We start from the raw sequence: 205,862 nt of genomic DNA, 5'->3' as shown, positions 1-205,862 counted from the left end.
CTTTTTCCGTGGCCTGAATTTCAATCAGGGACCTTTTTAATGAGAGATGACCACAGGTAGCGCTCAGAGTGAACAGGCTTCTGCCATCGGCAAATTGGTCTAGTTCGTGTGACTTTGTTTCACAGCCACGGTAATTAACATTACATGAGTAAGAGGACGAGTGTGTCCTGTTAGATGTCAGTCATCTTCTCTCACCTCAGTTAACGTACTGAGAAGGTGACTTTTATAATGTTCTCGAGCTTGACTGAGAAACACTATAACTACAATGAGCTCCTTTAATATTGCTGGTAATTCCATTAGGGACTAGAGGATTGTGGGAAAATGATGCATGATAATAATAGATAATACTGCAATAAATAATAATATGCTCTGTCACGTGTATTCATGTTTTTCCTTTCCCTGCTTTAACCAAAGGCAATAATGAAGGAGACGACATGTTCCTTGCTATTGGGATTTGTTGTGGTTTCTTGGGTCATGGTTTCATTTCTGAGTAACAGCAGAGGGTGAAGCGACAGCAACAGCACCATCACTGAGCCCTGAGTCAGTGGTTACCCATTGTAAAGACATTGTTTGAGAATTCACAGGGGAATTTCCCCCTCCTCTCTTGTGTAATTGCAGATAAAACATTCATTACAACCCAAACTTCAATAAAACCAAGGCCTTTTGTAAGCATTAGATGCTTTCAGTCAAAGTGGTTTGGACCTGTCATTAAGCAGATAGTGAATGGGATCTTGTGTACAGTGAGCAACACTGTTTTAGTGGTCACCATTGTGGTTGGAAACAGGAGGGAACCAGTCTGGGCCCCGGCCCCTCAGTGTAATCCCCGCTCATTAATACGCATCTCTGGGTCTAGAGGAAGGATAGGAGAGCGGGGCGGCAACATCAGTCACCATAGAGGGCTTTGTCCCCCGTTTATAGGTCCCCCTGTGCCTTTGGGGGGGGGCTCTAGTACCCTCTGTCCATGGTTGAGCATAAGTACCTCTCACTCTGGGGGCGAGATGCCACTAAGGGCACTGAGTGCATCTTTGTTTTGTTTACGAGCATTACTGACCTGTCCGTCACAGTTTAGCATCAGATTAAGACTGCTGCTGGAATCTGCATTTCGGCTCGGTCCCAGTTTTTGTTTGTCTGGGTTAACATAATAGAGCCAAACTAGGACAGGTGACATGGGGACACGGTGGCAAGCAGCTGTGTTTAATCAGACAGGGCAGGGATGTGTGTTCAGACCTCTTCCTTATTTACTCTTCAACAAATGTTTCTAAAACTAAAAGCATTGTATTTGGAACAAAACACTCACTAAACCCTAAACCTCAACTAAATTGTGTAATAAATAACCTGGAAATTGAGCAAGTTGAGATGACTAAACTGCTTGGAGTAACACTAGATTGTAAACTGTCATGGTCAAAACATATTGATCCAGTAGCAGCTAAAATGGGGAGAAGTCTGTCTACAATAAAGCGATGCTCTGCCTTCTTAACAAAACTATCAACAAGGCAGGTCCTACAGGCCCTAGTGTTGTCACACCTTGACTACTGTTCAGTCGTGTGGTCAGGTGCCACAAAAAAAGGACTTAGGAAAATTGCAATCGGCTCAGAACAGGGTAGCACGGCTGGCCCTTGGATGTACACAGAGAGCTAATATTAATAATATGCATGTCAATCTCTCCTGGCTGAAAGTGGAGGAGAGATTGACTTCATCACTACTTTTATTTATGAGAGGTGACATGTGACATGTGACATGTTGAATGCACCGAGCTGTCTGTCTAAACTACTGGCACACAGCTCAGACACCCATGCATACCCCACAAGACATGCCACAAGAGGTCTCTTCACAGTCCCCATGTCCAGAACAGACTATGGGAGGCACACAGTACTACATAGAGACAAGACTACATGGAACTCTATTCCACATCAAGTAACTGACGCAAGCAGTAAAATTAGATTAAAAAACAAATTAAAAAACACCTTATGGAACAGCAGAGACTGTGAAGCAACACAAACATTGACACAGACGCGCGCACACACACACACACACACACACACACACACACACACACACACACACACACACACACACACACACACACACACACACACACACACACACACACACACACACACACACACACACACACAATAACATACATACACAATAACATACATACACATTGACATACATAAACATGGATTTAGTACTGTAGGGCACACAATGTGTTGTGAATGTATTGTAATGTTTTTAAAATTGTATAAACTGCCTTAATTTCGCTGGACCCCGGGAAAAGTAGCTGCTGCTTTGGCTAAAATGAAATGTGAATACAAATGCAAAAGTTTAGACAGGCTATTTATCTCACCAATGAATGCACTGTATACTCTTCAAAAAAGGGTTCCAAAAGGGTTCTTTGGCTGCCCCCATAGGAGAACCATCTGTGGAAAGGGTACTATGTGGAGCCCAAAAGGGTTCTGCCTGGAACCAAGAAGGGTTCTCCTATAGGGACAGGCAAAGAACCCTTTTAGGTTTCTAGATAGCATCTTTTTTTAAGAGTGCATCATCATGTCATCCACAAGGCAGTCCTTGAATACTCTATCAATAGATAGTCTGTTGTGATGGAGGTGGTGGAGGTGATGGTGGTGGTGTTGTAGATGGTGGTGGTGTAGGTTGTGGTGGTGGAGATGATGGTGGAGGTGAAGGGGGTGGTGGTGGAGATGGTGGTGGAGGTGAAGGGGGTGGTGGTGAAGATGGTGGTGGTGGTGGTGGTGGTGGTGGTGGTGGTGGTGGTGGTGGTGGTGGTGGTGGTGGTGGTGGTGGTGGTGGAGATGGTGGTAGTGGAGGTGAAGGGGTGGTGGTGAAGATGGGGTGGAGGTGAAGGGGTGGTAGTGGAGATGGTGGTGGTGGAGATGGTGGTGGAGGTGAAGGGGGTGGTGGTGAAGATGGGGGTGGTGGTGAAGGGGGTAGTGGTGGTGGTGGTGGTGGTGGAGATGGTGGAGGTGGAGATGGTGGTAGTGGAGGTGAAGGGGTGGTGGTGGTGGTGAAGATGGGGTGGAGATGAAGGGGTGGTAGTGGAGATGGTGGTGGAGGTGAAGGAGGTGGTGGTGGAGATGGTGGTGGAGGTGAAGGGGTGGTGAAGAAGATGGGGTGGAGGTGAAGGAGGTGATGGTGGAGACGGTGGTGGAGGTGAAGGGGGTGGTGGTGAAGATGGGGGTGGAGATGAAGGGGTGGTGGTGAAGATGAGGTGGAGGTGAAGGGGGTGGCAGTGGAGATGGTGGTGGAGGTGAAGGGGGTGGTGGTGAAGATGGGGGTGGAGGTGAAAGGGTGGTGGTAGAGATGGTGGTAGAGGTGAAGGGGGTAGTGGTGAAGATGGGGGTGGAGGTGAAGGGGTGGTGGGGTGGTGGTGGTGGTGGTGAAGGGGTGGTGGTGGTGGTGGTGAAGGGGTGGTGGTGAAGATGGGGGTGGAGGTGAAGGGGTGGTGGTGGTGGAGGTGAAGGGGTGGTGGTGGAGATGGTGGAGGTGGAGATGGTGGTAGTGGAGGTGAAGGGGTGGTGGTGAAGATGGGGGTGGAGGTGAAAGGGTGGTGGTGGAGATGGTGGTGGTGGAGATGGTGGTAGTGGAGGTGAAGGGGGTGGTGGTGGTGGTGGTGGAGATGATGGTGGTGGAGATGGGGGTGGAGGTGAAGGGGGTGGTGGTGGTGGAGATGGTGGAGGTGGAGATGGTGGTAGTGGATGTTAAGGGGGTGGTGGTGGTGGTGGTGGTGGAGATGATGGTGGTGGAGATGGTGGTGGAGGTGGAGATGGTGGTGGTGGAGGAGGTATCCTACTATTACCTTTATTCACTGATGTCATGCCACTATTCTTAGGTCCCACTGCAAATTTAGTTTCATGATCAGATCAAAAGGTAAACCAGTTGAATCTTGAGTCCATCTCTTATCAACAGTACTGGGTTAATTTACGTAGTCTTCATGTTCTTCTGCCTTACAGTGCTCATACAGCAGGTCTCCAGATGCACGTTGATGACCCTGTAACTACTGTGTGTGAATAGAATAAAGGTCTGAAGTGGGTCAACTCTCTTTGGCGTCCAAACTCCCTGCCTCACACAAACACTCCCTGCCTCACACAAACACTCCCTGCCTCACACAAACACTCCCTGCCTCTGCACGTACAAACTACCACACGAACACACACACCAACACAGAGAGAGAGAGACCTGTGGAAATGCAGTATAAAAAGGGGAGTCTAGTTGCGCGGCGACAGCCACTTGGCAGGAGAGACAGTGTGGTGTGTTGTAGGGGGGGAGCCCTCTGTGCACCTGATCACATAGACAGTCCACAGGGACAAACCCACACAGGCTGAGCTCTACTCCTCACAGCAGGCCTCCGTCCACACACTGCACAGGGTTTTTCCACTCATGGAAAGCACTCTATGGCAGGTACTGTACTATACAGTATAGCTGTGGAGAACTCAAAGGAAAGGAAACATGGCCTTTTCTGTATGGGACATAGAGCAGAAGTGCCCTTTAGTACGTAGAATAAAGTATTCCGATGTACACTCATCTTTCCCAAAATCAATTAACATGTATGTTTACGTCAAGCTAAACAGGCATTCCGTTTTGGTCAGCGCCCCCAGAGTTTCTTTACTGTGAAATATGGCAGAGTATTCAAACGGTGTGGTTTGGGCTCTTTAGCAGTACAGCTGGATACCAGACGTGGAGTCTCACTGGGAGTGAAGTGGAGGGTCAAATTAGTCCCTGGAAAGGTGGAGAAGGGGAATACTAATGTTTTTTCATTTAGGTCTTTATGTCTTTTTTTGTAGCAAACTTTAAGCTGTGATTTGCATTCATGTATATGTATGAGCATTACAAAACAACAACTGTCATACAAGAAAACAGATATGACAAATGATCCTGTTTCAGCTCTACTATATTCAGGTATTTTTAAGAGTAGCATAAATAACATGAGTCTGTATCCTCCTTTGACCTACCATACCATAACCATGTCAGATGTAAACACCACCCCCTGCATCAGATCGTGTCTTGGTCAACCTCAGCTTTTGGCTATAACCCTCCCCTGACCCAGACTGGCAGAAAGGCCTGATTCGTTGAAAGGCCTGATTTAGCCAGGCGACCACAATTTCTCAGCACCCAGCACTGCCAACGCAGGATGATCACATTTGGCTCAGAGCAGCTCACAGGGGAGAGAACTGCGCCTTCAAGAGAAAACAGCCTCCAGTGAATTCCAGGTGGAAATACAGTACCTTAAATAGTGTAGTCTTCTCATGCAGGTCTCTGTTTCCTCTGGATTATTTGACAGTTAATAGCCGGTGGAGCATCTTGGCAAGTGAAAACATTTGATTTATAAAGGGAAGGAAAGGTCTCATCTTCTTGCGTTCAAAATCTGTCAGTGCCAATTCCTTAGTTCGCCCTACATAGGAAGACATATGACCCAGATTTCTCTGAGATTTATTGGACATACATTGGCTACAATTGGTAAGAAAGTCAATCAACCCATTTATCCTTGTTTACAGGCCACACAAGTAGCAAAAAACATTCTAAGGAATCAATAGAAGTTTAAGTGGACATGTTACCTGGATGGGGCAAAGCCATCCCAAGCTGTTAACAGTCTTATGCAGGTTGACGTTTATTGGGATGAATCTTGTCCTGGAAGCAGAGCTGAGTGATTTCCACTAGATGGGACAGCTGCAAAGTCATAAGTGACATTACTATATATTCCAACATTTCATGAAAACACAACAAACATTAGTTTTTATTCTTAAGTTAAGGTTAGGCATAAGGTTAGCAGTGTGGTTAAGGTTATGGTTAGGCATAAGGTTAGCAGTGTGGTTAAGGTTAGGGTTTAGTTTATGTTTAAAATCAGATTTGATGACTTTGTGGCTGTGCCAGCTAGTGAATGCCAACCTAAATATTATGACAGAATCACTAATGAGACTCTTCTACTTGGTAGAGGAATTTGATATGGTACTAACATTCAGTACATTTATGTGCCAAAACCAACAATTGCTTTAGCTATAGGCTCTTTACGGCGAACAAGGGAAGTCTTTCGACCCAGATTTCATACAGATTTATAGAACATATTGGCTCCAATTTGGAAACAATAGAAGTCAATCAACCCATTCGCCCTAGTTTATAGGCCACACAAGCCAACAACCATTATTCAACCAAATGGTTCTTTGGCGAGGAAATATAAATGTATCTAAAAGATAAATATTAGATCCTTATGTTATATGCACTGAGTGTACGAAACATTATGAACACCTGCTCTTTCCCTGACATAGACGACCAGGTGAATCCAGGTGAAAGCTATGATTCCTTATTGATGTCACTTGTTAAATTCACTTCAATCAGTGTAGATGAAGGGGAGGAGACAGGTTAAAGAATACTTTTTAAGCCTTGAGACACTTGAGACATGGATTGTATATGTGTGCCATTCAGAGGGTGAATGGGCAAGACAAAACATTTACAGTTTTTTTCGATTGCTAAACGACAGTGGGCACAACTGGAGTCACATGTGCAAAACTCTAACTACAGTCTGCACTACCAACAGTCACCTAGCATCAAACACCAATACAGAAAATACAAACTTTTCATCTTTACAGTTAGAACAATTTCAGTGACTTCATACAAAGTTATATTTTCTTCAAAGAAAAGAGTGACATTCTTTCACATGATTTATTATTTTTTTTAGAACATAACAATTCTTTAAGGTAAATGAAAATTAGCAGTTTGCTTCAATAGTCTGTAGTAATTTACGGAATTACAGTAATGAGGAAAAAAAAGGTAGAAACTAAAAGTACATACTGTAATTCGAACAAATAATTGAGGGGCTAATCCTGCCTCTCTCTAGCATCAGGCCACAGGTTTTCTTCAACATCACATCTAATGTTTTCTCTTGCCATGCACCTGGGGAAGAACCTTCTGGAGTGCCTTATCCATCCCTGGCAGTCCTCTGGACTCGTGTCCTCACATCCGGCACGCATATGGCTTCCAAAAGAGACATTTGGTCATGTGGGTGGTGACCAAACACTTTCCACCTCCAGGCAGAGAAAAACTCCTCTATTGGGTTGAGGAAGGGTGAATATGCAGGCACGTACAAAACCATAAATCTGTGATTTGCTGCAAATCCATTTGTGACAGCTGCAGAGTGGTGAAAAGCAACATTATCGCAAACTATGACAAAAACTTAGGGGTTTCTTACTGGCTCCCCCTGTTCTGCTGGCACTAGCTGAGCATAGAGCTGTTCTAGGAAAGCTATAAGCCTTTCTGTGTTGTATGGGCCAATGAGTGGTGTGTTGAGAAGCAAACCATCATTGGCCATTGCAGCACACATGGTGATATTTCCCCCCCTTTGGCCTGGAACCTCCACAGTGGCCCTTTGACCTATAACATTCCTTCCTCTGCGCCGTGTTTTGGCAAGGTTAAATCCAGCTTCATCGATAAATACAAATGAATGTGGTCTTTCCAGTGCTTCCACCTCCATTACTCTCTGAAAAACAGTAAGTGCACAGTTTTACTGTAGAAATGCTAGTGTTTTTTTTACTGTAAATATTTTGTATAGCTGTGTACGTAACCTCAGACGTCTTACCTGGACATATTGGTATCTTTGCTCTTTTACCCGTTCACTGTTTCTCTCGAACGGTACAGTGTATAACTGTTTCATTGTAACTTGGTGTTTCTTTAGGACTCGAGCAATAGTTGTTGTGCTGACAGAATTAACATTTTCAAATATATCATTATCAGCCAGCACTCTATCTTGAATCTCCCGCAGTTTTATTCCATTGATGACAACAACCATGTCAACAATAGCATTTTCCTGCGCATCTGAAAATATTTTTCCTCTTCCCCCTGTTGGGGGCAGCCTTTGGGTCCTGTTGTAAAAATATATTTTACAGTCAAACTTACTGTAATATATATCTGTGTAAATATTCTATAATTGCAATACAAAATAGATTCCTGTAATGTTTTCATTTACTGTAAGGATGTAACTCTCACCTGTTTGCATGATGGAAAATTCGCATTACAGATGCCACTGTGGATCTTTGCAGATTGGGTTGCACCCTCAACCCTGCCTCTCTCAATGAGAGACCATGGTTCACGACATGGTCTATAAGTGTAGCCCTTATTTCATCTGAAATAACAGCTCTTTGTCTTCTTTGTCTTCCTCCACGCATCCGCCCTCTCCCTGCCACCCTTCTCCCTCCACGAACCCATCTTCCTTGTTCCATTTCCAAAATGAGTCTTTCTGAGCTCTACCTATATATACTGTAATATGTGTGTGTGTTCACTAACAAGTCTAAAACAAGACACCTGCTTAGCCTTTCAGCTGAAATTGCAATCAGCAGTGTTTGAAAGGCACAAGGCTGAAATCTATTCCATTTTGAATGTGTGGTTCACAGTTTTGACAGCAGTGTGTTAGCATTTGAAAAAAGTGCTGTAAATCCACAGTGTTGTGCAGGTTGTGGTTAAAGTCATGGGATAAGTGTGTAGAGTTTTGAAAACTGTGTTCAAGCAATGAAAAACAAACTAGAGTTTGGTCCACATTAACTGCTGCTGTGCAGACTGTAGTTAGAGTTTTGCACATGTGACTCCAGTTGTGTCCACTGTCGTTTAGCAATCGAAAAAAACTGTAAGTGCTTTTGAACAGGGTATGGTAGTAGGAGCCAGGTGCACCAGTTTGTGTCAAGAACTACAATGCTGCTAGGTTTTATCAAGCTCAACAGTTTCCACTGTGTATCAGGAATGGTCCACCACCCAAAGGACATGCAGCCAACATGACACAACTGTGGGAAGCATTTGAGTCAACATGGGCCAGCATCCCTGTGGAACGCTTTCGACACTGTAGAGTCTATGCCCCGACAAATTGAGGCTGTTCTCAGGGCAGAATGCGTGGTGCAACATAATATTAGGAAGGTGTTCCTAATGTTTTGTACACTCAGTGTATGTTATCTGTCCTGAGCTGTATATTGTCTTATTATGGCAGAGGGTCATTATATAAAGCTGACACATAGAACATCCTCCGGACACTGAGATATGATGTGCAAGAGTGGACAAAGCTTAAGTTATGGGCTTTTTCAGAGAGTACTATGGAGAGAGGAAAATGGAAAAGGGGACTTGAGGCTTGAGTAAATCAAGTCTGATCAGTGGATCAGGGGAGGGAGGGGGGGCAAATTAGGTGGAGAGAGAGACAGAGAAGAAGAAAATTAAGGGATTTTTTTTATTTTTAAGAAAAAAAGAGACAAACAGTAAGAATGTATTATCCAGATCTGGAGTGTATAGATCTGCACCAGGGCGGTAGACACATAATCAGAGCAACAGAATGTGCACCTCTCTTCAGCAGTAACAGTTCTGTTTTGTCTGTCTGTCTAACTGAACCCGTCTGTTCCAGGAACACTCATCTCTCTTGGCTGCAGTAGTAGTGGCAACAAAGCAGCACAAGCAGCCGAAGCCACCAGCCCCTGTGCTGTTGACCTACGTCAGCAGTCCGCCGTGACGCCTCTGCACTCGTGTCAGTCCGTGTTTTTCTCTCCCTAGGAAATATAAAATGATTCAACACTGACTTGCCACTACAACTCCTCAACGGCTAGAGAAGACAACCACTACCACCATCAGTGAGTGGGCTCAGACGTCAAAGTCTACCACACCAACCCAAAAAATAATTGATGGTTCGGACTCAAAAGACACAAGGGTTTCTTCACCTCCCCCTCAGGCTCCAGTTGTCTTGGGCTGATTTGATATATAACTATGTACTGTAGAGCAAATAAAGCCATCCACCACTTTCATGATTAGTGATTGTAAATTACAGTCTGGGAAAAATAGAAAAAAAATCCAGTTTGTGTTTTATACCATGATAACTTATTGGCTCGCTCTAGCAACAAAAACAGTGCACATTTTAAATTTGATCCAGATACGCTATATAGTCCAAAATCAGTTGGGAAAACATTTTCTTTGTGATGAAAACTCAAAATTGTCCATATACAATAATCAGACATAATTGCACAGGCAACTGTATAAATGACATACATTCATCACAATCTGTACACCCTGATGGGAAGATGTGTCAGAGTGTAAGACCTCAATGAGAACATGACATTTCAGACACGTCAGTGCTATTCTCCTGTGAACCACAAGGACATCATCTGAGCTGCAATTTTTTTGTAAAGGCTTTGGGACATATAGCATGGTAAATGGTTCAGAGAGGAATGGGAACACTCCGCTAGCCCAGAGTCAGGAGAGAGGGTGGTCTCTCGCTCTCTCTCCCACATTCCCATCATCCCGCAGCTCCAGGCTCCCGGGACGAGGCCTCCAGTGGGCCTGGAAAACACATCTCACACCCAGTCTGTCCCTCTCTGCCTGGGAACCCAACCTTTCCCAGAGCTCCACCCCTGGATAGCAGGAAGGGACCCTGCTACAAGGTCTGAGTAAGGATTTTCAGAGCTTGATATAACACATCCATCACAAAGCTAACTAAAATACCACGGGACAGCGGGACCCAGACTGACTGACATTTTGTGTTGGCATGGGCAGCTAGTGCCAACACTCCGCAGGCATCAGCGTCACAGGCCTCAGTGAGTAATATGGGAAATGTGGCCTCACTGCTCCCATTCTGATGCTGATTACCATCAGCCTCCTTAAGCCAAGCTGATAAGGGGCATTCCCATGAGAGCCTACGTTAATGAGACAACAAGGCTAAGGAACTAAATCTGTCATGGTACCGTTAGGAAAGTATTACATACAACACCAGCCTGTTAGTGTCTTAACTGACTGACGAAGTATATAAACATTGGTTCACACGGTAAAAAAAACTTTAAAAAACATATGACATGATTTATAAAAGCTCTAGTCCAATAAACACTTAGATGACAACACATTAAAGTGGTATTTTTTTCTTAGAAGATTATACCTATAAAATATCCTATCCTACTATTATTTAAAGTTATGAGTTGAGGCTAGTTTGGCCAGAACTTCAACCCTCAAATCACACAGACATGATTCATATTGCAGGTGTAGATGGAGTATTAAAGGCCCAGTGCGGTCAAAAAAATTCCCTGTGTTTTATATATATATTCACACTATGAGGTTGGAATAATACTGCGAAATTGTGAAAATGATGATAATGCCCTTTTAGTGTAAGAGCTGTTTGAAAAGGTCGCCTGAAATTTCAGCTTGTTTTAGTGGGAGGAAGTTTTGGCCTGCCTGGTGACATCACCAGTCAGTAAATTAGATAAGAAACCAATAAGAAAGAGAGTTCCAAACCTTTCTGCCAATAACAGCACATTTTCCGTTTTCCCCTCCCCACTCAGATAGTTCTAGCAAAATACTTGCTTGAGAAAATTGCTCTTTGCTAAGAAACCATTTGTGTTTCTTGTTGATTATTTCAATTGAAAACAATCACAGTAAGATACTTCATTTGTACCCAGAAATGATTTGATATTGAGATAAGAATGGATGCATTGGACCTTAAAGGAGTATTGTCATGCACAGACTCAGATAAGCAAAGGGCTGTACTTGTCTATGTGAGCCAATACTGGCACTTCAGACATGTTTTTGTTTTTGGGTGGGGGGGTGAATTTTACCCCCAATTTCGTGGTATCCAATTGTTAGTAGCTACTATCTTGTCTCATCGCTACAACTCCCGTACGGGCTCGGGAGAGACGAAGGTTGAAAGTCAAGAGTCCTCCGATACACAACCCAACCAAGTCGCACTGCTTCTTAACAAAGCGTGCATCCAACCCGGAAGCCAGCTGCACCAATGTGTCAGAGGAAACACCGTGCACCTGGCAACCTTGGTTAGCGCGCACTGCACCCGGCCCGCCACGGGAGTCACTGGTGCACGATGAGACAAGGATATCCCTACCGGCCAATCCCTCCCTAACCTGGACGACACTATGCCTGCCACTATTGTGTGTCGCCCCACGGTCGCGAACCCAGAGTCTCTGGTGGCACAGCCCTTAACCACTGCGCCACCCGGGAGTCCTCTTCAGACATGTTTAAGTCTAATTCAATGAGAAAATATAGTAATCAACCATTTTTTATTTATTTAACTAGGCAAGTCAGTTAAGAACAAATTCCTATGTTCAATGACAGCCTAGGAACAGTGCCTTGCTAAGGGGCAGAACAACAGATTTGTACCTTGTCAGCTCAGGGATTTGAACTTGCAACATTTCGGATGCTAGTCCAATGCTCTAACCACTAGGCTACCCTGCCGCCCACATACTATCAATACATGAGGGACTTTCTCTGTACTGTATGTGCTGTACCTCATACATTATTCTGAATTGGTGTTCCTATGTAAGGATGAATTACAAGGGACAATTCAAATGTTGCCTTGTATGGTAAATAAAAGAACCCAGGAATGGTTGGCTGGCATGGGAGAAAACTTTAGAGAACAACGAGATCTCCAAAACAGAACATCAAAGCTGGGAGCCTGATGAGACTTCATTTTCTTGGAAGACGGATCCACAGCCCCCTTCAACTGACATTTAATCTGCCATGAGAGGACAGTGAAACATATACCCTGTGTGGTTGAGGTCTAACGTATTACTTGCCCCACAGGTAGTTTAAATACAACCCATATCTGGAGTGGAAAACATTGGGTTGCATTTTACGATCCGGTTTAAAAAAAGGAAGGTAATGGTCCCCACTGCCATTCCAGAGGGTTAGCCCATCATAAAGGCTGCATCAACATCTTAACACAACCTCTTACATAAGAAGCCATGTAAACTTTATCACTCTAAGCCTATCCTCTAACGTAATGGAAACAACACATTTATGCAATTACTTTTATTGAGTACTCTCAGAATTCATGGTGGTGATATAAGGGGAGGATAGTGGTTTCAGAGTAAGGGGTGTTTTTTCTCTGAATGTGAGAGGGGTAAGGGGCTTTGCGGTTGTTTTTCACAGAGAGTTTTACCTTGTGGAGATGTATCTCCCCATTTGAACCCCATTTTTTTAGCTCCTGAGAGAAATCTGACAGACACAGAGACAGAGGGAGGGTGCCAGAGGGGAAAATTTATCACCAATCCTTCCAAGATCCAATTCATATTGTACTCTGCATGACACAAGGTCCTCAGCTCTGAGGGGCCCAGCTCATCTAGCACGCTAGAGATAGTAGACTTACATTAGGAAAATTGGAAAAACACATCTATGGACACCTGGAAAAAATGTGGGATTCCTCTGCGTCATGAGCGCAGCCACACTTTATGGAAATGTCCCTCGAAACACTAATGCATTTATAAACCAAGGCTGGAGACTAAAAAAGTCAGGTTCAAATGTAAATGTTTATTTTATCATTGATTTTGTGAGGACCAAGGGTACTTTCTAAGGCCTGGTACCTGACTGTGGAGAGTATTGTTTACCAGTCCAGAGCCAGTCCCACATGGAGATAACTGGAACCAGACCTGAGCTGGTACAGTAACGACCCCCCCCCCCCCCCCCGCTGAGGGGCTGCCCCGCAAACCAAGCTCCTACACACCAAACCAATGAGCAGAGTCATCAGTCAGCCCTGCACCTCGACCCATAATTCCACTCCTTTGCTTTGACACCCCCCGTTATCTAAACAGCGTCACATGGAACAGGCGGTGGTGCCAGGGGCTCCAGGTGTGCACGACACCACCCGTCTATCGCCTCTCCTGCGAATTTGTGTTATTCGCAGGGATGACTACTGTACAGTAATTACAGTTACAGTCCAAGCAGTAGTAGAGTCATTGTACTCCACTCTATTTAATTAGGACCTATTGTCATAAGCAGAGAGCTTGTTTCAACAGGATCAGGAAACTGTTTATGTGTTGTTTTAATTATTGAGTTTATAGTCTTGTCAAGAAACAAGACTCAAGTGATGAGAGACCATCTGGTAGGCCAGGCTGGGGTCAGGACTGTCCCACCTCTCAGTACCTCTCACAGGCTACATCCTCCTCATCCAAACAGCTAGTCACCCTCTCAGCCTCTGGCGCTGTCCCAGCTCATCTCCACTAAAGCACAGAGTTGTTTAAACACACCATAACACTGCCTCAAAGCCTTGTTTACCCCTGCTTAACTTTCCACTATTCCTTCTGCTTCTCTCAGAGCATCCCAGTAACAACAAATGATACTGCTACATCACAGGCCAGATTCATAGAGGAGAGCAATAAGCAGTCAATATATACAAACCAGCAGTTGACCAATTTACCCAGGGCCTTAACCCTGAATCAGCTCCTGTGTAAGATGTTAGACAATAACACAGTGATGACGTGTGTGTATGAGTGTGCGCTTTGATTTGCTTTTGATAAAGATGCTCCCTGTGAGTCTCTACACTGTTTAGACTGAGCTGAGAGGATGGTTATACAACACTGATGCATAGAGTCTTCATTAGCCAAATATGCCAGTGATGGGTAGGAGAGAGAGTCCTTTAAGGAGGAGGAGCACCATGTTAGGAAGGGCTGCTGTGGTCACAGCCCATCTCTCAGGTCTCATCTTGGGCTATGGCTAGCTCCCAAATATTCCTAGAGCCAAAGACACATATGGCAACAATTAAGGAGAAGTAACATACCTCCTCCACACAGTAACACACCATCAACTCATCAGACGACCCAGTGTGGATGACAGTCAACTGATTATGTGAAACCTGTAGATGTTTTCCAATCTGGACATTTTCTCTAGCACTAAACATATAAACATGTATTTTACAGATATAAGGAAGGTGAAATCTTATGGTTTGACATTTTATAATTTGATTATACTATGTTTAGAAAGCAAAAAAATAATTTCAAGCCTTATGCATACAGTTTTGTTGAGTAGGAAATACAAAATATAATTTGTACTGTGTACTTGAGCTTGTGTCCTGAGAATGACTACACTTCAGCAATTTATAACTATTTTTACCAGAAAGGTGAGATGTTAACCTTGGAGAATGCAGCATTACTAGTCATTGTTTATGACCCTCTCATTATAAATAATTGCTTTTGGAGATGACGTAGATGACATTTTCGATTACATTTAGTTACATTTAGTTACATTTAACTGATTCTAACATCCACAGGATCCCATGTTTGATTTGATTATGTAAATCTGTAGAGAAGTGGTTTCCATGAATGAGTCCCGGTTCTCACTATTCAATCAGAGGACTTCTAGTGACAGTGCAATGTCATTTTTTTAAACCATGAGTCAACCTGGTGGTGCAGCAGGTTTCTGGTCAGTCACACTCAGACACAGATCAAATCACATTTTATTGGTCACAAACACATGTTTAGCAGATGTTATTGCGGGTGTAGCGAAATGCTTGTGTTTCTAGCCCCAACAGTGCAGTAATGTCTAACAAGTGATATCTAACCATTTCACAACACTACACACAAATCTAAACTTTTAAATTAATCTATCCACATCTCTTCCTCAACATGAAATCACTGCTGGTTGACAAGTTTGTTTTCAAAAACAACATGGATTTACAATTTTTACTAGACATTTCAGGATTCCAAAGCTGGCACCAGTGAGTCCCTGATCATTAGTTGAACTATGTATCCACAGGCACCCATGTTTGATCACTAGGCTGTGAATCTTCAAGACACTTCCCAGCATGGAAGTGCGTCACTGAAAAAATAAACTTGGGGGCTGTTGGGGGCTCGCTGTCAGTGTGATAAAACAGAACAATTTATCGCTCAGTCCTCATCCTCATATACAGTGAGCTCTAAAAGTATTGGGACAGTGATATATTTTTGGTGGGGGGCTCTGTACTCCAGCACTTTGGATTTGAAGTTATACAATGACTATGAGGTTAAAGTGCAGACTGTCAGCTTTACTTGGAGGGTATTTCCATCCATATTGAGTGAACAGTTTAGAAATTACAGCACTTTTTGTACATAGTCCAATCATTGTAGGGGACCAAAAGTATCGGGACAAATTCACTTATATGTTTATTAAAGTACTCAAAAGTTGAGTATTTGGTCCCATAGTCATAGTATAAAATGACTACATCAAGCTTGAGACTCTGCTCATTTGTTGGATGCATTGGCTGTTTGTTTCGGTTGTGTTTCAAATGATTTTGTGCCCAATAGAAATAAATGCTAAATAATGTATTGCGTCATTTTGGAGTCACTTTTATTGTAAATAAGAATATAATATGTCTATAAACACTTCTACATTAATGTGGATACTACCATGATTATGGATAATCCTGAATGAATCGTGAATAATGATGAGTGAGAAAGATACACAAATATCATACCCCCAAGACATGCTAACCTTTCATCATTTTTGCGGGGGTATGATATTTGTGCGTCTGTAATTTTCTCTCTCATCATTATTCACGATTCATTCAGGATTATCCGTAATCATGGTAGTATCCACATTAATGTAGAAGGGTTTAGAAACATGTTCTATTTTTATTTACAATAAAAAACTGTCCCAATACTTTTGGTGCTCACTGTACGTCTCTAGTCCCTACTACAGTGTGGGCTTGATGTTCCAGTCAGAACGGTCTGTCTAACTAAGCAGTATGCAGCATTGCCACAGATTCCCCATCAGCCCTTTGAAAGACACTCTTTGTTTCTCTGCTCTGAGTGGCTTTGCTTTGTGCCAGTATTCTACTCCACTCCCCAGGGGGACCTAGTCAATGAATCAATGAAAACTGTTTTTATACTGAAACAATAAAGAGCCTGAATCAAACACAAATAAAGGAGGGATGAGTCAATCAAACAACAAAGTGCAATTGTGTTAGTTTGCAGTAGTTTGGAAGCATTTGAAACGTTGCATTATGATTTGTATTGTGTAAGACAACTTGCTAGAAGTCCTTCACAGTTCAAACCTTCACAGGAACATTTGCTACAGTGTAGACACCACCTTCAGGGTAATACCAGAGTGTGTGTATGTTGGTAGGTTTGTGTTTATCGTGTCTTCGCCTGATCAGAAGGTCATGACTGGCTGAATAAACCGGAGAGAAATTAAGATGGATTATACACTGTACAGTATAAAATGTAGAATGTGTTCACTGATGTCTCTGGCTCATGTAACTGTATTGTACTGTACTGTATTCTCAGATGTGGATCACATTGCAGTGTTGGAGATGGCTGCCACACCATGTTGTGTGCCAGTGATTACTTTCACAGATTGCAGGTGATTTACTGCCTCCACTCTACACCCCAGAGCCCTCAGGGGCTACCCCAGGTTTCCTCCGCTCATGTTATTTAGGGGCCCCTGACACCTCAACCCCCACAGCAGTGAGGAGTGAGAAGGTTGGGTGAATGGGACCCTGTGGGGCCAAGCCTACCCCTAACCCTAGCTTAATGTCCTCACCCCGGCTCAACCATAACCCTAACCCTAGCTTAATGTCCTCACCCCGGCTCAACCATAACCCTAACCCTAGCTTAATGTCCTCACCCCGGCTCAACCATAAGCATAGCTTAATGTCCTCACCCCGGCTCAACCATAACCCTAACCATCGCTTCATGTCCTCACCCAAGTACCCTCTTGCAGTGACTTCTGATGTGCTGCCAGGGGATACTGTGTAGATAAGGCAGGGATGCACCATCCTCCTCCAACAATCTGATCACACCTCAAGCACTTGTCAAATGGGTCCTTCTCGTGATCTTTGTCCTCCCTCTTGCACGTCATCTCCTGTTGCCTTTTTTTGGGAGTTATAATGAATAAATAACATTAGCCGATCCATACACCTTTGCTAAAGGAAGCGCATTGATTTTTAATATTGATGTATTAGACTTTCGGAAACATCACCCCATAGTGTTTCTAAGCAGCAGGCCAATGAGGCCAAGCATCCTCCCTAACATCACAGCAGTATCAGCCACCTTTGCACATAGCTCCATTTGGATCCAAATCCAGTCCTTTATCCTGCATCCTCCCACACCACTGACCCAGTAGACCCCATGTGTCCCCTCAGAGCACATGCTGCATCACTATCAATCCCCCCGGATGGAAAAACACACTCAATTTACCTAGTCTGTCATATTAGTTTGAATCTGGAGTCCTCTTTTTCTTTTGGTGCAGTCTTCTTAACATCCTGGTCCTCCCCCAGTGAGTGCAGGGCATGTGTGCTATGTTAACCTAGTTTAAACAAAAACTCCCTAACAGATGCAAATACAGCAATAACTCACCATCCATGGCTCCACAGCCAGAGAACCCAGATGGATCTCCTCACATGGCCTGGGGAAATACTGTATGATGTATTAGGATATTTTCCTCCAATGAATTTACATCGATACTGTCCACAACCTGTACATCTCATTAATGCTGTGTTAATCTTGAGGAGCCTTGAGGTCTGCAGGAATGTTTTCAACATACAGTGTAAACCAGCCAAGGGTCAGCAGCCGATAAACGACAGATTAATTTATTCACTTGGACGCAGACGCTAATAGCTGTAGGACACAGTGTCCAAGTGGCTTCCCCAACTCTGGTACTGTTGACTGTGAACATGACCATGTTGATCATCTCTCTGTTTGAGTAGAGTGGACAGTGTTTTTCATCATGAACTGTAGACCGTTGGCCAAGCAGCATGGAGAGTGGTGGATACAGTCCAGTGGAATGTTACAGAGGTGTTCAAGGCCCCCAGAAAGGGGATCCGTGTTAGTAGGTCAGCAGTCCTGGCCTGTGAAGCCTCATTAAATTAAGCCAACAAACAGGAGGTTGATAACATGCAGCATATCCTGGAAGCCCCGCGGTGCTTCCTCCAGGACGCACAGCTACGGCCACTTCCCCCAAAGGACTTAACTACAGTAATTACTGTACAGCCTTCCTCAGAAATGACTTCCAGCCCCCACACAGATGTTTATTGAACGATGTGTGAAGGTGAGATGCAGGAATTGTCCAGCACATCAGAAGGATGGAAAGGAAATGGAGCTGCCAGGCCTTGACTTAAAGACCACAGTTTTAGAAGGATCTACTGTGTAAATTAAAGGGTTAATGAGTTGTTTAATGTAATTTGTGCAACATGTCCTCTTTGATTTCACTCAAATTTCAGGGGGAAAACGAGGCAAGTAAAAAGTCCCTCTGAATTACAGTCTCCGACTGTAGTCTTTGAGATTGTGGTTGAAAATGGCACCCAATAACAGCAGAGAGATCATCAACCAAAAGTCCCTGGAGGTTCAATTCAGCTGCTCACTAGCATACTGTAAATGATTGTAAGGAGTGCAAAGTCCTAGCTACAGGGACTTCAGCCAGATACCTTGCTTTTAAGATCCCCTCCAACACACACACACACACACACACTGAGGTCAGTGCGTAGAACAAAACCCCATCAGAGGAGACAGGGCTCTTCTCCAGCAGCTAGTCGATACAGTGTGTTGCTCCTGCTCCTGCTGCAGTGGGGCAGGATAAGGGCTGAGGCTGCATGTTCTCCACTGAAGGCCCTGCTGTTTGTTGTGCATTAATGGCTGGGTTACAAGACAAGTGAGGCCTATTTGTTTATCCATCCCCTGCTGCTTCCCACTACTACAGTAACCCAACCAAGCAGTCTGCAGCACGCGGCAAGGTCACCTTAAGCAGAAACAGGGAGATGGAGAGGAGCAGCTGGCCGCTGGATGGGTGAGCCTGCAGGAGTTGTTATGCCAAGATATAGTGTTCTGGAGAGAACAGGCACACATACAGACACACAAACAGCCGTTCAGAGCCTCAGATTCAACATAGCAGCTTCAACATAGCAGCTTCAACATAGCAGGGAGGAAATGAAAAACGTGCATCTGTATGACATTCAAAGGGATGTGGCATGTGCCAAGAGCGTCGAAAGAGCAAACTGGAACAAAACTGCATAACACTTGGTCCTCTCTCTCTGCACTTTGAGGGTTGTTAAAGGTTGAGTGGAGAGCGACACTCCATCTTCATCATCACTGGGAGTAAAACAGTCATCAGGCTGGCCTATAACAGCTGTTTATCAGCAGACCTAGCTTCTAGCTCTGAGCTTCAGCCAGGGTTCATCCCTTGCTGATATCCCTCTTTTTTTCTTCTCTCCTCTCTCTCTCTCATTAAACACAGCCTCTTGCCAGTGTTAGACTGAGGTGTTTTTCAGATGGCTCTCTACTCTCAACATCAGGTCAATAACAAAGGCCCAGTCTGGGTTTGTGTGCTGAAGTAACACCACATGACCTTACTACTGTATGTCTTTCTAAATGACAGAATCAGAACGTACCATTGCTTAAAGAGTGTATCTCAATCTTAGACATTCTTCCAATGGTTCATGAGTCCTTATTTCCAATGTGTCTCCATTTGTCTGTTGTCAATGTGGAAAGCTGCAAAGTACAAAGAGCAAGAAACCCTGATGAAATGTCTAACGTTATTATTTACATCTATTGAGTAGCATACTTGTGTCATTACTGTGCTAACTCAGATGTACAGGACTATAGTATCAGTATACCATCTATGTACTGTGCTAACTCAGATGTACAGGACTGTAGTATCAGCATACCATCTATGTACTGTGCTAACTCAGATGTACAGGACTATAGTATCAGTATACCATCTATGTACTGTGCTAACTCAGATGTACAGGACTGTAGTATCAGCATACCATCTATGTACTGTGCTAACTCAGATGTACAGGACTGTAGTATCAGCATACCATCTATGTACTGTGCTAACTCAGATGTACAGAACTATAGTATCAGCATACCATTTCTGTGCTTCCTAAGGATGAGTGATTGTTTTAACTGAGTGGGAATCTGTTCCACCCCATTCCTGCATGTCTGTACCCACCAGAGGCAGACCAAGGCCAGTTCAGATCGTGTCTGTGGTCAGGGAAGTTGTTCCAAAGATAAATGGACCTAACCTGGGTGGCCCAGGTCTCTATTCCATTCATGCCTGCTGTGGATCTCAGCATGCCTGTCATGTCACCTGACGTCTCCAGTCATATGATCTGGCTCAAGCTGTGTTGCTGTACAAGATGTGTTGCTGTAGTTGGATTGTTGAGAAATCAGTATTTATGCTAAATTGCTGTAGGAACATCTTCCTACTACCTTGGCAAATGTAGCAAATTGTATACGACTATATCCAGTGTACAAAATAAACAAACATTCTAACTATTTCAAACTTTAATTATTTTCAAATTGTACAAAAAAAATCATACAAAACCCCATCCAATGCCTATAAACACCATACAAACTAGACAAACAAACGAAAATAACACAACACATATATTTAGAAAGAAGGTTTTACAGCAGAGAGAACAGTTCAGAAAAGACAAATCAAAGTATTACACTCCATTTCCAAAGCTGTACAAACCATTACCATTTCCTTTAAGATTGCCCATGTACTATAAGACTGAGGTAGCCTAAAAAAAACATAGAAATATGAAAACTAAAACAGAGAGAGAATGGCTACACTGCTGTCCAGTCTAGCCTAGGGATATATAGAGGATACCTAATGTCCTTCTTTAGGAGACCCTAAACCTCCAGCATCAATTTACATAGATTTACTCTCCTCTCACGACAAAGTCTCAGCATTTAAGAGGATATTCCCCAACTGAAGCCTGCCTCTGCCTCTGCCTCTGCCTCTGCCTCTGCCTCTGCCTCTGCCTCTGCCTCTGCCTCTGCCTCTGCCTCTGCCTCTGCCTCTGCCTCTGCCTCTGCCTCTGCCTCTGCCTCTGCCTCTGTGTGCCTTCCTTCTGGATAAGTAACTATTTATTACATCCCTGGGTATGAGTGGTTTAAACAGATCCATGTTCTGCATCCTCTGTGTATTTTACAAATCATTACCTAGTGCATGAATCCTAACTGAAGCTAAGCCTGCTGATAGGAACACTTGGCACACCTTTCTCACATTGGACTGTATAAGACCCTCTTTCTACAACATTCAACTGTCTTAAGTGGGGACAAATTCAACCTATCTTGGAGTATTTCTCTCATTCAATCAAAACACATGGCATCAAGAGAGGAAAGGGGCGAATAAAGCAGTGAGCTATTTTAAATACAGAATCATTTATCAAAAAAGAACATTGTTCATCTGTGAATGTCCTTGGATGAAGCCAGATATGCCACCATTTTGAAAGCCCTGCCCACACAAGCTCCCATTGCCTTCCTGAGCTCACAGTGGACAGAACATTGCTACAATGTTTTTGTACCTTAACCAGATCGTCTGAACATTATTGACACTGGAAGTCGTACAGGCTGTATTCAGGAAAGGTTTCTTTTCCTTGGAGGTATTGCCTTCCCCTCCTCCTCCTCATTCCCCTTCCCTTCCTACGCAACCCCTAAGTCTGTCTGCATCTGTCTGCCTGTCTGTCTGTCCACTGTGAGCTCGTCCAGCATGCCAAACACAGATCCTCTCCTAACTCAAGCACCATGGCCTATCCGCCAAAGGTAAAGACCACGATGAAAGCATAAATGGGTTAGGAAAGCAGAGACAAGCTACAAAATACATTATAAACACATAAAACTGTCAATATACACCCATTTAAGAAGGACAAAATGAATTAATTAAATCTGTACAGAATGATTAAATACAGTGATCAATATACATTCCTGTGTATGGAGACCAATGATTCACTTTTGTATTAAGAACATAAAATATAAACAAATATGACATATTTGATTTGAAATCTAACTACATGTCAAGACGCCGAGATCCAGCACCAGCTGTTCTATTGGTCTTTGATGTTACACATCATTTTGCATTAACGTTTGTGTATCTTACAAAAATATCCACATCTGGGGTTTAAAGGTGAGAAGGGTAGGAGAAGGCAGAAGGGTTCTTTGTGTTGTTAGCCACCGACTTTGAGCAGTCAGATACTGTTTATTAGCTAAGAGGGAGAAGTGTCAGTTGGTCCAATGGGAAGTTCTGCTTCCTCCCAGAGTGGGAGACAGAGACAGATGGGAGGAGTTGCCATGGCATCGAACCTGTGGGCACTTCCTGCCCCTTGAGAGCAGATGGGGGACCCTGTTAGTCCTTGAACCAATGAGTGGGAGGCCCTGAGATGGAGGAGACTCACTCCCTCACAGCAAAAACACGGAACGAGCCACCCTCTGGATTGCTCTTACTGCAAATGAGAAGTGAGAGAGATGGTTACATCGAGAATTCATTCATGAACTCAAACAGTTAACCAGTGTCCTTTCAACTCATTACTAAGATAAAGTGACATAAATCTAAAGATAACTACAATAATATAAACCATACTGCTGTCAAGTCAGTCAGTTGTTTTGTAGACCAAATGTATTTTTGTCATTGATCGTGTGTGGCTCCAATTCACGTCAGCCTGTTGCTCATGACATCCTACAGTAAGAGTAGCGTAATCACAGTGGTCGTACCTGGAAACATGACTCAAACACTGGCTCATTGTTAGCCATGCTGTTATAGTGACTGAGTGATCTTTCCAACAACCACTATTGACTACTGTGCTGGGCCTGATGGCTTTGTTATTAATTCATTAGTGGAGAGGCCTTGAAGGCCTGCCAATCTCAGTAATCACAGGATGATGCCCGTCCCATTGGCATCAGATTGGCTGCAATTATCTGCAGAGGGAAGCACTGAGTCAGCCGCCGACAGCTTTTCCATCCCCGGGTAAATGGATAGGCTGTGATTATTTCCTCCTTATTAAAGAACCGTCCACCCAACCAGCTACATGTACGCCCCACTTCCTAACTACTGGGTCACTTGGACAGTAGTCAACCTCTGGATCAGTCTCTATCACACCGGGGGCTGACTGTTGATGGCCATGGTTGTAATACCATACCGTTGCCTGTCATTGACAGCCCATGTCCTCACTCACACTAAGGTTAAGGTGAGGCTCCCAGTGAGGGGGCCCTTGATTTCAGCAGTAGATTCCACTGTACTCTAGCTCAGCTGATTTTGGCCATGCAGCACTTTGCACACTCCATTGAATGTCCGGGTAAAGTAAGCAAAGAGTTCATGTGTGGGCCGTCCGCACACCAAACCACACCATTACTCTTGCACCCCTGTGTGCCAAACATGGACTTGGCGCCAATGGCTTCCGTGCTTGAGCCCTAGACCTCTGTCTGACAGGGGAGGGGTGTGTGAGGGAAGGGTAGGGAGAGGGCAGGGCAGGGAGAGGGCAGGGAAGGGTATTTTACAGGGGAAGAGGAGGGTAAGAGCAGGCACCCACCTCTCTGACTGGATGCCGTTCTTCAGGACACCAACATAACTCTTCTTCTTATCCAGGGCCAGGACGTCCACGTAGCCCCCGCCGGCTTGGGTCACCCCGGCATGGATGGCTGCCCGGCAGATACTGGAGCGCTGAGGGAGGGGGGGATCAGAAGAGAGGGTTCATTATACCTCATGATATCAGATACTGGAGCGCTGAGGGAGGGGGGATCAGAAGAGAGGGTTCATTATACCTCATGATATCAGATACTGGAGCGCTGAGGGAGGGGGATCAGAAGAGAGGGTTCATTATACCTCATGATATCAGATACTGGAGCGCTGAGGGAGGGGGATCAGAAGAGAGGGTTCATTATACCTCATGATATCAGATACTGGAGCGCTGAGGGAGGGGGATCAGAAGAGAGGGTTCATTATACCTCATGATATCAGATACTGGAGCGCTGAGGGAGGGGGATCAGAAGAGAGGGTTCATTATACCTCATGATATCAGATACTGGAGCGCTGAGGGAGGGGGATCAGAAGAGAGGGTTCATTATACCTCATGATATCAGATACTGGAGCGCTGAGGGAGGGGGATCAGAAGAGAGGGTTCCCTCCCACTCTGTCTGCATTATTCTGTCGTTGTTCTTGTTTCCTTATTACTGGATGCTGGGGAGGGGGGATCAGAAGAGAGGGTTCATTATACCTCATGATATCAGATACTGGAGCGCAGGTGTCTCCCAGGGGGATAAAGAGAGGGTTCACATTCATGATATCAGATACTCCATGCAGGGAGGGGGATCAGAAGAGAGGGTGTGTTATGGTTCTTGGTGGCAGATTTTGTTTGTTTGCTTTGGCAGAGGGTTCATCACCCTGCATTATCACATTCATGCATGCAAAACACTCATGATATACACTACTGATTACTGATTACTGGACTGAGGGAGGGGGATCACCATTGTATATTATACCTCATGATTGATACTTTATTTAATAAATATAGGTTTTATACCTCATGATATCAGATTGGAGCCTGAGGAGGGGGGATTGAAGAGAGGGCATTTACCTCATGATATCAGATACTGGACACTGAGGGAGGGGGATCAGAAGAGAGGGTTCATTATACCTCATGATATCAGATACTGGAGCGCTGAGGGGGAGGGGGATCAGAAGAGAGGGTTCATTATACCTCATGATATCAGATACTGGAGCGCTGAGGGAGGGGGATCAGAAGAGAGGGTTCATTATACCTCATGATATCAGATACTGGAGCGCTGAGGGAGGGGGATCAGAAGAGAGGGTTCATTATACCTCATGATATCAGATACTGGAGCGCTGAGGGAGGGGGATCAGAAGAGAGGGTTCATTATACCTCATGATATCAGATACTGGAGCGCTGAGGGAGGGGGATCAGAAGAGAGGGTTCATTATACCTCATGATATCAGATACTGGAGCGCTGAGGGAGGGGGATCAGAAGAGAGGGTTCATTATACCTCATGATATCAGATACTGGAGCGCTGAGGGAGGGGGATCAGAAGAGAGGGTTCATTATACCTCATGATATCAGATACTGGAGCGCTGAGGGAGGGGGATCAGAAGAGAGGGTTCATTATACCTCATGATATCAGATACTGGAGCGCTGAGGGAGGGGGATCAGAAGAGAGGGTTCATTATACCTCATGATATCAGATACTGGAGCGCTGAGGGAGGGGGATCAGAAGAGAGGGTTCATTATACCTCATGATATCAGATACTGGAGCGCTGAGGGAGGGGGATCAGAAGAGAGGGTTCATTATACCTCATGATATCAGATACTGGAGCGCTGAGGGAGGGGGATCAGAAGAGAGGGTTCATTATACCTCATGATATCAGATACTGGAGCGCTGAGGGAGGGGGATCAGAAGAGAGGGTTCATTATACCTCATGATATCAGATACTGGAGCGCTGAGGGAGGGGGATCAGAAGAGAGGGTTCATTATACCTCATGATATCAGATACTGGAGCGCTGAGGGAGGGGGATCAGAAGAGAGGGTTCATTATACCTCATGATATCAGATACTGGAGCGCTGAGGGAGGGGGATCAGAAGAGAGGGTTCATTATACCTCATGATATCAGATACTGGAGCGCTGAGGGAGGGGGATCAGAAGAGAGGGTTCATTATACCTCATGATATCAGATACTGGAGCGCTGAGGGAGGGGGATCAGAAGAGAGGGTTCATTATACCTCATGATATCAGATACTGGAGCGCTGAGGGAGGGGGATCAGAAGAGAGGGTTCATTATACCTCATGATATCAGATACTGGAGCGCTGAGGGAGGGGGATCAGAAGAGAGGGTTCATTATACCTCATGATATCAGATACTGGAGCGCTGAGGGAGGGGGATCAGAAGAGAGGGTTCATTATACCTCATGATATCAGATACTGGAGCGCTGAGGGAGGGGGATCAGAAGAGAGGGTTCATTATACCTCATGATATCAGATACTGGAGCGCTGAGGGAGGGGGATCAGAAGAGAGGGTTCATTATACCTCATGATATCAGATACTGGAGCGCTGAGGGAGGGGGATCAGAAGAGAGGGTTCATTATACCTCATGATATCAGATACTGGAGCGCTGAGGGAGGGGGGATCAGAAGAGAGGGTTCATTATACCTCATGATATCAGATACTGGAGCGCTGAGGGAGGGGGGATCAGAAGAGAGGGTTCATTATACCTCATGATATCAGATACTGGAGCGCTGAGGGAGGGGGGATCAGAAGAGAGGGTTCATTATACCTCATGATATCAGATACAGCACTCATGGCTTATTATTCCATTTCACTATATCAGTAATGCTTCTTGTATTCGGTACAGTACAGGCACATACAGTGCTCAGAGCCACACCAAATACAGGCAATGTATTAGTTTCCAGAGCATTCCATTTGTACAAATCCTGTACATGTACATTAGCAAGGCTGAAGCCAGGCACATTATTATCAGGATGTAAAGTGCTGCCCCACTCTGGATTACAGATGACAGACAGCAGCAGAGAGCTGTACACTCCACACATGGTTCTGAGGCAGGGCATGGTGCCTCCTGTCCCCCAGTCCGAAGCACTGAGTCTGGCTCCAGTGTGTCAGACCTGGAAGCTCATTCATCATACTCCATCACACTGGTCTAGCCTAACACAGGCCACATTCCCTGGTGTCTGGTGAACCGGACAGGTGTCTGGGGACTTCTGTCATGTCAATATAGGCCTGTACTTCTCCTTCTGCTGTGTTTTGCTCAGTGTTAGTTGGCGCTGTGAGTGTTTAAGTGTTAGAATCAGGCTCTGCCCTGACAAAATACAGTCATTGGGCTCTGTTTGAGATCTCTGGGAAACTGCTGTGTCCAGTTGGACTACATCGAAGTGAAATAATGTTGGTGGAAAACAAGAGTCGTCAAGTTCGTTCGAGGCAAGAACACGTAAAACATCAACTTCATGTAACTGGGTCAATTTAGGTCCAAAATGGTTCCCAGGGGAGCATCATTATTTGTTTCACTCCTTTCACCCACTGCAGTCTCACATTAGCTTACACATGCAATTTGCAACTTAGGTCAGAGGTGATTTTAGAATGACATATGGCGTCTCTCCAATGGCATATTATTCTCTATATAGTGCATTCCTTGTCACTAGAGCCGTATGTGTCTCTGGCCAAAGGTAGCGCTCTGTATGGAGTATAGTGTATCACTTGAGATTTGTCCTCGGGTCATTAGGAAGTGATAGAGGTGATCTGACAGGAACTGAGGTGATGTGACAATAATGGAGGTGACAGTGTGTCCCACTGCTCCTCCCTCTCTGAGACGAAAGCCCTCTCCTGACACAGTCCCATGCCTCAGGCCTCAGGCATGCAATCTCTGGGCCAGTTATGAGTCAGTTAGTCAGCCAGCCAGGACTGAGCAGCTGTGTGTGGTCGAACTCAGCACTGGGAGAGACATTACTGGCGACCATTACCAGGCCTGCATCACCAGTGCTCCCATTCCAACTATGATCAAACCGCTATTCAGAAGTTGCTCGTGGTCGCCTCAGGCCACAGTCTCTTAAGTGCTCAACGGGGCTAGACCGCACTCATCTGCTGTCCAACATAAATCTGCTCAGTGTTCCAGTCAGATACAGTTCTCTGGGGAGCAGACACACTGAGGTGTATCTGTCTGGCAGGCCCAGTGGGGACAAACGTTTTGTCCTCTGTCAGTATGACCTCTCAGCCAGGTCAGGAGGATAGGACAGGCATGGTGAGGCCCTTCTGGTATACCCAGTGACTAGGTCCAGTACTTACCTCTGTGTAGAAGCTGTTCCCAACCACCGGAGCCCAGTAGGATGGCTCATTCTTGCAGTTGGCCGGACAGAACACTCTGAGGGAGAGACACATTGAGATTGCACTATTATTAACAAATACAATTGAATGGGCAGACACATGGTTTATGTTGCAACAATGAGAAATGCAGGATTTATGCACGAATTTGCCATTTAGCTAAATGTAATGCATGTCATGTTATGAATAACCCCGACACATTTCCCGTAGAACTTCTGTAGAACAGAGGAAAGACTGACGCTTCCTTCTAGCAGAGTCTGCATGTTTAGGAGATTCCAGTGGTTTTGGACTGAAGGTTTAAAGAATTTGGCCCAGAGCAGGAATCTGACTCTAATTAGATTTTGCTTACAAAGCAAAGCCCTTAATTCACAAGTCATCACTTCTTGTTGTGCGTGTGAAACAATGGTGGGGGTAGAGGAGCTAGGCACCTCGGGCAGTTGGAGTAGGGCTTCTTAAAGGGGCAGATCTCCGCCACTGTTGCATAGCAGTCCACTGATTGTCCTGTGGTACAGAGAGGAGACATAAGCCATCAACAGCTGCAAAAAGTCATCAGGTGAGGAAGGTAAAAAACAAGGTGCATGCTCCACTTATTCTGGAAAAAGTGTGACTTACTTTCCACTTTGGACACCACAAATGCATTGCCGGCTTTGTATTTACTGTCAAGAGATCAAAGCCAGGCATTAGAAGAGCATTACATTTCAGGAAATCATTCATTTCACAAACCATTAATGAGCATAGCAGGCAGAATGACGACAGAAAATAAAGACTGCCAGAAATATCTACCTGAATGACTCAATGCCGTTCTTTGTTGCCTTGACGAAGAATGGCAACTTGTCTTTCCTCGTAGTGTCCACCAGACCACCATTGTTATTGATGATGCCATAATGCATAGCAGCACGACAGATACTTGATTGCTGGAAAAATAGAAACAGAATCATTAGAAACACATTCAGGCATACTAACTGTACAGTGTGAAATGTTGGACTTCAGTGTGAGACTCACCACATCATAGAAGAGCGTCCCCCACACTTTTCCTTTCTTGTTCTGGCAGTTAGCAGGGCAGTTGAATCTGTTGCAGGTTGCTCCCTTGCACTTGTCACGCATTTTGGTCTCACACTTGATGTTTTGGGCTGTGGGAGACAAATAAATGACTGGTCAATTAGGGATTTCAGTGGCATTCCTTCCCAAACAGTACATTCACACAGTCAACTTTGAAAGTCCCCACCACGATTCCCACTAGTCAAACTCACCCAGGAAAGTGCTGGTGGGAGCCTTGGGAGTGGAAAGCTTGGGAGCGGATGGCTTCTTGGGAGCAGCAGGCTTGGGTTGGGGTCTGGGGACAGGCTTGGTGGTGGTGCGGGGTGACATGGGAATCTGAGCTTTCTCCACCTCGTTCATGTCCTCAGTCTCAGAACGCTGAGAGTCCCCCTTGAAGCAAAGGTTGTCCCTGCAGCTTCCTCCATAGCTAGGAGGGCACTGGGAGCATGGGCGGCCATGTTGGTAAGGGGCCTCTCCGATCCAGTTTCCCCTGGGGAGGAGGAAGGAGCACAGTGGTCAGGATGACTGGCTGGAAACTAATCAGCACTCAGCCGTCACGGCACATGGCCTAGTAATTATTCACGTGTTCTTTGCACATTATCACACACTCTTAAAACCTTGAGTCCAGCTGGATAATGAAAACACACACGCTGTCCCTCTGGAAATTAAATGGGGTCTGTCTGGAACATTCTGCTTAGGACCTGTTTCTCTTTCCCCTGCCTTTATTATTTTTGTATTTGAACTTCTGCTGGAATTTCAGAATTGGCCTCAATGTGTCATGAAATACTTCTTAGACAGACACTTTAACTGTAACATTAGACAGAACAATTCATACCCTGACATGTGCCCTCAAAAGCGTTTGGTATTAGGTAAACACCCCATGTGGTGGTAAGAAGTATGTAAAACAGAACACTGGAGACGTGATATGTGAATGAGTGGGGAAATGAGAGTTAGTGAGTTGGTCTTACTTGGGGGAGTAGTTACAGACGAGGTAAACAGCGTTCTCCCAGATCTCCCCCCACACGTTCATCCTGGGACACACATGCACTGCACACCCCACACGACTAGTGGTGGCCCAGACCAGCTGCAGAGAAGACAACACTTCCATTAACATTGTTATTATAAAAGGACATTCGCATTGCTGACTCGTTGTTCTTTCTATGACCACACATCCATCTCCACTGACACAGTTCCTCAGCTCCACATAAAAGTGCAGACAACTCTACGAGCTGAAACTACTTGACCTGGAGCCCTGCAGCCTTTGAAAGGGCCTGACATGGGTGGCTATGGAGGTCAGAGAAAGAGCCTCACAGACACATTAGTAGGAAGCACCATGTCACTGTAGGCCTCTCTCCTTTTCTCACTCATCTCTCTCGACCCTCATAGATCCCGCATTCCTGCCACAGGAAGTGGTTCCCATGCTGGGGTGTTGGAGGCAGATTGATGGGGCCACAGGGGCCCTTAGAAGAGGCTGCTCTTTCATTCGGCCCCAGTCAGAGGGAGATAGAAGTCGAATGTGACCACAGTTTGTTTCCTGCGACATTCTGTGATCATTCTCATGATCCAGTTTAATAATGTAAATAAATGATACTGGCAGTGGCTCGGACTGAACAAAGATAACTTTGGACAGGCCCACTTTCTTTGTCAATATGGAGAGGTAGTTAAATCAAATCAAAGTTTATTGGTCACATGCACAAGGTACAGTGAAATGCTTGCTAGCTAACTGTCCTCAACAATGCAGTACAATAACAGTATCAATCAAAATTCAAACGCCAACTACAAAAGTGAAAAATAACAAGCATTATAGTAATACAGTTTTTTTAAACTACTTAAATGTAAAGCTACAGGCATCCCCTATGGATTTGACAGCCAGGCAGTCCTACTACTGAGAGCTTGATACATGACTCCAATACCACACTTTCCCCCTGTACCCCTAATTCTCCTTCCTCCTCCTCTCTCTCCGACTCTCACTCCTCTCCCCCCTCTCTTTCAGGAATGTGCTTCCCTTTCCTGGGCCAGTGAGAGGCCACAGGCAGTATTGACTTAGAGACAATGACTCAGCATAGACACCACACTGCTACACCACTACAGCATACACAGAGATGTGATGATGAGGGCTGGAGCCTGTGGTAAAGCTCTGTGTCATCCCAGAGAGAGACTATGAGGATACTGACCTGGAGGGGCTAGCATAACCTAGTTTAGCAGTGTTATGGTAGGGATTGGACCCCAACTATGCTACGCTACACTAGTATGTCTAGAAAATGAAAGGCAGAAACAAGGAGAGGGTGTTCAGACTTGACATTGTTCCCCGCATTCCATCTTCAAAGGAATCCAGGTCAAGCACAGAGACGATTGGTGTGTCTGGGAAGTGTTTCCAGATGCTAGTGACCTGGTTTCCCATGTGAAGTATGCAGATGCAGGAGGATGAGTCGGGCTGTTTTCACAAACCCATCCCAGCTACAAAGTAAAGTCTATGAGGAGAGGAGGCCAATTCTCCATCTTTGTCCCCCTCTTGTCCCTCTCTTCCCCTCTGTTTATTCCTCTTTCTACCACTTTGTTGCACCCTTTCTGATGTGATGGTCTAATGGTCCTGAGGCAAGCACATATCTTCCCCTGTCACTACACTACTGTGCCCCCATGTGGTCCTATGGTAACCGCACTGTTTAAGGCACTCCCCCTGTTTTTAGTTCATGGACACCCATTGAAGAGGCTGCAGGTAACGCGTTGTTTTTACACAGGACCTGAATACCTGCAGCAGCATCACATTTAAAAGTTACGTGCTGTCCATTATATACTGATGGTAGACAGGAGACTTATGATCTTGAACACTGCACAGGCTCATGAACTCAAAGCTCCAAATTCAGAACCCCCACCCCCTTTCTCCCCCAGCCAAGACTCACCTGGGTGTAGTGGGTGCACATGGGCCCTGAGCAGCGGTCGGGACACCAGGGATTGCACTCATGTTGGTAGGGGTAGGTGTAGTCCTTCACCTCATCATACCAGGCCTGGACGTGGTAGGCCGGGGAGTGGTACCTGTAGACACAGAGGGAGCAGCATCAGCCTCAGCAGCACAGAGAGCTCATACAGGAGGACCTCCAGCTGCCAGGGCCACATGAGGGATATCTGAGGGGGCTGCCAGGTGCTTTGGCTGGGCTTGAGACGCACTGCACCAGCCTCCCCTCAGGCCTCCACTGATTAGTCCGGTTCTGACCCAGCAGACACACAGACACACTCACAGTCTGTTTCCCTCCAACATCGGGGAACATGAGCCATGCTGAGAAAAAATTACAAACACTAAACACGGCCCCACAGCCTGTCGAATCAATTATGGCCCTTTATTGTAAACATCTCTTTTTACGGTATTGAAAAATGCTGAGACTACAAACTCGCAGTGGAGAAGGAGAAAAACAGAGAAGGGGAGAGAGGGAGGGAGAGAGGGAGAGAGAGAGGGAGGGAGGGGGGCTGTGAGAGCTCAAGTGAGCGGATTCCCAGAATGGCACCTGCTTAGGTAGCCCTCCACTGTCATACACAAAGAGCCCCACTGTCAGGCTGCAATGCTCTGAATACCCGAACAAACACACAGCACAAATACATACACCGAGTATACCCAACATTATGAATACCTTCCTAATATTAAGTTGCACTCCACCCCACCTTTGCCCTCAGAACAGCCTCAATTTGTCAGGGCATGAATTCTACAAGGTGTCGAAAGCTTTTCACAAGGATGCTGGCCCATGTTTTCAAATGTTTAATTTGAGTCATTTAGCAGACGCTCTTGTCCAGAGCAACATACAGTTAATGCATTCATCTTAAGATAGTTACTGTAGATGGGACAGCCACATATCACACAAATAGAAAGTACATTTTTCTTCAATAACGGTTATCAGTAGAGTCAGAGCTAGAAGGAGAGGTGGAATGTGTATGTGTGTGTGGGGAGGGGCATGGGGGAGTCATGGTGAGGAGGAGGATTATTTAAGATACTGTTTGGAGAGCCTAAAATAATATTTTGTGTCAGCCCAATTGAGACCTAGACAACATCAGTGGATTTATTTCTCTCTTAAGACATGGTTTAAGGTAGTTAAGCAAAATCATTTAGACAGAGGTCAAATTGCTGAGTTGGCCCACATACGACCCCAGCTTCATCTCTGCAACTCAGTACAGCAGATTTAAACAGTGGACGCAGAAAGGCATCACATCATTCAGTACAATTCTAAGGAATGGGAACCTAGAGAACTTCCAGGACATAAGTAAAAAACATTGCTTGGATAAACAAGATTTTTACAGATATCTACAAGTTCGGCACTATTTCTTACGGGAGATAAAAGTGATTGACCCTCGAACACCTCAAAACTGTATCCAAGTATTCACTAACGCATACAAATTGGGGAGTATCAAAAAAACTAATTCCAATCTTTACTTGGGTAATCAATCCTCAAAGAAACAATCTACAAACTATATTAAACAGAAATTGGAGGAGGAACTTAACATTGAAATAACTGATGAAACATGGTTGAACATATTAGAGACTCAACATAGCGCCACCAAATCAAGGTCATGGAGAGAATTATGTTGGAAGAATGTTATACGTTTCTTCATAACACCTAAACTGAAATCAAAACAGACACACTTGTTGGAGAGAATGCGGACTATCAAGGGTGGATCACTCTCATAGATTTTGGTCCTGCCCCGCAATCGAAACAAACTGGGGAGAGATAAGATCTAACATTGGAAAGATAATGGGTTTTGACATAGAACAAACATTCATTTCTTTGTACTTGGGTGAAATACCGGATTAACTTACACACTAGAGAAAAGTACCTCTTGAAGGTCCTACTGGCAGCCAGTAAAAAGCCTATCACTAGGAAATGGCTACAAAAAGACTCTCCCACCGTGACACAATGGATAGATATGGTTAAAAAAAATACACCCCATGGAGCATATGACCTTTTCTTTAAGAACTCAACAGGAGAGAGGTCAGGAATACTGGGGAAAATAGGTTTCGTACTTGAAAATGGTCTAATTCAAAGATGATGTAACTACTCTGATGAACGTGTGATGCGCTGTGACTGACAGATCTTTTTGTTGTTCTTTTACTTCATTTGTACTTTCTTTGTGTTCCTCAATAAAAACAAAATAACATTTGAAAAAATATACTGTTTGAAGAGGTAGGGTTTCAGATGTTTTCAGAAGATGGGCAGAGACTCCACCATTGGGGTGCCAAGACAGAGAAGAGCTTGGACTGGGCGGAGCGGGAGACGCCCTCCCGTAGGCATCCAAAAGTTGGCTAGATGTGATTTGGGTGATGGACCATTGATACACACGAGAAACTGTTGAGCATGAAAAAACAGCAGTGATGCAGTTCTTGACACAAACCGGTGCGCCTGGCTCCTACTACCCTACCCCGTTCAAAGTCACTTAAACCTTTTGCCTTGCTCATTCACCCTCTGAATGGCACACGTACACAATCTTAATTGTCTCAAGGCTTAAAAATCTTTCTTTAACTCGTCTTCTCTCCTTCATCTACGCTGATTGAAGTTGATTTAACAGATGACATAAATAAGGGATCATAGTTTTCACCTGGTCAGTCTATCATGGACAGAGCAGATGTTCAAAATGTTTTGTTCACTCAGTGTACATCCACACACAACAGCCACACTACAGACTCACATAGACTCAGTAGCAGACAGCATAAAGCACAAAGAGTGTGTGTGTGTGTGTGTGTGCGAAGTGTACATGTGTGTATGCATTCGTGTGTGTGTCACATTGTCTTACCTGCCCCAATGAACGGCGAGGTTCTGACCGATGGACATGAGCAGGTCATTAGGTCCATGTTCCCACTGGCATGCCTCTGCCCAGTCAGTGGCTGACCTCTCCAGCTCATCATCCCAGACCTGGAAACACACAAATAACACTGTTAGAACAAAGTTGTAACACTAAAACTCACACATTTCAGTAACATTAATGACAGCAAAGGGGTCCACACTGTGACACACTCCAACATATGATCAGTGAACAGTGAGACAGACCCATCAAAACTACCTGCATCCATGACCATCACCACAGCTAGACTTACCCCAGCTGCTTTAATATCTGGCCACCAGGTAGATCCCCTTCATATAATAACTGCTCCTCCTGTCTCCTCATAGCTACCTACCTAACCACAAGCTACCTTTGTAGGCCTCTGCTCTCCCTCTTCCTTCCCAGGGAGCTGAAATTGATCTGGATACAAGTAAAACATTAGCTTTAGCCCAGGAAATGCGAGTGGAGCAGAGCCTGGCCCCACTCCACTACAAATCCCCAGCAATCACAGCTGAATTAGGCATATTTCCTGAGCGGGTTTCTCTCTCTACCCGTGGAAAAGAGGGTGGAAAGGGGAGGATGCACCTCATCTCTGCCACCACTCTCACCACTAGGATATGGGGGAGGAGGGGGAGGAGAGGACTGGTACAGTGTGGCGCCTCACAGTGTCTCTCCTCAGTACATTTCCAGGCCCTTGGTGGTCACCACCACCACACATACAAATACACACACATACATATGCATGCCCATGACTATGCCAGCTCGGCTATACCTCCAGTCCTGTCCTCAGAACCAAGCTTGTTGGCTGAGGCCTGGCAGAGAACAGAAGAGCAGGGCAGAGGGAGACTTCATGGCCCTTCCTCTCCTGCCAGACCACACCACAGTCACACAGACAAGACATCACACTGTCAGTACTACATCTGTACCCCCCCCCCCCCCGAGTATGTCCATCTAAACTATATTAACCTTAAACTCAGCACACCCCCTTACCCAGTCACCACATTCCATAAACACTATCGCTCTCAATAACATTCAGTGCTCTCTCTTCTCCACAGTCCCCTTCCCATTCTATCCATCCCTCCTTCATGTAGCACTCTGTTTCTCCTCCACTGGCCACTCTGGCCTCCCTCATTCTCTCTGTCCTCCCCTGGCCTACCCTGTCCTCATTCACCCCTCTCTGAAGTGTCTGACTCCCAGCAGGTAGTGTAGAGTCAGTGTAATTATCCTCCCAGTAAGCCAGCTCCTCTCCAGGCTGCCAGCAGTTGACAACCATGAGCTCATCTTTTCCAGGAGAGAAGATTGTTGCCGTGTTGGGCTCAAGCTTGAAAAATACTTATTCATGTTACCATACTAGAACTTATTGATGAATTTACATGTATAATGGATGTATATGTTGGGGTCAATGTAGGGTGGATAGAACCTAGGAGGAGGGGAAGTTACTGAGTGAGACAAGGGGGAGTGCAGAAAGTTTACATTCCGTCAAAACATGGTATTGCTAAATATCATGGAGCCTAAGGAGGAAGGCAAAGGTAAAACAGTTTGGATTCAGTCACTGATAAGGTAGGACAGTTGAGGACCAGGGTGAGGAAGACAGCCCGAGGTCAGGTCAGATGAAGTGAGAAGGAAACAGTCCTATTACACACACATATACTTCCACACCCAGGAAGGTTCTTGCATCAGGCAGGGCCATGGCTACATCAGTGAGAGGAACCAATTAAGTTCCTGACTAGCAACAGAGATGTATTGGCTGTCTAGATGTGCAAGGAGTTGACTGCGCCCAGTAGGATAGCATAAATATTTGTTCTTGTGTAATCATGTCTGTCTTTGCAGCTGTATGAACCAGTGGGTGAATAAACTTGGTTTGAGCTTTTTCTAGATGTCCATGAGTTTTTAACAGTAGTAAAAACCAAAACCCTCCCACTGAAGTCACGGCCAGGGTCAGCCAATATCAATGGCAACCCTAGAGCAATTAGGTATTTTTCACCTTAGTACCCGCAAAACACCAGTCTCAACGTCAACAGTGAAGAGGTGACTCTTGGATGCTGGCCTTCTAGGTAGAGTTCCTCTGTCCAGTGTCTGTGTTCTTCTGTCCATCTTCATCTTTTATTGGCCAGTCTGAGATATGGCTTTTTCTTTGCAACTCTGCTTAGAAGGCCAGCATCCCGGAGTCGCCTCTTCACTGTTGACGTTGAGACGGGTGTTTTGCGGATACTATTTAATGAAGCTGCCAGTTAAGGGCTTGTTCTGTGAAGGGATTAGTTCACAGCGTTGTACGAGATCCTCAGTTTCTTGGCAATTTCTAGCATGGAATAGCCTTCCTTTCTCAGAACATGAATAGACTGACCAGTTTCAGAAGAAAGTCCTTTGTTTCTGGCCATTTCGAGCCTGTAATTGAACCCACAAATGCTGATGCTTCAGATACTCAACTAGTCTAAAGAAGGAGAGTTTTATTGATTCTTTAATTAGAACAACAGTTTTCAGCTGTGCTAACATAATTGCAAAAGGCTTTTCTAATAATCAATTAGCCTTTTAAAATGATAAACTTGGATTAGCTAACAAAACGTGCCATTGGAACACAGGAGTGATGGTTGCTGATAATGGGCCTCTGTACGCCTATGTAGATATTCCATAAAAAAAATCTGCAATTTCCAGCTACAACAGTCATTTACAACATTAACGATATCTACACTGTATTTCTGATCAATTTGATGTTATTTTAAATGGACAAAAAAAAGTGCTTTTCTTTCAAAAACAAAGGACATTTCTAAGTGACCCCAAACTTTTGAACGGTAGTGTACATTTCAGGATGGCATGTCTCACCATGTACTCCATGTTGGATGCGGTGGGGTAGACTTGTCCCCTCAGTTTGTTGTGCAGTTGTAGAATCTCCCCGCGGTCTGTCCACTTGATGGCCCGTCGGGTCCTACCACCCGCTGTGTTATCGGTGCTGTTCTGGTCATCCTGGTACCGGCTCAGTAGCTGCCGCAGCTCATTGGAGTCGGGCAGGAAGAGGGCAGCTCCTTCCCTGGCAGAGAGGACCAGGAGGTTGAGGGCAAGGGTGAGGGCTGAGAGCCAGAAGGGTTTGGCAGCAGTCATCTCCGGTCTCTGGGACGGGTCTCTGGGCGTCTGTGTCTAGGGCTCTGGGACGGGTCTCTGGGTGTCTGTGTCTAGGGCTCTGGGACGGGTCTCTGGGCGTCTGTGTCTAGGGCTCTGGGTAGGCAGACTACAGTGGGCAGCCTTGTGTGAGCTCTGGTTCTGAGCGCAGCAGAGACAATGCTGTTGGGAGAAAACACATTGTGAGCCGGCCAGCCAACAAAGCAGGCTACAGAGCAAAGCACATGGCCAGACAGACGACTGAGCTAACGCAAGAGAACCTTGGGTTTTGCAATAGAAAACTGTACTAGAGCTATTGATCAATTTTAATTGAGGCATTTTCACTGGTTGCAATACATCAGTCCGGAAATGATATCACCACATTGAGAACAAGTTGCATAACTAAAACCACAAGAACAAGGTGGAGTCAGAGATTTTGCAACAATTATCCACAGTACTGTAGTATTCACAGGTGAGGCAATTAAATGAGTGGTATTACTCCATATCCAAGGATACACTCTCTCTACAAGGCTTTCAGTAGTCAGACAATATCTCATCAGTTTAATCTCCACATTGTACCTGATCATCTTCAGCTTGGCCAAATCCTTTCAAAGCTCTTTTCAGCTCTATCATATTTCAGTAATTAGCTGGGGATATCCTTTCAGATCCATAATAATGACAAATTGAAATCTTACATCGATTGCGCAACACAGTGACTAAGGAAATTCACATTGTTAATTAGTTTCTTCTTTTGTCGGAGTCTTACTCAGCCCCTTTGGAACTATGATCTATCGGTAAACATGACTGCAGAAATTTCATGAAAGCCAGCAATTGTCCTGAATGACCCTGTATTCCAGAGTGATATATAATCTGGGTGGAAAGAAAGTTCACTCTCCCAGGCAAAGAAGTCCATCATCTCAGTGACCTCCCTCTGGCTGACCTGCAAAATCACAATCTAAAACAGTAGAGGGAGAGAGGGAGTAGGGAAGAACTACAGCAGAAAAGGTTATTAGTTAATGAGAAAATGATGGATAGAGAGATGAAAATAGAGGGAGAGAAAGCCAAATAAAGAGAGAGGAGGGGGGAAGAGTCAGATGCAGAGAACATTTTAGTATGAATATGAGGTAGTGTGTGGTTCTCATCCTCCTTTGCCACAGCACACAGGGCTCACAGGGCACAAGGCAGGCTCCCAGCCTCAGCCACAACCCCATTGGCCAGGAGAAGACAAACAGCAGGGCTACTAAATCAGCCGGCAAGAGAAGGAATGGCAGAGAGGGAGAGAAGTAAAGAGAGAGAGAGCAGTCATACCACTGCTCCATGCATCCTTCAATTCCTCCTCTCTCTCTCTCAGCCTGGAACGGCGGCTTGAGGTCTGACGGCCGGTCTGTGTCAACACACTGTCACAGAGCCAAGCAGCCACAGCCAGCGATGGGAGCCAGCCGGCTGGCCTGAGGCAGCCCAACCATCCCACCACACCCCTCCTCTGGCCCTCTCTTTGTGTCCCTGCCTACCTTCTCACACCAAACCTACACCAGCCTTTATTTCTGGGCCTTTCTCATCATTCTCATGAATGTTATACCTGAGTGACAGACAGACAGAGTAGCCAGCCACACACACACACACACACACACACACACACACACACACACACACACACACACACACACACACACACACACACACACACACACACACACACACACACACACACACGCCACCCTGCCTACATACATATACAGGAGCTGGTGAGCTTCCACCTGGTGGCTCTGCAGTAGCTCCTGTCCTATACTGCCCCCAATGTCAAACCTAGAAGTCTCACACATCAACACAACTCCCATTGGACAAGTTGACAACACATGCTCTGAGGTAAACCTGACTCAAAACAGCTATATTGTTGATATAAGCCATGTTGCGCAGTTTTCATTTGACACCTAGGATGACATTATAGCACAGAAGCAGAAATGTGGACAGTGATGATGGCTGGAGCACTGCATGTGTTATAACAATGTTCAAGACAATATTGAAACGTTTAGTATTTCATGACCAGCTAATTAATTTACAACAGCATTGATGAAAGAAAATATATTTAAACAAACAAATGTTAACATATTCTTATCAAATCTGAACATTATAAAAACGTTTGAACTCAGTGGCACACAAAATCATAGAATTATATGGTGAATAGATGGTGCAGAATACGTGATTAAATGTAGAAAAACATGCTAACCTCAATCACTGGAAATTATCCAAAAGCTTCTGCGCCGGTTGAGTATTTCCCGTTTGCTAAATTGGTGCTGAAGTGGAGCTGTACTCGTTGGCTGCGGTCCTAGAGGGCAGAGTAACTTTGTGACTTTTGATTAACTTTACCACGGCATCGCAGTGCTTTATATAGAGACCCCGCTGAACGGGCGATGAGGGACACAAATCTGAACTCTTCTTTCTTTAGTCACTCCCACAGCTCCCTCCTCAAGAAGGCTATGTTCTTGGCAAGCATCCTGCGCTCTGACGATTGATGTCGAAAGGAAAACGCAAAGTATGTAATTCACTACGAAGCAGAGCAATCGAAATGCGTAATAGAGATTTGTATAACTATTCTGTTTCTTTTCCAATCCAAAAGCTTTGCCAGAGTTTCTTCAAGACAGTTCATCGATAATTACCATTAGCCTATCAAAGACTATTGCATGATTGTATATCATTACTAGTCAGATACATGCAAATATAATTAATAATTCCACATACGAAATCATTTGGTTTATTTTGATAGTGATAATGTAATATGTGTAGAACTATTAGTATTAATAATTCTCTATAGCTGTATTATAATATATCCTTCATATGATATGATAGCTGGTATGATATCAGTTTATGGTTGAACAACTATTCACTTGTTGGCTTTTTATTTTGATGCCTTGCTTTGATGCCACTCAAGGTATGTCATGACAGAATGTCCTCTTTCCATAGCAGAGTGGAGGGGCAGTTTGGTTCTGAAACGGAACAGTTGTAAATCAATAAAGAATAGGTGGTGCTCTTACTACGCTCTTCTCTCTTCACTGTCCTCACAACTCCATACACATCTGTACCAAGTACCCAGTTTGTCAGAGCAGTCTCTCCATCTCCCTCCCTCTGGTACAGCTCAGCATGGTCTCCGTGACGATGACTTAACCCATGGGGAACTCACATTTCTACCCCCAGGTATGGAGACCAAGCCTCCCGTCAGAGTGGGAATCCAAGGTAGAATTTCTACACACACTGTGATTCACACACTGCATCACTGGCACACCAACCTCTACATCACGCTCTACATGTGAAGTATAACATACATGCCTACATCTCTGTACTGACCGAGACCTGTGGATGTAAAGGCATGGCACTTGGCATGGTAGTACTCCATCATGATCTGACTATCATCTAAACACACAACCACATGGGACCACAGAGGGAGATGAAAAAGAGATGTCAGCTGGCCTTCAATTGACTCAGCAGCAGCACATGAAAGATGCACTAACAAACATGTTACATAGAGGAAACAAGTTTATGACACTTGGCACGGGGGGACATGAGGGGTGTTGACCCTCCAGACATGGATTAGGGTTGGCACGGTAACACAGAGAAGCAGACTTCATGTGCTGCTGAGAAGATGGTTCATGTTGTCTCTGTTATTTACCTAGCAGAAGAAAAGCCAGCTGCACAGTGACCTAAATAGATAAAAATGTTCTACCCATAATTTCTCCATTAAGTTGATATTGCTCTTAAAATTTAGGTTGTGAATTTCACAAGGAATGAATCTTCTCAAAAGGGATTTGGAAATGACTTGAGAATTCTGCTCCATTTAACAAAGTCTCTCTCCAATCCTCCACCAGAGCAAAGACAAAGCAAAAGTCTCAACAGATCAAACCCAGACCACTGATAAACTACCATTTGTAAATGATCTCTGACTGAGAAACGATTTGTTCGAAAGAATCCACATTGTATTGAATACAGGTATAATAAACCAGTGAGAGACATCAGAAAGCTGTTGCAGTGGCTTTTATGTGTTTCTGGGCTTATCAGTCTTGCACATACACTGAGTGGACAAAACATTAAGAATAGCTTCCTAATGTTGAGTGGCACCCCCATTTGCCATGAGAACAGCCTTAATTCGTCAGGGCATGGACTCTACAAGGGGTAGAAAGCGTTCCACAGGGATGCTGGCCCATGTCGACTCCAATGCTTACCACAGCTGTTCAGTTGGCTGGATGTTCTTTGGGTAGTGGACCATTCTTGATACACACGAGAAACTGTTCAACGTTAAAAAACCAAGCAGCATTGCAGTTCTTTACACTAATCGGTATGCCTGGCTCCTACTACCATACCCCTTTCAAAGGCACTTAAATATTTTGTCTTGCTCATTCACCCTCTGAATGGCACACAATCCGTCTCAATTATCTCAAGGCTTAAAAACGCTTCTTTAACTTGTCTCCTCCCCTTCATCTACACTGATGGAAGTGGAAGTGAGGGGTTATATCAATAGGGGGTTATAGCTTCCACCTAGATTCACCTGGTCATTCTATGTCATGGAAAGAGCAGGTGTTCTTAGTGTTTTGGATACTCAATGTACATGTAAGTCTTATGCCCATATGAACAAATCTCCCATTGTTATAGTAGTTCTGGGACACTTGCCTATAATAAAAGTCCTGGGTTTCAGGTGCTCCATGTTTGATGTAGGAGCTCCATGGACTAATATTCTGTCTGGAGACGGACCTGCTTTCATTTCCTCTTGATGGATTTTAAAAACAACAAATAATTCCTTCACCTGTCCTGAAAGAATTTCCAAAAGAGGGTACCCTGTCCTACCTCTTCTACCCTTCAGAAGGTACCCTGTCCTACCCTTCAGAGGGAAGCCTCGGACCCCCAAGCCTCCCATGATTGGCCTGCAGTGCCAATGCTGCAAAGCTGGAAATATCTACATCCTCCACCACCCTCTTGCTAAGAAACCAGCACATATACTGTATTTACATTACTCCTCAATCATACAAATGTTTGCTTTACCGCTCTGATAAGGCCAAAATAAACAACATTAAGGTAACCACAGTAACATTACTGGTTAGCAGCAGTGAGAGACAGGAACGCTTAATCCGGTGATTTACTTTTTTCTGTGTGAAACCCCTCTGTTGGCCTTTAAGAGGCCACAGTGTGTGCAACTGGCTGAAGGCCTCTTCTTTTTTACTCAAATCACCCGAGAAACCCTCAGTGAAACTCAGCAGTTTAAACACTGTGCCCAGGTGCCCAAGCACTACCACTCGTGTCAACAGACAGCTAGGACAGAGTATGATAAAATCTCTCCCCACCCCCCCTTCTCTCAGGCATGGGTCCAGTGCTTGGTGAAGATACCAACATGCTACAGGAAATACAGTTAGGATTAATATCATTTATAGTCCTGAGAATAGGCTCACATGTTATGAGAGGCAGAACAACCATTTACACTCAAACCCTGTGTTAGAGGGTTCATTTTACTATAATGAATGGTGGCATGAAGAAGGCAAAGGCTAAACCTGTTGAAACAATCTCTACAGGCTTGATGGTTGTGTGATATGTCCACCAGAGGGCACTGTTCCCTGAGACCTGTGGGGAGAGATGAGGACAGAGGAAGATCACTTTCAGAATCAAACTTCAGATAGAATATAGTCTTTACAGATTTAATTTGGGGGATTATTCACATCCTAGACTATCTAGGGGTTCAAAGCAAAATGAGAAAGGTGAATCAAACATCCTCCCATCTGTGTCAGTTCGAGCACTGCTCTTCATTATCATGCAATCCACCATGGACCAGATGTCCTAAAACTCAGGTAACAGGATGCCAGGGGGGCGGTCTTCACATTTACCTAAGCAGTATTTCAGAACACCCTCCCTGCTCCGCTCGTACCCCTACTTTGGAGTTTATTTGGGGGTGAATGAGGTTAATGGGGTACAGACAGTGACTGAAGCCAATGAGACTGGGTGAATATGGGTTGTTCTAATAGAACATGAAAAATGCTCCACATACAGTAAATAGGAAATAAGACATCCATGATAGTTTAGGCTGGGAAATGTAGGACTGCAGCATATAGGACTTGACAGTGAACAAGAGGGTGGGAGTATCACAGAGGGCAAAGTGGCAAATCTCCTGGGGCTCAGCCATTGGAGTGAGGAGCTAAGGGGGTAATAGGGCGAGGTCTGCGTAGCTGGAGCGCACGGGGACCATCACAGCACCAGAGGGAGTGCATGCCTGGGATTCCAGTCAAGGGCTACAGTTTGTTTGACTGGGCCAGGATGGTCCTGTGCCAACACAGTGGAGGGGGCGGAAGTAACTGTTACTGCTCATTACCATTCTAACGCAAACTACTGAATTGTGTTTGCTAAACCACAGAAAACATTTCTAAGAGAAACTATGTGATTCCCCCTCTGAGTGAGTTCACTGGTTACTACAGACAGGAAATGGTTCTCTCAAATTGCATAGTTTTCTAGAGCCAAGAAAAATGATTCTGAAAATAAGGATTGAGGTGGTTTTGGGAGGCTATGGTGATGATATGGATGTATGTAACCACACACATTTTGTCTAGGGGTAGATCAGATTTTCTCTCCTGCAGTGAATCTCTCCATCCACATGCTTCATAAAGAATGGGGGAGTTTGCACTCAGCTGCCATATAGGAGAGTTCTGAACTTCATGTTCACAATGTTCTAAGCACTTCTGATTCAACCATCCCTCACTAGACCATCTCTCCCTGACGCGTCAAACCTCTGTGGCACAGGCAATGGTGCAAGTTTTCAAATCGTTACAGGTAATATTAAAGTATCTCCTAGAAGGTTGAAAGGTTACTTTAAAACCCCTACCAACATGTTAAGAGTAGCCCCTGTTTTCAGTGTACATTCATGCCAGGGTTTGCACAGCAACATGCCCATTACAAATTACTGGCTTTAAAAAAATGTGTTCTGGCTATAAACATTCACTCATGCCTTAAAAATGGAAGTAGTAAAACAAGCTCCCTTACAACCTATAATTTTCTCAGTGTGGCTAAAAGAGACACTTCTCTGAGTATATAGGTGGTCCATCACTGGGTGCCCCGGGCTGTAATTAACCCCCCAGGCCACGGGCCTATAAAGAGGATCTTTAGCTGTGCTGTGATATTAACAAGAAAAATACCACACCTAATTACATGTTCAAGTCTGAGAGCAAAACCTGCACCCCGCATCCCTGCAAAAGGCCAAATTATAGCAAGAAATACAGAGGGGGGAAAAATCCATCACTGGCAAAAATCTGAAATGATGGGCCTGCTTGCATAAATCAAACAGAAGCAAGCTCACTTCCCTGAACCAGACTGTAGTCCCGACACAGAGGCAGCCAGCTTGACCACAGTCCTGGTCAGGGGGAGAACAGCTACAGCATACTGTAAATACTGCACATCATATACTGTAGGTGAAAACTAAATGAGGAATGAGACCATGGGTGATTATTTCTAGATACTGGTAGGCTACAATACAGGTGATTATTTCTAGATTGGCTACAATACATGCAATATATACTGTGAGGATCGGTTTCTACTTTATTTCATGTTTTTGTTTGTCCACCTGATCGAGGATTTTGTTTTATTCTGTACTTGAATCTGAGACAATCAATTTAGATGAATGTTACATTAGATATGGTACATAATAATTTGTGGATGTCCATCACTAATTTCGTATGATATGTAACAAATTTGCAAAATGTTCAATATGCTACGCATTTGCAAAACGTGTTCTAGCTAGGTGGCTAACGTTAGCTAGGCTAGAGGTTAGAGTTAAGTTTAGAAGTTAAGGTTAGGGTTGGTTAAAGGGTTACGGTTAGCTAAAAGGGTTACGTTACGGGTAGGGTTAGCTAACATGCTGAGTAGTTGAAAAGTTGCTTATTAGCTAAATTGAAAAAGTTGTCCATGATGATGACATTCAAAATCGCAACCTTTGGGTTACTAGACGTACGCGTTACATGCCCACCTATCCACACCGACCAAGCACCCTATTTTCCTTTTTGCCTTAAGTAAACCATCTGTCTTACATAACCATACCAAACATAAACTAATTTGAGTGTCCCGGATTCACATTTACTATGTTACGTCTAGTCTGTGAGAGCAGGCTGTTATTGTGGCATGGTCTGTACTAGGGCAGTTAAAGGTGTGTAGGAGTACTAGAAGAAAGCTAAGCAGTCTTCTGACTACACCATTAGCAAACGGCTTCGGTTTAACACAATCATTTATTTGAACAATAAACAAAAAGAGTAGAATGCTGGAGGATTGAGATTAAAAGACAGCATATTGTTTGTTTTCAGCTTGATATCCCAACACAAGCCCTCAGCAGACAACCGTGTTAGGAAGCACAAACTAAACAGAACGACATCATTGAAGCGATTCGCCAGCACATATCCTGACGATAATCATAAAAAAAGACTCAGGGATAAAATGTGTACAACAGAAAGCTTTCCGACAGCTTTAGTGTCTGGTTCAAACCATCTTCAAAACATTCTTCGGGGTCTGTTTCAAACCAACATTGTCACAATGAGTGTATCAGATATGACCACATAGCCATCAACACAATTGAACTAACACTTATAAGGAGTTTTATAATGATCTGTACAGATCAGCTCAATTTCCTCATATGGAATGACTGAGCCATGCTGATTAAATTAATCATGATCTCTGGCAACAGAACTTATGATGCAGAGGTGAAACCAAAATTAGACAGAAGCATTAGCGCAATTATGAAAGGCAACAGGGTCAATGTGAAGTATCCTTTGGTTTCACTTGGGGATAAAAAAAAAAACTTTACATACCCATAAGTAATAAGCAAATGACTTGAGGGAACCAAATTCTGCATGGTTTAGACTACGAAATTGCAGTCACTTCAACATAACACATTTGCAGGTCAAAATATACAACACTAATTCATGGAAGGGAATTGTATAGGCAATTTAAATGACATTGCTCCAAACTCAAAGTATGCAATACAGAAAATGCACATGGTAAGATAACTTTGTCCATTACTCAGTTTCCAGTCACTTTAAATAAAAGGGGATACAGGTATATTGAATAAGTCTCTGCTACCATCAGTGAGAGAACTATAAAGCGAGAAATAGGATAAAATAAGCTCTTCCTGTAAGATCAAAAATGCATGCCCTGCTATTCTGATGTGGGAAAAATGATTTCACACTGCCCCAACCTTCCAGTGGTCAGAAATGGGAAAGTGTGAGAGCCGCCTTACAAAAGGACCCATTCCCAGTTGTGTACCTCGCTTTATCCAATGGCCAAGTGTGTGTGTGCATGTGAGAAAGTGTATACTGTATGTGAAATATCTTTAGAAAATAGTCTGCTTTGCCCATTAAGGACAGAGTATACAAAGGTAAACCACAATGCACCAAGCCTTCAGCAAAGTAATGTACCAGTTATGTTCTTTTTGTAAAGGATTAAATACTGACAGATTTTGACATTGGTTTGTTTGAAATGTCCCTTAAGATTAGACTACGGGTCAAACTTAGTGGAGGAAAAATAAAAAATAACAAGAAAAGAAAATATGATCAAGCAAACAACTTGTCCAATTTTATTCATTGTTGTGCTTTAGCTTGGGTAATTTTGCTCAAATAGCAATTTAGATGCCATATAGTATAATTCTGGGGAAACGGTCATGGTGTTATTGAACAAATTAAAAACAACAAAATAACATTTACGCGAAACTCAAAAACACAATCAATGAATAATAATGACGCAAAAAGCAAGGTCTCAAAAACAAAACATGATTTCCTTTTGTCCGCATTTATTGTGGGGGATTTCATTTCTAGAGCCAAGCAGCAGATGTGATCCCACTTCCCCTCAACATGGACAGTCTCTCTCACTGGAGAGGAACTGCACTCAGCCACAAAAGACGAAATGCAAAGGTAAGGTACATTCCCATAAAACTTTAGACATTTGACTTACAGTTGTCACACTCACTGGGTTGGACTCGTACATTGAGTGGAGATTTGGATTAGAAAGCCTCGCATAGCGAACCTAAGGCAACCCCCTTTTTCTGGTGAGTTGGGGGGGTAAGGGGTCATGTGGCTGTTGTAACGCTACAACGGCAGGCCGCCTATATGTAGATGGAACCCGTAGACCAGAACAGGGAAAAAATTATAAATGAAGGATGAGGGGAGAAAGGATAGGTATAAAATTAACACGGGCCGGTGCTTGCGGTGGAATCTCAGTCTTCATTGGCATCCTTCCAGTGCTCCAGAGTACTCAAAACGCCTTAGAACTAACAGCCACTCAGGGAGCCAAACAAGGTGACACTCAACTAGATTCAGATGTCATGTTTCGTTTGTTTGTTTTTTTACAGTTTTAAATCTTAAAATATCTGCAAGTGTGCATTAGCACATCCACATCTTGTTATTGATCAGATATATTATACGTGCACAGCTTATTTTAAAAAATCATCATTTAAATCCTAAAGCACATTAAAATTGTTTTAGATCGTCATTCTAATTCCACACCCAGAAACCACTAGGTTCTTTCAAACAAAGCTGTTTAGTTTCAGCACACTGTAGCAGCACCTCTTCTCCTATCATTTTTTCTATTTTTTGATGGCTCAAGTTTACCTAGATTTAAAAGCATCAGAAAAGTGAGGAAGGTGAAGAAGTAAGAAGAGATGGTGGCCATGAAGAGTATCTTGCCTCTGGAGTTAGAGACTCATCCAATAACGTTTTGTCGTTTGCTGGTGCTGGGCCTTTTTCCGACAAACTCCGGCAAAATTTCAACAGGTGTTTAAACTGCTGCAAATTCATTAGGACAACAACTCCCCTTGCTAAAAGGCAAAACTGATTATTTTATGCCATTTTCAAAAAAAAAAAAAAAAACATTTGAGTAGATAAACAAAATTACAACTTCTCTCCAGCAGGCCAACCGTCCATCTGCAGCCTCGTGTTGTAGATCGACACTTCACCCACAGGACGAACTACCCACTGTTCCCAGTCTGAACAAGGCTGTAGGTTCAGAGGCGAGTCTCAAGGTCCCCTCCCCTCAGTCCATTCAACAGTCTCTCCTCACAGCATTAAAAAAACAGCAGTGGCGCACAGAGAAGAGGAAGCCATCACAGGGAAATTATTTTACAACGCGTCCTTTTCCCCCTAATTCTTTCAAAAAAGATAAAAGGAAAAAAGGCATTGTTGGAAAAGCTGGCTCTCTGGAAAAGCAGGGATGAGGGGGAGGAAGAAGAAAATCTTGCAATAGAAGAAGTTGGGCAGTGTTCCTGTTCATTAGTGTGTGTGTGTGTGTGTGTGTGTGTGTGTGTGTGTGTGTGTGTGTGTGTGTGTGTGTGTGTGTGTGTGTGTGTGTGTGTGTGTGTGTGTGTGTGTGTGTGTGTGTGTGTGTGTGTGTGTGTGTGTGTGTGTGTGTGTGTGTGTGTGTGTGTGTACTTGAGTGTGTATGTCTGTAGTGAGAGTGTGTATGTGTAGTTGAATGTGTAAAATGAGTGTTCCTCTGTGTGCGTGTGCATGTACGCGTGTGTGGCGTCTACAGCAGGTCGACGCGACGGTAGTACAGCAGGTAGGCAGTGCGCTCAGCAGTCTGCTTCACCACCTGGTACTGGTTGATGACCTTCACTGCCTGGTCGTCAATGCGCAGCCAGCCGTTCAGACCGATGTGGAAGACATCCGTGGTGTAATGGCCGCCTGTAGCGCTGTTCCCATGGTGATAGACAACTGCGAGGGAGACATAAAATAGAAGCTTTTCAGAGGCGGAATTCAAACTGAAATTTGAGGGGAAACTATGTGAGACAACCACATGTGCATTTATCTTAAGAGGAATGCACTAACTGGATAAGAGTGTTTGCTAAATGACTAAAATGTCCAAATGAAAAGGCCATTCTGTTATCTGGTTCTGGCTACACAAGGTCAGAGCCAATAACTAACTACTGATATTAGCAACTTTCTGGAGCAACCTAGGCATGTAGACCAGGGTTGCAAGCCTTAGAGAGGCCTCCATTTCAGTGTGTTATTGATGTAGGCATTGAATATCATGTTGTAAGCATATAGTTCAAACTTATATTACACTTTCACATATCTGATCAAGTGTCATAAGAATTCTTGGCAATGCATCAATCATGACCAAATGTAAAAACCTAAGTAACTACAGCAGGAGAATGTTAAAAGAAAATAACATTGTCCATTCTGTGCCCGTATTTACAAGCTGGCAACACGTATTCCAAATGGACTTATCGCCCTTAAAGTGAAACACTACAATACCATGAAGACCACGTTTAAAAGTGGGCTTCGGATTTAAGCCACAGTGACAGTTATTACCAGGAAGAAATAAATTGTTGAGTAAACATGGCAATCTTGGTAGATTTGTTTGATTTGGACACAGAACTGGATTCAGGCGGTAACTCATTCTTTGTACGGAAACCATAAGCTACTATAGGCAAGGAGTAACATCATTACCCCCTCATCTGACAAAAGATGTGCAACCACAACTGAATGGTTAATTGAGACAACTTTTCCCCTCAGTGCTTGATTGCATAGGTTCACCTTTTCACTGGCGCAAGAACATTAAAACTGCATGATTGAAGCTTCCAAAGGCACTTATATTACATATTTACTAAACTGTTATGTTATCATATTACATGCTGAGTAGCATCAAGACTTTCTCCATCCCGTGGGCCAGATGGCCAAAGAGAATTTGAAAACCTCTACCGTCAGGATCTTACAGTAAAAGATTAACTGCACCGCTATAGCAACAGTTGCCAGGGGTTACTCTACTAACAGATTTTTGAAAAGTGAGGAAAGCCCTTTTCTGCTCTGAAAGGAAAATAAACAGCTGAAGACAATTTACTTCCAAACTACGGGGAGATTAACAGGACCCCCATATCCACAGTGGAGGTTGTCTTTGTTTGAACTTGTCAGTCAGGCATGAAGGGAGGGGAGGAGGGGGCAGGAGAACTACATGCTGAATGAGCTGCTGGAAATAACAGTTAGCTGAACACTGGCCACTCACACCTACACCAGCACAGTGGAGATGTTTTCATTGAGCATGCAGAGCTTCCTAATGAAGTCCCACTTCTATTCCCTTTGGCCCTGCCAGGGAGGAGGTTATAGGGGTGGATGGGAGGTAAAGTCTGGGGTAATGCTCTAGTCTAGAAAGACTTCCTGGGTCTAGGAGGAAAAGAGGAGTGGGAGAACGTGGTTTTACCGATGCATGGTTACCACAGAGAATGAAACTCTTGCGTCATTTCACAGCTGAGATCAACACTAGCTACCTCAGGCATCATTCCACAAGGAGCCCACTGGAATCATAGCAACTGAACTCTTCACTGTGCTTTTCCACTGTACCCTTCTCCATAGACAAGTTATAATACTGTCCAGTATTATGTTCACACTCTAGAATTTGGTAGGGAATAGAGAAGTTCGCAGAAACAGCATTTTGCACCCACGAAATGTTTCAAAAACATGATTTGACCAGTTGCTAAGCCCCGCGCACCTTGTTTACTGTTACAACCTCAGATAACATTTTCCCAGGAAGCCCAATTCCCCATTAAACCACTGGTGAAATTCCCTCACAATGATCTCAAACTGTGTTTCCAATACACAATGAAATGTTTTTAAAAAAGAAACAGACTACCCCTTGCTAGTCAGGAAACTCTTGGGTCGGCTATGTTGTGGTGGACTGTCATTACAATTTCTTCACAGGAACCTGGTAAAATTATGTTTGTAGTGTAGCTAGCCACTAAATGGCTCTGAATTCACTGTCAGCATGTAGTCAAAGCTATAACCATTTTTTGAGCTAACTAGTGATTTCAAATATTATCCCGATGTCGACAGCAGATTAGAGGTCGACCGATTATGATCTTTCAACACCGATGCCGATTATTGGAGGACCAAAAAGGCCGATACCGATTACAAATCGACCGATTTTGTTTATTTATTTGTAATAATGACAATTACAACAATAAACACTTATTTTAACTTAATATAATACATCAATAAAATTAATTTAGGCTCAAATAAATAATGAAACATGTTCAATTTGTTTTAAATAATGCAAAAACACAGTGTTGGAGAAGAAAGTAAAAGTGCAATATGTGCCATGTAAAAAAAGCTAACATTTAAGTTCCTTGCTCAGAACATGAGAACATATGAAAGCTGGTGGTTCCTTTTAACTTGAGTCTTCAATATTCCAAGGTAAGAAGTTTTGGGTTGTAGTTATAGGATTTATAGGACTATTTCCCTCTATACCATTTGTATTTCATTAACCTTTGACTATTGGATGTTCTTATAGGCACTTTAGTATTGCTAGTAATAGTATAGCTTCCTTCCCTCTCCTCGCTCCTCCCTGGGCTCGAACCAGAACACAACGACAACAGCCACCCTCGAAGCAGCGTTACCCATGCAAAGCAAGGGAAACAATCACTCCAAGTCTCAGAGCGAGTGATGTTTGAAAGGCTATTAGCGCACACCCCGCTAACTAGCTAGCCATTTCACATCGGTTACACCAGCCTCATCTTGGGAGTTGATAGGCTTGAAGTCATAAACAGCGCAATGCTTGCAGAATGCAGCACAACGAAGAGCTGCTGGCAAAATGCACAAAAGTGCTGTTTGAATGAATGCTTACGAGCCTGCTGCTGCCTACCACCGCTCAGTCAGATACTTGTATGCTCAGTCAGATATGCAACGCCGGACACGCTTGATAAACCAGTAATATCATCAACCATGTGTAGTTAACTAGTGATTATGATTGATTGTTTTTTTAATAAGATAAGTTTAATGCTAGCTAGCAACTTACCTTGGCTTACTGCATTCGCATAACAGGCATTCTCCTTGTGGAGTGCAACGAGAGGCAGGTGGTTATAGCGTTGGACTAGTTAACTGTAAGGTTGCAAAGATCCCCCGAGCTGACAAGGTGAACATCTGTCGTTATGCCCCTGAACGAGGCAGTTCCTAGGCTGTCATTGAAAATAAGAATGTGTTCTTAACTGACTTGCCTAGTTAAATAAAGCTTCTTCTTTTTTTTAAATCGGCCAAATCGTTGTCCAAAAATACCGGTTTTCGATTGTTATGAAAACTTAAAATCGGCCCCAATTAATCGGCCATTCCGATTAATCGGTCGACCTCTACAGCAGATTCATAACATTGCTAACAAACATACATTAAGTGCCTAGCTAGCAAACATTAGCGATGTTTGGTGGTCAATGAGACAGAGCTACCCAACCAGCTGAGCTAGCAAACAATGTATCAAAAGCATAATTTCAGATTTGAAAAATAGGCTCTGTATTTCAGGAATCAAAGTACCAATTATTACTGGTGCACTGTTCTATTATTTAGCCAAAAAATCTAATCTAAATTTTTGCTATAGCACTCACTGGTTTCATGAGATTTAAGCGTGAACTTGTTCAAGGAGTCAGATTTGACAATTGCTTTCCAATGGAGTGCTGCAATTGGTTGCTGAAAATTCTGGGGTGTGGCTTAGTGAAGGGTCAATTGAGATTTGTCCAAAACAAACAATTGTTCCAGGAGCAAAGTCATGGCTCTGAGAAGTTCAATCGGCTTCTTTTCAAAAACACTGTTGCCGAAGCAAGCCTTCCAAGGTAGCTCAACTCAAGAGTATCAATTTTAAGTCACTGAGATAGCATGTGGAGTAAACAGAGTATGAAAGGAAACTAGAGGTTGACCGATTAATTAGGGCCGATTTCAAGCTTTCATAAAATCGGTAATTTGATTACTGATTATGGCCGATTATCGATTATTAACATTTAAAAATACCTAAAGTTGTATTACAAAAGTAGTTTGAAATATTTTGGCAAAGTTTATAGGCAACTTCTGAAATGTTTTGTAGTGACGTTTGTAAGCTGTTTTTTCTGGATCAAACGCGCTTTATAAATGGACATTTTGGGTATATATGGACGGAATTAATCGAGAAAAAAAGGACCAATTGTGATGTTTATGGGAGATATTGGAGTGCCAACAAAAGAAGCTCATCAAAGGTAATGCATGTTTTATATTTTATTTCAGCGTTTTGTGTAGCGCCTGCAGGTTTGAAATATGCTACCCTCTTTATTGACATTGTGCCATCATCAGATAATAGCTTCTTAATGATTTCGCCGAAAAGCTTATTTAAATCTGACATGTTGGCTGGATTCACAACGAGTGTAGCTTTAATTGAGTATCTTACGTGTGATTTAATGAATGTTTGATTTGACATCATTATTTGAATTTTCCGCTATGCATTTCCCCTGTTTTTTCCCCAAGTGGGATGCAAGTGTCCCCTATACCATAAGAAGTGAATGACCAAAGACTCACATTTCTGTGTTTATTATATTATAATTCAATGATTTGATATTTGATAGAGCAGTCTGACTGAGCGGTGGTAGGCAGAAGCAGGCTCGTAAGCATTCATTCAAACAGCAATTTACTGTGTTTTGCCAGCAGCTCTTTACAATGCTTGAAGCACAGCACTGTTTATGACTTCAAGCCTATCAACTCCCAAGATTAGGCTGGCAATACTAAAGTGCCTATAAGAACATCCAATAGTCAAAGGCCTATGAAATACAAATGGTATAGAAAGAAGTAGTCGACACGTCATAATTCCTATAATAACGACATCCTAAAACAAATTAACTGGGAATATTGAAGAATTGTGTTAAAAGGAATCACCAGCGTTTATATGTTCTCATGTTTTGAGCAAGGAACTTAAAAACGTTGGCTATTTAAATAAATAAACATTTAACATGGCACATATTGCACTTTTACTTCCACTGTTTTTGCATAACTTAACCTGTTAGTCCTATAGGGGCAGTATTTCATTTTTGGATAAAAACACGTGCCCGTTTTAAGCGCAATATTTTGTCACGAAAAGATGCTTGACTATGCTTGGAATTGATAGCTTTGGAAAGAAGACACTGACGTTTCCAGAACTGCAAATATTTTCACTGTGAGTGCCTTATAACAAAAGCTTCAGGCAAAACCAAGATGTTTGAGCGACCAGGAAATCAACAGGATTTCTGAAGGTACGTTTTCCATGATCGCCTTATATGGCTGTGAATGCGACAGGAATGAACGGACACTTTCTAGCGTTTCCCCAAGGTGTCTGCAGCATTGTGACGTATTTGTAGGCATATCATTGGAAGATTGACCATAAGAGACTACAATTGCCAAGTGTCCCCGCACGGTGTCTGCGTGGAAATTGGTGCGCAAAAGTCACCTACCAGTATTTTTCCATCCGAATCTGAGAACAATGCAGGCTTCCAGGAACGGCATTTCAATGAAGAGATATATGACAAAACACCTTGAGGATTGATTCAAACAACGTTTTCCATGTTTCAGTCGATATTATAGAGTTAATTCGGAAAAAAGTTGACGTGTAGGTGACTGAATTTTCGGTTAGTTTCGGTAGCCAAATGCATAGTAACAAAACGGAACGATGTGTCCTACACAAGAATCTTTCAGGAAAAACTGGACATCTGCTATGCAACTGAGAGTCTCCTCATTGAAACATCTGAAGTTCTTCAAAGGTAAATTATTTTATTTGATCCCTTTGCTGGTTTTTGTGAATATGTTGCGTGCTAAATGCTAACGCTAAATGCTAAGCTAGCTATCACCACTCTTACACAAATTATTGATTTTCTCTGGTTCTAAAGCATATTTTGAAAATCTGAGACGACAGGATTGTTAAGAAAAGGATAAGCTTGAGAGCAGGCATATTTATTTCATTTCATTTGCGATTTTTAGAAATCGTTAACGTTGCATTATGGTAATGAGCTTGAGGCTGTAGTAATGCGACCGCATGCGGGATGGGTCGGACTATGAGGTTAAACCAAATTGAACATGTTTCATTATTTATTTTGTTTATGTATTAAGATAAAACATTTAAAAAAGTGTTCATTGTTCATTCAGTATTGTTGTAATTGTCATTATTACACACACACACACACACACACACACACACACACACACACACACACACACACACACACACACACACACACACACACACACACACACACAGTTGAATTCAGAAGTTTACATACACCTTAGCCAAATACATTTAAACAGTTTTTCACAATTACTGACATTTAATCCTAGTAAATATTCCGTTTTAGGTTAGTTAGAAGCACCACTTTATTTTAAGAATGTGAAATGTCCGAATAATAGTAGAGGGAATGACTTATTTCAGCTTTTATTTCTTTCATTACATGCACTCAATTAGTATTTTGTAGCATTGCCTTTAAATTGTTTAACATTTTGGGTAGCCTTCCACAAGCTTCCCACAATAAGTTGGGTGAATTTTGGCCCATTCCTCCTGACAGAGCTGGTGTAACGTTTGTAGGCCTCCTTGCTCGCACATGCTTTTTTAGTTCTGCCCTCAAATTTTCTATAGTTTGAGGTCAGGGCTTTGTGATGGCCACTAATACCTTCACTTCGTTGTCCTTAAGCCATTTTGCCATAACTTTGGAAGTATGCTTGGGGTCGTTGTCCATTTGGAAGACCCATTTGCAACCAAGCTTTAACTTCCTGACTCATGTCTTGAGATGTTGCTTCAATAAAACCACAATTTTCTTTCCTCATGATGCCATCTATTTTGTGAAGTGCACCAGTCCCTCCTGCAGTAAAGCACCCCCACAACATGATGCTGCCACCCCTGTGCTTCACGGTTGGGATGGTGTTCATCGGCCCGCAAGCATCCCCCCTTTTCAGCCAAACATAATGGTCATTATGGACAAACAGTTATATTTTTGTGTCATCAGACCATAGGACATTTCTCCAAAATGTACAATCTTCGTCCCCATGTGTAGTTGCAAACCGTAGTCTGACTTTTTTAAATGGCGGTTTTGGAGCAGTGGCTTCTTCCTTGCTGAGCAGCCTTTCAGGTTATGTCAATATAGGACTCGTTTTACTGTAGATATAGATACCTTGTACCTGTTTCCTCCAGAATCTTCACATGGTCCTTTGCTGTTGTTCTGGGATTGATTTGCACTTTCGCACTAAAGTACATTCATCTCTTGGAGACAGAATGAGTCTCCTTCCTGAGCGGTATGACGACTGCGTGGTCCCATGGTGTTTATACTTGCATACTATTGTTTTTACAGATGAACATGGTACCTTCATGCATTTGGAAATTGCTCCAAATGATGAACCAGACTTGAGGTCTACAATTTATTGTCTGGAGTCTTTTGATATTCCCATGATGTCAAGCAAATAGGCACTGAGTTTTAAGGTGGGCCTTGAAATAAATCCACAAATAGACATCCAATTGACTCAAATTATGTCAATTAGCAGAAGCTTCAGAAGTTTATAAATGTCATGGCTTTATAAACTTCTGAAGCTTCTGCTAATTGATATCTGACGTTTACACACACTAAGTTGACTGTGCCTTTAATGAAACTGCTGGGTCAGATTTCAAAAAGCAAACCATGCAATATTCTGAGTACGGCGCTCAGATACCCAACAAGCCAAAAAGATATATTGTGCAGTCAACAGAAGTCAGAAATAACATTGAATATTCACTTACCTTTGATGATCTTCATCAGAATGCACTCCCAGGAATCGCAGTTCCACAATAAATGTTTTGTTAGATAATGTCCACCATTTATGTCCAAATAGCTACTTTTGTTAGTGCGTTTTGTAAACAAATTTGAAGTGCGTTCACTAGGAGCAGACAAAACGTCAGTAAGTTCCGTTACAGTCCATAGAAACATGAAAAACGATGTATAGAATCAATCTTTAGGACATTTTTAACATAAATCTTCAATAACTTTCCAACCGGAAAATTAATTTGTCTTCAGAAAAGCAATGGAACGGGAGCTACCTCTCTCATGAACGAGCGTCACGAGTTTGTGGTACTCTGCCAGACCACTGACTCAGAGCCCTTATGAGCCCGTCCTTTACTAGATTTCCAAGATGGCGTAGCAGTAACTCGTCCTGTCGTATCGTCTCTCTGTAAATATAGTCTCTTTTTCGTTTTAGATATTTTAGATATTTTTTTCTTCGCATATCTTTAAAAACATTTTGCTAAACCTAAGCTTCCAAATACTCTTCTGCAACCCACCAATGTAGCTACTTTTCCTAAAGTAGTTATATTTACTTCGAAACCGAAACCCTTCAACTGAAGCCAGCCAGCTATGCTAGCGGTCTTCAGCTAACCTTTAGCTCGGAAAGCTCTCGCCAGTTCGAACAACTCGACGCTAACCAGAGCATAACGGACCTATTTTTTATTACCCCCGGATTCCCACCACAAACGGAACATTCTTCAGCTGGATCTTCACAACTAGCTATCGAGCTAAACAGCAACCCTGGTTGATTACTCCTGGCTAGCGTTTCCACCCTCGTAGCTTGAAGCTAGCCCGGCCCGAGCTCCTAGCATACTCCTGGGCTTCTATACACGGATCCACGACCAGTCTATCGATGTCACCGCATGAAGAGGAATAAACAGACTCACCCCATCGCAACATCCTCCAAAGGCTAACTCTAGCCCTCGCTATCTCCTTGCTTGCTAACTCGGCAGGCTAACTGCTAGCTTGTTTAGCCCAGAACACACCCAAGAACCTCCAGAAGCTAACCAGCTAGCTACAAGCTATTTAGCTACCAGCTAGCTAGCTACAAGCTATTTAGCTACCAGCTGACTAGCTACAAGCTATTTAGCTACCAGCTAGCTAGCTACAAGCTACTTAGTCATTGTTACTTTTCTTAACCTGGATAACACTCGCCAGCCCAGCCCCCCTGCCCCATCCACCGCTGCCCCTGGACTCTGATCACTTGGCTACATAGCTGATGCACGCTGGACTGTCCATTAATCACGGTACTCCATTCTGCTTGTTTGTTTTATCTGTCGGCCCCGTTGCCTAGTCAATGCCATTTTACCTGCTGTTGTTATGCTAGCCGATTAGCTGTCTCACCCACTGTTTTAGCTAGCTTTCCCAATTCAACACCTGTGATTACTGTATGCCTCGCTGCATGTCTCTCTCAAATGTCAATATGCCTTGTATACTGTTGCTCAGGTTAGTTATCATTGTCTTAGTTCACTGTGGAGGCCCTAGTCCCACTCCTCATACCCCTGATACCTCCTTTGTCCCTCCTCCAACATATGCGGTGACCTCACCCATTACAACCAGCATGTCCAGAGATAAAAAAAAAAACTCTCTCATCATCACCCAGTGCCTGGGCTTACCTCCGCCATACCCGCACCCCACCATACCCCTGTCTGCGCATTATGCCCTGAATATATTCTACCATGCCCAGAAACCTGCTCCTCTAATTCTCTGTCCCCAACGCTCTAGGCGACCAGTTTTGATAGCCCTTAGCCGCACCCTCATACTACTCCTTCTCTGTTCCGCGGGTGATGTGGAGGTAAACCCTGGCCCTGCATGTCCCCAGGCACCCTCATTTGTTGACTGTGATCGAAAAGGCCTTGGTTTCATGCATGTCAACATCAGAAGTCTCCTCCCTAAGTTTGTTTTACTCACTGCTTTAGCACACTCTGCTAACCCTGATGTCCTTGCCGTGTCTGAATCCTGGCTCAGGAAGGCCACCAAAAATTCAGAGATTTCCATACCCAACTATAACATCTTCCGTCAAGATAGAACTGCTAAAGGGGGAGGAGTTGCAGTCTACTGCAGAGACAGCCTACAAAGTAATGTCATACTTTCCAGGTCCATACCCAAACAGTTCGAACTACTAATTCTGAAAATTACTCTCTCCAGAAATAAGTCTCTCACTGTTGCCGCCTGCTACAGACCCCCCTCAGCTCCCAGCTGTGCCCTGGACACCATTTGTGAATTGATTGCCCCCCATCTAGCTTCAGAGTTTGTTCTGCTAGGTGACCTAAACTGGGATATGCTTAACACTCCCGAAGTCCTACAATCTAAGCTAGATGCCCTCAATCTCACACAAATCATCAAAGAACCTACCAGGTACAACCCTAACTCTGTAAGCAAGGGCACCCTCATAGACGTCATCCTGACCAACTGGCCCTCCAAATACACCTCCGCTGTCTTCAACCAGGATCTCAGCGACCACTGCCTCATTGCCTTTATCCGCTACGGTGCCGCAGTCAAACGACCACCCCTCATCACTGTCAAACGCTCCCTAAAACACTTCTGTGAGCAGGCCTTTCTAATCGACCTGGCCCGGGTATCCTGGAAGGACATTGACCTCATCCCGTCAGTTGAGGATGCCTGGTCATTCTTTAAGAGTAACTTCCTCACCATTTTAGATAAGCATGCTCCGTTCAAAAAATGCAGAACTAAGAACAGATACAGCCCTTGGTTCACTCCAGACCTGACTGCCCAGCACAAAAACATCCTGTGGCGGACTGCAATAGCATCGAACAGTCCCCGCGATATGCAACTGTTCAGGGAAGTCAGGAACCAATACACGCAGTCAGTCAGGAAACTAAGGCCAGCTTCTTCAGGCAGAAGTTTGCATCCTGTAGCTCCAACTCCAAAAAGTTCTGGGACACTGTGAAGTCCATGGAAAACAAGAGCACCTCCTCCCAGCTGCCCACTGCACTGAGGCTAGGGAACACGGTCACCACCGACAAATCCATGATTATCGAAAACTTCAACAAGCATTTCTCAACGGCTGGCCATGCCTTCCGCCTGGCTACTCCTACCTCGGCCAACAGCCCCGGCCCCCCCGCAGCTCCTCGCCCAAGCCTCTCCAGGTTCTCCTTTACCCAAATCCAGATAGCAGATGTTCTGAAAGAGCTGCAAAACCTGGACCCGTATAAATCAGCTGGGCTTGACAATCTGGACCCTCTATTTCTGAAACTATCCGCCGCCATTGTCGCAACCCCTATTTACCAGCCTGTTCAACCTCTCATATCGTCTGAGATCCCCAAGGACTGGAAAGCTGCCGCAGTCATCCCCCTCTTCAAAGGGGGTGACACCCTGGACCCAAACTGTTACAGACCTATATCCATCCTGCCCTGCCTATCTAAGGTCTTCAAAAGCCAAGTCAACAAACAGGTGACTGACCATCTCGAATCCCACCGTACCTTCTCCGCTACGCAATCCGGTTTCCGAGCCGGTCACGGGTGCACCTCAGCCACACTCAAGGTAGTAAACGATATCATAACCGCCATCGATAAAAGACAGTACTGTGCAGCAGTCTTCATCGACCGTGCCAAGGCTTTCGACTCTGTCAATCACCATATTCTTATCGGCAGACTCAGTAGCCTCGGTTTTTCGGATGACTGCCTTGCCTGGTTCACCAATTACTTTGCAGACAGAGTTCAGTGTGTCAAATCGGAGGGCATGTTGTCCGGTCCTCTGGCAGTCTATGGGGGTGCCACAGGGTTCAATTCTCGGGCCGACTCTTTTCTCTGTATATATCAATGATGTTGCTCTTGCTGCGGGCGATTCCCTGATCCACCTCTACGCAGACGACACCATTGTATACACTTCCGGCCCATCATTGGACACTGTGCTATCTAACCTCCAATCGAGCTTCAATGCCATACAACACTCCTTCCGTGGCCTCCAACTGCTCTTAAACGCTAGTAAAACCAAATGCATGCTTTTCAACCGATCGCTGCCTGCACCCGCATGCCCGACTAGCATCACCACACTGGATGGCTCCGACCTTGAATATGTGGACACCTATAAGTACCTAGGTGTCTGGCTAGACTGCAAACTCTCCTTCCAGACCCATATCAAACATCTCCAATCGAAAATCAAGAATCGGCTTTCTATTCCGCAACAAAGCCTCCTTCACTCACGCTGCCAAGCTTACCCTAGTAAAACTGACTATCCTACCGATCCTCGACTTCGGCGACGTCATCTACAAAATTGCTTCCAACACTACTCAGCAAACTGGATGCAGTTTATCACAGTGCCATCCGTTTTGTCACTAAAGCACCTTATACTACCCACCACTGCAACTTGTATGCTCTAGTCGGCTGGCCCTCGCTACATATTCGTCGCCAGACCCACTGGCTTCAGGTCATCTACAAGGCCATGCTAGGCAAAGCTCCGCCTTATTACATTTACATTTAAGTCATTTAGCAGACGCTCTTATCCAGAGCGACTTCTCAGCTCACTGGTCACGATGGCAACACCCATCCGTAGCACGCGCTCCAGCAGGTGTATCTCATTGATCATCCCTAAAGCCAACACCTCATTCGACCGCCTTTCGTTCCAGTACTCTGCTGCCTGTGACTGGAACGAATTGCAAAAATCGCTGAAGTTGGAGACTTATCTCCCTCACCAACTTCAAACATCAGCTATCTGAGCAGCTAACCGATCGCTGCAGCTGTACATCATCTATTGGTAAATAGCACACCCATTTTCACATACCGCATCCCCACAGTTTTTATTTATTTACTTTTCTGCTCTTTTGCACACCAATATCTCTACCTGTACATGATCATCTGATCATTTATCACTCCAGTGTTAATCTGCAATATTGTAATTATTCGCCTAACTCCTCATGCCTTTTGCACACATTGTATATAGACTCCCCTTTTTTCTCTGTGTTATTGACTTGTTAATTGTTTACTCCATGTGTAACTGTGTTGTCTGTTCACACTGCTATGCTTTATCTTGGCCAGGTCGCAGTTGCAAATGAGAACCTGTTCTCAACTAGCCTACCTGGTTAAATAAAGGTGAAATAAAAAAATAAAAAAAATAAGAAGCCTCAAACAAGTTTCTAAAGACAGTTGACATCTAGTGGAAGCCTTAGGAAGTGCAACATGACCAATATCCCACTATCTTCAATAGGGAATGAGTTGAAAATCGACCAACCTCAGATTTCCCACTTCCTGGTTGGATTTTCTCTCAGGTTTTTGCCTGCCATATGAGTTCTGTTACACTCAGACATCATTTAAACAGTTTTAGAAACTCCAGTGTTTTCTATCCAAATATACTAATAAAATGCATATATTAGCAACTGGGACTGAGTAGCAGGCAGTTTACTCTGGGCACCGTATTCATCCAAGCTACTCAATACTGCCCCCAGCCACAAGAAGTTAAACAGCTTGTAAAATTCCAGAAAATGGCTTTATAAACTTCTGAAGCTTTCATTAAAGGCAGTCAACTTAGTGTGTTGTAAACTTCAGACCCACTGGAATTGTGATACAGTGAATTATAAGTGAAATAATCTGTCTGTAAACAATTGTTGGAAAAATTACTTAGGACATCTACTTTGTGCATGACACAACTAACTTGCCAAAACTATAGTTTGTTAACAAGAAATTTGTGGAGTGGTTGAAAAACAAGTTTTAGTTACTCCAACCTAAGTGTATGTAAACTTCCGACTTCAACTGCACGCAAACACAAAATTGGCCGATTAATCGGTACCGGCTTTTTTGGCCATCCAATAATCGGTATCAGTGTTCAAAAATCATAGGGTCATTATCATTAGGTCGACCTCTAAAGGAAACATCAGTGCGAGTCTGAACACATCGAAAGAGAGTCCTATGAACGATTGAACTTAATGTTTGAATACATTTTATGCTTGACTATATATGTTGTTGCCTGTAGCATAGGGCCAATGCCCTATTACTGCATATAATTTAATGATTATGACCGTTTGTGTAATACTGTGGGTGTAGGAGATGTGTGTAGTTGATCATAAATCGATATAAACATACCTGCAAAGAGCCTGTAGGTTCTTTGGCCTTTGAAAATTTTGCTACGCACCCCTGAAGAGAGGAGATCTAAGGAGAAGAGACAAATGAATAAAGTACAGCCACATCACAGAGAGAAACAAAATGTATAAGATATCCCTCAGAGCACCATCAATTATAGTTATTTGGGTCTGTGTGCCATGAAAGCCAGCCCGTCTAAATAAAAGGTGGCTTCAAAAACACACCAGTGTAGCATTTGGTAAATCTTACGCAGAATGCTGGCAGGCTGCTGCTCATGCCAAACCAAAATAAAAATGTAGCCTACTTTCTATAATTTATACACCGCAGGAGACCCAACACACTGGACCCAGTTTACATTGGAACGAGCCAGGGATTCTCTCCACATTCTGATTCTTATTCTGTAAATCTACAGTACTAATATCCTCAAGCTGCTGGGACTTTGTCTGTGGGGATTTGGAAGACGTGCCTTTGGGACTAGTTACAGAAATCCCATATGGGTGGGGTTCTCTAAATATTTCCTCTGTGTGCTGCTGGTTCAGGGCTTGTAGAGTAGGCTGGGCGGAGCAGTAAACATAGGTAGGCTGGCCAGCTCAGGACTGATGAGTTGTAAAGCTGTGTGAGGTCGGGTGTTGGGGCTGGATGAGGAGGCCTTTAACGGTATGAGGTCAACCCACAAATCATCTCTCCCTGCTGCTGATGGTGACCTCGCAGCATTTTTACGGCACCCTCGTTTAAGTGATGTGTGAGTGAGCTACACCTGTGTGTCTGTCTAACTAGGACCCAGACTGTGGAAAGACTAGTCCGTACTGGAATATGATCAGATGCTGACTGTGTGAGAAGTGTGTTATGAATGATTGCATTTCTCACCCAGGGTTCAGAGCTTAACACTCATCTCTCCCTGCTGCTGATGGTGACCTCGCAGCATTTTTACGGCACCCTCGTTTAAGTGATGTGTGAGTGAGCTACACCTGTGTGTCTGTCTAACTAGGACCCAGACTGTGGAAAGACTAGTCCGTACTGGAATATGATCAGATGCTGACTGTGTGAGAAGTGTGTTATGAATGATTGCCTTTCTCACCCAGGGTTCAGAGCTTAACACACATACAATTGAGTTAATTCAATAATTGGGGCATGCGTTTTAAGTGGGGACTTCACCCAATGGTTTATGGAAGCGTTTCTGTGATTCACATACCTTTGCTGATCTCCAGGTCTACAGGGTAATCAATGTTCTTGATCAGTTTCTGACAGCCTCCAGTCTTCTCAAACACAAATCTCTTGAGATGGAGCACCAGCACTGGAGGGAGCTCCTCTAGGGTCACTCTCCGGCTGATCTCAATCTGCAAACACAGGAGAGATTATCAAACTGAGCCAGTGGACTATTTGACACAGTGGCACCACATAAAACAGCTAATATAAACCAGAACAGGATCTCCCAATTTACTCAGGGATTAGACTCTGAAAAAAACAGCACACACTGTCACACAGGCCTACACTAAGAGCCTGATGTGAGCTTTGATCTAGTCACTTGTGAATTCCTGGGATTTTACACCTTCACTGTCAGAACCAGACTGTGACCCCCAACTACCAGCTACTTCTAAAACGATATCAAGGTACTGTAACAACTGTCTTGTAAAATAAAAGCTGATGGGGTTGGTAAACAACACAGCTGTCCAACAGATGATGCTCTCACCAGATTTGTCTCCATACAGAGGAAGCAGGCAAGGCACATTTGTCTTCTTATACTGTGGCTTTAAAACAATGTGTTTTCACCAGGCAACGCAGTCAGAGGACATGAAGCATAAACAATGCTTTAGAGTCCGCACGCACAACACAGCCCTCAGTCTATTAAGAGAAACAAGGCCGATGGGAAGATGATCTGTTAGAGTCTGACAACTTCAGCCCATTAGAAGGGACCCATCAAGGGGAGAGTGCTGGGTGTAGAGTGCTGCTGAGCATCCCAAATACTCCGTTGAATGAAACGAGACACCACAGTAACAAATATTCTCATTGTCTAAAAACTACATTTAAAAAAAAATAATACTTTTAACTGCCAAGATTCCTACATCCTTGTTTCAGATTGCAGAAGAAAAACAAAGGAAATCAATTGAGGTTTTCAAAGCAGCATTCAAGTTTGGATCAACATACTTCAACTAATTACATGTGGGGGGAAAAAACCAAGCGATTGAGCATGAAATCAGAATGACCGATATGCAAACACATCCAAGACTTGTAATTGTTTAGTAATAGCATTGGTGTACTGTGTGTAAGATCCTTACCTCCTGCTTGGTTTTAGTGGTGTAGCCCTGAACTGACTCCCGTGCCACCAGGGTCTCCAGGGCCTCCTGAACGGTGCGGATCTTCTCTGACTGGATGTCCAGCTGCAGGGTGAAGAAGGGCTGCAGGGTGGCTGACTCCTTAGAGTTCTGCTGGTACACCACCGACCTGCATAGGACAGAAAGACAAATATACCCCACTTCAGAAAATGAAATACAGTAATGGGTTTTGAGTGTCTCAACGACATCTTGACCTCAGAAAACAGCATCACAGCTTTGAAGGAAAGTGGATGGGTCATACTAGTGATTCTCTCTACACGTCTCTCCAAACACATTCATGAATCATCTCCTCTCCATGGCAGAAACTGATCCAAAAGGTTTAAATTGCAAAAACAACACCAACATTCATAACACTGACAGCCATATAATCTCTTTAAAATGGTGAAAATAATTTCAAACTTGCTCCAATGATTCCCCTCAGCCAAACCAATTACCCAGGCTCGAGTAGCTGAAAACGTGACTGTAGCTGGGTATGCATAGTTCAACCCAGACCTTCCTGAAGGTCTGCCCTTATGTTCCATTTACTTTTACTACTGATTCGAAGAAGAATGATCCTCTGAAGTGATCTGTAACCCAGTCAGGCCAGGCGTGTGCCATAACAGAACCTCAGAGCACGTCATTTGGCTCAGTCACACCCTCATAGGTCCTACACTTTCAAAGTTGTTTTGTGATTCTTTCTTTGCGAGTGTGCCCCCCCACACCTGGCTGTCCAGGCCACCAACCACAGGCCGGGCCACAATGGCTGTTATTCTAAAGAGAACTTCTGGAGCAGAGAAAGCCCAGAGCCAGCTGGTGGCAGGCCTGTTTGGGATGGCATTCTCAGCTGAGGTTGGAGCTGGGGGCCAGAGGCAATGCCAGGGCAACCAGCCCAAGAGGGCCCAGATAAAGATGGCACTATACTCTCTCAGTTCTCCTGTTATACCAGGCACCTGCGCCACAGCCAATAAAAAGAAGGGCAAGGACACCACTGGTGCCACAGTTCTACTGCTGGGCTTTAAGAAAAATAAGCTCTGGGCAGGGAGAAAAGAAACTCAGCGTCTGACCATCACTCTGGCTTCATTTGGGAGAAGTCAGGTGTCTAGTGAAGTAGTAAAGGCTTTGGGTCCACCAAAACATTGACTTGACTATATCTTTGTGAACAACAATAAGTTTCCATTATAAGCCACACCTCACATGTAAAGAAACTATATGTGAGTTTCCTGACACCTCACAAGTCAACACAAGTCATCGGTGTTACCCTACCGGATGTGCCCTCCGAATATGTCAGTGATAGGGGTGCGGACAAAGTCAGCTTGACGGGTAATGGAGGTCTTGTTTCGGGGGCCCACTTGCTCCCATTCGTCCTCGCTCCCCTCCTCCTTATCAGCAGCAGCATCATCCACACCTGACTGAGACTCTGGGCCGTTGGGTGTGGGGGCTTCTGATCAAGACAGGAGAAATGACAACTGATTTAGAACCACAGCCAATGGCAATCATAGAGCAGATACACCTTGAGCAGTGAGGCCAAAGAACATAAGGAAATTAAGTGAAATGAACAGGGACTAGATCAGTTCAGAAGCAGAGAGTACGTGTAAACAGATAATCGTATGACTCCATGCATCAGATTTTGACCACTGCACTACTTACTCTCTTCCTGAGGGGAGATTAGCTTTTTCAAAGCCAGCATCTCCTCGTGCAGTCCGTTGAGGGTGAAACCCAGGTACTCCTCCGCATCCTCCTGTCGACCCTGAAAGAGAACGCACAACCATCAGCACTAATGAGACCACGGTGCCAAGAGAACCTGCGCTCTAATGCAACACCACTGACTCAGCAGACACAGGTCCTGTCCACTGTTACTGAGCTTTGGGACAGGACAGGTGAAATACAATCTAAACCACATAGGGAATGCCTGAGTCAGGAGCTAACTACCTCATTCCATTTGGAATAGCTTTTTTAATTGCACCTTATCTGGTTATGAAATCAGTAATGAGTCGGCATGTCTCATGAACCAACAGATGGATATTTGTACATGTATCCATGTACTGTACCATCAGACAGGTACAGACTGAATGTCTCTGGTGCATAGACTCAAGTGTACTGATGAGAATGTGGAATTTGACATAAAACCAGTGTCAGGAAACAGGTGATACAAAGTGTTTCAGTTTATTTGCTCCAAGTCCCTGAACACCTGAAAGTGTGGAATGTCTGGATGGTTCAACATTCTAAATAAAAACCCAGCTGAAATGTAAAGAACAAATGATTTTGTATTGATGTTATTGATAGTAGGGCTGGGCGATACGGCCTAAAAAATAAATAATCACCTTTAGATTATTATTTTAAAAACTTCTCGGCAATTCAAGATATACATCTCAATATGGTTTCCTTTCATTCGATTTGTTGTACAATTAAAAGGTCAAATGCACTGCATTCAGTGCAAACAGTCTGCTATAATCTAATCCAGGGCGTGTAAAATTATACCTACACTAAATATATAAGCCTTCCACAAGGCTAAGACCCACTAATTAATTATTTTATCAAAATTGTTCGACCTGCTTTTTGTTGTTGTTTGTTGCTATAATCACTGATCTGGCTTTTAAGTCTAAGAAAATAACCTTTGTTACAAATTTAACCAGAACCATGTATAATGCACATTCAATAATAATGAACTTGTAGCAGGCATTATAGAACATTAACACAGGTCTCAATCAGTCAAGCAAAAGCGCTAGTGAGTAGCCAGCTAATCTTTAGATTTCAAGTTTAGCCAACTTGGGCCTATTTGCAGGCTAACAAGGTAAAAAAAAGTTCAATTGTTATGAACACACCATTTTGTCTGTCTCCAGCTGTCTGAAAAGCATGCAAGCCGGTCCACTTGGTTCAGATGTTGAAATCATGCAGCCTACCTTATATTTGTGTTTTATGCTTATTGCACATTTATAAAACACAGAATAGACAGCTAATAGAACAGTCTTTGGCTAAAATGTTGAGCATTAATTTTCCAGAAGCAATGTTCATTGATACTCCTGTTTTAGTAATGTCCGCTCTGCGAGCAACTTGAGTTGACAGAAAAAGGGAATCGTTAGAAAGGTTGACTTCCTCTAATACAGTAAAATAATGTCGCAATGTGTTTGTGTCCATATGACCCATTCTTTGGACCAAACCACAAATGGAAGTTGAAGCCACTTGTCAAGAGAGGAAGTGACCCCTCTCTTTGTTGTGGTGAGTGGCTGAGGGAGGGGCTTGGTGTGTGTGTGTGTAAATGGGAGCAAAGGAAAACATGACAAGCAGACATAAAAAGATTGTTATGATATTCCGCTCTAAAACATTCAAATGAAATCAATACACTAGATGCCCAATGGTTTTACCTTCTCCGAGAGACTCGACTTGATGAGGGTGAGGAGTCTGTAGATGTAGTTGGGTTCAAAAGGAGCACCTGGTCGAATGTCTTTTATTATCTTTTCACCAGCAGCTATGGAAAAAGCAACAAGGAACACATCAAATGAACATCAACAGGAAATAAAAGAAACTCCAGCTCTTTTAGAAGATGCTGACAGACAGCTTACCTTGATGCTTGGCTTTGGATGGCACAGGCATATTGTTGAACTCATTGACAAGCCTTACACTGGAGGGAGAAACAAGGTCAGGGAGTTGTAATTAGCAAAGGAAGTACACACCCAACCCAATGCAGTGAGCACACATTTAACACCTACTCTCAATACCCGTAACACAGTTTTACCAATTTAGCTCAGGCAGGAATTTGTCATCGCTGCTTATTTGCACACAAACAAGACCTCGATTGATTGTGAGATCTGACTTTTAAAAAACAGCCAGTCAGCTCCCAGGGAGAGAGGCTACTTACAAGTTGTCCATCATGGGTGTGGAAGTACAGGGTCTCTGGGTGTCATTGAACAGGGGAATGGACTTAAACAGGTGATACATGGGGGGGCAAGCAATCAGGGCCTGCAATGTCTTGGGGGTGGCAGTCAAGGGTAAAATCACCTCATTGAAACACTAAATACAGACATTTAATGTAACTTTGTTTATGACATGGTGTGATTAAAGCATTTTCGCATGCAGCTGAGAAAAGGATACAGCGTTGATATAGCACCAGTTTCCCCTGTTGATCAGTCCTCTTGGTTGCAAAGACACTGGTTTGTGTATCAACTTCACATTCTCAATTAGTTCTGGGGATTCAAACAAGTGCACATGATTTTGAACACAAATCCCTTACTAAATCAAACAAAAAGTTAGAAGTTAGTTTGTAAACCTCAGGCAAAAAAAAAAATCTAAATCAATTTACTCCATACTGTGCTATATAGACTGTGTCCCTTCTGCCAACTCTGCATCTTGAGACACACAAGGCTGGTTTGTCAGAACAAGGAGATACTGTGCCACGCCTAGGAAGGAAGACTGTCACTGGCAACACAGCTTCCATGGTAACATAGACAGACATTCCAACAAAGAAAATATAATAAAACAATAGCACATAATCACAATTTGAAAACAATGGGTTATAAATCGGCAATTTTTTTGATAGTTCTGCCTACGCACATAGCATATTATGAACAACCTCCAAATTACAGAAACATTGTTTTTGTAGATAACAGGTTTGCTAAAAGTGAAACAGGTCATTCCAGGAGAAGAGAAATATAGTTTGGCTAAACAGTAAATGCACACTCCAGATAAAAATCCAGTCCAGAGATAAGACAGTATGCGGGGTTGTAATCAAAATGAGACGTGGTAGCGGTGACACCAGGGTCTTATAAATAGCTTCCTGTTAATTTCCTGACAGAAGAGTGAAAGTCTGAGCACTGTATTGTGGGTACAAAATAAGCTTTTCTACCACGTGGAGCCTGGTTGAATTATTTACAGCCGCTGAGCACAGGAAACCATCAGGTTTATCTAGACAGAAGCACATTAGGCTGCCCAGAACCCCTCTCTCTCATAAATAATTCATAAGGGTGCCGAATAGATGAAAAATCCCAGTTTACTAAAAGGATGACAAAAATACAGTGTCAACCACAATTTACAAGGAGGCTTAAGTAACCCACTGAGATTAGGCCTCTGTATATTTCCTCCAGACACAGGACTATATCCATGAGGCCTGAGGAATCCCAGGGTCATAGCACTGAGTGAGACAAGCAATAATCCCATCAAGACTATAACCACACATTACCCAGACATGGCAATCCTCCCTGTCACAGGCTGTTTAAAACCGCCAGTGTACCCTGTGTGGTCCCAACACCTGGAGGCTGTTGTTGGGAAGTGAGTAATCAGGATATGATCCTACATATCCCCTTTAATTAGGCAGCTTACAAGATCAACTCATTATGCAACCTTTGAATTTTCATTTATATTCTGTGTGTGTTAGGAGAAAGGGGTGAGGTCAGAGATCTATCCTGCTCTAGTCTACTGTATCTGAAAATCCATAAGGTTGATGTCATGGTAATGGATTTAATTAGAGCTGCTCATACATTATTGGTAAAGCAGTAGGTCCAGCCCACCCTCTGCCTGTATTCTCATGAATGCAGTTTGGAATAGAGGCCTTCAACATGTATTAGTATTACTGCTATATACAATGTCTCTCTGACGCCAGCAAAGCCATTTGGCTACATGGGAGTCTCCCTGGGGTCACATGGCCTGACATTCATTCCCCAGCTCTATTCATTGGAGCATTATTGGGGAAAATAGGGTGGTGAGGTAAAGCATATCATGGAGATGTGTCATAGCAATCTGGGCCTTCCCAAGCATTGAGTGTTAGCACCACCTGGTGCTCATGTGTATCAGTCTAACTAAATGTTCCAGTGTTGACACCAAGTGGACGGTAGGCTGTACTTCAGCACATGCATACAGAACATTTAATGTGCACAAATTAATTACTATTATAATAATCGATGGGTATAATTTTGTCAACACACTCTAGGCCTGACCACAATTACTCGACTGGTGAATAGGCTGTTGGTCAACTGAGATTTGTTTTAGTTGAGCAGTAGCAAATATATGGCACACGAGACACCCGTCTTATTCGCGGCCATCTCAGTGAACTAATCCCTTGCGGATGCCGCGGGAATGGCACAGTCCAAGAAGGCGAGTGTGGCTGCACAATGCACGTCTCTCTCCATAATGCGCTCTCTCCTGGTAATTTGTGCACATTCATTGTTTCATAACTTTATTGTGTGAAGTGTTTGCTTTTGATTGTTAGTGTCTATCAATTCCCCATTACATATATCACCAGTAGTACACACGGCTAATTCCTAATCTATAATGTTTGTTTGGTTACAGTAAAGTCTTAATGCATTCAATATTATTATTATTATTCCAGTCTATTACTGTTTTCACTGTCAGAGTGGACATGTTATTTGCAGATGCACACAACCTATGCTACACCTGTGAGAAAAAAAGTTTTGGTTTATTTCATTCCATTTACGAGTTGTCAATTTAGTCATTGTCTTTTGTTTGGAGCACTCCTGTCAATGTTGAGAAAGGATGCGCACCTGATTACGCATAGAAGTAGGCCTATAGGCTACCTGGCCTGCGCGCAAATGTAGGAATATAAATGTGCCCATTTGGGGATCTGATAGTATTTCTGATTTTCTTAACGCACCACCACTAATGAGTCATGGAGCTTTTCAAAGTAATGTTTTCTTCATCTCAAACAGCAAGCAAACAGTGTCTGTTTTTACATCCATTGAGAATGAGAAACCATTGTCAATGTATTTGAAAAATTATAAATGTCATGCTCTGATCCGTCATAAAATAGGCCTACCTGATTACTTCCTATCCCTAGCAAATAGCCTACAGCTGTGTGTCCAGAGTTCACTGGCAAGGGAAACTGAGGGCCCAGAATATTTTATACAATGTTGCAAGGAGCTTCAGGCTGGACTCAAGTTAATAGCTGATACAACATTTCAAGTTCGTTACCGACAGGATCAGGATATCTACTACCTGTTGGATGCATTGTTTTCATTTGTTGGCTTTATAGGCTATTTTTACATAGTTACTTTTAGGTTTGTATCATTTTGATTTTGATTTTTGATTAACCACATGACAATGATTTTGAGAACTGAAGATATTATTCTAAATTAAATTAAACTGTTCCACAAAAATAAATTGGCATTCCACAGGAGAAAGGTTGCCGAAACGCCTTATGTAGCCTATTGCTGGCATCTTCAGGAGAGTAATGGCAGAATCTGCAAAAGCCAGTAGGAGCAGGGGGAGGATGTTCAGGACAGGTTAAGATTTTTGTCTTCTGGCTCCCTGGGGCTATGTGTCTTATTTAATCAAACAGTGAGCTTAAAGCATCAGATAAACTCAATGCATATATAGATACTTTTATTAAAACACACAGGGTGTGTCTATATATGGAAAAATAAACTTACAAAATGTAGACCAATCGATCGGTTGAAAGAACATGACTTTCTGTCAACCATGATTGATTGATTATATATTAAAAAAAAATTGGGGGGGGGGCAGCCCTAACACACTCCAAAGGACATAAGGGTTAACCGGTGAGCTCTACTTCCTCACACTGTGGGGCTCTGTGAGTACACTACCTGCAAGTTTAGGGGCCATGGGATCCTCTGATACATGGACAGGGTTTTCCTTCACCTCCCCAGCCTTCTCATGCTGCTCCACAGCAGCCAGGGAGGGAGACACGACCTCCACCACATTCTTCACCTCCACATAGGCCTGAGGGCTTCCAGGCAGAGGCTTGGAGTTGTGGAAGAGGCTAGCCCAGGATTTGAGGGGGTTGGCAGCGGGCGCAGCCGGAGGGGCAGGCGACTTAGGCTGCTCTGCCACCGCCGGCTGGGCCTCAGAGTCTGGGGCGGAAGCAGGCTCCACTGAGGGAGCTGGGGACTGCTGCTGGGGCAGCTCCAACGTCTCAGAGGCCTCCTTGTGTCTGTCTGCACTGATGCCAGCATGGGGCTCAGCCAGCCCATTAGCCACCCCACTGTCCCTAGTCTCCTCCTCTTCTTCAGTAGTAGTAGCAATGGTGGCAGGGGGGCTGGCCACAGCAACCGAGGGGGGAGGAGGGGAGGTGGGGCAGGGGCTGTGCCCACCGCTGCCCAGCAGTTCAGGGCTCTCTGGAGCCATGTTCTCAGGCTGCTGCTCTGCAGTTCTGCCTCCCTCTGCCACCCCACTGCTCTGAGAGGAGGAGGAAGAAGAGGAGGAGGAGGCTGCGTCTTTACCATCTGATAAAGAGGCAGCTCCACTCGTGAAGTCCAAAGACGATTCATCAGGGCTATCACAAGTCCTCTGATTCGCTGCTGCCGTAGCGACAGGGGCTGAGGTGGAAAGTCCGCCCCCTGACAACGCCTTACCAACCATGTCCTGCGACCCGAGGTGAGGGCCGCTAAGAACATGTCCATTCACCAACCCCTTTCCAGGAGGCCCGTCCACTCCCATGCCACCGCTATTGGGACCTGAGCCCTCCAAGTAGTTGTAGTATCCTGGCGGGCGCTTTTTCTTTTTCTTCCTCTCCCGCTGGCCCAGGCTGCCCGGGCCCCCGTCCCCATCCTGGCAGTTCTGGTTGCCGTCCATGGCGGAGGGCTCAGAGTCTGGGCCATCAGGTCCGTCCGGGCCGTCGGGTTCGTCCAGTGAGTTGTATTGTGCTCCGTCTGGGATGTCTGCTGCCGGAGAGAGGGCTGTGGCTGTCTGCGGGACCTTCTGAGACGGCTGGCATCCCAGGATGAACTCTGGAGCCTGGGGGTTCAGAGTGCTGGACACCTTGAAGAGAGGATCCTTCACTCCCACAGGCTCCAAGTCCATCACCTCATCCACACCAAACTCTATGCGCTGGTAGTCTTCGCCTGCAGAGGATATATCAGTCAGCTTGGGAACATAAGGCACTACAGTTCTGCCCTGAAGACAAAGGTTCATAAGGTTTACACAACACAAAATACTGTTTTGACCAATTATTTGTCATTACTACTTGGCCAATATCTGGCATCCAAAACAAAATTGGCATCATGAAATAAACAACCATTTACAACTTTATTAACTGCCACAAACACAATTGAATATATCAAACACTGACCTAGAGTACTACACAAATAAAAAATATCAAGCAATGAAGAGTAAGTTATATGTCGATTAGATTTAACAAGTTTCTAACATTTCAAATTGAAAGATAAGCGGTGAGAGAAACAGCTGAAGGTGAACATGAGGAAAACGTTAGTAAATTCAGATCCAACACTGAAAATGGCAAGGCCGGGCTATATAAGACACGACTGGTCATCCATACAAACCAGACACCGGAAACCCTAAGGGGGAATGTAAGGTATGATTAGAGAGTACGGTCGAGATTCGCTCTTCTCTGTGGATTAGAGTGTCCTTTGTTAGTGTTTTTACCAAAGGGATTTCATTCCAGAGTCATAATGATGAATTGAGAGTGATAAACCCTAGCAAAACAAAATACCTATTGTAATTGTTAGCTTCCATATAAGACCATTACTATGACCTTATAAATCCAATGAAAAAGGGTTCTCTCAATCCATCCAGTTAAGTGACGGAGGGGGTATACAAATCAATCACAAGTCAACTTAAAGCACTGCTGCGGTGCCAATGTGTTTAATGCAATAGAGAAGAGATATTTAACGGCATCTAAGCATGCAAAGCCTCACAGATCGTACGGACAAGAATGAGTGTAAATAGGGGCAAGGTTTAGAAAGCCACCAGTTTTTAAGATCTGGGTTTGAGTGCTTCAGCAACAAGTAATAAGCACATAGTGTCGGACCCAAAACTCACCGCAAACCTGCCGTCTCATAGACTCCGCAATGTAAGGCACAGCAGGAGTGCAGTAACTTCCTGAATAATTCATACAAATCAGAGTAAAAATCAAGTGTTATGAGCAGGGGAGGGGTATGGTTGACAGACTTTGTAACTTGGTGGCTCCAAAATCCCTGTTCTGCAGGTATGTTTGGACATATTTTTACAAGTAAAATCTTATTTAAAACAATGTCAATTCAGACTTAAACTGTCACTCTCTTACATGCAGTTCAGTCAGGTAGGTCTGGATCCAACTAGCACAGACGGGCGGGTGTATGTTTGACTTTGGTCATAACCATTACATCATGTGGGGGGGGGGGGCAAGAGTGCGGTCAACCCAGAGAGCACTGGCCGGGCTCATGCGGATGACGTTCGGAATGTCTACAAGACGAACTTAAATAAATCAGAGTGATCCAGTAGACGTTCTTACCTGAAGACTGGCTGACGCAGGAGACTTTGTCATTGAAGGGGGGAAGCTGTCAAAGAGCAGAGAGATTAGATTACAAATTAAAAAGACACTTCCTAGTTAAAGTAAATAATCAAACAGTGTTAACCTCAAGCCACGACTGTTGTCAGTCTGGGCCTTCCTGCTTGTGAATCATATCTGTGTAATGTGCACTTCGGAGGGGGGTAGATGACAGTACTGGTGATAAAAACATGTTATTTTGTGCTGTCTTATATTGTTCACACTCACTAAACTGAGAACATGAGAAAGTAACCATTGTCTTCTCTGTGTTTTAGACAATGACAGAGTAAATACACACACTGGACTAAATCTATAAACTCAGTGGTTTTTGGTGTTAATGAGCTTCCAAAAGGCCATTCTTAAGAACGACCCAGTTAACATTAAGAGCCACCGGCACTCCAACACTTAACACCGTAGACTATATGGTGTCAAAACAGCCATGAGCTGGAGTAAACGTATGTGAGTAAATGTTTCATTCAAAACTCATTGTCTTACCTCAACATAACATCGTGGAGTCACGAAGAACTGATTGATCTCATCAGGGCTGAACTCCCCGAAGATGTACTACAGAGAGAAAATATATATTTACATAAAACACATGATTCAACATACTGAGGACTATCACATGCAACCTTTTAAAATCAATATATTATTCTTTAAATGACTATATATATTACATGGCATCTTCAATATTAACATGTGTAGGAAACATAAGTGTGAAATATTGCTCAAACATCCAAGACCCCATGAGAAAAACACTTTGAAAAAAGTCTGCTTTAGTCCTCCATTTGTCTACTGAGAATTTTAGACAAGTACACCTCTTACTAATGAACTGACAGTTGTGACTACAGGTAGACCGACTATTTGGAATCGCCGATTAATTAGGGCCGATTTCAAGTTTCCATAACAATCGGAAATTGGTGTTTTTGGGCTCCGATTTGCTGTAAAAAAAAAAAAAACTTTATTTAACTAGGCAAGTCGGTTAAGAACACGTTCTTATTTTCAATGACGGCCTAGGGTGGGTTAACTGCCTCGTTCAGGGGCAGAACGACAGATTTTCACCTTGTCAGCGCGGGGAACCAAACTTGCAAACTTACAGTTAACTAGTCCAACGCTATAACCACCTGCCCCTCTCTCGTTGCACTCCACAAGGGGACTGCCTGTTCTGCAAATGCAGTAAGCCAAGGTAAGTTGCTAGCTAGCATTACACTTATCTTATAAAAATGTTAAAAATCAATCATAATCACTAGTTAACTACACATGGTTGATGATATTACTAGATATTATCTAGCGTGTCCTGCGTTGCATATAATCTAACTGAGCATACAAGCATCTCAGTATCTGACTGAGCAGTGGTAGGCAGAAGCGTAAACATTCATTCAAACAGCACTTTTTGTGCGTTTTGCCAGCAGCTCTTCGTTGTGTGTCAAGCATTGCGCTGTTTATGACTTCAAGCCTATCAACTCCAGAGATGAGGCTGGTGTAACCGAAGTGAAATGGCTAGCTAGTTAGCGCCCGCTAATAGCGTTTCAAACATCACTCGCTCTGTGCCTTCTAGTAGTTGATCCCCTTGCTCTGCATGGGCAACGCTGCTTCAATGGTGGCTGTTGTCGCGGTGTTGCTGGTTGGAGCGAGGAGAGAGACGGAAGCTATACCGTTACACAGGCAATACTAAAGTGCCTATAATAACATCTAATAGTCAAAGGTTAATGAAATACAAATGGTATAGAGGGAAATAGTCCTATAATTCCTTTAATAACTACAACCTAAAACTTCTTACCTGGGAATATTGAAGACCCATGTTAAAAGGAACCATCAGCTTTCACATGTTCTCATGTTCTGAGCAAGGAACTGAAACGTTAGCTTTCTTACATGGCACATATTGCACTTTTACTTTCTTCTCTAACACTTTGTTTTTGCATTATTTAAACCAAATTGAACATGTTTCATTATTTACTTGAGGCTAAATAGATTTTATTGATGTATTATATTAAGATAAGTGTTCATTCAGATTGTTGTAATTGTCATTATTACAAATCAAATATTTTTTTTTATATTAAATCGGCATCGGCTTTTTTGGTCCTCCAATAATCGGTATTGGCGTTGAAAAGTCATTATCGGTCGACCTCTAGTTGTGACAGACACGTTGGAGAGGCTACTGGGAGAGGCTTTTCTTATCTATGCCCAGATTGCGCCATAGGTTTGGGTATAAGGGGCAACGTGGAAAAGTGACGAGTCATGTAGCATTAGAATGGCAAAATGGCTCCCGGCAGCCCACTTCCCAGAGAACTGAGCCAAATAGAGAGACCTGGCTCACTGGCTTCCGCCAATATGCAGCACATTCTAAGGCGGGAATGAACTTCAAACAACTGTACTGTAGGCCATTTTTTGTCGTTTCTTCACAAGTGGAGTAAAACACCACCGCTGAAAATTTAGCAGACATTTGGCTACAATGCATTATTTGATCATTTTTTATTTATTTTTATTTTACCTTTATTTAACTAGGCAAGTCAGTTAACCTCTTCCTCCTACCCCCTAATTTTTCGAACATTCTGTTAAAAATCGCGCAACATTTCAGCGCCCTGCTACTCATGCCAGGAATATAGTATATGCATATGATTAGTATGTGTGGATAGAAAACACTCAGACGTTTATAAAACTGGTTAAATCACGGCTGTGGCTATAACAGAACGTGAGTTTCATCGAAAAGCGCAGGAAAACCTGATCACTGAAAATGGAAATAAATATCCTTGCGCTACTTCCAGGAATTGTTCAAAGTGAACCGAATTACATGAGACGAGGTTTCAGCGCCTACAGCTTCCACACGTTGTCTAGAGTCTTGTCATTTGATTCAGCTTTGATTCTTGGTCTAACCGGTTCAAGGGAACTCCTTCCCTCCGGTCTCCGACCGGATGTTTTGGTCGAGCTCTCTCCGGACATGTTTTTCCAGACGACACCTATAGAATTTACATTGCCTCCTGATGAATTTTATCGCTTATTAACGTGTACTAATACCTAAAGTTGCATTACAAAAGTATTTCGAAGTGTTTTGTGAAAGTTTATCGTCGACTTTTTGAATTTAAAAAAATGACGTTACGTTATGAAACGCTATTTTTTTCCGTTTATCACACAGTCTACATAGAACGATATCTAGGCTATATATGGACCGATTTAATCGGAAAAAAGACCCAATAGTGATTATGGGACATCTAGGAGTGCCAACAAAGAAGATGGTCAAAGGTAATGAATGTTTTATATTTTATTGTGCAGTTTGTGTAGCGCTGAATATGCTAATTATTTTGTTTACATGCTATCAGATAATAGCTTCTCATGCTTTCGCCGAAAAGCATTTTAAAAATCTGACTTGTTGCCTGGATTCACAACGAATGTAGCTTTAATTCAATACCCTGCATGTGTATTTTAATGAACGTTTGAGTTTTAACTAATACTATTAGCATTTAGCGTAGCGCATTTGCATTTCCAGAGCTCTAGATGGGACGCCTGCATGCCAGGTAGGAGCAAGTGGTTAATTATTTTATTTTTTATTTTACCCCGTTTTTTTTCCTCCCCAATTTCGTGGTATCCAATTGTTTAGTAGCTACTATCTTGTCTCATCGCTACAACTCCCGTACGCCTGCGTCCCATCTAGATTATTATTTTCAATGACGGCCTAGGAACAGTGGGTTAACTGCCTGTTCAGGGGCAGAATGACAGATTTGTACCTTGTCAGCTCGGGGGTTTGACTAGAACAGTTACTAGTCCAACGCTCTAACCACTAGGCTACCCTGCCGCCCCAATCTTATGTCCCCAAATGTAACAAATTCAAAAATGTTCACACAATGTTCTGGGGAAGGAAAATTTTAATGGCAGTGAAGTATCATTATGTAGTATGCTGGTTTGGACTCCAATCCCATGGGTTCATCCAGCTGGGCTTGATATTAATGCTTGCTGGACAATAATAATCATATAGATTTAAGTTTCCCCAATTGACAAGTAAAAATATGCATTCACAATATCAAACAATTATCCAATTCAGAATTGGATCATTGGCCAAAATTGGAATAATAATGCACATAGATTTTAAAAAACGCCTACATGACAAAGTGTATGTGATATTGGCTACAAGCCTCATGTCCAAACCGATGCTGACATGGAGGCGCCAGAAAATGTAACCAAACTTGAATGAGAATTACATAAATATAGGCTTTGTTTGACAAATATAATGAAGGATAACTAACATTAACGTCTGATTCTGTCGGCATACTCAAAGCACTTCGTTCAGATCAAATGGTCACAAGACTGGAGACTGAAGGGTAGTTAGTGCATGGTGCACACTGCACATCACCCACCTTGAATCTGAGCAGAGGTGGCCAACATTTGTAACTATTTAATAATTAACGGTCTTTTAATTGAGCTTATAATATGAATAAATAAAAATTTATCAACATTTTAAGCAAAACGGTCTGATAAGATTACAAAAAAAGTTACTGTTTCATTGTTTTTTATTTATTTATCTGCAGTGGTTATGAATTTAGGATCTGTTGTCTCAGAACTGTCCCAGAGTGTTTTAATCTGTAGACATACTAAAGTACAAGGTTGTCATTTTAATGTTGCAGTAATTTATAGGCTACCAAAAGGCAGCCAAACATCCTTCAGGAAAGTCTTAAAGAGGCAGTGTTTTATTTTGAGACAGATATCCAGTCATCAATAAGGAGTGCAGACAACAATGCCGTCTGATTTTCTTTCCTATGGTACAAAAATACAGTAATGCATTTTATTTTGCAAAGTGGTTCCTTGTAACATACAACGATGTAAAAATTACATTAAGACTATTTTTCTATTTTTGGACAAGTGACATGTGGTTTTGGACAAGCGACAAAAAAAGGTTACTGCCAAGCCCTGTCCAGGGATTACGCCTTCTAGCCGCACCTTTTACACAAGGCTCCACATATAATGTGATTAAGCAAATTGAGTTGAGTGCTGGCAACACTTTTCACACTACACACAACCAAATTCCCCATAATAATAATTGGAAGTTGGGTGGTCATTCTTATTGTTTGCAGAACTATGCAGTAATAAGAAGTCCATGTTGTTAATTTTCAATGACCCACATCTGAGGTTTCAGATACTCATATAGTTATCTCCAAATCTCACACACACACCAAACCCTTCTACCATCATCAATCAGTTTGTAACCCAACTGGACCACGGCCAATCAATGTGTGTTCATCTAAACAGGAATCTTTAGGGAAGGTGTTAAAATGTCGGTACAAACCTGACAAGGCAATCCCCCTCCAGACCAGACACTAACAGTGGGATAGTACTCTAGCCAGCCACGTGCTGGCCACAGCCATACACTACTTTGTAAAGATAATTATAGCCAGCATGGGGAAGGCAGGTCATCTTAATCCCAGTCGCACTGTGTAACTGAAGGTCTCTTGCTTCACACCGACAGCCATGCATAGTGGGGTGAATTGGTCCTTCAATCGCCTGGCGACATTTCTTGGTTTGGCTCATTACAGAATAGCAGGGGCCAAAAACATATCTGCATAACATTACAGCCTGAAACTACATTTTTGAAGTCTTTCAGTAGGCAACAAATAAAAAATGATTTCTAAACAAAACAAGTGTTGGTGGTGCATGGTGAGGGGAAGGTGTCCAATGATATGGAGCAGTAATGAAAAAAGTTGAAACAAGCTTGCTAACCATACAGAATCCTCCCAGCGCATTTAACTGTGGGACATGAAAGGGGAGGCACAGAGAAAAGAAAGTGCAGTTCAAGCATATGTAACTCTTTGCAAATGAGGACCCAACATTGCTGAAATGGCACTACAAGCGACAAACAGCCAGCTATAATCCAACGGCCTCAGGAAAGCTAATACAATCACAACAGAAAGAACTCCCTTTGCCTCTTTCCACAGGCGTGGCACACGTACCACACTAAGCTTCCCTCACTGTTCGTTTGGATTGAGGATTACCACAAAATGGCCATCTGTATAACTTCAACATGCTCCAGTGAGACGGCGTGCACACACACACTTAATGAATGTGGTTACAGATCAGGGAGCGGGGCTTACATTCTAAGGTGGGATCCATATGAAATATAAAGCACGATGACATTGTCGCTGATAAAAGGAGCTAAAACAGGTAAACTGAACACATGCTCATTTCTAATGTTTGTATACTTTACGTCAATAGAGTAGAATGATAATCATATATTGCCGATAGCATTCAATGAGGCTTCTGCTTAACAATTAAACAAAAACACATCTAAAGTTTGCTTTATGAGGAAGACAGCTTTAAGGAAGTGGATGGCTTAGAGGAGTGGGGGTGTATTAGAACATATGTCAAACAAGAGCCAGTCAAATTGGGGCGGCAGGGTAGCCTAGTGGTTAGAGTGTTGGACTAGTAACCGAAAGGTTGCAAGTTCGAATCCCCGAGCTGACAAGGTACAAATCTGTCGTTCTGCCCCATGAACAGGCAGTTAACCCAGTGTTCCTAGGCCGTCATTGAAAATAAGAATTTGTTCTTAACTGACTTGCCTAGTAAAATAAAAAACAAGATGTTCCACTGGAATTTCAAGTTACCAGACATTACCAACACCCACCTGAGGCATAGAATAACAATCCACAACACCCTATACCTACAAAGACTGGGACGCCCTCATCACTACTACCCAGAGTTCCCTATTGGACTGGGACTCAGCCAGCCCGGCTCTGCAAGGCCTCACAAATTAGAATGCAAACTTGGCATAGCATGAATATGCAACACTACAAATAAGGTCAAACATGTTTTGAATAAACTGATGATGCATGCCGGGGCTTGCGTATTACATTCTTATGAAGAAAAGTTAAGTATGATGAGCTAGCACAGTGAGTGATGCCCAAGAAGTGAGGAGAAAACGTTAACTGAACACTGACAGAGAAGAACAATATAATTTATTCATGTAAGAGACACTTTAATACAGGGCGATGTCATTCAAACACTAACAGCAGCTGATTGGATTCTCTGAGGCCATGGTGTTGCAGGACCTTTCAAGGGTAAGACAAATGGGAGGCAGCTCTGCTCTCTAAACACCGCTCCACCCTGCTGTTCAGGACAATACCTAACTAGCCAGGCAACTCTGAGCCTCATGATCCATTTCCATAATGTTGAATCAGGAGCCCACCATTCGAAAAAAAGAAGGCCATCACAAAGATATCAGATCGTGCTTGGAAATTAACCATAATCCCTTCCGTTGTTTTTTAAAATGTATTTTTACTTTAACACATCAGATCTACATTGTGATAAGAGGTTGCCATCTTTTTCAGTTACAAACCTGTAATTAGGTCTAGGTTTACCCACAACTACCCACTCCTAACCCGCACATTTGTCAGGTGACATTAATACAATCCACCATTCCCAGATCCATGTTGTTCACCAACTGACGAAACTGAAAAACTCAAATATGGGCAAATACACAGTACAATATACTTAGGTAGAAACTATACAGGCACATGAACCATTTTATGCTTGACGTCCACAATACGTGGAAGCATTTACTCAGCCGAAGATTCCTAGCACTCATTTACTAACTTAGAAAATGTTGTGATGATACTTCGGTACGCAACTCTCAAACAACCCACTGCTGTGGTGTGGAACGGTGTCCAACAGCTACCATTCCTCTGCCCTTTGGTTCAATCTAGCAACCCTGAGTCATAAAGCAAAGATGTGGCTTCTGCTGCTCCTTGTGCACAACCCATACATCGCAGGTACATTCAATTCTCTGCAATGGGCATCGTCATTCAATCAATTATCTTCTATGCCCCGAGACATTTTATAGTGAATCATAAAATGAGTGTCTCCCTTATGTGCATTCAATGCCACCTCGCTCAATCCCTGATACTAGAGCCTTATATTAAGAATATAAAATGGTAGGGCAGTGGACACATGACCTCAGGTGCAAAAACAACCCTCTCAGAATGACTCAGAACAAAAACCTCCCTTAGATCAATGGTTTACCATTTAGGCCTTCAGTGAGATATACACAGTTTCACACATGCACCTAATCTTAAACCCCTAGCCAGCCAGCTATCTTACGTTCACCAGCCCTGGTTGGGTGGACACTATGCCACAATGGGAATTTGATATCTAGCTTAGGCCGACTCTGTATTGATGTAATTGTCTGTTGATGGGCAAGCATGCTAGCTAGGTAGTAAGCTAGTTATGAAGCTTGGCCATTGCTATAAACCATAATTGTTGAAAATAGTTGAGTAGGATTAAAAAAAACACTTAGTAGTTGGACAAACATGGACATTGACGCATGACTTTCTGCCTTCGTCTCTCCCGAGCCCGTACGGGAGTTGTAGCGATGAGACAAGATAGTAGCTACTAAACAATTGGATAACATGAAATTGGAGAGAAAACGGGGTAAAATTAAAAAACATGGACACTGACAGATTACCAATAGTTAATTTCTTGTTGGCCTAACTAGTTAGCTAGTATTCACACCCCTTGACTTTATCCTCGTTTTGTTGCGTTACAAAAACGGGATGAAAATTGATGTACATTTTTGTAAATGATAAGACACAAAATACTCTGTCAAAGTGGAAAGAAAATTGTGAACATTTATAAAACAGGGATTAGATAAGTATTCAACACCCTAAATCAATGCATGTTAAGACAGTGTTCTCCAACCCTGTTCCTGGAAAGCTACCGTCCTGTAAACTCACTCCAACCCTAATCTAGCACACCTGATTCTAATAATTATCTGGCTGATAAGATGAATCAAGTTAGTTTCAACTGGAAGTTAGCTCTCCATGAACAGGGTCAGAGACTCCTGTGTTAGATTCACCTTTGGCAGCAATTACAGCTGCAAGCCTTTCTGGGTAAGTGTAAAAGCTTTCCACACCTGGATTGTGTCGGCCGATTTTTAACATTTATTTGTAATAATGAAAATTACAACAATAATGAACGAACATTTATTTTAACTTAATATAATACATCAATAAAATCAATTTAGCCTCAAGTAAAGAATGAAACATGTTCAATTTGGTTTAAATCATGCAAAAACAAAGTGTTGGAGAAGAGAGTAAAGACTATTTCTCTCTATACCATTTGTATTTCATATACCGTGACTATTGGATGTTCTTATAGGCAGTTTAGTTAGTATTGCCAGTGTAACAGTATAGCTTCCGTCCCTCTTCTTGCCTCTACCTGGGCTCAAACCAGGAACACATCGACAACAGCCACCCTCGTAGCATCGTTACACATCGCTCCACAAAAGCCCCGGGCCTTGCAGAGCAAGGGGAACAACTACTCCAAGTCTCAGAGCGAGTGACGTTTGAAACACTATTAGCGCGCACCCCGCTAACCATTTCACATCGGTTACACCAGCCTAATCTCGGTGTTGATAGGCTTGAAGTCATAAACTGCTCAATGCTTGAAGCACAGCAAAGAGCTGCTGGCAAAATGCACGAAAGTGCTGTTTGAATGAATGCATACAAGCCTGCTGCTGCCTACCACCGCTCAGTCAGACTGCTACATCAAATATCAAATCATGCTTAATTATAACATAACACACAGAAATACGAGCCTTAGGTCATTAATATGGTCGAATCCGGAAACTATAATTTTGAAAACAAAACGCTTTATTATTTCAGTGAAATACGGAACCGTTCCATATTTTATCTAACGGGTGGCATCCATAAGTCTAAATATTGCTGTTACATTGTACAACCTTCAATGTTATAATTACGTAACATTCTGGCAAATTAGTTCGCAACAAGTCAGGCAGCCCAAACTGTTGCATATACCCTGACTCTGCGTGCAATGAACGCAAGTGACAATTTCACCTGGTTAATATTGCATGCTAACCTGGATTTCTTTAGCTAAATATGCAGGTTTAAAAATATATACTTCTGTGTATTGATTTTAAGGCATTGTGGTTTATGGTTAGGTAGTCGTGCAACGATTGTGCTTTTTTTTACAAATGCGCTTTTGTTAAATCATCCCCCATTTGGTGAAGTTGGCTGTCTTTGTTAGGAAGAAATAGTCTTCACACAGTTCGCAACGAGCCAGGCAGCCCAAAATGCTGCATATACCCTGACTGTTGCAAGAGAAGTGAAACCATTTCCCTAGTTAAAATAAATTAATGTTAGCAGGCAATATTAACTAAATATGCAGGTTTAAAAATATATACTTGTGCATTTATTTTAAAAAAGACATTGATGTTTATGGTTAGGTACGTGTTGGAGCAGCGACAGTCCTTTTTCACGAATGCGCAACGCATCGATTATATGCAACGCAGGACACGCTAGATAAACTAACAATATCAACCATGTGTAGTTAACTAGTGATTATGATTGATTGTTTTTCATAAGATAAGTTTAATGCTAGCTAGCAGGTTAATGCTAGCTAGCAACTTACCATGGCTTCTTACTACATTTGCGTAACAGGCAGGCATCTCGTGAGGCAGGTGGCTAGAGCGTTGGACTAGTTAACTGTAAGGTTGCAAGATTGAATCCCCGAGTTGACATGGTAAAAGTCTGTCGTTCTGCCCCTGAACAAGGCAGTTAACCCACCGTTCCTAGGCCGTCATTGAAAATAAGAATGTGTTCTTAATAACGGACTTGCCTAGTTAAATAAAGGCGCAAAAAAATAAAAGCCCAAATCGGTGTCCAAAAATACCGATTTCCGATTGTTGTGAAAACTTGAAATCGGCCCTAATTAATTGGCCATTCCGATTAACCAGTCTACCTCTAGTTAGGACGGCTGTATCTTTGCAGTGACTGGGTGTATTGATACAACAGCCAAAGTGTAATAACAACTTCACCATACTTGACTCAAGACATTTCAGCTTTTCATTTAATGAATGTAAAAACATAGTTCCACTTTGTAATTATGGGGAATTGTGTGTAGGCCAGTGAAATCTGAATACATTGTATATTCAGGCTGTAACACAACAAAATGCGGAACACGTCAAGGGGTATAAATACTTTCTGAAGGCACTGTATATTATACCCTCAAATTTGAAACGTCTGCCATTCCTTGTATTGTAAACCAGGGGTTCTAAAACTTTTTGCAGCCGGGGCCCCATTTTGTGATAGTAAATTAATGTGGTACTCCCTCATAATCAGAACACAACTCGAATTTGATAAAAATAGCTTACAAGGAGTTTAAGACTTCGGTATTGCATGGTCGTCAGATGAAACAAGTCTTCGGCCCTAGGAAGGAAGATTTTTAAAGGCCCGTCTCTTGGCATTGAAGAGAATTTGTCAGTTTAAGCTCATTTCCAGCAATCAACATATTTTGTCATCTGGCAGAGATGTTGTTGCAAATTGAAAGCTAATATCTTAGCGGACCCCACTTTGAGAACCCATGTTGCAAACTAACAAGCTGGTAGCCAACACTATTAGCAAGCAGACATTAGCAACAGAAAGTTATAATAGTAATGATAGAATATTAGCTCGAAGTGAAACTGTTAGCTTGCTATTATGTTTATAACATAGCTAGCTAGTAGTGCTGCGCGATTAGTGTGGAGGTCAGTTTTGATTATTAAAAAACACTCACGATCTTCGATAATTCTTTAGGACATTAAATGCACTTTGAATTTTGCTGTGACAGAGCAAAATAAACAATTAATGGAAGTGACTGTCCATTACTACTTATCAAACGGGAAGGTTGCAAGTTCAAACCCCCGAGCTGACAAGTTACAAATCTGTCGTTCTGCCCCTGAACAGGCAGTTAACCTAACCCACTGTTCCTAGGCAGTCATTGAAAACAAGAATTTGTTCTTAACTGACTTGCCTAGTTAAATAAAGGTAAAATAAATTCAAATGTATTCAATAAAATACTCAATCCAAGTCAATCTCATCTCTAGATCTGCTGCCTATCACTTAGATCATGTATTTTCAGGTAGACACCCCTTGAAAAAAACACTTTCCGTGTCTGCTCCACATCGTTTTTATTATAGCTCAGTGCTCTTTTAACATAGCTCAGTGATCCAAACAGACCGGTGATCCAAACAGAAAGTAGGCTGGCACGCAATAGATTGTCATTGTAGTCAGTCAGCACGTTTTCAGCGCCAAAGTATGTAGAATATTAGCCTGTTGAAAACTACAACTCCCTACTATGTCACACAGTTCAGACTTGCACTGATCTCTCTAAAGAAACTGAGCATTGAGCTAAGAAAAAAACAAATTTGAATTAAAATAATTGAACCGACATCGGTCAATTACTTTAAAAAATGAAGTGCTGGTGGTGTATTCAGATTTCTATCCCCTGAAACAGGCGCAAAACCATGTAAACAAGAGCACGAGCTTGGCAAGTATACATGCGTCGCGTGCATGTATATGCAATGTGCTCATGCTTCATGTGAGAAATCTAACACTACCTGCACTTTGAAAAGTTGGTTTAATAATAATTTACTGTGGATATTTTATAGTCTCATTCTTGCCCACGCAGACAACTGGTACAGTAGGTTCAAATGTAATTTTATTGGACATTCCAGCGTGTAATTAGATGACCATTCGCCGAATTAAAAACAGCGGTTCCATAGGTTGGTGGATTTTGAAATTCACCAGTCTGGTCTCCAGCAGGCAAGCTGAGCTACATGGATGTATACAGCCATATCTAGCTAGTTGACTAATGGTATTATACCTGGACAGAAGATATAGCTAGCTACCTTTCAATGTAGGATAGATAGCTAGCTTAGTTAGAATTAAGGCCGTGACAAGTCATTACATCTAAACAGACCATGGACGTCTGTCCACATGAGTCAGCTTCCCTTGAAAGAAGCACAACTAGCTACGTGCTCTAAAGGGAACATCAAAAACTGAGTGCACAATGCACATGTTCCGAACCGTTTGCAGAATCATGAATGGTTCGGATTCGGAAATATACATAAACCGCCTCTGATCAGGCCCACTGTAGCTAGTAGCTAAGTCATTAGCCACACCACCTGCGTCCGCACGAACTCTGCCTAGTTATCCAGCTAGCTATATTTAGCTAGGTAGCTAGCTGGCCAGACAAATCAATTACAAAGTTTACGTTTGATCATATAGAATTTGATTAATACCTTGCTAACTCGTCGGCACTTTTACCATTCACTCGTATCTAAATGCTAAGCTAGCTAACAAACAGTTATGGAAATCAAACAGGCCTGTCGCATCAGCCAGAGCAGGTGGGCCATGCACATACACGCAGCAATTTAACAACTACAAATTGTCAAAGGAAAATTACACTTGTTGTGGGTCTCTTGAATGTGGCATTTTCTCAACACAACGTGCACACGATTTTTGCCCATTTTTAGATTTTCAACTAACCCTACTTCGAGTACTGTTGGTCAATTTGAATGGAGGCTCCTCGGGCCTGTACCATGCTGGTGTTTCAATGGGGAAATAGGCTATTTAGGGCAGCATTAGCAAGCAATTTCATCACACTTTTCAATGACACTAGTTACCACTATATTCGGCCAAGAAACAAACAAATGCAACATTATTTAAGACTACTTTTATATTAATCTTATGTCACAATGTGAAACATTTAAAAATCCTAGACGTATCAGCGGCGTGGAGAGTTCTAACGTTACCTGGTTAACGTTACTCTGAGAAGCCATGCTCCCTGTGAGATTCTCTTTTCCAATCAGAAGATGGACGTTCTCCGGGGAAGGTGTTAGTTTTTTTTGTAATAATTATTACAAAATACGGCCTAATTCGACATCTTTTTCATTTTCTCGACAATGGACTGACATTTGTATTTTTAGGTTGTTTTATTGCTCCATCATATCACGCTGCTTCCCCCGCCGTCGCCGCCATTTCTGTCTCGCCTCCTTGCTTCTGGCCTGCGCGCGCCGCGGATGGCTAATGTGCTCTGGGAACGCGTGCGTTTACGTCGGGGTAGGAGGGTATAGTAGTGAACGTTTGACAGCTTGAGTAGGAGCTAAAAGAGCTGTCAGCTATGTATTATTTAGGACAGACCGATTGTGTTGTTATAACTAAGATTTACTGCTATTTCAACATTCCATCCATGCACATTTGTTTTTTTTAAAGGGGGAAATGTGGGGGGGAAAGGAAATGACAACTACTTTGGCACCAACGGAGCCATTGGCCTTGGGAACCTGGAACCCTTTCTCTTAAAACCACCTGTAGTTATTCTGCAATAAAATCTAACACACAAAAACTTCTCTGCTGCAGCTACTACAAATTCAATCTTCTGTGATTTACTTTCCATCTGTGTGGCTATGTTAAGACCATAACAATAAACGCAGAGAAGCCAACCTTACTAAAGCATAAACTGTTCGAATCCCTACTACTCACAGGGATAGCTCCCAGGTAGCGCAGGTGGTCTAAGATACTGCGTCATTGCAGGCTCCCTCACCATCTGCCCACCATCCTATCCTCTACTTTCATCACTGCATCAGCATAAGACACTTGCTGCGCTCCCGGAACAGTCAACCTGCTTCACTTGCACAGGACATGTCTGATCCCCAGCAACATGGCCACTTCCTCCACCGACACTACACTCCACTTTGTCCCATGCCCTCGAAATGCTGTTTTGGTAGTAGGGGTGGAGTTCTATAGGGCGTACAGGTGAGAGGGAGGAGCTTGGAAATAAAAGAAGTGCCAAGATACAGGAAAAGTAGAAGACGTAAAGAACCAAAATTAAGAGGTATTGTTAATTTCTTTATTCTATGATTCTTCATTCATCAATTCGTTATCTCAATGTTTGGTTCGCTTCAACCAACAGCATACCTGTGAGCCTTATCATTCTTCACAGGTAACATGAAAATGCATGTATTTTTGTTATCTTCATAAAATATACTAACAAACATTAGTGCCTAGTGCCTACTGCCCTCCAGTCACAACCTGGTCTCAGAGCATTTTGTATTATTCTGTATGTAAATCCGAGAAACACCAGTTAGTATGTTATGTTTCGTATGGTATTAATTTGTGGATGTCCATTTCGTATGATATGTTATGACCTTTGGGTTGCTAGACGCTCACGTCATACTTTCGGTTTTGCCATAAGTAGCCATCTGTTTTTATGTAACCATACCAAATGTCATACAAAATGGAGTACCTCGGATTTATGGACAGAATAATACGAAATGCTCGGAGACCAGGTTGCGAGTCAGTGTCAGCATTTTTGTTTGACGTTTTAAACCATTATCAGTTTTTCAATGTGTATTCAGTTATGTGCAGAATCATCACAGTATCATTAGAGTTGGGTCTGACAGTGATCTGCATCCTGGGCGGTTCTTACCTGACTAGGTTGGAAACATCCAGGGAAAACACACCAAAAACCTGCCCCGCTTTCATTTGGCTCCTGGATGCATCTCTTCCTATTGGCTCCAGGCTGCTTCCTCATTCTATGGGTCGCAGTGAGTCATGGGAAATGCTTCCCACTGGGCAGCTGTATCACAGTGTGGCCGGGCAGTGCTGCGCCCCGTAGAATGATGAAATAGCCACGAGACAATAAGAAGATAAGCATCCAGGAGCCAATTGAAAGAAGGGGTGGGTTTTTGGCGGGTTTCTCCTGGGCAATTTTTGCCTGGTAAGGTAAGAACCGCCCAGGACGTGGGTCACAGTCAGACTATATTGTATAATTCGGGTTTCATCCCTGCCCCAGGGCTCCTTAAGGAGAGATACCCCTTACTGCTGCTGTTAGATTGCCCCCATCTTTACTCAGTAGTCATTTCCGAATCGGAGGAATGCCACGTGGTAACTGTCACTAGTGCCAACAAGCATTGCCACCAATGATTAGTAGAGCTACATGCACAAACAAAATAGATTGGGATTGTCAACTGATCTCGCTGAAATATCTGTATGACACCTTTACACTAATACTCAATTGGTCATGGCAATGTTCATTCTAATAATTTTTCAGAGAAGTGGCCAAGAGACCAGACAATGCCAGAGGAGCAGATACAGTGCCTTGCGAAAGTATTCGGCCCCCTTGAACTTTGCGACCTTTTGCCACATTTCAGGCTTCAAACATAAAGATATAAAACTGTATTTTTTTGTGAAGAATCAACAACAAGTGGGACACAATCATGAAGTGGAACGACATTTATTGGATATTTCAAACTTTTTTAACAAATCAAAAACTGAAAAATTGGGCGTGCAAAATTATTCAGCCCCCTTAAGTTAATACTTTGTAGCGCCACCTTTTGCTGCGATTACAGCTGTAAGTCGCTTGGGGTATGTCTATCAGTTTTGCACATCGAGAGACTGACATTTTTTTCCATTCCTCCTTGCAAAACAGCTCGAGCTCAGTGAGGTTGGATGGAGAGCATTTGTGAACAGCAGTTTTCAGTTCTTTCCACAGATTCTCGATTGGATTCAGGTCTGGACTTTGACTTGGCCATTCTAACACCTGGATATGTTTATTTTTGAACCATTCCATTGTAGATTTTGCTTTATGTTTTGGATCATTGTCTTGTTGGAAGACAAATCTCAGGTCTTTTGCAGACTCCATCAGGTTTTCTTCCAGAATGGTCCTGTATTTGGCTCCATCCATCTTCCCATCAGTTTTAACCATCTTCCCTGTCCCTGCTGAAGAAAAGCAGGCCCAAACCATGATGCTGCCACCACCATGTTTGACAGTGGGGATGGTGTGTTCAGGGTGATGAGCTGTGTTGCTTTTACGCCAAACATAACATTTTGCATTGTTGCCAAAAAGTTCAATGTTGGTTTCATCTGACCAGAGCACCTTCTTCCACATGTTTGGTGTGTCTCCCAGGTGGCTTGTGGCAAACTTTAAACAACACTTTTTATGGATATCGTTAAGAAATTGCTATCTTCTTGCCACTCTTCCATAAAAGCCTGATTGTTGTCCTATGGACAGAGTGTCCCACCTCAGCTGTAGATCTCTGCAGTTCATCCAGAGTGATCATGGGCCTCTTGGCTGCATCTCTGACCAGTCTTCTCCTTGTATGAGCTGAAAGTTTAGAGGGACGGCCAGGTCTTGGTAGATTTGCAGTGGTCTGATACTCCTTCCATTTCAATATTATCGCTTGCACAGTGCTCCTTGGGATGTTTAAAGCTTGGGAAATATTTTTGTATCCAAATCCGGCTTTAAACTTCTTCACAACAGTATCTCGGACCTGCCTGGTGTGTTCCTTGTTCTTCATGATGCTCTCTGCGCTTTTAACGGACCTCTGAGACTATCACAGTGCAGGTGCATTTATACGGAGACTTGATTACACACAGGTGGATTGTATTTATCATCATTAGTCATTTAGGTCAACATTGGATCATTCAGAGATCCTCACTGAACTTCTGGAGAGAGTTTGCTGCACTGAAAGTAAAGGGGCTGAATCATTTTGCACGCCCAATTTCAGTTTTTGATTTGTTAAAAAAGTTTGAAATATCAAATAAATGTCGTTCCACTTCATGATTGTGTCCCACTTGTTGTTGATTCTTCACAAAAAATAGTTTTATATCTTTTTATTTGAAGCCTGAAATGTGGCAAAAGGTCGCAAAGTTTAAGGTGGCCGAATACTTTCGCAAGGCACTGTACCTGGAGAGGGATGAGTATGACGAGATGCACAACAGCACGGAGAGGGACTGCACTCATGACAGAGGAAGCTCCTCACATGAAGAGAGAGACCGGGAAAGGCAAAGAGAGAGAGAGCGGCAGAAGAGAGACAAAATGGATGAGAGATACAGGGATGAGAAGGGCTCTGGAGATGACAGGAGGGACAGAGAGAAGGACTACTCTGACCGACAGCGGGATATGACACCCTGCTCTCACAAGGACCCACCACCTGACCACAGAGGCGGTAGTCAAGGACAACAGAGAGCGTAAGAGACCATCTGACTGTCACAGAGTTGCTTCCATTGTTACCATCCTGGGCATGGGCAATTCCACAGTAACAGAATGATGCAGACTCTCAGATTTTTCACTTTAGAATATATGCAAAACAAAAACCAATCATTGTAAAATCATAAAACCACACTGTACAACTCTATGCACAAGGAGTAATTCATTTCCACCTTTACATTTTTTTAAATACAAAAACACATTTACAGTTTGTGCTGTCATTCTGTTACCAAACTTTGCATCTGCACTGTTCTTCAAGTAAATGTGTTTTTGTCCAACGCAGCCATTTTTATCTCAATATCAAATTTCTGGGTAACAATTTAGTACGTTACTGTGATTGTTTTCAATTCAAATGAAAATAGATTAGCAAAGAGGGGAAAACTGACAGCTAGCTGTTATACTGTAAACAGGTTTGCTGACAACATTACGGAAATTCTATACGCGCATCGGTGTAGCCGCATGTTATGACTCTGAATGGTCAGATAGCTGGCAACAATGACAAGAAGCTGCTTTGTGGGGAATCGTCGATGGCTTGTTTCAGCTCATTGTATCTTGTTATTGATACCATGTCTTTTTTTAAGGTGTTTTGACTGATTTTATGTCTATGCTAATATGGTCAAATTTGCTAGCTAGCTAACCAACAAATGTAATAATGTGCGAGACAAGTACTCATTGTGAAAACGTATTTGTTTTCAATAAACATTTGAAGAAGAAATATAGTTTACATGTTCTCAACAATCTAAGCCAACCTTGTCAGTTTTGCCCCATAGTTTAGCACATTTAAAGGACATTTTATCATAATTTTCACAATTTCACAGTATTATTCCAACCTCAGTGTGGAAATTTACACAGTGTACAAAACAATAGGAACACCTTCCTAATATTGAGTTGCACCCCCTCAATTCATCAGGGCATGTATTCTAGAAGGTGTCTAAAGCATTCCACAGGGAGGCTGGCCTATGTTGACTCCAATGCTTCCCACAGTTGTGTCAAGTTGGCTGGATGTCCTTTGGGTGGTGGATCATTATTGATACACATGGGAAACTTTTGAGCTTGGGAAACCCTGCAGCGTTTATTTGACTTTCCAATCATTGGTTTTTGTTAGGCATATATTTTAAAGTGAAAAATCTGTGTCTGCATCATTCTGTTACAGTCTAATTGCCCAAATATACTGTACAGCCTGAGAAGGCTCCGGTTTCAAGGGTGTCATGAAGTTGGCCTGGGGGTAGGTTTATGACAGTGATAAATACCTCTTCCCCCTTTTTCCTCTCTCTACCCTACTGATGTTACATTTGCAAAACCCTTGGTTAACATAGAGATTCTGGGAACATCAGAAGGTGGGGGGAAAGGAACTATATTCTGGTAATCCGACCAATTGAACATATGCGGTGGTACTTAATGAATATGATGTCAGTTCGGTTGTCATCTGAGACAGACATTCTCATCAATGATAAGATGACAAACTCTACAGTGGAAAGTCTACACATCAGAGTTATCGGATTCACATGGAATTGTTGTTGAATTTAAATGTTTGAATATTAAATTATTCGTAATGAGATGAAATGTGATTTTAGCTTCAAAAATGTGAGATTTTGGTTTTCATAAAGGTAGGCCAATCCTATATAAATCCTTGACAACATTATAACCTCCTGTTCCGAGGATGTGAGGACGACGGTCCGATGTCAGAATGGTTCAGATAATAACTACAGAATGAAGCCAACATCAGCGTGAGCTTTGGTTGCGAATGGTATGAACTTCGAACTCTTATTCACTACAGAAGTGATACCTCCTAGCCGTTGAGTTAGCAACTGCAAACGCAGGTTAGGAAGGAATGGACAGAGTATCCCATCTATCACACAATGACGTTACCACAACGTATCCAATTGACCACCAGAGACATTATTCAAAGGACTCGGTTTGGCAACACAGCCTTCCATCTACCACCAACCTACCGAAGTGCAACTCAGAGTAAATATTTATTGCATTTTCCTTTTACAAATGGGTGGTAATTTAGAATGCATAAGAGATTGTGTTTACGATAGCACAGCTTCGCCCTTTGTTCCTCAGTCCTCCCGCTCTTTCACTCAAACCCAGCCCCTTTTCTTTTGTGTAACAAGCTGTCACATATGTTCTGCCCGCCAGGGACATTTTCCTTTATGACATAATTTGTAATCAAGTTATGATTAATTATGTGTATGTGTAATGAGTTAGGTATTTAGTAAATACATAATTAAACCCAATTTAGTATTGCTGATTCAACTTGTTAGCCAGGGTTCATGCAGATAACCAAGAATTTACAACTTTCAGATGAGACTGAATTAAGGTGACGATTAATATTGACTGCTATTGATGTAAAATATTACTAGGTCTTTAAGAGTTTATTCGGAAGCCAACAGCTCTATAAATATTATTTTGTGGTTCCCTGACTCTCTAGTTAATTACATTTACATGATTAGCTCAATCAAGTAATATTAATTAGATAAATTTTATAGTATAGCATGTCATATCACTTAATCCGATATAGCCAAAGACACAACACTGGTTTGGGATTGACTCCTTGTAATGTCTGTCTGCTAGTGTTTGAATGGCACATTGATTCTTGGGGTGCCCAAAGTAAATATGAACCCCTGGAATACAAAACCTGCTCTCTGCCATGGAGGGATGTTGTGTGGTGGGTTTATGTTGTGTAGTTTCAATGTCAGATTTGGCAGACGTCAACTTCTGATTTTTTCTTTGCAGGTATACAGAAGCCTCCACGTCTCCCTCTGTGGGGAAATACTATCAGGCTCTGTACAATCTCAGATATGCCTTAACAGCCAGAGGCAAGTCATGTTTAAATTAAAGAATAAACAGCAACAACTTACACCTGAAATGTTGTAGTGGTAGAACTGTTTGTGGGTGAATCTCGCTGGTATGGTGTAGTAGGCGTTGTTTTGTTTGATTGGTCCTGGGATTTATTCACTAGGAACCAAACAGAACCAACTGGGGAGGGACCTACCTGAATTTGTCTAAAAGAAACTCGTTTTCGTTGGGCGTAAACGATTGTCTTTGCAAAACGTTTTGGACTAATGATTACACCCCTGTAGTAGAAATGTAGTTGGGTAGGTTACGAATGACCTAACCAACCACATGACCACCCTCTCGGAGGGTACAGGGTATTTGAGGGGATTGGAGTTGAGTTATAATATCTGTATTACTTAACGTTTAGGAGTTTTTGTATTCGGTTTCTTTCTCCAAATTGGTTGTTCATCCTTGATGTATGTTTAATTCACACTATGGCATACTGTATGTTCTATCTCCCTCGGAGGTGGAATTTCCACTGAAATTAGCCATCACTCCATTAGGCAGTGTTGGTTAACTCAGATCCACCTCAATTTAGCTGCATTGTTGCATAATCCTCCCTCTCTTGTCAAATGTATAACTTGACCTTCAACTCAGCTCGCTTTCTCCCCGAGACTCTTACTGGATGATAAGTAATGAATTTAGCAATTTTTTATCTGTTCAGGTCTATGCCAGAGAGTTCTTTGTAAACCTGCTGATAGTCATCTGCTCAGGAGTATCCTACAGTAACTCCGGGGGTTACCGGGACCTGGCCAGCCTCGGGGGTCTCTACCAGTACTACCATGGAGGACAGGCTTTCACCGGCGCCTACACAGACAGGGTCAAGGAGCTGGACAAACATTTCCACCAGCTCAAGATACCTCCATACATCTTCAGCATGGCCTGTGGAGGGGCTCTGATGGTTTATGCCTGCATCACTCTAGGTTTGGGGATCCTGAGAGTCCCTTAACGCTAGACCCCTATGCTGCTGGGTGAGGCCCTGGTGAACCTCCTGATCGGCCTGGGCTACATCCCTGCCCTGGCCTTCTACTTCATCAAGCTGCAGGAGACCTACGACAAGCCCATCTGTACGGAGAAGGAAGTGCTCTACAAGAGCAAAGGGCATCAGGGCTTTGCGTGTGCACTCAATGGAGCAGACATCGCTGGAGGCCTCTTCAGGGTGCTTGGAGTCACTGATTTCATCTTCCGAATGGTCTTGGCCATCCGTGCTTTCAGGGCAGTGCGTGAGATGAAGAGACCGAGAGCAATGGAAGATGGTAACTTATAACAGGTTTGCTCACCCCCCACTGTGAATATAAAGGATACAAATGTAGGGTTGAGATCAAATTTAGTCAAACAGCTATAAATATTCGTGCATTTTTATGAACTGATTTTTAAAAAAGTGTTTAACTGTAAAAATAGCAATTTTGTACATGACTTTTGTTCTAAGTTTTATAAACTTTAAAAACACGCACACTTATTTTACTAAATGTTACAGATGTGTGACATCTACAGTGTCACAAACATTCTTTACTAATAAAAATCTTAAACAGATTTTTTCTCTTCCTCATGAACCCTCTTGCCTAGAATATCTCCATCTTACCTTGAAGAATAGTTATTGTCTGTGGGACTAAAAACAAATCTTTATTGGTGTGGAGTAAAGCAAAGAGATCAGGGGTGTATTCATTCCGCCGATTCTGTTGCAAAAAGCTTCTTAAACGGAAGCGAACGGGATCTACCTGAATTGATCCAATAAAAATCTCATTTTTCTTCCATTTAGTTTTGAATCGGTTTCCATAGTGCAGCTCAGAAGCAAATCCATTGTGTTTCTGAAGACAGTCTGGCCAACGCTATCATCAGAAAGACAACCGAGGGGAAACGATAGAAATGCACCAAGGCCCAGGTTTTTCACAGTATAAATTTTTATTGCTACTTGGCTGAAAGTTAATTAAAAATACAGCTTTTCTGCTCAAAACGAGTCATAGCAGCATCTCAAATGAAATAATAAACCATCGCCCACTCAATTTTAAGGAGTACAATTCTGGCAGACAAACAGCAAAAGTGCTCATGGTTAGTCCTTTTCCTAAATTATAAAACACAAGGTATCCTGAAACTATGTAGCAGTTTTCTGCATGCTAAAATATAAACAAAAGTATTAGATATGCTCCAGATATTCAAAACAATGCCTTGGCTTACACACATAATGTTAACATTATGTACAAAGTAATCACATAGGACTGTATATATTTTATATTTATATGCATTTATATATGGCATGCTTCAGACATTAAATACATTAATTATTATCTTAAATAAAAATACAATAATCTGTGACAGTTTACTATAGAATCCCTTTATTCTAGATTCTGTAGTGGAGAAGGACCTATACATTTGCATGAAACAATGTACAAAAATAAACCTCAGCTTCTTGGCATTGAGAGAAAATATTCAAGCATCTCTAGAAAAGAAAGTACAGAAAGAAAGGTGAGATCAAACAATGTCTACTTTGGTCACACGTTAAACAATTGGAACGTCCTCAATATCAGATTCTCTCCAGAGTTCACCATAATCGTTCAACAGAATGGAGATTCATTCTGTTAAATATAATAGCAACACATGCATGCACGTGTGCATACTTTCTCACTCGGACCACAATGACAAACAGGCAGGCAGCATGTTCTCCCTCTGAAGAGAAATAAAACCTATAATGTGTTTACAGAGATTGGATTAACTGAATCAGAAAAGCATTGACACCATAACCTACTTAAATATGCATACCGTCACACACACTCCGCTGTATTTACATAGGATTATGGTGCACTCAGATCATGAACAGTAGTTGATCTCCTCTACTAAATAATTAAAGGGAACACTTTGCCATCAGTGTGATGTCACCTTGATCTGTGACTCTGTGCCCCATCTTCCTTTAGCAATACGTACGGTTTGCATATGTACAGGCACATTTATTTCTCGATCTAGGTTAATGACCTTCTCAATCAATATTTTTCTAGCTCTTGTGAGCAGGAGTCCATTTTTTGGTTCTTTACAAAAACAAGGGAGAGTTGACTAAATAAAATGGCAAATAATACTTGGCTAAGGATCTGCAGATGCATGTTCTGACATACGGAATGCATTTTTGGCTGCTAGAGCACGTAGCATGGGTGCATTTGGGACGCACAGAGCTTAGTAGTGTTTTGCTGGCCCTCACTTGGCAAACTAGGGCCCAATTATGGAGCCTCTTCATCACCTTTTCTACATGGATCACTGCGCAGAAAGAGTTGACAAAAGGTCAAAACGCACACGATGGCAGAACACTGCACTTCGTGATTCACACACACATGCATACGCACACACAGACAAGAATGTTCAGTTCCTACTCATTTTCATAGTTAAGAAAAAAGGATCCTCCTATTTTTAGGTCAGGTGTGTAACCTGTTAGTAATATGTACAGGTGACACTTTGCATATTTGATGTGAGGGAATTCATGTTCATAATCATCTACATTGTGTAGTGTATTTGAAGTCCAACTTCCTGTTCATTAAGAGGATTATGAGAACTTTGAATTCTCTTGTTCCACCAACCACATCAAAGACAATCACCTCATCATACTGTTCTTATGTTCTCAACTTAAATGCCATATGAAAATGTCAAATGTGTGCAAGCGCAAATCTGTTTCTTTAGTCTGTCCTGAAATGCTATTTTTGTTTTCAGGGTGGAGGGCAAACCCACAGCTGTGGTGCTGACATGTACCTGTTTTGCCACCTGAGGCACAGCAGGTGGCTTCCATTAGCAAACAAAGCAATATTCAAATGGCCTGCTTTCTGCCACTTATCATCCCTAGAATGAGCCAACCTTTCACCCCACAACACCAGCTGCTGTTCCTCTCATGGAAGCAGAATGACTCAATACAAAAAAAAGCCTTAAGACTTGAACAAGGAAGAACAATGCCTATCTTTGTGCTAAAAGACAAACTTGCATCCACCAGAAAAAGCAGTTTTGTAATTCTCTCACACTTCACAATTATTAGCACTTCTATTGGATACTTTCTCTTAGAGAAGACATGATAAGTTTGGCAGAAGCCACAACAACGACAACTCAAGCCCTATGAGTTCATGTGCATTTTTGATAAATATCTCACATAATACTCAAATATCAATCTTTGAATATATTCATCTCCCTATGTACAAAGTGCTTTAAACAGTGTTCGATCCTTTGAAGAGCGGATTTTGTCTGAAGTTGGGACAAAATAAGTGAATTAGACTTACGTAATACATCTCATATTATAAGCACGCAGGCTTTAGAAAGGCAAATTCACCAATCATTCCAGTTGATAACGTTAAGAATGTAAATAGCCATTTCGAAGCCGCTGTGAGGTTTTTGAGCATCTAAAATACTGCCAATTCTAGGAAACCTTTAGAATCCACCCCTCTGGTCCCAAGCCTTGTTCTACTGGACTGAAATGTTGCCTTGCTCCCTCTATAATTTGGAGAAAAGGAAAAGAATGCAAAATATTGGATTTTTAGGTGTTCTATGCTCCTGACCTTGCCACGTAAGGTCAAAAGGGCAAAACCAGCTCCACTAAAGGAAATAAAACCAACAGAAAAAGACAGTCCCCATCATCATTAGGACTGGCAGCGCTGCAATAAGGCTATGAACAAGCATAGAGAGGGTTGTAGCTAGCTAAGCAGCTATGGTAAGTACAACACTAGAACCATGCCACTAGCCTTTTCACAGTGGCATCTAGGAACACATCCTGGTCATTCTCTAGTCAGACCACAAGCCCCCTCTTACTAAGTCAGACTGTTGTCCTCTCTAGAATGGGTTAGGCAGTTTGGCACAAGGGGGAAGGGGGATACATTTTGGTCTGCAGCTTTGTAAAATCAATGATGAGTCAATTAGCAGTATCTCATCCTCCAACATCGCCGGAGCACAAGTGCAACTTTATAGAAATGTCATATTCACAGTCTACTGACCCATATTATGCGGATGCCTTTATTCAAAGCAATGTCCATGACTGACATATTTCACCATGTCTGTGACAGATAAAAGCCAGGGCCATACTGTGGACCACTCCATACCTCAGCAACACCAAAACCATTAGCAAATGCCACAAATAAAGTCTGAACTCAAATTCTGATGCAAAATGAATGGCTTACACGCAATACGTTTTTTCACTCTTCTCATGACACAAAAGTGCTTTGCACATTGTGATGTCATCACTTCATTATCCAGTGAGGTGGATATGTAATGTCGAAGTTAATGTCTCATTGACCCAATACATAAGAATACCTGTGTTTTTATTTTGTGTGTCAAAATAGTCAATACTTGAACCCACATCTGCATTATCCCAGGACACAAATTTGAGATGGATGCAATCATTAGCTCCGGTGAGTTGATTTGTAGATTAGAGTATTGTATATTGTAGATTTTTGCTAAAATTCCACATAAAATGGGTTTATCAGATTATGTTTCTCATTGGTTGGATGGTATTAACCAAAGGTCCTCTGACAGCTATGGAACATATGGAGCAGACAAAGGCTTGTCTCCACAATGTGAAAGAAGAGTAAGATAACGTCCTCGTCAGCATTAGGTCAGGTGTCCTACATGCCCCTTGAACCGTGTTCCTTCACAATACCCCATCTACTTGCCTCTAGCATACACCTGTTGAATTGATTTGGCGTTGCCACTCATGTGAGCTTCACACCACCCCTCTTACTCAAACCAGCACTTATTGTCGCCAAGACAACAATGAGCTTTTCTGTCCTGCCAACCAAAACACACTGTGCTTGTTCTGAATCTGTTATACAGTAGGTGGTAGTGGTCGTACAGTACACTGGTGATATTCACTGATATATAACTAACATCTGAGGCAATTCATAGTTATCACCACCAGATGTCCCACAAACCCTTATTGAATCTGTCACTAGATCTATGAGAATGAAATATCTAATTATTTCAATGAGTAAATCATTATTTTTACTCTCTTTCTCTCTGGTCACTGACTTAAATTGAAGAGCATCAACCAGATATATCTATAGGCTCCAAAGGAATTATGCAAACTATCTTTGTATCAAATAGTACACATACATTTCACAACATACATATTTTAAATATACATGTAAAATAATATACCATGTTACATCCTCATTTTAGTACACTAGTCATGGATATGTTGTTCAGTTGACTGTGAAGCTAATGGAATGATGGGAACAGAATGATTCTTAAACCTTAAAAAACACTTTCGATATGTTGGTCGCTGCAGAGATTTTGCACAATTTCCTGGGTACAACAAACATGAAACTAGAAAAAACTAAAGGAAAAAAGGGGCTACACACCTCACAGTATCTGGACTCCTTAAATGATGGCACTCTATATGTGAAGAACATGTTTTTTCACCCATCATATGTAATGACTACTGTACAGTATCTAGTGTGCATTGTAGCGTCTGAGATATGAACACTGTAAACGATTGTTTTGCCTTTGTCGTCACCACTCATGTTGCCCATAAAACATCATTAATATCACTTTTTCTGTTAAAATTTGCTGACCATGCATTGTCACCGATACAGTGTTACAATAAGGGTTTTGAAGCAGTATCCCATATTGGTTCGGTACAGGTGAGCAATGCACTGTCATGTTATTTTGAGTTTGCCATTTTATGAGAGCTTGATGCTATTTTCTGTATTATTCCTCCCAACAAGGCTTCAATGGTTGGATACGCATCCTGATGCTGGGACTAGGCCAAGCTGGCCTTGTGGTTCTGCACTACACTGCTCAGACTACATGTGTATATAGATACTAACTGTATTTCCCATATAGAGGATTATGGTGTAGATAGAAAGGGTCACATCTTAGTTTTTTTAGTAAATGAAAATTCTGTTAGTTTTTTTATCATCTGCTGTTATGTTCCTACTTGCCTCTAGCATACACATTCTGAATCCTCGTACCACAGAGTAAGGCCAGTCAGCCCAGTTTCCAGTCCTGACAGCCATGTCGTCTGACATTGTGCAGTCAGATAGCGAGAGCAAGCGCAAGAGAGCGAGAGCGAGATCGAGAGAGATATATATAGAGAGAAGTGGCTGTACCATTGGTGGCCCCTGGAGGACGCTGTCACACAGTGATGTCCTCCTCCAGGGTTAATACTGATGTCCCCACCCCAACCCCCCTCCCCTCCATACACACACACAGGCAGGGAGGCAGGGACATCTGGGGCTGAGTCATCTACAGTAGGCACTTTTTCACCATTTGGTCGCAGGATTTGTCCCTGGGATCTAGGAGCCCCTGCAGCCCCCAGCAATGGAATGATAACACACTCAAAGGGATTCTTCTACTGTTTCATTACTTGACCTTCCTTCCAAGTAAAGGGAAATGTTGCAAACAAGTTCTGCAGTCTAAAACGCATGAGGTATTCTAGTTCAGGCTGGGGTATCTTTTCACAACCTCTTCATGGGTGGTGATTTCAGTGCCTGTTCAGCTCTGATACTCAGACAGTTCCACCAGGTTCTTCAGACAGTTCGCTAAGCACCTCTACGTCTAACGTGACGTAACGCATTCATGTGTCAACAGTCAAGGCCCCACATGTCCATCTGGTCTTCATGACAGAGCTGAATGGAAACTTGAACTGGAATATCCCACCTGTGCCAGAGAGACCTCCTCTGCCCCCTGGTATGGCACTGTCACAGGACTACCACAGGGTTGCACTGTGCTCTGGCCCCCTCTAGAGGGCAGTATCATAGACTTCCTGCTGTAGGCCAGGGATAGGGTTGGGGGCGAGGTCCCGCTGGGGCAGCATGGGGGCAGGGGGGTGTGGGTGGTCCCACACAGGGTCTCTGATGGAGGGGGGTGTGAAAGGAGGTGGAGGTCCAGGGACCATAGGGCTCTGGCCCCTCAGCTGTTCCCTAACATCCTGCTCTAGACTGGGAGGCACTACCAGCTGGTCCTCGGGGTCCTGCTGGGCAGGGGCAGTAAAGTAACCCGACTTCTTCTTAGGGGCCTCCACGGCTACCTCGATGAGGTTGTGGCTATCTTCCGGGGCCACCACGGAGCCGTTGGAGAGCTTCTTCCCAAAGAGGCTGGAGGTGGAGGGGGACTTCTTCAGGTCGGAGATCTCCCTGCCACACACGGCCAGCAGGCAGCCGTTAGTGGCTGACACCACCACACTGTTCTGACGACGCATCTTTCCGTTGGGGTAGTCTGAGCGTGTCTTGTCCAGATTGTAGTCCTTTGGGCTCGCCGCTGGCCCAGAACGGATCTGGAAAGCACAGCAGTGGATGTCCACCTCCACCTCCAGCTTGCTCCCGTTGGAGATAACCCCCTCTAGTGGAGCCTCATCATCACTGTCCAGCCCATTGTCAGACTGGTTACTGGAGAAGGTGGTACAGGAGGGCTGGCGCTGGAACAGGACTTGGTGGGGCCCCCCTACCCCAGCTGAGCCAGGTCCCGCAGGGGCACAGAGCGTGGCTGCAGGGTGGAGGCTACAGCGCCTCTCAGGTCGGACCGTGGGGCCAGATGGGTGCTCGTCAGAGGCCGTGGAGCCCGCCTCACTCCCCACCTCCGAGGCCGAAGTCTCGCTGTTGAACTCTGAAGCGATGCCACTGCTGGAGGAGGGTGTGGCCGGGTCCCCTGGGGGAGCAGTGACGGGGAGGTGTGTTGGAGGGGGTCCCCGGGGTTCAGTACCAGTATTGGCGTGAGGGGTCTCACAGGTACAGCTGTCCTCCCCGATGTGCAGGGACACCACCACCGCCCCCACATTGTCCCGGCAGCCGTAGCTCTGGGCCAGCGTGCAGAGCTTCTTGGCAGCTGCGCGGGGGTCCCTCACAGCCTGCACGGTGCACACGGCCTCCTGGTAGGACACCTTCTCAAACAGCGCCCGGTTCCCCAGGATCAGGAAGTCATCTTGGGAACACAGGGGCTCGGTGCACACCCATGGCTTGGGCAGCACCCAGGGAGACAGATAAGAGCATCCCAACAGGCGAGAGCAGCATGTCACTCCACTCACCTTGTTATCCTGCAACACAATAACACAAGAGGGGACTCAGCTCTGCATTTTGAATACAAATGAATACCTTTGAGCACAAGGCATCACATCAAACGTTAACTAACAAGTAGATCTTAATGAACACAAAGGCCCTCACAAAGATGTGCATTCACACACGCCTGACTCCCCACAGTACCTCAGTGATGATCGCCTTGCTGAGTTTGACCCTGTCCATCTCTTCGGTGCTCTGCTCCAGGCTGAAGACCTTGGAAAGGGGCAGGGGCTGACCATCTCGACACAGCACCGCCTGGCAGCTGCCCACGTTGGCCACCGTCAGGCTGAAGTAGCTGCCCAGCTCCGACGGCTCGTGGTGGATGTAGCAGAGCAGGGCAGATGCACCCAGCTTCTGACCAGCCATGCCCAGTTTCCTGCATCATACATCACAGAATGCAACTATCAGCACATGCCCTGCAATTAGCAAGCTTCTTTGTTAAATAAACATTAAAAGTAGACCGTTATGAATATTCATTTACGTTGTTATTTGCATATGTTAATTACTAGCTAATGCAGTTGTGAATAAAGTTAATCAAATGTAAATGAACACGGAATAGTATAATTGTAGGCTTGTTTTCCCTAAGAGACAACAGTAATTCATAGCACGGGCGCAACTTTCATTGGGACAGCGGGGGACATGCCCACATTCTGAAATTGCATTTTTGTCTCCCCCCAGTCTTATCTTTGGAATGTTAAAAACGAGGCAATTAGTGTGCTTTAGGACCATGCGGAGGCCTGGAGCTTTCGGGTACGTTGTTTGGAGTGTTTATCCAACTGGATAAAAAAAAAACATTAATAATAATAATGATATACCCCCCCACCCCCACTTCAAAAACCAAAGTTACGCCCCTGATTCATAGAATACTGAAATTTGCCTACATTTGGCTTGTATTACAGTAATACAAGCAAAATGGGTGTGTGTCTGTGTATGCATGATGCTCATACCTGTGTGAGGTGAGGAAGGTGTTATTCATGTACACACTGTCTACATTGGAATGCAGCAGCTCCTCCGACAGCACATCTCCCATGGTACACTGCAGCAGACGAGGAACTTCCTCATTGCGGTCTCCGTCGAAGACGCCATAGGCCGCCTCAACACTATCCCCAAAGCGGTCCACTGCCAGCACAGACACACACAACCTGTCCCCAAGGAAAAGAAAATACAGTATGTATAGATAAGGTAAACACAAAAAGTAAACAAAATGTGTTTACATTTTTGGTGTGTAAATCCCGTTATACAATCTTGCTCAAATTCAAGCCAAACAGGAATAACTCATCTATACTTGAACACAGTGAAACAGAGCCCTTTTCCTACGGAGGCAGCAGGGGCTGAGTGTGACACCAGACACGGCCCCCTGTGACACTGTGGTGGTCATGACCCTGTGAGGCCCTGTTAGGGCAGCAGCCAGGCAAACTGGGCCCCCGTCAATGATGCAGGGGACACTGCTTTATACCCATTGTATCCACAGGAAGTATTAGGCTTCACCGCCTTCCCTACTATTAAACAAGATCCAGTGCCCAGGGGCCTAGATGCCAGGCCCAACAGACGTTCACCCAGGCAGTGGAAGCTGTGCTGGGGCTGTACAGTTAGATAACTAAGTAACTCCTCCATAGATGCATATTATAGCCCCGGGTAGGGTTTAAAATAGGATGCCAGCCAAGAGGCAGAGCAGAAAAGAAACGGGCTGATATGGACTATGAGAAGCACATCCTCTTCTCAGACCATTTAATGTAGTGGTGCTCACAGCGATTCCCTGAAAAAGGAAATGCTTCTTAAAGACGCTCTAAAACCACACGTGATCTCATAATCCCATTTATACCCTCTCATCAGATTGTGATGAATTAGAGCTTCACTCAGGCAAAATACACTTTATGATGCTCTCTCACATACATGTTCACTCACTGTCTCATAATGTAATTCTCTCCCTCAGCCCTCCTCCCTCCCTCCCTCCCTTCTGCTCACTTGTTCCTCTGTCCACTCATCTCCGAGTAGCCGTGGTTCCACAGGGTGGAGGAGCCCAGGGAGTCCCCGGCCGTCATGGCTGGCTTCTGGTCCAGCTTCAGGGTGGTGATATGACTGAGGAGAGACACACAAAGAGATGGGGGGCATTACCTCATTATGCACTGAACCGAACCATAATTCACACCGTAGCACAGTTAATATTATTTATCACATATCTTATCTAAGTACACCAGCGGCCTGATACTATATTGTGCAGTGTGACACTGTGGTCTCTGTGTGTCACCTGAACAGGTTGAGTGTTTTGTGCTCCAGCAAGAGGCTGCTGTTGCCAGTCAGGTCCAGTTCGTGCAGGGTGGCCGTCAGAGAGTCTGGCAGTAGGATCTCAGTCAGCTCATTACAGCTCAAGTCCACCAGCTACACACACACACACACACACACACACACACACACACACACACACACACACACACACACACACACACACACACACACACACACACACACACACACACACACACACACACACACACACACACACACAGTGGAGGGAGAAGATAACACACTGTTACATGGTATAACATTGTAATAAAGACATACACATCTAAAAGACATATGCATAAACAAAACACAAACTAGGACTGGCGCCGTTTAGACGACTAGTCGATTGTTGGTTGACCGAGATTTCTTTAGTCGAACAGTGCACAAGACACCTGTCTCAGTGGACTAATCCATTGCGGAGGCCACAGGGATGGCACAGTCCATCACTCTAAGACATGTGATACTGAAATTGAATATGGTTTTAGTATGTAAAAATAACGGTACAACACTAATAAATCGAATATTATTGAATAACAAATGAGCTTTATCCCGCATTGGATATGGTCGCTGTCCGCGGTTCTGAAACATAACCTTCAGTGCGCAATAGAATTGACACCTTTCCCTATGTTGCTATGTGCATAATAGCAAAGTTAACCAGCATATTGGGATTGAAAACAATGCGGCGGAGCCAGCAGAAGCAGAGATGAGGAAACAGCCCTTGCCTAAGCCTAATTGTCAAAAAACTGTTTGAGGAGAGAGGAAATCACATCTTACCTGTCAAATGTCTTTACAAATCATCCATATACACTACCGTTCAAAAGTTTGGGATTCCTTAGAAATGTCCTTGTTTTTTAAAGAAAAGATACTTTTTTTGTTGACTCTGGGATGCTGACCTTCTAGGCAGAGTTGCAAAGAAAAGCCATATCTCAGACTGTCCAATAAAAATAAAAGATTAAGATGGGCAAAAGAACACAGTCACTGGACAGAGGAACTCTGCCTAGAAGGCCAGCATCCCGGAGTCGCCTCTTCACTGTTGACGTTGAGACTGGTGTTTTGCAGGTACTATTTAATGAAGCTGCCAGTTGAGGACTTGTGAGTAGTCTGTTTCTCAAACTAGACACTAATTCACTTGTCCTCTTGCTCAGTTGTGCACAGGGGGCCCCCACTCCTCGTTCTATTCTGGTTAGAGCCAGTTTGTGCTGTTCTGTGAAGGGAGTAGTACACAGGTCTTCGGTTTCTTGGCTATTTCATGCATGGAATAGCCTTAATTTCTCAGAACAAAAATAGACGGACGAGTTTCAGTAGAAAGTTATTTGTTTCTCATCTAGTCTAAAGAAGGCCAGTTGTATTGCATATTTAATCAGCTGTGCTAACAATTGCAAAATGGTTTTCTAATGATCAATTAGCCTTTTAAAATGATAAACTTGGATTAGCTAACACAACGTGCCATTGGAACACAGGAGTGATGGTTGCTGATAATGGGCCTCAGTACGCCTATGTAGATATTCCAGCTACAATAGACATTTACAACATTAACAAATGTCTACACTGTATTTCTGATCAATTTGATGTTATTTTAAATTGACAAAAAAGTTCCTTTTCTTGAAAAAGCAAGGACATTTTTAAGTGACCCCAAACTTTTGAACGGTAGTGTATATCTACAGAAATAAGACAGATCCTGCTTCTGTTGCCTGTTTTAGTGTTTGTTTAACAGCCTACTGATTCTGTGAACACCAAGCCTCATGCAACAGCAAAATGTCTGATAAAGCAATTTCACAGATTCATCTGTTTTTAATCTTTGCTATGCTGTAATTTAGGCTTTACAATTTTGTGGGGTTAGTACAGACCGGTATTACTTAATGTATTTAGTGTTGTTTACACTGTTCCAAACAGGCAGAAAAATTATATTGTAATCTAACAGCACCTGTTTGTCACACACAATATGCACCTAGCTCTCGCTCCTATACCCTCCTTGACCTCCTTCTTATTGTTATAATTATCATTATGATCATCATTATAAAAACAAGTAATGTCTTTGTCATTAGTAGGCTTGGTATAGTATCCTTGTATAACCACCATCGAGCTGTAGGCCTAAGAGTCCTGGTTAGTCTTAAAACCGTAACTTACTTAGGTAGCCTATATTTCAATATATAGGCTACTGTACCAATAAATCCATCATCAATTCGTTCATGCAATCACACAGCAAATATTGTAATTTAAACAGCAACTGTTTGGCACACAACCAGTAATAACCAATTTATTGATGTGATTATGATAGGCTATCGGTCAGGCCCTATTGGTCACATGTGATGAATGCATGTTTCACATAAAGAGAGAAGGGTTGAAGGAATAGGGAATGTTTTTCCTAAACAAATGAGAAATCTCGGTAACAGAACTTTTCAGTCAGAAACAGGTAATGGCTGTAATTATGTTGCAGCTTCAGCATGGACAGCGCAATAAACACGTGCTGTGCTGTGGTGCCTTTTTGATGCACCAGTCGCACAGGTACTCGCTGTCATTTCTTTTTGACACAGTGTGACCATCGGGATCTTTCTTGAGTCATTTGTGAGTCTTAATTATTTAATCAAACAGTGGGCTTAAAGCAAAATACAAGCTCAGTGCAAATGTAGTTGATTTTATTAGGTTGTGTCTGTCTATATATGGAAAAATACATTTCAATATGTCAACCAATCAATTGGTTGAATGAACAGGACGACTCTCGGTCAACCAATATTTTTTTTTAGTCGGGGACAGCCCTAATATAAACAGATATGAGTGAAACTGACCTTGATCTCTGGCAGGTTGAGGATCTCAGGGAACACACTGATGTGGTTGGAGTGTGCTATGAGGGTGTGTAGCCTCTTACAGCTGGAAACAGTGGAGGGGATGGTCTTCAGCTTGTTGCCACTCAGATTCAGCTCCTCTAGCAGCTCCAGTTTACTCAGTTTACTGCACACACAGAGCAGTATAGAGACATCTCCACCACAGAACAATAGCTCATATCAGATCTAGAGAATAGCTACAGTATATTAGGAGCAATAGAGAACATTTTATGTCTAGAGACGCAATCTCTAAAGCAGTGGTTAACTCCCTGTGTAGAATATTCCATTCTTGATAGGTACTGTATGAAGGCAGTATACCTGGGTTTGGAGTTGGTTACCTGGCAGGGAAAGAGAGCAGCTGGTTGTAGGCCATGTGCAGGACTCTGAGGTTCTGGTGTCCCACCAGCAGGGCAGCGCAGTTCTCATTCAGTTTGTTCCCCGTCAGGTACAGTTCCTGGAGAGTGCTGAGGCTCTCCTCTGATTGGCTGCTGGGGGGAATTATCTCCAGGGCATTGGCTGACACGTTCAGGTACTTTAGGCTAGGAGGAGGGGAGCAGAGAGCGATGTATGTAAATAGGAAAGAACCCATAATTAATTGCCAGTTATACAAGTGATGTAAATGTATAATATCAAGTCAACATCAGATGATTTAGACAGAACTTCCTCTTAAAGCTGTTATGACAAGAGGATAGTTAAATGCTCTTGTTACCAACACTCTGTCCATAAATTTAATTTAACAAAACAGATTCAGATAAAGGATGACGGGGAGAAAATCAACAAGAATACATCTTCTAGTGGTGGCTCTTCTAAAACGCTGAGAAACAAAATGTTGTTGACCAATGAGGCACTTTACAGCCGTCATACTGGCGCTCGATGTCTCAGCACGGGAGACAGAGTAGAGTAGCCCAGGCCGAATGGGTGCCCAGGAAACGGTAGAACGTCAGGCTGTTGGTGGAGGGGGGGGCTCACGTTACAGTCCGACTCGGACTGGTCCACAGAGCCACACCCTCCAGAGCCTGGCAGACACAGCCCAGGGGACCCAGTCAGTCCACCTCTACTGGAGCAGCTAACCAGGGCCATCACATGTCTACATGAAGTAAGACATCTCTTACAGACTGCAAACCAATTTAAGCTAGATACATTAACCCCATCAAATATTTATACTGTATTTCTACTGCATGATGTAAGGATGATGTAGTGTAGGGCAGTGTTTCATTTCAATATGCCCGATCCTGTTTTGTCCTTTAATTGGTTGTTGTGGTTGAATAGAGGCACAGGGCCACTGCTGCTCCGGGGTTTAAAGCAGCAGTAGTAGCGTCCTCGGGCCCAGGGGAGACGGAGCGTCAGCTGCAGCCTTCAAAACACCTGTCAGGAATGGAGAGAGGCAGAGAGAGGGAGAGAGAGGACAAGCACCAAAGAGAAGGGTAGGAAAGAGGGTGGTGTGAAGAGAGAGAGGAAGGGGGATTGACCCACTTTAAGGCCTTGTAGAAGAGGCTCTCCGGGAGCTCGCCTAGCTTGTTGTGCTGGAGGTCGAGTACTTCCAGGGGGACGTGGTCAAGTAGGTCAGGCAGTCTCTGGAGCCTATTGTTCCCAGCCAGCAGCTTCCTCAGACTCAGGCTACTGAGTAGTCTAGCAGAGAGGGAGATGAAAAAAAGAGAAAGTGCTAAAGAGAGAGAGAACATCTTCTGCTGTGAATTTGATCACTCATGAAACTGGGGGAAATCTTGAGGTACAGAAACTCCACAGCCAACAAATCTATCAACGTCTTTTTCAACTTGGCAGCCTAAAGATACCAACGCAGCACAATTTACTCCAGAAGGAATAACAGAGGTCTCATCTGCAGCTACGCCGTCAAGACGAATATTATCTTGTTTGCGACGGCTTTGGTCGATTCAAATGCAAATATAGTTGGTGCTAAAGGGTAACATTAAATGACGGTTGCTTTGAGCAGAGTCATACTGAGATCACAGTCTGCTGACAGAAAGACGACAAGCCGTACGTTGGCTTCACACAGCCAATTCAACCCTCTCATCAGCTGACTGTCAACACATCTGCTGATGTTTTAGGGACAGTTATTTCTGGCCGGACATTGGCTAAATGATGCCCAATGTTAATCAGATTAATATGGTGCTCATCCTAATAATCATTTCAGAATGTTTAAAAGCCAAATCCGGATGATACGAGGTGGACATATTAAACATATAGCACAACATGATGGACAAAGTAACAGCCTTTAATCTACCTTAACAAATATGCATATTTAGAACATCTTTATATGAATAACTGGACGAGTTGGAAGTGAGGAGTTTGAGAAGGATGAACTAGTCCTCGTAGGGAGACTAACCTGGCTGGTAGTTCAGACAAGAAGTTGTGTGTAACGTCCAGCACCTCCACCTTTCTACTGTCACACACCCAGTCTGGAAGGTACTCCAGCAGGTTCCTTTTCACAGAGGTCACAGTCAACACAGTGGTCAGAGGGGATATAAGACCTTTTTACCTCCAACTGTACATATACATTGCATTTGGAAAGTATTCAGACCCCTTGACTTTTTCCACATTTTGTTACGCTACAGCCTTATTATAAAATTGGTTAAATTGTTTTTTTTCTCCCTCATATGCACGCAACGCCCCATAAAGACAGCAAAAAAACAAATACCAAATTTACAAGTATTCAGACCTTTTACTCAGTACTTTGCTGAAGCACTTTTGGCAGCAATTACAGCCTCAAGTCTTCTTAGGTATGACGCTACAAGCTTGACACACCTGTATTTGCGGAGTTTCTCCCATTCTTCTCTGCAGATCCTCTCAAACTCTGTCAGGTTGGGTGTGTAGCTATTTTCAGGTTTCTCCAGAGATGTTTGATCGGGTTCAAGTGTGGGCTCTGGCTGGGCCACTCAAGGACATTCATAGACTTATCCGAAGCCACTCCTGCGTTGCCTTGGCTGTGTGCTTAGTGTCATTGTCCTGTTGGAAGGTGAACCTTCACCCCAGCCTGTGGTCCAGATTGCCTTGGAGCAGGTTTTCATCAAGGATCTCCCTGTACTTTGCTCCGTTCATCTTTCCATCGATCTTGACTAGTATCCAAGTCCCTGCCGCTGAAAAACATCCACACAGCATGATGCTGCCACCACGCTTCACCGTAGGGATGGTGCCGGGTTACCTCCAGACATGATGCTGCCACCACGCTTCACCGTAGGGATGGTGCCGGGTTACCTCCAGACATGATGCTGCCACCACGCTTCACCGTAGGGATGGTGCCGGGTTACCTCCAGACATGATGCTGCCACCACGCTTCACCGTAGGGATAGTGCCGGGTTACCTCCAGACATGATGCTGCCACCACGCTTCACCGTAGGGATGGTGCCGGGTTACCTCCAGACATGATGCTGCCACCACGCTTCACCGTAGGGATGGTGCCGGGTTACCTCCAGACATGATGCTGCCACCACGCTTCACCGTAGGGATGGTGACGGGTTACCTCCAGACATGATGCTGCCACCACGCTTCACCGTAGGGATGGTGACGGGTTACCTCCAGACATGATGCTGCCACCACGCTTCACCGTAGGGATGGTGCCGGGTTACCTCCAGACATGATGCTGCCACCACGCTTCACCGTAGGGATGGTGCCGGGTTACTTCAAGAGAATCTTGTTTTTAATGGTCTGAGAGTCCTTTAGGTTCCTTTTGGCAAACTCCAAGCAGGCTGTCATGTGCCTTTTACTAAGGAGTGGCTTCCATCTGGCCATTCTACCATAAAGGCCTGATGGGTGGAGTGCTGCAGGGATGGTTGTCCTTCTGGAAGGTTCTCTCATCTCCACAGAGGAACTCCGGAGCACTTTCAGAGTGACCATTGGGTTCTTGGTCACCTCCCTGACCAAGGCCCTTCTCCCCAGATTGCTCAGATTGGCTGGGCAGCCAGCTCTAGGGGGAGTCTTGGTGGTTCCAAACTTCTTCCATTTAAGAATGATGGAGGCCACTGTGTTCTTGGGGACCTTCAATGCTGCAGAAATGTTTTGGTTCCCTTCCCCCTCGACACAATCCTGTCTCGGAGCTCTATCTACAATTATTTCGACCTCACAGCCTGGTTTTTGCTATGACATGCACTGTCAACTGTGGGACCTTATATAGACAGGTGTGCCTTTCCAAATCATGTTCAACAAATACATTTAAATTTACCACAGGTGGACTCCCATCAAGTTGAAGAAACATCTCAAGGATGATCAATGGAAACAGGGTGCACCGGAGTTCAATTTCGAGTCTAATAGCAATCGGTCTGAATACTTGAGTAAATAAGGTATTTGTTTTTATTTTGTATACATTTGCAAAATTTTCTAAAAACCTGCTTTTGCTTTGTCATTATGGGGTATTGTGTGTAGATTGATGAAGAAAAATGTTTTATTTAATCAATTTTAGAATAAGGCTGTAATGTAACCAAATGTGGAAAAGTGAAAAGGGGTCTGGAAACTTCCCGAAAGCACCGTATATGAAAAAAGGTACCAATATACCAAGTTCATGAGAAGAAGAATGTTGATAGATTAATAACATTATTAACACCTCTTCCTTACTGATTGAGAAACTGAGGCCCTGGCCAGACCGCACTCACCGTGATAAGTCCATCTGTGTCAGCTGGTTGGGTACTGGGTAGATGTTGACTGTTGTCAGGCCTGTGAGTAGAGGAAAAGCAGTGATCAGCAGCCAAGCTAGTGATGGCTATATGCATTATGTAACAGTGTCAGTGGTAGAGGGCCTGGAGAGACGGGACCAGGGAGGGAGTTGCTCCACTCACGGTTGCTGCTGGCGTGGAGTGTGCGCAGGGTGAAGCCACTCAGCGTTAGCACCCTCAGCTGGTTTCTTTGACAGTGCAGGATTTCCAGGCTGCAGATGGAGCTCAGGTCCAGGGTGGCCAAGTGGTTGTCCCTCAGGTCTAGCTGGGTCACCTGCTTCACTGCCTCCAGGGCCTCACTCTTCACCCAGCGCAGACCGTTCAGCCTGCTTACAGTACGCAGCATTAACACCCAGGGCCTCATACGGTACACAGCATTAACACCAGGGCCTCATACGGTACACAGCATTAACACCCAGGGCCTCATACGGTACACAGCATTAACACCCAGGGCCTCATACGGTACACAGCATTAACACCCAGGGCCTCATACGGTACACAGCATTAACACCCAGGGCCTCATACGGTACACAGCATTAACACCCAGGGCCTCATACGGTACACAGCATTAACACCCAGGGCCTCATACGGTACACAGCATTAACACCCAGGGCCTCATACGGTACACAGCATTAACACCCAGGGCCTCATACGGTACACAGCATTAACACCCAGGGCCTCATACGGTACACAGCATTAACACCCAGGGCCTCATACGGTACACAGCATTAACACCCAGGTCCTCATACGGTACACAGCATTAACACCCAGGGCCTCATACTGTACACAGCATTAACACCCAGGGCCTCATACGGTACACAGCATTAACACCCAGGGCCTCATACGGTACACAGCATTAACACCCAGGCCTCATATGGTACACAGCATTAACACCCAGGGCCTCATACGGTACACAGCATTAACACCCAGGGCCACATACGGTACACAGCATTAACACCCAGGGTCTCATTCGGAACACAGCATTAACACCCAGGCCTCATACGGTACACAGCATTAACACCCAGGGTCTCATTAACACCCAGGGCCTCATACGGTACACAGCAACACAGCATTAACACCCAGGCCTCATACGGTACACAGCATTAACACCCAGGGCCATTCACCTCACTGTTCACAGCATTAACACCCAGGGCCTCATACGGTACACAGCATTAACACCCACCTCAGGGTCTCATACGGTACACAGCATTAACACCCAGGCCTCTCATTAACACCCAGGTCATCGGAACACAGCATTAACACCCAGGCCTCATACGGTACACAGCATTAACACCCAGGGCCTCATACGGTACACAGCATTAACACCCAGGGCCTCATTCAGAACACAGGACCTCACACAGCATTAACACCCAGGCCTCATTCGGAACACAGCATTAACACCCAGGGCCTCATACGAACACAGCATTAACACCCAGGGCCTCATACGGAACACAGCATTAACACCCAGGGCCTCACAGCATTAACACCCAGGGCCTCATACGGTACACAGCATTAACACCCAGGCCTCATTCAGAACACCCAGACCTCATTAACATTAACACCCAGGGCCTCATACGGTACACAGCATTAACAGGGCCTCCAGGGCCTCAGGGCCTCACGGCATTAACACAGCATTAACACCCAGGCCTCATTCGGAACACAGCATTAACACCCAGGGCCTCATACGGTACACAGCATTAACACCCAGGGCCTCATACGGAACACAGCATTAACACCCAGGGCCTCATACGGTACACAGCATTAACACCCAGGCCTCATACGGTACACAGCATTAACACCCAGGGCCTCATACGGAACACAGCATTAACACCCAGGCCTCATACGGTACACAGCATTAACACCCAGGGCCTCAGGGGCCTCTCATCACAGCATTAACACCCAGGGCCTCACACAGCATTAACACCCAGACCTCATACGGTACACAGCATTAACACCCAGGGCCTCATACGGTACACAGCATTAACACCCAGACCTCATACGGTACACAGCATTAACACCCAGGGCCTCATACGGTACACAGCATTAACACCCAGGGCCTCATACGGTACACAGCATTAACACCCAGGGCCTCATTAACACCCAGGGAACACAGCATTAACACCCAGGGCCTCATACGCATTAACACAGACCTCATTAACACCCAGGCCTCATTCAGAACACAGCATTAACACCCAGGGCCTCATACGGTACACAGCATTAACACCCAGGGCCTCATACGGTACACAGCATTAACACCCAGGGCCTCATACGGTACACAGCATTAACACCCAGGCCTCATACGGTACACAGCATTAACACCCAGGGCCTCATACGGTACACAGCATTAACACCCAGGGCCTCATACGGTACACAGCATTAACACCCAGGGCCTCATACGGTACACAGCATTAACACCCAGGCCTCATACTGTTCACAGCATTAACACCCAGGGCCTCATACTGTTCACAGCATTAACACCCAGGCCTCATACTGTTCACAGCATTAACACCCAGGCCTCATACGGTACACAGCATTAACACCCAGGCCTCATACAGTACGTAAGGGAAAATGAACAAGGGGCTATGCATTCACGACGTGGAAGGTGTGTTCCAACGCGACGCGCTAGCGGAGTGGAACTGACCTTCCAAAGAGTTGTATTTTCCAGAGAACACAGAGCCCCGAGTTTATTATCTCTTTTATACCACAATAATACTATAATTTAACACATTTACCACTAGAAGTGTTAATTTAACAATGTCAATAATGTTCTCAATTTGACTTTGCTTTCAAAAGCAGCTCAAACATAGAACATGTATGAACTATAGCCATTGAATTCTACCCTGCTGATATACCGTGCGTTATAGGGAAATAATGCACACTTTAGAATGCCCTTCAAGCCAATCAGAAATAAGTATTCAACAATACCATGGTATAAACAGCATTATAAACTGGGTGGTTCGAGCCCTGAATGCTGATTGGTTGACAGCGATGGTATACCACGGGTATGACAAAACATGTATTTTTACTGCTTTAACTATGATCGTAACCAGTTTATAATAGCAATAAGGCATCTCGGGATTTGTAGTATATGGCCAATATACCACGGCTAAGGTCTGTATCCAATGAGTCGTGCCTAAGAACAGCCCTTAGCCGTGGTATATTGGCCATATATACCCCCTCGGACCTTATTGCTTAATTAACACACAGGCCTCATACACATAGAATTGAGATATTAGCCACAGACAAGACAGTATATAGTCAGCAACTAGAAAAAAGGTATTGGTGCTCCTCCTCCAAACCAGAGGCCAGTTCAGGTGAGGAGTGGAGCCGACCAGTAGTCCATCCTCTTTGCCTGGCTGATGAGTTCCAGACTGGCCCTGTGTGTCTCCCTTATCTGATCTCACTCTGCAGTACCTCTCCCTTTTATGAATCCAACTGGCCTCCTAATCCTGCAGGCACCCAGCCCCCATAAATCCAGCCCATCCCTCCACCCAATAACTCATTCTCAAGGTGAGGCAGAGAAAGAGAGAGGGTGCAAGAGAGAGGGAGGGAGTGAGAGAGGGAGGAAGCGAGAGAGGTAGAAAGATAGGAGGAGAGAGATGAATAACGACTAAACTTTTAAAAAGTGACAGGGAATCAAGGGGGTGATACTGCAGGTTTTTAGGGGATCTACCTCACTATCAATGGCTGCATGAGAGCTGGATAGAGAGATGAGAAGGCATTTTATATGAAAATGGCTAAGTGAGGCAGGGTCAGGCATCGGGGTGTGGGGAATTTGGGAGGGGGGGGCATTGAACTGCTGCTGCCAACTCTGAGATTTACTAACAGGGGAGCTCTTGTTACCATTGTGTACTGATCCTGCATTATGCATGCTGTGACTGATGAGTAGAGTGTATACTGAGGGAGAGAGTGAGAAAGAGAGACAGTGAGGGAGAAATAGGAATAGAAAGAAAGAGACGGAGGGCCCGTATGACGGTAGAGGGTACAGACTGGTCTAGTTCCTCACCGCAGGTCGATGTTCTTGAGGTGGCTCATTCTGGCAAGGATCCCCAGCTCCAGGGTCTCCACCCTGTTCCCAGCCATGGCTAGCCTGTCCATGCCACTCAGCCTATCCAGCACACCAGGGATGTGGGGGAAGTTGTTGAAGGAAAGCCCCAGGCTGCTGAGCTGAGCTAGGCTGCCAAGCTCTTCAGGAAGGAAGTTCAACTGATTCCCATCCAGAGACAGGGTCTGCAGACTGGGGGACAGAGACAGACATACATTTCTTTCATCTCTGTTTTCTGAGGATACACAACTGTTTGGCATTCCATAATAAGAGGTGAAAACGTCAGTGTTTGTACATTTGAAAATCATGCTGCAGTAAGTGAGCTGAGAGCATGAAAACTGGCCTGATTTTAAATCTTTATTTAATCTCATTGCATAACAACAAACAACTGAACTTAATGCATTGGTTCAATAAATTCAAAAACACACACACACACACACAGCTATAACATGCTCAATAATGATTCATTGCTAAGAGGAGCATGTGGGCTCATGTGGCCAGAAAAGGGGCTAATGTGGAGAGGCGAGCAGCGGGGCGAGTGGAGTGTTCTGCACCTAACAGCACAAAATGTCCAACCCAACATCCAGTACATAGAGGGACTGATACTCATATTGACCACCATGGAATTACACCCTACCTAACACAGCTAGAGAGGGAATGTTAGAATGTACTCTATACCAAACGGAATAGAAGATACAGTTGAAGTCAGAAGTTTACATACACCTTAGACAAATACATTTAAACAATTCCTGACATTTAATCCTAGTAAAAATTCCCTGTCTTAGGTCAGTTAGGATCACCACTTTATTTTAAGAATGTGAAAAGTCAGAATAATAGTAGAGAGAATGATTTATTTCAGTGTTTATTTATTTCATCACATTCCCAGTGGCTCAGAAGATTACATACACGCAATTAGTATTTGGTAGCATTGCCATTAAATTATTTAACTTGGGTCAAACGTTTCTGGTAGCCTTCCACAAGCTTCCCACAATAAGTTGGGTAAATTTTGGCCTATTCTTCCTGACAAAGCTGGTGTAACTGAGTCAGGTTTGTAGGCCTCCTTGCTCGCACACGCTTTTTCAGTTCTGCCCACAAATTTTCTATGGGATTGAAGTCAGGGCTTTGTGATGGCCACACCAATACCTTGACTTTGTTGTCCTTAAGATATTTTGCCACAACTTTGTTAGTATGCTTGGGGTCATTGTCCACTTGAAAGACCCATTTGCGACCAAGCTTTTAACTTCCTGACTGACGTCTTGAGATGTTGCTTCAATATATCAACATAATTTTCCTCCCCCATGATGTCATCTATTTTGTGAAGTGCACCAGTCCCTCCTGCAAACATAACGAGGGTCATTATGGCCAAAGAGTTCTATTTTTGTTTCATAAGACCAGAGAATATTTCTCTAAAAAGTACAATCTTTCTCCCCGTGCGCAGTTGCAAACCGTAGTGTGGCTTTTTATGGCGGATTTGGAGCAGTGAGCGTCCTTGCTGAGTGGCCTTTCAGGTTATGTCGATATAGGACTTGTTTTACTGTGGATATAGATACTTCCGTTTCCTCCAGCATCTTCACAAGGTCCTTTGCTGTAGTTCTGGGATTGATTTGCACTCGTATCAAAGTACTTTATTCTCTAGGAGACAGAACGCGTCTCCTTCCTGAGCGATATGACAGCTGAGTGGTCCCATGGTGTTTATACTTGTGTAATATTGTTTGGGTAGATGAACGTGGTACCGTCAGGCGTTTGGAAATTGCTCCCAAGGATGAACCAGACTTGGAGGTCTTTTTTTCCCTGAAGTCTATTCTGAGGTCTGATTTATTTTTATTTTCCCATGATGTCAAGCAAATAGGCACTGAGTTTGAAGGTAGGCCTAGAAATACATCCACAGGTCCCCTCCGCTTGAATCACATTATGTCAATTAGCCTATCAGAAGCTTCTAAAGTCATGACATAATTTTCTGGAATTTTCCACGCTGTTTAAAGGCACAGTCAATTTAGTGTGTGTAAACTTCTGACCCACTGGCATTGTGATACAGTGAATAATAAGTTAAATAATCTGTCTGTAAACAATTGTTGGAAAGATGACTTGTGTCATGCACAAAGTAGATGTCCTAAACGACTTAAACTATAGTTTTGGCAACAAGAAATTTGCAAACTGGTTGAAAAACACGTTTTAATGACTCCAACCTAAGTGTATGTAAACTTCAACTGTAGATTTTTGGCGGACTGATATAGGGTTATATGTGTGACTGTCTTACCTCTGGAGGTTGCCTATCTGTGCAGGGACAGTGTTCATGCCGTTACAGGAGAGGTTGAGCTCGGTCAGGGTGAGGATCTCACAGACAGACTCTGGAAACACTCCCAGGCGGTTATGTGAAAGGTTCAGGCTCTTCAGCTGGGAAAACCTGGGGAGAAGGAGACATGTTTTCTGACATGTTCATTGAATGACCAAAAATACATATTTTCTTCTTGTTGCAATGCTTTGATGATTGCGACAAGTCTGATTATAAAAAGAGATGTATTTTGTGGGCTCAATGCGTTGGTTCAGGTAGTCTTGTTCATCTTAATCGCTTCATTGGAATTTGTGTCCTCGTTACTACGGGCTGCTGACATTTTACATTTTCGCATTGAGTCCTCTTCATGGACCGGTGGGTATCATATCCTTATCAAACCAAAATCCCACCTCTCACACGCACACACACACACACGCACATAAAGTAGCAATACAAGCATTTTTGTGAATGACGCGATGCAGAACGGATGGGGGATGGAGGTGGCCGTTGTGAGTCACAACACGTTAGAGCACAGACCACATCCGAGAAGAACCACCCCACCCCCTCCTCCGCCTCCTCAGGCTCCCTCAGCCTCCCTCACTCTCCAAGCCCTGCTCTGACTCTAAATATACAGATAGAGGGAGTGACAGAAACATGCACAGAGAGAGACAGATAGACACAGACAGACAAGACACAGAGAGAGAGAGAGAGAGATGCAGTGATGTGTACATTTTATTCCTCTCAGCTACCCGGCACAGTAGATCCTCTAGAATGTGTTATTCCACAGCCCTTCACACATGTACACCACTTATTCCATCTCGGCCCTTCCTGCTTGCCTTACAACAGGAAATACTACAGAGTGTAGTGGATCATTAACATTTAATAGCATTATCTCTTTTGAAAATGCCAGCTCGTTCAAATATGCTCCAGTTGTACCATAGGAGTGGACACTGAGCTAAGTGCCCCTCCACAAGACGATATGCAGGCTGTACCACGGTCTCTGAGCATCGACCACAAACGAGAGATAAAGTCAGGACAACTTTTCAGCACCAACTAGACCATAAAACAAGATCTGTGATAAACAACGTACGTACTTGTAGAACATCATATGACATGCTTACATAATGCATTTGGGTAAAACGGTCAGACTGTGTTGTAACACTACCACACATTGCACTGTAACAGTGAGGACAAGTTGATCTGCAGACAGATTATGATTTAGTATTGAGGTAAGGGTGTTACTGGGCAGGTTGAGTTGGGAGATTTGGCAGGATTGGTATTGGGCTTCAGGTTTTGCGTGGCATGTTTGGACTTCTTATTAGGTAGGATTTTCCCGAGTAAGGTGTGTCAGTGGCTGGGTACTGCCCTGCCTGGTGACAGAGTGTGTTTACCTGGGGAGGTTGAGCAGTCCTCCGGGGCCCTGCAGGGACATGAAGTTGTGTCGGAGGTTGAGATGGGTGAGGTCCTGGCTGTAGAACAGGTACTCTGGCACCTCCTCCAGACTGTAGCATGACAGATCCACCAGGCTGATGGTCTGAGAAACCACCTGCAAACACAGGACATGCCTGTTTACTGCTCCCAAATTGTTTTTTAATGAAGCTTTTTGATAATAGAACAAGGTTTTGACCAGCATGGTCATAAATCAGGTTGACCAGAAACCACCTGCATGGAGCAAATGAAGTTTGCACACAAAAACACACAGAATGGGCAACTTTCATTTAAAAAAGGTTGAGTCGGTTCAATCACAGAAGGGAAGTTAGAATCATACACGGTCTTCAGCATTACAGAATGATTTATGGAGCATTATAAATAAAGGAATACTGATAAGGTCATGCTGTGAGTCCATAACAAAACAGGATGTCCACACAGCTCTAGTGTTGTGGTCTAGTAGAGTTGGCAGCATAAACTCCACAGAGGTGTGTGGTACTTGCATACATACATATATATATATACATGTATATACACACACACACACACACACACACACACACACACACACACACACACACACACACACACACACACACACACACACACACACACACACACACACACACACACACACACACACACACACACACACTTTACTCCGGGATGGTGTAATCATTTTTTGAAAGGGGGGTGTGGAAATAAACTATTTAAGCCTCAATTTAGATATTTTTCTGCTTATATTTTCCTACATTTGGTCGGCTACTTGTAAGCCACGGTGTCTATAATTAGATACATGAAGCTTCTCGTCATTACTTGATGCTTGTCTAGAAGACTAAATAAAGACTTGCTCACCAGAATGATGTCATAAATCATCAACAATCTACACTGGACAGAAATATATAGGCAACAAGTGTTGGACCCATGTTTCATAAGTCGAAATAAAAGATCCCAGAAATATTCCATACGCACAAATAGCGTATCTCTCAAATTTTATGCACAAATTTGTTTACATTCCTGTTAGTGAGCATTTTATCCTGTGTCAAGATAATGCATCCACCTGACAGGTGTGGCATATGAAGAAGCTGATTGGACAGCATGATCATTACACAGGTGCGCCTTGTGCTAGGGACAATAAAAGGCAACTCTAAAATGTGCAGTTGTGTCACCCAACACAATGGCATAGATGTCTCAAGTTTTGAGGGAGCGTGCAATTGCAGGAATGTCCACCAGAGAATTGAATGTTAATTTCTCTACTATAAGCCGCCTCCACCATCATTTCAGAGAATTTGGCAGTACATCCCAGTACATCAACTGCAGACCACGTTTAACCATGCCAGCTCAGGACCTCCACATCTGGCTTCTTCACCTGCAGGATCATCAGATCGTCAACAAAATCTTTGAAAATAATTGAAAAGCTGTCAAAGGATCCAACATGTTTCTGAGAGTATTTCAATGAGTCTTTGATGGATATTTTGTATGGTTGAATATTGAATACTTTCAGCTTTTACGTCGCTGATAGAAATGGCACTTTTGGGCTACACAGCATGGTCTCTAAATGCTAGAGGTCGACCAATTAATTGACATGGCCAAATAATTAGGGCCGATTTCAAGTTTTCATAACAATCGGTAATCTACATTTTTGGATGCCGATTATGGCAGATTACATTGCATTCTACGAGGAAACTGCGTGGCAGGCTGACCACCTGTTACGCGAGTGCAGCAACAAGCCATGGTAAGTTGCTAGCCAGCATTAAACTTATCTTATAACAACAAAAGAAAAATCAATCAAATCTTCACATAATCACTAGTTAACACGTGATAATATTACTAGGTTAACTAGCTTGTCCTGCGTTGCATATAATCAATGCGGTGCCTGTTAATTTATCGTCGAATCACAGCCTACTTCGCCAAACGGGGATGATTTAAGTGCATTCGCAAAGAAGCACAATCGTTGCGCGAATGTGCCTAACCATAAACATCAATGCCTTTCTTAAAATCAATACACGGAAGTATATTTTTTTTAACCCAAATATTAAGTTAAGAAATTAATGTTAGCTGGCAATATAATAACTAAGGAAATTGTGTCACTTCTCTTGCATTCATTGCACGCTCAGTCAGGGTATATATGCAACCTTTTGAGCCACCTGGCTCGTTGCAAACTAATTTTCCAGAATTCCACATAATTATGACATAACATTGGTTGTGCAATGTAACACCAATATTTAAACTTAGGGTTGCCACCCGTTCGATAAAATACGGAATGGTTCTGTACTTCACTGAAAGAAGAAACGTTTTGTTTTCAAAATGATCGTTTCCGGATTTGACCATATTAATGACCAAAGGCTCATATATCTGTGTTTATTATATTATAATTAAGTATATGATTTGATATTTGATAGAGCAGTCTGACTGAGCGGTGTTTGGCGGCAGCAGGCTCAAACTTTACTGTGTTTTGCCTTCAGCTCTTAGCAATGCTTGATTCAAGCCTATCAACTCCTGAGATTAGGCAGGCAATACTAAAGTGCCTATAATAACATCCAATAGTCAAAGGTATATGAAATACAAATGGTATAGAGAGAAATAGTCGATGCATAATTCCTATAATAACTACAACCTAAAACTTCTTAACTGGGAATATTGAACCACCAGCTTTCATATGTTCTCGTGTTCTGAGCAAGGAACCAAAACGTTAGCTTTTTTACATGGAACATATTGCACTTTTACTTTCTTCTCCAACACTGTGTTTTTGCATTACTTAAACCAAATTGAGCATATTTCATTATTTGAGACTAAGTAGATTTTATTAATGTAATATATTAAGTTAAAATAAAAGTGTTAATTCAGTATTGTTGTAATTGTCATTATTACACATATATATGTAAATGTGTGTATCTATGTAAATGTGCGCACACACACACACACACACACACACACACACACACACACACACACACACACACACACACACACACACACACACACACACACACACACACACACACACACACACACACACACACACACACACACATATTATAGTAGGCTACATATGAAGCCTACATTCAGTGTCCAGACTTCTGTTACTATTCCAAATATTCTGGCATCCATACAGTGTACTGTGCACCCGCCATTTGATAAATGCCAAGAGACATCAGTTATAAAACACTAAAGTGTTTGTCCTTCATTAAGCCTACAAGTCTCGTAACCTGAATTGATGTGTCCACTCTGTCCGTGCGCGTCTCGGTCTTGGCCACTCATCCCTGCCTTGGCAACATTTCAGTGCTATCGTCGAACCAAACGGCACTATTCCACACCTCTTCAAGTCTATTTGCAAAACTTTCACATGACTAATGATAAATAAATAGTGTAATAGCCTACAGTTTTAATTAATTATTATGACAGGCTCATGTTTTACTGGTCCTATTTATTTTGCCAGGACTCCACTCTGGCTTACTTTCACCCCCGACTATATCGGATTTCAGTCTAGATTTTTTACTTTGTTCAGCACTCCCTGTCCCGACACTGCGTTTCATTGGCTGTGCTCATACAGTCATTGCTCACTTATCTACATGTGCAGAATGCAGCTGAACAGCATTTCCTTCAGCTCTGAATAGATGGACTGTATAGTTGTCAGCACAGGGAGGACACTGTCTGTCTGGGGGTTGTAGCTTAATACATTTCTCAGTCTGAAAACATGCTCGCTTCAATCCACCACAGGACTGCATACTGTGCAACACCCCAGAAAATAGATTGGTTGCTCAGCAGAGCATGTCGTCACATCATTGCTTTTAGGGATAAACAAACACAAAATCTTAGAGTACTCATCATCTAGCTTTTAAAAAGGCCATAGAGCGCTGGTCAGAGAGAGAGACAGATGAAGACAGAGTTGAGAAGAGAGAGAAAGATAGAGAATAGAAATTGAAATAGACAGAGAGAAAGGCTGGGGAAGTGACCTGCATGTTGACTGGCCTGAGAGAGGAGAGCAGCTTGTGGGGTAGAGGCTAGCTAGGCAGCAGTGGGAGCCCTTGATGCCCAGTGTGTGTGGCTATGGAAGATGACCCCCTCCTCCCTGTGTGCATTCAGACAGCCTCCAAGCCTTTCTCTGTCTGGGAGGAACTGGGCATGACACAAGGCCACTCACCAGGCTCACCTACAGGCCACTGTCAGAGCATGGAGCCATTAGCCAGCCAGCACAGCCCCCATCACACAGCAAACACCACAACAACCCCCTCCTCGATTCAGAAACACACACAAACACTAAAACAAGAGTTTGATTGTGTCCAGCCTGGCATGAGGATTGCCCCAAATCCACCATCTCATCCACCCTTCCTCTAATTCTTCTCCCCTCATCTCTCTCTGCCCCTCCAGTTCTCTCGATCTCAATTCTCCCCTCCATCTGAAGTACCACCCCTCTCTGCTTCTCCATACCTGTCTTCTCTCTCACTCCTACATCTCTCTCTATTTATCCCTCTCTATTTATCCCTCTCTTATTCAGCCTGCCCTCCCCTCTCTCTGTCTTCATCTCCAGGCAATCATGTCGCCATAGGAACCTCTGATGTCTAACTCATCCTATACTGCTCCCGTAGAAACAGGGCTACTCAAGCTCAGTGATCCGCACCACAGTGGTAGGTAGGTAGGAGAGAGAGAGAGGGAGAGAAGGCTCCTTGACTTAGCATGGATCTACTACTAATTGGATTTTCATTTTCAGTTGCCTTTTTTTCACCACTCCTCATTGTGTGCCTGCTCTGCCTGGATGGAGGCATTCACAGAGCTCGTTAGGGCCCAGTAAGGGGCTGGGATACAATGGCCATTAATTCAGAAATTAGAGGCACAACAAGAGGAACAGAGCAGCCTAGAGGAACAGAGAAAGGGGCTGAGGATACTAACTTCATATAGTTGTACTGAGACCCATGTTCAAGCACACAGACAGTACACACAGACACGCAGTACACACAGACACAATCAATGACCCATGCAGCCTCCTAGCCAGTTGTTTAATCAAAGCCAGACACTGCTGGTTCTCTGTCGCTGCAGAGCCAATCACAGAGGTCACCGGTGTTCTTCCACAGCAGGACTATGATTGGATGTTAGACCAGGTAGTGGGCACTGTGTAACTCTGCCCTCTCAGCATACTGTACACTGATTCCCAGCCCAGAGGAACCAACCAGGACCACCCCTCACTGTGTTTCCTGACAGAGACCTTGCATAATTGATCAGAGAAAACATACACAAAGCTTTGGCACACAGATTGTCCTACATATCAACTCTGACAGGTAAACACACTTACCTTTGAAGCCTGCCGATGCCACCTCTGATAGTCTGCCAGTGTGTCGAAGTTAACAAAGTATGTCTGGGCCTGAGGTCCGGCTGAGCTGAACATCAGACAGTGCTGTCTCCTCTTCACCTCCTCCACCTGAACGTACAGAACAGAGATGTTGAGGAGGACAGACACAGCCACTGGTGTTCCCAAGAAACTACTATAAGGCATTATGGTGCCTACTGGCTCCATCCATATAAGGCAGAGACACATGTGCATAAGTGTGCATGTCTATGGCTGCATTTACACAGGCAGCACAATTCTGAACTTTTTTAAACAAATTGGTTGTTTGACCAATCATATCAGTTCTTTTGCCAATAATTTGGCAAAAGATCAGAATTGAGCTGTCTGTGTAAGCACAGTGTGTATTTACGCCATTCTCATTGTGCTGTACAGTGCATCCCCTCTGTCCGTCTGTCAGTCCCAGCTGTGTTGTTGTATCTGTGATCTGCTGTCGTCTCTGTCTCTCTTTGACCCCTGGGGAATGTGTGGGTTTGGAAAACAACATCTCTCCAACCCCTGACCTCTAACCCCTCACCTTTCCCCCCACCAGGGGCAGGATGTGCATCTTCCCCGTCAGGCTATCTTTGACGGAGGCCACAATCAGACAGGTGCCACACAGGAGGACCTGGCGCTCTGCCCACTTGTGCAGCTGGGTCTTCCCCTTCCTGACGCTGAACACGCCCGTCAGCAGGGTTCGCTCCTGCTGGTCCGCGTTCATTGGACACTCTGGGGAGGAGAGGGATTAGTTACAGAACATGGTCAGATACAGAGCATTCAGAAAGTATTCACACCTCGACTTTTCCCACATTTTGTTACGTTACAGCCTTATTCTAAAATTGATTAAATTGTCTTCCTCATTAATCTACACACAATACCCCATAATGACAAAATTAAAACAGGTTTAGACATTCTTGCAAATATATTCAAAAGAAAAAACAGAAATACCTTATTTACATAAGTTCAGACCCTTTGCTATGAGACTCGAAATTGGGCTCAGGTGCATCCTGTTTCCATTGATCATCATTGAGATGTTTCTACAACAGTATTGTAGTCCAGCTGTGATAAATTAAATTGATTGGACATGATTTGGAAAAGTACACTCACCTGTCTATATAAGGTCCCACAGTTGACATTGCATGTCAGAGCAAAAAACACGAGATTAGAAGGAATTGTAGATAGAGCTCCGAGACAGGGTTGTGTCGAGGGGGAAGGGTACCAAAACATTACTGCTGCATTGAATGTGCCCAAGAACACAGTAGCCTCCATCATTCTTAAATGGAAGTTTGGAACCACCAAGACTCTTCCTAGAGCTGGCAGCCCGGCCAAACTGAGCCACCAGGGGAGAAGGGCCTTGGTCAGAGAGATCCTTAATGAAAACCTGCACCAGAGTGCCCAGGACCTCAGACTGGGGCGAAGGTTCACCTTCTAACAGGACAACGACCCTAAGCACACAGCCAAGAAAAGGCAGAAGTGGCTTCTGCAAAAGTCCCTGAATGTCCTTCTGGCCCAGCCAGAACCCAGAATTGAACCCGATTGAACATTTCTGACACTCTCCATCCAACCTGAGAGCTTAAGAGGATCTGGAGACAAGAATGGGAGAAACTCCCCAGATACCGGTGTGCTAAGCTTATAGCCTCATACCCAAGAAGACTTGAGACAGTAATCACTGCCAAAGGTGCTTCAACAAAGTACTGAGTAAAGGGTCTGAATACTTATGTAAATATGGTATCGGTATTTTTTTATACATTTGCAAAAATGTCTAAAAACGTGTTCTTGCTTTGACATTATTGGGTATTGTGTGCAGATTGATGAGGGGGGAAAAAACAATTCAATTGATTTTAGAATAAGGCTGTAACGTAGAAAAGTAGAAAATGTCAAGGGGTCTGAATACTTTCCGAATACACCGTATCACACACATACTGTACGTACACAGTGCACATACATCCCACCCACACCCTGTACACAATCATTACATTACGTTAATTCATACCATATGTTCTCAAAAGGGGTAGTGTGATCAAGAGACAAAGACAAGGAGAGGGCTAGACGCTGCCAGAACATGAAGTCACACTGATATCACCTATGCATTAGTCAATGAATAGGACATCTCTTCCTGGAAGTGTTCTTATGTCAGCAGATCAGGCCAGCCTATAGTCTCATTATCATCCACATAGACCTTTGCTGTTACCTCTAGAGCATGCTTAACATCTGCTATGACACACTGTAATAACGTATCAAAACCCATTTATTCGCTGGATGGAATCCAAAGATAGTTTGAAGGCTTTATAATCTATGGCTCATCCATGGTAGATATCAACAGTGTGAGTGTCACTCCTAACATCTGATCAGAGATCACGGGGCTCTGCATGTCTAGGCCGCTGACAAGGTTGATCAAAACACCAGGTGATACAGGTGAGCATTCAGTGGCCCAACTCGAGTTGTCCCTAGCTTTTGACCAGTCTCCCCTTTCATTAACACACACAACTTTGCGATTGTTCTCAGAGATGCTCTAACCCAGATGCATCAGTCAGGTTGATGAATGAGTCAGGCTTTTGTCACATTAAAACCCTCGTTCAATCTAATTATGTAGCAGGGAGGTGAGGCTAGTGTTGCAGCCTGAGTATGCTGCTTCTGAAGGACACAAACAGCAGGCCTCCCTCCCCCTGCTCTGCCAGGCATCGAGTACACTCAGGTTAAAGGCCGGTCAAATAAGCACAAAGGGCACAGAAAAGCTTTGTTTTCTCCTCTGTTGTCAATTTCCCTTGAAATAACACGGTCTGCGTTTTTCTTAATACCACCTCCTTGTCTCCAACTCCCAGAGGCAGGCAGACATGTCCTCGCTCTCTCTGCCCTTTTCTTCTCTTTCACGTCTAAGGAGTGGCGGCCAGGGATCAAAATGAAGTCAGGCTGCTTGACTTTGTGCTGTCTGGAAAACCCATAATGAACAAGACAAGGGCATTTGACAGCAAAACTGGGCTGCTGGCGCTGGCTGGGGATCAATAGAGGTTTCTGATCCCCAGGCTTCCCCTCTGTCAGAGAGAAGAGGACCAGAGTACCTCACTTCCAGCACAAAGGCGCTAGGGGCCAAGGGCAGCCAGCCTTAGAAAGAGAGGGGAAGAGCAATCGATAGGGAAAGAGGGATAGAGAGAGAGGGGGGAGAGCTGCATCATTGCCCTGCCCTCCATGTGTCTGTCAGTGAGGTTGAAGGAGGCTGACCTGTCAAAGACAGACTTGTAGCCCTGTAGGGGCTCCACATACATCCAGGAAGACACGGGCAGACAGGACGCTCTCTCCCACTGGCCCCACAGCAAATACACCACAAACCGCCACATTCCTCCCTCAACCACACACTCATACCATTCTATCCCCCAATGAACTGCTGGTTACCAGCCCCCTCCCCACAAATCTCTTTCTCACTTTCATATCTCGCCTTCCAACTGAATTAAACACCTAATAATCACCTCCCTGTTCTTTCCACCTCTCCGTGAAATGATGCAAGAACACAGCACGCCAATACAATCTCAGACTACTGACTCAGAGTCCCACTGAGCATTCGCACCTCCAACATCACACACAGGAAAAACACTGCCTCTTTATCATAAATAGTGTTGACTCTGGTGCAGTGGGTTATGAGAGGGAATGGTTGATAGTGTTTGTAGTTAGCGCACAGTGATGACCCAAGCTGGAGCAACACCCAGAAACACTACAGATATAAGCCCACTCTGAACAATGGAGCCAGAGGGCCAGACTGAAAATGCCAAATCTAACTAGAGTTAACGTTTTCTACAGCAATAAGAGGAACGTGAAAGTCACTCAATACTGGGGGGTTTGATTGCATTTTGAGAGACGGCAGCAGAATGTAGCTCAAGGACAATACAGTGCTATTTTAAACAAAGCGTAGCCCTAAAAAGCCCTTCAAATCAATTCTACTTCGAGATCTTCTGACTATTATGCAAGATGTCAACAAGCGTTTCTAAATTGGACATCCCCCTGGACTCAACTCCAAATCTGAGGAGCGGGCCTCTGCACAGAGCAGCATCAAGCTGAAACAATTGAACGCATAGAGACACTGAGCTGTGCTCTGCTCTCCCTGCTCTGGCCATGGACAAATGCCACCCCCATTAACATGGTTGTGTGTAAATACCCACAGTCTATACTGTTGCATTGCTACAGGGTGTTGGCAGGTACGTACTTTATGGATCTCATGCTATCAGAATGACGGGGAATACAAGATCATACTTCAGCAATAAGGCCTGAGGGGGTGGTATATGGCCAATATACCACAGCTAAGGGCTGTTTCTTATTTTTTTACCCCCTTTTTCTCCCCAATTTTGTGGTATAAAATTGTTAGTAATTACTATCTTGTCTCATCGCCACAACCCCCGTATGGGCTCGGGAGAGACGAAGGTCGAAAGCCATGCATCCTCCGAAACACAACCCAACCAAGCTGCACTGCTTCTTAACACAGCGTGCATCCGACCCGGAAGCCAGCCGCACCAATGTGTCGGAGGATTAGCGCGCACTGCCCCAGAGGTGCTTTATTGCGATTATAAACTGGTTACCAACTTAAGTAGAGCAGTAAAAATAAATGTTTGGCCATAGCCATGGTATGCGGTCTGATATACCACGGCTGTCAGCCAATCAGAATTCAGGGCTCAAACTACTCAGTTTATAATTGATAATATAGGCAAATGACATTCGCAGTATCTCAGATGTGGCCTCATCACCAATGATACACAATTACCACACAACTTTCTCCCACTGTTGCATTAGGCTCTAATGTGCAACAATTTACAGCAGTCAGCACAGCTCAAACACCCAACCAACAGACCTGAAACGGTCACAAAAACATACTCGAAGATTCTTCGTTCATTTTTAATGAAAGACAACCCCACTAATGTTTGCAGTGTGCCCGGGATAGCGAGAACACTCTGACACTTCAACTTCCAACACAACAGTAACACTTTCTGCCAATAACTCTCTCATTCAATCACAATGAAAGCAAGTCTCAGCCATTCACGGCAAACTGCTGCACCCAAAACAAACACGCATGCTTTCCCACCATGTCAGAGTTGCCAGGGAAACGTTGAGTACCTTGGAACACAAGTCTGCTCCAGGCTGGTACATCTGCACCATCTACAATCCCCTGCATATTTATTTGAATAGTGAAGCTATAACTTTAAGTTTGGCTCTATACTCCAGCATTTTGGATTTGAAATTACTTACTAGTTAACAGTACAGAATGTTACCTTTTATTCGAGGGAATTTTCATACAGATCTGTTTTACTGTTTAGAAATGAAAGCAATCTATGTGTCTAGTTCCCTCATTTGAAGGTGTTATAAGTATTTGGAAAAATGTACTTGTGAATTAAAGTAGTCAGTCAAAAGCTTAGTATTTGGTTTATTCCTAGCACACAATGATAGCATCACGCTAGATACAATACAATCTTGTTGGATGCATTTTCAGTTTGTTTTCATTCGGTTACAGATTATGTTGCTCCCAATAGAGATGAATGGTAAATCATGTATTGTGTGTCATTTGAGTCTCTTTTATTGTAAATAAGAACAAAATATGTTTCTAAACACTTCTACATTAATGTGGAAGCTACCATGATTACGGACAATCATGAATGAATCGGGAATAATGATGAGTGAGAAAGTTAGGCACAAAGGTCATACCCCCAAGACATGCTGACCTCTCATCAGTACCATTTACAGGGGAGGTTAGTATTTGAGTGGTATGAACCAAATTAAGTTTTAGCTTCAGTATAGAGCCAAATTAAAAGTTTGAGCTTCATTGTCCAAATAAATACCGTTATATGTCGGGGAGTGTATAATTACCCCTTCACCCCTGAGCATTAGTCAGCCACTCCCACACCAGTAATTTATGATATGGACCAATCTCATTGTTTCTAAAATGTGTACAGGTCTGGCAGAGCGGCAGATGTTGTTTTACTCTGTTCGCGCTCTCTCTTTCTCGGTTCTCTCTCTCTCAGGCTGGACTCAAGCAGCAGTTCCAATAGCAGCAGGGTGGGAGTCCTCGGCAGCAGGGGTAGAGGGAGGACATGCCTAATCACTAAACCTAGTCTCACTTCCGCTGCTCAGTCACTGCCAAGCCACAGGGACAGTGACATAATCACAGTGCATGTCCTGGGTGAACCCCCCTCACACCGCTGCCCCTCAGCTCTAATGTCCCCGTCTCCTGTTGACGGCAGTCTTGGCGACAGTGGTCAAGTCTTTCTTCAACAGTCACCAGATGGGCAGGGGAGTGAGGTAGGTCAAACTGTGTCCCCTGTGGCATTGAAACTACCGTACAGAGACATAGAATAAGAGAGAGAGCGAGAGTCAAAGGAAGTGGCAATGGGCCAAATGCATTCTGTAGACCCAACACTTGTACATCAACTTTCCCTATGGAGTATCAGCACCTGAGAATTAGAGGTCGACCGATTCATCGGAATGGCCGATTAATTAGGGCCGATTTCAAGTTTTCATAACAATCGGAAAATCGATATTTCTGGACCCCCCAATTTGGCCGTTTATTTTACCTTTAACTAGGCAAGTCAGTTAAGAACACATTCTTATTTTCAAAGATGGCCTAGGAACTGTGGGTTAACTGCCTCATTCAGGGGCAGAATGACAGATTTTCACCTTGTCAGCTCGGGGGATCCAATCTTGCAGCCTTACAGTTAAATAGTCCAACGCTACAACCACCTGCCTCTCGTTGCACTCCACAAGGAGTTACGCGAATGCAGTAAGTCAAGGTAAGTTGCTAGCTAGCATTAAACTTATCTTGTAAAAAACAATCAATCAATTATAATCACTAGTTAACTACACGTTTGATGATATTACTAGTTTATCTAGCGTGTCCTGCGTTGCATATAATCTGACTGAGCATACAAGCATACTAGTATCTGACTGAGCGGTGGTAGGCAGCAGCAGGCTCGTAAGCTTTCATTCAAACAGCACCTTCGTGCATTTTGCCAGCAGCTCTTCATTGCGTTGTTTATGACTTCAAGCCTATCAACTCCCGAGATGAGGCTGGTGTAACCAAAGTGAAATAGCTAGTTAGTTAGCGCACGCTAGTAGCAGTTCAAACGTCACTCGCTCTGAGCCTTCTAGTAGTTGTTACCCTTGCTCTGCATGGGTAACGCTGCTTTGATGGTGGCTGTTGTCGTTGTGTTGCTGGTTCGAGCCCAGGGAGGAGCGAGGAGAGGGACGGAAGCTATACTGTTACACAGGCAATACTAAAGTGCCTATAAGAACATCCAATAATCAATGGTTAATTAAATACAAATGGTATAGAGGGAAATAGTCCTATAATTCCTATAATAACTACAACCTAAAAATTATTACCTGGGAATATGGAAGACTTATGTTAAAAGGAACCACCAGCTTTCATATGTTCTCATGTTCTGAGCAAGGACCTTAAACATTAGCTTTCTTACATGGCACATATTGCACTTTTACTTTCTTCTCCAAAACTTTGTTTTTGCGTTATTTAAACCAAATTGAACATGTTTCATTATTTATTTGAGGCTAAATTGATTTTATTGATGTATTATATTAAGTTAAAATACCTTTTCATTCAGTATTGTTGTAATTGTCGTTATTACAAATAAAAACAGTCAGATTTCAAATCGGTATTGGCTTTTTTGGTCCTCCAATAAATCGGTATCGGCGTTGAAAAAAAAAAAAAAAAAAAAAAAGATTTTAAATCGGTCGACCTCTACTGAGAATCCCCCAAGCCAGACCAGGTTTCAGCTGTCAGCCAGACATGACTCCAGATAGCCCCGTCCGTCCATCCAGACTGGACAACTGCCTTGATGTTCTGTCTCCAACAGGGAGAACTAGAAGAATATTGCATAGATTAGGTTAGTTTGCAGTGGGGGGCCAGTGGAGGCAGAAACACAGGCTTACTGCAGCCCAGGATCAGAACAGCAGGTCATTTTTGGCAATAACATCAAATCAGAACCGCACAGGCCCCCTCCGTGACCTATTCTTACTGTGAGAAATGCAATTCATAAAGTCCTTAAGCTTGCTTCCATACTAGGGAAATCAAATAAAATGAAAACTGCTTCAGCAGAATAATGCAGACAGGACAGAACTATGGGACAGGGGCAGTGCTTACTGGATACTGAACAATGGGAAGGTAGAAAGTCCAGCGAGCATTTCCCGATATGCACATCTTCCCCATCCCTCTACGGTTCAGCAATAGGATGGAGGGGTAATTTCCCAATAAAGATTGGTCTATTTCAATGCAATCTAAACTTCCGAGACACCCAGCTCTTTAAGCCACAGATTTGCGTGACTCAAGGCTGAGGAGCCAGTGTCTGTCCCTGGAAAATCTCTAGCAGTTGATTGCTGACTCACATTTAGAATCTGCATATAGTATTGAGAAGAGAAGGTAGAGAGATGCAGAGACGCTGCTCGGGGGGGGGGGGGGGGGGGGGTCATGTCTCATGAGTAAGAGCACTATTCCGCTCCCCCTGGTCGTGCCATCCCACTCTTACCCCCTCCTCCTCTCCCTCCCTGTTATTCAGTTCATCAGTTAGTGACACCAGGAGGTAGTGTACTGTAATCCCACTCCGTCTGCTCTCTGCTGACCTGTCCCTCCAGGCACTGACAATTACTGATGGGTCAGTCTGTAATAGGGGCCCAGCAGACCCCTGTGTGAGCAGCAGCCCAATGGGCTCTATGGCCTGGCTGCTTGACCCCCTACGGTTTGCTATGGCCCCTGTCAGCGCATCTTAGGGCCTCCATGCTGTTTACTTAGTTTTCATTGGTATTTTCTGATAAGATCCTGGCAGATCAATAACTCATTAGTTGACTAAACTTGGTCAGCCCTCATATGATTAACTCCCCTCTGCTGAGACACTAAGGCTCCCAGGCTGGATATGAACTCCAGAGCAGAACCAGGTCCGGACCGGCCGAGGTGAAGCCAGACCCAGTGGACCAGCGCCAGGACTCACATGCCCCCTCAGAGCTGCAGCTGTACGTCCCCCCCAGGTCTCTGGAGTGTTGTTTTCATAGAGGGCTTTATTAAGTCAGCATTTATTCATGTTTACTCCCCCCTCCATGTTTGTTTTCATCTCATTGGAGCGCCACAGCAGGCTGTTGTGAGTGGGCAACAGGGCTGTGGTTCGGGGGGGTTCGGAGATTAGTTTCCTGTACAAATAGAGCAGTGTGTATTTTAATAACTCACACAATGTTCCCTTATCAACACCTCTCTGACATGGAAAGTGAGAAGGAAGTCATAAACCTGCGCTTAGCAAAACCCTTCAACACCTCTACAGTGTGAATACCAACACATTTTAGAAAGGTGTGCACAGCGCAGCCCTTGCACAGGCATGTGCACCAACATACAGCACAGTGAATGCAGGATTCATGGTCACACCTTAACAGCAACACACTTTATTACGTATAAAGGTGAACCATAAGGGTGATAAGAAGTGCTTTGTCATGTGTCAACTGATCACCCTTATTCCACCCTCTATATAGAATGACATATGCTTATAACGACTGATTTGTGAAGCCTTTACCAGGGCCTTAGAAAGGGTTTACAAAGACGTCATTAAGTGTGAACGTACTGACAAACCCTTCCTATGATGGCTGTACTGTTTACAGCTGCGGCAGAGATCCCCTCATCAGCTCAATCAGGAGGTTAGGTTACCCCTGACAACAGCTGCCAGGCACCTGAGAAAGAGCTATGTACAGCACAGGGCTGTTATGGAGTTCAACTAACACAGCCCATCTATTTCATCACCACTGTGTGGGTGGAGAGCTCTTTAACAACCCCTTAAATGTGTGGGTGGAAAGACTTGTTACCCCATGACTGTATGGGTTGAGAGTGGAGACACTTTACCGTAGTTCTGTATGAGTCCTCATCTGATCCAATCCAGCCACCCTGCTAGCCTAGATAGGTTGCCAGGGTGCCAGTGTTCCCTGTGTTTTCCCACAAGCAGCTAATAAAAGGTGAGGGAGATCTCTCCCGGGGCTTGGCCAACCTCCGGGCCACAGGTCTGCTCTGCTCAAAAACACCACAGCACAGCACAGCCAGCTCTCACAGGACTGGGCCGAGCAGGGGAGAGACCAGCACTGTTCTGTTCCCACTGTAGCCTATGCACTGTGACTGAGAATGAGGCCTGCAACGCGCTGGACAGCCGACAGCAAGACAGAGTGACAGCACTGAGAACCAGACAGACAAGAGGGGCATGCTTTATTCTCAATACAAAATACACATCCACTAACTGTAGTTTTAGTCTATTTTAGTACATACTGACAGTACATGCACTGAAACAGCCTGAATATGTTCAGAAGGATTTCTCTGGGAGGTATCGCGAGGCTGTGTGGTGAATGCCTGAGCACGTGCAGTCAGTGGATGGGGAGGGAGGGGCTCTTTCACTGCGTGTGCGTGCGACAGGGTGTGAGAAGGCTTTGCCAGCCAGAGATTGTGGTCACGCTTTCTTCCCCTCTCGCTCTAGTTCCCTCTAGTTTTCGTTCTCTCGCTCTTTCATTCTCACTGTCTCTCACCACAGCATGGGCGCGGCCACAGCCCCAGCCAGTGACACTGACTCAGCAACACAGTGCTAGGCCCAGCCAGTCTCAGCCTGGTTATTAATAGGAGAGACATCACAGAACATCAGGTCCTCGCTCCTCTTCCCCTTACAGCAAAGCCTATCAGGACTGATAAGAGGATCATTAGACCTGCCACTACCACACAGGATCACAAAGAGGGAGGAGTGTGAGAGTGAGAGAGAGAGAGAGACTGACTCAATGATATGGACACATCACACCATTGTAAATACATCTCCCAGTGTGTTAAAATGAACCAGCCACATCCATCCTGTATCTGGTGCCAAACATCACAGTGACTCAGGGATAGTTAGTTACTGTTGGGGCTGTGACAGAGAAGTGACGCTGCCAGCCAGGCCCGTAGGTTGGCGTTTATTGTCATGAGTCTTGTCCTGGGGGCTAAACTGAGCAATTTCCCCTTAGTTTGGCCAGCTGCAAAGTCAAAATTGGCTATATTGAAAAATTCATGAAACAAAAATGTCCTTTTTGTTCTTAAATAAAAGGTTAATAAAACATTAACTAGGCAAGTCAGTTAAGAACAAATTCTTATTTACAATGATTGCCTTGGAACAGTGGGTTAACTGCTTTGTTAAGGGGCAGAACGACAGATTTTTACCTTGTCAGGTTAGAGATTTGATCTAGCAACCTTTCGGTTACTGGCCCAATACTAACCACTAGGCTACCTGCTGCCCCAAAATTTCATTTATTTAATTTAAAATCAGATTTGATGACTTTTTGGCTGTGCCAGCTAGTGACCACTGCAGAGTTTCCAAAAGAACAAGATTAATTGCAAACAACGCTAACCTGCACCAGGCCCAGGGAAGAAGGATGGTCAGTCTGGGACCACGCAGCCCTGATGTATGGCTGTTTGGGCTGCGTCCTGGCCTCAGAGTAATGAAGGTTACCCACGCCCAGGGTCGCGTCTGACACACATCCCTCACAGGCCTGAACTAGCAGCTGTCACTTAAAACCCCTTCCCAGGGGAGAAGGCAGCCACTTATGGGCCCTCATCTTGAGGATGTGGGATTGAACTGTTGTAGTAGCAACCCAAACCACAATAAAACCCGGTTCAAACAATGGAAACATTAAACAGAGGTCACCTCAGCCCTATACTACAAGCCCAGTTTGAGGACTTAGCAAGGTATCGCTGGGCGGCAGCGTAGCCTAGTGGTTAGAGCGTTGGACTAGTAACCGGAAGGTTGCGAGTTCAAACCCCCGAGCTGACAAGGTACAAATCTGTCGTTCTGCCCCTGAACAGGCAGTTAACCCACTGTTCCCAGGCCGTCATTGAAAATAAGAATATGTTCTTAACTGACTTGCCTGGTTAAATAAAAGTAAAATAAAAAATAAATTACAAAAACTTGAGTAACTTGGGATAACTGGTACCACAAACATGGCTCACCTTTTACCCAGGTGAATTTCTATGGCAACAAATCCTTCAGATCTAACCTTCACCAGGCAGGCTATCTCCGGGCGAACTACATTGATCCTGAGTGTCTGAGCCATAAGATGAGGACCAATGAAAGCAGATTCCTGCACTCTCGCAAAGATTGAGTCATCATTCCAGTTCATTTGAAGACAAACTGATTAAATATTTTATTAATCAAAATAGTCATGTTAAAATACTGATCACATTACACATTTCGTAATGACAAATGCATATGAAACTTCACGCACAGTAAAGCTTTTGTATGACCCAATACCATTAGAGGGAAAAGGTGCTTGTGCATTGATAACCGTAATAAAATAAAGACAGCACTTCTAAAAGTCTATTTCATATGATAGCCTGCTGAATTTTCAAGTTAACTATAATTTCACTGGGTGGCGTAGTGGTCTTAGGCACTGCATCGCAGAGCTAGAGGCGTCACTACAGCCCCGAGTTCGATCCGGGGAGACCCATGAGGTAGTGCACAATTGCCCAGCGTCGTCTGGCTTGGGGAGGGTTTGACTGGCTGGATGTCCTTGACCAATCGCACTCTAGCGAGTCCTTGTGGCGGGCCGGGCGCATGCACACTGACTTGGGTCGCCACCAGCTGTACGGTGTTTCCTCCGACACATTGGCGCGGCTGGCTTCCGGGCTAAGCAAGCAGTGTGTCAAGAAGCAGTGTGACTGGACAGGGTTGTGTTTCGGAGGACGCATGGCTCTTGACCTTCACCTCTCCCGAGTCTGTACGGTAGTTTCAGCGACGGAACAAGACTAACTACCAATTGGATATCACGAAATTGGGGAGAAAATGGGTAAGTACAAAAAAATCTATAAATACAAAAGTAATTGTGGCACTGACTTGCCCACGGATTGATTTTTCAACATTGTCTTCGGCGACAGGTAGCCTAGTGGTTAGAGCATTGGACTAGTAACCGAAAGGTTGCTAGATCGAATCCCCGAGCTGACAAGATAAAAATCTGTCGTTCTGCCCCTGAACAAGGCAGTTAACCCACTGTTCCTAGGCCATCATTGAACAAAAGAATTTGTTCTTAACTGACTTGTCTAGTTAAATAAAGGTTAAAAAAAATTAAATTAAATGAAGAGTTTGAGACAAGCCACGTGCTAGAGTTATCGGCAGGCAGACGAGCAGTATTCATTGTTGAAGTACGGATGACGCCTGAGCTGGAATGGAAAGCTAACTGAAGCTGGCTACCTTTAGAAAATCCTGAGTAGATCTAGCTTGCTTCGTAGTTTACCACTCGGGCCCTGATAAACCAGCCTGATTCCTCTTAAAGTACTAGACTGATTGAAACTAGCTGGGTGCTGAAGCTAGGACAGAGTCTTCACTCAGGTGGAAGTGTAGAGAGGCGCAGACAGAGAAAGCATAATATTTTAAGTGGAAAACATGAATTCTTCTAAGTACAAAATGCTGCTCCACAATCTCTGACAGACCGATCCGCCAGCACGATCATAGTTGTGTCCTGCTGCAATTATGAAAGCTAAAGTACAACAAGCCCAGGCTGCTTGGCTCCTGCAAACAGACAGACAGTATACAGACCCAGACACACTAGAAATAGTACAATTTAGAGAGCACAAAAATACTAGAAAGAGTACAATTTTTCCCCCAAGTTACAAAGACTGTTATATGCATAAAAAGGTTACGCAAAAATAAACCCCAATCCAGGTGAGTGAAGCCTACTTCATTAAGTAAGGGTAGCGCTAACAGCCCTGCAGCCGGGAGAGTAGTGGAAAGACACACGTCGTCACAAAAACACTATGGACCAGAAAAACAAGCCCCCTCCCAGAAGCTGACAGTTTAGACTGCTCCATAACCAACAGAGCCAGGTCCATTGACAGGGCTCCAGGCCTGGTTCCAGCAGAACAGGCTGAGCCCAGTCAGAGCCCAGTGAAGGAGAGCCTTGACAGGCCCCTGGGTCACTACTCACCACTGTAGAAGCGGATCATGCAGCTGAGGTCCGAGTTGGCCGCCTCTCTCTGAACCCGCAGAGGGTCCTGGTAGCCTATAGCAGCCAGGTAGTCATACACCATCTGAAGAGGGCACTCAGAGGGGTCCAGCCTCCTGCAGTGACAGAAATAGAAACCGTCAGGATATATGCCAATCACAATCAATACCCTTAACAGGCCCCCAGATTCTCCTCGACACGTATAATTACATTTGAACATCTTTGCCTTCAAGCTTGGAATCCAACCAAAGGGGCATCGTTCATCAACCATTTCTGGGACACATTTGCACACGCACGCACGCACACACACACACACACACACACACACACACACACACACACACACACACACACACACACACACACACACCAAGCCATCATTCCCTGTGTTATGACAGGTAAGGTCCAGAGGACAGCTGTCATGCCAATCAGCAGAGCTGGACACAGGTGTTTCACTTTCAGACTTGGGGAATTGATGAGGCTCCTCTATCAAAACATTTACAGAGTCCGACTCCGTGCCGGATGTCACTCAAGCAGAGAGAGAAACTATATCCTTACAGGTATCAGGTCCAAAGTTCATAGTCAGATATGGAGGAAGAACATCATTAATCATATGAAGCACCTGCTAATGACCAAAATGCACTCTAATAACAATAGCCCATCTAAATTATGCATCTGAATGGTATGGTGATGGAACCTCTTTCTTTTTATGCCCTGTGTGAGTCCTCTGCCTTGTTGCCCTACTGAAATCATCAGCTCATTCCATGGCTAATCCTGTTAAGGGCCTCTCATGCTGCTATCAAACATGAGGTCTGCTGTGCCCGCAATCTGTGACCCCCAGCCTGTCACTGGCAATGGCACGCCTACAACAACTCTGATCTGCACCTGAACACACCAAGGATATCTGCGACAGAACCACCGTGAAGACATTACAGCCAGAACCACTGTGAACCACTCAAAATGTGTGAGGGTATTTTTCACAATGACCCACTGTCTATGGAAGCCCCAGCATTGCCCAATATAATTCATAATATGCTGTAAATCAATATGCCACTCTTTGTGGCATACAGTGTGTGATTGTGTTGCTTATTCTAACGCATTTGTAACGCAGGTCAAATAATGTTGAATTCTTATCATTGCTAGTGAGATACCAGTAACCAATCATATTATACTATTGATATGTTTAAATTGACAGCTGTTTATTTTGAGCCAATGACAAACTAAATACTCTTAGTCCCTTTCCTAACCTCACGTAAAAACACCAGTTGGCACCAACAAGAAAAACAACTAAAAGAGCTGGAACGGAACGTGAAGAGCTACCTCCATTGGATGGAATAAAAACTACGTTTTAAATGGTTGAGAAGTGGTATAAAACTCAACTGAACCAAGCATATGCACAAGCCGTTAACATTTAGACTAGCTCAGATATCGATCAATTGAATTAGCAAATGTTAAGTGATCATGCTTGGCAAATTATTTTAGTTTTCATACTTTTATAAAAATGTGACTAAATAGCATAAATCCATTTTGGTACACTTCTGTTTTAGATGACTTTATAAGAAATGACGTGTAGGTGTAAGCACTAGTACTTTTCATTTGCCCAGGCTAGTTATTGTTCAGTCCACGTGAGCCTAGTGAGTGCTATAGTTAGGGTAAAGCATTTTGAATAAAGTTTTATTTTCTTATTCCTGTAAGAGACTAAAGCTAAGCGCTATATTAATGGTTATATGAAAGGTACTCATGGTATATATCTTGTGGGATCCTGTTTGTAAAACAGGTCAGGTTTTTTGAGTATTGATTCAGTTCCACCAAGGATGCCTGACCCCAGGACATCAAAACGATTTGCATGCAAAGATGTATTTTCCTTGGAAAACACTAAATTTACACTGACATACTACGGTGTGGTAGGATTTTTCCTACAAGGCATCATTCATTGCATTGGGATTGTTATAAGCACATGCTACACTTAAACACCTTTCAGTGTTTTTTGATAGGCACAGTCACTCACATTCGATTCCATGTCATAGTGGTTTATAAGTCAGTATTTGTGAATTGAGTAGATTCATGTTTATTGTATTGCTATTGAACTTTGAAATCGGAGAGACCCTCAGATTAAGACAGAGTTGGGTGCACCCTAGTAAACTATAGGCAGGATATATGGCCGATATCTATTGTACCATTGATGTTCTTCATTCATATTTGAGCTCATTGTACATCAATATTTACTCAAAGTGATACATGTTTTTGTATTTTCATTTACAAGCCAGCATTCTTTCCTAAATGATTCAGTTGTCTGGTTTTCATTTCTCCCTACTGCTCCAGTAGCAAACCTAACTGGTCCATTACAGTTTAATCTTAAACAGTAGCCCACATTACCACTTTAGAAGAAGTCATCATTGGCTCTCTCCATACATTCTGAGAGAGAGACCCACCCTAGTCAGTACGCCTGTGATAGCTAACCCCCAGCGCAGGTCCTCTATGTTCTGTAGTTTAGGATTACCATGAAGCTAAGGCAGAAGTGACTAGTTCCCAGCCACAGCCCTCGTCACACCAGTGCGATGGTGAGGTGACACAGCGTCTGGTGGCTGCTGTGACATTTCTCTGCCCAAGGCCACACTCCCTCTGCCAGCGGGGTCTAACAATCAGGATCATGTCTGCTGATCACACACAGTCGTGGCCCCAGCACCTCACACAGGACTTAGACAGATCCTGGCAGGCTCGGAGGGATGACTGTCTGTACAGGACTGCCTGTAGACCATTCACACATGCTCTGAGAGCATGTACATTTATTCACAAATCCACTCGCCTCGTGGCCACGAGTACAGGAGGCTCTAAAATCTAGTCACTTAATCTCTGTCAAAAGACACCAAAAAGCTCCTTTCCTTCATTTGGGTGGCTAGATACTTTCCCTTAATGTGTTGTGTATCCGTGGGTGATCTGTTAGACATTATCCAGAATTTTGGTGAAGTATATATCTATTTTAAACCTAGCGCAAAGCGCTAGATGTGTTGAAGTATAGTTCACACATGTATAATCTATGAGCAGAATTACTGTTTTACCTCAATTAGCTACAGAATGTTACTGGAAGCTGTGCAGCGCTATTTCCCCCACATATGGCCAGCCCCCTAGCAATTTGAGTTTCAGCCAATGAGCTTTAGTTCCTCTGCATTTGAGTGACAGCTAGCAAGATGCACACACAGCAGAGAGAGAAGAGAGAGCGAGAAATAACGTGAAGCACACATCTACACATTTTCTGGGACCATTTTTGGCTTCTGAGAACTACTGGCTAAAAAGTTTACAAAGTACTGGAAAATCTCTTACTATGTGCCTTGAAATTGTAATAACAAGGATACAACAAACACTAATAATAAAACCAAAAGGTACATGAAATGACTCAGTGTTGACACTTCCCCCAGGCAGCACACAGTTATCCAAGTCTTCAGGGTGTGGGAGGAGACAAAATGGCACTACCGAGATAAATCTGACATTGTATCACCTGTATGTGAAATGACTTTGATCAGAGTTCCCTTAAGGGGATAGAGGAGAAGCCTAGGTGGTTACAGGACCAAACCAGAGGGGGTTTCAGGCTCAGATAAGAAAGACACATGCCTGTGCTGATCCAGTCTTTTCAGAAAAGCACTTTACCAGCATAGTGCTAAACTGCCAGTGCATATCCAGCTGTATTAATAGAATGTAGAAATGTCATTCACGTGGTAGAGGGCTCCAGCTGTATTAATAGAATGTAGAAATGTCATTCACGTGGTAGAGGGCTCCAGCTGTATTCATAGAATGTAGAAATGTCATTCACGTGGTAGAGGGCTCCAGCTGTATTCATAGAATGTAGAAATGTCATTCACGTGGTAGAGGGCTCCAGCTGTATTCATAGAATGTAGAAATGTCATTCACGTGGTAGAGGGCTCCAGCTGTATTCATAGAATGTAGAAATGTCATTCACGTGGTAGAGGGCTCCAGCTGTATTCATAGAATGTAGAAATGTCATTCACGTGGTAGAGGGCTCCAGCTGTATTCATAGAATGTAGAAATGTCATTCACGTGGTAGAGGGCTCCAGCTGTATTCATAGAATGTAGAAATGTCATTCACGTGGTAGAGGGCTCCAGCTGTATTCATAGAATGTAGAAATGTCATTCACGTGGTAGAGGGCTCCAGCTGTATTCATAGAATGTAGAAATGTCATTCACGTGGTAGAGGGCTCCAGCTGTATTCATAGAATGTAGAAATGTCATTCACGTGGTAGAGGGCTCCAGCTGTATTCATAGAATGTAGAAATGTCATTCACGTGGTAGAGGGCTCCAGCTGTATTCATAGAATGTAGAAATGTCATTCACGTGGTAGAGGGCTCCAGCTGTATTCATAGAATGTAGAAATGTCATTCACGTGGTCATTCAGAGGGCTCCAGCTGTATTCATAGAATGTAGAAATGTCATTCATAGAGGGCTCCAGCTGTATTCATAGAATGTAGAAATGTCATTCACGTGGTAGGGCTCCAGCTGTATTCATAGAATGTAGAAATGTCATTCACGTGGTAGAGGGCTCCAGCTGTATTCATAGAATGTAGAAATGTCATTCACGTGGTAGAGGGCTCCAGCTGTATTAATAGAATGTAGAAATGTCATTCACGTGGTAGAGGGCTCCAGCTGTATTAATAGAATGTAGAAATGTCATTCACGTGGTAGAGGGCTCCAGCTGTATTAATAGAATGTAGAAATGTCATTCACGTGGTAGAGGGCTCCAGCTGTATTCATAGAATGTAGAAATGTCATTCACGCTCCAGCTGTAGAATGGGCTCCAGCTCCAGCTATATTAATAGAATGTAGAAATGTCATTCACGTGGTAGAGGGCTCCAGCTGTATTAATAGAATGTAGAAATGTCATTCACGTGGTAGAGGGCTCCAGCTGTATTAATAGAATGTAGAAATGTCATTCACGTGGTAGAGGGCTCCAGCTGTATTCATAGAATGTAGAAATGTCATTCACGTGGTAGAGGGAAATGGAATGTAGAAATGTCATTCACGTGGTAGAGGGCTCCAGCTGTATTCATAGAATGTAGAAATGTCATTCACGTGGTAGAGGGCTCCAGCTGTATTCATAGAATGTAGAAATGTCATTCACGTGGTAGAGGGCTCCAGCTGTATTCATAGAATGTAGAAATGTCATTCACGTGGTAGAGGGCTCCAGCTGTATTCATAGAATGTAGCTCATTCCAGCTGTATTCATAGAATGTAGAAATGTCATTCACGTGGTAGAGGGCTCCAGCTGTATTAATAGAATGTAGAAATGTCATTCACGTGGTAGAGGGCTCCAGCTGGTAAAATCAATACCATGGGGGGAGGTTAAGAGCATCCTACAGCAAGGTGTGTAATTCACTACAAATCTCAGTCATGTTATACCTTGTTTTTCTTCTGTACAACACTGAACCACATGACCCATTTAGTGCATCCTGCTGAGCGTTTAACCAAAAATAGTCTTAGAGGGAGTTAAAAGTATTCCCTTGCCTGGCCTGACCAAAAAAAGCCAAGAGGAGAACAAGTGGGCTTAACCAGATTATAGCCTGTGTCAGAGGCATCATCATGAGGAGTGAAAACGGAAAAGTGCTGTCATAAACAGCTGTCAAGTCCCTGTACGTGTCTGAATACTCGTACTTGCAGGCGTTTTGGGTATGCGAAACAATAATGTTTTACAGTATGTGCATTTTCGAAAATGTTGTATGATTTAAATGCCAGGATGTCATTCTCATTTTGGTTTTTCATCTAGTAGAATTCGCTGCACACTATTGAGGAAGAGAATGGTCTTTCGAGACTCACATGTGTTTGACAACAGCTGATAAATCAGGTGAGGGGACGTGCTGTTTCAAAATGAACGAATAGCGGTAATCAATGCAATTGTGCATTACATGACGCTTTCTAATTAGAAGGAGCCTAATATACTGATATTTGTTCTTTTTTACTAAACAATACATTCTAAATAGCATGTGGTATGGTTATTACACAGCAATGCAGTTTAAGTCAGTTGTAGGCAAGACAGATTTCAGACACGGCCACCGGGAACGTGCAGAATTGTGGGCCACATAGGTCAGTCAAAGTCTAGATCTATGAGCCTACTCCTGTTCTAGGCAAGCAGTACAGTTCTCATAAGCACTCAAGAAAACAGAGTACAAACCTGGCCCAATGTGTAAAAATAGAATGGAGGAATCGGCAGTGCCAGAATGAGATAATTTGTAACTACAACAGTATGAATAGGTTTGAGACTGATGTAACTTTGAGGCTAGGTGAATAAAGCACAAAGATGTGATATTGAACATGAATGGGATCATTTAGAATTGTAATATAACACTGTCTTGCAATAAATTGAACCAATGTCACTATGAGACTGCCATCTAACATATTGTTGTGAACACAACACCGTGGTACTAGACGTGAGTGGGAGAGGAGAGATGTGGAGGTGAGTATTACCTGAGCAGGTCTCCATGGAGCTGCAGGTATAGTCCCTCTACTTCTCTCTGGGCACACAGCTCCTCCACCGTGGTAGTGGTGGAGCATAGCACCAGCCGCAGGTCTGCCTGGAGGGTGGAGGAGGCCTGTGGGCCCGAGGCTGGGGGCTGGGGGTCAACTGTTCCCCCGTACAGACACACACAGCCCCGCTGGGCATCCCCCTTCAGCCAGTCCCGCTCCCGTGATCCAAAGCGGGTCTTCCTAGTAACACAGCCTCTGCTCCCATTCCTCTTCATGTTCCGCTGTAGAAACAAACATTAGATGAAAAGACTGCCACCACCGATACGCTGTAAATGTATTGGGCGTTTAAGAGAAGATAACTCGTCTTGCAGCAGCCTTGCTCTAAATAAAGAATATCTCAAGCTGCATCATGTTCCAACACATCCAGAGGACAAATTCAATTAAGTCAATTTGTCAGGTTGGCAAAACTGAAAGTTCAAATGAGATTACCTGCAGAAAGCTCATGGCCGAATCACTGGCCTTATTTTCAAATCTGGAGAAGCTCGGAATAAATATTTACACAGGGCAAGAACGGCGCTGTGTGAACTGGACCCTGGCTTTTGATACTGGTGACCAGGCATTAGGTCATTAGTCAGACACTGATGAAGTCATCCTTCCACGATACCGTGCATCCCCACAGCTGCCCGGCACAGGCAGGCAGCTGCTGGCATCCACACTACACTGCACTGCAGCACACACACACACACACACACACACACACACACACACACACACACACACACACACACACACACACACACACACACACACAGAGAGGCAACAGAGGAGACAGCAGGGCCCCGAGCCACAGCTCTTCAGCACGACAGCTCCAAAGATGCACACAACAGGCCTCAATGTGCAATGACAACACACACAGCTCAATGGGTGACAGGCAACATATGCACACACTCTCTCCCAAAAGCAGAGAACCTCACTGTGCAATGACAACATACACATCAATGGCGACAGGCACACACCACAGGTCTCTCTATGTGAGTCTACAAGACGGGCAAACTCATTCACAGAGAGGCTGCCACGGCCCTGAGCATCGACCATTGCCTAGACAGTCATTGCCCTCATTTCACTCAGTCACCCACGACAACCGTCCAAGGCCAGAGGGCAAAAAAAAATCTGCCAAATAAAGCTCCAACAACTCAGAGTGATCAGAAGATCAATTAACAAACCATGTTCTGAGATGTCAAACAGGGATAAACATACAGTGCAGACTAGAGGTCGACCGATTATGATTTTTCAACGCCGATACCGATTATTGGAGGACCAAAAAAGCCGATACCAATTAATCTGACGATTTTTTAAAAATGTACTTGTAATAATGACAATTACAACAATACTGAATGAACACTTATTTTAATTTAATATAATACAACCATAAAATCAATTTAGCCTCAAGTAAATAATGAAACGTGTTCAATTTGGTTTAAATAATGCAAAAACAAAGTTCTGGAGAAGAAAGTAAAAGTACAATATGTGCCATGTAAGAAAGCTAACGTTTAAGTTCCTTGCTCAGAACATGAGAACATATGAAAGCTGGTGGTTCCTTTTAACATGAGTCTTCCATATTCCCAGGTAAGTTTTAAGTTGTAGTTATTATAGGAATTATAGGACTATTTCCCTCTGTATCATTTGTATTTAATTAACCTTTTATTATTGGATGTTCTTATAGGCACTTTAGTATTGCAGTGTAACAGTATAGCTTCCGTCCCTCTCCTCGCTCCTCCCTGGGCTCGAACCAGAAACACAATGACAACAGCCACCATCAAAGCAGCGTTAACCATGCAGAGCAAGGGTAACAACTACTAGAAGGCTCAGAGCGAGTGACGTTTGAACTGCTACTAGCGTGCGCTAACTAGCTAGCCATTTCACTTCGGTTACACCAGCAACATCTCGGGAGTTGATAGGCTTGAAGTCATAAACAGCGCAATGCTTGACACACAACGAAGAGCTGCTGGCAAAACGCACAAAAGTGCTGTTTGAATGAATGTTCACGCTTCTGCCTACCACCGCTCAGTCAGATAGTGAGATGCTTGTATACTCAGTCAGATTACATGCAACGCAGGACACGCTATCTAGAAATATTATCAACCATGTGTAGTTAACTAGTGATTATGATTATTTTTTACAAGATAAGTTTAATGCTAGCTAGCAACTTACCTTGGCTTACTGCATTCGCGTGTAACAGGCAGTCTCCTTGTGGAGCGCAACGAGAGAGAGGCATGTCGTTATTGCGATGGACTAGTTAACTGTAAGGTTGCAAGATTGGATCCCCGAGCTGACAAGGTGAAAATATGTCGTTCTGCCCCTGAACGAGGCAGTTAACCCACCGTTCCTAGGCCGTAATTGAAAATAAGAATGTGTTCTTAATTGACTTGCCTAGTTAAATAAAGGTCTAAAAAATTAGATAAAAAATTACAACAAATTTAAAAAACGGCAAATCGGCGCCCCAAAATACCGATTTCCGATTGTTTTGAAAACTTGAAATCGGCCCTAATTAAATCGGCCATTCCGATTAATTGTTCAACCTCTAGTGCAGACCCCTCGACTTTCCACATTTTGTTATGTTACAGCCTTATTCTAAAATACAGCCTCATCAATCTACACACACAATACTCCATAATCACAAAACAGGTTTCAAATTATTTATATTCTTTTTATATAAACATATTTTAAACAGACACCATATTTACATAACATTCAGACCCTTTGCTATGAAACTTGAAATTGAGCTCAGGTGCATCCTGTTTCCACTGATCATCCTTGAGACGTTTCTACAACTTGATTGGAGTCCACCTGTGGTAAATTCAATTGATTGAACATGATTTGGAAAGGCAAATATGTCTATAGAAAGGTCCCACAGTTGACAGTGAAGGTCAGAGCAAAAACCAAGCCATGAGGTCAAAATAATTATCCAGCTCTGAGACAGGATTGTGTCGGGCACAGATCTGGAGTAAGTCGCTCTGGATAAGAGCGTCTGCTAAATGACTTAAATGTAAAATGTTAAATGGGTACAAAAAAAAATGTATGCAGCATTGAAGGTCCCCAAGAACCCAGTGGCCTCCATCATTCTTAAATGGAAGAAGTTTAAAATCCCCTAGAGTTAACTCTTCCTAGAGCTGGCCACCCGGCCAAACTGAGCAACCAGGGGAGAAGGGCCATGGTCAAGGAGGTGACCAAGAACCCGATGGATACAGAAGCAACTCCTCAGTAAAAAGGCACAACAGCCCACTTGGAATTCGCCAAGAAGGCACCTAAAGGACTCAGACCATGAGAAACTAAATTCTCTGGTCTGATGAAACCAAGATTGAACTCTTCGGCCTGAATACCAAGCGTCACATATGGAGAAAATCAGGCACCGCACATCACCAGGCCAATACCATCCCTACGGTGAAGTATGGTGGTGGCAGCATCATGCTGTGGGGATGTTTTTCAGTGGCAGGGACTGGGAGACTGGTCAGGACCGAGGGAAATATGAACAGAGCAAAGTACAGAGATCCATGATGAAAACCTGCTCCAGAGCACTCAGGACCTCAGATTGGGGCGAAGGTTCACCTTCCAACAGGACAATGACCTAAGCACACAGCCAAGACAACGCAGGAGTGGCTTTGGGACAAGTCACTGAATGTCCTTGAGTGGCCCAGGAAAAGCTCGGACTTGAACCCGAGTAAAGGGTCTGAATACTTACGTAAATTGTAATATTCACAATTTTTGTTTGATAAATTTACAAACATTTAACCTGTTTTTGCTTAGTTATTAAGGGGGTATTGTGTGTGGATTGAGGGAAATAAACTATTTAATCCATTTTATAATAAGGCTGTAACACAACAAAATTTAGAAAAAGTCAAGGGGTCTGAATACTTTGAGAATGCACTATACCTGAATTTGTCCAATAGAAACTCTCATTTGCAACTGTTGGACTAAAGATTACACCCTAGATCAACTAAATGCAGGCAAGAGTGTGCAAGGCGGTTTTGAATGTGTCACGGTCACCTTGATTACTAAAAAGTATCTCGACATGTGCACCTGCCATGTAAACTTTCATTCATAGGCTAGTTTAACGAACCTCATGGTGGGTAGGTACAGGGAAAGTATCATGGAGTAGCCTAAACCTATTGAGGTTACATTGAGCTGGGTGAATAGAATATGAATGACAGTCATCCAATATGCTGTAATAGAAATAGGGCCATGCTTATTAAAAACAATTACCATCCTCCATCATCATAATGGCACCAACCGCCACTAATATGTGTATAAACTCCCCACTCATTGGTTTATATCTTGGTTGGTTGAATATAAGGCTACTGTTAGCTGCAGCAGCAGCCATTCATGATTCAATGAACATAAAATGTAATGGTCCTTCCAATGAAGTTGTCTTTTGGATATTTATTATTAGAGCAATTGTAACTGGAATGTGTCCTTCTCCATGACAGTATCACATGAGAGATTGGTGAGATAAACAGTCTATCCATAGAAGCATGGATGAGTTGTCAGCCTATGACATTTATTTTCTAAATTATTATGTTTTATGTAAATGGACCTAATGGGTTCATGAGTGACATAATGGGCGGAAGAACTGCGCACGGATGAGTAAGGAAACAGTTGATCACGTCTTGTCAATTGTGCTTGCCAACTGAGGGCTCGAAACTACTGAACAATCTCAGTCCAAGATTTCGATGGGGCCTACCGGTGGTCCGTTAGCCTTTTCAAAACCGGGGCAATAGGCTATTTAAGAATTTCAATGTGGATTTTATCCAGTGACAAACATGTCGCCTAAATAGCGAAACACATTGATAAGTTTACAAATGTTACTCTATCAATAATAGTTTAAGCTATTCATTTTCAGCAATAAACAGCAAGTTAAAACATGTGTTTTGACATGTTCTGATCTATAGCCTAGGCTATACTGTTGTTATATTTGCACATGATACACAACAGCAAATATAGCATATGAAACATTTACAGTAGGATAGACTAACAGTTTAGCACGGCAATATGTAGCAACATCTCGAACGACTGCCTACTGGATCAGGTCAGTCAAATGTTTTTGTTACAATCTAAAAAGAGCTACAGTGAAAGGAAGCGGCTCTCTGGCGATGTGGTTCGACACATTGTTGCACTCAACGCTATACTTTCAAAGCCAACATAATTATCACTATATAAGAGATCATTGATACTCAAACTGTATGACGCGTGAGTATAATTTCACACGCACTTCGGCCCTGTTAGAACCGAGAATTGTGCGATTGAAGTATTCTGATAAACCTTCAAATTTGACCTGCTTGATAGTTACCTTTAGAACGCGTATCCCTGTTCCGACACGGTTTCCTGTACCATTGCGGTCGCCACGACCTGCAGCTTGGTTAGATCCCGCTTCGTAGACCAGTGTGTCCATACAACCCCTGCTATCTTCGACACCACCTTTTTTTCGCTCCATTACGGTGCCCGGTATATTATCTTCTTCTTTCATTTGCATGTGTATATTTAACTAGAAAACCCCCAAAAGAACGTGGAACATGACTGATAAATTCCAATACATGCGGCAGCTGAAAAATACCATTCTCGTTCGGTGCGACGCCATAACGACTGAACTTCACCGCTGTCAGATAGACCCAATCAATAAACATTAGAGAGGCAGGGTAACATATTATTCATAAGGTACTGCCCATTTCAGAGTAGAGGCATACTGAATAATTCATTAGGTTTCCTATACACCTATTACACGTGTGCTTTACCGCACTAACTGTATTGCGATTTTGATTTAAATGAATGACATTGTAATTTCACTCAATGTACAGTTGTGGCCAAAAGTTGAATGACACAAATATTAATTTCCACAAAGTTTGCTGCTTCAGTGTCTTTAGACATTTTTGTCAGGTGTTACTTTGGAATACTGAAGTATAATTACAAGCATTTCATAAGTGTCAAATGATTTTATTTACAATTACATGAAGTTGATGCAAAGAGTCAATATTTGCCTTATGGCAAGGTGCTCCATCATGCTGGAAAAGGCATTGTTCGTCACTAAACTGTTCCTGGATGGTTGGGAGAAGTTGCTCTCGGAGGATGTGTTGGTTCCATTCTTTATTCATGGCTGTGTTCTTAGGCCAAATTGTGAGTGAGCCCACTCCCTTGTCTGAGAAGCAACCCCACACATGAATGGTCTCAGGATGCTTTACTGTTGGCATGACACAGGACTGATGGTAGCGCTCACCTTGTCTTCTCTGGACAAGCTTTTATCCAGATGCCCCAAACAATTGGAAAGGGGTTTCATCAGAGAAAATGACTTTACCCCAGTCCTCAGCAGTCCAATCCCTGTACCTTTTGCAGAATATCAGTCTGTCCCTGATGTTTTTCCTGGAGAGAAGTGGCTTCTTTGCTGCCTTTCTTGACACCAGGCCATCCTCCAAAAGTCTTCACCTCTCTGTGCATGCAGATGCACTCACACCTGCCTGCTGCCATTCCTGAGCAAGCTCTGTACTGGTGGTGCCACGATCCCGCAGCCGAATCAACTTTATGAGACTGTCCTGGCGCATGCTGGACTTTCTTTGGAGCCCTGAAGCCTTCTTCACAACAATTGAACCGCTCTCCTTGAAGTTCTTGATGATCCGAGCCCTCTTTGTGCAAAGTAATGATGACGGCACGTGTTTCCTTGCAGGTAACCATGGTTGACAGAGGAAGAACATGATTCCAAGCTCCACCCTACTTTTGAAGCTTCCAGTCTGTTATTCAAATTCAATCAGCATGACAGAGTGATCTCCTCGTCAAGCCTTTTCCTCGTCAACACTCACACCTGTGTTAACGAGAGAATCACTGACATGATGTCAGCTGGTACTTCTGTGGCAGGGCTGAAATGCAGTGGAATGTTTTTTGGGGGATTCAGTTCATGTGCATGGCAGAGGGACTTTGCAATTAATTGCAATTCATCTGATCACTCTTCATAACATTCTGGAGTATATGCAAATTGCCATCATACAAACTGAGGCAGCAGCAGCAGACTTGGTGAAAATTAATATTTGTGTCAGTCAAAACTTTTGGCCACGACTATAGGCTGTTTCTTATAATTGCCCTAGAGGCTCATGATACTTACATTTTGAAAAATTGTACATCTTTACATAAGCACTCATCAAATTATTCCTCATAGGGAATCAGCGCAGCCAATATCACATTTCATTATGGTCTAAATTGGAACAAGTAAGTTAATGACAAAAATTCCCTGTTAAAAAGGCATGTCAAGATATGTCAATAAGGCAGGCCTGGGCATGTGGTTAAATAAAGGCTAAAGGTTAAATAAAATAAGTGAATGAGAGGTAACCAAGGCACTAGTCTCTCTTCAGGGTCATGGAAAAGCAGTACAGGGGGTGGGTCTGAAACAGCAAATTCAGCCTGGTATCTTTCAAGCACCACTTGCCTTTTCCTTCATGACTTCTCCCTTGAGTTGTCCTTTTGAGTACTGAACTTATAGCAATGTTCAGCCAATGGGTTCATCAGCAGACATCAATATACCACAACTGTAAAAGCAAAACAGATGTGATAAAGTGGTGCATGAGAGAATCCTGTCACTTCTATTCCACCTGGATCACTGTTAATTGACTCATGGCTTGGCTTCTTCCACTACTGTAGTTTGTTTGGCTCACAGAAAATCAATCCTCAACTACCAGCCCACACAGAGGTACTTTTAACAGCTTGGACTTGATAATGTTCCTCAAAAGCGAATCAAGAATCACTGACCGAAGAAACTACTCTCGTGGAAACAGATACTGGAACTTTGATTGGAATTCTCCTTGTTTGTACGCTGCTCCAACCTCACTGTGACTCAATCTAGTTTAGTATGACAAGTAGCCTATGTATACTGAAACATGTCAGGTTATGTTAAGCTGAAAACATCTGTGTAGGCCTGTTCTAAATCAGTTACGTAGGTGAACCCCATTTGTCACTATACTGAACAAAAATATAAATGCAACAATTTCAAAGATTTTACAGAGTTATAGTTCATAAAAGGAAATCAGTCAATTGAAATAAATTAGACTCCAATCTATGGATTTCACATAACTGGGAATACAGATATGCATCTGTTGGTCACAGATACCTTAAAAAAAAAGGTAGGGGCGTGGATCAGAAAACCAGTCAGTATCTGGTGTGACATCTCCTTCGCAAAGAGTTGACCAGGCTGTTGATTGTGACCTGTGGAATGTTGTCACACTCGTCTTCACTGGCTCTGTGAAGTTTCTGGATATTGGCAGAAACTGGAACACACTGATCCAGAGCATCCCAAACATCAATGGGTGACATGTCTGGTGAGTGTGCAGGCCATGGAAGAACGGAGACATTTTCAGCATCCAGGAATTGTGTACAGATCCTTGTGACATGTGGCTGTGCATTATGCTGAAACATGAGGTGATGGCAGCCGATTAATGGCACGACAATGGGCCTCAGGATCTCGTCACCTCTGTCCATTCAAATGGTCATCGATAAAATGCAATTGTGTTTAGCTTATGCCTGCCCATACCATAATCCCACCATGGGGCACTCTGTTCACAACAATGAGATCAACAAACCACTCGCCCACACGATGCCATACACATGGTCTGCGGTTGAGGCCGGTTGGACGTACTGGCAAATTCTCTAAAACGGTGTTGGAGGCGGCTTATGGTAGAGAAATGAACACTCAATTCGACGGCAACATCTCTGGTGGGCATTCCTGCAGTCAGCATGCCAATTGCACTCCCTAAGAGTTGATAAATGAATGAGTCCGGTCAATAATTTTGTGTGACTTTTTATTTATACTCTTGATCATCATTTCCTCCAACCCAAAGACAATAATACACAGCATAAGTCTAAAATATAGTTTACAGCCTCTCAGCTTTAATCATATCTTCAGTCCATTCACACCCACCTTGAAGACACGGGACTCTGATTCAGTTCAAAATGTTAAACCTGTCTGGAAAAGTGAATTTCAAAAAATGTTTTTTCCCCCCTCACCTTCTCAAATCAGATATGTTGTTGTATAGTCGGGATAAATCTGAGGGTTACATATTCAGATTCTCTTTCAAAAGTACAATGGACGCTTTATGATTTCACAGGGAAAGGGATAATAGTGGCTAAAGTCAGATGCGCCTTCAAACCCCTTTACACACAGAAGTCACCTGGCCAAATATAGAAGTAAAAAACAATTACATCCGAATGAGTGGTGTGCACTTTTAACCACTTCCAAAAAAACAAAAAAAATACATTTTCAAATGTTCAACCCAACAAGGTGGTGTGTTGAATTTGTTGAAAAAAATGTGAACTTTTCTTGCATTTCCAAAAAGAGGATTACATAAAGAGTAGAAATGACTATTTACATTGGCTCTCACATGCAGCTCAGAAGTTGTGAATTGAAATCATTGCAGCTAATTTCATGTCCTACCTGGTGACTGTAGCAAGACATGCCAACGCAGAGATATTTACACACACGTATACTGGCTGATTACACAAACAAAATGCTTCAAAAGCTGCTCAGACCTCTGAGGGGTTATTTTCTTTACAAATGTCCTTTTTAAGATGCAGTGTCCAAACCAATGGAATTTCACCTTCATAAGCATTTCTCATTTAAAACTTTACGGGGCACTGTATCCTTAAAAGAGTTAACTGGTCAAACATGATTGACAGAGGGTCAACGCTGACGGAATCGAACCGATAAAAACACATTCAAGACAAGGTACAAGTATGAGATGTCTTTCCTTTCCCTATAGCCTTACATATCTTGACCAGCTCCCCCTTGTGGAAATGAGCTCACAGCACAGCTAACATGCAGCTTTAGCTCAGTGTTATAGTTGTGTCATATCACAATGACAGGTTAAGCAGCACTGCATTAAGATCACAGGTCTTCTGAAAATAAAATGTAGACACCAAAAGGCCATACACACACAAGAGATCAGCCTCACACTTCAGTCCTGATTTTTTAAATGTATTTCAATAAATAGAAAGGACCACTTTTCATCTTAGAGAGCTTGAACATCAACAACCCTGCTGGCCGGTTCCCTGTAACAGAACCAGGCCTAGTCTCTGCTCTCTCCACAAACCAGTCCATAAGACGGGTTCCTTAATGCAGTCATCAGGAGTGATGAACAGACCCAGTAATAGAGTGGATGATGACAGGCAGCCAAGAGCACCTTGTATCAGTCAACCCCAAGAGAAGACAAGCACTTAACTACTTAATGACTCATATACACCACACACAGATTAAACCTCTCATAGCCTGATAATACTCAGGACATTCAATCTCCACCTTACAATAAAAAAGGTATGTGCAACAGTATCACAAGGGTAAAAAAAAAAGACCAACACTTCAGAGAAACTCTGGTCCCATTCTCATGTCTCTGAAATCCAATACAATTAACGTGGGGAGGTGAGATGCCAGATGAATGGGGGAGAGAATCTATAGGACTGGAAAAAAAGAAAAAAAAGAATGACCTGCGAATAGGAGACTTAAAAAGGAGTCCAACAATGAGAATCGCTCTCAGAAGGACCATGTGCACTGTAGGTAGGTCATCCATCCATTAATTAGCTTTCATGTCTGACACCATACATTTTCTCCAATTACTTTTGCTGGGAAAGAAAAAAACGATAAAGCACATTACAGGCCAAAGGAGGCATTACAGCGTCTTAGCAAGAGGCCTACTCCTCTTAAGGAGCATATGAAAATAGATTAGGCCTTTTTGAGGACCCTGAATACCGACAAGGTGCCACCTCGGTCACTGTGCACAGCTCACAGACCTCTCAGTAGTACAGTACATCACTCATAGACAACACCAGTTTTGCCCAACCAAACCTTAAGAGGACATTATAAGAAACCAACAGCAGCAACCTACTCACCCAAAAAATCATCAGAAAATAGAAGATACGTCCAAACCTCAACATTATGAAGAGAATGCAGCTCATTTGCATCGTTTCAAGAGGATTCTTTTTTACATATATGTATACAATTATAGTCCTTACCTAATCTGTATAAGTCTTCAAATGGGGTTTTATTTCATTTGATCATCTTTTGTCGTTTCGGTTTACAATAATATACAATGTACAGGCAGCCGATTACACATATTTTGCGATGACTGATGAAATAGGGAAGTCTTTTCTTTAGACCATATTGTTGACTAAGATCTATTAAGACAATATACACCGTGAGTAATTGGAAGTCTTAGAAAATGGTTGGTATCTAAAAAAAAAGGGTTGAAAGAAAGGATATTTGACAAATCTTAAAAGCCCTCAATATATACAGAAAAAGCCAATATAGCATTGTCAAAAACAAAAAAAAAGTTAACTAATAGAATGAAATCATTTTCTCCATATACACAGATCATTGCTCAAAAATATTTCCAAAGCTTATTTCCAAAGCTAATAGCATCTCCGATTTGGTCACAAATGTTTGATAGTGTAGCATAGTGAATATCAATAAGCATATAGTGCGATTGAACATCTGACGGTCTGAACACATACAGCATCATGGGGCAGCGAAGCGTGTTAGTAATGAGATGTCCTACAGGTGCCCACTTGATTGCAGATCATACAGAAGACTAAATACAGCTCTCCAGGTACTGTGCTGTTGATAGTTAACAGGAAGAGAAAACATTGTGAGGTATTCAGGTTAATGTTTCCGACAGCTAGGTCGGGATTCTGATTTGGAGAAGTATGACAGCCAAGGAATCACACCAAGCTACACTGATATCAGACTACATCATTTCCACTCTAAATGCCAGAAAATCAGAGTGAGATGTCTTTAAAATAAAAGGTCACATTCTTCTTCGACTCCTTCCTTCCATCCAGCCTGTCCATCTTGCCTGCTCTCTATTCAGGATATTACCCACAATAAGCACTCCCTGACACTCAAACCCTCGTCACACAGATCAGATGAGACCAGTTTAGGGAATTCCCATCTAGTTATGTCAAAAGGCACATCATTTTGATATCAGGCAATATTGTTTAAGTCAAATCACTGCAAAAAAAAAAAAACAATATCATAATACCACAAAAATAGTGCCAACAAAATGGCCAGCGCCCTCAGAGAGGAGAGCCACAGAAAAAGACTGCAAAGAAAAATAATTCAGTGCATATAACTACATTCAAAATAGACTTAATGTACATGTACGTACGTGTCGTCTCTAGGCCGGCTATGTCCAGCCAGGTTAATAGTCTAAAAAGAGACAGACGTTTTGACGTCCCAAAGCTGTGAATCTTACATTTCAGGCTGTTTGTTCAGATGCGTGGAAGAATCAAATACTTACAGAGTTAGTATTCAATGAATCTCTGTTTAAGGATTTGCCTATAACTAAGATGTCTCAGACCCGCACTGATATACAATATCCATATTGCTTCAATAACCTCAGCTTGATCGAAGCAATTAACTGTTGAATTTAACAAGATGGCTTGAATAAACTGTAAATCGTGCCCATCTATGTGGAGGAAACAGTGCTATACAGGGAAGTCAAACAAAGCAGAAATGTCCATCCTCTAGATTCCACCTCAGAAAATAAACTTTTTCAAGATACTATGGCTACCAAACTGCTGACCAAACTAAAGAAAATAGAACCATACTGTGTGTTTACCAGCCCATGACAAACGAACACACTCCAGCCTTCGAAATATGCACTTTATCCATTTACAGTATCTCAACCCTGCTGAAAGGACTCTCTGGGCAACCAATGTGAATGGGATACAAACAACTATCAAACTGATGGAATTCAATGACTCCGCACATCTTTTGCCTTTTAAATCACTCATGAGATGGAGGGTCAAGTTCCCACCAAAATGAATGAGTGCGCTGAGTCTTTAAAACCTTTCTGCTGCCAAAGTTAATGGATGTAAAAGAGGGGAAAAGTCATAATGTGAAAGTTTGTATAATCTCAGTTACCCCAGAACTAAAATCTCACATAATTTGGTCAGCTGCGTGTACATACGTATTAGAAATTGTGAGTTCCGGTTTGCCAAGTCTCTACCCTCCCAAAACGAAACTCTTAGCCAAAGCCCCCCTCCCACCACTTCCACCAATTTCCCCACACAAGTGAAGCAGTCGAAGTTTAAGCACCGCCTTCGGCCAATCCTGATACATCCAGATAATCAGTGACGAAAACTGATCCTACGCATTCCACCCCGTCCCGACAAATTCTTCGGTTTACACCCAGAATCTGTCCACGAGAGATTAACCTTTGTATTGCAACTGAAGACCTTGCATTTGAAGTATAGAGCTGGAGATCTTTAGAACAGAATGTGTTATAGTCACTTTGGAGACCAAACTAGATTAAATACTGAGAGCCGAAGTACTCAAAGTTTTCAAACCCAATTGGGAAAGTGGTGAATGGACAGTGTGCAAATTTCATAGAGTTAATTAAATTGCATCTCATTCAGGCTTGAAAATAGGGGAAATAAATACCCATGTTAAATTCCTGTAAGATTAAAAACATGAAAAAGAGAAAAAAAAAGACTGCTTATTAAACAAGTGCATAGCCAACAGCTATTTTCTATGGCGGCTTAGATGGGTGGGCGTACCACAGAGAGTGCAATGTGGGCGTACGTGCATTGAGAGGGCAAGGAGATGGAAAGAATGGCAACTGCAAAGCAGACAGATTGTGGTGAAACCAATCAAGGAAAAGAAGAGTTAGTAAATTCATATGTTTTCACATATTTCTGATGATGTCTATCGTCGTTGCCGTCATTGTTGCGGTTGTCGTCATCATGGTCTTCATACCATCTTTTTTTGTGTGTTTGCCATTTCGCTGCTTCCCATGCAACCCCAGGGCAGCAGTCTGCAGTGATGTCACAGGGGGATCAGTCGGGGTAAAGGGAGAGGGGAGAATCTTTCCCATAGTTCCCGTGGCGGGGTTTTTAAGAGCGAGAGGGCACGGTCATCATTGCCAGGACTGAGGAGGAAAGTTGTTGACCTCGGCCAGGTCTTGGACAGGTGAGCCTTTGTGGGTGTACGTCAGCTTGACCCTCATGCGGAGTTGTTGCTGTAAATCATGAGAAAGACATGTTTATGAAAGCAATATGAACTACTCAATGTAGAGCTGAACTCTATAGGAGCCCTCTGCACTAAATTCCTCTGATAGCACCAATAGATCAGGAAATTGAATAAGAATGTGAGGAAGATGAGGACAGATAGGAACATCTTACCTTCTGTGGGTTGAGAACTCTGATGACCTGTGTGACACTTCCCTGGTTGAGTGCTGGGACAATATTACTGCTAGGGGACAAGAGCTGCAGCTGGAATGTCTGAAGGAGAGGGACACAGAGCTTAAATGTCTGCTTCGTAGGACACGCGCCAACATAAAGTGGGGCAAGAAAGTATTTAGTCAGCCACCAATTGTGCAAGTTCTCCCACTAAAAAAGATGAGGCCTGTAATTTTCATCATAGGTACACTTCAACTATGACAGACAAAATGAGAGAAAAAAAAAATCCAGAAAATCAAATTGTAGGATTTTTAATGAATTTATTTGCAAATTATGGTGGAAAATAAGTATTTGGTCAATAACAAAAGTTTCTCAATACTTTGTTATATACCGTAATTTCCAGACTATAAGCCGCTACTTTATTCCCACGCTTTGAACCTCGCGGTTTATACAGTGACGCGGCTAATTTATGGATTTTTCCCGCTTTCACAAGATTCATGCCGCCAAAAAACTGAGCAGTGTCACATAATGTGACGTAAATCGAGCACGCTCAAACTTCCCATCATTCTGATTACGGTAGTAATTTTGTCACCCTCATCATGGCAAAGACACGAGAAATGCATATGATGCAGCTTTCAAGTTGAAGGCGATCGATCTGGCTGTTGGAAAAGAAAATAAAGCTGCTGCACGGGAGCTTGGCCTTAATGAATCGATGATAAGACGTTGGAAACAGCAGCGTGAGGAACTGACTCAGTGCAAAAAGACAACAAAAGCTTTCAGCGGGAAGAAAAGCAGATGGCCCAAAGTATTTGCAGCCACTCGACATCAGTGTAAATCGTGCATTTTAGGTGGTGCTCCGTGTTCAGTGGGAGGCTTGGATGACAAGTGGGGAGAAATCCTTCACTAAAACGGGCCGCATGCGAAGAGCAACTTATGGTCAAGTCTGCCAGTGGGTCCTGACAGCGTGGAGCATTGTCAAAAAATCCACTATCATCAACGGGTTTCGAAAGGCTGGACTGCTGCGTGTTGAAGGGGCAGCATGAACTCAGCTGGGAATTTGCCTCCGGATGGAAGTGACGAGAGCGACAATGAAAACAATCCAACATCGGATGAAGCAATTCTGAGGCTATTCAACTCAGACACCGAAGGAGATGACTTCAGTGCACAGGAGGAGGAAGAAGATAGTAGCCTACCAAGAAAGGTCATTGGTCACTGTTTAATTTTTGTTACAAGCCGTGTTTCGTTTAAAGGCTGTGTAAAGTTAATCTGTTTCAATGTACCGGTAGGCACCTGCGGCTTATAGACATGTGCAGCTTATTTATGTACAAAATAAAGATTTTTTAATAATTCAGTGGGTGCGGTTTATATTCAGGTGCGCTTAATAGTCCAGAAATTACAGTACCCTTTGTTGTCAATGACAGAGGTCAAACGTTTTCTGTAAATCTTCACAAGGTTTTCACACACTGTTGCTGGTATTTTGGCCCATTCCTCCATGCAGATCTCCTCTAGAGCAGTGATGTTTTGGGGCTGTTGCTGGGCAACACAGACTTTCAACTCCCTCCATTGATTTTCTATGGGGTTGAGATCTGGAGACTGGCTAGGCCACTCCAGGACCTTGAAATGCTTCTTACGAAGCCACTCCTTCGTTGCCCGGGCGGTGTGTTTGGGATCATTGTCATGCTGAAAGACCCAGCCACGTTTCATCTTCAATGCCCTTGCTGATGGTAGGCTTTGTTACTTTGGTCCCAGCTCTCTGCAGATCATTCACTAGGTCCCCACGTGTGGTTCTGGGATTTTTGCTCACCGTTCTTTTGATCATTTTGACCCCACGGGGTGAGATCTCACGTGGAGCCCCAGAACGAAGGAGATTATCAGTGGTCTTGTATGTCTTCCATTTCCTAATCATTGCTCCCACCGTTGATTTCTTCAAACCAAGCTGCTTACCTATTGCAGATTCAGTCTTCCCAGCCTGGTGCAGGTCTACAATTTTGTTTCTGGTGTCCTTTGACAGCTCTTCGGTCTTGGCCATAGTAGAGTTTGGAGTGTGACTGTTTGAGGTTGTGGACAGGTGTATTTTATACTGATAACAAGTTCAAACAGGTGCCATTAATACAGGTAACGAGTGGAGGACCGAGGACAGAGCCTCTTAAAGAAGAAGTTACAGGTCTGTGAGAGCCAGAAATCTTGCTTGTTTGTAGGTGACCAAATACTTATTTTCCACCATAATTTGCAAATAAATTCATTAAATATCCTACAATGTGATTTTCTGGATTTCTCCCCCTCATTTTGTCTGTCATAGTTGAAGTGTACCTATGATGAAAATTACAGGCCTCATCTTTTTAAGTGGGAGAACTTGCATAATTGGTGGCTGACTAAATACTTTTTTGCCCCACTGTATTCCCAACGTTCACTAAGCAGTACATTTCTACAGAGGTCAATCATAGAACCACACATATATTTCGTAATATTATATAGTTGTCAGTAACATATATAAATGTGACTGACAAGTCATGGCTCACCTTTGGTACTGCAGCCTGGAAAACAAACTCCGTCATGTCAGCCTCGGTGGCGTTGGTGGCGTGGATAGTGATGACTGCTATGTTCGGATTCGGGTTGGCCCTCTCAAAGGTGAACTCTATTTTCAGGCCATTCTTGCCATATGCTGTCATGGGGGGAATAGCTAAAGACAAGAACGCACAAGTCAATACAATTCAGAGTGAAAAAGTAGTACCAAACATAACCCCCAAAAAACATTGTATGAACTTGTATACGGTTGCATTGTTTTGAAAGGGATACATAGGGACACAGAGTACTCTACTTGCAGCCCTCATCCTCCACATACAACACCCGTTCTGCCAGTCACATTCTGTTAAAGGTCCCCAAAGTACACACATCCCTGGGTCGCTCCTCTTTTCAGTTCGATGCAGCTAGCGACTGGAAAGAGCTGCAACAAACACTCAAACGGGACAGTTTTATCTCAATCTCTTCATTCAAAGACTCAATCATGGACACTCTTACTGACTGTGGCTGCTTTGTGTGACATATTGTTGTCTCTACCTTCTTGACCTTTGTGCTGTTGACTGTGCCCAATGTTTGTACCATGATTTGGGCTGCAAACATGTTGTGTTGCTACCATGTTGTTGTTATGCTGTGTTGCTACCATGCTGTGTTGTCATGTGATGCTGCCTTGCTATGTTGTTGTTGTCTCTTGTTGTGATGTTTGTTTATATTGTAAATGTAATTTCTTTAAATCCCAGGCACCCTCATCCCCACAGGAGGCCGTCATTGTAAATAAGAATATCTTCTTAACTGACTTGCCTATTAAAATAATAAATCAAAGAAAAAAAAGAAAAACATGGCGGGAAAGGGGTTCGGATCAAATGACAAATTTGAAAGCTTCCCTGATGAGCGCTAGCTCTCACCTGCTGAAGTATCATTAAACAGGGGCTGTGAGGAGAGGCCATCCAGGAGGAAGGGGGGCTGGGAGACGGGCACAGAGGGAGCAGGAGCTAGACCACCTAGGGAGGGGGGGGGGGACAACACAGGGGGTTCCAACAGGGTACAGGGAATCACACACAGACATAACAGTGATACCACTGGTGATAGTTCACAAGACAAGTTGATTCCTGACCAAGTCACGCAGGATGTGGAGTGACTAATGTGGTTTATTGCTGAAGGAAGGTGCAGGGCAGGTGACAGAGAGAATAGGTAAAAGAGAAAAGAAGAAACCAATCAAGTTGCCCTAACCAGGGACCACGGTTGGTCCACCTGTGCTTTGGGCTGGAGGGAAATAAAAGGAGAGAGAGCGACTGTGGTCCTACCAGACAGTGAGAGGTCCCCCAGTAGGTCGAGCAGCTCTCCTCCAGCTGAGACAGGCTTGGTGGGCAGGGTGGTTTGGATCACAGGCACCACATCATTACCTCCCAACAGGTCTAACAAGTCAAGAGCCTGGAACAGAAGAGAAACTGAATCATAAAGCACATGTAGATTAAACCTGTAATACAGAGAGGATTTGTATATTAAACCTATAATACAGAGAGGATTTGTAGATTAAACCTATAATACAGAGAGGATTTGTATATTAAACCTATAATACAGAGAGGATTTGTATATTAAACCTGTAATACAGAGAGGATTTGTATATTAAACCTGTAATACAGAGAGGATTTGTAGATTAAACCTATAATACAGAGAGGATTCGTAGATTAAACCTGTAAGAGAGAGAGGATTTGTAGATTAAACCTATAATACAGAGAGGATTCGTAGATTAAACCTGTAAGAGAGAGAGGATTTGTAGATTAAACCTATAATACAGAGAGGATTCGTAGATTAAACCTGTAAGAGAGGATTTGTAGATTAAACCTATAATACAGAGAGGATTCGTAGATTAAACCTGTAAAAGAGGATTTGTAGATTAAACCTATAATACAGAGAGGATTCGTAGATTAAACCTGTAAGAGAGAGAGGATTTGTAGATTAAACCTATAATACAGAGAGGATTCGTAGATTAAACCTGTAAAAGAGGATTTGTAGATTAAACCTATAATACAGAGAGGATTCGTAGATTAAACCTGTAAGAGAGAGAGGATTTGTAGATTAAACCTATAATACAGAGAGGATTCGTAGATTAAACCTGTAAGAGAGGATTTGTAGATTAAACCTATAATACAGAGAGGAGTAGATTAAACCTGTAAAAGAGGATTTGTAGATTAAACCTATAATACAGAGAGGATTCGTAGATTAAACCTGTAAGAGAGAGAGGATTTGTAGATTAAACCTATAATACAGAGAGGATTCGTAGATTAAACCTGTAAAAGAGGATTTGTAGATTAAACCTATAATACAGAGAGGATTCGTAGATTAAACCTGTAAGAGAGAGAGGATTTGTAGATTAAACCTATAATACAGAGAGGATTCGTAGATTAAACCTGTAAGAGAGAGAGGATTCATAGATTAAACCTGTAAGAGAGAGAGGATTTGTAGATTAAACCTATAATACAGAGAGGATTCGTAGATTAAACCTATAATACAGAGAGGATTTGTAGATTAAAACTATAATACAGAGAGGATTCGTAGATTAAACCTATAATACAGAGAGGATTTGTAGATTAAACCTGTAATACAGAGAGGATTTGTAGATTAAACCTATAATACAGAGAGGATTCGTAGATTAAACCTATAATACAGAGATGATTCGTAGATTAAACCTATAATACAGAGAGGATTTGTAGATTAAACCTGTAATACAGAGAGGATTTGTAGATTAAACCTGTAATACAGAGAGGATTTGTATATTAAACCTGTAATACAGAGAGGATTCGTAGATTAAACCTATAATACAGAGAGGATTTGTAGATTAAACCTATAATACAGAGAGGATTTGTATATTAAACCTATAATACAGAGAGGATTTGTATATTAAACCTGTAATACAGAGAGGATTTGTATATTAAACCTGTAATACAGAGAGGATTTGTAGATTAAACCTATAATACAGAGAGGATTCGTAGATTAAACCTGTAATACAGAGAGGATTTGTAGATTAAACCTGTAATAGAGAGGATTTGTAGATTAAACCTATAACAGAGAGGATTTGTAGATTAAACCTGTATTACAGAGAGGATTTGGACAAAACATCAGTGCTCTGAATAACATCTCATTTACGCTTTGTTTTAAAACATGGTAAAATATTTATAACTCAAAGAAGGAAAATGTAGACTACTTTATATTAATCTATAGATTGACATGCCCAGCACAGTTTAATCTTCCTACCAGCAGGGGTCCTTGTTTGACCAGTTTGTAAAAGCATTAGCAGACGTACTCTGATTTGTGGACTTTCACCACATGAATAGAAATTAAAAAAAACTTAAAGAATGTGTGTGAGTGTACGTGTATTCGTGCATTTTAAAGAATTTAAGGGCTCAATTCAATCCGTATCGCTGAAGAGCTGCGCTACAGCGCAATCTACATTAAAAAAATGTTCCCACATCAGCAAAGACCGCATTCACGGTAAAAGCTGCTACATATGTCAGCTCAAACAGGAATTGCCTTTACATCTAATTTGCATATAACGCTGAACTTCAGTCATACGGATTGAATGAGATGTTGATTCACTGATTCAGCTACACATCTGTGACAGAAAACCTCCCAGCAATGGTTAGTACAGATATGTCATGTGACCTTGCCCTCACCTGGTTGGCTGGCTGGGTGACTAGGGGCAGGTGTTTTGTGTCAGGCACCGAGGGCTCTGTCTCCCCATTGGTCTGCATGATCTCTGTAGGGCCATTGGAGGCAGTTTTCTCCATGATGGGCATTCGCTCCAGTAACGCAGGCCTTTAGAGAGGAAGAGAATGAGATGGGAATAGGTACATTTCCTTGACTTAATGGTAACTAAACAATACCAATAATTTCTACAGAAAAGTGATTGTAATGAATGGGAATACATTTTGGAGCATACTCACCTCATGTGATCATATTTCTTGAAAAGTGCATTGTACTCCACAGCTCTCTGTTGCAGTTCCACGTCGATGCTGCTGCCGTATATTGACACCACCTTCTTGATTCGGCTGGAGATTTTAAGACAAAAATGTTAACCTTGAGTGTCCGTTCTTCCATTCATTCATTTCAGAGATAAGGAGGGGAACAAAATCATCATAACCTGTTGGATATTCTCTCTGCTCAACACAGATGGACTTACTTGACACTGCTGAACCGAGTAGACAGCTTCATGATGGCAGTGAGGGAGTAACCACGGGTTACAGGGGTGGACAAGTTGGACACAAGAAGACCTTCCAAAACATCCAGGACTTCATCCTCTGTCACCTGTTGCAAACAAAAGGGGAGAAAATATATACACTTCAACTTGAGGTCGGCAGTGCACATAGACGTGTTGTGTGTAACGTTCTAGATGAAATAGTTGGAGGTGATTGAGTGCTTCAGGAGGTCTACCTGGATGGGCTCCTCCTCCTCACACTGTCCAGATACCAGCAGGTCTCCATACTCCCCTATACACCAGGATGACACCTGGACCAGTGGTTGCTATGGGAGACAAACACTTATAGTTCAGAAAGATCAGATTCACTGTAACCAGTCCTCCTCAGAAAGGAAGGGAAACATCCGCACACGCTTTGCTACTTCCAAAAGTGATCCAACAACGTTTCAATCAACATATTCATTGTCAGGTTCCTCTTATTTGTCTGGTTACAGGGCTGTGTTTTCCTCTTATCATACAAAACGTGTGTGTGACCAGAGATGCCTCGGACCTGTGAGATGTCATCCAGCAGGGCTTTGTAGAGTCTCTGCACAGTGTAGGCATGCATCTCCACACTGTTGGTGATGAGCTGGATGAGGTTGGGGACAGAGTCATCTCGGACATAGCTCCCCGCCTGGACACAAAAAGGTGTTGTTAAAAATAAAAACATCTCAAAATGGACAATGAGGCAAATGATAATTTTGTATAGGGTCAGCGACAAAAACAATTTCAAGCCTAGACACCAAGTGTCTAAGATGGTAAAAAGCAGCTGTTGTCAGACATGATGAGATCATCATTTGCAGCTCAGTCGATGGATCACTCAAGGATTCGTCACTCAACAGTCAAGCATAATTATTTATTTTACCATCTGTGCAGAGAAAAGTATTTGATGAAATTATACATATACCGTTGTCAGGACTCTCATGATGGTGTCAATGTGCCATCTTTTTGAAGGCGCATACCTGTGAAACAGAACACGCATCAGTCACCTCTGCATTACACTGAGCGGAGGATCATATAACCATTAACTGAAAAAAAGTTGGCCTGAGGTTGATGCTGTCAGAAAATAGAATGGCATCAACAATGTCATGCTCTGACGATGGATCACTCATTTTTTCATCACACAGCATTTTAGTAAGTAAGCCACACACACATTAACCGGAGGATGCAGAAACAATAGTTAATCATTGGAGGTGCTTGAGGCCACTGGCTGTAATCTATTCTCTAAGCCTACATTCCTAATGCAAGGAAACTGTGACCAGCCCACATGCAAAAACAACTGCTGCCATGGCCTCTCATGCAATCACTACTAATCCTTCTATTACTTCTCGAACCACAACTACAACTGCTGAGCAACAGCCAATACAAACAGAATGAGGTGGTAAAGACCTTCAAGCCACGGGATAATGTTGAGAACGGTTTCACATGGTCCTTCTGATTGGCAAAGACTGATCTCTACGGATCTTCCAGCTCTAACTGGACAACACCCGAGCCTTACTTCTCTGCAGCCAGGAAGACTCCGGACGCACAGTCCGCTTTGAATTCTGGGTCACAGGAGTCCAGGAAGTAGAGCAGCTCCTTCATCATGCCTCGGATGTTGTTCCCATTCACCAGGGCGAAGCTCAGCTCCATCGCACGCCTAGGGAGGAAAATGGGATGACGATAAGATAAGGAAATCTCTACATCTTCTGACCCTAACTTCGTGCAGAAATGTATGTACAGTGACTAACAGTGTGTTATGTACTAATGTCTATACTGTATGTCACTCATGTTCTCCTCATTTGGGTGTAGGTCTCACCTCTTGATGGACACATCCAGGTCTTTTAGACAGTCCACAATGGTGCTCCGATGCCTCTGCACTGCATTGTGGTCCGTCTGTACAGTCTTCAGTAGGGACGTCAGTGCCACATATCTTGAGGGTGGACAAAAAGACCATAAAAAAAGACCATAAAAAAAGTTATATTACCTGGGACTTTGATGGCCTATGTTCAGATCATTCAATGAATTAGTTCTCCAAGTGTGTTACTTACCTAATATTTTTGTCATTGTTGAGAAGGAAGCGCCCCAGTATGTTGATAGCCAACACCCTCAATCCACTTTCTGACTTGATGTCCATTATGGTCAGTACAGTCTCGTAGAGGATTGCATTGCCTACATTTTTACTTGTCTCTGTGTTGGTTGCCACCTACAAGAGTGAATAAACCATTAGTCTGATTGTATAAGGCCATATCTCTAGGGGTAGTAAGCCTAGAGTACTATTGATTAACCTATATTCTCACCTGTGCAAGAATGTCATTCATTGCTTCACTTGAGTCATCATCACTCCTGCCCAGAATTCGCAATAGTCTCAATATCCGCACCTGCAATGAGGTCAAGGGGCATCACTGACTGGCCTAGCCAAGTTTGTTACAGAAGATCAAATAATTGGAACAAAAACACAAGGTTAAAGGTCTCACCTGCAGGAAGGGGTCACTGATGCCAGACACGTCATGCTCAGGAGAGTAACCAGACATGATCAGGTTCTTCAGGATTCTCACCAGCTGTGGAACCAACTACAAAAGACCAACAGGAGAGGAGGGGTACCATCAAGGGTCAAGGGCTTTATTTCTAAGGAATCGGTGTCCAACCATGTTACTGAAATAACTTGACAAAGTATTTTGTAGAATGTGCAGTTATTCTTTACATTCTCTTGATTTAATCGTCAATGTAACTTACATTTCTGGGTTATGGTAATCAAGACAGCATTGATTGTATGAAAGCATTGATTGTATGAAAACATTCAGTTAGGATGTTGGGTTTTAAAAAGCTAATCGAATTGTGATGTCACATTCAATCACATCTGGATGAAATTTAACCCGAATCATAATTCTCACCAGGAATGCTAGGCAAGAATATTCATAAACAATTTGCACCAAAGCGAATATATGTTTCTGAAATATATATTTGTACACATACAGACACATACCCCCCTTTTAACAGACATAAAACCATCAGTGTCTAGTGAAAACACCTGAGGTCATTATTGAAAACAGACCCATCATGTTGTTTTCAACATACGGTGATCAAATGAGTTACACATTAGGTTGATGAGGGCACATTGACAATAGTGAGAGATGTCTAAGAAACATTTTTAAAATCCTGTCATGGTATCAAGAGAGAACACCCACGTATAACCGCTGTAAAAGTCTAAATCAAAATGACAAAAAGGAACTTTACGGAACACAGGTTTGATTACATCTACAGTGACCGTGTGATTACTAGTTACAGCATGCACCAGCTATGAAACCAGAATGTACTCTTACCTTCTCATTCTAACACAATGCAGGAATTGTAACAGACAAATGACAGAAAAAATATGAGGTAGATGTTAGGGAAGATTCACTTTTAGAGAGCTCAAAGTCATGTTCTGATCATGAACATGAGGGGTGGGAGACTGGCTCAAGGTTGTTATGGCTGTTAAGGGAAAGAGGTACAGAGCCACTAGAGATACAGCGAGGAAATAAGCGAGGCAAGGAGATACGACTGAGACATAGGCCTACTATGAATGTAGAGCAAACCTTAAGGGAAAATGTAATCCAAGGATTCAAAAGGCAAAATATATGTTTGAAGTATATCCAAAACAGTCATAGTGAAAGGAAAATGAGTACTAAGAGAGAATGAAATGTAGAGTGAGCTTAGGACAAATGCTTAATTAACTCCCTAAAGATTTGATGACGTGTTACGCTGTTACCCAAAAACTCTTGATAGCAGTAATTTCACTAATTAGATGGTGGCTAGCCATACCTTTCTGAAGTGTAAGAGCATGTCAGGACTTCTTTCACACATTTCAGTGAGGAGGACAACAGAAGTGTGGAGAACACCTTAAGGAGACAAAGAGAAACTAGTTGTTTGAAAAAAGGTCAACAAACAGCATCCCTGAAAGACAGTAGAAGCTCACAAAATGTGCACAAATTTCCTTGCCAATTCCCTGGGAGTCAATGTCTTAGCAATGTCACAGCATTGTTACTAAAATAAGGAACATAGTCTATGAGGAAGCTGTTTGCGTTGTGGTGGTTTATAATCTGGATTCTCACTCTTAGTAAGTGTCAGTTTAACGTCATTAAGCCCAATATTTAGCAATACAAAGACAACTACAGGTATGTATCTAGCAACTTACCCTCCCCAAATCCTTACCTTGACCATTGAGGGGAAAAACACAAAACTGAACTTAGTTTTCTATGGGCAACTTCATCTATCAAACTCATTTAGAAACATATTCGTAGCAATAACATTGGTTCTAAAAAAGAGCATCACTTTAGAAAGCTGTCAGAACATCAGCCATTGTACTATGACAACCATCAGTGTCTAGTGAAAACACCGGAGGTGATCAATTGAAAACTGTGAAAGACGCAGCAGCTCCACAGCTCATCAGGAAACAGTCATTAATCCAACTCTGTTCACTGAAGGACATTTCAACTGTATAGAGGGCACCAGTCCAATTTTCCCTTTGAAGGACACAGCATCTCCATTTTATCTGTGAGTGACCAAACCCAATGCTCTCTGTGCAGGACATAGTTGCCCCCAGCCCCCTGTTGTCTCACCGTGGTTCTTCTCGCTCAGCAGGTTTTTTGTGGCTGGGAGGAACATCTCCATCAACTCTGGGACTTTCCTGATGACGTGGACTGCACACAACGCCGCCTGGGGAGAAGACTCTAATGTTTTCCAAAGTGCTCAACTATGACATGCTAACACAGACCTGCCAACCTTAAATTATTTTTAGGAGGCAACACCCACACTGCTCAAATCATAAGAAAATGCACTTTTTGTTGTTGTTGTGCCTAACAACGATTTTGGCAGAAGACAGTCTCAGTAGGAATGTTAGGCTATAGACCTATGGATACTTGGCTGCTCTTCAGTATCTCTAATGTGTTTACATTTCTGGGGGAGAAAAAAATAAAATTAAAATAAAATCAGGAATTTGGAGCATTTTGCATTTTTGAAAAACCTTTCACTGCCATTTCCTGAACAAAATATAAAATGCAACATATAAAGTGCTGGTCCCATGATCTGAAAAAAATAAAAAATAATGTTCCATACGCACAAAAAGCTTTTTCTCTCAAATGTTCTGCACAAATTTGTTTTACATCCCTGTTAGTGAGCATTTCTCCTTTGTCAATGTAATCCATCCACCTGACAGGTGAAGCATATCAAGAAGCGGATTAAACAGCACGATCATTACACAGGTGCACCTTGTGCTGGGTACAACGAAAGGCCACTAAAATGTGCAGTTGTCTCAACACAATGCCACAGATGTCTCAAGTTGAAGGCGCATGCAATTGGCATGCTGATTGCAGGAATGTCTACCAGAGCTGTTGCCAGAGAATTTTATGTTCATTTCTCTACCATAAGCCACCTCCGTCGTTTTAGAGAATTTGGCAGTACATCCAACCAGCCTCACAACCACAGACCAAGTGTAACCATAACACCTCCACATCCGGCTTCTTCACCTGTGGGATCGTCTGAAACCAGTCACCCGGACAGCTGATGAAACTGAGGAGTATTTCTGTCTACGATAAAGCTCTTTTGTGGGGAAAAACATATTCTAATTGGCTGGGCCTAGCTCCCTAGTGGGTGGGCCTATGCCCTCCCATGGCTGTGCCCCTGCCCAGCCATGTGAAATCCATAGATTACACAGAAGTCTCCGAAATCAAATTGCGGTGGTCTCAATGACACGCACATTTTTCTAGGTTACATTTATTTTTTATTTTTTTATTCTAATTAATAGGTGTCTTTATGTGGATAGTCTAGAAAACATTTAAACTGGCTCCTTAAATTTTGTTTGGGGAGAACATTTAGAATAAGAGAATAATTAAATTACTGGATGTAATGTAGTGGTCTAGCTTACTGTATGCTATTTGCAATATTAAACAACTGAACAAGGTCTATATCAGTTTGTTTCAGATCTCCATCCTTGACCTCATCCATCAAGGTCTGACTACTAGGCTACCATCAATCAACATGCCTTGTCATTGGTGAACTGATTACTATCACAACATTATCTACTGTTGACATACAGCTGGATCAAGAGGCCAGATAAACAACTGATTAAATAAACATAGGCCTACTAATCTTAACACAGTCTAATATAACTTTCTGTGAAGGACGGTATTAGGAGAACAGCTCTCTGCCATGTCTGTTGACTAAACACTGTAGCTAACTACATTTGTTTTAATGTAGAAGGAGCTAACTACAAAAGTGGTTGTGTGCTTGACTAACACATTACATTTTCGAAAGTTGTTCGTTGAATAGTTGGTTCTCCATTTTCCCTACCCTTTGTCGTCACACATCAGCGGTATCAACGGACAGTGGAGAGCTGCCATTCAGCTCGAGGGAGGAAAATAGTAGACTACTACGACTATGGGGGGCGGGCCAGAGTGGAGAGCTTGCGATTTTTTTTCTCCTCGCCCAAGTCCTGATTGGCTCAGCTCCAACTTCAGACGATTGTACAGATAGAAGCGTATTTTGGGGTACTTTTTCGTACCAGCATACTTTTACCTCAAATTGTGTGCATGTTATGTACAATGAGTGCAGGTTGGCAGGTCTGCTCAAACTTTAAACTGATCACCTGACTAACACTTCTTTGTAAAGAGTGGATGTGGGCTAGGTGAGAATGAGGTACCTTTTTCCTCAGGTAGGAGTTGGAGGTTTTGAGCAGCTTCTCCACCTCTCCAGCCAGGTCTCGACACATTTCCGAGGAGCCCATGCAGCCCAGGGTGCACAAGGCCAGGCCCTGGACATACTGTGTGCTGTGATTCAGATCACTGAGGAAGGACAGGGGGAAGAATGAGTGGACAGCAGATAATAATAACTTTATATATATAGCGTATAAAGTAAGTGCTTCACATCATAAAATAAAAGTACTCGTAAATAAATAAAGACAGGAGGAAGGAGAATGAAAAAAGAACCAATTAAAATCACACACTTTTATAAAGATGCTTTTAATGAGTCTTTAAAAAGAGATTTAAAAACAGGCACTGAATCTTCAAGCCTGATCTCTGGCAGTCAATTCCAAAGTCTAAGGGTCTTAATGGCAAATGCCTTTTGTTTTCAACCTAGACTTTGGAATGTGTCTGTATCCCCGTTCATAGGGAGATAATAGATCAGAAATATAGGATGGCACTGGTATGTAGAAGAGAAAGAGGAAAGACGTAGAGAAAAAAATATAAGGAAGAGGTGGGTAAAAGGGAAGACGAAGGATAGAGCAGGGTTTACAGGAAAGAAGAAAAATGTGCTCGAGAGCAAGAGATTGAGAAAAAGGTGCAACAGCTGATCCGGCAGGTTATGGGACTGTTTCCGTATCCAACATCAGAAGCACACGCTGCTGGCAAAGGCACCACTCATGAGTAACATTTCTGGCAGTAACAGAACACTGGTGTTGGTGCACATCACCACCTCCTGCAGCACAGCTCTTAGCTCTACTCCCACACTACAAATAAGCAGCTGTTCCTGTCAGGATAGTGTGTTTGAGCCAATGCGGTTCTGGCCTGCCTTACTTCTTGATGCAGTTTGTCATTAGTAGATGGACGTCCTGCCTCTCGTCCAACAGTAGCATGGCTCCCAAGTACCCTATCCGCTTGTCAGTGAACTTCTGGGACGCAATCAGCTTCAGGCACTCCAGCTGGAAAACAAAACTCATCAAATCAAATTATATTTGTAACATGTGCCGAATAGAACAGGTAGACCTTACAGTGAAATGCTTACTTACAAGCCCTTAACCAACAATGCTTTAAAAAATATACAAATTGTTAAGTAAAAAAAGAAAGAAAATAAAAGTAACAAATAATTAAAATAGCAGCAGTAAAATAACAAGCGAGGCTATATACAGGGGGCATCGGCTAGTCAAGGTAATATGTACATGTAGGTAGAGTTAAAGTGACTCTGCATAGATAATAAACAGAGTAGCAGCAGCGTAAAAGAGGGGTGTGGGTAGCCCTTTGATTAGCTGTTCAGGAGTCTTATGGCTTGGAGGAAGAAGCTGTTAAGAAGCCTTTTGGAACACGACTGGGTGCTCCGGTACCGCTTGCCGTGAGGTAGCAGAAAGAACAGTCTAAAACTGGGGTAGCTGGAGTCCTTGACAATTTTTAGGGCCTTCCTCTGACACCGCCTGATATAGGGGTCCTGGATGGCAGGAAGCTTGGTCCCGGTGATGTACTGGGCCGTATGTTCTACCCTCTGTAGTGCCTTGCGGTCGGAGGCCGAGCAGTTGCCATACCAGGCAGTGATGCAACCAGTCAGGATGCTCTCGATGGTGCAGCTGTAGAACCTTTTGAGGATCTCAGGACCCATGCCAAATCGTTTCAGTCTCCTGAGGGGGAATAGGCTTTGCCGTGTGCACTCTTAACGGCTGTCTTAGTGTGTTTGGACCATGATAGTTTGTTGTTGATGTGTAAACCAAAGAACTTGAAACTCTCAACCTGCTCCACTACAGCCCCGTCGATGAGAAAGGGGGTGTGCTTGGTCCTCCTTTTCCTGTAGTTCACAATTTGTCTTGATCATGTTGAGGGAGAGGTTGTTGTCCTGGCACCACACGACCAGGTCTCTGACCTCCTCCTTATAGGCCGTCTCATCGTTGTCGGTGATCAGGCCTACCACTGTTGTGTCATCGGCAAACTTGATGATGGTGTTGAAGTCATGCCTGGCCATGCAGTCATGAGTGAACAGGGAGCACAGGAAGGGATTGAGCATGCACCCCCAAAGGGTCCCCGTGTTGAGGATCAGCGTGGCGGATGAGTTGTTCCCTACCCTTACCACCTGGGGCAGCCCGTCAGAAAGTCCAGGATGCAGTTGCAGAGGGAGACGTTTAGTCCCAGAGTTCTTAGCTTAGTGATGAGCTTTGAGGGCACTATGGTGTTGAACGCTGAGCTGTAGTCATCTGTTCACAAAACTGCGCTCTTCAGCGAGACACATTCACTGCCAGAAACAAGACATTCACAGATGTAGGTTAATAAATGAAGAACAGTGTTATTTTTAAACATACCTGCCCAAAGTGCGCTGGGTAGCCCAGCATGTGCATGTAGAGTAGCTTAGCCACATTTCTACAGCGGTAAGTGTTGTCTTCCTCTCTGAAGGACGAGCGTATGGCAGCACACTCTTTCTGGATCATCTCACGCTCCTCTGCCTGGGTCCGAGCCGTCCGGATGGTCCGGATCAGCTCCCGCAGTCTGATCGGCGCTGGCATCCTCTGGAAAACACGGAGAAACTAAACATTTGGCACAGGTGGCCTTACTGCAAAGTCATATTCTAATCTGACAGCCGGTAGGTGAAAATAGGCCTACATCGTTATGAAAGTATGGGGGTGGGGGATGTGACAATGATATTAGTAACTTTTTGTTTCTCCAACATTTGTATTGCTTAAGGCGTTAATACAGACATAAATAAAGAGGACAAATCCATTAAGACAAATGAAAGAAAAAATGCCTGGGGTGATGGTGGGTCCACAGTGTCTGTCTGTATGCATTTCTGAGTTAAAGTGCATGTAGCTGGGGGGCTAGTAAACTCACCTGACCACCACTTCTGTCTAGCTCATTATGGTTATCATTAGGAAGCCATGGGTACTCATTCATTCTATAAGATAAATGCATACTCCTGTAATGGTATTTTTTGGTAGCCTATGTGATGAAAAATATTTGAATAGCAAATTAGCATTGTTCAGTGAGTACAGCCTCAAAATGTGACAAGGAAATGGAGAATGCCTTGCTCAGAAGCTTGTGAAGAGAGCACTAAGGTTTCAAACCAGTGGAGGGTGATTAAATAATGAAGGGGCACATGCTTGGAGGTGAGATTACATTCTCCAGTATTAACATGCAGCCACACAGAGGAATAATAACAGGAGCACAGTGCCCCAGTTGTAAAACATCAGCCAGGTACAGACCTGACAAACACAAGAGAAGTCACAGTACCGTGCCTCTATGATGTTACTAATGTACTCCCATTCTAACAAGAACGCTGCTCCATGAGAGGATGCATTCAGAATTAAATTATTAGACAAGCATATAATCTCTCACCCCATTAATGATGTGTGTCTGACTCAGAGATAGAGGGATTTGATTGGTTTTTATAGGTAGGCAGCAAGATGATAATGACAAATACACTGTACTATTTCCTATTTGATAAGTAGACTTCCTGTGTGGTATAACATTCACCACAGCCTGTGGTCTCAGAGGCCAGCAAGGTACAGCAGGTTGACCACCTAGTCTGTATGTGCACACAACTACCATAATCCAATGGCCTCTGGTCAAGAAGAGGAAGCCTGCATGTTGGATCTATACACTAGCTGACTAAATAGGTCTCATGCCCATTTCAGAGGATCAAATATACAAACAGGTAAATGAGACCTTGACTAAGTCAAGAGTACAGTATGAAGACAGTTTAAAACTGCTTCTCCTCGATCACACTTGTAGACGATGTCATGGAAAATTTGGCTAGCTAAACTCATGCGCAGAAACACTTCATTGGGTCTTAACGGTCATCTCGCACCGAACTGCACAGGCCATCAAATCGAAGGCACCCCTTCGATATAAAGTAGTTTTTAACGAAAATTAAAACGTGTCAGTTCGTCACTTTCACGAGGTTGAAGTAATAACATGTTCAACTAATTAGGACATTTTCTATAATCTAGGATGCCTTTCGACTTCAAGAAAATTAACAACCAGGGAAGAATTTCACTTCCCTCATTGAATTCTCAAACCACGGCCTGGTCTGTTTGTTCCGTTTTGCAAGCGTTCCCCAAGTCTCACGATGTTGCCACCTCTGGGTTTGGAAATGCTGCGTTAAAACCCTGCCGGAATTCGTTGGGTAAATGGTGCATGAACACTGAGCTGCATCACAATCCTTCATGAACTGTCTGCTCTTGAGGATGAGCCCAGCGGTGGTGTGAGAGCAATCCGGAAACACAGAGGAAGGATTGCTCTCTTGGCAGTTAAGAGATAGTGTGACAAAATTGCTCAATAGGCTTTAAGCTTTAAAGATTCAGTAGAAAAAGAAGTAACAAACTGGCACAATGAGAGCCATGGATATGTGGTGTCCCTTGAGAGGGGAAACTACAAGTGTAATAACTACACATGAAATACAGATGCCAAGTCATATGAAGTGACTCGTACGACAAAAGGCCAACAGATCTCAGCATTCCAAAGGCACGTCGTCATTGGGTGTGCTAAACAAACTCTACTTCCTGCTTTCAGAAACCCCTATAGCAATGACACGTTTGACTTTCAACACCTGAGTTGAAGCAATTAACACTGCGGCCTTTCCTCTAGTGTAGTACATTCAGAATGTGTACACTTCCAGTACTACAGCCAGACACAGCAGAGTGACAGAGGATGTAAGAGAAACCCTGGGCAGGCTGGAGTGGGCAGAACAAGGTCAAGGGCCTGGCACCAGCAGTGGTTCTGGAGGAGGCCTTGTTTATTGCAGTGAAGGGCCTGGTGAGAGGGGTGTGTGTTAATGCACCACCGCCACAACAGGGGATCCATCACGCGCACTATGCCAGGAACAAACAGGGAAAGTTATTACTGCTGGCTCCTGCATGCAGAGAAGAGGTGTTTTATGGCTTCCCATCTCAAAAGAAGCATGGCTCTTATCTGTTAGCATGGATAATGTAATGAAGCAGTTACAGCAAGAGGGATGACAGTAATTAGTTGCTGAACAAAGCCACTTTCTGCATCTAGCCGCCTCAGAGCTGACGGTGTTAGTGAAAAAAGAATGCACAGAGCAGAGACCTTAAAACTAGGGAAAATATAAAGGCTGTACACACAAAAAAGGTCCAACAGATCACAGACAATCCAATAATAACACCAGTTATGTTATCACATCAAAGACTTTTTCCAATACCAGGGTATATGGTATTACTGGAAGTGCAAACAAATGGTGCTATATTTTTTTAGGCAACATGGATCTTAATCCAGGAGGGAATTGATTGTCTCTGCTGTAACCAACAAGCATTATCTTGACATCATATATCCACCCTGAGCGGGATATAACTTAAATTTGGCACATCTTAGATAATTAACTTACACTCACCGGCAGGTTTATTAGGTACACCAATCCAGAAAAGCCTGAATTCTTTGGTGTATTCTATAAGGTGTCAAAAGTTCCACGGGGATGTGGATGCTAATGCGATGGTGCTAGACACATCAGAGTGACAGGCGAAAGCGATGGGATCACGCAGATGCTGCAGATGGACGACGGTCCAGTCATGCTGCGTTCCATCTCATCCCAAACATGATCTATTGGGTTGATGTCTGGGGACTGTGCAGGCCACTCAAGTAAACTAAACTTGCAGTCATGTTCCAGGCAATGTTTTTCCAGTCATCAATTGTCCAGTGTTGGTGATAGTTTGCCCACTGGATCCACTTCTTGTTTTTAGCGTATAGGAGTGGAACACGCTGTAGTCGTCTGCTGAAATTGCCCATCTGTGACGAGGATCAACCAGTTGTGCTTTCCGAGATGCCGTTCTGAACACCACGATTGTACTGCGCTGCTATTTGTAAGTTTGTGGCCTGCCTGAGCCTGCATGATTCTTGCCATTCTCCGTTGACCTCTCATCAACAAGCGGTTTTACCCCACAAGACTGCCACTGACTGGATGGTTTTTTGTTTGTCACACCATTCTCGGAAAACCCTTGACACTGCCTTGCATGAAAAGCCCAGGAGGGCAGCTGTTTCTGAGATACTGGATCGGGCGCGCCTTGCACCGACGATCGATCACAACGCTCAAGTCACTCGTTTCGCCCATTCTAACGTTTTATCGAACAGTAACTGAATGCCTCGATACCTGCTTTATATAGGAAGCCACGGCCACGTGACTCACTGTCTGTAGGATCGATCCATTTCTGGGAACAGGGTGGTGTAGCTAATAAACTGGCAGGTGAGCGTATAGTTTTCCATGTATTGAAGCATGCATCCATGCAGCCCCTGAGAAAAATGTCAGGTCGAGTTAGCAGCACCATGGAGTAAGGCTGGGCGACCAAATTCATTTGCATGCATGTTTTTGTGCGATATTCCAAATGCCTTTATCACAAGAATCAAGTTCTTATATATTATTAATTTTTATGAGCGTTTGTCCGCTTGTTCTCATGTCTTTTTGGTCTCGGCTGTTTCCATCCTTCTCTGCTGTGTGCAATGACTATAGACTGTATGCACCTTCCCATTCACTCTCACACACACACACACCAACAAATATTAGAGATCACTTCTTCCTCTGATAAGCGGTTTCAATTCAAGGTTTGGTCCAACAGAATTGGTCAATTCCCCTTTAACGAAACACTTTGTAATTGCTAAACTTCAAATAGAAATTAGCTGGCACATGAGCTTGCGCTTGAGAGATTGTTAATTTTATATAGTGCTTGCTACAAGAAGTGTCATTATTAGTGATTTGTGCATTATAATTGGTTCAAGTTCAATTTGTAAAATAATAATAAAAAAGGGCATTCTCAAAGACTTGAAAGTCAGTTTAGTGATTATTGCAAAAAAGCAGGTTAAACTACTGTTACAAAATAATTAGTGGGTCTTGTGGTTGTGGAAGGCTTGAATTTAGCCTAAGTAACTTCACAAGCCCTCAATTCATTAGATTATTGCGGACTGCTTGACCTTAAATTGTATAGCAAAGTTTATTTAGATTTTTTTAAAACTTATTTTTAAAAAATGGAGACACACACATTAGAGGATTCGGCTATTTTAAGCACGTTGCTGATAGGTGTATAAAATCAAGCACGCAGCCTGCAATCTCCTAGACAAACATTGCCAGTAGAATGGCCTGTACTTAGAAAGCTCAGTGACTTTCAACATGGCAACATCATAAGCTGCCACCTTTCCAACAAGTCAGTTTGTAAAATGTTCTGCCCTGCTAGACTGCTCCGGTCAACTGTAAGTGCTGTTATTGCGAAGTGGAAATGTCTAGGAGCATCAACGGCTCAGCCGCAAAGTGGTAGGCCACACAAGCTCACAGAACGAGACCACACATATCACATAAAACTCACCTGTCCTCAGTTGCAACACTCACTATCGAGTTCCAAATTGCCATTGGAAGCAACACCAGCACAATAACTGTTCATCGGGAGCTTCATGAAGTGGGTTTCCATGGCCGAGCAGCCGCACACAAGGCAAAGATCACCATGCGCAATGGTTTCATAATTGGTAATCGGCATTTTTAGACGCCGATTACATTGCAATCCACGAGAAGACTGCGTGGCAGGCTGACCACCTGTTACGCTCGTGCAGGTAGCGAGGAGCCATGGTAAGTTGCTAGCTAGCATTAAACTTCATATATATCTTAACATATTCAGTAGTTAACTACATGCGTTTGATAATATTTATTGGTTAACTAGCTTGTCCTGCGTTGCATATAATCAATGCAGTGCCTGAAATTGTCTCACTTCTCTTGTGTTCAGTGTAAGCAGAGTCAGGGTATATGCAGCAGTTTGGGGTCACCTGGCTCGTTGCGAACTGTGTGAAAACTATTTCTTCCTAACAAAGACCATAATTAATTTGCCAGAATTTTACATAATTATGACATAACATTGACAGTTGTGCAATGTAACAGCAATATTTAGACTTAGGGTTGCCACCCGTTCAATAAATTACGGAACGGTCCCGTATATCACTGAATGAATAAAGTTTGTTTTCAAAACGATAATTTCCAGATTTGACCATATTAATGACCAAAGGCTTGTATTTCTGTGTTTATTATAATTAAGTCTCTGATTTGATGTAGCAGTCTGACTGAGCGGTGGTAGGCAGCAGCAGGCTTGTAAACATGAATTCAAACAGCACATTCCTGCGTTTGCCAGCAGCTCGTCACAATACATGAAGCACAGCGCTGTTTATGACTTCAAGCCTATCAACACCCGAGATTAGGCTGGTAATACTAAAGTGCCTATAAGAACATCCAATAGTCAAAGGTTTATGAAATACAAATGGTATCGAGAGAAATAGTTCTATAATAACTACAACCTAAAACTTCTTAACTGGAATGTTCCCATGTTCTGAGCAAGGAAATTAAACATTAGCTTTCTTACATGGCACATATTGCACTTTTACTTTCTTCTCCAACACTGTGTTTTTGCATTATTTACACCAAATTACTTATTTGAGACTAAGTAGATTGTATGTATTAAGTTAAAATAAGTGTTCATTGTTCACTCAGTATTGTTGGAATTGTCATTATTACACACATACATGCATACATACATAATTACAAGTAATTCACACCCTATAGTCCAGCAATCTGTTTAAATGCATGAATCATGACACATATTCAACACCTAGGCTTAATGACTCGAGCAAAACAAATGCTTATATTTCCTATGACTGACATCTGACAAGTAACCAAAGCCCCAATCAGCCTCTGTGCTCATAAGTGTGCGCACACAACAGATATGGAAAATCCAGTCTGCTAGACTAACAAAGACTGAGGAAATGTTGGTTCGACTACAACGTTACAATAGCTTTTATAGGCACACATTATTTTATTAATTACAACATGAAAGACATTACTTTTTCTTTATTATGTCCACAAAAGCTGGCACAAAAGATGCGTTTGGTCTCGACAGAGAGGACGGGTTGAGCACAATAGATGGATTAGGAAGACCATATGTGGAGAAGGTGCGCACTTGCTGAACTGTTGGGCAGCTACCACCAAAGAAGCACTCAACAACATTCACTTTGCTCAGCCTTACTTACTCTCCCAGGACAAAAACAGTACTGTTCAGCTGTATGGCCACGCTACAGATTTTAGTCCCGCTATATTTCACAGGAGCTTGGACAGCCAACACTGTCATTTGGTCAAGCCAAGTGATGCAAACATTGCTGTCAAATGGAATGACTGACGTGAGGCATTATCCTGATCAATTAGAGGGGGTGGATCTCAAACACCCCTGAACTTATTCCTGTCCCAGTTGAATTAGGCCCTTGTCCTCCACATGCATACTGATGCATTTGATCATGCTATTTAAGACTGCTTTGGGAACAAATTGGGCATAAAGGAAGAAATAATAATGATACAGTGATTGTTATCAACACCCTCATATAGCCACAAAAGGGATCATATCTGACACCAGCTGCGGCAGATTTCCTGAGCGAATGGAATTGCCCATTCCTCTCCTGAGACTCTAGAAGATATACAAGCCTGCTGAGCCTAGCAACCAGTGGTAAGAGAAAACAACCTCAACACATGGTTGAGTCCACTGGGGACATAGGCTACTAAATTCCCATTGTCCAGACTCCAGAGACAACGCACACCATCAATGAAGCTCTTTCCAATTGAGAACCCCGACACTATACAATAATACAGCAACTGTATAGGAGTGTGTGCCACAATTGACTTCCTCCTTACACAAAGTTATGCCGATGAAGTTCATTACGTTACAGAAACAATTCAAAGCCACCATTGTAGAGGGAGCGCTCCTTTCAACACAATATCCCAGCATATTGTTCTCTTTGACACTCATTTTGCCATCACTGCTCAGCCAAGCACTCACCAGGATATTTCATTGGTAGTGTTACAGCAGGCTGCTACCTCCATTCCAACCTAAAAACAATTCAGCAAGTAGTACGACAGTACATTTATACAAAACATTGACCTACATGGTTTAGCCAAGTATTGGCCTACCAATATAAGTGTGTACTGTCAGAAAGCCTTTATTGAATAGGCTAAAAATGCAGATAAAACATGGGCACTTGTCAGCTGGTTTAATGCAAATACAAAGAACATGCAATGAAAAAGCAAGTCAATCCGAGTATATGACACTGATGTTGACTTCAGGAGAATCAACTGACAGGAGAGGTGGCAAAAGTGAAGCAGGAAATAACAATATTATTATTATTTTTTTTTTAAATAGTTAAATATTTTAATAACTTTTCTACACTTTTCTACAATAACTTAGCAAGCCAGCTCAAATAAAAAAAATGGCTGTAATACCACATAAATACCCTAATAATCACAAGTGAAGCAGGTGGCATAATAACCCACTTCTTTAAAAAGTCTGGGGATGGCACAACTGAAGAAATGAAAGGTTTGCTACAACTAACTAACACACTCGAGAATTGACACTTGTCGAGGTGTGTAAACAACTTACATAATAACGTTAGTATATTAACATTTAATTAAACTTCCCCACACAACCAGTATGTGAGTATTGTAGCTAGCTAGTTAACGTTAAGTAGCAACAAAAACAAACAAATAAACAAAAAAGTAGCAACAATACCATAGTAGCTAGCTAGTTTAAGTAACGTTAGTCACTTAAAATTAATTGCAACCACGTAGAAACAGCCAAAGCTAACGTTACAACAGTTACACCCAAGCTAGGTATAACACACATCTTATTTGAAGCGTGGGTAAACGTTAGAGTTCAACTTGAACACATCAAGGTATTGCGCTAACTAAGTTAACGTTTGCCAATTATGTTAGCCAAGTAGTTGGCTAACTACAGTAGTTAGCTAGGTAACTTCCACGTCCGTACATATCTACATTCTGCATACCAAGTAGCTGGCTAGCCAGTAACGTTAGCTGGGTAGGGTGGTTAGCTTGCTATGGTAGATCACAAGCCCACAGAAAGATAGTTCAATTGCTAATCATCTCTTGAACGCAATACTTTACGAACCTTTAACCACACCTGTCAAGTATATTATGCATTGTCACGTTACCACTAGTTAACATTAGCACTAAAAAGCTAACAATCCAACGTCCGAGCAGAGGCCATTTCGGGGCGAACATAGCACAATTACAGCCTTCTTATTTCTCAGACATAAGTAAACCCTTTTAGCAAGTGAACATACAGATCATAGCTAGATAGCTACACGCAATCGCGAAGAGGCCTTCATCGCACTGACTTAGCTAGCAAGTTAGCTAGCTAGTAGGATTAGTTAACTAGATAGCTGCCTTTCCTACATACCTACCGGTACATCTCGTTTGAGTAAGACAGTAAATAACCAAATGCAATATTGACATACATTGAAGGCGTATAAGCAAGTAAAAGTTAAGTATAAAAACAGATTTCTAGGTTAAAGATCGCACAAGTACATATCAGGGAAGCATACCAGCTAGCCGACACCACACCAGGCTACCGCTTCTCTGACTGACAACCCCTCCCGGTACACTGGCTGGTTAGCGCAGCCTCACTTCCGATCATGTAGCGCCAACATGGATTATTGTCACCGCGGTTTAAGAGAAAGTCGTGCTGATTTTTCAGCTATGATCAAATAAACACATCTGTTTAACTGACATAGTTGTATAAAGTTATACTCACCAACCGTATTGATACCAGAAAATAGCTGGAATCTTCTCTATTTGCGACGGAGGGAGGAACAGACCAGACATTCAAAATGGTGGCTCTCCTAGCCTCAGCACTTCTACCGCAGGCGGAGGGTTACACCGAAAAAAACAAAACTTCAACGTTTGTGGAATGAGAAAGGAATGAAGACCTCAAACACGCGAGCGTGCAAATTATTTGCAGAATTCTCAATTGGCTAGCAAATCCACCAGCTTCGATACTGCTATGTGATATTTGATTGAGTAACATGTGATGCTGGTATGTATGTAAGCATTACGGTAATACGAACATGTTTATTTAACCACTGCAATAATGCTATAGCTTCTAGTAACTAGCTAAAGAACCCCTTATAGCTAACTAACACATGCATGCCTTTCTAGCTACACTTGTGAGCCGTTTAGATATATTAATGCACTCTTCGAGTATTGTTATTATATAACGCCAAAATTATGTTGCTTGGCTGGTGTTCTACCTAGCAAGGTAGCTATTTGATGTATCGTATTTAGATGTGTCCGAAATGTGCGGATGAGTAATAATGTGTCTGTAAACGTCGTGCTGCGGTTCGCACACCTCACCTCGTGGCAGTCGGTGATGACGTCAACATGTAATGTTATGACATTTGTAATTTTGTGAGGTTTGTGGGCTCCATCTAGTGTACTTTACAGACAATGCCGCACTAAGTTCAATCAGGACATGCGCTGCATAGCTTCTTTATACTTTAAAAAATATATTATACATTTCTTTCCGCCATCAGAAAATATACTGTATAGGAACAACTGGAGCGGTGTTTCAACCAGCGTCCCCAGGTTTCGGGCCATGCACACTACTACATGGGTTATAAAGGTCCAGACCTCTTACCAGCTAGCCATTTCACATCGGCTACAGAGGCACTTATATTCCCCTTCTTCCGAAAGTATCCCATGCACAAACCAGAATGTGAACAGTGAAAAACGTCCATTAAAGGCCAGGAAAAACCATGGGTTTTTCCACTGCCACTGCTGGTACCAGTAGTATAGCTGCCCTAACCCAACACCTAGCAACCTCCTCAAAAGAGTCAGGACTACCACTCCGACTTCACTACACTGGTGTCAGAAATGGGTTGGCCCCTGATTGTGCCTGTGCCCCAAGGGTGCAGGCACAGGGAACTAGAGAAATGCGAGCCGGACTCCTCTGTAGCTCAGTTGGTAGAGCATGGCGTTTGTAACGCCAGGATAGTGGGTTCGATCCCCGGGACCACCCATACGTAGAATGTATGCACACATGACTGTAAGTCGCTTTGGATAAAAGCGTCTGCTAAATGGCATATATTATAAGGAAGTGTGTAGTGACCTTAAGATTCGGATCTCTTAGTGTAACAGCTAATGTGTTTGACAGTCGCAAACACCCGGCTTCAAACCCTGCCAGTTGTGACTTCCCTCTGATTTCTCAAAAATAAGAGTGGACCGCTGGAGCAGGTTTTGAACCAGCAATGCTGTGGTTATGGGGTGAATCGAGTGCAGTACCACCTGTACCATAAAGGTACCTCTTGGTAGAGGCTGTAGTGCGCAACGTGCCACGTACAACAGGTAAGCTATGTGACTGTGTTGTTGGAGAGCAGACTGAATTTTGCAACCATGTCATTGAATCAGTTGGTATAAATTGTTTTGTTACTTTTGGGGGGCTTTGAGAATATAGGCCTATTTCAAATATTAAAATTGTCAGTGTGATTTTAAAAATACCTATAGCCTAAAATCTTTAAAAAAATATGCAATATTCAAATATTATAATACATGAAATGAGGAGAGAAAGAAGTAGGCTCAATGTATTATTGTGTGCATTGTTGACGGTAGTCCTCATGTCATCACAGGTTATCTACCCTCAAATGATTTGAACATCCCACAATGCATTGCTGTGCGCATGTTGTGAACATAGATATCAGCTGTGCCTGTGGGATGAAAATTAAGACCATATCAAGGTCAGAGATGCAGTCCGAGATTGTTTGCTAAAATGGATGACGAGGAGGAGACTTGGCTGACGATTATGGCTTGTTTTGGGAGCGTGGAGAAGCCAGAGATAAACCGACTACTAAATTGGGCTAAGCAGGCAGCACTGCACATGAAGTCATGGCATGAGCATGGTGAACGTTTAGACATGGTTATGGAGGGAGAAGAGCCGAGTGCAGTGGGAAGATGTGTGTTGAGGAAAAATGGCACCAAGTACAAACCATATTCTGCTGTGTCTGATGGCTCAGAAAATGAACCCAAGGATGAATTATCTGTGGTGGCATGTGAGGTGAAGACCTCAGATCCTCGCTCCGATGGTCATGCAAATGAGGATTCTGGCCCAGTGGGAGTGAGATTTTTGGAGAAAGCGGATCCTGCCTTTTGGTTGAGCCATGTGTAGTCTCAGGCTGGGTAGAAAATAAGTTGGGTAATGTTAAATCGGTGAAGGTATTATCGGTGGGGAAAAACGGTCAATTGTGGGGGTGCCTGTGTTGCTGGGGATCAGAAGTGCCTGGTGCGAGAGAGACAGGCTGAAGATGCCAGGGTCAGAGTAGAACAGAAGGTGTCACGCTGAGGCAGGGAAGAGAGTAGAGGATGATGGATCAAGGGTGAGTAGTAGGCTTAGGCCAATACAGACTGATTTGAATTTGTGCTTCAGTAAGGTTGGCTTCTTTGCATTTATTGCCATGGTTATCAATTTGTACCGCAGAAATGGAATGTAAATCACAGAAGGTAGAGGTTGTGGTGGCAGTACTTGGGTGTATAAGGTTTTACGGAGGAAGAGATAAAAGGTGTGTTGAACCAGAGTCCGTTCCTCCCAGGCCGTCGGACTGGTGTAGGATCAGTTAGGGTCAAAGTAGTGGAATGAGCTGGTGATAATTATATATATATAATTGCTTTATTAAATAGGTGTAGGGTTAGTTGGTGGTGCATCTTTTTTTTCTCTCTCCCCTTTTTTTGTGTTACAAAAATTGACATGATAAACCACACACTACCGCACAATAGGTGGCAGCATGCACACACAAAATGTGCGAACTTCATTATACCGAAGAAGAAGCTGTGCCTGTGTATCGCTGCAGTGAATTGGCAAAGCGACAGCAACGCAGGATTGTGGCTGCTCGGGGCTGCTAAGCAAATACCATCTCAGGCCGGGTTGGATAGGACCCAATCGCATTTTCTATAATTTGGAAATTATATATAGCTCGACGGGAGAGTGTTTTAAATTTAAGTGGATCAGATTGTAACCAAGCCATTTGGGCTTATTTAAACATTTTATATTGGCTATTTGTTTTGTATTAATTTAAATGACCCCGACTCTCACCAATGGTGTAAGCTGTGTTCATCTCTACATGGGTAAACAATTTTGATCATCGGGCATTTTGTTATTTATTTTAAATCATTTTTTAAGTGATATTGTTGTACTCTCGAAAGGGAGTCCCTTTACGGAATACAGCTGGATTGCATAGGGGAATCTTCAAATCTGTCTGGGCTAGGAGGAGATTCGATTTTTTTCCATCCGGGAGTGGGGGATAATATGTCCAGGCGAAAACAGAACAACCCCTTCAAAGTTAATTGTAGGTATCTCAGGTATTGTAAATGCCATTTTTACTTGTTGAAAAGTAGTGAGGCGTATCATTTCCTCCATCTAACTAGACGATTGTTTTCACCACCGTTGAAATTGTGAACTGTAAGACAATGTGTCAATCACCATCGTTGATACAAGCGCCTGATACAATGTTTTAGTTCAACCTATGTAGCGCGTGATACATTGATGATGATACGTTGAATCAACGCGCGTTGACACCGACGATTGTCTGTATTTTCGAACCCCCAAAAATTATCATGAACCATTATTAGGCTACTAATACTATGATATTAATATTTGTATGGAGATGACAACCTCACAATTGCATGCGCCGGTCGTTTTCTCCGAGGGAAACTATTCAGATAGTTATTTCCATGTGTTTACCGGCGCTTATGTTTGTGGTTTTTAATTAGATTCTTTGTTTGTGGCATGCTCGTCCCTGTTTTCAACTCTTGTTTTGAGAGTACGATATAGCCTACCAATGTCAATGAAAATAAATAATGTTAGTCTTGAGATTAGGACAGATTTCACCCATCTTGGTCTCAGAATCCATGTAAGATGTTGTCCCTCATAAAATGTCAGTTTAAACTAGGTACAACATGCTTTTGCATTGACTGTACTTTCTGTTTCTCTGGATAAGCTCTCACATTGACATCTCAGATACAGAACCAGTACAGCCTGTGGAGAATAGCAATGTCGGTCATACCACTAGCATTGTCAATGCCTGGGGCCAAAAGAGACCATATATTATTTTTTTTAAATGGAAAGGTGCACTGCTTCGTTTCTGTAATCCGAGCCCACTGAAACAAGTTTCGTTAAACATTTCTGTTCCATGAGTGCTGTTGTGTCTGTCATAGTCACCAGCTTAGGGGAGGATGTTTTTCAGTGTCACTGACTACGTTGGCTATCTGCAAGCAACATTCCTCCAATTCCAATGGGAGACTACTCCAGAGCAGGTATAGTCTAGGTACTACAGGTTTGGTAGCTGTGTAGTTGCCTGACAAACATTTCTACCGATGGTGATGATGTCCTTTTCCTATGCATGCTAAAAGGTCAAACTGAGTGCATGATGAATTGGCCTGCTGATCCTTCATAGTGTAGGCTACTGGATGCCTGGGGACGCATAAGTCCACCCAAGGGGACCATGTAGCCTTTAGGGTCCTTTTCTAAACATAGGAGAGGCTAGTTTGTTTAAATATGGTGTTGAAATGCATATTGCTCTAATGGCCTCAATAATCCCTATATGCTAACAACATCTGTCACGGGAAACAGTAACACAGTAAGGATGCGTGATCTGCTGGTAGACGTATTGGTCCATAGAACTCTGTTGTTCAAACACAGTATAGTAAAACAACAACATACATTAACAATCTTAAGGCGTTTTTTGGGGGGCTTCTAAAGCGACGTCTCCCAGCTTCACATACTACTTCTGACTGATAGTTATGAAATAACAACAGTCTTTTTTTAATTACCCTCAGAATGAATCCAACTTTCACACTTTCCTATGACCACATACAGTTGGTCCAAGACAAATTCACACATGCACACACACGTACCACATAGTTTATAAAATGATAATAGGCCATTTTCTTAACCCACCATCTAATGAAAAATTATAATAATCCTTAAAAGTGGTGTGTGTGTGTGTGTCCTGAACTGATGTGAAATGTCCCTCGATGTAGAGCACAGACATTACCAGCATGGGAAAACTAATCAGATAGCCTGTCTGAGCCAATCATGGCTGGGGTAAAGGGAAAGCATAGCAGGGGAAACAGCAGCTGTTTTAGAAGTATCATTAGCCCTAAAAGGGTTAGTGATGATAAACAGGTCTGTTTTGATAGCATGCATTCCGGGTTGTATCAAAATAGTTTTCATTGTGGATCTATAAAGCCATACAGATGGGTAATTTTGTGTTTATTTGTCTGAGAGCAGAGTTGGGATCATTTCAGACACTTCACTGGGGAGGAGGGCGGGATTCTGGGGAAAAGGGGTGATGGCGGTTACTTCCGTTTTGCCTTAATTAAATAACAGGCTGCCAATTAGGCGAAGTGAGAAATGATCTGGGAGTCTGGGATTATCTGATGTCTGTGTTTCACCATTCCCATGGTCCTGAACACCACAGTGCCTGTACATGGATGGAAGGCAGGGGCCCCAGCACTTCCTAGAGATTCAGAGTATTTTGTGTGTGTGTGTGTGTGTTGGAACAGAGGGTGGGTAAAAAAGAGGGGAGCTTGAATTCAACAGGAGCCCCATTGCTTAGTGTTTGAGTAGAGTTTTGGCATTCTCTCTTTTGTCTGTTTTGTTTTGTCCCCCCTTCCTCCTCCTCTCTCCCTCTGTGTCTGTTGGCTGATGAGTTTGTCTTTGTCTGGATTCAGTCAGACACTGCGTCACCTCCTGCCTACAGACACGCAGACTCAGAGATAACATCAGAGTGGCAGAGACATGGGGAGGGAGGGCCGGTGGGAGAAGAGAGACAGATGTACAGACAGAGCCTAGCAGTGGGGGATGGGTAGCTCTCACATCAATCATTGGCTGTGTGCCGTGGAGCCAGTCTGTAGCAGTTCATAGTTCAACAATCAGACCCACTCTACCAATGCTAATGAGTGCCTGGATCACTATGGGAAATGTGCCCAAACTATTTTCACATACTACACTCTGCTAAAAAGTTAATGCAGGAATGACAGCCCTGTGAATATTAGAGGGTAGTTTTTTTATTTTTATGATAGATTTTATTCCTCAACCCTCTCACACACAGACCATGCTCCTCAGTGGTGTGTTGCTCCAGGATTAGAACAGAGGCTGTAATTACCTCTGCCAGCCTCAGGTAACTGGATGAAAGATGTTCCTTCCATCACACTGAATGGAAAGACTGGACAGGAAGGGGAGGGTAATAACTGGAGGGCTAAGGAACCTAAACGGTTGCAGTTTATATATATATTTTTCCGTTCGAGAGATATTGAAATGATCAAAATAAAACCTCCCGTTAACGTATACTGATGACAGGAATGAGTGTACTGTCACTAACAACTGGAGAGGCCCTGTGCTCCCATTCCAACCCTGTCAAGCTTGGGTGTAGATCGGAGGGGAAATGGGATACTAATGCAATGAGCAGAGATGCTGTAAAATGCTGAGCGCCATGTGAGGGGGTTAAGCAGACACATATGGGCTCCTTGGTATGAGGCATTGGCCTCCCCCTCAGAGCTGCTGGTATGGATATAGAACAGTCAGAGCTGCGTATGAGCAGGGAGGACAGAGGGTGAGCCAGGCTGTGCAGTGTGTGGGTGGTACTGAGAGAGGGAGATACAGTGCCTTGCAGGCTGCTAGTGGAAAGGAGTGCAGGCTGCTTCCCCCTGGGACTGCAGCATGCTTGGATAAGCGTGTGTGTTCGTTCTGCTTCTGTGAAAATTGGGGGTCTGGTTGTGTGTGAGTACATGTGTCAATGTGCGCTTCTGCGATGTGTTGATGCAGCATTATATTGGCATGTCAGTGAATATGAAGGCATCCATGTCAACTGCATATAGGCTCAGGGAATGATTGTGTTTATAAGTTTAGGCCTTTAATGTATTCTATGTTGTGTTTCTATAACCATCTTGGGGCCAGTGTATTATAGCAGCTATGCTGGGTTTATGTGTGTAGCTACGACTCCTTTAATGCTGGATAGGCTTGGTATTCTAATCTGAAGCACTTTCTTCAATATGCTAAGTGTAGTAGATTGCTTGGATGTTTGTGGCTAGTCAGCACCTACACCAGGTAACTGAAGTGCAGGCTACACACCAGGCTCTCTGGTGTTTATACCCTCCATGTTAAATATTACAGGTCTGTGCTCTAGAAATGTCTTCCCCTGACTTCATGATCACGCTCCGCCTTGCACTACTGACCTGTCAATCTTCTGTTCCAGGGCTGTCATTCCTATGCCTAGCACGTTTTACCTCCAAGGCTTTGTCTGCTGGCTGTATTTTCTTGCATTGTCTTGTAATCTATCAACTGTCTTTTTATACACACCTGACTCTCTCAAAACTATGTCATTGAGGATTGCATCAATCAGGAATCCGATGGGAAAGTGACCGCCCATTTTGCCGATCTTCCGGTTTTTGAATGGGCTTCAAGGTTATATAACCAAATTCTATAGTATACAGTATAAAAGTTAAGTAAACGAGTGCATAATTGTACATTGATTTCATCCACATTCTCCGTTAGCTAGACCTACTAGAATAGTTCTGTTGTGATAATAACGTTAGTTGTGTTGTCAGAGTTAAGGGCCAGGCACCCTGCCAATAACTATAAAGATAAACTATAGGCTACGTAACTATAACACGCTGGTGAGCAACCACACTAGAGGAAAGTTTTTATTGTTCTGAAGTCCTACACCTGTCAATCAACCGATCAACACATCCTACTGCACGCTGTCTATTAATAAGGTGACCATGCGTTCTCTAACACACAGATACTGGTTCAGACCATTCAGTGCTTTCAGGGTGTGTTCATTGTCATCGTGACAACTGCAAATAATATATCAATGTAGGCCTAATGTAAAACAATATACTAACTCCTACTGTATTTAAATGTATCATTTCAGCAACAAATGCCATATTGCCTGCATATCTATTACACCATTGCTCAAGTGGTTTGCAAGTGACTTCCATTTTTCTAATGGTTGTCAATTTCTTTGGGTCTTATTTTTCACTGTGCTCATCTCTCTGTCCCGTGCAACTATTTGCAATGCATCAGTGCAACAGTGTTATCATAATAAGTGGTCAAAAGTAATCACACCAATGCACTTTCTCTCCTCAACAATCCGTAGGTACTACATGATTTTGTTCCAACTAGGCACCACACCTGACCAACTGAGCTAATTGATCAGTTCAATGTTTGTCTAAATTCAACACACCTGATCCTCCAGGTCGATTAAATAATAAACATGAAGTGCCTGCGGGACTCCAGGACCACCCCTGCTATAGCCTGTTGTGAATGAGAACTGCTGGAAAGAGAGGCTGGTAAAAGTGTAGCTGATGTAATAAGCTAAATATTTACCAGTCAGAGTGCAAGAAAAAAAGTTTTACTGTTATCATTTGAGTGCACAGTTATTGTCCATTTGATGTAGGCTAATTTGAATAACACCTCAAACGTCCGATTTTGTAAAAAGATAACTGCATATGCCTACAGCCTAGGCCCGGTTATGCAACCATTTGGATCAGTTTGGGACTATTCTCCACAGTTAAGAAGGTCCAGAAAGGTACATAAGCAGGCCACGCGTGTGTTCTGTCAGGATGTAGCCCAGTGTTAAGATAGGCCTACTATAGGAAAATATGGGCTTCTCCTTTCCAACTCCCTGCCCGTTCTTAATGCTGTAGCCTAGTTTACATTCCGCAAGCATGTATCTATCCTCTAATAGGCTATTAATAGGCTAAAGAAAATATGTCGAAATAAGTGTCCAACAAGCTTTTGTGGTCTAGCTTTTTCTGGGACTCCACAAGATTTAAGAGGAAGAGACCCCAGGTGTGTAATTGCACAACAGACTGACAGACATGGGATGTGGACTGTCTCCTAAATTTGAAACGTATGCATATTAACCCATAATTCATAAGCTCAATGTTAGGCTTTATACCGCAGTGAATATATGTATCCTACCTAGGCTACAACAACACAATGTAACAAATAATGTTGTTTTCAATTGAGTACAAAACTCTAGTCTAGGCTGTGGTATTTTTCACTGTAGTTTGTCTTTTGAATAATGCTCAAAAGCCTAGCGTTTTTATGTTAATTTAGAAATGGCTGCATGTAGCTTGCCTGATTGGGCAACCATTTGGATCAGTTCTGGGGTTTTACTCAGCTGTTAGCCTACAAGGTCCAGGCACATTAGCAGGCCAGTAATATGGTGTATTTTTTTGTCAGGATTTATCAGCGAAAAGAAACATGCTAATGCAGGGATTTCTAGTGGCTCGAATATGAATTATGATAAGGAAGTTGTATCCATAGTTTCTGCATTTTGGCGTCTGTGTTTTAAGTGTTTGAAAATCAGGTGGATATGCCTAGTTCACCCCTCCCTCTGATGGTCCTATCATCTCCCTGTGACTCCTCTGTTCACAGGGCCCTTCCACAGCACCGGCTTTGCAGGCCCCCTCCACACTATTAACATGGATGGCAGGGACGATTTCATTGAGGACAGCGAATGCCACAGCAACAATTCCCAACAGGACAGCATTTCAGGTAGGCATTTAGGGCATTTCCCTGACCCTAATGTGACATACTCTCTGTAGGGGGTGTCGTGAGAGAATATGACTAGGTCTGTGTTCTGTTGTCTGTCTATATTGATAGGGCTGTGTTTGCCTCCATAGAAGACAGTGATAGCGACCTGGACAACCACGACTCATCCTCCAACACCTCAGCTGACGACCACATGACCTCCACCAAGAGAGCACACCACAGGGGAGTTAAAGAAGTGAGTGTCACTGTCAGGGTTACCCATGGAGGGGTGTTCTCTCCTCCTAGTACTGTTATCATGTGTGTCCACTGAGTGTGGGCCTGCCTGGTTGCTGATTCACACATGCATTTCCTTCCTGATTTGATAGTGTTTTACAGATCTCAGGGTCATCTGGCCCTCTAGACATATGTGGAAAGGTTATTGCCCCACCCCGCTCTGTCCATTTTCCAGAATTATGTTATTCAATAATCCTACAAAAAGAGATGCAGCACAAGAATACGTCTGAATACATTGCATTTGTAAATTGTAAACTGCCGATTTTACAGAATATCCTCACACCTTCAGACCCCAGAAACAGAAAGCATCTCGGGTTGTGTGGTGTGATTCACAACCATGGCAGAGTCATACAGTGTGTCATAGTGACAGTCAATGAGTCACTGGGGGCCTGAGGGTAATTCTCTCTCATACACACACACACAACCTTATGACCTGCCATTCAGAATTCCTGCTCCCAGGACCAGCCATAGAGGTACTGTAGAGAGGATGAGCATATCCACCCTTTAGATGTACATATTAAATCCTCTTCTAATATTTGCCCTACATTCTCAGTTTAGACAGAACCACCATTACATAACCTACTGTATTATTACACAATCATTAGCATACATATTACTGATGAAACAGATCTGTATGGTAGCTCCTCATAGCATCCACAGTATCTGAGTGTACAGTAGTACTGATGCCTCTGTGTTTCTCAGGAGAGCGAGGAGGGGGCCGACCTGATGAGCAGCTGTGTGTGTCCTCTGTGCACCCTGGAGTTCAGCAGCCCCGAGCAGCTCATCACACACGTCTACCAGGTGAGGACAGTACAGTACCAGACAGCCCACCATGGCACCAAGTATTCAGACGGGGCCAAAGCCTCCTTAGCTTCAGCGGTTGGATCAGGGGGATAATGGGCTAGGGGTAGATAATCACCATTGAACCTCCTAGGAGCTACTGTCATCACTACACTAAAGAGGGAAGGATAATTATCATCCAGTCATGTGATCAGTCTCTGGGTTATGTGTCAAACCTAAGGTTTGGATGTTTCAACTTGTTTAAAGTTATCAGTGTCTTCTAACTGAGCCAGAATGACACGTTTACCACCAAACCACTTCCTCCTTCCATTCGTGTTCTTTCTCACATGGTGGTCTAGTGCTAACCACATACGTTTATGCCACAATTGTAGATATGTGTATTTTTAGATATGCACTGTTGTGGTTTGTCCTCACTTTTAGGTTGTTTATAAAATACACTGACAAACAAAGAGAACCATTGTGCTTTACCTAATTAAATGACTATAACTCTGTCTGTCTGTCTGTCTGTCTGGAGCAGCACACATCGTTGATGGGCAGCAGTAAGAACTACGTGTGCCCAGTGTGTGGGCGCGCGCTCAGCTCGCCAGGCTCCCTGGGGCGCCACCTTCTCATCCACTCTGCGGACCGCCTCTCCAACTGTGCTGTGTGTGGGACACGCTTCACCGACACCAACAACTTCAACAGGTCTGTGCCTCCTCCACCACTGTAACTGACAATTAACCTGTACGTCTGTTGTTGTTTTTGTATTGTTTATGTGTTTGCTATGCAGGGGAAATGATAAGATAAGCGGAACTATGTGGCTAAGAACTGTTGTAACCATGTCTTCGGGTATAGTTCGTAAAGGTGGAATTGTGTATGTTAGGATGGTAACGTTATAATAATTAAGGATGAAGCGTGAATTTATACCAGGAATAATACGTGGGAAGTTTTTGATTTCCTCCCTTCTGTAATAAGCAGACAATGAGGTATTTTTTTCCTTTATTCATGTGTTTAATCTGATCTCCGGCTAAACTGTTTATTATGTACAGTCGTGGACAAAAGTTTTGAGAATGACACAAATATGAATTTTCAAAGTCTGCTGCCTCAGTTTATATGATGGCAATTTGCATATACTTCAGAATGTTATGAAGAGTGATCAGATGAATTGCAATTAATTGCAAAGTCCCTCTTTGCCACGCAAATGAACTGAATCCCCAAAAACATTTCCACTGCATTTCAGCCCTGCCACAATAGGACCAGCTGACATCATGTCAGTGATTATCTCGTTAACACAGGTGTAAGTGTTGACGAGGCTGGAGATCACTCTGTCATGCTGATTGAGTTTGAATAACAGACTGGAAGCTTCAAAAGGAGGGTGGGTGCTTGTAATCATTGTTCTTCCTCTGTCAATCATGGTTACCTGCAGGGAAACACGTGCCGTCATCATTGCTTTGCACAAAATGGGCTTCACAGGCAAGGATATTGCTGCCAGTAAGATTGCACCTAAATCAACCATTTATCAGACCATCAAGAACTTCGGTTCAATTGTTGTGAAGAAGGCTTCAGGGCACCCAAGAAAGTCCAGTAAGCGCTAAAGTTGATTCAACTGCGGGATCGGGGCAACACCAGTACAGAGCTTGCTCAGGAATGGCAGCAGGCAGGTGTGAGTGCATCTCCACGCACAGTGAGCCGAAGACTTTCGGGGGATGGTCTAGTGTCAAGAAGGGCAGCAAAGAAGCCACTTCTCTCCAGGAAAAACATCAGGGACAGACTGATATTCTGCAAAAGGTACAGGGATTGGACTGCTGAGGACTGGGGTAAAGTAATTTTCTCTGATGAACCGCCTTTCCAATTGTTTGGGGCATTGTTAAGGGATTTTTTTAATCAATAATGACTAATTATGTATACATTTCAATCAGGACTGACTAATCAGAACTATTATGTTACTGTATAGATGTATGAATTTTCTTTTAACCTTAGTACTGAATATAATCAAGAATTAGAACAATGTCTGTCTGTTCCTTGGTAGAAATGAATGAATGTATAGCCAGACTGGAGAGAATGCTTCACTACACAGGTAGACCTTGGCTTGGGTCGTAAATTATCTTAGTAGGGAGAGACTATGTGGGAAGGCTTGAGAACTATACAGCCATTGTACTGCTGGTTGATGAGACGGGGTAGTACATAAACTAATGACGTCATTTTCAGTTTATAATCTGTGGTAAACTGTATCATGTTCAGTACTCTCGAGAATAAACGCTGCTGGTTGATGAGATGGGGTAGTACTGTGGTAAACTGTATCATGTTCAGTACTCTCGAGAATAAACGCTGCTGGTTGATGAGATGGGGTAGTACTGTGGTAAACTGTATCATGTTCAGTACTCTCGAGAATAAACGCTGCTGGTTGATGAGATGGGGTAGTACTGTGGTAAACTGTATCATGTTCAGTACTCTCGAGAATAAACGCTGCTGGTTGATGAGATGGGGTAGTACTGCGGTAAACTGTATCATGTTCAGTACTCTCGAGAATAAACGCTGCTGGTTGATGAGATGGGGTAGTACTGTGGTAAACTGTATCATGTTCAGTACTCTCGAGAATAAACGCTGCTGGTTGATGAGATGGGGTAGTACTGTGGTAAACTGTATCATGTTCAGTACTCTCGAGAATAAACGCTGCTGGTTGATGAGATGGGGTAGTACTGTGGTAAACTGTATCATGTTCAGTACTCTCGAGAATAAACGCTGCTGGTTGATGAGATGGGGTAGTACTGTGGTAAACTGTATCATGTTCAGTACTCTCGAGAATAAACGCTGCTGGTTGATTTTTGGGACTGGTCTCTGTCCATTTTATGCAAATAAGAGTATTACAAATTCTTAGGCATTGACTGTTTAATTGTAATCGGGTATTAAAACATAGAGGAATATAATTCCTGTAACAGGCATCCGGAAAAGAGCTTGTCGGGAGAAGACAAGGTGAGCGCTACCATCAGTCCTGTGTCATGCCAACAGTAAAGCATCCTGAGACCATTCATGTGTGGGGTTGCTTCTCAGACAAGGGAGTGGGCTCACTCACAATTTTGGCCTAAGAACACAGCCATGAATAAAGAATGGAACCAACACATCCTCAGAGAGCAACTTCTCCCAACCATCCAGGAACAATTTGGTGACAAACAATGCCTTTTCCAGCATGATGGAGCACCTTGCCATAAGGCAAAAGTGATAACTAAGTGGCTTAGAGAACAAAACATTGATATTTTGGGTCCATGGCCAGGAAACTCCCCAGACCTTAATCCCATTGAGAACTTGTGGTCAATCCTCAAGAGGCAGGTGGACAAACAAAAACCCACAAACTCCAAGCATTGATTATGCAAGAATGGGCTGCCATCAGTCAGGATGTGGCCCAGAAGTTAATTAACAGCATGCCAGGGTGGACTGCAGAGGTCTGGAAAAGGGGTCAACACTGAAAATATTGACTCTTTGCATCAACTTCATGTAATTGTCAATAAAAGCCTTTGCCACTTATGAAATGCTTGTAATTATACTTCAGTATTCTATAGTAACATCTGACAAAAATATCTAAAGACACTGAAGCAGCAAACTTTGTGGAAATTAATATTTGTGTCATTCTCAACTTTTGGTCACAACTGAATGTAAGCACTTCAGAGTTATATCAAGGTAATCACTCATAAGTCAAAGTCAAACATAAGGCAAGAAAGTTGTAAGAGTGTGCTTAACTGTATTTTCTTTTACTTTAGTTCTCACAGAAGGTGATAATTCTGACTAAAACTACAGAATAAAGCCGCCAGTTAGGATCAAGGAAAGGTTGTGCTCGTGGTTACTGGAGTGAGCTACAACCACTACTACCTCATTTCAGTCCTATACCCTAGTATAGTGCTTCAGCCTTTCACACACACAATGACATGGGTTATCTACAGAGTTTAGCGAGTTAGGCTGTCTGTCTGCTCTAGCCTGTAACAGCTGTGTCCTGTAACTCCTCACGTCTCTGCCCCCCTACACAGGGAGAAGCTCAGAGAGGTCCTGAACACAGGCAGCAGTATGGAATGCAGCAGTGGAGATGAGAACTGTTCCATGTCCCGGTCTCTCTCCAGCAGCCCCATGGGCAACCCCGGTCATGGCCTGGGACACGGCCACGGGCCCAGCCACAACCAAGGACACAACCCTGGCCGTGGCACAGGCCACATCCCGGGACACAGCCAAGGCCCGGGATACAACCCTGGCCACAACCAAGGACAAGGACATGGCCCAGGACACAACCATGGCCATGGTCTCGGACACCTCCCAGGCCACCCACTCCCTTCACTGCACCACAGCCTCCTCTCTTCACCCCCCTCCTACCCTGACGCCCTCAGCCCCTCACCCGGCCTACCCATGCTGCCAGACATCCTGAGCCCCATGCCTGTGCACCCGGCCGGAGTGCTGCTGGTGTGCAACAGCTGTGTGGCCTACCAGCAGCTGGTGGACGCCCAGTCTCCCATGAGGAAGTGGGCCATGCGCAGGAAGAACGAGCCGGTGGAGGCACGCATGCACCGTCTAGAGCGCGAGCGCTCTGCCAAGAAGACCAAGCGGGAGCACGAGTCACCTGAGGAGCGGGAGCTGCGGAGGCTGCGGGACCGCGAAGCCAAGCGGATGCAAAGGCTGCAGGAGACAGAGGAGCAACGGACACGGAGGCTTCTGCGCGACAGGGAGGCCATGCGGATGAAGAGGGCCAACGAGACGCCAGATAAGAGGCAGGCCAGGCTGATCCGTGAGAGAGAGGCCAAGAGACTGAAACGGCGGCTAGAGAAGATTGACCCCTCCCTGAGAGGTCAGATAGAGCATGACCCAGCTGCTATGGCTGCCCTGACGGCAGACATGAGCCTGTTCCAGTTCCCCTGCCCCATGCCTGTCCCCTCTCTGGACAACAGCCTCTTCATGAAGCTGCCCTAGCAGGACCAGGTCACTGGGGGTAGCACACTGGACCACTAACAGTTATCATGGCCTCTCCACTACGCCTGTGGGTTGCCATGGCCACAGATGGAACCATTCCATACTGGTTGAAATTCCAGCAGCTTCTGTGTCCAACGACTTGATACCCAAACTCCTGTGTCAGCAAATAACATTAATTTATTACAGACTAGCAGGAAATAAGAGCAGGTTCAAGAATGTTTCACTTAATTGTAGGTATTGATAAAGCATGTTGTAAAGAGATTTCTTCTGTTTTGGGTGCAAGCAGACTTTGACATACCAGCCCATTGTGACAGGAGGAGTTACACCCTTCCATCTTTTGCACATGGACCTTCAGTGTTGGGAATGAGTCACGTAGCCCATAGCTCTCTCCCTCGCCTCTTGTCCCTTCTGCTAGCAAAGTCGCTGGAGTTTACCGGTAGCTACACCTCTCTCACGCTGCCAACGTGGGTCTCTGCTCTGGCTAGCTCATATCCACCCAATCAACTACCTCAGTAAGGGGCTGAGGCCCGAGCCCTCTGTGGCCTACGTTCTGACTCCAAGCTTCTTTACACGTTACACTACAGAAGAGAATGCAGGTTTTTTCCTTAGTTTGAGGGTGTGTTTATATCTTTAGGACGTATTCACAGCTCACCAGGAGAATATTCAACAGGACAGAACATTCAGTAAGACAAAGTCAGAAATGTACTGTATAAAACGGGAACGTTAGAAAATGGGCCTGTTCTATACATCACATTTCTATCCGCTATGCTCTGAATATGCTGTACTATTTAATGAGCCCTGTTTTGAGCAACATTGTCCTCCATTCCAGCATATTCTCTTCAACTCAAAATATACTGCCACTACTGTAGGTCTCTTTGCCTTTTATTAGTCACGTTGACCTTCCTCAATCTGTTTTTCCCTCGTACCTTCAACACTCAACCTTTGCCAAGTAATTGGTAATAATTTACTTTTTACATCTTCTGTTGCATTGACATTTTTGGCTCATCAAACCACAATCTTTGCTGCTGTTACTGGTCTGTATATGTTAGTTACCTCTAGGACATTTAGGACTCAACATGTGAACTGAGAGTGCTAATTTACTTGCATTTTTGTAAATGCCCCAAATTGTCATATTTCCTTCCTCACTTAGCCAACATATTGAAATATGCTCACACAGTTGAAGTGGGAAGTTTACATACACTTAGGTTGGAGTCATTAAAACTTGTTTTTCAATCACTCCACAAATGACTTGTTAACAAACTATAGTTTTGGCCAGTCGGTTAGGACATCTACTTTGTGCAGGACACATGTCATTTTTCCAACAATTGTTTACAGATGATTTCCCTTTTAATTCACTGTATCACAATTCCAGTGGGTCAGAAGTTTACATACACTAAGTTGACTGTGCCTGGAAAATTCCAGAAAATTATGTCATGGTTTTAGATGCTTCTGATAGACTAATTGACATAATTTGAGACAATTCGAGGTGTACCTGTGGATTTCAAGGCCTACC

The 205,862-nt window shown here is 43.3% G+C and overlaps 6 protein-coding genes across 19 annotated transcripts; 2 read left to right on the top strand and 4 right to left on the bottom strand.

Annotated features, from left to right (window-relative positions):
- Nucleotides 1–20,990: 20,990 nt before the first annotated feature.
- On the bottom strand, nucleotides 20,991–40,709 carry LOC124033758 (cysteine-rich secretory protein LCCL domain-containing 2-like). The gene is made up of 13 exons (XM_046345993.1): nucleotides 40,501–40,709; nucleotides 38,001–38,456; nucleotides 35,154–35,272; nucleotides 32,282–32,414; nucleotides 30,350–30,465; nucleotides 29,594–29,871; nucleotides 29,346–29,473; nucleotides 29,127–29,257; nucleotides 28,956–28,999; nucleotides 28,772–28,844; nucleotides 28,308–28,383; nucleotides 24,032–24,162; nucleotides 20,991–22,948 (listed from the first exon to the last, which is right to left on the bottom strand). Exons 2-13 carry the CDS (start codon nucleotides 38,274–38,276, stop codon nucleotides 22,897–22,899), a joined length of 1,557 nt encoding a protein of 518 aa, XP_046201949.1. The 5' UTR covers nucleotides 38,277–38,456; nucleotides 40,501–40,709; the 3' UTR covers nucleotides 20,991–22,896.
- Nucleotides 40,710–49,659: 8,950 nt separating this feature from the next.
- On the bottom strand, nucleotides 49,660–90,233 carry LOC124033757 (ubiquitin carboxyl-terminal hydrolase 10-like). Of its 2 annotated transcripts, XM_046345991.1 has the most exons (15): nucleotides 89,974–90,233; nucleotides 76,899–76,967; nucleotides 76,368–76,413; nucleotides 75,917–75,976; nucleotides 73,723–74,979; nucleotides 70,262–70,353; nucleotides 70,029–70,138; nucleotides 69,733–69,791; nucleotides 69,535–69,638; nucleotides 67,820–67,919; nucleotides 67,436–67,613; nucleotides 66,137–66,302; nucleotides 65,053–65,197; nucleotides 63,864–63,929; nucleotides 49,660–49,987 (listed from the first exon to the last, which is right to left on the bottom strand). In XM_046345991.1, exons 1-15 carry the CDS (start codon nucleotides 89,998–90,000, stop codon nucleotides 49,800–49,802), a joined length of 2,667 nt encoding a protein of 888 aa, XP_046201947.1. In that variant the 5' UTR covers nucleotides 90,001–90,233; the 3' UTR covers nucleotides 49,660–49,799. The 2 variants fall into 2 exon arrangements, with proteins under 2 accessions (XP_046201947.1, XP_046201948.1); XM_046345992.1 differs by lacking the exon at nucleotides 75,917–75,976.
- Nucleotides 90,234–96,735: 6,502 nt separating this feature from the next.
- Nucleotides 96,736–98,555, top strand: LOC124033120 (MARVEL domain-containing protein 3-like). The gene is given in 1 exon segment (XM_046345060.1): nucleotides 96,736–98,555. A coding segment is annotated over 1 exon segment (642 nt). The 5' UTR covers nucleotides 96,736–97,674; the 3' UTR covers nucleotides 98,317–98,555.
- A 377-nt stretch (nucleotides 98,556–98,932) lies between these two features.
- On the bottom strand, nucleotides 98,933–154,959 carry LOC124033756 (PH domain leucine-rich repeat-containing protein phosphatase 2-like). Its single transcript, XM_046345990.1, has 19 exons — nucleotides 154,672–154,959; nucleotides 149,328–149,608; nucleotides 142,839–142,972; nucleotides 129,430–129,620; nucleotides 128,862–128,987; nucleotides 123,535–123,689; nucleotides 122,129–122,275; nucleotides 119,833–120,063; nucleotides 115,950–116,152; nucleotides 115,767–115,827; nucleotides 113,507–113,602; nucleotides 112,636–112,791; nucleotides 111,501–111,701; nucleotides 111,127–111,289; nucleotides 108,306–108,436; nucleotides 108,023–108,136; nucleotides 107,005–107,199; nucleotides 106,202–106,433; nucleotides 98,933–106,035 (listed from the first exon to the last, which is right to left on the bottom strand). Exons 1-19 carry the CDS (start codon nucleotides 154,852–154,854, stop codon nucleotides 104,746–104,748), a joined length of 4,290 nt encoding a protein of 1,429 aa, XP_046201946.1. The 5' UTR covers nucleotides 154,855–154,959; the 3' UTR covers nucleotides 98,933–104,745.
- A 3,184-nt stretch (nucleotides 154,960–158,143) lies between these two features.
- On the bottom strand, nucleotides 158,144–188,698 carry LOC124033754 (AP-1 complex subunit gamma-1-like). 5 transcript variants are annotated; one of them, XM_046345974.1, is made up of 23 exons: nucleotides 188,555–188,698; nucleotides 179,291–179,494; nucleotides 177,807–177,931; nucleotides 176,933–177,074; nucleotides 174,855–174,951; nucleotides 174,058–174,134; nucleotides 173,577–173,585; nucleotides 172,731–172,826; nucleotides 172,554–172,634; nucleotides 172,305–172,459; nucleotides 172,073–172,186; nucleotides 171,773–171,913; nucleotides 171,182–171,236; nucleotides 170,786–170,908; nucleotides 170,472–170,561; nucleotides 170,221–170,345; nucleotides 169,985–170,089; nucleotides 169,715–169,856; nucleotides 167,345–167,471; nucleotides 166,946–167,041; nucleotides 166,043–166,203; nucleotides 163,527–163,625; nucleotides 158,144–163,363 (listed from the first exon to the last, which is right to left on the bottom strand). In XM_046345974.1, exons 2-23 carry the CDS (start codon nucleotides 179,489–179,491, stop codon nucleotides 163,262–163,264), a joined length of 2,463 nt encoding a protein of 820 aa, XP_046201930.1. In that variant the 5' UTR covers nucleotides 179,492–179,494; nucleotides 188,555–188,698; the 3' UTR covers nucleotides 158,144–163,261. The 5 variants fall into 5 exon arrangements, with proteins under 5 accessions (XP_046201930.1, XP_046201931.1, XP_046201934.1 ...); XM_046345975.1 differs by lacking the exon at nucleotides 188,555–188,698 and adding an exon at nucleotides 188,346–188,459; XM_046345978.1 differs by lacking the exon at nucleotides 166,946–167,041.
- LOC124033755 (zinc finger protein 821-like) lies at nucleotides 188,652–205,643 on the top strand. Of its 9 annotated transcripts, none has more exons than XM_046345985.1 (6): nucleotides 188,652–188,836; nucleotides 198,233–198,352; nucleotides 198,461–198,584; nucleotides 199,325–199,423; nucleotides 199,941–200,107; nucleotides 203,422–205,643. In XM_046345985.1, exons 2-6 carry the CDS (start codon nucleotides 198,315–198,317, stop codon nucleotides 204,347–204,349), a joined length of 1,356 nt encoding a protein of 451 aa, XP_046201941.1. In that variant the 5' UTR covers nucleotides 188,652–188,836; nucleotides 198,233–198,314; the 3' UTR covers nucleotides 204,350–205,643. The 9 variants fall into 9 exon arrangements, with proteins under 9 accessions (XP_046201941.1, XP_046201939.1, XP_046201945.1 ...); XM_046345983.1 differs by having other exon boundaries at nucleotides 188,656–188,836; nucleotides 198,481–198,584; XM_046345989.1 differs by lacking the exon at nucleotides 188,652–188,836 and adding an exon at nucleotides 191,670–191,913.
- Nucleotides 205,644–205,862: the final 219 nt, after the last annotated feature.

Source organism: Oncorhynchus gorbuscha, linkage group LG04, assembly GCF_021184085.1.
Source record: "Oncorhynchus gorbuscha isolate QuinsamMale2020 ecotype Even-year linkage group LG04, OgorEven_v1.0, whole genome shotgun sequence".
Classification (NCBI taxonomy): domain Eukaryota; kingdom Metazoa; phylum Chordata; class Actinopteri; order Salmoniformes; family Salmonidae; genus Oncorhynchus; species Oncorhynchus gorbuscha.
The sequence above is the reverse complement of the archived record's forward strand: the minus strand, read 5'-3'. Positions and strand labels throughout refer to the sequence as shown.

Bases quoted from the DNA above. Each gene is read 5' to 3' on its own strand.
- LOC124033756 (XM_046345990.1), bottom strand. From the start codon at position 154,854: ATGCAAATGAAAGAAGAAGATAATATACCGGGCACCGTAATGGAGCGA. The intron at 120,064-122,128 runs GTAAGACAGTCA...TCTGTCCCCCAG, and splicing joins CAGATAGGCAACCTCCAGAG to TCTGCAGACCCTGTCTCTGG. The intron at 112,792-113,506 runs GTTAGTCTCCCT...CCTCTCTGCTAG, and splicing joins TTGTCTGAACTACCAGCCAG to ACTACTCAGTAGCCTGAGTC.
- LOC124033758 (XM_046345993.1), bottom strand. From the start codon at position 38,276: ATGACTGCTGCCAAACCCTTCTGGCTCTCAGCCCTCACCCTTGCCCTC. The intron at 29,474-29,593 runs GTGAGTTTGACT...TGTCTCCCACAG, and splicing joins TCCCACCAGCACTTTCCTGG to CCCAAAACATCAAGTGTGAG. The intron at 29,258-29,345 runs GTGAGTCTCACA...CTATTTTTCCAG, and splicing joins GGACGCTCTTCTATGATGTG to CAATCAAGTATCTGTCGTGC.
- LOC124033755 (XM_046345980.1), top strand. From the start codon at position 192,095: ATGTCCAGGCGAAAACAGAACAACCCCTTCAAAGTTAATT. The intron at 198,353-198,480 runs GTAGGCATTTAG...TTGCCTCCATAG, and splicing joins CCAACAGGACAGCATTTCAG to AAGACAGTGATAGCGACCTG. The intron at 200,108-203,421 runs GTCTGTGCCTCC...CCCCCTACACAG, and splicing joins GACACCAACAACTTCAACAG to GGAGAAGCTCAGAGAGGTCC.
- LOC124033754 (XM_046345974.1), bottom strand. From the start codon at position 179,491: ATGCCAGCGCCGATCAGACTGCGGGAGCTGATCCGGACCATCCGGACG. The intron at 177,075-177,806 runs GTAAGGCAGGCC...GTCCTTCCTCAG, and splicing joins ATGACAAACTGCATCAAGAA to TGATCTGAATCACAGCACAC. The intron at 172,460-172,553 runs GTGAGAATATAG...TCACTCTTGTAG, and splicing joins TGAATGACATTCTTGCACAG to GTGGCAACCAACACAGAGAC.
- LOC124033757 (XM_046345991.1), bottom strand. From the start codon at position 90,000: ATGGCTTCTCAGAGTAACGTTAACCAG. The intron at 66,303-67,435 runs GTAGGGTAACAC...TGTCCTATGCAG, and splicing joins ATATTCGGAGGGCACATCCG to GTCGGTGGTGTACCAGCAGA. The intron at 49,988-63,863 runs GTATGTTTATAT...TCTCCCTCGCAG, and splicing joins AACCTACAGGCTCTTTGCAG to TTGTCTATCACCATGGGAAC.